We start from the raw sequence: 270,483 nt of genomic DNA, 5'->3' as shown, positions 1-270,483 counted from the left end.
AAAATTAAAATTTTTTTATTTAATTCTTTTTTGTTAAAATTTACTAAAATTTATCATTTTTATCTTTTTTTGTTGTTATTGTTTTTGGGTAAATAGATATAATCTTAAATTACTATTACTAATTCATCTAAAAACGAACTAATAGATATATTATCTATTATTATTAAATTAAACTATTTTAATTTTAATTTGATTTTTAACAAGAAATTCGTTTTTGTGTGGTAGACAATCACAAAATTATTTGTTTTTTGTTTTTTTGTTTATTATTTATCAATTTTTATTACAATTTATTTTTTTGGATATTTTGATTTTATTTTTTTTACTTTTTTGATTTATCTGATTTTTATTGTTTTTGGATATTTTGTTCAAAAGTTATGGGGGGGTTGTTCTGTTCGAAGGTCGTTTTTTGTATTTTTGTATTGTAATCCTAACAGTACATATATGAGTTAGTGGATTGCGATGTTGTGCTAGTTTGCGTGTGTATATATATTGTTTCTATTTTTGGGAAGTCTATTACACAATTTGGACTTACTAAGGTCTCAAACAGCTTCAAACAGCCCATTCCTACCCTAGTATGTCAAATTTCTGCAAAAGCTACATATATATGTAATTGGAAGTTTATATAAATTTACTGGAATTTCATTCCGTCAAGATCATCAACTCCATTTTTCTTATTGATATGTAGTTCCAACTTATTATTATCACACATTCGTGGATTGGGTTTGTATCTCCAGACCCTGCTTGTTTGTTCTATTTAGTTTTGGTGTCTGGTATATTCGGCATCTAGCGTCGTTCTGTTTCCGCCAATTACGTTTCTTGGCACGTCCAATACAAGACCATACACCTCTAAACCTAACTTCTGACACTCCCAACCTCTACTAACCTCACGAACCACCCCTTCCTGAAACTCTCAACCTTTTATAATGGCGAGCGCAACTGTCGGAAACCCATCGAATCACCCTCATCTTTTGGGGAACAAGAAGCAGAAGCAGGCTCCTTCTTCCTTTAGCGATGCCTCGGTATTCGATACGCTTGCTGAAGACAACGAATATGCGACTTTGAAGAAGCTGCAACGTCACTTAGAGTATGTTCTTTGGCAGCTGGCTATTAGCGTGTCCATCGTGGTTCTAATCTTCATTACAAGGTATATTCAACTTCAAGAAGAATACATCAAAGACGAGCAAAGGTAGGTCTCCCTTTTTATGGCGAGCAGATGATACGGGTTACTGAACGGTACAAAATTAGGAGTCTGAAACGAGAACTTGTAAGAGCTCAGGAGGAGATCAAACGCATCCAATCAGTGCCACTGGTGATAGGACAGTTTATGGAGGCGATAGATCAAAAGTTTGATAACTTCCCCCTCTCACACCTTCTCTTGCTACATACTGACATGCCAAAGCACTGGGATTGTGCAAAGTTCCACCGGATCTAATTATGTTGTTCGAATACTATCGACTCTCGACCGTGAGCTCCTGAAACCATCTTCTTCCGTCGCGTTACATCGTCATTCGAACGCCTTGGTCGACATCCTCCCCCCAGAAGCCGACTCATCGATAGCGATGCTTGGGCAGGATGAAAAGCCGGATGTTACATATGCAGATGTTGGCGGATTGGATATGCAGAAACAAGAGATCAGAGAAGCGGTCGAGCTCCCCCTTACACATTTTGATCTTTATAAACAGATTGGCATTGACCCCCCTCGTGGGGTTCTACTCTATGGACCCCCGGGGACGGGAAAAACAATGCTTGTGAGTACCGGCCCTCGTCACTCACTCTTTAGTTGTGGTTTAACCCGCTCCTTAGGTCAAAGCGGTTGCAAACAGCACAACAGCAAGCTTCATTCGCGTCGTCGGGTCTGAGTTCGTGCAGAAGTACCTCGGAGAAGGTCCACGCATGGTTCGTGATGTTTTTAGAATGGCAAGGGAAAACTCCCCGGCTATAATTTTCATCGATGAGATTGATGCTATTGCTACGAAAAGATTTGACGCACAAACTGGGGCGGATAGAGAAGTTCAACGTATTCTTCTAGAGCTTCTAAACCAGATGGATGGCTTTGACCAAACTGCTAACGTCAAAGTCATAATGGCTACGAATCGTGCCGATACGCTGGATCCTGCCCTATTGCGCCCTGGGCGTCTTGATAGGAAAATTGAATTTCCCAATCTGAAAGATCGACGTGAGCGACGTCTCATTTTTACAACCATTGCCGCAAAAATGTCATTATCCCCCGAATGTGACTTAGACTCACTGATAGTACGAAATGATCCACTTTCGGGTGCTGTAATCGCGGCTATCATGCAAGAGGCGGGGCTGTAAGTTGTGACTGAAATCGTGCTATATTATGGCAACTAACCTAACGCTTAGCCGGGCGGTTCGGAAAAACCGATACAATATCATACAAGCCGATCTCGATGATGCTTATTCGAGCCAAGTCAAAGGAGGAACTGAAGCAGACAAGTACTATCTTCTTAATAATGTTCAAATTGTCGATTCACGCCTGGCTAATGTTGCACTAGATTTGAATTTTACCGGTAAAATGCTGGGGCATGACTTCGTTGTGCTGCACTTCTCATAGTATGTGGTTTTCTGGATGCGACAGGTACTATGCATCAAGGGTTTTGGTGACCAGGAAATACTACATGGTTTTGCCTCCATGTCCTACAAGGATACGTTGTATGATTTAGAGCCTTGGGTGAGCTTTAAAAGTTCCCAGCCCTGTAACCAGATAATTGGGGTAGGTACGGTACCTAACCAAAGGTCACCGAAGCTACCTAGATGCCAATACATCCGTTCCTCTCTTAGGCCACCAAATGATGTAAGCTATGCTAGTAGAACAAAAAGCCATTTGTTTAGGAGGGTTTCTAGAACGCGGTGGCGTTTGTTGTACATGATAGCTTCTGTTTGGAGCGACTCCTAGACTGACCTTCTGCCCATAAGTGAGCGACCCTGATTGAACTTTCATCTTTTGGCGTTAAATTAGAAGGTTAGTTCATAAGAGAGCGCCTGGGTTTCCCTAAATTAACTGAGATTATACTGGGCTCGGGTACAATCGGGTTTAATGCTGAACACATGCCTTCTCGTGTGTGGGTCTTGCCAAGACTTTACCGAGCTGTACTTGGCATCTTGCCCATCAGCCCGATAACATCGTAGACAACGAGTAAGGTATTTCTCAATATCTTCCTTGGTCACAGTGTATACCAGCTTAAGCTATCGGCTTCCTTACCATACCAACTTATATTGATCCAGCATTCCCTCTTGAGCTGTAGTACCTACCATCACCATGCCTGTGAGTTTAACTGTTGAGGGTACTAGATTCACAGATCGGCATGGACGCGAGATCTTACTTAGAGGAATAAACCTTGCCGCCGACACAAAATTCCCCAAAACGCCGGAGATACCTTCGCATGTTTCCGATAAGTTCTTTGATGGTGATAATGTATCATTCGTTGGTCGACCATTTTCGCTTGAGGATGCTGACATACATTTTCGGCGCCTGAGGAATTGGGGTTATAACACCCTGAGATACTTGTACACGTGGGAAGCTTTGGAGGCAAGAGGACCGTATGTTCCCCGATGTACCATAAAACGCAGGCCCAGCTTTACTAATTTCTTCCGTAGCGGTGTCTATGATGAAGAGTACATCAATTTCACTGTCGAGGTTTTGCGAAAGGCTAAACAGTATGGATTCTACGTGTTTTTAGACCCGCACCAGGACGTAGTAAGTAGTTCCTAGAGGTCTCGACTGCGGTAAATAATTAAAACCTTATGGTTGTCTAGTGGTCGCGCTTTTCTGGGGGTTCTGGGGCGCCTATGTGGACATTATATGCTGCGGGGCTCAACCCAAGAGCATTCGATGTAACGGAAGCGGCGCTTGTTCACAATACATACAGAAACCCCGTCGAGTTTCCAAAGATGATATGGGCGACGAATTATACCCGGATGGTCTGCCAAGTTATGTTTACTCTGTTCTTTGCGGGTTGTGATTTCGCCCCCAAGGCTATTATAAATGGGCAGAACATACAGGACTATCTTCAATCCCACTATATCAATGCCAGCGTTCACCTTGCCCGAAGAATCAAAGAGGCGGGTGATCTAGAGGATATAACTGTTATTGGGTGGGAGTCTTTTAACGAACCGAATCACGGGCTCGTTGGGTACCAGGATTTAACCAAGATCCCAGTCGACCAACAACTCCAAAAGGGCACATCGCCAACAGCGTGGCAAGCGATCTTAACGGCTAGTGGCAGGGCTTGTGAAATTGAGACTTGGGAACTTGGGTCAATGGGCTCATACCGGACCGGGAAAATTCTCGTGGACCCGAAGGGAACCTCTGCGTGGCTTGGTGCGGACTACCCGGATACAGAGTATGGTTGGAAAAGAGACCCGGGGTGGAGACTAGGTGAATGCATTTGGGCCCAGCATGGCGTTTGGAGCCCAGAAACGGATGAGCTATTGCGCCCGGACTATTTTAGCAAAACACCTGCTGGGCATGTTATCGATGCTGGGGTCTTTTGCAACACGTATTTTATGGATCATTGGAAGCGCTGGGCTCATGGCGTTCGGAGTATGCATCAAAACTCACTACTACTACTCCAACCTCCGGTTTGGGTAGTACCCCCGGTACTGGACGAAGCCACGAAAGGGCTAGGTCGGATAGTCTACGCCCCTCATTACTACGATGGGCTCACCTTGATGTCCAAGAAATGGTAATTCTATGCCCTTTAAACTACCAAAAGATACTCGGGCGGTTGCTTACACCTTATAGGAATAGATTTTTCAATGTCGATGTCCTCGGTGTCTTACGTGGTCGTTATTTATCTCCAGCTTTTGCAGTTAAACTCGGCGAGACAGCTATTAGGAATTCGATGAAGGAACAACTCACTGCCATGAAACAAGAAGGTCTCGATAATATAGGATCGACGCCTTGTTTGTTTTCAGAGATTGGGATACCTTATGATATGGACGACAAATATGCGTACAAGACTGGTGATTATACTTCCCAGACCCGAGCTTCAGATGCCAACCATTTCGCACTGGAAGGTTCATTGGCCTCGTATACCTGGTGGAACTATTGTGCCCTCGTAAGTTTTTCTTCTTCTATCGTCATGGTGCGGTCATTCACTTACTGGCTGGGCTGGTTGATAGAACAATCATGAATGGGGCGATCAATGGAATGGAGAAGATTTGAGTATCTACGGCAGAGATGATACCGCGCCGGAAAGAGATGATCCTGGAAGGCCTCTTCTAGAACCTTACCATGATAGCCCGAGGGATGCGTCCAATACGATCGACTCAAATTCCATCAAAAGGACTCTATCAAATACACCGATGTCCATTGAACGTTCCTCTACCTCGATTGGTACATCTACAGGAACTAGGGCGGCAGATGCTTTCATCCGGCCAGCTCCTATCAAAATCTCCGGTGTCACTACCGCATACTCTTTCAATTTGGCACAATCGGTGTTCTCTCTAGCGGTCAACGCGATCGCAACAGCGGAGTTATCACCATCTGAGATCTTCATCCCATTGTATCATTTCCCTAGGGACAAACTTGATGTGGTAATTTCAGACGGGAAGTGGGCATATGACACCGAAACCCAGATTCTGAAATGGTGGCACTCGGGTGGCAGCCAAACTTTCAAAGCGACGGGTGTCAAGCGGTTTTTACAAACATTTGAGGACGATACTTATTTTGATGTTGTTAAAAACGTGGGGTGTAACATTATTTAGATTTGGCGGCATGTTTTTCGGCGAATGCCTTGGCTTGTTCCCTATAACGTTCGGTGTTATTGGAGTAGTTATTCTTATAGCGTATCGGTGGCATAGCTTCACTTTTTATTTCCTGGATAGGAAAGCCTTTAGCATTTTACCTGTCCCTATCTTCTTCTGTGTGATTCTAGGAAACGGGAAATGTTATTATTTATCGTGTAGCGTTTAGCTATTTTAGAGACTGGCCTTGCTATGCTCAGCTCTGTGATTTATATCTAATCGATTGAAGATCAAGTTAGATTTAAAGCCCGAGTATTTTACGGATTTTTTTATTTTAGGAAAATGCTGAGATGCATAACAAGCTAACCAACGTCGAGGCTATCTATATTCGGGGCCAGGATTTGTTAAATCGGGTGGGCTTCACTCTTAATTATCACCGGTTTCGCGAACAACGTGAGGAGGCCGACCGGCGGTAACTTGGGAGGGGGTTGGCACGAATGTAGGTCGCACGAATCTGTGATCGGAAGAAGAGGACAGCGTTAAATTTAGGGAGCATGGACCGAATTCAAGAGTTTCAAATCGAGCTGGTACCTGTTGGAATTGTAGACACTGCCGAACTTCCAATCTTTCACGTCCTGCATTAGCAGCTCTTCTCGGCGCTCGCCTGCCCAAACTCTTCGGACCATATCCCGATCCTCTTCCGCTTGTAGTACTGGCGTTAGATGAATGCGAGCCCATCGTTTCTCACGTAGCAATTCACTGTGGATAGCAGCATTTGAAAATTAATTTTCTAGTCCCGACAACATGGAGCAACGCCATAGGGTGTAGCTCCTATGCGATGGAAGTGCATACCGCTTCTCTTGATTGCCGTCGATGACTCTATAGAAACCCCAAGAGCATATCGCAAGCGTGGCAAAAATGTAAAAGGAGGGACGAAATCCACGCGGGGGAAGGTTTCGCTATTTGAGGCATGAATTAGCAATCCGTTTAGTTTAAGAAAGGGGCCTGACTGTACCCGATATTGAATGGGACCGTATCCTCCGGTAGGGGGTAAATCTTGTGACATAGCTGTTGATTGTGCAGGTTCGTGGGTTGGTGACGTTGTTATTTTGGGGCGTGGTCGTCGGAGGTTTGTTTACACAGTGTCCGGCACCCGAAATCTCGACCTCCCTTGTTGCTCGCTAGACTAATCGACTAACTACATTTCATTTCACTCCATCCACCCCAAGAATCGAACATCCTGAATACACAGTACATAGACACGAACGAGGAACCCTGCTGTTCTATATGTACCTCAACGATATTCTAATCTAGTTGCACTATTCCTGCCTCGCTACGAAGGGCGGAGGAGGTTCGCTGCTTGATAAAACCTTTGTGCGAACAGACTTGGCCTACGCAACCAGAAGAAGTTTCAGACCCGGACGCGTCGACCTCTATTCGGACACCTGTCGAGATGGATGCTTCTAATAATATGATGATGCCATCTTCGATGGATCCAATGCAATTTCAGCAGGGCCAGCAAAACCAGCAGGGCCAGCAGGGCCAGAACCAGCAAAACCAGCATATGCAGCATTCTCCCATCACCCAACAGTCGCCGCACGCGTCGCTGATGCACAATGGGAACTCTCGACACCCATCGCCAGGGTTCCAGGCTCCATCTTATCATGTGAATTCAGTGGTTCCTCTCAAGAGAGCGCGACCGCGCGAGGATTCTGTCAATTTATCACCACGTCAAACTCCAGGTGTTTTGCCGGGTTCTCGTTCTCAAACCCCACAGAGCGGCGTCGGACAAGTTCCCAGCAACCAGGTGTATCATCTTTACGGAGCTGGAAACCCAAATGTACCTCAGAGGCCTCTTAGTGCAACCCCTTCTTTTATTCCACAGCTCAGCCAAGGTGCTCCGAATAATGGTACGCCATCACCTATCATGCAGAGCCAAGTTTACAAAACACCGAATTCGAGTAGCGTTGCTGGCCCCGGTCAGCCTCCTCCGCCTAAGCGGATGGCTACTCAATCCCCGAGTCCATTCTCACCAGCTAACCAACAGCACATGTTCATTCAACAAGGATCCCCAACCTCTGAGCACAGCGTTACTCGTAGCGTTACTCCTCACGGGTTCCCTCAACAGCCACAACCGAATTCTGGCTTCACAATGCAAGGCCAGCGCGCTTTCTCGCCTCCGAATGGGATGAATCAGGCAATGAATATGCCCCAGAATTTCCAACCTAACCCGGGAGCCCAAGCGATGTACAATCAGATACAGAGACAACAGCAGCAAAAAATGATGCAACAGTCAACTCAAATACAGGGGCAGAATCCAATGATACAACACCATGGAAGAAATATCACCGTCTCGACATTACCTGGGTCCCATCCAAACCCGAATACCAAAATAACAGGACGCGGTGGCCCGAATCCTGATCAATTCGCGAGATCCCTGCAGGATTTTATGCAGAAACGAGGCACACCTATTACAAGTCTCGCCGTCCTCTTGGGAGACCGTCAAATCCACTTGTTTTCTCTGTATTTACTTGTCCAACGGTTTGGCGGCCATCGGAGCATAACAGCAACAAATCAATGGCATTCTGTCGCACAGAGCTTACAGCTGAACACAGAGTTGCATTCCGGTGTTGTCGAGCAATTAGCCCAAGTCTACCAGAACAATTTGGCACCGTTTGAGGATGCATACCGGAAAAGTACTCAGGCCCAACATAATCTGCCAATGCAAGCTTTGAATGCAAATCCAGTTCCACACTTAGGGATGGGAAAGCAGCCCCAAGGAACTTCTCAAAGCCCAGCTAAACAGCCTTCCCAGGAAACCAGTACAAGCAACTTTCAAACGCCCTCACCAGGTGCCTTTCAGAACCAAAATTCCCAGTTCCAAGGCGGCTTACCCGGGAATAAGAGTATCCCACCCGCTCCCACCCATTCAGCATACCCCCCCACAACCGTATCGGGTGCCACCCAGTTTAATCACCCCCAAATTGCGACCAAAAGCCAACAACTCCAACCAGCCCCTGCAGGACAACCCCAGCCACCCGATATCGCTCAGCCTGCTGGGGCTCCAACTCGGGAGAAACATAACCTTCACTTTAATCCAAAAGTACGCGGGCTGGATACGCATGGTGGCGTTGATGTTGCAGTCTTGAGCGGCATTGGGGCAGAGATCGTGCACCTACGCCCCACCGTCCCAACCTTCAACGAACTAGGGATAATCGATGTCCATGCTCTGACTATGAGTTTAAAGTCAGGGCTACAGGCAGAGATCAGGTTGGCATTGGATACTCTTGTAACAGTCTCCGTTGAGTCACAGTGGTCCTTGTCCCTGAAAAGCTGTGAAGACCTGGTAGAGACCCTTGTAGATGTGGCGGAATCAGAAGTCTCGTTATTGAGGGACAATGTTGTGGTGCTGGACATCGAGCCTTCTTTCCCGCCCTATGAAGAGGTTCTTCGGGGCTGTCGGCAAGAAGCAAACACTCTACTCGCTGTGCCAAAGGTTGGGAGCTGTTCGTACGAGCTGGATAGAGCCGCTGACAGGCTTATTGCTATAACAACGATCTTCCGCAACCTGTCATTCTTCGAATCCAACCATGACCCTTTAGCAGAAAGAGGTGTCATAAAGTTCGTCGCTAGCATCATTGATGTAATATGCCGAACGAAGCTGCTGCTCCGGTCAAACAATAATACGCTTGACTTCATGAAGGACATGATAATATTTCTCTCCAACCTTTCGCAGTCAATCATTCTACCTGGGAAGCAGGAGGCACTCGGGCTCTTGAGGTTTATTCTATCATTTGCACCACAACCGAGCCCATATTCCTCGGGAAGACCTCTGCCCATGTTTGCGTCTTATCACCCATCAATACATCGTTATTTGCCCCCGGCAGTTGATAGCTTAGCGAAGCTTCTAGTTCGGGATGATCCTAATCGGGGTTACTTCAAGGAGCTTTTTACTTCGGAGCCAGTCACGGAACGACCTTGGGATCTTTTAACACGTTCATTTGCTCTAGCTATATCCCCCATTCCCGTGGCCGACAACGTGCGTATGATGTTACCTCAGGCAGTCGAGGCCCGAAAGCCTTATCTAGAACAAGGCATGCTTGCAGCAGAGATACTCTCTGGAATTGCTGCCAAAGAAGATTCTCACCTTGCGCTGTCGTGGCTGTCGTCAGAAGACGGCTTTTCACATAGTCTTGTTCGCTTGGTATATTTTTTGTGCACCCAACAACAAGTTGCGAGGCCTATAAATGGTCGAGGGCCGTCGTATCAGGACGATGGACAACCTTTCGCTCGCATCATTCAGCGAGGAGCGACTGTACTTCGCAACCTTTCTTTGACTTCGGCAGATGGCTATAATTTCGATGGTCTATTAGGCTCGATTGAATCATTAAATCTACTAGATACGGAGGCGGATTGTCTTAAGAACATGTTTCTGGCCGGAATGGCATCTAAAAAGGAAATCTTGTTCGGGGCAATGATGAACCAAAACGTCGATGCTAGGGCTCTTGGTTATATGTGTGAATTCAGCGGTTTCGCGGGGAATGTGGATAGTGATGAGGTTTACTAGATGGTATTCCCCAGACAGATATTATTTTCCCTCCTTTCCCCTTTTTTTAGTTTTTGTTATCAAATTCAATATTAGAGCGACCAGACGAGTGAGAAGTGGCCTGTATATAAACCATACTTGGCATACGCTACTACTATTCTATACTGCGTGAGCATCCTCATACTTAGCAGGAGGAGGGGGGTCTACGTGGATAGTGCTGTTTAGATGGTTCAATATTCGAGAGGAAGTTTGAAGGAAGTACAATAATGTCTTACATGTCCGTAAAAACTCTAAATTCGCACTTCGATTTAGGCCTTAGAACCATGGTAGCTATCTTGTGGCCAGCCGGCGTTTAGGAACGAGACTAGGTAGCTATACAATATCAATCTGACTAAAAATTTATATTTTTGAAAATTTTGCCAAATATTGCTGACAGAACATGTCCAGAGAAAAGCAACAAATATGGGATCGTGACAATATGCTGAGTACCCAATCTTGCACTGCAGAACACCCATCTGGGTCAGATCTTATTCTCTATGTTTTCTTCCCCTTTGGAACCCTAAACAACCAGTAAAAGAGGATAGCAATAGCGGTGTTGAATATAACATAAACCCACACAATCCCGAAGTTCCTCCACCTTTCTGAAAAGTCCGAGTTGATACCCACTAAGAATGCGTTTGTCCCATCCATTTGACAATACCGGCAGCTTTCCAAACCTGAGGCGAGGGGATCTAAGATGTAGCCGCCAGCCTCGGATAAGTATGGTTCTAAATATTCGCCACAAGTCAATCCATCTGGTGCCTTAAACTCCTGGTATTCGTTCTCTGAACAATGGACCGGCGCATTTGCTAGCGTCGTGGCCATAAAGCTCGATGTGAAATATGTGAGAGGATTGACACGATACATAAAAATCCAGAACCCAGGAAGGGTTTTTGGCCCTGCGAGAATACCACAGAAGGCATACATCTTTTAGAGGTTAGCATCGCCAACATCTTCGAGCCAATGAGAAGGATTCCTACCATTATAGATAGTGCGTTTGAATTGGCGGATGCCACTTCAGGATTTTCGATTCCAGAAATCATCATAATCGCAAATGAACTGGCGAACATAAATATCACCCAAATTAAAAGAACCACGAGTGTCCCTCGTGCATGAACTGCATCAGTATACTCCGCGTTCCTGTAAAGCCCCATAGGGTAATACCAGACCAAAAAGCATAGAATTCCAGTTGCCTATCCCCCGTAAGTATTTGTCCCACTTGGAGATTTTTAGGATCACCTACAGAATTCCATGCAAATTCAACTATTAAATTTGAAAGGATGAACGCTTGCCAGCTGTAAGTTCTCGATTGTCGCTCTCGGGCTTCATAGAGTGTTCTTTGAGTGACGAAGACTGGTATTATTTGCATAATAACAGTAATAATAACAAAAATAAAGGCAAAGACACCAAACATTTGATTGTTTAGGCCCTGCATAGTATTTTCACTCATAAAGAATGAAAATCCTATGAGCATAGACTGTTGCATCCCCGAAGTGTGGGTTAAGTCAGCACGTGTATCCGAGAATTTATGCCACATTTGGACCCTACTTACACAACCGACAGCTAACAGCATTTTGGAATATATGTAAGATGGAGTTCTCCAATACTGCTCGAAGACTCTTTTCAAGACCAGAAAGAGCTGCGCTGTGAAAGGGGCAGCGAATTGTTGGACACCAGAAATAACTTCATCTGCAACCGCAGATGGGCTGCCGGCGGGGTCTCTAAGTCTTGCTAGCTCCAGTCTGACCTCACGATACTCCGGGCTCAGTTTCCACACTGATGGCCAATCAATCTCCGAATGCGTACCAGGAGCTGCACCAATAACCTCCAGCATATACTCGGCAGGGTTTGCATTTTTTGCGCAAAGGGCGCCACCATTGCGAGCGAAGTAGTCAAGGAGTGTATTTGAGTTCTTCCCTACCTCACCGAAATAAACTGTCTTACCACCTTTCGCTAGTAGTAATAGCCTGTCGAATCGTTGGAAGAGCATTGCAGAGGGCTGATGTATAGTGCATAAAATCGCTTGTCCGGATTCCGTCAGCCTTTCCAGCAGGTTACAGATCGACCACGAAGTTTGGCTATCTAGCCCAGACGTCGGCTCGTCCAAAAACAACAGTAATTTTGGCCGTGCGGCGAGTTCTACACCGATAGTCAAACGCTTTCTCTCCTCAACGTTCAGTCCAGATCCTGGTATTCCAACAACTGCATCGGCGTAGTCGCCCATGCCTAACAAATCGATAATGTAATCCACATAATCTAGTTTTTCCTGGTAGGAGTAACCCGGAGGTTGTCTCAATAAGGCGCTGAATTTTAGTGCCTCTCGGACTGTTGATGAATGAAGGTGTAGGTCTTGTTGCTGCACATAACCAGTTTTCCGCTGAAAAGATTCATCACGATCACGTCCATCTACGAACATATTCCCGGAAATGACGCCGGTTGTAGTTCTACTTGCAAGGACATCCAACAGAGTCGTTTTCCCCGCCCCAGATACACCCTACAAGCCCGAAAGTTAGTACAAGATGCTTGTAGACCCATCAATATATTTTTCTTACCATCAAGGCTGTCAGTGTTCCCGGCTTGATCCATCCGTCAACATGATCTAGAATGACTCGGGTTTCTCCTTTTATCTGGACTTCGTAGCAAACATCCTCCCAATGAAAAATTGAACTTTGCTTCCCGGGAGGTGGGGGGGTCCGGCTGCCGTCGTCATGTCCTAGGCGACGTGAGGGTATTGGTTTACCTGCCTCCTCATCCCCGCGTTCTGATTTTTTTCTTGCACTATGAACTTTACCTCTTTTGAATACCTTAACCTCACCTTTCGAACGCTCGGATGACACTAACTCTGTTGTAAGAAGATGGCAAGCCATGAGCCCCACGGCGAACACGACTAGAATTCCAAAATTACGCCATTTATGATTTTCCTGAAACCCAAAAGTTGTCTGAATGTAAGCCGTTCCGCTGACGACATTGAGCCCCGGCAAAGATCCTTTCGATGCACATGTCCTCTGTTCGGGATTCACGGCATCATATACTGGACCGGAAGGAATATATGCGGAGCACAGATAGTTTTGGCCGTGAAACTCATTTATCATGACGCTTTCAAACCCGTAACTAATTGGATTAACCCATCTGATCCAAGATGCCCAACCTTTCATATACTGGACTGGAATTGAGAATCCAGTGTATAGAACAAGGGCGATAATGATTATTGATGAAGGGGCCATCGCCTGATCGACAGTTTTCGTTACTGAGGCGAAGAAGCGGAAAAATGTGGATATTGCAAGCGTCATAGTAAAGGATATGAGGAAAAAGAAGAAAAACGGGCCTGGTTCACGGCGTAGGCCGGTTGTAAAATACAAAATAACGTTGGTTACCAGGCCGTTAGTGATTTTATAGGGTAAATCCATGATGAACGAAGACAAAGCTTCTGCGCTCGGGTGGTAAAGTGCATAACGGTTGTGTTTTTCGACAATTGCACGTTTGGCGTATAATGAAATGATCTCGATTAGAGAAGAGAATGCATCTAGTCTTTGTTAGTTGTTTGGTCATCCCAAATTAGAAAAGAAGAGGTGGTATAAGCTTACTTAAAAGGATCATCATGAATAGCACAACACCCCGAGGGTAAAGCGAAGTCGTCGTTTGGGGCAAGTTTATGAATATACTAGCAATGATCAAGGCTTCAAAGATATTTGTGACTAGCATTGCGATTGGGATAGATGGGTCGTTCTTCAGTTTCCGTAACTCTCTCCAATTACAAAGTTTGACCTGCGATATGTATGATAGGGTATACGGCGAATTTTCGCGTTGGTTGTTAGATTTTTCTGCCTTTCTTGACCCGGAAAATTTCTGGAGATGTTCACCGTCGAAAGGATATTCGTCGTGATAGTCATCTATCTCTTGGACTAGGCGTTGATAATCCATGCTCTCTCTCCAGCGTCTCACAAAGTCATCAGATGTCCGTGGGGCAGTTGCCTCAAAACCTGGCCGGATCAACCTTTCGGTAGAGCTGGTCATAGAGGTTAGGAAGTCAGGTGTCGTCTGCGATTCTGGGCAATCAAAACCAAGATTAACGAAGTACGCTCTTGCGTCTGTGGCTTTCCCAAAATAAATTTGCCTGCCTTCATAAAGAACTGTGACTTTATCAAAAAACTAATTTGAGTGGAAGGCGTTAGTATCCAGGTGTCGGTCTTAGGAGGTAGGGTTCTCTCACTTCGTAAGCCGCCTGTGGGGATTGGTAGATAGCCACGCAAGCTGTTGACCCGAATACGTCACTTTGGGTCCTCAGCGTTTTGCAAAATTCTACAGCATTGGCCGAATCCAAGCCTCTTGTGCTGTTGTCCCAGCATTGCAAAGGAGCGTAACTTAGACTCGCCTCGGCAATCGTGACTCTTTTCCTCTCACCCCCACTTACACCCCTGACGAAATCATTACCGACCCGAGTGTTGATAGTGTGGCTGATTCCAAACATCGCCATGATGACATCCCGCAGGTGTGTCGCATATACACTGCGATCAACGCCACCAGGAATTGTGCTTGGAGCACGAGCTAGAGCGGCAAAGTAGAGAGTATCGCCTACAGACAACTGAGGGTAATGTGCGTCAACCTCAGCCGTGTAGATAGCCTCGCCCTTAAATGCCGTTGTCATCTTCTGGGGAGTGATCCCTTGATAGTTTATCAGTGACCCTGGACTAATTTTGAGGCCATGTGTATCCCCGGCTATCGTCTTAAGCAATGTAGAGCACCCAGATCCTGGTGGGCCGAGGCTATGTTTTGGTCATCTTTGTTAGTTGTTGTTTCTTGTATATCCAAGGTTGTAGTACGTACACGCAAAGCATTTCACCTGGAAGCAAAAGGCCATTCATATCCTGAAGAATGTCGATTTTATTTTGGCCATAGCCGAGTAGGGACGGAAGCTTGAATATAGCGTTTCCGACGCTCGACTGGTAATCTGTTACTGATCCCGTCCCCCAAACATTTAGATTCTTAAATGCCAAACCGGCAACCCTAGGAGGAACGCCAGTGTCTGACTTGTACCTAACATTGTAGAACGCCCTGGCCCATTCTCTGGCCTTGAAATTGGGGCTCTTAGGGTCTAGGGGTCCATCTGGGGGTGCAGTGAACGGTGATTCATGGGAACCTTGGATAGATCTAATAGTAAATTTTCGGGCAAGCTCGAGAACTTGATCTTCCTCATGTTGGATTAGACCGTCATCACCAGTCACGGCAAGATTAGGGTCTTCATTGATATTGTCGAATTGTAATTTTTCGTTGTCTTTTGCAGTACCAGGAAGAGGAGGAGGAGGAGGAGGAGGGTGATGATCCATTGCTGACGGCTTTCAACTACTTGGGAATCGTTTTTTTCCAATGTATAGGTATTTTTATGAAAGTACCTAGATAGGCGGGCGTATTTAGCTAGGAGGTATATATTGTTAACTAACGCATGTATCAATGCTCGGGGCTGGTACGTATACCAAGCCATTTTATATGCTTTCTGCGGGTACATTTCGTTACCCGGAGTTCCGATGACCGAAATTCAGGAACGCGGCAGGCCCCCCCTATAACGGTTCCGCGGGTTTAGCACCCCGAGTTGCATGGCTTCCAAGGATCCTGGCGATAGACCAAGATCAAGAGAGTTCACACAAATCAAATGTTAACTATTAGTTTGCACTGTGATTGGTCGTTTCTCTCGTGGCTATGTTGTTGTGATTGTGTTGAGGTGTGGTGGGTTTTAAGTTTCGCCGCGGAGTCCACGGGCAACAGATTTGCATGGACGGCCGAGAACCATCTAATACTGTTAGGGACCCGGCGGCCGACTTCACCATCATGTGCACCCTGCTAACATGACATCCTGAGCAAGATGCGATGCTCGGACTGTCGCGTCTAGATCGACCGTAGGATACACAGCACGCTGGCGTCTGGCCCCGAGACTAGTGGCTGGTTAAATTTAATTTAATTTTATCTAATTTAAGTGCTAACTACTTAAGTACTTACCTATACTTACCTACTTACTTAATATGTATATTGGCTTAGGTAAGCACATTAGGTACTTGAGCAGCTACAAAGCTAAAGGCCATTCACAACCCGGGTTTGAACGCTGCAGGTCAGTGTTATGCAGCTCGACGTCATTCACCACGCACCTATCCATGACGACAAACATCAAACTCCTAGCTCCTCCTCCTAACCCCATCACCACCACCACCGTTCCTCACTCCTTACATAGTACCTTACATAGTAACCCCCCCCCCCCCACCCCCTCTCTCCTTCTCCTTCTCGTTTTCCTTGGTTTGTGTGATGGCTGCGTTGGATAGGTAGTTCTACCGGACCAAGGAACTGCAGCCATGCCATGGCTTAGGCTAGGTCAGTGTGAGATTTGTTGACATAACCAAGCAAGTGCATTTCCTCCATGAATTGGACTCTTGCCACTCACAGTTCTCCATCTTGATCAATGTAACTACATTCTATCCGTTATAGAAACGCTACATAACCTTCGGATACACTTTCTCATTCGGCACCTTCGTTGACGCAAGCACCGTCTCCTGGGAGCAAATCTGGAAAAGTCCTGCCACTATGTTAAGCAAGCTCAAACTTACAAACCTTCGGCGGCGGTCCCGCCAGAGTTTAAACATCGCTTCAGAAATACCTTTGGCACAACCCGTTGCTTGTGCGTCAGAATCTCATCAAGAGGGATCCGATAGTCTTGCAACCGGACTAACTATAACACCGAATGGTTCTTCGCCGTCCATTATATCGGCTAGCACCACTTGGAATGATTCCGCGCGGGCGTCGATATCGTCACAGCAGTTTGTCCCCCCAGTCCCCCCAGTCCCCCCAAAACCGAACTTGGAGGAACCACCTGGCGAAGATATAGGGTCTCCGGTGTTGAGACGTCAATCTACATACGTATGTATCTAAATACGGATCTTCTAGCTCTCTATCGAGGTATCGCTTCCTGATCCCCCTTTTTTTGGCTGTTGACTAGATCAATCCACACATCCCGATGACACAACCGGTCCAACCCATATCACCGAACGCACCCCGGATAATTTCTATCAGTGATGGCTCGTGGGCCTTCGCCTCCATTCTGTTGGTATTTGGTCAATGCGGCTCACCCGATCGGCCACAGGACGGAATAATTGTCGTTCATCATCATCACGGGAATTTCCCACCTACGTCTTGGCCTGTATCCGATGGGTTCTTTCGTGCCCTAGTATACCTCGAGCCTGGTCCCAACAAATTGCAGTTCGAGTATACGTCTGGAAGGGAGACGCTTCAATCCATATCGCATATAACTATCCACATGATGCCGCTGGCTGCTCCGCCGCTTCACTTGGTAATACTCCTTGGAAGTGATTCACCGGCTACGTTTGATTCCCCCCCGGACAAAATTAAAACCCAAGGCAACGGGTTGGATACTGCTATCAAAAAATTTCGTATGGCAGCATATCTGTGGCAGGCATATACCGCAGAAGAGATGGCAAGAAACAAATTCGGGCGGCGAACGTTCAGATTTGAGGAGACATGGGCTGCAGAATCAATTTCTCATCGTGATAGGATGTCTAGGATGGTGCCCAAGGTCCACGTCCTCCGGTCAGAAAGGACTGTTGCCGAAATTAGAGATCTTGATATCGCGCAGCAAAATTCGAAGGGGAAAAGGACAGGAGAGTTGTGGAATGTTGCTTACAAAACTGTAGAAAAGCACTTCTCGCCTAAATCAGTCTATGATAGGAAACATGTTGCTGTTCTAATACTCGATTCGAAATGGGACCCTGCATCACAGGTCATTACTGGCCATGCTGCACTTGGCGGCGGGTCTGGCTTCATCCAAATGGGGATATTTGGCAGCCATTCACTACACAGCTGGCCAAAATTCATCGAGGATGTTGTCCCATCAGTAAGTTACCCGCTCACTCGAATGGGGTAGAGGGGCATATAAACTAACTGTCTAAGTTAACTGACTGCACGAGGACGGATACTAGAATCATTGCAAATGACGCAGGTCAATCTGGCTCGTATTGGTAAGGGGGGTTTTTTTTTTGGCGCTTGTCATCGAAGGTCCCCGCCTAACAGAAAATAGGGAAGCATGTTGCATTGGTATTGGTGCCTTTCTTCACGAAGTTGGGCATGCTTTCGGATGTCCTCACCAACCATCTGGTATTATGGTTGGTTCAAAATTCCACCGATTTCAGAGGAAGGGGCCGTCACTCACATTCGTCATCTATAGGTCCGAGACTACGTCAGGTTTAATAGATCATTTGTTACGAGGGTATGATCATTCCTCCTGTTCTCCTAATGTATAAAGAAATCTAAGCCCTTAATATCAAAGGAATCATATTCTACAAGAACCAAGTCTCCTGGACTACGGTATGTATCAAATAAGATCCCCTATTTCATATACAAAGCTAATGGACAAACAAAGGCTTTGTTTGCCTAAAGATGAATGTCATTGGCACCGACTAGATATATTGAGATTCAGATTTCATCCATGTTTCAGATCGACCTCTGACCCCCCTTCCCTATTCGAAGGCGACAACCCTCAAGTATATGGAGTAGGGGTTGGCGCTGTCGTAGTTTCTTCGACTGGGGTCGCCTGGATTGAAATATATGTCAACGATATATTGCAAAACTACTAGTATGCTGGTTAAGCCTTGTGGGGAGCGTATATCTGCTGATAATTAATTAGCGAAGTGTTCCCGAAAGTCGAACGTAATTTCAACGTCACAGTATCTGATATTCTGTCTAAAATTCCCCCAACTGAAAAATCTAGGAAGATCAAGCTCAGCATATTCACCATCGGTCACGGAAAATTGGACATCGATGACTTCCTGGAAACCGCACAAAGTTTCATTAAGCTCCGCGGGGGGGAGAGGGCTTTCCAGAGCATGAGGTTAGGTCTGGGTGGAGGGTCTCCTAGTGAAGCGATTCTACCAATCGGAACGAACAGAGTTTTAAACGGAATTCGTGTTTATTCTGGATCAGCGTAAGCTTATTTATCCAACACCAGTGTACCTCTAATTAACACGGATTTTAGTCTGAACGGTATTGAGTTTATTTTCGACGATAGCTCCTCATCGATATTCGGAAACCGAGGGGGGTCGTGCTCTGAATACCTTTTAGATACGAGGAAGGGGGAGTCTCTCCTAGGGTTCTCTGTCAGAAGCGGGTTTTGGGTGGACGGTTGTGATATTCTTACTACCCTTGGCCGCCGTTCACCCTTTTTTGGTAACTATAATGGTGGCTCGCCGTATGTACAAAGCTGCCAACGGTATCTTTGCGTGGTCAGCAAGTGCTTACGAATCATAGATATACAATGATCCCTCCTAGGGGCTATAGAATTGCAGGAGTATCTGGTACCGTTGGGCAGGTAAGTCATTTCCCCCTCTCCTTCTATTTGGGTTTAATTTACTAATGATACTTGTTCTGACTGAATCAGTGGGTGGATTCGTTTGCTATTATATATAAATGAGTGGTGTAAGCTATTAGGACTCCGGAAGATTAGCTCATGCCCACGATTTGGACCAGGCCAAAGGAGGGTTTGTACTGGAGAGTCTCCTATTTACATCCTCATAGACTGTTCGAAAGCTATGTTTAGAAAAAGAGCTTCCCATCTAGATTTCAATGATCTGGCGCGCGGAAAGACATGTCTTGATTTTGAGAATTCGGAATAAATGTATTATGCCTGGTAGTCGGTAGTTCCATGTTCCCAGCTTAGAGAATTCAGCTTTACTTACGCCACAAGGGGTCTCCAATCTTTTCCCTTAGGTTTAAGTTTTGGCAGGGGGTTCTAGCATGGTGTGCCTGATGTCTTTGTGGGACTACCTTGCAAGGTATCGGCCATTGAATCTGTGGGTAGAATAAGCCCTAGGTAAACCACCTCACAAGCACTACGATAAAATAACCGAAAAAACTAGAGAGTTGCGCTTTTATTAGTGTCCAATATATAAACGGAAGCGCTAGCACATCCAGGTTAATTTCATAAATCGCCAATAAAATGCAGTTGGGGCGTATGGGAGGATGTAAATGGGGCCTCGGAGATTGCAACGGTACAAGGAAGGCAAAAGGAAGGGAGGAAAGGAGATTATTAAATCGCTGATAGCTTCCCAAAAATTAGGAACAGGGTAAAATTATATGACAAAATGGTACAGAATATGCTACGAGAAGGAAGAAAATGAAGGGGGCAGGGAAGAGGCATGGATGGATGAATACAGAGGAAGCTAGAAACAAAGTCGCATTTCCCATCCTTTATCAAATAGATCTTTCGATTCCTCATTCATTTCTGGAGCCCACTCCGTCTGTGGAGGAGAAAGCATAGCATTACTAATATCAAGAAATTGGACTTTCATATCTTGCCCTTCTTTCATTTCTCGGACTACATCGTCATCAACTATGCTGTGAAGGCCACGAGCATCGATCCGGATTACCCGTCTAATGTGAGTGGGGTCTAGCCCACACTTCATGGCGATTTGGTTGGTTAAACAGGTTTCCGATCGTTCGCGGAGATATACCGCCTTATAATAGTTTTGGTCTGCTCCGGATGATGCCATGGTATTGAGGACATAAACGCACATGACTGTTGCCCATTAGCCAATGATGCAGGATGAGATACAAGGGGAAATACTTACTAGGTTTCGTTTGGCGGTCAGCCGGTGGAACGTAACTTGGGTCGATGCCTATAGCTTCTATCCAACCGGCGAGTATACCCGCATCATTGCTTGTTTTTACTCTTGTTATTTCATTAGGTGCAAAACGTTGGCTAACGGAACGGAAATTTTCGGGGCTGGTCTGGTCCCCAGCCTGGAAATCGTGGTGACTTGGAAGCGATGCTGAACTTGGACTTGGAGAAACAAAAGACGAGGCGCTGGCACTACTCATCATGCTGGCTGCCGATGGCCGCCTCATCCAATTTTCGTCCAGGCTGTCATGAGATTCGCCTGGAAGATGGACGGGGTACAGGTCCGGGTCATCCTGCTCTTCGCCCCTTAAATATAAAACACTAACGGGGCGCGTGCTTGTGAACATATCTTGCAAGGCATTGATTTTCTGGTTAATATCGTCATCATTAACCTTGTTCCCGCCGGTGGAGCTCGCAGATGATATGGACCAGGTTCGCTTGTGCTTGGCCGCTTTGCCGGGTTTCCCGCTTTCTAGGTTCGATGATTTGTTACTTGCCATAGAATCCTTTCGCTTCTTACTACTACCAGACTCTTCTGAGGCATCCGCTTGCTGCTTAAGTTTATCCATTGTCTTTTTGACATGAAGTATGTCGTTTGCTAGCTTACGCTCCGCTCCATGGTCGCGAAAGAGCTTGACCTTGCAATAACAGACCTCCGCCTGTCCGTTCGAAGTCTGGGGAGGAGGATCGGAGGTCAATATTTCGGTTTTTGCGCATAGACGAACAGGTATACCTTTGACACCTTTGGAATGGCTAAAGTCGGTAGAGAGAAAGTTGAAACGAACGGAGACCACGGTTTCAAATGCACCCAGAGCAGGAGTCCACAAAACAGAGAACCCGTCAAAAGAAGCGGTGTCAATTTCCATGCGGCCGCGTTTCTTTTCGTCTTCTCCATTCATTGGCGTGTTGACATACTCTACAGCCTGTAACTTCCCGCCTCGTTGGTGTGCTTCGTTGGTACCTCTTCCTTCCTTCCAAAGCTGCCAGCAAGTAGCGGCTCTTTGCCTCTGACCTTCATCTTGGAAGGATATTCTGATGAATGTACGGTATCGGACACCACCGTTTACAGGGGGGGATGGGGAGGTATCAATTATGCTAATTGTATAGGCTTGGCCTTTGTTCAAGTAAGTGACGGGAATCTCATCGTGATGCCGGATCATTGCAGTTGGGGCATTCAATGTCACGTGAAACCGGAATCTAGACGAATTAGCTGTTATATCTCAACCTCAGAACGGCTTTAGATGTAGCTTACTGTTCGGCCCTAGGATGTGAAACGCCTTGCCTGCTTTCCAGCACTTGTGGGACATTGAATGCTTGTTTAAACTCATTTATTTCATCTTCACGACCTGATATCTCCATCGGACTGCCTTTCGGCGATGCCGGGGCATCGAAATTGTGAAGTGCATAGTCTTGATGGAGAGATGGGGCTAAAAATGGGTGGTAGTTATGGAATTGTTGTGGGTTAATTGCATGGGTAGGATATGCTTGCGTCGTGTTTAGGAGAGTCGCATTTGGAGCAGCGGTGATTGGGGGTCCGATACCTATGCCTATACTGGGTGTTTGGAGGTCCACATTGGGTTCTGAGAACGGAGGCGGCTGTGGGTTCCCTGGTGTTGGTGTGTAATAGCCTGGCGGTTGGTTCGCGAAAGCAGCGAAAGCAGCAGAAGTGGGATCGAGCAAGGACGGCGTGAATCGAAACGGCTCTGCCGCCGCACGAGGTGTAGGATCAAGATCTTCGTGCCCGAATCTGCATATATCAACAACGATTGGGGATGCAAGTTAGCACGTGTAGAGCGTTAAAGTCTTGTTCCTCTTCCTTTTCCTCCTTCCCCTCTTCGTTTTGGCATATGGAGCTCCAAGTCCATGGTCATGAATTATTATATCTGATTTGGACTAACCTAGCGGGGTTCATATCTAGTTCATGGATTCCATTGGCAGTAGACTGGAGCTGCTCGCCGGCCGTACTTGTGACATCTGGGAAAGAGAGGCGAAATTTTTCGAAAAGCTCATCTGGAGGCTTTTGCGAGGATTGTCTGTAGTAGTGGTACGAGTAGCAAGAGTTAGTATGTAGATAAGTAGATACTTTTTGTAATGAGAAATATCTGGCTTCGGGTGGCCAACCGGGGTTTAGAAGACGGTGTTCCTCCCTTCCCTCGGCCAAGCAGAGGACGGAAGCGATAACTTCAGGGGTAGTTCTTTCGTCCGAATGGGACGGAGGAAACGAATGGGAGGGATTGAGGAAGAGGGGGCGGGTGGACGAACGATCTGACGGAATACAAGAAAATCAAGGAACGGAAAAAGAAAAATGCTGGACCGAGCCAGGTTAGGAATCTTGAGAGGATGGCTGGAGACATACCTGTTTCGAAACATCACGGATTGAGAGTGTTATTAGGAGTTAGATCCAATCGATTGGGAGTGGCGGATGGAACGATGATTTCCTTGGAAGAAATGGGATCTTGAATGTGGGATATCTGGTGTCTCGCTCGGTTGTATGGGGTGGGATGGGATGTATGATATGGATGTAGCACCCCCGTCATCCACGACTACGACTTAAATTGTTTGGGGGCAGATAATTGTACCACAAGGAGACATACATGCACACACACACACGCACACGCTCACACATGCACACACACACACACACACACACACACACACGCACACACACACACACGCAGAGCACACGCACACGCACTCACGCACCCAGACACGATTAGGGGAGTGGGAGCAAATGGGTAGACACACCGGGGAGAGAGGGGAACCCCACACCCGGTAGACAGATACCTAGTAGGAAAAGCAGGAAGCAGGTAAGTAAGTAAGTACTTAAGTAAAGTACCTAAGTACTTATATCTGGTTGGGTACTTTGAGTATTTGGTCGGCAGCCGTGCCTTGGAAGGATGAGGAGGTTGGGGATCTCGGAAGGGGCACCAGGCAGACAGATGATCTGGGGGAGGGCTCGAGGGAAACGGTGAGGCTGCTGCACTGGGGGGGTGGGAAGGCTGGCTTCGAATCCTGGATGGATGAATGGGAGGTTGTTCGGGTTCGATTTCGATTTCGAGTTTCAAGCTCAGTTCCTTGATTGCCAGTGATCGTCGATCCCCCGCTAGTTGGCAAAGTGCAGTGCAGTGCAGTGCAGTGCAGTGCACAGGCTAAACAGGTTTCCTATGCTTGAATCTTGCTTGCGGATTAGCTCGAGGTCCATCATTCCGTGCGTGGAAGCTACCGAGGAAGAGGTATTTATTGGACACGCACCCACTCTTTGATTTGTCACACTTCTTTCTGCTTTTTATATCGTTTTCTTCTTCTTTTTTTTTTTTATGAGAATATGTCGATTCCCTGTCAATTGGAATTTATAGAAAATTAAGTTCTTATATTTGAATATATATTTTTTTCTATTTCATATATTTTTTTATTTTTGTATTTTTTTTTTTAATATGGGATCTGGCAAAAGCGGTGATGATGTTGGGTTGTTGTTGTTGTTGTTGTTCTTGTTGTTGTTGTGGAGGTCGTGGTGATGATGATAATAATGGCGATGGGGGGGATGATGATCTTTTTTTATATATAAGTAAATAAGACGTAAGTAAGTACTTAAGTACCTTTAGGTACACAAGTATATACGAGTGAATACTATATGTAAGTACCTCTTACTTATAGGTACTTAGGCACTTATAAAAGTATATCAAAAAGAGAGGGGAGAGAGGAGGGGAAGGAAGGAAGGAAAGGAAGGATGGGAAGGGGAGAGAAGGGAAGGGAAAGGGGCAAACGTGATGGTAGGTACCTGTAGGTACATACTTCTTTTACTGACTTGTTTTAACTTACTACATACCTCCTAAGTAGGTACCTACCTAGGCTTACTTACTTACCTACCACTGCACTGACCTGTCAACAAGTGCAAGTATTGATCGTTTTCTGTTCTGTTGGAGAGCCGACTTTCATTCAGGTCCTTCGATTGGGTTCGATTCAAGGTTTTAAATTCTTGTGGTGACGTCTTCTCGCATGGCTGTACCTTTTTTTGGGGGACTGGCCTTTCCCGACTTGATGTCTTTCAAGATTTCCCGTAGAAAAAGCAGGGAATGCGAACTGACGTCGTTTGTTGGGTTGTCTTCCCCCACTTTCTTCCACCTTGGCCGGGGATCGGATGGCAGGAGCCAATCGAGACAAACTGGTCGATCGGCAGAGTATATCCATACACAGCTCTCGCTTAGCCAGACCCTAGTAGTTACCTACTACTTCCTCTGTACATCTTACAATGTCTTATTCGTTTGATGACTCAGCACCACTATACATTCACATTCCCTTTTAGGAAATATATAGGATATTGCAACGCAACTCCAGACTTGCTTAAGCTTACCTACGTAGCTTAGGTACCTCCTTAGGGTTTTTAATCAATAATCAATATATCCACGCGTCTCTTCTTCTTCTTCTCATCCCCTGCTATGGCTCCCGCTCTTGTTGACGACGCACAAATGCATGATGCCCCCCCCCTGACCCCTCAACATGCTACTAGTACCCATATGACCACTGCGTCAAACCGTCATCTGGAAGATGAGCTTCAAACATCATCGCTTGCTCTCCAACACCCCACCGATATACTCCCCGACACCGGTCACGTCTTGTCGAACCGTATTGACCATCTAAAAATCCGTCCGCGATCAGGTTATGCAAAGCTTACTCCTGAACTCTTCCTCCAGCGGCGGGCCAATGCTATTCGTCCTAAAGTTTCAACGGATAGCTATACCCGAGCCCTACCGCTCTCTTCTCTACGCACCGGGCTTTGCTACGATGTTCGAATGAGATTCCACGCAACCCTTGATGAAGAAGATGTTCATCCTGAAGACCCCCGCCGTATACACGTGATATACCAGGCTCTCGCGTCGGCCGGTTTGACGAAACTACCGGAAGGTGGTTCCGAACTAGAAAATGAAGATGGTCTAATGGTACGGATAAGAGCAAGGGAGGTTACGGAAGACGAGGCCCTTCTTGTCCACACCTCCGATCATTGGCGGTTTCTCACAACCCTTCCTGGTGAGTCAGGGTCCCCAGTCGATATCCCTATGGGGTCTAAACAAATCTCGCTTCAGACCTCGATAAAGCCTCTCTGCTTAACCTAACCCTCACCGGCGACTCTGTGTTCTACAACAACCAGTCTTTTACATGTGCTAAATTGTCCTGTGGAGGCTCTATTGAAACCTGCAAAGCTGTATGGAGTGGTCAGGTCAAAAATGCTATTGCTGTTGTCCGGCCTCCAGGCCATCATGCTGAGCCACACAAATCCATGGGATTTTGCCTTTTTAATAATGTCGCCGTTGCAGCAAGGGTCATTCGGCAGGGAAACCCCGAGTGCGAGAAGATAATGATTCTGGATTGGTATGTGCATCTTAAATGACAAGTGAATTCTTCGCGCTCACGAAACCTAAACCCTAGGGACGTCCACCATGGTAAACATGCCCCCATGAAGGCTATAAGATACTGTGTACCGTGACTGAAACGGCTCCGATTTTAGGCAATGGTACGCAAACCGCATTTTATGAAGACGACTCTGTCTTGTACGTTTCGCTTCACCGGTTTGAAGGTGGGACGTTCTACCCCCCCTACCCTGATGGGGATCTCACATATTGCGGCGAAGGTGGTGGCCTTGGTTAGTATGTTCCCAACGATATATTCACAAAAATAAGCCGAGGTTTTATGATACTAATGAAAGAACACAATAGCAATGTCAATATCCCTTGGGCCACTGGTGGAATTCGCGATGCCGACTATATTTACGCATTTCAGCGTGTGGTAATGCCGATAGCTTATGAATACCAACCGGACCTCGTCATTAGTAAGCCATTTGACCTCTACCTTCTCCTATTTTTTTCATTCTAATGTCTCTCCAGTTTCCGCTGGGTTTGATGCTGCCGCTGGGGATAAAATCGGAGAATGTTTTGTGACGCCCGCGGGTTATGCGCATATGACACACATGCTCATGTCCCTAGCAAATGGAAGGGTTGCTGTGTGCCTCGAAGTAATCCGATTTCCAACTCGGCTGCCCATCTCTATTCCCTCGAAACTAACAACGATGTTACAGGGCGGCTACAATCTTAATTCAATATCAAATTCCGCACTTGCTGTTGCGAGAACTTTGATGGGAGAACCGCCTGAGCCACTACACGACGTCCACGCGAGCCCCAAGGTGGTGGAAGTTGTCAACCAAGTTATCATCCAGCAGTCCCAATACTGGAAATGCATGGAGTATAAATCCATAAATAGTATGTATCCTTTCATCTCCTTTTTTTTTGGTGTATTTTGGAAGCTCCCAAACTGTGTGGCCGGTATGGCTGATAAGGCTAGACCGCCTCTCTGCGAATAAAATCAAGGCGAGAAGGCTTCACGGTAAGGACCTTTCGCTGTCGGGTAGAAAGGTTTAACGTGAGAGGCTTCGGCTAGGCTTACCCAAAAAATTCCACCATCTGTAGACATAATCCGCCAATATCAAGCCCGAGCGTTGTTTGATACCCACGGAATCGCGCCTCTACTTGTAGTACGCCCAAGCCAGCTAGCTTCTCCCACGTTCGAGGACCAGGTTCTCGCGACGTAAGTTCACTTGAGTTCCAGTGATTCGTTTACTCCATTAATTAAGTAAACTCAGCCCAAATTACGACAAAGCGGATACCTTGATTATAATTGTTCATGATTCGTAAGTAAACGGGCCCGCCTCACTCTTATTTGCGCAGTTTTGCTGAACGATTCAACAGTGCCGATCTTCTCGGGGTACCAGAACCCGGGAATGACACCATTCAGACGCATAATTCCTTTGTGGTAAGCCGCCTCGTAATTTAACCCCCATCAAATGGTAGTATTTGTAACACTTTCAGTAGATGGACTCGGCAAAAGTCTTTATCGAATGGGCGGTTAATGAAACTTTCGGGGTGATTGACGTCAATGTTCCCAAATATGTGACCCCGGATGATGAAGTAAATCCCAATAACATGTTGGCTAGCTCACGAAGAATATATTTTAACACTTTCATCTTATAGGAAGACAGCCAAAGAGTTGGAAACAGTGGTGTAAACGACGATACAAATACATTAATTCTTCAGCTCTGGGACAATTATATCGAGTACGTATCCGGTATTACGTTCAGCTCAAATAAACCGAGACTAATTGCACCGTAGTCTTTCCGACGCAGATAAGATTGTGTTTATAGGCATCGGAGAGGGCTATAGGAATGTCTTAAATTTGATCAGTCTAAGAGGTATGTTCTCGTCCCTTAACCCTCATCCTACTATTATACCCCTTAATTAACGTGGAATCCCGGTAATCAGACTGCGTGAACCGTGTGGTCGCATGCGTAAGCTTTATATCTAGGATGCCGCTCTGTGCTGTTAATGCTACTCGTGACGAGAATATTGGCTATTGGTACCATAAGGTAAGAATACCTGCTGCCTGCACCCGTATTCGATAGTCGATAGGTTGATTAATTGGTGGCAGCACTCGAGGGTCTATGCTCCCATGACTCATGATGCCTTCCAGGCTAGGAAGCTCAAACTGAAATATGGAGTCATCGAGGGCATTCCGGAAGATGACCTCGATAGTCTTGTCCAAGCAGCATATCCCCGTGCTTTAGCTTTCATCACAAGTAAACTTTCACGGTGATCGCCAAACGCCAGGAATATTGGGAGGGGTAAGGAAAAAGGGTCTCAGAAAATAAGGGATAATCTGATAGCTTTGTCTACATGCTATAACTAAACTTGCACGCTGGCTCTGCGTACAGCTTTTAGCTTGCCAATTTTTATTACAGATGCGCGGTATGGTCTTCCAATAACCGCCCTTAAAACAATATTCTTAGCCAGAGGCTTGGGCCCAGTCATGAATTATATGATACACGGAAGGGGTTCGATTTTTACTCCTGCCTAGCCAAACCCAAAACGATAAAAACAAATTGCACGGTTGCGAGGGAAAGCCGCGAACAAAAAGGGACTATACGATGGCTACTTGGCAATTTCACAGAACCCTGGTTTTCTTTTCTTTCTCTTTAGATATATCCACAATTTTGGTAGCCCACCATAAAAGGTAGAGCACCGATGGCCCCACAGTTGGTTACGAGGCTGCGATGGCCCTATGCAGCAAACCCGTTTTTCAAAAAAAAAAAAAAAAAAAAAAGTAAAGTGATGGAGGGGGAGAGAGAAGGGGGGTTGGGGTTTTGGGACGATGATTGTAACGAAGAATGGTTATGACAAGCCAACAAATACATGTACAGCTACCCGCTATGCCAGAAAAGCCAGAACTTTTGGGGAGAGGGTCATATTTAGAGGATATATATGCAAAGAAGAGTAATGTAATTAATAAGCCCCAATCCGGAAGTTGGAGACAAATAAGTACTGTGAAGAATGCCAGATGTTGTGGTTAGACGCAATATGTGGTAGGACACACGGCACTTTCCATGGGAGGAGAAGGGGAGAAGAGAAAAAGAAAGATTAGGGATGTCAACCCTTCTTCACTGCAATTCGTAGAACAACAGATATGCTACCTTGTCATCCCTTGAAGAATTGTTGGTTGCGGTCATGGCCTTGCCACTGACTTTTGTCGCAAAGTTAACTTCCTTCCAGCCATTCTCTTCGCTGACAACTCTCTTGCGAGATTCTAAATTGTAAAGGCCATCATGCACAACTACATCATTTCCGGTGATTCTCTTGACGACTGTATCATCTATACGGATCCAACCATCCTGTCTTTTCACGTCAACCGTGTAGTGTCCGTTCGTGGCACTCTTTCCGTGGTGGTAAACGACGCTGGTAAGCTTGTATCGAGCTGGTTGGGCAGATGTCCTACGGGTGGGGCTAAGAGCTTCGCTAGGTATTTCGAGATCGAGAGGATAGCCTATGCTCTTCCAAATTTTCTGCGTTCCGCCTGTATTGTTATATTGGAAACGCTTAAGGTGGAGAATTAGTACTGGTGGAAGGCTATCGATGAATGCCTGCTTGGTCGCGGATGCACTTGCCCCGCGAGCAGATTTGAAGTCACCACCTTGAAGCTGTTCCGGAATACTAATTTGACGAAGAGCGTCAACGATGCTGTGAATGTTGCTATTCTGTATGTCAAGCTGTAGGGATTGATACGGCTCCCGCATCACGCTGCTTCGTTGGCCAGAGATTCTCAATTCGTTTCTCATTTGCCCTCCGAAAATCTTTGTGACGGGGGATATTCCACTAATATGCCCAATGTTGCGCGTAATAGTTGTTTTTTGCTTGTGGCCGACTTCTAACCAGCCCGAGTCATCTTCTTGGGATGGGGTGGCTGTATGATTAGGATGAGCAGCACTTCCTTGCTTCGATCCCTCTCCAGATTTTATTGCTGCGACACACTCCTCGTGCAGAACATCAAGAAAGAAATTGAGAAACTCTTCCGCGTCTTGTTGATGGCCACGCTGAAAAATCATTAGAAAAAAAATACATTTAGAAGGTGGAAAAAACGACTTACCCTCATGGAACTAAACCGCTTTAGGCCCTTGACCGCTTCGTAAACATATTCAGGGACAAACGGGTCTCCGGATAACGTCATATCCGAGATGGGACTGTCACTTGACAAAAGGGAGCCTGGAGTAACTCGTCGGAACTCGCGCATAAACATGATCCTATATATTGGCATAATTAGCTGCCTGATGTGGGGAGACCGTAAGATGGAGGACAAACAGACGTACATAGCATCAATCAGAGGTGTTTCATTTTTGAAATTGTGCGCGACCTTTCTGCTGACTGCATCGAGAAACAAGAAGAAAGGCCCACAGAACAATAATGCTTGTAATATCTAATAAAATTAAGCGGCAGAATAAGTATTAGTTCTAAACTCCATAGAAAGTTTTGGGATACGATGATTGATTTACCGAGTTCATAAAACACATATTACCAGTGTTTATTAACCCACGGGGTTCCATCAAAGGTACCTTCCATCCTGAACCGGAGCCCCTTAGCTGAGTTATATCGAATGTTTGTAAAACCTCGGCGAGTGTACGCGCCTGAGTGTCCCCAAGATTCCCAGATGCAATAGATAAACCGTTTGTGCTGGGAAAAACAGAGGGGTTGGGAGTAGTAGATATTTTGGCAGCTTTAGAACGGACAAGATCTGCCCAGGATTTAGGCGGGGGTGGTGGCGGGGGTTGATCTTCCGTTGCCGTTTGTGCACCGTTTTCCTTAACATCTTCGAGCGCTTCAGTCTCTCTGGCAAACCCTTGGGCTCTTTCCAAGTCACTGGGTACGGGTGTAGCATCGGCGCTTTTCCGTGGCTTGTGGATAGCTGGGATGAAGGGAACGACCGGAATTGTTGGAACTGGGGATGCTGAGGTATTCGCCAATTTCAAAGCTCTATCCGTGGAAAGTGAGGTAGCAATATCTGATCCAATGACCGTGTTCTGTTCATCGGATTCCAACTCTGCAAAAAAATTGTCTTTTGTTTCAGTCGTAAGAGAGATCATATTCCCTAACGGAGAATCCGACGTACTAGGCCTAGTGGCCAAGAGGCCATTGGGATCCGGAGGAGTGGTTTTTTGAGGAACAGTATCCTTGGTTTTGAGAGTTTTAGGCTTCCTAAAAGGGAACGGTTTGTTGGGAGCTGAAAACCAAGGGAGCCGCTACAAGACCAAACAAGATACATTAAGATTTCACGCTATATAATGGATTGGGGGGGGGGGGGGGCTGGAATTACCAAAGGGTTAAGTTCATGACCTTCCTGTAGCGGTACGACGATTGGGACCATAGGAGAATATAGTATTGGTGAAGGAGACGTGGGCGTTCCATATTTCGTCTCGCACGACTCTTCTATCGGCTTAGTAGACTGAGCGGGGCTCGAGGCTGGGTTCGAAACGACAGGTTCTCGGGGGAGGGAGGCAGGAGATGGGATATCAGCAGGGGGTTGGTGGATTTCCTGCGGGGGATAATACGGCGGGACGTTTGGTTGTAGATGTGAAGGGCGGTAAAAGGTATTCGGCATATGATGAGGAATGATAGGATATTGGGGGATATAGGAAGCCGGAGTTGATACTATCAAAGGGCGGTTAGGTTGGTGGAAATGGGGCGGGCGGTAGTCCTGTGCCTGGGAGGGGTGAGGCGGCGGGTGTTGAGAGTACGGGAGAACATGCTGAGGATGTGGCGGATAAGAGGGCTGGTGTTGGTGTTGTTGGTGTTGGTGAGCATGTTGATTTTGATGTTGATGAGCATGATGGTGATGGTGATGATGTGGTGGTGGTGGTGGTGGTGGTGGTGGTGGCGGTGGTGGGGGTCCCATCATTTGTTGTGGGATATAGGGCCCATGGGGGGGCATTTGGGAGTACTGGTGATGATTCATATTCGGGAGGGGAGGGATGAATCTATTATGGAGATTATTAACATTATATTTGGCCCGATCGTACCGATTGAAAGTATATGTATACGTTAGGGTGTAGGTTTAATTTGCTTACCTCACGGAAAAGAGGTATGGATGTTGATGTTCTTTTCGCTTCCCAGTTATCTATTCCGGAGGAGAGAACTCAATAACGGACTGCATCACCGCTGCATAACCGTTCCAGGGGAGGATATTGGACTATAGCGTGGAGATCAGCGGGATAGCATTGCTTGCAGCGATGCTGCGAATACTAATTGGTGAGAGATATGGTGGTGATGATGATGATTGTAGTGATGGGGAGATTGGTAGAAGCAATAATGCCGATTATCGAGAGCGTGAAGTAGAGAAGCTTGATAGATGTATCCCTTATATAAAGGGAAGGAGCAAGGCCCAAGCTGTCAGGATGGACCGATAATTGATGATACTCTCGGGCTAGAGGAGAAATGCACAAATAATCGGAACGATTATGATAGATGAGTATGTGCAGAGTACGCGACAATTGGGATGAAGCGATGTTTGACGGCACGTGGGGTAGATACGTATGCGAATAACCTATTAAGTACTTGGATAAAATCGTAGGTAGGTAGCCGATAGTCGATCGGATGATGATGAAACTATGGAGAGGGTGGCTTTTTAGTGGATACTAAATTATTATTTTATTATGAATATGATGGTGATGGTGGTGACGGCAGTGGTGGTCGGTGGTGGTTGGTGGTGGCGGTGGTGGTGGTGATGATGATGGTGATGATGGATGGATGGATGGACGAGGATGGATGAGGATGGATGTTGTTGATATCGGCCAGAGCTAGAGCTTGGTTAGTGTGTGTCTGCCTATTTTACCAAAATAGGTAATTTAAGATTAATTGTTATGACAAAAAGAGGAATAAGTGAGTTACCTAGGCTACTTAGAGTAGTTTTCGTTTTAGAGCAGCGCCAAGCCCCAGCATCCAAGCTTATATAGTACGTATACGGAGGAGTTAGTCTACCTAGTTTGCATTCAAGTACCTAGGTAAGTACCTAGGTACCTGTTACGTAGACATTCTGACATGATAAAAGCACCCCGAATACATGAATATACTCTTCGAGTGGTAGTAGTATCTATAAATATATTAGGTACCTATGTTAAGTATGTAATTAATACCTAGTAGTTGCTTACCTATAAGAAGTAGGAAGTACTTGCCTAACAGCAGCAGGTAGGGGTGCTGCCTGTCCATCTGGTAAATACAGCTTCTCCGACAAAAAAAAAAAAAAAAAAAAAAATACCAGCAACACACACAAAAAAATCTCTGAGTTTGGTGGCCACGCCAAAATTCGAATTCAATTATTTCAACTTCAGCTCTCCCTCCCAGATTCTAGCTTCCATCCTTCCCTCCTCGACGAACAAACTACCCAACTCAACTTCTTCGTTTCTTCCTTCCTTACTTACTTCCTTACTTCCTTACTTACAGTAATCCAATACTCAAGTACTTGCTCAAGTGCCCTCATTCTCTGCTCCCTAGAATATCTCTTCGAGAAGGAAAAGTCAGTCCTTCTCTTCTAATTGGATTGTTCCCCCTCTTCCTCCTCCACATCTCCACATTTCTCTATCCCCCGGCCTTCAACTCATCGCTTTCATTGAGTTTCTTTCACAACCTCCCCAATATCTCTACAACTCACCCTAATCATTATCTCGAACCGTCCTTGCACTCAACTAGCTTCTTAGCTTTGTTGTTAACCCCCTCGTCCCTTTTTTTTTGATGACTTCTTTAAAGCGCTGCGATTTTCCGACTAGCTGCTAACAATAAAAATTTGTTGTCCTCTTAGACCTGGAATCTACATAATTCACTCTTCTCTATCATCTCGGCCCCTCTTCCCAAAGAATCAAAATGGAAGGCGGAGGAAACTCTTACGGTGGTAGTGGAAGTTTCGGAGGCGGCAACCGCTCCTGTTACAATTGTTCGTTCCATACCATACCACACTATCTATATGCACCCAGAACCGCTAACTCGGACATCTCTTTCCTTTAGGTGGTGGATCTGGTCACCAGGTACATGAGCTTTGCTATGATCAAGCAATATCACTTGAATACCTCTTCTGATGCTGTTTTTCAATCTATCTAGGCCAAGGACTGCCCAAAGAGAGGCAACCCAGTTTGGTAAGCCACCCAATTGCTTAGAAGGCACGCTTGTCTTGATCCTGTTCTCCCTCCCCTTCACTGTGACTGTACCATGAAAGTTGTCGAGGCTTGACGTAGCTGATGGTGAATTAGCTACAATTGTGGACGTATGTGGCGTAACGTGCTCCCTTGTGTTTGTGCGTCATCTAATGGATAACGTGCGGATTGGTATGTAAGATGTATCAAAGGCTAACTCTCACCCTGATTTTTTCCTTATGCTTTCTCTCGCAATACAGAAGATGGCCACCTCAGTAAGTTGACACCGCGAATGGAGCAGTGCGCTCTCATGATATACTCATACTTCTGTTTGTTAACACACTTCCAGGTCGAGAATGTCAATCACCTCCGAAGGAGAAATCCTGTTACCGATGCGGACAAACAGGTCACATAAGCCGTGAATGTACCAATGAGTCCTCGGGTAGCTCCTATTCCGGTGGTAACAGTGGCGGCGCTGCTGGTTCCGGCGCCGAATGCTACAAATGTGGAAAGGTTGGCCATATTGCCCGCAACTGTCAATCTGGAGACAATGGAGGGTTCGGCGGAGGAAACAGATACGCTTCTGGTCGCGGACAAACATGTTACTCTTGCGGCGGTAAGTTTTTATAATTACGCTGTTTTATCCTGGCTTTGTCACCTCAACTAATCACTTTGGCCTTATAGGATTTGGTAAGCTTCTGCCCACAAATTATAAAGCTTAGACCTATCGTAAAATCTAACATTCTTATCCTTGATTTTAAGGCCACATGTCTCGTGACTGTACACAAGGCCAGAAGTGCTACAACTGTATGTTTGATTGAAGCTTACATCCCTCTCCTTCCCCCACCCTTTTTTTCCCCTTTAAAGTACATAAGTTTTCGCGCATCTTGATGTGTCTTCAGACCACTAATTGTTTTTAGGTGGCCAAATCGGTCATCTTTCCCGTGACTGCACTAGCGAGCAGGATCGTGTTTGTTACAAGTAAGTTCTCCCTTTCCTTTCCTTTCCTTTCCTTTCCTTTCCTTTCCTTTCCATTCCATTCCTTTCCTTTCCTTTCCTTTCCTTTCCTTTCCTTTCCTTCCCTTCCCTTTTAATCCCTGACCTAAATTAACCATCAACAGGTGCAAAAAACCCGGTCATATTATGAGCAATTGCCCCGAGGCCGATACCAGCGCTTAGGTTGAAGACGCTGGAACATCTTAAAAACGTTCCTGATTTCTCAAAAGGTTATAATCTGTTGGGTGGACACCATATTTCCTTGTCCATGTCCTAGATAATCCTTCTCATTCTCCTCGTTCTTTTTTTTCTCTTTCTCTTTTTTTTTTTTTTTTTTTTTTTGGTTTGATCGGATGTCTGCCATTAGTGATGGATGAGCCCGAGAACAACAGAAAAAAGCGGGAAACCCTTTGAGGTTCTTGACAAAGTTGAGAACTTATTCGTTTTCGTATTTCCTAGTTTTGCGGGAGTGTGGCACGCGTACGCCCCTCCAACAACCCTACCCATGAACCCTTCCATGGCTCGTACGGCCATTGTAAAATTGCTTGGAAGCAATATCTCATGATCGTTCATCCGACTCTATTAATCTCTCATGTGTTCCCCTCCCTTCTAACAAAATAAAACTGTATTATAACTCGCGAAGTTCGAATCTCGATGTGGCATAGGCGGTCAGATATCTGTTTCTCGCATTACTTCTAAGGTGACTCTCCATAAGGCTATTGTGATCGCCATGTTGCCAAAATCTTGCTCCCGAATTGGGCAACTTGTTGCGCCTCTGATTGTACACGATGCAGATTATAGGTTATTCGCGTGCCTGATGTTGCTCAACCGAACTTGAGCGAGGCGGTGGTAGCTCTGGTGTGTTGAACTAGGGTCTGGCGTGTGGTATTTCCCGTCAGGTCACATTGGGTTGTTTCTTGGATGATGACCTGGCCTCATGATCGAGGACGCTAACTTACCTTGGATTGATTGATTGTGCCCTTGTGGAGTACCATGTAACAAGTACTCATATACTTCATAACATATAACACCAGGAAGCACAGGAAGCAGTGGTACACAGGAGGGAGGTACACGTACTTAGGTACTTTCATTACGTATGGCCACGGAACATCTGGGAGATGGGGCATGGACGAGCAATTTAGGACCGGCCCAAGTCGGCCGACTTCGGCAATGCCATGTCCTGATTATCATGTATTTGAATCTGTATGCAATTGGTTCCAAGGCTTTTTGAAGTTGGGGAAATGAGATTGTTGCCCAAAGTAATGTACTTACACCGTAGTTACTTATGTAACATTCGACTTGATTCAAAAATGAAATTAGTGCAAGCCTATATATCGCCTGTCGCCCAAACCTGGTTGGAGAATACCTACCGACTGACATGCCTATTTGTACACTTAATATTCCAATCTCGATATCGGTATAGGTAAGTAAGCAAGTACTTATTTCTATGTGCTCCCGCTGCACCATGCGACCGGGATTGCGATCCAGAGCACAGTGACATCCCGCATCTGTGTACATGTATTCGAGGATCAATCAGCTGCATTGGCTTCCCGTTGATGCTCCCGCTCCCTGTTCTGTCTCATCCGAGCGCAGGTAATATAATTGGCAGGGGAGGGAGGTATCGATAAGAACTCCAATCAACACCACGATCACATGGGCATTGGACGGGCTAACTGTTGGAGAGGAGACCCATGTGATCGGGTGGTGGTGGTGGTGGTGGTGGTTTTGACCGCTAAGCTAGATAAGCTAACGTTAACGGGAAGACAAGGTCGAAATCGGTGGGGCGGACTGCACCTGCACATGTACGTAATTGTCCCAGAAACCACGAGGCCAGGCGGTCAATTGCCAATCATGATATCCTTTTGGTCAAAGCTGTCAAAGAGCCTCCAAAAATAGAGGATCTGAGAAACTACTTAAGTAAGTAGGTAGGTATATACATGACAGATACAATGACAATTAATGTTTGCCGGAGGTATCTGGCAGTAATCTCATTGTTTCGGAGGTTTCTAACTTACGTTACGTTACGTTACCCACACGGGAAGGGGCGGAATTCAAGATGCGTACACATAAAAAAGATTTGGGAACTCAAGTATGTAAGTACCTAGCATGTGCATACATACATACATACATCCATACATACATACATCATACATACAGGCGGAGAATCGGCACTTGCAGGGTGTGGGAGAACTTTTCATCCGATGTTTTTACTGGATTCCTGATCAGATCAGAGGACGCTAGGTATGTATGTATGTATGGATGTATTTCAGTAGGTATCGGCGGGCCGATTCAAAACCGACATCCCTGCAAAAGCAATTGCATTGCCATCGGCCATCAATCGAATCAATTCAACTTATGTAGCTTGCTTCGAGCGATGTTATGTTGAGTATCAAGCGCAAGCATGTACGCACGTACGTACTGTAATGGTTGAGTAAATGGTTATCTCTGATACACCGCGCTAGACTGCCCGTTCCGTCAGCTGTGATCCGTCTCGACCCGGCGAAGCAGCTCAGCCGTATAACAGCAGTCGAAGCGAAGTTCTCATTCCGTATCGTATCCCCATCCCAGCATCCCAGAGGCCTTCCTAAGGATCAGGCTCCAAGGAATTATGCGTCTGGTGACACACACCTCGTCTGGGCCGCCCCACCATCAGCGTAAATATTTTTGCTTTTTGGCGCGCAGCTTCCCTGCTTCTGGGGACGGGCAGTGGTCAGGTTGACCACTCTTTTCGAGGCCGTCCAGCCAATCAACGGTCTGGGACATGACCAAAGATAGTGTTTGTCTGCGAATGCATAATATCACCTTTCGCAGCCGGCGGCGCAAACACCATACCATTTCCTTTTATCTGCCTCCGTCTCCAGCAATCTTAGATTTTGGAATCTCCATCTTCTTCCAATTACAGGACAGGAAATTTACTTGGGTTCATCGGTTCCCTGCGACGGGAGAAGCCTGATTGACCTCCGGTTCAGAAAGAGCGACTGCACGGCTTGCAATCATATTGTGTTGAACAACCCTCGAGTGGCGATTGCGACAACCTACATAACGATATCATCTTGGTTGTATCATCATCATCATCATCGTCTTCTTATTCTTATTCATCTTTTAAAATTTTATTACTTCCCTTCATCCATTCGAAGATTCCTCGGATTGAGAACAATTACGAACCGGATTGAATTGGCTGTGGCACGGTCTCGATATCTCTCGAAAACATTCTCAAGCTGAGCCGGTATAGCTTAGAATTTGAGGATTCAAATATCTGGTAAGTTAGGGTTATAGAAGTGGCTATTCCTCGTGCGTCTTGCCTCGTCCTCATCCTCCTTCTTTGTTCGAGCTCAAGTTGAAGTTCAAGGATTCGGATTGGGTCTGGTTGAGTGCAACAAAGGACGAAGCCTTTGATCCGGCGGATCCTTTGGATCATCCCTAATTGCCCAAAATTCTGTCCGCTCTTCATTTTTATTTTTTATTTTTTATTTTTATATCTTTTTATTTTTTATATTTTATTTATTTTCCTTCCATTCACTTCCCTCCCTTCTATTCAACCTGTGACGGTTGTGGTTTTGCGCCTCATCCGGCTCAGACGTCACCCAGACATTGCTTGCCTCGCATGTGACCTTTTGTTCAAGTCAATTCGATCCCATTCTTGCAGAACTAACTTTTTGGCTTCCCCCCAGACGAAGTGGAAAAAAAAAAGAAGGAGAAGAGGAAGAAAGGAAGAGATCCTTTAGGATTGAATTGGCCAATTGAAATATCTCCCGTCGAAAAAAGCCTATTGGGGGCTAAAGTTGTTTGTCGACATCGTCATCTTGAAACAAGGCTCACGTAGGCCGTGACTCTTAAGCCTAGCCTTCCGCTTGCTCTTTTGTCCAATATCATCCATTCCACTGCCCGCACAATCGAAGGTGCCAGACAAAGAAATAAAGATAATTAGGCACGCCCGGCATTCCTAAGCCTCTCCCACCTTAGATTATAATTTTATCCCTCCCCCTCTCCCCCTCTCTCTCTTTTTTCCCTTTCTTTCTCTCTTCCTCTCCCTCTATCTCCTCTCAGCTTCTCACGTGACCAATTGGAAGCTCCCGGAAACGCTGACAAATCCCCTGTTCTTTGCCACACAACGCAACACAACACAACACAACTCCAACAACCTCAACTCCAACAACACATTTTTCAAACGGGTAAGTGCTACCATTTCGTATCCTGTCTGGCCTGGCCCAGTTTACGTTAGTCGTTATGGTCATCCATTCCTGGTGACTCCACCGCTGCCTCTCCTCCTCCTCCTCCTCTTCTTCTTCTTCTTCAGCCATTTCTTGGAAAGGAAGCACAAGGATAAGAAGAAAAAGACGAGGTGGTTATGCTTACTTGATGTTTCTTCCCATTTTTCGTTCGGCTTATCCATCATCTGCCTATTTCCTAACCCCGTCCGTAGCTCTAGGATCTTCCATTACAGCCACACACTGTATGACGAAAACTTCCACCTTTCTTATATCTATACATAAATTACTTCCATTGCTTTTCCTACTCCCAATTTTTGTTACTACGCTGCTCTGAAATTTATTGTACTTTTACCAATCCGTCATCCTTCTGAGAATTTATTGTGATTCAACACTGGCCTGTGCTGACTCGATCCCCCGTTCGTTCTTAGTATCAAGAAGTCACCAAGTAGAGCCTCAAATCAGTACATTGACTGACCCCGTCCTATTTTACCCTGTTTCGAACTTATAGTCGTTGGTGGGACCCATACCTCGACGGGTCGTGGTGTTCCTAGATATGGAACTTGATCCTCCGGTACAACTCGTCCAGGAAAATATAAACCCAGCCAACCAAATGCCGCGGACTCCAGAATCATCCCCATTCAAGCGCCCCGCAATGAGCTTTTCTCCCCGACCTGAAATCTCAGGATTTCACGAAATAAGTCACAGCGATAAGAAGTCGCTCTCTCAAAGCGGAATACTTTCACCGCCACTTTCTCCATACATCAACCGTCAGATATCCGAGGTTCCATCCGATCTTGGACCTTCGATACTTAATAGGGATCCTGTTCTCTACGATGCGCCTTCAAATGATGAGAATCAACGGCCGTTGTTCGATCTCTCTGAAACCGATCGAGAATCACCAGCATCACTAGTCAAAACAACACCTACCAGGATTGTAGGGGTTTCCGCGGCTAAGGCGGATAGCAAGGTCGTTTCTATCCCGACATTCAAATCAACGGCATGGCAAGATTGTTTTCGGGGACCTGGTGAATATTTTCAACGCGAGAGGCAGTTTTTAAAACAACAGATTGATGCCGCGAGGGCTGCAAAGGTTGTGAGGGCCGCAAAGACTGTTAAGCTAGTTGCACACAGCATGTCTCCCAAAGCAACCATCTCTGGGCCTAAGCGGTCGCATCAAAGATCCCGGAGCTCGGGCTCGGACATTGCGGCTTTCCCGAACGACAAGGTTCGAATCCATAGAAATACCGATAACAAAGTGATCAAGCCTAAATTCAGCCGACAATCGAAGCCAGTTACGACGACTAGGAAAGATGTTCATTTTTTGACGGTCGAGGATGTTACACCCCTGGTCGATCTTCTACCAGATAATCCGCGTTGCCTTCACGTCGATTGGTCTGGAGCTCCTCTCGATATCTCAAATGATCCAGACCGTCATCTTCTTCATAAAGCAGAACAACACCTTGCTTCGACTTTGAAACTTTCTTGCGGCCAGTATCTGACGCAGAAGCGTCTTATATTTCTTGAACGAGTTACACGACTAAGAGCTGGAAACCAAGTATTTTCACGAACCCATGCACAACAAGTATGTCACATTGATGTCAACAAGGCCTCGCGTCTATTTGCGGCTTTCGAGAAGGTTGGCTGGCTCTCACCCCAGGCTTTAAAGCAGTATCTTTAGACCGACTAGACGAGACGCGATCGCGATCGAGAGCTTCGTCTTTTCTTTTCTTTTCTCTTCGGTTTCCTTTTAACTTGTTCTTTGGTTATCACACAGTTATTTTTACCTTATTCTTTGGTGTTTTTCTCCCCTTACTTTTATCATTTTTATTTGGTTTGTCGTTCCGGAGACTGCCTGATGTTTTGCTTTATGAGCTAGAATGATGCGATAACATACCCTGATGACTTCTTTTTGGTCGCTTAAGTTTCCTGGAGTTTTCAAGGGCAGTTTGGAGTTTTTTTTCCCTTTGTTGATTTCCCTGCTGATTTCCACCATTCGCCCATTTCCTTTCCTGTATTCTTGGTATTAGGTTTGTCTGTCACTTCGCATGTCGCCAACCCCTCCTCCTCGGCGTTTGTTTATATTGTTATCGCGGAAGCATTTGGGACCGGATTTGGATTACCTTTTCACCTCTATTCTTATTATCGTTTCGCCTTCCTTCCTTCCTTTTTCTTCTTCTTATTTTGGGATTTTGGTTTCAAGAATTTGGCGTTACATACATACGATCCGGTCAAGATGTTTCCCCCCTCTAGGTGTCTATGGTATTTCGATTCATACACCAACCTCACCGATGTTTTTATCGTTTTTATCGTTTTTATCGTTTTTATCATTGCCGGGGTTACCGCATGTCTTTTAAATATGGTATTTGGCTGGCTATTGTCTATTTCTCCGCCATGTTTTCTTTGACCCGGGGCTAGCGTTTTTGACAAGTTTTCGACATGACTGGTGTTCTGTATGCCCTCGGGTTTTGGATGGGTTGTCTGGCGTTTTATCCTTCCACCCCCTTCACACCACTCCGCCCTGTTCTGGATTGTTAGAATGATGCTGCGTGTATGGTATTCTTTTAGGCAGTACCTATAATTAATCATGGCCCGCTTTAGGTACTTATCGATGTTGAAGACCTCATTAACACTTGAAGTAAAGATCCGTGCCCTGCAACCTGCCTCGTGATAGACCCCGGCTGGGTTCGATCCACTGGCCGACAACACCAACACGTAGTCTAAGTACCTAAGCACCTACCCAGTGGGCGTATAAAACCAAATGAATACCTGTACTACGACATAGCGGTATGTACTGAAGAGCCAACGTGGAGCCAACGTGGAGCCAACTATTTGTACGTACGGCGCAAGGTAAAACGTATCGTAATCACGAACAACTTTTGATTATATATACGTGATATAATACATAGTATGTATGCCCGTGTTTGTCAGGCTATACTATACCCGAGTAGGTACGACGTATCGGTGATAGAGGGGTAGTTTGTTTGGCTCCCTGCTCGCTACCACAATCCAAGACTGTCGTTTGCTAGCTGTTTGGCTGGTGTTTCTCCTCCATTTCGATCTCTTAGTCCACCTTCCATCTTCCTGTACGTACAGCGTAGCCAACCCTCGAGGAACCAATATTATACTATCTACTTTACATCGCCGGAGCCACTTCATACCCTAGTCATCGCCCAGAGCAGATAAGTTCCGCCGTGATGGCTTAGCTGGCTTAGCTTCGAGGACCCAAGTGTACCTAGACCCTCGACAGCTTCAGGAATCAAAAAACCCGTTAGATGAGTAGAAATTCATATCCTGCCAATTTCCCGGGTTGGCAGCGGGGTATATCAAGGAGGTCAGAATCCTTTTCACAGCATTATGAGGTGCGAATCGGACTAGCTCCAAGTTAAAAACTTCCCGGTGCATCTTTTTTCCCCTTTGTGAGAAGATCAATTCTAGGACTGACGGATAGCGTATTTGTTAAAGGACTTGCAGGACGTAGAAGAGAGCCAAGTAACCTGCTCTGATGATACGCGGGTCACAACTCCAGAGTCCAAAGGCTCGCGGCGATATCGATATATCGAAGAGCAGAATGGCGGCCTGCTCGTGGTCCCTGTCGGAAATAGGAATGAGTCGGTGCCGGCCGATTGGCCTCCTTTGGACATTCATACCCCATTTCTGACTAGGGACCAGGCCCGGAGATATATTTCTAATGGTGCTCCGGTATTTGAGGGAACCTGTAGGGAGGTACCATATCTCAAGAATCAGTTTCACTTTTATGTGGTCCCGGCAAATGGATGGGATGATGAGGGCACAGATTGCTACCCTTTCCAAGAGGACTTTTTCAACGACATGAGCGACGCCAATCGCCCGCAGGAGTCATTGGACCGGCCATATATGCGGGATATATTCGGGCTCTACCCGGGGACCATCACCCTTGCGGGATACGCCGCAACCTATGGATGCCCGCTCGACGGTGGGCCACCATTGGAGGGTGGCCAAGTCAAGGTCCGCAAACTCAACATGAACTATGTCGTGTCGAGGCTCCGTAAGCTGAAACATGAAGGTATTGAGGACCGTGTAAGATCACACATAACCAAGCATGTTCTTTTTTATTTGTCGCATACGACCCAGGACTGACATTTCGCTCCTCCAGGACCCAACCCTTCTATACCACGAATTATATGCAAACCTCTTGTATGACGGGATCACACATGCAGACGACCCTCATAGGTTCGAAATGGGTAGACAAGTCTTTGACCTTGTCGATGTACTCGCTCGTCCAGAATGGGTAGATTTCAGCAAGCTCGAAAACCAGATTGTTCCAGAATTCTTTTACCGGGATGACAGTGCTGGAAATAACAAATTTTTCCACCAACTTCTGTTGTCTCTTGAGCTTTTCTTGCGGATAACATCACGCAGCCCCTTAAACAATTCACTCGGAAAACACCACAGCTGGCCTGTCAAAGTACGCTACGATCTAGTGTTAGCCCAGCGTTGGCTTGAAAATGTCGAAATTGAGAGTCCGGCTTCATCCCATCCAGCGGCACAGTCGACTGTGACATTCCACTTTCAGAACAAGAATAGCCAAGTTGATATACTCAGAAATTTTGGGTGGACTCTAAAGTACGACGATTCTTTTTTCCCACCTATGCCTAGAAGCCCACTAATTTTTCTTCTTCTCTCTTTTCTTTTTGGTTTTTTTCCATCAAGATGGCCGAACATGCCTGAAGTAGAATTCATTCTGTCGGAAGTGGATACAAAAGAAAAGGCGGTTGAAGATCGTAGTGTAAGTTGCATGTCGTGGTTTACTGGATTAATGCTGCCCGGAAGAACTATGCCTTGGGTTATGATGAAAACTTTAATTGATTGCGACCCTGACGCCCCTCCGTCGATAAAAACGCTCTCGCACCTGGCACCTAATGCAGGATTGCAATGGAGAGGCTCTACGTATTGGTCTTGGGAATGTATTGTTGGGAAAGTTTTAGGCGCGGCAAAAGGAGTTAGACAGATATGTGGATGGCTCGGTCCTCTTCCAACAAGTCCAGAACTTCACCGCTCTGAAGGTATGTGAAACGCGTAGCACCTACATCTCGTATACCCAACCCTGCAGGTTTGGTTTACTGATGCTCCTCCAACAGTTGTCTTGATCAAACAAGCACCACCGCTTGGCCATTTAACACCGAGCGACATTCACAACATGACAGCCAATAGTGAGGCATTCCCGGAACATGAATCGAGTATCCATGTCGATGATTTCGACATGCTGGAGCCTGACCTTGAGGATCCTACGGATAATATTCGAATTGAAAGACTAAACTTTCAACCCGTTACATCCGATTCCCAAACAGTTATGAGGATACTCCCTCCTGGTTCTCAAGGAAACCATCGCCCACCATCTAGTATCAGCGGTAGGAGCACAAGCGGACGCAGTGCTAGCAGTCGGAGTATCAGCGGCCGTTCGAATTTCAGCATGTACCCCGGTGATCCGACTCTTTATGACGCCTCAATAACGTTCGCAATCGCTTCCAAATCCTGGCGAGTGTATCTCCGCCATGACACCCCGTTTATTGCTGCGTATCCCTGCAAAAATGGGCCTCATGTCTTATACAATGCGTATGACTTTCGAGTAGTACGCCCGGACAAACTCACGGAGATTAAAAATTGGGGAAGCAACATTACCGATGATGCGGCATCTGAAACAGGTAGCGAGATGTACTACAACAACGAAGTCGAAGAGGTGTTAATAATCGAGGCATTCGGTGTGTGTGACAATGAGGTCTTCGCCCGTGCGTGGTGCTCTTACTGGGGCCTAGCTGCTATAATAGCAGATGTGGATAAAACATGTGTCGCGTGTACGGTTCGGGAGGCGTACGCTGCTTCTATTAAGGTGGTTATTCTTAACTGCGCACGATCAAATGTCCATAATGAAGTTGAGGATGTGGATAGAACGATCCTGGAGGTATAGTGTCCTGAAAACCTCTTGCATTATTTGAGGGAATATTGGTTTGGTTGGGTTATTGAATTTTATCTATGTACATTGAGAAGGGGGATTCAGGTGGACGGCGATAATGCATGCATATGGGGACGGTGGCGGTTTTCTTCTAAAACACCGAAGTTATATGGAGCCGGACAGTATGAGTCGGTTGATGGTAACAATATAGCATATCCGGGATCAACCGGCAAGAATGTATCCTGGGTCCATCCTATCATATTAATCGTTTTCCGAGAGAATTTTTTTCAAAATTCTTTTTTAATTGGTTTTTTGGGTTTTGTGAGTTTTTTTAGCCAGCTTCCACAATACTGTCATTTACTCATTTATTTTATTCTATTTGACTTCTTTATTTTTATTTAATATAGAATCCAGCTGATAGCCGCTCCAGGCTCTGACTAAGCCCATGATCAATTGCCACCAAGCTCTTCTTTCTTCCTTAGTATTCGTGAATGTCTATCGAGTTCCTCAACTAGGTCCTTGATTGACAGTTTTGAGGCCTCTAATTCCATGACCTTGCCGTCCTCTAAGGTTCCGTCAGAGGTAGCTACATATGTAAACATATACCGGGGTTAAGAGACGTACTGAATGTTACTGCAATCTTGGGGAGATCCTCCGAGGTTCGAGGCAAGAGTTTGGTTTGAATTTTCATCGTGGTCCTGGCATCAGGCGGCAGCATTGAGAGGAAGATCCTGGTGCTTTTTGAATGCTTTGAGAATGGGTTGAAGCTAGCCACTACATTGGAGAGGAACTTGGTGATCATGTTGCATATAATCTTGCAGCAATCGGACTCCGTATTGCCGAGATGTTTGGTAAGGTTCAGAAATCGAATCCTGCAGTGCGATGTCCAGTCGCTCGTACACTGCGATGTAGTTCGAGTTGACGTTGGTGTTGAGAGAAATTTTGATAGTTGGAAATTCCCGATTGGGTAACGTTGAACTCCGCGCGGCATACAACAAACTTTAAATTACTACGATGCAATGCAATGCAATCGTCAAAATTGATCAATAGCTTCTAGGAAACCAATTAATACATATAGTCGACGGTCTCTAACATGGGGGGCTCGAGATATCTAGTTGAACGTCATGAACATAGCGAATATTCAACCATTTACCCTAGCCCAGCCCTAGAATTCTTGACAATCGCCTGAACAGGATCTAAAATCCCAGTTCTGTTGCTGCCAAGCCCTGTTCCCGTAGTCCACCCCATTTTCGCGAGCATGTCGTAGCCTTTGTTCCCCTGGCTCAGCTCTGCTGCCCCTGTTCCTACGATAGTTCCATCTCTATTGTGGATGGTTCGATCACCGCCACTTCCACCTGTGGGTTGGCGGCTAGCTTTGCCACGATTATTTCCAAACCCCGCCCGTCGGGCCCGACCATTTGGTTTGCTGAGAAGAATGTCGATTGCTTTTTCGTCCCCTTCAAAAAGCCTGCTTTGCTTGGTTTTGTAGAGAACAGGAAAACGATTATTACCTTTCCCTTGTGATTTACTTTGCATGAAGAAACTATGGGCTAGAATATGAATCTCTAGTCGATCTTGTTTATGCATTGGTGGTAGTGAGAGCCTGGCGAATCGACTGGGTTAGCGGAGACATACCGAGCGTATAATTTAGGATAGAACAAACCTTTCTGCGACTCCGCTCATCAAGAACTGTTTAATAGATGTGCGGACCTGACTCATTGTTACCCCGCCAGGATATCCTTTGATATCCATGGACCCAGACTTCGTGGGTGTACTGCAAGTATCCAACGTGCCTGTTTGTCGTCGCATATGCCTCTCTTGCTTACGAATCTTTTTCTTTTCTCGATCCGCGAGGATATACTGTTCGAGTTCAATCTGAATTTGAGCTTCATCGCTATCCATTTCCGTGTTTGTAATCTTATTCGAGGATCGTCCAATGTTGGCCTTTCGGGACTTACGGTTGAAAGGGTTAGCTAAGCTGACCCTTTCACGATCCATGATATCAAACTCATCGTAGGCATCGGCTAGTTTGGATGCACGTGGGAATTTTCCTTGTTTATTCGACTTCCCAAACATCATGTTGACAAGTTCTTCAATATCGAATTCCTCTTCTTCTTCGTCATCCCCTTCATCGAATTGAAATGCCTTGTCAGAGTCTGAGTCGGCATCTCCTTGGACGTCAGGTGCCCGGGCATCAGAATCTTCGTGTCCCGAGCTGAAACAATCACTATCTCCCAACCCGGCTTCAAAGTGGTCTATTAGATGTTGAATATCGTGTGTCATATCCGTACCTTCAAGCCAAAGGGCCTCTTGAAGCATCGAACCTGCTGGTTTGAAGTGGTATTCTGGTCCAAACCTCCCCTTTCGCTTTCCGATGATGGCAGCAGTGTTGATATCTACGTACATCCCGAGCTCGTTGCCCTCTGGATCAAACTTTCGATGGGCGATTTCATTTCCTATATCGATGTCGTCTAGATAGTTTCCTAAAGGCCGCAAAGAAAATATGTCATCGATATCCTCCCCGTTCTCTTCGATATTTCGGATGTAATCGGTGAGTATACCGTCGTCATCGTCGTCATAGTTACCATCACTCTTGGATTGACGAGAATTTTTTGGAATTTCCTTAGAGATTTTCGGATTCCTTGGTGTTGAAGCTGATTTTGGGAGTGGGGCGGATGGGATGGTGGTCTGAGCTTTGCACTTTTGTGGTATCGGTTGGGCTCCTGTGGAGCGCCGCTGATTCCGAGGAACGAAGACAACTTCCTCTTCGCTAGAGGATAACTCATTTTGAGCTTTGAGGTAGCTACCGACGTAATTATTGGGAAGTGGGTGGATGTTAAGGTTATTGACTGGTTCGAGATGAGATTTTCTAGTAGCAGTAGCAGTAGCAGTAGCAGTAGCAGTAGCAGTAGCAGTAGCAGTAGCAGTGGTGGCGGTGGCGGTGGCGGGAGATTCGGGCCCTGTCGGCGTAGTTTCTGATGAGGGAAGGGGTTTTTGTTTGGGGATAGTCGCAGGAGGGGTGTTGGGTTCGCTGCTTTGGTCGTTTTGTTGCTGAGAGCGTACGAATGTGATTCCCAATTGTCTAAGCTTCCTATCATCATTTCTCCTGTAATATCGTTCCTCGGTGTTTCGGGCTTCTTGTTGTAATGTAAAACTGGAATGACCTCCTATATTTCCCACGAAAAGGTATTTACGTCAATTGTTGGTTGCTGAACCTAAAGTTTGTTCTAGAAGCGTAGAAAAAGAAGGAGAGATAGATTATCGCGGGTTTATATCTGTAAACAGGGATGCATGTAGACTGAATAGCCAATTTACCTAAAGAGCTAGGATCATCACAGGGATTTAGGGCAAAATCATCACCAAGAAGTAGACGTCTTTGGAGCTTCCCACGTTTTCCATTGGTTGGTGTGGCTGGGTTTGGATGAGAGAGGCGATTTGCGAAACGGGTGTTTGGGCCGTGGCCCTTGTGAGGGGATGGCCGCGAATGTTTCCGGCGGGGCATGGTGATGGTGGAGATGGAGGATGAGGAGGAGGATGAGGATGAGGAGGAGGAGGGGGAGGATGAGGAGGAGGAGGAGGAGGAGGAGGAGGAGGAGGAGGAGAGGTGGTGATGGTGGTGATGAGAATCGATGAGTATGGATTACATAAGCAACAGGTAAGATGCAAGCTGTGCCTGTACCTACACTTACCTAGTACCTGTACGCTAAGTCAGCCCACTTCGTCATCCAGCACCTGCACTTTCCCCAAGCCTTTACACATCATCGCCGCTGCTTCACCTCCACTCCACCTACACCTACGGAAATACCTGATAGCAAACCGGATCTTGATTCGGATTCAACATATAGTAGTTATTTAGTGCGTGGTTGTGTATGGCCTCAACTGGATCTAGTTGAGGCTGCTTAGCTTAGGCTCCGGTACCTAAGTTTAGATCTGGGCTATCTGTAGCTATCGCAACCTTCGCTCTTTCTCCCCACCTCCACATAATCACATATACTTCAAGCTTCATCCCATTCCTGGTTACAAGGCTACCATCAAGAGCCTTTGGAGAGAACAACTGTTTCGCATGATGAACATCAGAATCGACAAGTTCCAGCGCGTCATACAATACTTCTGGGACCCGCCTGTCAAGAATGACGAGCCCAAGAGCTCTATCTGGTGTTTGGGTGTCGAATACTCCTTTAAGCCGAGCGAACTCGACGTCAAATCTTCCGACGAATATGATACCGTAAATGCATCCTCCACAGACTCTGTCCCAGTGCTCCTGACCACACCATCCTCAACATCTGCCGACGCCATCACACAACATGAATCCGACTCGGACTCCTCGGAAGCTGCTGTTGAAGTCCAAAAAGATACATCGACACAAATGGATGATGATGGATGGCCTCATGCATTTTTAGATGATTTTGATGCCAAGTTTTGGATGACTTATCGAAGCGCCTTCCCCCCAATTCCGTTATCCACAACCAGCCGGAATATGACACTTGCGACTCGGATCCGAAGCCTAGCCGATCAAGAAGGCTTTACTTCAGATACAGGGTGGGGCTGTATGATAAGGTCGGGCCAATGTGTTCTCGCGAATGCCATATCCCTTCTTAAACTCGGACGAGGTAAGTCTCTATCTATTTGGCCCCTTACCCCGGGTTTTCAAGTGCTAACACGGCGAAAAGATTGGCGTCGTGGAAAATCTCCCCAAGAGGAACAGCATATCCTGTCTTTGTTCGCCGATGATCCACGAGCACCATTCTCCCTACATAACTTTGTCAAATATGGAGAAGCATCTTGTGGGGTTTATCCCGGGGAATGGTTCGGGCCATCCGCAACGGCACGATGTATACAGTACGCTTCTCTCCCCGTATTTTTAAACTGCCTCCCCATTCCCCCTCCCTATTGAGGTTGATGGTGGCGCTAACACCCTAAAGGGCATTGGCTGCACAACACGATGAAGGTTTACAAGTCTACATAACTGGTGACGGAGGAGATGTCTACGAGGATGCCTTCCGGAAAATTGCAATATCAGACGATGGAGTATTCCACCCCACCCTTGTTCTCGTGGGTATAAGGTTAGGGATCGAAAGAGTGACACCCGTGTATTGGGAGGCCCTTAAGTCATCCCTCATGATGCCACAGTCAGTCGGGATCGCTGGGTAAGTCGATGGTCCTACTGAAGTCGGGGACGGCTGGTTGACTTTTATATTGACACCAGAGGACGGCCGTCAGCATCACACTATTTTATTGGGGTCCAAGGGCAATCGCTCTTCTACCTAGATCCTCACAATACTCGGCCACTACTCCCCTATCGAAAGGACTCAGACTATACTGCTGAAGAGATCGAGTTTTGCCATACTAGAAAACTTCGGAGGCTTCATTTGAGAGAAATGGACCCTAGTATGCTCCTGGCCTTCCTAATCAGGGATGATCGGGATTGGCAGGCCTGGAAACAGGGTGTTAAGGAAGTGCGGCCACCCTTTGTGCTTCTCCTCGATTTACCTACATCACTAACTTACAATATAGGTGCATGGAAAACGCGTCGTTCACGTATCGGACACAACGCCAGGCTTAGGAAACCCCCCAGGAATGAGAGAAGACGCTATCGATGATGTGGAAACTTTTGATGACGATTCTGATGCTGAGGACGAGGAACTAAGAACCTCGTAGATAGATCTATGCATTTGATTATAATATGCATGCATTGATTTGGCTTTTGTATACCACCACTCACATTTTGGGGTTTTGTTTGATTCGGGGTTCATCGGTCTTAAATCCACGGATTGTTCGGTATAAATTTGTATTTTGGAGGGTAACATGGGCGTTTGGGGAAGCTTTAAGTCGTCTTGCTGTTCACCACATGGCACGATAATGTGAATCAGGATTCAAAGTATGGGTTAAATAAAATTAGTCTGGGAGAGGGTGTGATCAGATAAGGTACAAGATTTTGCGAGTATGTGCCATTTGTTGAATAGGTAAACAATATTTGCTCAAAATAAATGCCCAGGAAGTCAAATCAAATTTAGGAAATAGTAGATTAATTAACCAAGTATGTTGTAGGCCTGGCCTTGTACTACAAGTGTCGAAGCGGTGTTGCTTGGTGTCAGAACTGGTTCCGTCAAGTCTTCGATGTAGAAAGACGTTTCAGTGAAGGAGATTTTGAACTGCCCGCGAACCGGAAGCGTTAGCGGAATGTTAAATGGGAAAAATAGAAGGGGGAAAATAGAAGAAAAAACCACGAAAAATCAAATTTAGAGTGCTTCCAACTAACCTTGAATATAAAGTTCAGTGTCAAGGCAATGATCATAGCGATGCAGACAACAATGGGACCGATCAGACTGATACTAGTGTCAAAGCCTTTCTCACTCCTATCGGTGATGAACCTACTCCGCCTGATATACATCCAATACCCCCACGCTCCAGCAAATACCGAGATTCCTGTGAAGAAGAAGCCGATGCCCTGGGCAACGATATTCTTCCGACCGGCGGCATTGTAAAGTGCGAGCGAAAGGGTGGCCAGCAGCACACATATATGTTGCCATTTGATAAAAGTCCTTTGATTGGCAAGCCAAACTTTGGCTTCAACCTGGAGCGGCCCGGAATCTTTGATATATGAGCTTGGCTTCGTTACGCCGGGGGGCAGTTTAACTGAAGATCGGCGGCGGCGCTGCTTTGTGCTTCCCCATCCTAAGCCCCCAACACGAGAAGACGATGGGGAATTGCTTTGTTCTTCGTGGTCTTCAGTAATAGTTGCCTGTTTTGGAGCCTGGACGACCTCCAAAACTGGCTTTTTGGGGACCCCCGCCGACAATCGCCGGGGTTTGGAAGATTCTACAGGGCGCATTGATTCATGAGCAATAGATGCCCGGAAAGGGCTTCCGCGAAGAGGCGAAAGGCCCATTGCAAAACTTCCGACAGTGAATTCCTCGGATTTGAGCCGGTCCTGCTCTTGCTGCCATGCATCCTTGGGATCCTTTCTGATATCCTTGTCGAGGTCCCCCAGCCAGAATGGAAAACTATTAACATTGTCTTCAAACAATACTGAAACACCATGAACGAACTTGGAAAACCGTGGTGCATCGTACACCAGATGCGAGGTCATCAAATCGGAAACCCACTCCTTCGAACGGTCGTTCAAAGAGTTGTTAATTTTGATTTCGAGAAGCGCAAAAGGAAACTTCGAAATCTCATCCTTGGGGAGTGAACTGAAAGGATATTCCAACTTTCGGTCATCAATATCGTGTCGATGCCAGTCGTCAGCGAGTCGAGTGGGTCTCCGAGAGTTGAGAGCATCCTCTTTGATGAAGACAAGATCAGTATCTAGTGATATCCTGATCTCGTCATCTCCGGGGATTTGAAAGGCAGTCCTTGTGTAGACTGCACGCAGGATGGGTTGTAGAGAGTTTTCCTTGACGAAGGCGTGCATATTCCTCGCCGTCTTTTCATATTTGCGTGCCTCCTCTTCTGGCTTCCGCTCTTTTGTCTTACGTATTTTTTTTTCAAGTATTTCCTCATCTTCACCAGAGATGAAACGCTGGATTTCTTTTTCTTTGAGTGAGACCCTTTCTTCAGTTCCAGTCTCCTCTGCTTCTTCGATTGAAGGGACAATCTTCCTCTCTAATGTGATTTCCGGTCTATCTGCAAGCTGGCCGTACCATCGTAAGCGGAGTGATGCAGCACTTTCATACCTATCAAGCTTATGTGTATATAGATCGAATTGGGAATTATCGAAGTAGAGCGATGTCAATGTAGGGTCTTTTCTGTCGGCTTTCGCAACCTTTGAACTTTGGGGGTTATAGATGAGAACTGGCAGCCGGCGTAGGACATAGGTTTTAACTTCAAGTAAATTATCGGGGTGCACCCAGACTGTTCGGATTGTCAGATATTTCACAACGGCTGTTCCGGAGCGTTTTCTCATCACTTACATTTATGGGATTCATAGGTTTTTGAGGACGATTTCGAAGGAAGAGATTTGGATGGTTGTTGAGTTTGGTCATACTGTCCGACGAATGCATAGAGTGCCGAGATCCTATCCAGGCGGACGTCAGGATAGTTATCCACCATGTATGGCAAGAACGGGGGTATAAGATGATGATAGAATTACCTGTATAGCAGCGGCGAATAATCCTCAGAACTGAAAGGTAAAGATGAAAGACGGACTTGAACGAGAGGCCGGATCTTATACTGCTTTAACCTGTCATGCTTCTTGGCAGCCTTCAGACAAGCCGTGAAATTCAATCTCGCGAATTTGTAAAGATCCGCAATTTCCTTGGAGATAGTATCCAGCTCTTGGGTGACAGTGACTAGAAGCTGCTTGGTATTTTCATCGACAGTGTCCTTGGCCGCGGCTTTGCCTTCAGAATTCTGAGCCAAGGGTTCGAGTTTGGCTTCACAGTTGTTCACCCGGTCCTTCAATTCAGCACCAAGCTTCGCATGGAAAGTGTTCACTTTTTCGATCTGCACATTTACCAACTCCTCCACAAAGTTGGATTCATCCTGTTCGGTCCATTGGGTTGGCTCGGGGTCTTTTTCTCGCAGAAGCTTTTTTAGTTTTCCATAATCGATATAATTATCTTTCCACTCCTCCTTCAGGGACTTTTTGAGTGTTTCGCCGAATTTCATAGTGGCGGTATTTGAAGGTTACTATTGTCCTTTTATTTTTATTTTTTGCCCCGCCCTCGATGTATCTTTTTCCTATTTATTTCTCTTGTTCGTCGCGGGAGATGATAGAAATATAGAAGGGTTCGTGGTGGCTGGGGGATGTAGTGACGAAATAACCGACTCGGAGGTGTGGGAACTACTGCCGTGGGGGGTGTTTACAGTGCTACCAGCCCTCCACGTGTGAATTCGCAGACGTATGTGGCCGCCCTATGATTGGTGTAGCATCTGTCGATAAAAACGGTACGATGAAGTAATGGTTTCGAGTATATATTGGTAAGATTGGTAAGAGAAAAGGTAGAACAAGATTGGGGGAAGGGAGGGAGAATATGTATTGTGATCAGAGACAGGCAAAAAAAAAAAAGTCTGGAAACCGGGTTGGTTAGGCAGCGGTGAAGGAAAAAAAAAAAGGTTTCCGCTGAAGGGAATGGCTATTTACAGAACGAAGGCCAATGAAATGGAGATGGAATGGCATGTGCAAGGGTTACAACGGCAGAAATGCAGGTGGTGGCTGCCGATATTCCCCCGCGCCGCTCGTGCATGCACCAGCTTAAGTTGCTTTTCTCGTCACTGATCGGTTTCACTTCGTCAGGACCGACCTGTAGGAAATTGTGCACAGGGAATGTTGCGGCTCACTGTCCAAAAAGGTATCATATGAACAGGACAGATGGGCTTGTATTTATTTACATGAGCGCTTGCAGTTTTATTTTATAGTCATTATTTTGATTGATTGATTGATTGATTGATCGATTTGATTTGATTTCTATTTTTTTTTTTTAAGATTTTTTAAAATATTTTTAAAAGAAGAAATATCAATCCGAATATTGGGGTGCTTCGGACGGTTTTCGAGTTAGCAAACTTAACCAGGTCCAAGAGCTCAATGCAATGATTCCAAGACATGTGGAACTTACGGGTCAGCAGAGGACAAGGAAGATTTCTTTCCCACTTAGAGCCTATCGGTTGATCCCCCGGGAGGGTGATAATTAGATCATTTTCAAATTCCACGAAGAGAGATTATATCAAAGACTCCGAGTGTGTGTGTACAATACACACACACACACACACACACATATATATATATATATATATTAGGTATATACGGATACCAAGAGGGGGGTAAGGGAACATACCACCAGGGGCCGTAGGCGGCAAATAGGGATCTGGATGCTTCCACTTCTCCAACTCTGCCTCTGCTTCTGCAATGAGAACCTACAAGGTGGTGGAATGGTGTTAGTCACGATAAACCCCCTGAATACGGGCTATAATATGAAATAAACCCGCTGGATTCAAGTATAACCTTTAACTGTTTGGGAGCCCGAACATCCTTATTGGCCTCGAAGAGTTGACGGATAGCGAGGGCCTGTGGGCGCCAGATATCCCGTCTGACAGTCCAATCCAGGCTCGTTTTCAAGGCTCTCCTGTAGAGACTCGGGACTATTCTAATTGGCGTAGAACTAGCCATGTCTGGGGAGCGGCGAGCGGTGGGAGATATATATCGGAGGAGGAACTATCGAATACGAATGAGAGGTCGAAAGGGTAATAACGTTGCATTTGCGAAGGAAGGGTACCTACCAGTTAGGTACCTAGTAACTTAGCTAGCTACCTCTTATGCAATACACCCTCTAGTAAGTATTATGATTGATGACCGAACGAGCGGTGGGAATGCTGGTCGTTGGCGTCGTCGTCGTGGTTGTCGTGGTTGTCGTTGTTGTCGTCGTCGTTGTTGTCGAATCGCGGGACCCGACAGACATCAATTTGAGACGGACCGACTGGCTGCCAAGCCCAATTGAAAGCCCAACACCGACACCACACGATACATACTTAAGCTTAGTCAGTAATTATTATATTATCAATACTTAGTCTCGTATTGATGTATAATTATTATATTACTTCTTGGTATGTAATTATTTAAGTACTTAGGTAAGTAGAAGTACTAAGTAGTAAATAAGGCACTTCCGTTCGGCCATCGTCCTTTACCCGACCCGGTTCGGCTACGTTACGCTACGGTACATGACTTCAAGGAAAACCTTGGAAGAAAATGAAAAAAAAATGAAAAAAAATGAAAAAAAAAATGAAAAAAAATTAAAAGAAAGTAAAATATACAAAATATACTTACTGAAGTAAGTAAGTACTTGGTATATAAGTATATAGACTTATTATACAAGGTCTTGTATCGGTAGAATTATAATATATTGATTGGTTGGATATGCCTGATAAACTCAAATTTTAAGTGACCTCACCTCACTTACCAAGTAACTACCTACTTAGTAACCTCTGCCCTGACTCGACTCTCCTTCAGACATCATCACCACCACTGCCACCACCACCATCATTATCATCATCATCATCATCACCACCACCATGCCATCCTTCTCCGCCCTTCGCTCAACCGCCCTGCGGCTAAATCACCCATCTTCATTTTCACACCTACAAACCTCATCCTGTCGCCTCTTCCATGTCAAGGCTCCAATCACCGGCCTCATTGCCAGACAGACCCCTCGCAGGTAGGAAGCTCTTCCTCTTCCCGTCAGCGATAATCACATACCCTGGGCTACTCCGCTAACAATCCAAGCAGCTCCCATGCCGCCGCTTCATACCCTCTCCTATCCCTCCACCAATGGCGTTCTTACGGTACTCACCCACGTTTTCCGGCACACCTGAATCAGATATATCTAATCACCGAACTCCATTAGCCGACTCCGTCACTATCAAGGTTCCACCCATGGCAGAATCTATATCAGAGGGAACCCTAAAACAATGGTTAAAAGGTTCGCGATTTCTCAATTCTCATGTTGCCTGAGGCCGACGGCATTCTAACTGAGGCTGGTTCACGGGATAGAGGTTGGCGAACAGGTCGAACAGGATGAAGAGATTGCCACCATCGAAACTGATAAGGTATCGTCTGTACCACCACCACCATCATCACATGCTCGCACTCCCCTAACATATAGCTAGATTGACGTCGCCGTCAACGCCCCACAAGCCGGTATTCTAAAGGAACTTCTGGTTGAAGCCGACACTACTGTTACAGTTGGTCAAGATCTCGCAACGTTGGAGCCTGGAGAAGGCGCACCAAAACCAGCCAAAGAAGAGACGAAGAAGGAAGAGTCAGCCCCTTCCCCACCACCAAAAAAAACCGAGGAATCGAAGCCCGCCGAGAAAGCTCCTCAGCCTAAGAAGGTCGCAGAAAAGCCGAAGGCCGAGACTTCCCCCCCACCAACTACTCATTCGGCCCCTGCCGCCGATGGAATCGGGAACAGAGGAGAACAGAGGGTCGGTATCTCATCCCGTTGTACTTCTGTTCCCAAGCCACATAAGAACTAACTCCCCATATTCCATCGAATAGGTAAAAATGAATCGCATGAGACTCAGAACGGGCGAGAGGTTGAAGCAGTCCCAAAATACAGCAGCATCCCTGACTACATTCAACGAAGTAGACATGTCCGCCGTAATGGAAATGCGCTCATTGTATAAGAACGTAGTATTGGAGAAAACTGGTGTAAAGCTAGGGTTCGTCAGTTTCTTCACCAAGGCATGCATTCTTGCCATGAAGGATGTACCCGTTGTCAATGCTAGCATCGAGGGTCCGAACGGAGGCGACACCATCGTCTACCGTGACTATGTCGATGTCAGCATAGCTGTCGCAACAGAGAAGGGCCTTGTTACTCCTGTAATCCGGAACGCAGAAACTCTCGATCTCGTAGGCATCGACAAGGCCATCTCAGAGCTCGGTGAGAAGGTAATGATCCCAACCTTCAAATTTCGTTAACATTGTAACTCGAGCTTACCCTGAAAAATGATAGGCCCGACATGGAAAGATTACTCTTGAGGACCTTGCCGGGGGTACATTTACCATTTCCAACGGCGGAGTTTTTGGGAGTTTGATGGGAACTCCTATTATTAACTTGCCACAGAGCGCTGTTCTAGGTAGGCCATTTATGCTTTAGTTGTACAAAAAACCCTACTAATAATACGGCAGGCCTTCATGCAACCAAGCAACGTCCAGTTGTCGTCAACGGCAAGATTGAAATTCGACCGGTATGTGTTTTTCTCTTTATAAAAAGCATAACGGTATCTAACAGTCAATAGATGATGTATCTTGCGCTTACATACGACCATCGCCTACTGGACGGACGTGAAGCAGTTACCTTCCTTGTTAAAGTCAAAGAGTACATCGAAGACCCAAGAAGAATGTTGCTGCCGTAGATGTGACCCCAATAGCTCATCAAGGAAGTAGTCAACCCCACTGTGAACAAGTCCCATCTATTCCCTCGCCATTAAAAAGGCAAGAAAAAGAAAAGAAAAAGAAGAAGAAAAACACTTAACCTCCATCCCACTTCTTGTATTCGTACACCATAAGGATCGGCATCGACATACTGACACGAATGTCGGCCGCTACGGATGGATACTGTCAGCGGATGTATTATAATATCAATATATCTTCCTTAAATGGCCGTTGTTCACAATGACACTCAAAACGTTATCGATTGCATATTCTATAATTTATATCGAAACTATTAAGATATTTACACTTCAATCAATGCAACAAATCGTGTACAAGATCCGGGAGTTGAAATCTCGACTGCCGCCCATATTAATTCAAGGTTGGGACAGACCAGTCAACCCAATTAGCCTGGTTGAAATTAAAGTTGCCATCAGTTCGAAAGACGTTTGTCGTGACTGATTGATCGAGTAAGAACCTGTTAATGAAAGAATTGAGTTCAGACCCTTGTTGAGCCGCAGGAAAACCGCAGTGGTCACCGTGTCCGACTTGCGAGTAACCCATATTGCTAGATACGCCCAAGGCTTGGTAGACGAGAGACCCTGCTTTCATGCAACCGTACGTGCTTAATGCGCCGAGCCATTCCTAGTAGCTTTTGTTAGCGGGTACCCAACAAAGAGCGTCTGCCAATCCCGTTAAGAGTCACGGTCATATTTACCATTGAAGTATTCTCGATAACATAGAGCCCACGGGGTGCAACCAAGGCAGCCAAACTGTGGTGGTCAAATGGAAGGCGGTTAACTTGATTAACATTGGCGTTGAACGCAGTAGAGAACCAAACGTTCTCTGTTATAATCTGGGAAGCAGTTTGGACATTTTGACCCTGGCTCTTCTGGTAGTCCGAAAGCCTCCAGCAAGCGGAACCACCGGATCCCGATTCCTGGGGAAGAGTCAAGGCAATACGGTCATCAAGAGCACCGGCGACGAAAGCCCCCTTGCCATTTCTGGAGCATCCAGTAACGCCGATTTTTGCAGGGTTGATATTGGTAGCTGGGGTAATTTCGATTGCATCGATGATTCGGCTGACACCCCATGCCCAAGCTGTAAGGGCACCAGCTGAGTGGCCGCTCCCATAAAGGTTGTAGAATTTCCCTTGGCCCCTACCATAGATGGCCCATTAACATCCCGACGTAAACTATGGGTGGCTTTTTGCTCATAAACTTACCTTGATCCAGTATTAGTCTGGGCTGCGATATCAGCGATGCTAAAACTGATTTTAGCAACACCAGCAGGAATTGGGATTGAGCCACCGTCGTATCCTTTTCGGTAAAAGAAGAGGGTGTTAGGTGCGAAACCACGATTGATAAAGGCTAATGTATGTTTTACTAACCGATGATAGCAGGGTATGGTGCCCTTCCACCAGAAGGTGCAGTAACAGTGACGGAGAATGAGATTGATTTCCCCTGGTCAGACACGTTGATGGTAAGAGTATTTCCACTCCACGAAGCCGTAAGAGATTGTGGTTTTCCGGGTTTTGTTCCTAACTCATATTGCTGCATTGCCGCTGAAATCTCAGCTTGACGGCATTTAAACTGTTCTTTTGTGGTGACTTTCTGGCCATTGGCAAAGGTGAATGGATCTGGAAGTTTGGAGTTCGACACCAAAGAAATACTGCCTACTGAACACGTAGGACTCGTCCCCCCGGGTGTAGTAGTAGAAGGCGTGGTTGTAACTACTGTCGTTCTCACTGCGGTCGTAGATGTTGTGGTTGCACGAGTGGTCGTTGTCGAACTAGTGGTAGTAACTCTATCGAGGATAAAATTACTTAGTTATTCCCAGAACCTATGTAATATCCAACACCAGGACTTACTGGGAGCTAGGTTGACATTGGCTGTAGTATGCGTTCAAGACGACGCAAGTGCTGCCTGAAGCGCAACTGGTAGAGCCCCCCCAGCCAATACCGCCACCTGTAGTTAATTTGTAAAAAATTGATTAGAAGCGGGTCATAGAGTCATGAAGTTAGATTGACGAATTTTTGGCTTACACTGTCCCCATAGAGGTGATTGCGCAAGGGCAGAGTTCGCGCCGAGCAAGAGGAGCAAAGTTGCTAACTTTCCAGCCATGGTTTAAGTTAAATTTATAAGCCTAATTGACCGGATCTGGGTGGGCTTCTATTCGGATTTCTGTAGAGGAGTTGCATGCGCAGTTGACCGATTTCCGGATTTCAAATGCAGAATGACTGGAATGGCGATCCCTTTTATATAGTTGCGGGTCATAGTATCTAAAGCCACCAGTACAAGATATTTGATGGACTTTTTGTTCAATTCGCCGCTGCTGTTAGAATGCTTTGGCGCCGGGTTTGATAAGGCCCCGTTCTCGGATTACTGGACTCTACGCTGGCCTAGAGTCTAGAAAACCTATAAAGAAAGAGCGCCGTATATCATCCAATTTCCTATTCGGGAATCGAATCGTTGTTGGGAATATCTCGTTTCGTGGCCCGGTTCGCCGTCGATTTTGATAACAAAAAATGACAGAAGCCATGGCGGCACCATGTTTAGCGACCTCCGCGCCTGTATGCCACGAGGAGCTGACTCGACTCCGAATTTGATATGCATTGTAGATTTGCGGGACGATGGGCCGAAAGCACAGATGTTGTGGAATCAATGATGTTCTTCCAAACGAGATCTAGAGTATCTTCTTTCATAACTTGAGCTATAGCTAGGCCAGCACTAGCACTTGAGTGCATATGCCAAGCAACGCAGAATGGGGGCAACCCTGTGTTGGATATTGCACGTTTGTGCCAAGTCTGATTGGTGGTTCCGACGGTTACACATATGACAAAACGTGACAGCATGAATTTAGAATGCCTCCACTTTGGTACACAATGTTTTCGATCTAAAGTTTAGATCCTTGAACATCGAGACCTTTATGTGCTTGTTGCAATTGGCCATGCTGGTACCGGAGCACGCAGGCTAAATTTCGAATTTAGCCTACAGCGTGCCATCCCTAAAAAAAATGTGCCGACATAGGACATGGATTCGAGCACGTTTTTTTATAAATTTTAATCGGCAGAGGGGGGCGATCTTTCGGGGATGGCAATTGGGACTTCCGGATGTTTCCCTTTGTGACGCTGTTTAGTTTGAAGCCCCCAGGATCAGCCAGGTAGAATTCGGGGAAGACACGGCTTTAACTTGTGCTGTGTCACATCGTCAAAGGCTAAAGTGCAACGGGGATACATTTAGGCATTGGATATCACAGCCTTAGTCTCGCGCTCGGTCTTGTAGTACTTTAGTTCGAATATGTGACTATGGCTTCGGATTCAACTTTGAGGCTAGACTTGCCAAGAACGTATCTGCGGGCGAAGGGACGCGGACGGATTCCTTTCATTCCACCAATTATATACTCCTATAAGGTTCAGGGGAGGCTATTTAGACACTGAACTCAATATTATTCTTCCTTCGAATTGCACGAAATTGAACAGAATTAAAGGGACCAGGAGGAAGCGAAAGAGTTGATGCCTAGATATCAATGTGTTGAATATGTTGCATTGTCCTCGACTGTATACCTTATACGTACTCGAGTAAGTACTATATACTTACTCACATGAACTATAGTTCAGTCTAGTTCAGTCTAGTCTAGTCTAGTCTGGCTAGATTTGGTGCTGAGACGCCTCGGAGACCCGACTGACTGTCGATGCTTAGGTAGGTACATACATATGTATGTATGTATGTATGTATGTATGTATGTATGTATGTATGTATGTGTGAGGTATGTATGTATTGTATGAATCATTAATCAATAAATCTGGTGACGAGAACTTACCCTTGCTCCGGACGGACTGTGCATTGAGACTTAATTAGTACTTGTCAACTCAAAACTCCAAACTAACAAGTCGGGCTGGCCGGGTTAATATTAATTAAGAGGCTCAGCTATATGTTCCAATGCACGGTATCTAGATATATCCTGGCCTAGGTCAGTTTGAGCACTTATACATATAGCTACCAAGGTATGCAGCTCATATCATGATATATACCCGACCCGATTTCTAGGTAGAATAAAAATGGTCCATCAAAGCGCCCTCGGCTATGGGTGGGCGGCAGTTTCGAAGTTGTATACTAAGTACTTCTTAAGATGCATAAGTACTTAAGTATGTACAGTACTATGCATATGGACCCTGGTCATAAAATGGCTTGGCTGTTGGCAAAACAGGACGATAGCAAAACAACCAACGTTCGTCGATAACATCCAACACCAATATCCCCCGCCAGCTGTTGGCTCCTTTGTTTCTATGCGGTCCCAACCAAGGTGGATAATTCTGTCACTTTTGGCATTATTATGGATCGTGCTAGTGATTCGTAGCCTTCGGCCCACGATCGTTCGCGATGCTGGCTACATCTTCCGGCCCATTTGGGATACACCCCCTGAGCCATTTGAAAAAATCGTTCATTACAGATTCGACCCGAACGACATCCCCACTTCCTGTTCTATACACGGGTGGAAGCAATATAGATCGAAATCAGATGACAAGCGGCGCAAAAGAAAAGTCATCGATGTTTTGATGTTCAGCGTCGAACTCGATCTTGCAATCATTCGTCTGCAGGAGCTTTGGGATGTTGTAGACACATTTATTGTTATTGAAGGGAACCGAACATTTACTGGTAGGTAAAGTTCTCTCAATTTTTTTGGGTTATTTTTTTTTATACACTACTAATAAACACGCGCCCACAGGCGACTTCAAACCCCTGACATTTGCAGCCAACCGTCATCGATTCGATTTCGCGAAGGAGAAGATCCTGTACGAAGAGACTACGACCCTTCTTGAAAACCCCCATGACCCGTTTGATAATGAGAAGAGGTCCCGTGACCACGCCACCGAAATAATAAAGGCCCTGAAGCTGGAGGAATCTGATTTAGTCATAGTATCTGATGTCGATGAGATTCCTAATCGCGATACTATCGAATTACTAAAGGCATGCCAGGGATATCCACAATACCTACATCTCGAAATGAAGTCATACATGTACTCTTTCGAGTTCCCAGCACCCAGGCCACAATGGCGCGCTATGGCTGGCCAGATCGGAACCAATGGAGAAATCGAGTATGATCATCGACGCATGGGCGATATTTTGCTGGCAAATACTGGAGTGCACTGCAGCTGGTGTTTACGTAGCATCCAGGACTTTCAATTCAAAATGCAGGCCTATTCCCACGCCGACAGAGCGAGCAAATCTGTTCTCGACCGCAATAATATACAGAAGGCAATCTGTGATGGTTCAAATGTAGAGCAAATTCTTCCCGAGGTTTTCACATTTAGCGACTTAGCAAAGGAGCTAGGCAAATTGGAAAGATCCTATGATATGACCACGATACCCAAGGCCGCCGTTGACGGCCGCCAGCAATGGCCATATCTATTTCCCGGAGGTTGCATAAGACAAGATTCGCCGGCAAAACCCCTCACAATCTGAACGGCACCATCTAGACTAAAGCCATCAATGATCGCTCAGTGAAGCCTCTAAATTAACTACAGGCTCTCTTATACCTGCCCAAGGAATCCACATGCTGAGTAACCTCAGACCACTTTTAATCTTCTTGGTAAATTCGCCTAAGTACTACCTAGGTAGGCAGTCTTCAAAAGTATTGTTTTTCTTCCCCCCATTTTTTCTTTATTTCTTTTCCCATTTTATAAAGGCTGTCCTAAGGCTGGTTGATAGATCAGTAGAATAATTTCATTGTAGCACAAAACTTTTTACAACGGCATCTACCCTCCCCGGGTGCCGGCTCGCATAATTAATTAGTTAGTTCGAACTCAATAAAGTAATAATTACATCGAAGGGAAGTAGACTTGAAATCTAGGCGACGAGGCTACATATAGCATTGATCTAGTATGCCCAAGGTGTGTTGTGACTGTTGGGTTTTGTCAACCCACGTTTTGTTTGTTCTTATGTCACCTGCCGATGCTGTGTAGTTTTGTTCGGTAATTGGTTTTTTCTAATGGTCACATTCCCAGCACGGACAGCGGGTTCCTTCTCTTTCTTACCATGTCGGCTATCGAACCATCTATCGTGGACTCTGTACAAGTACAAGAGCTCGAGAGCACAAGAAATGATAGGAAGCGAAAGCGGTCCAGTTCTCTAACCGCGGCGTCATCAGTAAACCCGGCTGAAGCATCAAGGCAGACTGCGGGATCGCCCACTACAACAGACGGATCCGATGATATAGCCACCCCTTTATCTAAGAATCAACAAAAGAAACTCTTAAAAAAGCAGAAATGGGAAGAATCTCGGGAATCTCGACGGGCCCTTCGTCGCGAAAAGATGGCAGCGAAAAGAATCCGCCAACGTGAAGAGCGTGATGCCGCGAACGCCAACCTCCAAACCTCCAAACCTACTGGCGGACCGAAGTCTGGAAACAAACGCAAGAATAACCGAAAACTTGAACGTAAATCCAAACGGCTTCCCATAAAATGCATCGTGGATTGCTCCTTCGATGAATATATGATGGATAAGGAAGTTGCATCACTCGGGGCGCAAGTTTCGAGATGTTACAGCGACAACAGAATCGCGAAATTTTCCATGGATTTGTGGGTCACGTGTGTCGACAAAAGACTTCGCTCTCACCTCTATCTCATGCACGGGGAGAAATGGAAATCCTGGCGCAAGATTCATGTCACAGATGCAGACTATGAACTTACAAGGGATGATATTCAAGCGGGAAATGTAATTTACCTTTCTTCAGATTCCGACGAGATGCTCGAGACACTGGAAGAAGGGAAAACTTACATTGTCGGCGGGATAGTAGATAAAAACAGGTACAAGGGGCTCTGTTTCAATAAAGCTGTTGGCCAAGGGCTTCGTACTGCAAAACTTCCGATCGGGGAATATATCAAGATGACAGGGCGAATTACATTAACCACAAACCAAGTTGTGGAGATTATGTTGAGATGGCTGGAATTGAAGGATTGGAAAGCAGCCTTTGAAGCTGTGATTCCGATGAGGAAGAAGAAGGAGAAGAAGGGCCTAATTGGAAGTCAACGTGAATACGAGGAAGGTGGGCAAGGGGAAGCCGGCGCATCTCTTAGCGCCAATTTGCCTATTGAAAAAGGGGAAGGAGAGGAGGAGGAGGAGGAGGAAGAAGTCGATGACGATGACGATGACGATCTTGATTTAAATCCACTAGCAGGCTTGGACGATGATAGCCAGACTGAAGATGATGGAGAAGATAAAGATGAAGTGGGTTCCATTGAAAATTGATCTAAGTATACATGCAGTATCTGGACACATGTCCCAGATCAAAACCTTTCCGAACTTAGAAATCCATCTCTTCTGCTTTTACCTTGACGGATTTTTCTGTATGAAGGGGTTTTTCGGTGGGGGAAGGCCTTTCCGCATTCAACAACTTTTGTACGAACTTTGAAAAGAGATCGTGGTAAGGTTTCAAGCTAGTTTTGTCGATATCAGATACCCTGGATGTAGAAACGCCGTCGTCCTCTTCCTTCACCGGGTTCTTCCATTGGTCGATTTCTTTCAAGAGCCGCGTTACCGTAGGAACAGCATCTGGGTCGAACTCATCAAGTTTAGATATATCGATCGGGACACATACTTTCCCTGTGCCAGGATGCACTACAAAGGGTGATTTGAGCAAGTGGTTGAGGTGTTTAGATACTTCCGCATCGAGGCGTGGGTATGTGTATTCAAGGATGATATCCTGTTTATGCTCAAGCAATACCTTTGGGATGATTGTCTAGGTGAAATGGAGTTAAAATAGTCTTTAGATGCTATCTTACTAAGAAACGTAACTTACCTTGGAGACACCAGAGCCGGCTAGCGCATCGATGTCCTTCCATTTGTCACTGCTTGGTCGTTCAATTGTGGAGTCCCATTTCTCACGAAGTGCTTCCTTGAGCTGGCGGTCTGGCAGAAGTTGGAGAAGCCTTTCCGCCTGTTTCTCGGTTCGGAAGGGATCTTGGTTTTCAAGAATATTCTGCTTAAAATCATCTTTAAGAATGTCATGACTTCGTCTATCGGTCGTGCATTATAATCAGTAAACCAGGCAGTTTCACGATAAGAAGTATTGTGCTGAGACATTGGTACCTAATATGGGGGTGGAGCGGCCTCTCCAAATTAACCTTCTTCCCGCTTTGACTACTGCCCTTGACGACCTCAAAGTAGGCGGCTATGGCTCTTCTTTTCCCATCGCCTAATTTTCGGGCCTTTTTGTCACAAACCCATGCGTGCGCACCCCTCCTTCCTGAGTATACCCACATAATATGCTGAAATCCAAAATCATCGCGCAAAGCAACATCGACTACCTTAATTGCCATTGTCACAAACTGCCAGCATTTGATGCAGATCTTAGTTTTAGAGCAACAGGTTCTGATCTCGTCGTAGTCTGTCAAATCGATATCGAAAACCAGCTCCTTCTCAATTGGCTTGAACGAACCCTTTGCTTGTTTCCTGTCCCTTGGTTTTGTAGAATAGACAGGGCCTATTTCAAAACGTGAGGGATTCAAATTAAGAACATCGCGACGTAGTGTCTCGAAGGTTGGATAGCACTGATATCTCAGATAGGCATCGTTGTGCAATGTGAATGCGAATTCTCGGTGGGCGAAGTCGGTTGAAGGAAGCTCTGAATGATTGAGCCAACGGAAGAGCTGCCGCCAAGGAAACAACCTTGAGTAGAACTGGAGCATATCCTCAGGGTCGGAAGGGTTCGCTGAGGGGATGTCGGAGCTTTGAGAAGAAGGAGGTTAGCTCCTAGGGAAACCTACGAGGTCCGCTTCCTACACATACATCGCCGTGATATTAACCTTTCCACTGCTATTCTTATGTGCGTTAGAGGCGTCAACCATCGGTTCGTCATCGAGGTCATCATCGAACATGTGTTCCAGGTCATCCTTGACGGTCTTCTCTTTGGCACCGACAGAATCAACCTGCATGGATTCAACGTCTTGCATAGCGTCGTCGCTATCATAGTCCGGGGTAGTCTTGTGGGGGGCCATTTTGCCAGGTGTTGGATATCGAACTTTGCGACGTCGGAAGTCAAGTATCGTTTAAGGCTTGAGGCGTGGGCTCAGTCTCTAGCTGGGCTGCGAGGTCCAGAGTCGGTGCACAACGCGTGAGTCTAAACTCTGTAACCTGACAACCGCGATTTCAATCACACTTCCGTTTTGGGAAGCCACAAACAAAACACGTCGCATCAACAAAACAGGACTAGGAACTTAACACAAGATCATTTCTACCGTCATTATCATCGCCATCGCCATCGCCATCGCCATCACCGCCACCATCACCGCCCTCCCAATTAAGGCAATAGTCTAGTTTCATATTAGAATGGCGGACCTTCCCGTTACTACAGCTAAATCCGACTCGGATCGCCTCCGCCATTTGAAGCGCAAGATAAAGGCGTGGGAGAAGGATTTCGCAATCCAAAATGACGGCAGATCCCCAGCTAGACAAGATATTAGTGCGAACCCAAAGATGGGTATGGAAATTCTAGCTGGAATTTGATCACCAATGGCTCATAAACTAACATGGACATAGCCGCTCGATATTCTGAATATCAAAAACTCAAGAAATGGTTAGACCTTGATAGTTCGCAAACCGCAGGGCCACAATCCCTTTCGCAGCCTGTCAATAAACCAGTAGACATCACCCCTCGGAAACCCTCAGCGCAGCCTTCCCAAACTCCCCTCGAAACCTCCTCCAATCCATTCTTTTTTACACCCACAAGCCGTCTGAAACTACAGGACCACACTTGTTCACCTAGCGCCAGTGTTGCCCGTCAGTTGAAATGGATGAAAAAAGGATATGTTTCTCCTACACCTCAGAAGAACGGCAGAATTCTTGGACTTTTCGACAAGCTACCAGGCGTAACACCGACGCCCCCAAAACAACCTAAAGAAGCCGAAGATGGTACCATCTTAGCGAAGCTGACGGATTCTTCGGAAAATTCGAAGATCTTCCATAACCGGGGCTTTGAGGATTCCGATGGCGAAGATGCTTATATTCCTCTGGATCCGACGACACCTTCGCGCAAGCGCCGATATGAATTCCAAACCCCACTTTCCAAAAAGAGTAAAGGAAACAAGCCTGGCGAAGCGGACCTATTCTCCACGCCTACGATTTTTCGCCAGCATAGCATGAACTTCGAGTTAAAAGAGAGTGGGAGCCCACTAACTCCGGAAGTGAAGCTGTTTCTTCCGAACCGAATGATCGGGAAAGTTAAGCCATTAAGTATCCTAGCTAGAGAGTTGAGAGAAATGCAAGAGGAAGAAGATCCTGGTATGGAGGTGTTGAGAGAACTTGAAAGGGATGGACTCAATTCTACTGAGATTACAGATCCTGATAAATTGCGACCTACAACAATTGCCCCATGCCTAGAATTGGAGGTACAGGTCGAGGAACCGGAAGCCGAGAACACATCCAAGCAGGTAGCTTACAAGAAGAAAGGCCTCAAGAGACAAACGAAACGTGTCAGGAGTAAGTTGCTAGTATATTTATCTTTGCCGGTCATACTTATTAATCTGATTAATAGTTCGCCCTGTACGTGCGACGAAAACCAAACCAAATGTTGAAGAGTCAAGCTGTGACTCCGAGCCCGAAGGACATCTCGACCAACAGCCGGAAACTCTCGCCCAAATCGCAGAGGGTGAGAATTCTGAGGATGGGATTTGCGATGGAGAACTGCAGAGGGTTGAGATATCCGAGGATGAGCTTGCAGCAATCGTCCTCAAGGTTGCCTCAGTGAAACCACGAAGAAAGAGCCAGGCATCTGTTTTAGAAAAGCCCGCTACCTCCAAAAATAAAACGACTATTAAGGCAGACAAACATGCCAACTACACCAGAATGAAAATGCACCACAGAGGGAAAGGCTTCAGAGGCCGAGGAAGGCCGAGGAGGTAATTATGTCGAACCACCCGAAATTTGCCCTTCGAATAGGAACGCCTTTTGCCGAAAGATACTACCCTTTTATCGCGGGCGCATATTGTGGGGTCGAGGCATCACTTGTTTTATTAGCGATTTAGCGAGGCGTTGCAGGTGTACGAAATCATGATAGATTATACAATGGTTTATGGAAAACCCGGCAACCTTTTGTCGATATTATATGATTATTTTTATCTAAAGGGTATTGGTTTGAGGTGTCTTTATGACCAATGTCATCCATTGAAAAGTAGTTCGAGATGCCCTCTCACGGTAGTCATGATGCCGGTATCGATACCCCGTTATTATTCACATTTTTGACTTTAGTTCTTCGTAGTAAGCCTTCAATTCTTCCATATTCGTTTTTTGGGCAGGCCACCCGACGCTCAGCCCTTCGGTCTCATTTGGTTTTGGGATCTTTGTCAGAATAGTCAGTGCAGGAACGTCAAAATAATTCGAGGTGTATTGGAGCTTCACCATGTGCACATGTACATGATCAACTTCTTGGTCTATCATGGGCAAGGAATTAGTACCAACTCCAATCATTTAGTGAGGAAGCTGTTTGTGGACTAACGAGCGATCCTTCCGTTGTTCTGAAGGATATTGAAGTCCTTGACGCCGACTGCCAATGCTAGCTTCTTCGCGACCGGCAACATCTCTGCCAATTCATCATCTGGCACATCAACTAGCTTCTCCCCATGTGTTTTGGGGATAACCAGCTATCAATCGAATAAAGATAATGTTAGCAGTATATCCATTGGCATCCGTCGTCAAGAGGGGGGCACCGCAGCGAGGTGACACCTACGGCATGTCCTTTACTTAAGGGTTGGATGTCGAGAAAGGCATAGACCTTGGGGGAGTCGTAGAGCTTGAACGAAGGAATTTCCCCTAGATAAAATTGCGAGATTCCAACGCTAGGTTAGCTCTTCCTTGTACCACAGCAAATCTTCACTCTCGTATAATCTCTTCGACTTCTATAGTATAGTATAGTATAGTATAGTATAGGTACCCCTAGCTTAGTTTATTCCCTCCCGTAGCTCAGCTCACTCACCCTTGATGATCCTGCAGAAGATACACGCGGCCATTGTTTCCGATTTAAGTAGCAAAATGAATTGAGATTTTATGGTTTTAGACGAAGTTCGAAGAGGGAGGTGGTCGAGGACTCCGAAATATTACTTGCAATAAGTAAGTAAGTACTTACTTAAGTACTTAAGGAGGTACTTATCTTAGATAATCGATAATCGATAAACGTTATCAACTGAGGGGTACGGTACGTTGCACTGCAATGCAATGCAATTGTGCTCGGCTCGGCTACTTACTCAGGTGCTCAGTAACTAAGCTAAGCGCGTAGGCAAATAAGCGGACAAACGGGACTCGGATCCATGACGTCAGTGCCGTCGGCCAACCACCGACGTCGACGCGACACCCGACTTTGGTGTAACACTGCACCGGCCGTGCCATTATAATTGAGTATATACATAAGTATATAAGTAAAGTACTTCGTACTTCCTATATACCTCATACCTCATACCTCTTGGTACGTTCGTACGCTCGATTTCCCTTTCGATCAATAATATACCATTTTGAGTAGCTAGTATAGTAAGTGCATGCCGCAAACGAGATATCCCATGTATTGTATGATCTTGGTGCCTACATGATAGAATCATTCGAAATTCGAAATAAGCTTTTCGAAGTATACTATGTCCTAAAACGGCAAGACTTCAACCCAACCCCGGCTTAGCTCCTTTCCTCTACTCTGTCGATGAAAATCCGAGCAACTTTGAGGGGAGCTGAGATTAAACAAAATTACAATAGCACATATCTGCATGACCGTCCGTATATTTCTTATTTTCGTTTTTAGAAAAAAAAGAGGGGAGGCCGCTTTAGAAACTCGAGCTCTTCCAGGCCTTCCAGGTAGTTCGACTGCCGTATACCTCTCCTTTCTTCAATAATACCATGTGCTTCCATTCCGGGACGTTGGCAGCATTGGTGTACCTCGCTGGTTCAACACAAAACCCCGCTCGCTTGCCGTATGCGGGGGTGCCGTCATCCCTCGCTTCGGTTTCAATATATTTCCCGGTGTAACTATTAGATATTCCGTAAGTTAACGAGTGTGCTTCCCTTCACAAATCAGACGTGTAGAGGGAGGTCAGAGATTAGAAAACGGCACTAGATATTTCTTACAATTGGAAGGCTGGCTCGGTACTTGATACGACCAAGTTAACGCCGGTAGATGGGTGATATAACTTAATACAAGTTTTTTCCACGGAGCCTAATTACCTCAGCCGCCGGTTTGCATATTAGTCCTTGTGATAAGCTTCACCGATGGCGACGTTTTCGTTCGAAGCCAAGAAGGAGATCTAGAGTAAACGGAGGCTTACCCCGCGTATCGATTGGGACACTCGCCACATCAGTAGTCAATGCGAAGCCATGGTCGATATCTGGATCCTCAGCCCCAAGTTCGAATGGTACCCCGGACTCTATGCCCGGAAACTTTTTAAACCTCCCAGTGGGAATGTCGACTTCGTCGGTTTCAATATTAGTGTTGTCCGGAATTGTCACCTATTTCACTCGACTCGGATCCATGAAGGAAATACGAAGCCGGAGCATCAGCAAACTAGAGGTTACAAGGGGTGGAAACAAGGCATCAGTAAGCCATAATGATTTGTAGGATATGTACAGTACCTGGGTGCCCTCGATTGTACTCTTGTCGCCAATATTGAAGTAACTATCCCACCCGTTTATGTCAGCACTCACTCAGCAAGCTAGTACCCGATTGGCCCTCTCATTCCCTTGTCCATTTTTGTTGGAGGGCCAAAATATATGTACGTTGTCAGAATCGAATCTCCTTTTGTTAGATGGCACCCACCTATGGTTTGTCAACGAAAGAACAGCCCAGTCTTTAGGACTATCCGCCGCGATCTCTGCTTCGTATTCAATTTCCAAGATAGAAACATCTGCCCCGTCTTTTGCTTCATTTCTAACGGTGTACCGAACCGTCACATCCAATGTCCCTGGAAACTTTTCATCGAGATGTGGGCTTTTGTAAGAATAGACCAGAGACTCGGACCCATCTAAAGAAGCCTCCTTGACAGGCCCAGTCCAGTATTTTTTGTCCCACCTAAACAAGGGGGGGGAAGGATAATATCGCCCGTTAGTAAGCTCTATCTAAAACTGGAGGTGCTGCTGACAGTGCATGAAAATATGTAAAGTAAAATATGCGTTGTGGGTCCATAAATGCAACAAAGCCAATTATGTGCATGCAGCGCAGATGCCATGCGCATATATGCCGGCTGCTAGCTGTAGCCTCTGCATGCAAACAGCGCGAGCTCGAGGAGGTTCGAGATCCGAAACGTCGAGACCGCGAGGGGAGATTGTTCGGATTCGATGCAAAAGCCGACGGCTTGGCCGCACACGGGAGGGTGTCCTCGAGATCGTACATGACTAATACAATACAATACAATACAATACAAAACAATACAATACACATTTGCAACTTAACTTAACTTAACTTAACTTAACTTGACTTGACTTAACTTGACTTAACTTACCCAGTAATTCCACCGTGGAGGGTGTTCGTGCCGTTATTGACAGGGAGAGGATGCACATCGCCTTCATGAGGAATATCCTTGATTTGCCCGTTCGCCAGGCGATTCTAAACCGTGGGGACATGCACACAGTCAGTGTCAGAATTTTCTCAGGTTCATTAATAATATACCGAGCCAGGCCACAATTGGGCATGCATGTAAGCTTAGTTAAGCAGGATTCTGGTCGTTTTTGAGCCTGTCGGACGAGAGGAGTCCCTATCACCGAAAATCCATGCTGGATTCCTCATGGTGAAGGAAATCAGGTGCCTTACCGCAACTCTGGTATAGTGCCATCCACCTTTATGTCAGCGGAACATCTTTAAAATGTATGCAGACAGCTAGAAGTTTCGATTGACAAGCAATGCAGGTGGGAATTTTTATCGAACGCGAGAGCGAGCGAGCGAGCGAGCGTACCTGCCAATGGTTGCCCCGAAGTATGCGGGATTGCTTTTGGCATACTCCGCGGGGTCCTGGAATCCGAGGACAATGTTCTTCCCGCCGACCAGCCACTCCTGCACAATGGCGCCTTGCGAGATGAATTTGAAGGGGCCGCTTGAAACGGTTTCGCTAGCACTCATCTTCGAAGCTGTTTCTGTCGACTGGACCGTAATACAATATGATATAATATATATTATATGTATATACTTAGTAGGTATATTTAAGCTACGAATAAATGCCGTGGTGTACGGTCCTTTGTTCCTGAGGTATGAAGTTTCTGTATTTTATACCCCACAGGAACCTCGACAGACGGGTAATTGAGGGGGTGTATTAACGTATTAACCCGGCCGGGTAAATGAATCGATTCTGCTATTGCAATTGCAATTGACAGTCTGCCGCCGCTACAATGCCAATCGCAACACAAAAGCTGAACACTACGCTGAGGCCTCCATGGCCCGGCCTGGCATGGCAGGCAATGCAAGATCAAGAATCAAGCTTAAGACTGTGTATGCTGGCCATAATTTAGTATGTTTATGGGGCCATGCCATGGGGCATACGTATACATATGCGTGGAGGCGATTGCAATACTGCGCAGGAGCGGGCTGTGCTGCGCTACTTGGCCATGGCCATTGCATGCCATTGCATGGATCCGGAAGCCTTTCATATTAATATGCGATGGTGGTACGAAATACGAAGATATCATGTACTCGCAATTGCATTGCAATCGTAACGTAACTATAAGGCCCGAAAGCACCAGCGGCCAACGTTACTACAGTTTCGAACGTTTCCAGGCTCGGAGACGAACAAACCTTTAGCTTTCTCTGCGGAGCATTCCCCGTATACCGTATGTAATAACTTCAGGGAATTAGGACCCCACTTGAGCACTTGGATTTCAAGTGCCGGCGTAAGATTACACCCAGTTGGTATCCCACGCGCAGTGCTTAGCTCAGCATAGTATCCGAAATTTAGACCGTTGGAGACCTTTATTCCCTAGCTTTATTCCATTCGAATTCCGTAAATTGCCAACATGTTGTTTTCATTACATTAAGAAATACTATAGAGGAAGATATGCCGTTAAATACATTTGAAGATCCTTACCATTCCTTGAGAAGGCTGAGGGCGAGGTGACAAAAGAGAACCAAAATCACAATTCAACTTTGATAAATATAAATGTACATGTACAATTAATGACCATAATCGTCGCCCTATACATCCGCACAACGTCAAAACCCCTGAGAACGCCGCTGTAGCCTAGCTTTTTCTTTACCAAAATAAGATAAAAAATGAAAATAAAAAATAAAAAATAAAAATAAAAAAAACAAGACGCCTGCAATGTAGAGAAATACGATAAAAGATCAACACTCCATGACCTGCAGAGCCTTCCAGTAGCCGAAAAAACAACATATCTAATGGGCGCCGGTACAATAAATAAGTGGAGATGTCCTCATTGGAAGAGGTGGGACGCTGTTTTCGATCCGGGGAATGGTTCAAAGCCAGTCGGTGTCCATCATCAAAGGATCGCTCATAGTGAAAGCCGTATCGAATGACATTGCCGCTTGCGAATATTGGAAATCCGGCATGAGTAGGGACGGTGAGATTGATAGTGGGAGCGTGCCAGTCTGATCGAAGTATGGCATTTTCGAAGGCTGGGAGAGGTATCGGCCGTCAAAGGTGAAATCCGGGGTCGCTGGAGAGCCGGTTCCAATGGTAGAAAGATCTAGAGACGTTCGTGCGGAAGGGACACTCGAACATTCCGAGGCTTGTCGTTCGCACCGAGGGCTCATGTGATGCTCTTCCTCGAAGTGTTCCAAAGCATCATCGACATATTTTGCTGGTTTAAACGATGATGGTAGTCCCTTAAACGAGTCCAGTCTTCCCAAAACTTCATTCAGAACTATCTTTCCATCCCGAGGATATAGGTTTGTTGTGTCGATATTGTGCTGATGGCAATATAGGACTTTGTGTAAAGCTTCAGCAAGGACTTGATTTCTGCTCTCCAGAAGTTCGACGTATCTAAAAGATGCATGTTAGAACATGGCGAGGTTTATCGGGAATGAAGCCAGAAGGAGGGCTACATTGCATACGCACCCTTTAGGATAAGTCTTGTCTTTTGATCTTTTACGTTCGCTGAAGACACAGATTTGATCGTCCGCAATACACCTTTGACAGGGAAGGGCTCCGTCACACTAAGTATATGTTCATTGCGTTAGTTGATTTTATATACTTATATATATATATTTTTAAACTCGAGAAACTCGAAAGCCATTAACACGAGAAGGCCTACCTTGGACTTCTTTAACCGACATCTGTCACAGGCCTTGCCAACTCTCTTTCTGGATGAGGATAACTCAGGAGAATGTTGTCTTGTACTCGACATTGTGGCGTTTGTAAATACAATCAGAACAATGATAGGTATTATAGGAATGATGTGTGTATATTATATTTAACGATTTTGAGGGCGCCTTCGTTGATGTTGTTAAGATCAAATGTTCTGGTTTGTCTGGATTTAATCAATTGGGTGGTTTGATGGTTGGCGTTGGAGGTGTTTCAACCCAAGAGAGTCGATAAGAAGCCGAATATGATTTGAGACGAAGTCGGACAAATAGAAAGAAAAATAAAAATAAAAATAATATTCGGTATCACAAAGGGGGAGAGCAGGAGGAGCAGGAGGAGGAGGCAAAGTATATATATAGAATTGGATAAAAAAAATATTGGGGGAAGACTGTACTAGAGAGGCATAGACTTTTCGGACGCCGGGTGGATGAGAGAAGCCGGCTACCAAGTTCCTTTTAAAAGCTGGAATCAATCGTACTTACAATCGTTATTTCGTTATATTACATTACATTAAACATTACATGACGCTCCACTACACTACACTACACTACAATCCAACTCCTTCGTGCCCAAGGCTTACCCTTCCTTGCACTCTGCTGGTCGGTAGGAACCTACCTGGTTAACGCTAGAACTCTGTGTGTGGGGTGGAAAAGCTGTACAGATGCAGCCAGGGCTGGATTGTCTCAATTGCAATCCAACATCTGCACACGAATAGCAACCCACGCTACCGCTGTAACGGTACAGTAACCTCGACCCCGTTCGCCTTTAGTTTGCTCGCTCCGACATCATCGACAACATCATCATTATTATTCATGGCGTCCCCATGTTCCGGCTTCCCGAGTCGTGACTTACACCCCCCCTGCAATTGTCCGGCGAGCTTCGAAGACCCGGGGAACTAACGTCGTCCCAAACGAGTCCTAGACTCTTGTGACCCCATTATCTCATTTCTTGGGAGTTTCGGTCGATATATTGGCTTACGCCCTTGACTTTCTCGGATTCCACGTAAGTGTACGCAGTATGCCCATGATATGTCTTCCTTTTTCCTTTTTCCCTTCCATCCATTCTTTTTTTTATGAGTTTTTAATTTGATATAGGAACCTTAATCAAAGTATTAAAATCCCACCATATGTCCCTACTTATCAGATTTTCAAGGTTAAAGAATCTCCAAAATAGTGGCATGTGTATTGTATTTCAAAGACACACACCCGACGCCATGACCAACGACGGTGACAATCGGTGTGTCGGCCGGAGATTTTAATTTGCTACTTTTGGGCGGGTTTGACGACAGGCCGTGGAAAGTACCTGCCTGGTGACGGATTCAGGCTGTGGAGCTTACTCTCCGTTTATTCCCAGCCCAGACGCCGTAAACTCCGACCCATCCCAACGTCGGGGTGCTCACGAAACCCGCTTCCCGTTGGCGTGGGAAGTAGGAAAAAAAGAAATGTCGGAATGCTGATGTAAGTATCGAGACAACGGGCTCGTGCGAGCCATAACCTGCATGGGAGAAGAAGGTTTGAAAATTCGAAAGAAAAAAACAAAAACGGAAAATGATATCAAGAGGTTATTGCAATTGCGACAAGATCTTTTTTTTTTTTTTTTTTTTTTTTTCCTCTTTGCGGGCCCGGTAGAGGAGCTCTACAGCTACCACCGCTTGTTCTCCAATTGTGCACACAATTATCCCGATATAATCGCTCTTCATTTTCAGATTGTCAGCAAACGGCAGCCGTAGCTGACATCAATCGCATCCGACGAAGCAGCACCCAGCTCCATTTCTCAATCTCGGTCCAGCCGATAGTAAAATTAACAGCCCGTGACCAGAACATGTCACGTCTACAGAACCCTCGGACACGATAATTAGGAGCGAGCAGTGTACTCCATGGTATTTAACTCAGCCATGTTATGTTAACATATGTTTCGTGCCCATAACGTTAGAACCTGTTCCACGATCGTACAAGCCGACGCCGCGAGGCTTAAAAGCTTGGGATATACTGACAATATCAACTAAATATTTAAGTCGGTGCTTACCTCTAAAAGCCTAACAACTGGTGTGCATTTGCTCGACTTCTTGGGGGCAATCTTAAACTCAGCCATCCCGTCGTAATGGTAGATATATGCCGGCGGGGACGGTAAATCTTTCTTTCCAGAGGTTATCAATTCCTGAAACGGTTCGTATTCTCATCCGCTCCTGCGCCATAAGAACACGAACGATTCAGCATCTTATTTTTCTGGCACCTCCGTGCCCTTCGCTTACGTATATCCGATTCTTTCTTTCTTTCTTTCCCTCGTTCTTTACATATTTCGAGGTTCGCCTTGAATTTCTGGAACCCTTCCCCATATTGTAACCGCTACAGGCCCTTGTCCAGATGCAAAACGTCCAGATCTGGCCGTGTAGAGACCTCTTCTGAGGCAGGTTTCAGTGAGTCAAAGCCAAGCGTGCCGAGTGCCGCCATGGGGGGGTTCGAGGGTTTTAGCTGTGCACCCAATTGCAAGGCCCTTTTATTTCGCTCACCAGAATGTGAACGAGAACCAGACGGGATTAAGTTTCCTCCAGAAGCGAGGCCGAGAGCCCAGGCTGCCCATTAATCATCAGACGCACCTCGCCCTATAGGCATTCGTCAGCAGCGTGGTCTGAGGAAGGAAAGGCTTCGGTGTGTTTGCATGTCCGGTCTGGAAGCAGGCTCGGATCTTTACTTACCGAGTCGTCTACACGGAACATTTTCATTTCCGAGCGCCGACATTGCATTGCCTCCTCCCTTCCCCTTCCCTTCCCTTCATTCCACTTTGGTTCACTTTTTTTCTCTCAAAGCTCTGACGAAGCGCCTTCGCAAAAAAAAATAATAAAAAATAACAGTAATAATAGATAGTGACGCCGTTGGATGCTTCCGAGCTCTTTTCGTGAATGGTACGGTATAAGTGTGGGTGAGCATAGGCTTTTTTGCGAGGGGTGCGTCGACGGGCCATTGCCGACCAGGGTCATCATTTTTATCACAACTGTCACGATTTCGAATTTGAATGAAAAACAATAGAATAGAACATGCCATCGCGTCGCCCGCCAGGGGATATATGATAGCCGGGGGGTTGTAGATGTACCTAAAGTACTTACCTGTCCGTACTTACTCAAGTAGGTAAGTAAGTAAGTATCTATCTACACGATCTATTGCAGCATGTTACATGCGCTGTGTATGTATGATGAATAATCATTTTAGCGTCCACATCCTGACATCGACTCGGATTGAATGAGTCTAACTAACAAGCGCGCAGGGAAATACCTTATCTGTCTCTATCCTCATGCTTCATATCATATTGCATCGCGATATCCAGTCCTGTTCGGCTCTCCCCGTTGCTGGAAAAATTGGCGCCGCAGTCAAGCTTTCCTGTGGATATCTTCGTACGGTTTATGTCGTCATAGCACAGGGTCCCGCGCCAGCCGTTTATATCTTCCCCATCGAGCATACGAGACACTACTATGTATACTATACCGCTCGTACGACGATACCCTTCACAGAAATCAAAAATCAAAAGGCTTCCGGAAACGAGCAGATGCATACGGGCCCAAGCTAACTAAGCTAGTATAGTACTTACAATGAGCTCTTATGAAGATGTATGATGGATGAGATATTAATATTTGGGATTGAGCTCCTTAGCAAAATTTAAAATATTCCCGTTCGCTCATGATATCATAGATCGCCGTATCGATGAGGCCTTTGAGACTCCGACGCGTCTTACCCGACTTTGGCTGGGAGGCCCCGGTTGTATTTTAACTTTAGACCCGTTTAACGTTTAATCAAGCTAAGTCAGTAAGTACTTAGGTAAGGACTTAAGTAAGTAAGGAGAGACTCGTATGGAATCCTTCTAGAAAGACCCTGTCGATGCACTCGTATGCTCGGTGAGGTCATCGTATGGCTCCTTGCATTTGGATCTGTTAGGCCACATGCCGGCCGGATGGAGTTTCTTTGAGGCTGCTTGAGATTGGTATCCGTCCGTCTCGGGTGTCACGGAACATCCAATTGACAGTTGCAGTTTTCTATCACAATTATAATTAATCAATCAATCAATCAAACCTTATCGATTATCTTCGTAAGTTTATTCTTGATTCTATTCTATCGATCCTATTTGTCTCGTGGTATGCCGCTGCGTCCCGCACGAGTACACCGGGCGCATCTGTTCGGATCCTCAGGGCCCCGGGGCTGGTTTGAGACAACTTAAGTCAACTTCCTCTATACTATCGTATATTATATTTATATTATTTGACATCCTGTCCGGTCCCATTGACATTCATTGATGATACCCGGCCATGGCCAATGCAATGCGATATCGGGATGCCAGACATCGATTTGAATGCGCCTCGCCTAAAACTCTTAAGGCGCAAAATCACACAATCCCCCGTCAATTAAATTATAGAATTAACCCTTGTCATGGATTTCAATGCTATCTACTTACTTCTCCTACTACCAGTGTATATACTACACATCTTAATTAGCTTAAGCTTCTATCGTTTGATAGACAATTGCAACGGTATTACGTGTCCGACCTCAGTTTATTTTTCGTCGAGCTCTCCTTCTTTCCCTCTCCCTCTCCCTCTCCCTCTCCCTCTCCCTCTCCATCTTTCCTTCCTTTTCCCTTTCTCTCCCCCTTCCACCTCACCTCCCCCTCTCCCACCCCCCAGACTCGAACTTACCGAAGCCTTTCGTTAGAACGCACGATACCGTCCTTACTATCATCAAGATGGAGGTGGCTCAGGAGGAAGGTTTGATGCGAACGGTCAAGGACCTGTTTGCTGGTGCTATGGGTGGTGTTGCTCAAGTCTTACTAGGTTGTTCTGCATAAGCACTATTCATTCATCGGGGTGCTAGTTTGTATAACTAATCATAAAATCCACATCATTCGTGCAGGACAACCTTTCGGTACGAGTTACACACCCCCCAATTTGATATAACACCTCGGTGTTTTACCATGACATATAGAATTGTAAACCGGTTGGGGATCGATAAACGAACATGCAGGGCTCATGCGAAGAACTCTTGTAGACATAATTAAAGTTCGTTTGCAGACAACTTCGCAGTACTCCGGTGCCGTCGATGCTGCTGCCACCATTTGGAAGAAAGAGGGCCCGTTGGCTTTTTACAAGGGGACCCTAACCCCTTTGATTGGTGTCGGTGCATGCGTAAGTGATTCCATTCCGACCTTTGAGAGCTCTAAGATATCGACATACACGCCATCTGCGCTACCGACTGCCTCAGACATCGAGCTCACGAAACCGCCAACCTCTATAGGTTAGCATTCAATTTGGTGCCTTCTATCAAGCACAACGGATTCTGGAACGGTACAACAAAGATAACAATACAGGCCGGAAAGAGCTTACCCTCGGCCAGTATTTCCTAGCTGGGGCATCTGCAGGAATTGCAAACAGCGTCATATCGGGTCCCATTGAGCACATCAGGTTCGTCAGAGCTCTCTTTTAACTCAATGAGACCTCTGTTTCCCATGTGCTGTCACATCTTCCGATTTCTCAAAAAAGGGAAGGACGTCATACGCATACGCTTTGTTCGATAAGTAAAAGACTAATCCTGTGATATGCGGTGAAAAGAATCCGTCTCCAAACCCAACCTCACGGAGCAGACCGACTGTACAATGGCCCCCTCGACTGTATACGAAAAATTGCTGCCCAAGACGGTGTTATGAAGGGCATTTACAGGGGTGAAGCTGTCACTATACTCCGTGAAGCCCAGGCTTACGGCCTATGGTTCCTAACCTTCGAATATTTAATGAACCTTGAGACAAGGGACAAGAAACGTGAAGAAATATCACCTCTCAAAATTGCCCTTTATGGTGGTATTGCAGGTGAGGCTCTTTGGCTGGGTAGCTATCCTTTGGATGTCATAAAATCCAAGATGCAATCAGATAAATTTGGTGCCGAACAAAAGTACTCCAGCATGCGAGATTGTTTCGGACAAACTTGGCGTGCGGAGGGCATGAGGGGCTTTTGGAAGGGAATCGGGCCCACTTTAGTACGTGCGATGCCCGTGTCTGCAGGTAAGTTGGCTCTCTTTTCGACATTCCCTACAACGGTGTCAATCCAAACTGGGGTAAAGCATGGATTACTAATCCGACGCCTGTGAATATAGGAACATTTGCAGTGTAAGAAAACCCTTAAAACCCAGCGGTGGCCCGATCTGTTCTACATATCGCAAATATTGGATGGCTGGATTGCTGACTTATCACTGTGCCGTAGTGCGGAACTCACTATGCGACTAATCAATTGATGAACCCCGTACGATATAACTTTCTCGCTTTGTCGGGTTCGCCAGGTTCGCGGCGTCGACGTACCCTCTGTAATATGCCAGGGAGCTCCTCACAAGACCATCTATTGCACCCTTTTTTTGGATGTCGTCTATGAATCTACCTTGGCAGTGTCGACATTTCATGTAACTACCACACTTGAGTTAAATATATCATATGTACATATACATGGCTTACTATTTACTGTTCCAGACCCGGAATAGATCATCTGTTTGAGATTAACGACTCCCGCTCAAGCTCGCGCTGCCTAGATTCAGAAGCTGCTTGTTCAGCATCCTTGTAGACTTGGTTCGTTGTTGTAGCTTCTTCCAGGGTCCTCTCCGTCTCTTCTAAACGCTTCTGCCGTCTCTTGAGTTCTTCTGCGCGGTTTGTTTCTTCTTCATACCGGGCTAACCTGCCTTCCTGGCCCGCTCTTCCCAGAACCCCAACAATCAATTGGACACATCGGAGACTAATCAGAAGGAGGGAAGGAGGGTAAGCGTCAGATGGCCATAAATAATCAAACTATATGAGTTCTGTGTGTTTTTAGACTTACCTGTCATCGTTGGCGGGAATTGGGTATGTGACGCAGGTGGGATCGACGTCGGTGTCGATGATACCGATTGTCGGAATTCTATACTGAGCGCACTCCTGCAGCATGGTTTTATTTTCTAGTGGATTCAAGCAGACCACTAGGTCGGGTCTAATTGCACCATAACCGAAGGGAACCTGTGCTGTATCTTCAACTTGGATCCTGTGTATATCCCCATTCTCACCAGCGAGTTTTTGTTTCAGCTCGAGCTTCTCCTGTTCGGTCAATCGAATCTCCTGGTCTAAATAGTTAAGTATCCGTACTTTTTGTTCGCTGAGAAGTTGGTCTTTATTCGTAATTGTGCCGGGAACCCATCGTTCGGTGACATGGTAGCCCTTTGCCCTCTTTGCAGCCTCAACGACGGCCCTTTCCTGTCCATCCCTAGTACCCACGAAGATTATGATTCCTCCGTTTTTTGATACACCGTGCACGACTTTCGCGGCACGCCGTAGGTGAGCAGCAATCACATCCAGCGAAATCAAATGTATGCCTTGGCGGATACCGAAGATAAAACGTTGATTACCAGGGTTCCATAGGGCAGTGGCATGTCCGAGATGTGCACCGGAGGCTAGGAGAAGTTCGAGAGTAATATCCCGAGGGGACGGCGGATTTGTGATTAGCTCGTGCGGCTTGTAATGGTCTTCAAGAACCCCTCCAATTAGATCCGAAGCGTGTTCTAAATAGAGTATATGCCATATTAGTTACCAAATGTCCGATATCCGAATATAGAGTTGAAAATTGCTGGATCAGAGATCACCGAGTGGTCATCCTGAATCCTCTCTATCACGGGATATCCATACTTGATGCCTTTAGGCGCTGGTATTCCTCAAGCTTCGTCAGTGGCCGTCCAGACGCCTGCGGCCGAGTCTGGGGGATTATAGATGACCGTGATGGCTCCGAGGCAGCGAGTTTGACTTGTTCGTCGAAATCGACAATGAGGGGTCCTTTCGGTGCAGCTGGATTGCTGCTACCTGGTGAGGTCTCCGTGGAGATTGATCGGTGCTGCCGTAGGCATGGTGAGTATAGTGATATTAGCTCTGTGATGCAAGACGTTAGTGAGGTTTCGAGAGTCGCTGAACGGATACGCAATAGGAACTTGCTTGAAGGTTGCAACGAGCGAGCTACGACTCGCCGTGGTATCATGATTTCTTTACCTTCGCCAGATTTTAGCCACCCATTGAGTCGTTGTTTCTGAGGTTCGGTTCGCTTGGAGAAAAAACCAAATTTAAATTCGATGAAGCCAAATTCGGCATGCCGACCTCATCCCAACACATTTCGGGTAGCCTGGTCGGCCCGATCATAATTTAAGAACTACTTGAGTGCCTGGGTTCTACGGAGTAGATCTCGTTTGTACCGCGTCCGATTCAAGAATGAGTTAGGTATGTATGTACATAATTCCCGAAAAATTTACACACCAGATATTATCCTTCGGGAACCTTTTGCGAGTTAAGCCTCAAGCCCTATACCAGGAGTGCTCCCCAAGCAAAAAAAAGAAATCAGAAGGAAAGCTATATGAGCGATAAGAATATGTCCGCAGACGGATAGCTGGGGCCTTTGCAACTAACGGAGCACGCACACTAAAACAACTATGCTCATTTGAGAAAGAAAAGGGAAAAGAAGAAGGAGAAGGAGAAGGAGAAGGAGAGAAAAGGGAAAAAAACTACAACCGAAAATAAAGACCAAAAAAAACCAAAAAAACCGAAAAAACGCCCGACCCCAGATGTGAATCCAGCCCAAGGTCCCTGATAAATTAGAATTGGAATAATATCCAGCCAAATGTTCAACAAAAATATTACCTCCCGGATGCCCCGGGAGATAAAACAGCACCTTGATTTTGGCCATCCCCCGGGGTAGGATGCTCGGACGATGATGTATTCTCCTCAGCTGTACTTGTTTGCTCGGCCCCGGAATTGTTGCGGGATACTGGCCCTTCTGGAGCAGGTGATGGCCCGTCGGGATTGCTGGTGTCCATTGGTTGTGGCTCCCCGAGATTAGAATTCGATCCTTGAGTATTCCTTGGGGAAACTCGTCCAACCTGTACATCGGTTTGTGTTAGTGTGGTTTAGTATAGCTTGAAGATTCTCTAGTGGAACGTACAAGTTTAGCATATCGAAGGCCGCAACTGTTACAAAGATCGCGTTTCCCCGACGGCCCCCTCCTCCATTCCGGTGTAGTTTTTGTATGACAATTGGCGCAATCCTTTTCCAGGGCGTCTGCCCCCTTCTTCCTCTTCCGCCGCTTTTTCATTTGCAAGAGGGCAGCACATTCTTCGCTAAGTCGCTTGTTCGTCCTTTGCATTTGCCGTAATTCGAACTGCCAGCTGCTGCTTCTCGTTGTCTTTAATTCATCAAACAAATTCTCGTCCTCGTCTTTGGAATTCGAGTCTTTTGGGGCACTTGAGTCCTCGGTACTAGCCGAGGGATTCTCAGGGAGACTGGGGAGTGAGGTTCGATCTAGTGGAGACGGTGCTGATGTGCCTGACCAAGAGGGAGTCGGGTTTTGGGGTGTGAGGCTTCCTGCGTCGCTGAGAGCCCCCCGTGTGCTGCTGGTGGAATGCCTAGAGTGCTTCACTAATTTTGTCTGTGCGATTAGGAAAGTTGGTTTCCTGTGCCCTTCTTCGACGTCTGGGAAAAAAGTCGTAACGGCCTGTAAGAACTGCCCCCTCCGATTCTGCAGCTCGTGCTTAACCGTAATTTTCTTACCGGTTCGAGTGGAGTCTAGAGCTTTGCTTACTTCAAGCCGCGAGTCCGGGCGCATCAAGTGCTGTAGGCTAGTACCGATAAGTTCTTCAGGACTTCTGTCAAGGAGCGGTTTTGCGTGGCTTGGGACGAAGAGAAACATCCCACTGGTAGACAATTTTGTCCACATCTCATTCTCGCCGATCCCGCCGTTTGCTTGGACCTCTTTCCAGGGTAGCTTATAAACTGGTCTCTCCCTACCCACCAAGATGATACACTTACGGCCCTTTCCCTGTTCAATGTGTAGCGAACCATGGCTTTCAAACCAAACATAGCCGCTGTATTTCCGACGAATTCTGAATACGATATTTACCATAGATCCAGTCGAAGTGTCTTTCAAGTCCCTTGTGACTGGTACGATATCGCTGGGATGACAAACAGATGACAGTGCGGTTCCAACCAATTCCGATGGATCGTACTCTAGCACTGACTGTATGGAGGGAGAGCAGTACATGAAAAGGCCCTTGAGAGAGAGTACATGTACCACGTCATCCGTATTTTCCAATAAGATCTTATCCCATAGTCTCCTCGCCATATCCGAGTCAACGCCCCCAAGAGATTGTAAGACCCGCGAAACATCCTCTTTACTGATAGTTGTTCCGGGAGCCTGTGCCCTTGACTCTGGAGGTGGCTGCAAACAGTAACTTGGGGGCTCTCTATGTTGGTAGTTGATTTGAATTGTGCCGTCTACGAAATCAGGAATTAGTAATCAATATGGCCATTGGCACATCCGGCTGGTTTGGTACTGACCCCTGTTTTTATTCATTATGGATCCAGGGTGGTCAACCAAGTCAACCTGGAAACCTAACACACCACATCAGCTCCATAGATAGGAATGGTTGTAGATATCTCTGTCCGGGGTGGGTGTAGGTACCATACCAACGATATAAACAATGTCATCAGTATCCCAGGAGATCGGAATAGTTGTCAATAGATTCATAAAGGGCTGGCCTCCTTTCCGATAGTTGATAAGGGAAACTTGGGCTTCGTCCAGATCTTCACATTGCTGTTTGAGATATCTGACCGATTCTTCATCGACGTACTTCCGCTTTGCACCTTTCTCGACATCCCCGGTAGGAGACTGTAGAAACCGGCAGTTTCTTCCGAGAATTTCATGCTTAGTATATCCGGTAAGTCGCTCAAAAGTTGCGCTACAGTAGACAATCGGCATGTCGTATTTTCTAGCGTCGCATACTACAAAAGCGCAAGACATATCGACAGCTCCAATATTAATCTTCGGGTTTGGTCTTGTCGCGACTCGCATCTTATGTTCACCAGTGACGTCTTAGCCTTGCTCCTGTATCACCATAAAGTAGCGCTAAATGGCGAAGGATCGCATTGCTTACAAGAACTCCGACCATGTCGAATCCACTTGAAGAATAGATGTTTTCCATCTTTATGTTCATAGTGTTGAATGGGGCGGTTTGGCGGGTATTCTGAGTGGTGTGGGGTACTAGAAATGACGCCGTCAGAACTAGTTCCTTGCATCTGTGTTCACGGGGGGATTCCACGGGGCACTAACAAGTCGGTACTGCCGGTTCTATACTATCCGGTATAACTGCTTCGGGCTGTGGGGGTAAGGGCACGACTACGCTTGTATCCATTGAATCCACCATGGAGTTATGTCGACTGGTTATCTGTGGAGGCAGGGATGGGTCGAAATTTTGCATTTGGGGAGGCATGATTAATCCTTCGTTATAAGCAGCCATGTCTAACAGACCCCCAGTAGCATCTGCCTGAGGTGAAATAAACATTGGAGAGTCGAATGTATTTCCAAGCGGGAGACCCGCAGTATTTAAAGGTTGAAGACCAAGGTCGAGTCCTTGCTGGGAGTCAAGCCCGGCATAGTCGACAAAGCTAAGAGAAAACCCTGCCATACTCTGCCTTCTGAGTTCTTGCATGCTTTCCTCCATCATAGCGTCTTCGACATCGCTGGGTTGAAGCAGACCAGCTGTCGGATCCAAGCTGTCATCCAAAACGGGACCTATTGTTCCTGCAAGGCCATCCATACTAGTTCCTACTATGCTCGGATGACGAAGAGCCTGCTGCATACCATCCGAGCCTTGCATTACACCTCCTTGGAGATTCTGCGGGAGGAACCCATAAATATCGTCTAAATCATGATGGTCCATGGTGATTGACTATCCCTACGCAAGGGAAAAGAGAATGTAAAAACACCTGGAAGCTGCGATTCGAAATATAATGAGAAATAGCGACAGTCCGGTTAAAACCTTGATGGCATCCTCTCTGTGGACTCTCGGGTTTTCGGTGGGGAGTGAGCTAGTCGCGGTTCGAAATTTTATGATGCGATCTGGAAAAGAGACTAGGAGTGGTAACCGCCGGGATATTAAAGGTTGAATAAAATATCAAGATGTGATAGTGGCCACCGTAATGTTTTGTAGATGGTTCGAGTCGTGGGGCTTATTATCCAGAGCTAGGAATGGTTCGCCTACAGGTTTGCGTGAAGATGAACGAACTGGGTAGTTTTTCCTCCAGGTTTTTTTTTTCTTTTTCTTTTTCTTTTCTTCCCTGAAAGGTTCGAGGAGGATAGTGAACGATTAACAGTTTCTCGGTACGAATATTACATCGACTGGTTCTGGATGTTTGTCAGATGAATCTATTTTCGATATGGTAGCAGCAGAAGTACAAAAGCTCGAGTTCCAAGGGAGGTAGGAGTATAGGACTGGATTTGGGCTGATAATAGAGGGAGAGCGAGAGAAAAAGGCCGAGGAAAGAGCACGGCATACAAGCACGGAGGAAGCTTTATCGTGACGAAGTGTTTGATAAGTTGCGGAAAGTAGATCGATGGCAACGACTGAGACCGATAGGGAGTCGTAGGAATTCCGGTGCTTGCGGGATGGGGGGGTCCTAGCAAATTCGATATGAACACCCATGCAACTAACCTTCTTCCCCGCGACACTGGCCGTACGAGACTAAGTGATAGCAGCTGGTAGCAGCATCTCAGGTAGCGATGTTGGGGATGTTGATGATGCTGGTGATGATGCTGGTGGTGGTGGTGGCTGGTGTTGTTCGGGCACAGGGGGTAGTGTCAAGAGGGAAGAAATAGGTACGTACTTACTCAAGTAAGTAGGAAGTAAGAGGTACCTAAGTTGAGGAAGAGGAATAGAAGCTGGCGATGTGGTCAAGGTCGAGCAGCGGCGCATGGGGCCAGGAAAGGCCCGGAGTGAAATAGAATAAAGTATAGGTTAGGTTAGGTTAATTAGGTTAGTACTTGCATACTTGCCTCGGTACTCACACGGTCTGGTCCACGAATATAAACAGGACTTACATTTATACTATACCTCGTACCCACAGTCTACCTGGTTTATTTTTATCTTCATTTTATTTATTTATTTTATTTTTATTTTTATTTATATTTATATTTTCATTTTCGGTTTTATTTATTTTCAAACTCATTGGTATCTAATATTAATATTTGCATGAGATATCTAGGCGAGGCGAGGGCAGGGCGGGACGGGACAGGAATTCGAAAGGCAAGACAAGTACGTATACAAGGCCATGGCCACACCACTAGCACTTACACTACTTCCTATCAGAATTTACTATGTACTTCCTATCTTGATGCTCTGTGTACTTTGAGTACTTAAGTATTTATTCTTTTTCTTGAATTCTTATTTACATATTAAGTACTTAAGTAGATACATACTTCATACGAGTAAGTATTACAGGTTGCAAAAACAGGTTTTCTAAATACAATACATGTACACCCCAGACCAATATATACGGTAAGGGTCAGCCACCACAGTGGTACTAGCCGAATTCCACTCCACTCCACTCCGCTGCACCGCACGCCGCTGCACTGCACTGCACGGCACAGCGGCACGGCTCCTGCCCTGCCCTGTTCTGTTTTGTTAGAACTGTATTAATATTCACCCTCGAAGGAGAAGAAGAAGAAGAAGAAGAAGAAGAAGAAGAAGAAGAAGAAGAAGAAGAAGAAGAAGAAGAAGAAGAAGAAGAAGAAGAAGAAGAAGAAGAAGAGCTTAGATGCATAGATTTCCCGGCCCGGCCCGACCTGACCTGGCTTGGCTTGGGACGGCTGGGGCGTTGGCGTTCCGGCCCCACCGATTCGATGCGAACAAAGATTGATAAAAGACTACATACAATGTAAGTGAGTAAGCCCTGGTAATATATCATAAGAAGTATATATTAATAGTTCTTGAGGTACTCAAGTAACGTACGTTTTGTTTCAACATGCATGTCAGGGACATCAGGGTCTAGATGCACATCCATACCATCCCACCGAAGTAAGCGAGCAGCCATTTGTATCTTCCTTACCAATATTAATAAGTACTTCCTTAGGTAAGTAAGTAGGTACCCGAGTAAGTAAGTACTTAGGTACTTAAATAAATTTTAACGGTAGGTGGGTATTTATTTATTATAGTATTTAGATGATAAAGTAATTCGTTAGACCAGCACCCACCGTGGTACCGGCCTAGGTATATATATTACCTAACTAGTAAGTAGGCATCTAGCTTTTCGTCTCGTCGACAGGCTCTTTCTGCTTGCGTTTCTTTGGTCGCTGAGAGCCTGTATTCTCCCTTTCTTTGAGCCTACCCTTGACATCTTTATCCTTCTCTCTCTCCTTCTCCCTTTCCTCATCCGCCCTCTTCGCTGCAGCATGCCTCTCGCTTGCAATCTAACACACTTATTAGCATCCTCAGAAGCACCAACCAAAGCAGCTATAGCTTAGTAGTTTCGAAACAATCCGGAAATTGGATTAGATTCACTAAGGGGGCAGCTAGTTTAGTATTTACCTGGATCGCACTTTTCTTAGCCTCCGAACCCTCGGGCTGGGCTTCGTTAGATATCGAAGCAACCGTTATATTATTCCAATCGTATCGCCTGGTTTTGTACATATCCATTTTCCAATTCCTCCACACCGCTCTCCCATGGAAGGAATCCCGTAGCCGTCTTTCAGAGGCTAGTAGTTCCTCTGCAATTCTTTGTCGTTGTAATTTAAGGCCGCCCAATGTGGCCTTAAATAACGTGTCGACCACATGAGAGCCGACGGGATGCACAGATAGATCCGGAATTGACCCGGAGAGAAGGCCAGCTAACTTGCGTTTGTATGCAATATCTGTAGGATCGATCTCAATACTCTTCTGTATAGCATGGGATGCCGTCTGGTGCTTGCAAAGCTTTATGAGATCATCCTCGGGGCACGACAAAATACTAAATTCAGGGTCAGCCATAATACGATATTTTATGCATTAGTTCTTTTCTTACCTCTCTTTCATTCGTTTTGAACATTCCCCTGGGACTGAAAGTACCGCTTGGACCAGCAACGATGCATGTAGCTGACCCGGATTCTTCTTTCGGATATCTTTCGAATCGTTCTCTTCCAGATCTTCCGGCCTTATTTCTAATACTCCCAGTAAGAGGTTCCGTTCCCCCCCAGAACCCGAACGCCACGTTTCAAAAAGGCAATCACAAAAGCCATCTGCAACGAGCCCGCGTTTACTGCAGTTTTCAACCACGGACCGAATCACAGCGATCCGATGATTCTCGAGCAGTGACGGCAATGCCCTCTCAAGCTCTTCTTCGGCAGTCTTGAATTCCGGTGTTTCCAACTTATCTAGGATCTTAATCACCACATAACTTGCAGTCTCGCCCGCCGCTAGGTTTCCAAGTCCACCCTTGAAATACATGTTGTAGAGTTGGTTGAATGTCTTTTTGGGGACACACATCATAACTCTTTCTAATAGGTGGGAACCAATGGTGTCAGAGAGCAGCATTTTAACAAAAGACCTAGTAGCATCCGTGTCTCTCTCCTCGTCCTCGGGCTGCTGTAGTAGAAGTTTCCCTACTAATGACTCTTCGATCTTAATTTTGTATTTTCGGGACCGACCCAAATCCAATTCAATCAACAACTGCAGAGTTGGACTTCCGAGAGGATCTGTCGCAAGGTTTCGTATACTCTCGCGGTTGATATCCCCAGTGATTGTATTGATAATTTTACTCAGGGCCTCTCTAAAAGACTCTGGCACCGGTCGTGCCTGGCCTTCGTAGCCGTCCTCCTTTTTTACCGACGCCAAGATATTCTCCTTTTTTTTGCTATGAATTATCGATTTATGAGATTGGGAGTCTAGCGGTGCTCCGGAAAGAACGAGGAATAGGGTTCTAAGGACATGTGCGCCGAACGGATTCATGAGCAGGCCATCAATTAGCGGTTCGAGCTCGGTGACAGTGTAGAGAAAGAGACTTTCTGTGGAGACGAATTCTTTGTCATCCCCAACTATCTTCTCATGAGCGGGGCCCGCGTATTCCGCCGCTGAAATCGAAGCGGCCACTGTAAAGAGAGCCTCACAACAGTGGGACGCAAATCGATGTTCCATGAGATGGCCGAAGCTATGTAATGTTAGTTACTATCGTAAAGGAACATCGGATAACCGGACATCACATACTGTCCATGGAATTTCTGAAATATGACTTTCACCCGATCCGGGGTTGCTAGAAAGAGTAGCTTCTCCAGCAATCGTGAACATCCCTGACTGCAAGCCATCTTGAGCTCCTTGTTCTCTGTTTCTTTCATCACATTCTGAAGAAACATGTCCCTTTCTAAAACACCCAAGCTATTAGCTATCTGGAACGGCAGCCGTATACACCAGAAGATACCAACATACCCTCTTCACTTTTAAACAAATCCGACTCTAACGTCTCATCGGCTTTTCTAAAATACTCTTGTTCCTGCTCGTCCAATAGGCCGAAAAAAGTTGTACCGGGCGCAATTGACGATTCAAATGGCAACTGATTGGTGACTGTGGAACCAGATTCTCCGGAGACAAATGCTTGTGTAGAAAGAGCAAGACCATGTGCTGGCCTGCTGGCACTGCTTATCGCGGTTTCCTCACAATTAGTGTCATGGTCGAGCTTTTGCCGTTTAGCCTCACGACGGCCACGTTTTTTTAGTTCTTTTGGCATAGCAGAGGTCTAGCAGTCGTAAGTAGAACGTAGGTTGGGGCCTAGGGGTGTTGGATTCTGGTTCCTGTGGACGGAGTATTGGAGACAGTTGAAGCGACTGGGTATAAAATTTTGGTGAATGAATTTCGCGAATGGTTTTTCCCTCAAGGTCCTTGCGCTCGCTTTGCTTTTTCTTGGCGGCGTTTACCAGAGCGGGCTGCGAGTTGCGCTAGACTATACCATGCAACTCAGATCTATGGCGTTGCATATAGTTAGAGCCTCACCAGACTAATATATGGCGGCTTCCAGGCTACATATATATATATACCTAAGTACCTACCTACTTAGGTAGTTACTTTTAAGTACCAGGTATTTAGTATGTATACTTGAGTAAGTTATTTATGTACAAGCAGCATTCAGAGGATTGTGATAGCGGGCCAGGGGATTTCAATACTGCGGTATACGTAAATCGTAAGCCTTATACCAAATTAGATTCTACAATGGCATTAAATTTACATGGTCGCGTTCGGCGGAGGCTAAAAAGGAAGGAAAACCAAATTAACAGAGCAGAGCTGCAAAGAACGAAAGAACGAAAGAAAGAACGAAAGAACGAAAGAACGAAAGAAAGAACGAAAGAACGAAAGAAGGTCATTATCATTCCACGCACGAGATCCGTCGGCTGTACTATAACTAGGCTAAGAAAACACGTAAAATATATGGTAAGGGAGAGACATATCATGTATCCAAAAGAAAAAAGATCGGTTCAATTCAAGATATCATTGTAAATCACGACTTCTGCCAGAGGCCCTTGGTTGTAGCCGCTTGTGCAGAACTTCCATGCCATAGTCCTGCGACGGGCTGGTTTACCGGTTTCTCCTTTTTTTGGTTTTCTGGTGCGGAGCTCAAAGCCCCATCCATCATACCACCTTCACGGAGCTTGTTGATGGCCCTGATAGTGTCTATGGCGGCATGAAGAGTCCTCCTTGCATTGAAATTCTTACGAACGGTGGGCAACAAGTCCGCCTCCTTCTCTAACTGTTCTTCAATTATGAAGGGGTGCTCGAGGGCAGCATGGGCCGTGGGCCGTGCCTTGGGATCGATTGTCAGGCAACGTTTTATGAAATCCTTAGCTAGATTGGCCTGTTAATATACTATGGTAGTAGCGTACTGCCGAGGAGTGTTATACCATTGTCTGAGATATCTTGCCAGTATTGTGCAGGTTCGAATTTGTAATCAGCCTTGAGGATGGCTTGCATTTCCTCTAAGTTTGAATCCCTATCAAACGGTGTGTAACCGCAGAGAAGGAAGTAGGTGATGACACCGATGGCCCAGATATCGCTAATTTGAGAGCCAATGAGGATCTGTCTGTTGTAAATATAGATTCCTTAGGCGCGATTGAACTTACACTGGTTTCCCATGTCCTGTTTTCTTGAATATTTCGGGTGCCTGGTGCCGGTGTTAGCTTTGAATGGAATCAGCGAGGGTCAGGCGCAACAGCAAACCAACCATATAACCAGGTGTCCCGCATGTTGTTGTCAAAACATGGAATCTTTCTTCATCCATGATTCTCGATAATCCAAAGTCCGCGATCAACAGGTCGGCATTATCCTCCGGTGTCCGGAACAGCAAATTCTCGGGTTTCAAGTCACGATGGACGATTCCATGGTCGTGCAGGTACGCAACAGCAGAAAGGGTAGCTCGAATCAGGTCAGCAGCATCTGACTCGAAATAAGAACCTTTCCTACAGATCCTATCAAAGAGCTCACCACCGAGAGCCAGGTCTGTTACCAAATATACTATTTCTCGCGGTTAGGATGGAATAAGATGCCTTTGATAAGGTGGGGCTAGGGCAGCGTACAGTTGTTCATTGTTTCGAAGTAATCAACAAGAGTTAAGATGTTTTGGTGCCCCATGGACACCTTTTTCAGAACTGCAATCTCATTGCGAACCTAAAGATAATCAGGGTTGTAAGCTATTGATGAAGCTTCGCTGCAATAAATTTAGAGACTGGAATGAAGGGCTCGAACCATGTGCTCTCTCCCGGCCATCAGCTTCTTGTTGATGATCTTTGCCGCATAGTATCTCCCGGTGTCGATATGGACACATTCCCTAACAACAGAATATGACCCGGAACCCAGTGTTTTCCCGGTCTTATAGCGACATGCCTGAACCGCGGGCTGTTGCTGCGGCGGTTTCGGGGACTGGGATGCAGATGTGGTTGGCGGGTCCATGGCGATGAAGGTTGTGGCGATCGCGCGCGGGGTGGATCTGGTCGCAGAATGCAATGTTCCTCGAAGATATAATCTTTTGTTATATTGCCGGGTAACCCTTTGAATTACTCAGGTAAGCATTTATCTTATGTGTTAAGAGTAGATCCGAGGGTCCGCAGTGCAGTCTGCGATTCTGTTAGCTAAGTTCAATAATTTATGGATAAGGTAGCAGCGCTACTTACTTAAGTAAGTAGGTTTATAAGTACCCAGGCCAGGGAAGTATAAGCCGTCGGTCGTTGGTTGGCTGATTTCGGGTTTCGGTCAGACAGCGAGTCGTGACTGAGGTGTTGGCTGAGTTTGGTGCGACAAACAGCTCCCGAAGCGAGTACCTAGTACTTACTTAGGTACTTAGTAAGCACTTACCTAGGTACTGAGCAGGTGTACCTACTTGGTAGATAGAACTTATCTCAGGTATGGGGGAGAGAAGGCAGCAGCTGCTTAAGTACTAATTCTTGTACCCCGAAGATTAAGACGGCATGGCATGATCATGAATGAATTGAAGGGAGTGAGATGAATGGAGCGGGGACGATACATCCAGATGGATCCATAGCCATGCAGCCCTGCCGTCCCAAAATCAGCTCTTTGCCCTCAGCTTTGCTTGGTACGAAAAGGAATGTTCAGCCATGTGGACCCGTTCAAACCCATTTCATTGGCCATGACCGACCCTCGTCCAGCTGGAGATGATGCAGTGGCCGTTTAGCGATGAATACCCCCAATTCATCAGTAGAGATATGGTGTACATACTTACTTACACAAGCTAGTACTTGCACTACTTACAACATAAATACATAAATACATCAATACATCAATACATCAATACTTACTTACATATCCTTGATTCAACGGTATACATTGGATCCGTTGTGTTTGGTTGAAACTGAACTTGAAAGCGATCAAAATCAAGCATCGCATTTGCTAGGTCCTTAAGTACTAAGTACCTAACCTAGACTTTATAAATTTAATTTACAAATCTACTGCGGACTTGTCGTAAACCACCCGGCCCAAATTCTCCCAGGTACCTTACTCCATACTCCACGCAAATGCGGTCAAAATGTAAAAGAGAAAGATGTATTCTCAAACAGAGCTAAAACCGGGGGGGAAAGAAAAAGAGCGATTGATTCATTGCGCATAATATCCTCATCGTTGTGTAAAAGAAATTTACCCCCCGCGAATGTGAATTGTTTGTCTCACTTCGGAGCGGGATTTCGGGCAGAGAAAGAGAGCTGAATGGGAAATCCGGGGCGCAAAAAAAAGGAAACAGGGTGAAGAACGGAAGAACGAGTAGGCATTCCAGATCCTAACACGCTGGAGTGTTCCACTATTTAGGGTATCCACCGGGGACATGGAAGTCAGATATTGTGAAGTTCGAATTTGTGCGTTGGGTAGGAATTATTTGAGGTTCACCGTCAAGAGTCTGGAGGTCACCATATGACTTTGTGGGCCGTTGCGGTGTCCCCGTTTCTGAAGGTACGAATACAGTATCTGTGAGTTTGGCGGGGTTTGTGACATTCGTAGAAGAAGCCCCCCTTGGTACGGCTTCCTGTCCGCTTGAACCCGATGTAGGCTGTGATGTCCGGTAAAGCTCGTATGCGCCCGCACCTGCTACACCCAATGCGGCCCCGGCCTCGTAAATCGCGAGGTTAGGCTGGGTGTTATCCGAAGCAGAACCTTGGCGGGCTGCGGTGTCTATATGTTGGCGTGCGGATAAATCAGGCTGACCTGTTATAGGATCAAGTCCGTAAGTCGCCGTCGGCCTTCTCGAAGGGGTCTCTCGAGCCCATGCGGTCATGCTATCTCTGCGCTCCACGGTGCCGCCCGACTCCGTTTGCTGCGACATCTTGCGTTCGACATCCGGGGAAACGTGTGCTAAAACGGGCTGGAAATTTTCGTCACCACGTATGGTTGAAGTTGGTGGATGCTTTGTGACGATGTTGTTTAGCCAGTGCCCAGGGCTAGGTAAGATTATGTAAGGGAAGGGTTTAGCTACCTGTGCATCATACGAGAATGCAGATGGGTTACGTTGAATTCCTGGCCGCCCAGCCGCGAAGGTATTGAACCGGTGCTCGTCAAACTCACCTCCTAGGCCGGCAGGATAGCTCTCCTGCGGCTGGACGATGCCGGGTGCGGAATTTAGTGACTGGTTGGAGGCGCCACTGGTCGCGGATCTGAGTGAACGCCGTCGTTGAATGTCAATATCGGAAGGGAATCTTCCACCCTCGGGTCGAGGTTCATGAATAGAGGGCTCCGAACCAACTAGTGCACTGCGGTCCGCAGAATATGGGATTTCATCAGCCTCGTCATTCTCCAGTCCATTCTCGGAGCTCAAAGAGCCGTTTTCTTTCGTTGCCGTGTCCGGAGGGGTATGATGCTTTTGGTAAGACGCGACAAAAGCGTTTCGCTCGGGCCCGGAGAGCTCAATCAGTTTTTTGATGTTTTCGTAGAAACCTATCATATCCTCATGCGTCTCCGCACGGAAAACCCAACTATGGCCGCTAATGGTCGTGTCAGCGAGATGATCGCTCCTTGTTCAGCGGAGGATTCGATATAACTTACCGATGCAAAGCGCCGGTTTGTCGGCCTTTCACAACAAATTTGTGAGAATTCGCACCTGGCTGTGTATGGCTACCCATAGTACAATCAGGAAGGTAAAGTGACATCACCGGAGTCATATCATGATTTCTATCTGGTGTTTTGAATTCGTGAAGATGTGAAGGTGATAAAACATACCACCCCGGTGTATAGGATTTAAGATACTTTGACTTTCGCTCGAGAAGTCCGGCCCTGACTTCAACTGCCGCTGGGTGGTTCCAGCCAGGGTACTCTACACTATCAAAAACTCTAACCGGGATTCGGGGGTCGACAAAATCGGGATCCCGTTCAACAAAGCACGACCACTCGTGATCTGGTGGCAGGTTGATAGTGCGAGTTTGCAGTCTTTCAGCTGTGTCTGTAAGATCCGCACCTTCCATTCTGATGATCTTCATGTAAGAGTCAAAGGCTTTCTGAATCTCCGAGACCACAATACTTTCCAGCTCGCGGCCACTACTCTCGAGGTTCAGGTATGCCTATCTTCAAGCATCAGTCTCCTGTGATTAAGAACGGTCAGATCTTTTTCGACTTACCCGATGGAGATAATTCTCCTCAGCCAACTGTCGTCGAAGTTGCTTGTCAACCGAAAGTTTCACGATATACGGATCGTTCTTGCCAGAGGCTAGGGAAGGGTTGGAATCAACAGCGAGCAGGGCATCCGCTAGCTGTGTAACCGCCCTGCGTGTTCCCTCTCTCTCCTTGTCTAGTGTATTTTTGAAGTCGCCAGACAGACCTTTGATTTCCTTTATTTTCCCTGTGAGGTCATTCCGCAGACCGCTCAGCGAAGTAATAATCTGGACTTGAATTTGCTTTGCTTGCTCGCTAGCTAGCATTGCGGACTTATGGTGTTCTTTCAGGACGACATTCGTTTCAAGAATACCTCCGGATCGAAGAAACATTTCTGGCTCAATGGCACTGTTCAAGGTATGAAAAAGCCTACTGGTGGTTTTGGCTTGGGTTTCATAAGCAACCTGGACATCCTTAAAATATGCTATGTAATCTTTCAAGATCCGGCGCCATCCTGAAAACCTGCTGGCTAAAACCTCCGTCGGGTTCCCGTGAGAAGGGACGGGTGAGTGAAAGGCAGAGTTTGGGTTTTCGCTATCCATCTCTCCAACAGTTGACCTGCGCGACCGAGATCCCGATCGCTTCAGAGAGCTACTTCTTCTGAACGAGTTCCTCTTCTTCAACGTCGAAGGTTGCCGGGAAGGTGGTTCTGCGGTACCACCTCTTGTACTGCCATCCATAGATTTTGCATCGCCTTCGATTGATCTATGGCTATGGGCACCGCTTGTACCGGTGGTATCTGCCGTTCGTGGTCGGTGAGAGGCGTAACTAGATGTCCGCGCGACATCTTGAACGGGAGTTTGGGACCTCGAATGAGGACGATTGCTGCCACCGTACGCTGACATGATTGAGGGATGGATAGTATTTCTTCCTAGCCTGGAGATCCAAAAGAACTATGGGCGCTGGATTTTATGGGGGAAGCCGACGGGAGTGGTCTTGTTAGACCCGAGTTTGGTTCGGGAGATGAGATGTGAGAAGGAAAGTTGTGTTGGGGGGTGATATTGGCAAGGGTAGAGCGAGAAGAGGCTAAGCTAAGAGAATCCGGAAATGGAAAGGGAAAAGGCGAGGAAACGGGGGGGGGGGGGGAAGAAGAAGAAGGAGAAGGAGAAGGAGAAGGAGAAGGAGAAGAACCAGAAGAAGAAGAGGGGATATAGAGGGAAGAAAGAGAGAGGAAAGTACCCGGGAAGGGTGATAGGATGAATGGAGATGCAGACTTATGACGAAAGAGCAAGAAGACCGGATGTTCAAGATCTATCCTTAATTACATCCCCACCGATGTACATGGACATAGACATGTGCATGTGCATGTAAGTACTAAGTACTGACGTTTTGCTGATTTCCTCTTTTTGGATAAGAATGATTCGTCTGAAGTACTTCTGACCTATCATGCTTTGTAGGTACTTAGGTACATCACTGAAGAACTAAGCAGGTTACGGTAAGTCAGTCAATCTACGGGCTGCTGGGTTACGTCATCCCCGCACCCTTCCCTGTGAGGCACAGCCACAAATATCTAAGCCCGTTAATGTGGCGCCAACGCCGAAATATGTTGTCATGTTGCACAGAAGACCCCGCCTTGACCTTGACACCATCCCGTTTCAGCATCCACCCGACTGCTACCTTAGTACAACGTACAACTACCCTACATGTAGTAAGTACATCTATGTAAGTATGTACCAACGTCATCTCCACCATCTGCCAATCGATATCTTCAAAATCCACATTCTAAACATCGAATAGGAACTGCCATCTCCCTTTCTGCATGCATGCAAGGGATAATGGCTCAAGCCTTAATACGGTAAATCATTGGTGCTCCTGCTAGCACTTAGGCCATTCTGTACGTCACGCTCCTGCCACCACCGCCGCCTGCAGTCACCTGCTACACCACGCTATAACCACGAGCGGAGATTTCCCTCTCTCCCCTTCCCTTCCCTTCCTCCCTCTCCCTCTTGACATTCTAACTCGAATCATTTGTCCAGTTCTACGAAATCAACATTGGAAATATAACAATTTACAGAAAAAGAAGTGGGATATAAAAGAATAAGAAGGAGAAGTAGGGAATAAAAAGGAAAAAGGAAAGAACAAAAACACCGTATATACCTGAGTACCTGGATATATATATATATAACAATCTCTACAATGTCGGCTTCTCAACCATCATCATCTCCCGAATTCGGGGCCCAAAAGATGTCTAGATCTGCATCTTCTAGCCAAGCTTCTCTCCGCGCGACCCCTCGATCTCCCTCCCGCCAGCCGTCCCTCTCCCATGCCTCCCTCGTAGATTTACTTACAATCGCTCCTCGTCCGGATATTAACGTCCCGCAACGAGACTGGCGCGCCATCCCGTGCAAAGAGCTTGTAGCCGACCAGGAGTTGCATTTCGTTGAGGAGAATAAGCCGATTGAAGAGGCATGTCAGGTACGACATACCGGAGTTTCCTCCCTTGTACCCTCTTTGGCTCTCTCCTAGGTCTTTACGAAACTTACCCGGTATTTAATTGGAAAGATGTTAGTTGATTTCGGCATATCCTCGCTACCAATCAAATCTGAAAATGGAGCGGTCATCGGAACCTTTGATTACAGTGACCTCACTGCTTTCCTCCTGATGGTTCTCGGTGTCTGGAAAGGAGACCCCTCAGATACGGACGGACATACCTTCCAAGATCTTGCTACTAAAAGCCGCTCCGGAGGTGATATCCCCGTTAAGTTGGTTAAGGATCTGGGGAAAAAAGACCCTTTCATCACCGTCTCCGAAACCGAAGGCCTCTCCAAGGTTGTTGAGACCCTAGGTAGTGGTGTTCACCGAGTTGCAGTAGTAAAGGACGGAACCGATAGTGTCATTGGAATGATCAGCCAGTTGAAGATCCTCGAGTTCTTTTGGTCTAATGCCAAAGCCTTCTCCCAGATAGACCAGATATTGCCTCTGTCTCTCAGAGAATTAAACTTTGGTTCTGCGCAAGTCATATCCATAAAGTATGTACAATGCATTTCTATTTACCTTCTTCTCTCAATGATTTTTAAACGCTTCATTTTCCCTTTCCCTCTCTCCTTTTCTTTTTTCTTTTTTCTTTTTTCTTTTTTCTCTTTAAGATCTGGGCCTAACAACGCCCCTTCCTGGTAGTGGTGACCAACGGGTCCTTGAGGCTTTGGAGATGATGAATTCTGAAGGGATCTCCTCCCTGGCTGTCGTGGATTCCAACTATAACGTGGTTGGAAATATTTCTACAACAGATGTCAAGGTTTGTTCTACTTTGAATTCAGAAAAGTCAGCACCTAACAAGGTACTCCATAGCACCTTACGAGAACAAGCTCTTTACCTCTCCTCAAATCCTCCTGCCTCCATTTCCTCTCTGTAATTTTGACAGATAGAGGTTTAAACGACGGCAAGGATTCGTACCCAGTATTCTATGTAAGCCCTCACTCGACCCTAGCACACACCGTAGCAAAAATCATCGCCACAAGGGCCCACAGGTGAGCCAATCCATTACCCCCCTCAATGATGACGCCTTAGGGTAACTTAGCTCACTCCATGGGATAGAATGTGGCTCGTTGACGCTCCGAGCGAAGGCAACAGCACACCCTCAACCCCAACGATACCAGTTTCAACCCCAGCAATACCCCCACCCTCACTTGCCGCAGCGTCCCCTCTCGCAGCTAGCTTTCCGGCTGCGGCAAGTTTGAGTGTTGCATCTGTACCCGGTGCCCGGTTGAGTGGTCGCCTCATCGGCGTTGTATCCTTGACCGATGTTTTGAATTTGATTGGCAGATCCTCTGGCCTCACTAATTTGGATCCGGGGGAAGCTCGCCGTCAAAGAAGGAGAAGTAGTTCTAGCAGTGTTCGGGCTTCTATCGACCTCGGGAGGTCATCTTTCGATTCGCGTCGTTCATAGGTTAGGCAAGGAGAACTAGTCTCCTTGCGTATTCTCGGCCAATGTTTCTCCATAAGCGTTCTCTGTATTTTTTTTTTTTTTTTTTTTTTTTTTGGGAGAACCAGGGTTACATTTTCTACTGGTGCTTACTCTTGTGATGACCATAATACGCCTTCCCCCCTTGGTTTTCCCTTTCTATTTAGCAAATTTGCCCCGGGCTCGAGAGATTGATTTTGGACTTAGCTTTCAGGAGATCATGCTTTTCTTGGCCGGGCTGAGCTGAGCGTACGTATATACTTAAGTAGTAAGTAAGTATGTATGTATGTCTACTCAGCCTAGACACAAATAACAATGCAATGGGGGTGAAGGCAATTATATTTGTATGAGCATCTGGTATTCTTATAATCAAGGATGGTACTTGCATGTATAGCATTTTATACTTTCGCGTTCGGTTCCAGACAGCATAATGCCGCTTGGGGCTAAATAAGTACCTAGGTAATTATGTATGTGCATGTATGTGCTCGAGTACAAACTGCTTTCGAGCTTACATCCAAGTGAGTACATGCACATATACATACTTCTTAAGTACATGTATAATAGCAGTCTGGCCGCGAGCACATGCTGAATCGGAGGAAACATGCGAGAGTTATTGGTTAAAAATGGATTCCGCAGGAGTCAGCCAAGCCTGAGAACCAAGCAAGTTCTCAACAACAAGGGCAAACATCTAGCAGACCTTGTCCGTGGCATCTTGAACCATCTTGTCTCAAAGCTGCAGTTATCAAACATTCGTGCTAAAGCGGTGACTACCATTACGTCGTCCTGAGAATAGCCAGAGAGGAGACAGAGAGACAGAAAGGAAAAAAAAAGGGGGCCTCTTTTCTGTGTCGGGTCGCGGCAGCTAAGGAAAGTCAAGTAGAGTTCAGGTCGAAGGCCCGAGGACGCCACATATTTCTCTTCAGCTGTTGCATACTAAGTAAGTACTTACATACTTACTTAATCCCTCCAGCAGCTCCATTCCATCCACCCCATCATTCTCCAATCCCCATCCCCTTTCTTCCACCATCACCACCGTCACCATCATCAGAACCTCTCCTATCCCGAATCCTCATCTAGTGAGTCTTCAGATTCGATTATTTCCCACCGTCCTGCCTGGTGTTTTTTCCTGTAACGTGTGGACCCACCGTTTGAACTATCTCCCCACTAGAATGGGATATTTTACTCACAGCTCCATCAACCAATTTAGCAAAAATAACACCCCCAAATAGCTACCATGAGCGGCGAAAAGTACGACGACTACAATTTCCCACACACCCATCCGGAGGGTGATGTACCGGAGGGACATCCTGGTAATGTCACCGAGATCCAGGGTGCTCAGGTTCACCAGCTGAGAGCAAAGCTCGAGGCTCAGGGATACACCACAAGGCTCGACACAAATACCCTAGTATGCACACACTCACAAATAACCGATTTATTCCATTACATACAACATTTTGTAATGTTTATGCTAACAATTCCTTTCATGGTTTTAGTTGCGATACCTACGAGCTAGAAAATTCGATGTGAACCTGGCGGAGGCGATGTACATAAAAGCCGAGACCTGGAGAAAAGATAACGACATCTGGGCGAAGGGAACGACTCTTGACGAGATCGTTGCCACCTGGGACTATCCAGAGAAGCCAAAAATATTTGAACACTATCCACAATACTACCACAAGACCGACAAAGTACTTAGCCTATCTAGCCTCCTAATATAACATGCGCTCATTGCTAACCATACACTATAGGATGGACGGCCAGTTTATATTGAACAGCTCGGAAAGATCAATTTGACCGCAATGTGTGTATTCTCCTATTATCAAGTTCATTTGAGAATAATGCTAACACTGCCTTTTCCAACATTAGGGGAAAGATCACCTCCCAAGAACGCATGTTGACCAATCTCGCCGTTGAGTATGAAAGGGTTGCGGATCCCCGTTTACCCGCCTGCTCTAGAAAGGTCGGCAGGCTGTTGGAAACCTGCTGCAGTATGCCCTTCCCCCTATGCCGACTTTTAAATCTCTCTCTTCCCTAGCAGTAGCTAACCATGGTAACCCGAATAGCGATTATGGACTTGAAGGGTGTTGGTGTAACAACTATTCCATCCGCGTACGGTTATCTGAAGAAGGCATCCGCAATTTCTCAGGACTGCTATCCTGAAAGGTACTTAAACCACATTCACCGACCAGAAATAATAGATCTACGCTAATCTCAGATGATAGATTGGGAAAGCTCTATATTATAAACGCTCCATGGGGCTTCTCCACCGTTTGGAGCATCATCAGCGGCTGGCTTGATCCTGTCACCGTGAAAAAAATTAAGGTACTCGGTTCGGGTTACGCGCCTACCCTCCTTGAGCAAATACCAGCTGAAAATCTACCTGTTGAATTCGGTGGAAGTTGCAAATGCGAAGGTGGTTGTCCATTGAGTGACGCTGGGCCGTGGAATGATTCTGAATACCTGGGGCCATTTTTCAAGTCGGGTGCTAATGCCTCAGGTATCAAGCCTGCAGCTGTAGCACCCGCTCCAGAGGCTACCGCTTAGAGAAAGGTCGATCTCTACAAAATCGGCGACGGAGGAATGAGTTTCTCCATGACAGAGTTATCGATTGTGGACTGAGATGGAGTTGGATAGCTATAATGTGACTTTGGCGGTTGATCGTTCTTTTTTCTTAAACTTTCTGGTCGCTGAAAATCCCATTTACCTTGTCTTAGCTTTGGTTGTACAGTTCAAACACATACATTTACCGTGGTAGACAGACACCTAGATCATATCCCTGATATTGCAGGATTGATGGCGAGTGGCATATCAGAGTAGCTCTGCAAGCTATTATTTCTATATGCTTTCATATATACTACTAATGAATGGCCCTAGAGGTCGATTCTCAATCATCATTGTCACCGTAATCATAATCATCATACTGGTATCTGCCTGCTCTGTTCACGCAAGCCATTGCATGCCTGCGGGTGATCCATGGGATGAGGCTCGCCGCAACCATACCCAGGATAGGATAGCCCTAGCTAAGTGCTTACTTAGTTGCTCTGAAGCTTGAGGAAACATGGGTGACGCCAAGCAAAACAAAAGCAACACTGGCAACCTTACAAAACCTAAACCCATTCCATCCAACATCCCCATCTCTCGCATCCAAGAGTCCCCGAACCTAAGCACTTTCTCAAACCGCCGCCCTTTCACCCAAGTAACCAAACGGTTCCCCGTCTGTCTCGCAAATGGCGGACGCGGACCACCCCAAAGTCCGTCTTGACACCATTGCCGAGTACAAGACGGTGCTAAACCGTGTGGAACAACTCTCGCGCGACAAGCTCGCACAGCATTTCCCGCCTTCTGCGAATTCTAGTATTAAAGATGAGACTTATCGGAAGCGTGTTGAGGAGCTGGTTGCTGAGGTGTGTGTTTAAACATAGATCTTGATCTGGATAAATAGAAATCGTGTATGGAAACTGACTTGAAATATATATTTTTTTTTACCCGGCTAGTAGTACGTTCGAAGATTACTCGACCTTGCGAACCAGAATATTTCGATAAATGGGAACGATATCGGAGATGTTGATTCCGTACTGAAAGCGGAGGAGGAGGACCGTATGTCTCCTCACTTTTACTCACAAAAAGCGAAGACGACAGACCCTAACGCTACCAAACAAATAGAGTACGAACCATACGATGACAAACTCCGAGTCCGTGTCAACGACCTGATTGCAAAAGTTGGCACCGCTACAGGTGAAGTCGCAAAGCTGCGACGAGAGGTCCCGAAGAGAGCCGCGGCTGCTTATGAAAAAAAACTCAAAGCAGATATTGACAGGGAGGTTGCATTGGCTGAAGCAGCATTGAAGGAGAACGAGAATACCATGGATATAGATGACGAAGGCGGTACAGATGTGGTCGATTGGGGTATCAAACCTTTGGCGAGGCAGAAGGAGGTAGAGAAGGCCTGGGAGAATGCAGTTGGACTATTACCGAGTCTGAAGAAGGTAAGGGGGGGGGATATCCATCTGAGCGTTTGGTTCTATCCGTCGACTAATTTTGTTAATTTACAGATGGACGGTCCTTTGACAAGAGCCCAGGGACAAGTAGCAAAAGCCCAGCAAGTTTTGGAGCACATCCAGCAAACAAAGTAATAGCGCAGTCCCCTAGACGTTATGGATTTTCACGCCGTTATTGGTAGGATATTGGTACACTTTGATTATCACTTTATGCAGCGAAGGAGTTCGTTTGGATTTTGGCGTCTTGGTATACGGGTGTATTGATAATCCTTTTCCTAGCAGTGGGACTTTTCTTTACTTTTTTTTTTTTTTTTCGTATCGGGTGTAGGGTCGGGTAACGACTGCGAAAAGGGAGAAATAACGAGAAAAGGGAAGAAAGGGAGGGTCCCATCGGTAGAGTTTGGTCAGAGATATCATCATAAAAGAACACGATAATGAAAGACTTCTAAAACAATCCAAAGTGTCGCTAAATCGCTGCAAATTATCATATCGATAGTAGGAGAAAAACAAGAAAGGCCATAAACATCCTGCATGCTCCTCCAGGTTCCTCGCGCAAACCCCCAAATCGTTGTCTTTCAATTTAGAAAACCCGATGCCGAAGATATAAATAAATAAATAAAAAAGACGCCTTGTATATATCCGAAGAAGGAGGAGGAGGGGTAGGTGAAAGACAAAAGACAAAAGGGCATTAAAAATAAAAATAAAAATAAAAATAAAAATAAAAATAAAATAAAAAATAAAAAAAAGAACTCTGCTTGTTAATACCATTTCCGCTGATTCAATACCGCTAACCCCGCCATTTCCAAATTGTGATGCGCCGTTGACCCCGTTCCACCAGTCCGTTGAGCAATGAATTGTTTATCTTCGTCGCTTCTCACGTTCATTATCGATATCCATGAACCCATCGTCTTCATCATCCAGGATGATCTCATGAACTATATCGACACGGTCGCTAAGGGGGGGTACCGTGATATCGGAATGGTGAGGCAAGAACATTTCTTGGTTCCAATCGAAACCTTGACCGGCCTTGACACAAGTAACAAGCCGGGCTGTTCCGTCGCGGGTTCCGAGGTCAAAAACCGTATGTTCTTGTTTCGACAAAGAGGAGCCTAGAGAACATCCAATTAGTTTCTCGCTCACTTGGGTAGAATTTTTTTTGGGACAATAAAATAGTGTAGGGAATCTGGACTTACTCAGAAGTGACTGGCGCCGTCTGTGGCCGAAAATGGCAGAGGACGGCGAGTTGGACGAAGTGGATGGGGAGGACATTTCATCAGAAGAACCAGGAGAAGGGGAAGAGGAAGAAGAAGAAGTCTTCTTAGAAGACTTTTTAGGAATTGGAATGGCAGATGACATTTCGCTATGAGGATGGTGGTATTAAATAGTTGACCCTATTATTGGAGTGAGTGGAGTGGAGTGGAGGATGGTGTGTATATAAAGAAGTATAAATCTGGATCTGAAACGATATTGACCAGTGGAGCGGAAGGGACAAATGGTGTGGTGTAGTGGCAAGGTGTGTGAAGAATGAAATGGATTGACGTCAGGGTTCACACGAGAAGACGTAGCAGAGGAACGAGAGTGGAAGCGGCCAGCGAAGAAGCGAGATTGTCACGAAGTCACAGAGAAGGAGATAAACTGATATGTATTATGACTAGATTGGTGTATTAGAGGGGGGGGGGAGAGGTGGATATATATATAAATCTAGGATGGTGATGATGGTGGTAATGATGATGGGTATGAATAAGAAGAAGAAGAAGAAGAAGGAGAAGGAGAAGGAGAAGAAGAAGGAGAAGAAGAATATGGTGGTGGTGATGGTAATGATGGTGATGACAAGAGGGGAACAGCAGGAGGAGGAGGAGGAGGAGGAGGAGGAGGAGGAGGAGGGGACGCCTTTAAGGGCGAAGTCGGAAGCTTTTAGTTGGCAGTGGCTGCACGAGGATCTGGGTTGAGTGTCTGTGTCATCCATCCATCCATCCCAACGCATTTATTGTCCAAGTCAGCCTCGCATCACACCAGCCTCACCATTCGCCATCATATCATCTAGACTACCTACTTTAAGTACCTCTTAGCTACACAATCTACACAAAAGTTGCAGGATAGGTGAGTACAAAACTTATAGCTACATACTTATGTACTTATTACGAGTACTTACTTAAATACTATGTACATGTACTGATTTTATAGTACCTCCTAGTACCACTAGCGCATTGACTCAACCATGATATCAATCGTGATATCAATCAATTAATCGACCAAATGAATCATCCATCCATCATCGGATCCATCAATTCAAAGCAAGCATCACCGCTGGTTATCGTTTTATAGACACACCCGAAGAATAGACCACTTAAGCTTACTCATCTGCCGAGACAAGAGTACCCATAACTTCGATATTTGGTCGTTGCGTCGTCGGGCCTCCTCCTGACACCCTGCTCTGGCATCCATATGCGACTAATGCCACCTTACCGCATTCTTTTCTCCTTGATTCTAAAAGCTAATCTAACCGTTAAATCTCATAAGCGATACGCGATGGACCCAAAAAAGCCCATTCGCACCAGGTAATATTGTCGCATTGATCAACGATATTTGCTCATCGAAGCTCGTGAAACTAACCCAAATTCCATCCCGACATCCCGAAGTCGCTCACCATGCGGGATAATCACCCGCCACGTGGTTTGGATTTGTGAAAACAGCGTGAAGGATGTGGGAGCAACAACTACCAACGCTTCCAACACTTTGTTGCACTTACCAGTGTACTTTTGTTCCGCACTTTCATAAGAAGTTGCTGGACATACGGCTCGATCACTCAATTTGTTGTGCTTCATGAATCAATATTCATCACCATATATACTTATTCACTCCGGACCCGTTGGCCCCAGGGTATGGGAAGCAGTGTCACATACCACACGCAGGCTTTATCGTTATCCGTGATAACCGCCAAAATGCTACAGGCCTTCAGTCGACCCCAAATATTAAAACATCCAGCCTTGAATGTTTCCCTGTTCCGGGGTAGGGGTAGGGCCACCGCCGGAAGGTCGGAGTCGTGCATGTGCATATCTACTGCCCCCATGACTATTCACTTTATCCTGTCGTTATTCTCCAGCTTCCAGAAGTGGAAGCAGGGCATCAGGGTCCACCCTACCATCGATAGAAGCTGTCAAGTTGCCCATCCGCCCAAGTTTTCCATGTCGGAAGATCCACTGAAGCGCCAAGCCTGCTAAAATCCGGCAGCAAAGACCGCTTCTCCGGACTGGCCAGCATCCTGCAACACACTAGACGGCCGGCAGGAGGGCTCGAATACAGGGGAGCATCCCCTTATCCCTGCTGGTTTCGGCATCGTTAATAACCCCATTCGTCTCGGTTTGCCATCCAGGCAGGCCGGCATGCAACCACAGTGTCATGTTCGAAGCAGTCAGCTCAGCTCGGACGGCGTGAAATTTCCACAATGTTGTATATAGTCAGTGCCGCCGCCGCTTCTCTAAGGGGTACAGGTTTAGATATCCTCACGCCTAACCCCATCACTCTCTCTTATGTGTTACCGATGCTCTGTGTAGCCGTAATCTGCCCGGAAACCTGAAAGTGCTTCTGCGGGTTGGCATTATTTTTTTCGCAGCGAACCCGACCCAACAATCAGGCAGGCGCCTAGATTTCGATGCAAACGGCGAAAATGAAGGGCAAAATGGCGAAGCCATTGTCATTGTTCTCGAGCCCCCCTCCTCCTAAAGAGGGGAGATATCATTCGCAACAGTACATGGAAAAGAGGAAAAATTTCGTCTTCAAGCTGATTGCTGGCGCTCTAGCTCTAGCGTTGACTTATTTTCTATATATCTCCACAACAGACCCGAAAACGGCTTCTCGTCACACCGAGCGCGCGAAGGCTTTCCTAGGAAAACCAGGCCCCAATGCGATAGCAACGGCAGATACAATTGTCCCGGCTGTAACGGTCAAATCTGAATCGGTCGCCCCGAAACCGGCCGGCGAGGTTGAGGCCGGCCCGGTTGAAGCTACCAATGCTGATGTCGAAGAGGAGCACATACTTGTCCAGAAGCCGAAACAAACGACAACCTACGAAAAACCGAAGGTTGATCTCGCGGATGAAAACAAACCTGCAGGGAAAGCTAAATACGGGAACAAGCCGAAGGATGAAGACGTGCATTCCCGGAAATCCAAACAATCTCTTTCAAAACCCCAAAATGCAGATTTCAAAAGAGCGCTCGATCGTATCTTTGAGCTGCTTCCCGATGAGATGCATGTTCGAGAACTTCTACGCCCAATCGACGGTACCGGAAAGGAGAAGCTTCGGGAAACTGGCCTTCGCGCAAGAGCATTTAAGACCTTTTTCGAAGCATGGGAGAAACTCCATGTAGTTATCGGAGAAGACGAAGCTTATGTCAGGGATGATATCGTCCAAGAACTTCGCAGGGATAAGTCGATTGAAAATATTGCGCAAACTATCCACCAGTATGAGGCCTATCGTGGATTTTTACAGCGATTCGCCACTCTTCTCTTCCCATACTTCTCGCCATATTTCGCTGACCATATGAGTCTACATGCTCAAATGTATAAAGGCGGACGTGGTATCGTTCTCTCTGCGGGTGACGGCCAAGCTCCATTCTTGCTCACCTCCATTCCATCCTTCAGGAAGCTCGGGTGCAAGTTACCAATCGAAATCATGTATCTTGGTGATAGCGACCTTAGTGAGGACTACCGGGCTGAACTCGAACAGTTCGAGGGTGTCGTTACCCGAGATATCTCCGCCATGGTCAGCGATGATGGCTGGAGACTTGCTGGATGGGCCGCGAAGCCATTTGCCATGTTGCTTTCTAGTTTTCGAGAAGTCATATTCATTGACGCAGATTCCTTGTTTTTCAAGAACCCAGAAATCCTCTTCGAAGATGAAGAATATAAAAAGTACGGCGCACTGTTTTTCAAAGATAGAATCATTATGCCCGAGAACAAGAAGAGGTGGTTGCAACAAATCATTCCAAAGCCGATTTCGAGGAACGTCCGCCAGACCCGCCTCTGGACCGGTGAGAGTGGACATCAACAAGAATCTGGTGTCGTTGTTGTCGACAAATGGAGGCACTTTGTTTCTATGATGATGGTCACTAGAATGAACGGCCCAGACCGTGACGGTAACGAGTCGAAGGGTATTGTCGGTGTCTACGACTTGGTTTATGGTATGTTAACATCAAATCCAAAGTCTACGCTCCTGTACTGGATGCTAACCTAAAAATAGGTGACAAGGAAACTTTCTGGATAGGATGGGAGCTTGTTGGTGACACCGAATACGCGTTCCACTCAGGTGACGCAGGTATCATGGGAGAACTCAAAGAACAGCCTCCTAAACCGACTGAAAGCACCCCCCCTCCAGCAGAAGGGGAAACCCCACCACCTGAAAAGTTCACGATCTGTGCACCACAGCTCCTCCATCTTGACCGGGATGGAAAGCCTTTGTGGTTCAATGGTTGGATCCTGAACAACAAGTTCGAGGAGAAGAAGAAGCAACGAAAAGCAAACAACTTTCAGTTCTATCTCCGAGAAAATCCAAAGCCGGATTTAGATACTATCGGAGGACAAGACCAATGGCAACTCCAGGAGAACAATATTTGCTGCTTGACAACGAATCAAAATTCCCAGTTCAGCTCAGAGGAGACTGGCACTCTGACTATGATTCTAGATTTGGCATATAAAGCCGGCGCATACGGTAAAGGTAAATAGATTTGGCTGGTTCGTAAAAATAAAGCAATGTTTTGAGGATGTGTGATGATATTTCACAAGGAAGCGACGGAATAAAAAAAAATACATCAGAACGTATAACAGCCTTGTCGACCCGTCATTTTTTTTGTATATATTACGAGACTTTACCACTGGGGTTTTACCTGTTTTTGTTTTTAAGGAGTTCTGGGAGCATCGGGTTTATATCGCGTTTGGAGAGGACAGCGAAACTCTCCCAGAACCAATCTTTTTTTTTTTTTACTACATATTCAGGTATATATGAAAACATGCATATATAAGTATGCATATTCTTGATGATCGATCCTGCCATCCCCTTTAGAACTCTAGCGTAGACCCCGATCTGGAGAGTAAAATCTCATAATATGTGTGTGTTATGTTGATCATTTTCGTGTTGCTTCAATCTCGCATCTACTTGATCATGATATGGTTTCGAGGGCTAGTATGCGGAAGGCCTTGGAGTATTTATTTACTAATCTCCAATTAAACATTCGTTCATAATCTTATTAGGCATCTATGTCAATAGATACGTGCAGTTAGAGGCCCCCACCAAAAGGATGGGGTACACAGTACACGTCTCACCCCAAAGCTATAACTATACAATGCACGTAATGAAGTAATTCAAAAACAAGATCAAAAAGTATCAAATACCAACGGCAATAACACCGATGCAACCGAAGTCTTCCCACTGATGAATACAGGGTATTCGACTTTCTAGCTGTCCTTCTCATGAAAACAGGTTTTTAGAGCGAAGAAGACGTAAAAGGAAGAAGGAGATGGAGGAGGAGGAGGAAATGATTCAGAGAATGAAAACGAACTAGGCAAAACAAAGACCGTGATCCCAGAAAATTACAAGAACCAGAAGCCGCACAGCACAACGGAGAAAGAAAGAAAAAGAAAGAAAGAAAGAAAGAAACGAGGGCTCGAGCTAAGAAGTGGAATGGCTGATAGTTACTCAAGTGCTTGAGAATGGATAAGGAACAAAGGCAGATGAAGTACCGCAAAAGGTATTAAAGGTGCATATGGTAATAGCGACAGGGAAACGGAAAAAAAGAAGTAGAAGAAAGAGAGGGGGAAAGAAAGAAGGAAAGGAGAGCGGGCTAGGATCATAGGTAAATGCATAGCAAGAGCAATAATGCTGTAAATAAAAGTACAGCAAAAAAACAAAACTGGGGCGCTGGTAACCAGGAGAAAGGTCGTGAGTGTAACCCGAGGTGTGAGTGACAGCAATCATCCGCTAGAATGTTCAAAGCATCAGGGGACAAAAAAGGCACGCAATCAGACAGTGTGATGATCATCCTCCAGGAAAGAGCGGTGCCAACCAATGGAGATGTCATAGATGGTCGTCAGCATTTGCGTTAGGTAGTAAAAACAAATGAGCTAAGTGAAACAAAAGAATCCAAGTTTAGACATTTGGAAAATTCAGGCCGAGAGAAAGGAAGTAGGGGGAAAGGAAAGGAAAAAGATAAAAGAAAAAAAAAGCTGAATGGGTATCATGAGGGTTTTCCCATTGAGACGGGAACATCCAAGGGCAATGGGCCCGTGGAAGGACAAGGACAAAGGAAATCGTGATCATCATCAACTACCATTTTTTCCGCGCAAACCTCTTGTTGAGAAGTGCGAGGACTTTGGGGACGTTGAATTGAACGTATTCCAAATCCAAATCCTCTTGATTGTTCTGCTGCATCTCAAGTAAATCGTCTAACTTGAGGTCTAGTTCTAACAGGCCGCGATTTCTTCCTTTGTAATGGAGAGAAATAACGAAAGTTCCAGGCATCGGTGAAGTGATGTTGAAATAAATATTCGCCCGTCTAAAAAACCAGAAATTAGTTTTTTTTTTTTTTTTTTTAGATATGTGACTATCAGCGATCTTTGAATGTTTCTTACCTATTTTCGGGGACATTACTCTTCTGGATCACGCCTTCCTTTTCTAACTGCTGGTGTGTAAATTTATAGGGCCCCAGAACTTGCTGCTTCTGTTGTTTTCGGACCTTGCCTTCACTCTGACTTCGAACGTTGTGCAGGTAAGACTTGTAGGTTTCTAGCTGTCCAACAAGGTAGGCATTATGATCTCGTATGGTTTTATAGACCTCTTCGAGTTTTCCAGTTTCTTGAATGACCTTATCTTTCAAGGAACCTAAATGTACCAACTCCTGTTCAACTTCGTCCCTGAGCAACGAGTAGTCTTCCTGTTTGCTGAGAACGCCCATCTCTTCAAGTTGGTTAAGAAGTTCCATAGCACGAATGCCCTTTCTAACCATTGCTGCATCTCTCGAAGAGGTAGCCGCTAGGTCGGCAATCTTATCTAATTTTAATGGTCGCCTAACCGCAAGTGCATTCGATGGGATCGTCCTCATGAGCTGAACAAAGATAGACTTTGCTTCCATAAAAAAAACATCCTCGTCGGTGATATCAAGGGCGGCTGTGAGGTCATCGATTGGTTGTTCCCATCTGCTGAAGAGGGGTAAGATGATGGCTCGATTCTCTTTCCTCGGAACTTGATGCGGTGCTGGTCCAAGCTCAGTGAGCAAGATCTTAAGGTGAGGGTGAAGGACATCCTGGCACTAGGTAATTCACAGCAATGATTAGCCTTACGTAATCTAGGAGGTGATACTGCATGTCACGTACCAAAGCAGCAGAATGTTTCTCCAATAACGAATGAGTCGCATAGATTTCGTTCAAGGATATTGTAAGTTCTAAATCCTTCTTCGACAATGCAACATACTGATCCATCTCCAGAGATTCATAGAAATCTCCAACCTCACACAGATCATTTAAGAACTTGTTTATTCTCATCTTGTTGTGTTGAATAAACGGTGACAGGCTAGCCATGTAAGGTTCTTTTGAATACGATGGCTTGTTTGCAAGATTTTGGAGCATTTTTGCGATCTAGAACGAGACTTTGGTCAGTTATCAACTCTATAAAAAAAAAAAATAATAATATCGATAATAAAAAGGGCCTTCAGATCCGGATATCCTTACAAGAGTTAGAGTACGCCTTGGATTGTCTGCAGGAGTTCCGTCGACTAGCATGTAGGAGCGCGGAGTGACAATCGCTGGGTTGATGAATCTCAAGAAAAAGAAACCGCCGATCAAAGTACATATAACCGGATCCTTAGCCTCCGGGTATTTCCTTCGAGTAAGCGATCGGATCTGTTTACAGATCCACCTGATGCCATACGGGGTCTCGTTGAGGTTGTTGATGATAGTGGTCAAGAACGAATTTGCAATTTCCATCAACATTGTTAACCTGGGCTCAATGATTTGCTGAACTTGTTCATTTTGGGCAGCCTCCTCAGCAGTTACACTTTTAGGAAGATGGGCAGGTAGAGAACCCGTGTCCTCCTCGATTTGTTTGATCATTTGCTCGTAGACCTTCAGAGGGTTTATTTCCAGGTTGAGGTCCTTGTGTTCGATTAAAGAATTGATCCGATCGGCAAGAACTGTCTTGAGATAGCTTTGGCCCGGTCCTCTCCGGGTATACGTTGTCATCATACGGGATACCGGGGTGTTGGCTCTTAACAGCGAGCTATATTCAGGGGTATTCTCAAACTGAGCTGAAAGGACAGACTATAGATAAAAAATAATGATAATAATAAATTTGTTAGAAGAAACGGAAACTAGGGCGCGGTATTTTGACGTACTTGAAACATTGTAAGAAGCAAATGCTCCTCTCGACTCTCGTATTGGTTACCGTAGATGGTGAACATAACGGTTTGGAGCAAGGAGTCAATTTCAGCCATGGATACGAGACGGCAGAGAGCGGCAATGTGTCGTGGTTCGGATTGAAGGAGGAACATAAGATTTCCGTAATGCTGTGTCTTCTGGTCGTTTGGGAATTGTCCTTCTTGGAGTTCTCCGCCTTCTTCGAGATGGTTGGCAACTTCGTTTTGCTATCACCGAATAGAAGAAGAAGAAGAAGCAGAAAATAAACTGTTAGAGATCATAGATGATGGTCAAAAATTCAAGATGGGTCTTTTTTTTACCTCCTCCAATGCCATGCGATTTTGGATCAACAAAGCGATTCTAGAATCCAAATATCGAACATCCTTCTCCAGCACAAAGTTCTTTTTCGATTGCGAGGATATTTTGGCTTTCAGGTCCCTTAACACTTTCTGGGCTATAGACTCCAATGATTAGCGTTTGGGAGCAAACAAGGAAAGATATAAAGTTGCATTGTCCCAACCTTTTGCAAGCTCATCCTCGATTTCAATATCCTTCTCAGCAGCAGACATCGACATGTAGAGAGTTGTGATGGAATAACGCTTCGACTGACGGATGGATTTCGGGGGCCCATCCGTGGAGGACATTGTGTTTTGGCGGGTGACTGGTGCAAAGGAAGAAGACGAGGACGTCGACGTCCTCGAAGGTATAAGCATTGTCGCCATGGCTGTCGGTGAATAATATGTATATCCCTCTCCGGAAATTTGGATGGTAAGTGCACAATCGTCGTGCAATTGAAGATTAAAACAAGCCGAAACAATAATTAAGAATAACGTGAACCAGAATCTATTCTGTGTCAATTCGCGTCCAACCCAAACTTCCGACAAGCCCTTGCTTGACGACGCCTTTCTAGAACTGACCCTGCTGCCAAAAAGGATAAGCTTTCAAAAGGGAAAAGGAAGCTTCCTTCCTTCCTTCCTCCCTCCTTCCTTCCTTGTTTCCTTCGTTCCTGCGGGGATGTGGTGGTGGTGGTGGTGGTAGTAGTAGTAGTAGTTGAATAGGTAACTCCGTATCAGGAGCCCGATAAGGTCCAAGACACAAGTCGAGGTTGTCCCTGAGAGAATTGCAGGTTGTCGCTTGGCTTTGAGGATTACAATGTTTAATACAACTCGGGTGTGTTGATAAGGATACTTTGGATTCAGATGCCCTTTTTTATATGCTCCGGGGGAGGGGAGAAGGGGGGGGAAAAAAAAAAGGGAAAAGGGAAAAAGATATAGAAAGCGACGTTTAAACGCCCTTTATGATGGTCGGATGGGAGGGGAGAATGGGAGGGAAGTGTTTTTCTTCTTTTTTGTGTATTTTATTTTAATATGTCCTTTGCCGCTTCTTCTGCTTCTTCTGCTTCTCTTCTTCTTCTTCCTCTTCCTTTTCTGTCACTGCTTCTTGATCCACACGGTATTGCCGTCACCAGAAGGGGAAACTTGGTTCCCGTTTGTGTGGATGTGCGTGCGTGTGTGTGTGTGTGTGTTTGTTTGCTGCAGGCTACAAGATCTAACCAGAGAGAAATGACCCGTTAGTGGACGAGAAGGCCGAAGGACGAACCAACCAAGTGAAACAGGGAGAAGCCAACGAATGAAATGAGAAGAAGAAGAAGAAGAAGAAGAAGAAGAAGAAGAATGGTATAGTATGAGGAGGAGGAGGAGGAGCAGAACAACGACAACAACGAGGACAAGGACGAGGACGAGGATGAGGATGAGGACGGACGGGGATGAGGACGGGGATGGGGATGGGGGATGGGGACCAGGACGATGGGATCTATGGAGGATGAGGATGAGGATGAGGATGAGGATGGGCGTGTGGGAGGATGGATGGCAGGAACGAAGCGAGATTGCTGGCTGGACCTGCTGTTTTCTCAGTGTGGGGCGGATGGTGCAGAGATTCTACCCGCAAGCAATGTCCCCTGCTGCTAGTGATAACCACTTCGGTCCTGATAGAGCGATAGAAGGCGGAGAGGCCAGAACCTGATCTCAGGGAACGTTCGAACGCTAGGCCGATGCCAGTATTGAGATGCAGCGATATGATCCTTCGCCGGTCGGTTACTTATGCTTTTGATCGAAAATCGAAAATCGAAAAACAAAAATCGAAAAACAAAAATCGAAAATCGAAAAACAAAAACAAAAACACGGATGGTGATGATGATGGTGATGATAGTGATGATGGTGATGATGTATAATAATACAGTTAGCTATAGACGGTGAAGGTTGTATAAGAAAGAGATAAGTCAAGTAATTTAAATTTGTGGTGAGGCGGTAAGTAAGTAAGTATGTATATGCATATAAAAGAAAAGATTATAGGTCTACCTGGTATACTTCACAGCACACACGCCGTAGATGTACTACGTAGTGTAAATTATAAAATAAGATAGGATACTAATATTAATATTGATATTAATATTAATATGAATTAAGATATGAATTGCAATTACAATCGCAATTACAATTACAATTACAATTACAATTAAACCACGAGAACAGTTGTCGTGTGAAGTGTGAATGAATCTACTTGCTTAGTCAGAGTAAGTAAAGTAAATAATATAAACATCTAAAGTACAGTATTTCCGAACGTGTAGATCTCTCAAGATCCAGATCGGGTTTATCGACCAGAGCTAGCTTGAGAGCTTGACTTGGGGGGGAGAGAGAGGCAGACAGACAGAGAGAGAGAGAGAGAAACAGGGAGAGAGAGACAGACAGAGACAGACAGAGACAGACAGAGAGAGACAGACAGAGAGAGACAGACAGAGAGAGAGGGGCTAAATAAACATCAGACCACTCTTGAAATGATATGTCACTGCATTGCGCAACAATAGCGTTATAATATAATATAAAACTATTTTCATGAGCTATGTAAGTATGTACTACATAGAGCTGGTTCGCAAACTCTAATTCCAGCTCTGAGGTACTCAGCCAAGTCGATTCTTCGCGATGACTATCAACCATGCAAGTACACAAGTACATAAGTACATAAGTACATAAGTACACAAGTACATAAGTACATAAGTACATAAGTACACAAGTAGTATATGTGCATCCAATTATGCTTCTGGCCTCGTATATATACCTACCTACTTAAGTACTTAAGTAGATACTACTTTCTTCCCGAATTCCGAACATCGATGCATCAACTTTCACATATCCGGTTATATCCTGTCTGTCACCACCCCCTTCCATTCTCCAACCACTTTCCTCTCTTCATCCGAGGAAAATCTGTGACATCGTCCCTCATGGCTAGCTAACCGTCTGCAATTGGCGAAATTATCCTTGTGAGCGAAACAATCGTTAGCGCGCCATGAGGAGAGAAAGAAAAAAAAAGGAAAAAGGAAAAAGGAAAAAGGAAAAAGGAAAAAGCAGGAACGACGGGCAGACAGGAACAGGAGAAAAATCCAGCCATCCGGTTCGGGTGGGTACCTCCACCGACAGAAGGAAAAGGTACCTCTACAGATATTGTAATGAGGTTGATCCTTTCCCGTGAAGTACTGGCTACTTTCGAACCACCTGCGTTATCGATGTCTTTGTACTATGTATGTATGTACCGTACCTAAGTACTACTTACATGCGTAGAAGACCAACATCCCCGAACCTACCTTGTTCCTAGCGGCATTTGAGATGAGCACCCCTCTCTCGACGAATGAACGAGCTCAAAAAGAACAAGCATCCTGGGAGCTGAAGAAAAAAAATCACCACCTCGGAAGGGTCACGGGGGTAGCAAAAAGGCAGAGCTATCCCTGTCCGAAGAATATGTTATTATGTTAGCAAAGAATCGATGGTGTGGAGCTATCATGTGACCTTCACCTCAAAATACGTATACAATGCAATTAACGTATTTTTTAAATTTTCTTCCCAGCCCGAGACTGTACTATATATATATATATATATACTTATATATGTAATAACAAAACAGAATTGAAACAGCGATTGTACGTACTTACATATTCATGTTTGTTGGTTCAGCTTAGCTTAGAGTATAATATAAGCTACTTACTAACTTAAGTAGTAGCTAGATGATATGCGTGACGAAATCCAACGATTCTAGAAAAGCAACCCATCACAATTAACCAACCAATTCGGATCCGAACCTGTCGAATTCGATACCCAATATATTATAATTATACTCTCCGAACCTCAAGCCAATTAGATGATAAATTTATAAAAAAATTACCATCTAAAAACATGCGCGAGCAAGGCAACAGTGCTTATATTTTTAGCTTAGGAGCTTGAGTGCTTATTGCATCTTTCTAGATATGTCAAAGTCTCCCAGGTATCCAGGTGATAAAGCATACATATCCCGCGGAACAATACTCCTCAGCTCATCGTGCTTTACTACGTCAAACCCTCCTACTTGAGCCCAAACCCCGCCTCTAAAGTCTCGAAATTCCGATAAAAGACGGCCAATTGACCAGATAGGTGGCACCAACAAACGCCACCGTGAGCGAATAGACACTCATTTGTTCTAATTCCCGGGAGGAAAGAGGGACAAGAGATCTAGGTTTTCTTTTGTAGATCGGCTTGGGGGTTACAGCTGACCTTATTTTTATTTTTTTGCTAGCTATAGCTCTTGGTCGGTAAATAGTTCCAGGCTCTCGAACTATCTTGATCATCCGTAGAAAGCTTAATTAAGGTCTCAGATCTCCATCATACTGTTATAATAGTACCCAATATAATAAGCAAAATCCGTAGGAGCGAGCTCGAGCTCTCGGACTTTAGGCAATTAGGACCTATTATAATTAGCGGCTACCGTATATTGCGTAATTGTAAGCATAGGTCGTGGCTTTTTGAGATTGTAATTTTGTCCCGCCGTTCACAATCCGTCTGGGAAGGAGTCGACCTGGCCATCCTGCCGATGTGTTTTCACAATATGCATATATAGTAATTGTAAGCGTACGGGCATATATGAATATAAAATGTGCAAATCGTCGTGAATCCATGAGTCCTAGTAAGTACTTGAGTATGCTAGTAGTTAATTATATGACCAGACTTGGGTTGCACAAGTTAACAGCTAGGAACTTAAGGTCCCCTTCGCCTGGATTCGGGGCTGTCCTTCCATAGTCTCAGCTGTCTGACGGGATTTGATTGTATATGTACTCAGCTGGATTCGATTTATCCACCTGGCCTGCCACCGTCTGGCTACCTTTAACCTTCGTTGTTTGCTTTTATATTTGTGTAACTAGTACTTACTTAAGTACCTACTTAGGTGGTAGTACTTAAGTAAGTACTTAGATATATTCTTCTTGATGAGAACCAGCGGATACCACAAAATGGCTTAAGAATTGACAGAAGTAACCTTATTTTAATAATATTAGTATTAGCTAATTATATGATACCTTTATGCTTACTTGCCTAATATCTGTCAAATAAAGCGGTTGGTGCGCAAAGAAACCGTTGCTTTACTCTCCCTAATTACTTATAGGAGTGAGCGGCTGAACCTGTTCAAATATCTAAGTACTTAACACCCAGACTGGATATACCACCACGCACCATGGGCCCGAGATTTTTTACTGCATACCTAGCATGGCTACTGAAGATTTGTCTCACTAAGGATAAGCGGATTACCAAAAGTCGGATGTATATATATATCACCCCATACCTGCAGATTTCGTGCTTTATCGTCGGGTTCGCTCACAGCGCTGGGACAGGTTAATATCTGACACGAATGCTTTCTACCCTTGACGGAGACCAGGCCATCGTGAGACCCTTTTGCTTCCGGATTCTGTCCCGAATATGAATTAATTTGGGTCGTATGGGAAATTTAAACTTTGGGGAGGCTATATATATATATTTTGGTTCAATACTTTATATATTACAACTAAACTGCATTGACGGAATCCCGTATTACCGGGGACCTGCCAGGCCTGGCAAAACATGAGGTGAGATATATATATATATCAGCTGCCTAAGTAGGTAAAGCACAAAGGATGGCTATCTAAATTTATTGCTATCTGGTGATAGCCATGACGACGACAACGATGATGATGATGATGGTTATGATTTCATTACTTTATTTCGTTATTAGATTGATACCCAATGATCCTACTGAACAAAATAGGTATATATACTGATATATAAGGGTCCTCCTCGTTCATGGCAAATTATAAGGAACCAAGAACAATATACAAAAAAATACTTTTGGGGCCAGAATTAGAAGAGGAGGAGAAAAAAAAAAAGGTGAGTGCAAGAATGGATAACACCCAAAAATGAAAGAGAGCCAACCCCCCACGCCATGAGAAAACATCCCGCTATGTTAGTCTATGTGAAAAGTGAAATGCCTGCAAGCACGTACGTATCTACCAATATCCCATAACAAAGTAAAAGTAGCCAAAAGCTTCAAAAATCGGGTATCAAAATAAGAAGGTATTTTACCCGCGTACCCAACTCGTTAATCCAACTTGGCCGAGTGTTCGTCTCCCTTATGGGAAATTGATCCAATCTGCTACGAATCCAGCGTCGATGTAAGGGGCGCGGCACTTATCCATCAAGGTACAGCGAATTGCATCGATCATCTTATTCCAATTTGAGTTGCGATTCCCAACGAACCTATTGTTAAATATCGTGGGTTAGCGGCACAAACCAGGGTATGTCGTACTAGGCAGGACAGCCGGTGTTACACTTACGTATCACACTCAACCGCCATCCATAATTGCATCATATGCGTAAGTAGTGAGTCGGTTTTGTTATGTGCGAGTGCAAGATTGGCCTGGGGCCCTCCATCTACACGTGGGATATTGGAGTAGTACCTATTTTTCGATGCGAGGTCGTATTAGTTAGGTCATCTGAGCTATGCAAACGAGCTTCCCGAATAGGGGGGGCTACTAAGATCAAATACTTACCAGGTCCAATCTACGTTCCCAAAACTTCGAACAGGGTTGACGAATGGCGTTCTTTTTGCCTCAGCGATTGCACCAGGGTCTTCGGTGCTCATGAATGCTCGTTTTATGTAACTTAGTGGATTCCGAAGAATGAAACGCTCCGCCGCGACAATATAATCCCGTGTCGAAATTAGACGTCCTTCTCCTGCCTTGTCGCCATGTCGGATGTGTATCGAGACTGTCGAAGGCGGCAACGGAAACGGAACTTCACGCGCCTCGGGCTAGCGTGGATATTAGCTATTGGGTTCCCACTCCTCTTTCCCGCTTCGTCCGAAGAACGACATGTAGATTTATGGTAGCTTACCTCCTCAACATTTCCACGGTTGGTTTCGACACCCTGATGAAGTGTCTTGTTCAATCTCAACTCTGTCATCCTTTCTAATGCTGCGCGGTTTGGTCGGAGAATATAGCCGTAAAGTTGCGCTCGCCACCAGTATCTCAAAACTGATCCGCCAGGGGAAACGCCTGACCCGCCGAAATACGAACTGTAGGCCAATTCGGCGAATGGGACGGTGTCCCTGATCTTCCCATCCTTAACTTCTGAAGGGTCGATTTGATGGACTGAGTTTTCTTTTGTCGCATAAGACGCACAAGATGACAATCGTTCGATGACACACTCCAAAGAAGCCTTCGCTCCGACGTGCTTGCCGCAAGTTTCTTCGACTAATGTGTTCCCAGGAGAGTCTTCTGGATCAAAGATAAGGATTCTGTCGGTCTGGATTGCCGCGGACATTTCGATAAATACGCGACGAATAATAGCGCCGAGTCCATGACGAGGCCATTTATTCTTAAGAACGTAGAACTTCTTTCCTGTGCAATCTTCTGGGTGCTGATGGTCGTAGATGTACTGTTGGGCCCATTTTGTCCTGTCGGATAGATAGTATCGTCCAACACGTTAGTGTGGCTGAGGCGATAAATTGTTGAGGAAGGACAAGAAGAAAAAAAGAGAGAGAGAGAAACATACAACGGAGAAAGGCCATCATCATCCAGTGAGTTGATGTGATCTTGCCATGAACCAGTCCTATTGATTCCGTAAAAGCTCTCGATTTTTCGTACTTTTTCAGGCCAATTTAGAGCAGCGGCTCGGAAACCAGGTAACAAAGCCAACTGATCGTCGGTTAGCAGGCTCATCAAGTCCTTCGCATATGTCCTCGGTGAAGCAGGAGTTCTGAACCACGGGTTCGGGTTTTTATAGCCTAGCGGGAAGTCGGCTTCGATTTGCTCAATATCGAGCTGGCTGGGGTCGATTGTAGTTGTGGTTGTGGTCGATTCGGGAGGAGATGTTTTGGTTTGAACTTTAGTTTTCGTGATTGAGGTTGTGGTTATGGCGGTTGTAAACGTCGTCGTCGCTGTGACAGTGACCGTGGCTGTGACAGTACGAATGGAAGGAATTTCTGTATCATCGAAGTCGAAGTCGAAATCGAAATCGAAATCGAGATAGGGAATTTAGCTAACGGTAATAGTGATAGTGATAGTGATAGGCGCTCGTGGAGGGGAATGTGAATGGCCACATGCATGTATGCATGGCGATGGCGATGGCATGTCAGGATCAACGTACCGTTGGAGAGATGGATGGGAAGGACACCAGAGACTCGGTAGGATGATAGAGTGAAGAACAACAGAGATAGGAAGACGACCGCGCCAAAGACGATCTTGATATGAGGGAACTTGAGTCCCATCGTGAATTGAATTGACCTGCAACTTACTACTTACTACTTACTTACTTGGAGACTTTATATATACGAGCAGACGATGCTCATATCATAGTCCAGTATAGTATAGTATAGTATAGTATAGTATAGTAGAGTAGAGTAGAGTATTTTGTAGTAAAGGAGAGCAGAGTATCAATTTAATTAATTGATGTGGAGGATAATATAACCTAAGAAGTATGTGAGTACCTATGCATATGTAGATGAAGTCGACCCCATATCCATCTACCCACCCATGAGTAGGAAGGAACAGAGATAGGAATAAGAATGAAATGAGAATCAGAATCAGAATAAGAGAGAGAGAGCATGGCGTGGACAGAAGACAGGCAAAGGATGCAGGATGCCAAGACCGGGACCCGACCCGCTTCATGTACTTACTTCGATATTATTATTATTATCCTGGACATGTAATGGAAGTATTTCCATATATAATTTGAAGCATGGAGTACAAAACAACATGTACTAAACTTGTACTGTACTTGTATTGTACTTGTACCGTACTTACCTAAGTACTTAAGTAATTATATATATACCAGGCGGGGCTGAACGGAAAGGGTTATATCGCGACAAGGCAAAATTTAAAAGCCTCCAACACTTTCAGGAGAAGATACATAATAAGTACATACATACAATTCACAAACAACCTCCATGCTGGAGAACAAACTACAAGAGAATAGTATACCTGTGTACATAGTAAGGACTATGTAATGGACATATGCACCGTTCAGCTGCAGAGAAAAACCAGTTAGATTGGTCTTGTCGGTGTGAGGCTGCGGCACAGGCCCTGCTTGGAGACCCTGCTCAGGGGTGGGTCCTCGATATTATGCAATGACAGGGCCATGCACCTGGGATAGTACAGAATGTAACCATTCTTATGTATCTCGATCCTCGTCGTAGTGATAATCATATATCATATCAGCACATCGTCGTCATCATCGCTCGCTCTTGTCGTCGAATCTACTTGTTATAGATTCCCTTTGTTCCGTGTTCCTCCTTTTCCGGTTCTCGCATATCTACCTACTTAAGTACTTATATATTACACATGCGCGTATCCAGTATATATCCTTCTAATCGCGTCGTTGACCAAGACTTTCGACGAAGCTTTTTTTTGTCCAATCATGCCGAGTGCTTGCATGGTATAAGCTTATTTTGTTCTGTTGCAGGCATTGGACACGAAACCCCTTGTACTAAGTCCTTAGCTAGTGAGTGCAAGGACCAACTAGCGTGAACACTGGTATGTGCTTACCCCCCCTTTTGGCAACCGTGGGATTTTCGTGGTAGATTTTTTTTCTTGGGTTAAATTGCCTGAGGCAAATGCGACCGCCACCGCAATCTGTGTAACTTAATGCAGCTGTCACTACCAACATATCAAACTACATATTTACATACCCATATATGCGCGCGCTCAGTTGCAGGAAGATGGAAAAAAAAAAAAAAAAGAAAAAGAAGAAGAAGATATTTCTGTTCCCCTTCTCGTTAATTGTCATTTCACTAAGCAAGTACCTAAGTAAGTAAGTACTAGGTTGGTGAGTAATTATGCCCTCATTGTTGAGCTTTTGCCTTCCCTTTCTCGCCTTCGACCTCTCATCCCCTTTGGACCCCCATCGTATTTCTTGCTCCCATCGAACGCTTTGCTTTCGCTTTCTTTCTTCGCATTCATTATCGATGGTGCCGATGTGTAATCAAATGCCTGGAACTCTCCTTCTTCATTTTCTTCATCATCCCCACCGTTCTCCTGAAGATCCCCATCTCCTGGTGCCGTTTCGCGTTTCGCTTCTGCCTTCTTGCGCCTCTTTTCTGCTTTCCTAGCGGCTCGCTTGTCTAACTTCGAAAGTTGAACTGTCTCAAGCCCATCTTCCTTGTCCACATCATTCCCGGGTATAGCCTCCCCTGCGCTAGCGCCAACCTGGGAGCTTGGTGAATCTGGATCGCCATCCGATCCATCATCATCATCATTGTGCTGCACATATTCGGTGACATCTTCAAGCTTCCGCTTCCGCCCTCCGCCAAGCTTTTTGATAACAACTATATCCGCCGCCTCTGACTTGATCTCTCTATCTTTGATGTAATCTGCACGAGGGATCGGCGTCTGAGTTTCATGTCCGCCAGGGCCGTCGAGAACGGTGGCCGTGAGATTTGGCAAGGGTAGTGCGAGCGAAATGTCGTTCACACCAACGACCAGGTCCTTAACTTCCCAACGACTACCGCCGAATGTGCCTCCCCAAAACTGAGATTCTTCTGTTTTTGCTCCCGCGTCTCCCGCGCCAAGCATTGGCATTATATTTAATCCCTCTTCGCCATCCTTCCTTGTATCTTTAGCCTGCGGAGTCCAATATTTTCCAGCGGTAACCAAAAGATGTTGTACCGAACTGAACGGCACAGGGTTTGCCTTGGCTTCCTTGATCGTAGAAACGAGGTCTGATAATTTGGACCTTAGCAATGGGTTGCTACTGACTGATAAGGCCGCGGCTGCATCAACAGGCATTTGCCTCGCAAAACTGAGCAAGTGATTTTTTGACATCACGAAATGTGGATTGTCGTCTTCTTCCCGTGCAACCCTATCACGCCATGCATGCACGGCCCTGAACACAGAAAATTGTTCATCAGTGAAATTGACTGCATTGTGTTTCAGGATCGATAGCCAGCCACGAGACCCGCCGCCGTTGACCGGGTCGTAGGGCTCTGTATCGTAGGTTTTAAGGCATGTTTCTTTCGAATTATTTTGCACCGTTTCGATTTTATCCTCCTCCGCGGCGTTGCTCTTCCCTATCAGTTCGTTCCTCATATTGTCATAGATGAACAATAAGAAATGCGTGTCGGACCTTGCGTAATCAAGCATTTCCTGAGGTATGGGTCTTGATGTTTTTCTTTTAGTTTCGACTAGGTTTTTTTACTTAGAAAGAGATTTTGTTGAACTCTTACCTCACTCTCCAATCCGCCAATTGATACGACTTATCAGCGTCGAAATTAATATATTTTTTGAGAAGGAACGCGAGACTGTGGCCGGTGAATCCCAAACTTCTTGCGGCATCATATGTATCGAAAAGGCCCACCACATAGATATTCAGATCGCGTTGAAGCCAGATAATATCCATAAAGGCACCATGAAAGACCTATGTGATGTTAAAATTTGGAAAGATTTACGACTGCCAACAGCAAAGCCCACATACCTTCACAATACCAGGATTGGCGAAAACCTCGTTCAGAACCTCGAGCTCATCTCTTAGCTTTAGGGTATCGATGATCCAATCCTGTTCGCGTGTGCTAACTTGCATCAAACACACCAAGCCGATATATGACCTAAAATCATGGTGCTCCAAATCCACGGCTATCTCCTCCGCTTTTACTAACTCTTGCATCATCTCGTGTAACCGTTGGGGAGAATCTACGAATATAGCCGAAGTTGACTCAAAGGGCTTGTATTGAATGGGCTCCGCCACTTTGTGCACACGGTTTGGGAATTTATACTGAGATATCTCCTCTAGATATGGATGCGGGTACTTCTCCCTACCATCAAGGATGGTTGGGACCAAACTGTCTTGGAGCGGTTTGATCGCATGCGGCTTCTTCTCCAACCGTGGTTTATGAGGGCCCGAATCCAGCGGCGACAAGGGTTTTTTGAATTGAAGCTGAGGTTTCACCATGTGCAAACTTTTGTTGAATGCCTTTCTCCCTTCTGCTGTCCGCTTCTCCGTCCGAGCCGACTTGTAGTTGCTCTGCGCCGTTGTCGTCTGCATGATCCCTCTCTTCACAGTTCCAGTATATTCGTCCATACACATATCCTATATGCGAAACAATTGTAAGCTTCTGTAATAGCAAACAAAATATGGAAGGGTAGCAATTTCATACCGCTTTCTCTAACAAAAAGTCAACGACTTCAGAGATAACAGACCATCGTGTCTCTACACTATCTGAATCCTCGAAATTTTCAAACTTCACATCAGATCCATCGGTAGCGTTTCGAACCAAGCTATTGATCAAGCCTAAAACTTTGCTGTTTGTATTGTCGAGAACTGTGGAAAATTCTGCATCTAGGGATTTGTTGAAGGCGATATCTCCTGACGAAAGAGTCTTCACTGTCTTGACGAGCTTAACCAAGCCGAGGGAAGCATCCTTTTGGAATGTAGCAAATTCCGTGGGCTCCATGCTCGACAGCGAAGAAAGATATCGCTAACGAGTATGTCTGCTTTGTTTGCGTCGGTGGTCTCGTGTGCGTCGGGTAGATCAGCAAGTATTTGGGAATATTTCTTTGTCAACTCAAGGATCGCCGCGACGGGACAAAGTGATAGTATTATTCGAATGGATTGTAGGATGTGCGCTTGTATCGTCTAGGAGCATATTTGATTGATCCGAGGTCGAAATGATTGTGTTCTGTCGTCGACAAATGGCAAGTCGCGAATGTTTCTGATTCGATGGCTTGGAGAGGAAAAATTTCGGGACCGATTGAGTTGAGTTGCTCCTTGGCTTGGCCTGGGTGCTTACATGCCTGCAAGGCACAGTTCTCTCCTTCGTTTACCATACCACCATACCCACTACTTTCAGCACCTTGTTCCAATCAAATTCAACATCAAGTTTTCTGCACCTTTTCATAAAAATAATTTTAAATTTAAGTTTTAAATTTTTTTTTGGATTTGTCTATCTTTTTTGGTTAGGTGAGATGTCAGCGAGTCTGCTACCCGAGTGTTTACCGGCAAAAGAGAAGTACGATGCTTGTTTTATAAGATGGTATACCGAGAGTAGGTTGGTTCTCTCTCCAGAGCTTTTCTTTCACGATACTAACCTCCAGTTCTATACAGAGTTTCTTCGTGGTGAACGATCCGAAGACGAGACGTGCAAGAAACTGTTCCTAGAGTACTCACATTGCTTAAAGGTTAGACGGTATATTCATTTACCGCTATCGCTACTCGCGAGCTATTGTCGGCCACGAACTGACCAGATGATGTACAATACAGAAAGCTCTTGATAGCAAAGGAATCAGCAAAATGCTTGATGAGGCTAGAAAGAACACAGAGGATGGCGATTTGAGTCGGCGAGAATCATGATGATATGTACAGGGTGATATCCACTAAGAAACGAAAAGGAAGAATAAGAAAACAACATCTCCACTCTGCCTGGACCTCGCTCGGGAAATCGACGGAAGGTAAAGATAGCTGCGCCTGGAGATCCGGCATGCGACGAGCCAAATGAACGAACAGGACACCGTACTTATTGTACGAGGTACGCTAAGCGCGGAACGGGAATCGAATCAAAAACCAAAGAGACCTAGTAATGATTGTTTGATATATACCTAATCAGAGAATCATCGGGTATGACCATGGCTATGGCTATGGCTATAGAGTGGTTTAGTGGGGAATCCCGTACGCCCTGGTTGGTGCAGAGGTTTATTGCTACGAGCTGTAGGTGTCAATATAACTAAGAGGTCGCTCAGAGGATGGCGGTTCTAAACTACACCCGATCCTCCGTTGAATCCTAGACGTACTAAGTACTCCCTTACCTGCCTAATACCTTTTTTATTTATTATCATTACTGTTATTATCATATATTTATATATACAAGTATATATAAGTACTTACATATATATTATTTTCACGATAAGAGTACGAACTTCAGGATTTATATTATTTTAATTTATATATTTGACAATGAGAGAGCGTGGGGCTATCGGAGTTCGTATTGGTTGGTGAGCTCGAGCATTCATGTTTCAATGGTCCTGTGACGTAGAGGCAGATCTGTTTTCTTGGTCCGCATCCACCGCCCTGCAACCCAAATGCTAAGTAAATACCTAGGTACCTAAGTACTGACTTACCTACCACTTACTTACTTACTTTACTTACTTACTTACTTACCTGGATCTCCACTATTGGCCTTCTCTTCTTCACCACCCTCATCTTCCGCGACAAGGACGACCCATCAAGTTCAGAGAGTCTCCTCTCCTTATCCGCCGTAAGCACACGACATTATTATTATTGTTTTTCACCAACTGCGGCCTTTTAACCATCAATCTCTGATCCTTGTTCTGTGTATCAGAAAAAAAAACAAAAAGTATAGAATAGAAAACTCTCCAGCTCAATCACCATTCATGTCGCGACAGCGTCCCACGTCATCCTCATCCCCCGCTGTTGCCAGTAACGGAGGTTCGTATATGCCCATCCATCTTTGTAACTGTATGTCTAAGTGCTGGCGATATGTTGCTAATATTTTGAGTTGGGCTTGTTAGGAGTCGACACCAAGATGAAGGAAATAACAAACGATGACCGCCACTTTTCCATGCTCCGGTACTACCCCAGACTTCCCTGGTATCTCTCGCCCTATCGCGGTGCTGCCCGTGGCGGCTTGCTGTCGTAACTGGGTCACTGAGGATGTATTTCGCTGACGGTTATTATTTCCCGGAGCTCGTAGACAGCTTCACGCTGCAGACTTCATTACTGAACTAAATGGTATGTTGGAACTTCTCAAGGGCAATCGCATGGCTGCAAAAAACATAACATTGGCTGACTCGGCGTTCCTATAGGCTTCTGTGGCATCATGTCGGTGTTCACCTCACTGCGGTACTGTCTCGGCGAACCTTCCGACCTAACAAACATCTGGATCGCTCTCACCTTTATGCCATTCGGTCTCTTCTTCGACTTCATGGACGGAAGAATCGCTCGGTGGCAGAAGAAATCATCTATGCTTGGCCAAGAGCTCGACTCTCTCGCTGATTTGGTACGCTACAGTGCTCTTCGATTATGTTGAATGATCAACCCTAACGGTTATGCCCAAATTCAGATCTCTTTCGGCGTTGCGCCTGCTTCTTTAGCCTTTGCCATCGGATTTCGCAGTTTCCTCGACACTGTCCTATTATCCTTCTTTGTGCTTTGTGGACTCTCTCGCCTGGCTCGTTTCAATGTTTCCGTCCAGTATCTCCCAAAAGATGCATCCGGAAAGTCAAAATACTTCGAGGGAACGCCCACGCCAACATCCCTCGGCTTGATGGCCATCGCGGCATGGTGGGTTAAGAATGAATGGATCTTAGAGAATTTGCCATTGGGAGTCATCCTTAAAGGTACAAATCTGGAATTTCATCCTGCAGTCCTTTTGTTTGTGGCTCACGGCTGTGCTATGGTGAGCAAGAGCCTGAAGGTTCCTAAACCTTAGACGATGTTACGAATTCAAAATCTTTGATTTCCTATAATCCTTTCCCCGACTCCTTCTCCCCCCTTTTTCTTGGGCGAATTGCCAGCCTGTTGTTTATTCTATGTTGGCCTGGTTTTCTTTTTCGTTTTTTTCTATATTACCCCCCCCCCCCCCCTCTGTGCACGAGTCCAGCGTCCAGGCTTGTATTTTTGGGGCCTAACCTCGTGCACTACTGCGAATGGAATAGTTCTATACAGTCTCATGATTAAACAATACAATAGGATCATTCGCTTGAAATTACAACGGTCTTCAATGTGTTTATGTATACCATATGCTCTGAACTCACCCCCTAAACTTGCAGGTTGTCTATACGTAGCTAGATGCCTTAGTGTCGACTTTGTTTCAACGTTTTTCCTAGCCTGCACGTGCCAATCTGTAGAGCCGTTTGACCATGCGAGAAGGGTTTTTTAATATCTTGGTTCGTTTCTAAAAATGCAAACTGGTTCCCATTATTAATCGCGGTTATTAATCCGAATTCAAGTTTAAGGTTGCTTAACCTTTCTCGCCTGATCGATTTCACCCCTCCGAACGAACCCATCTCAACATCTCCTCCAAGAACCCCACAGCCCCTCAGTCAACTAACCCTCCCCTCTCACCGAATACCAAGCCCCTACGAAAACCATGGCCGAAAAATCTCACTGCCTATACTGCTTTGACGTCCTCGCTTCATCGTACTCTAAGAAAAGGCCTCTCACACTCTCTGAAGTGGAAACAGCCTACCATGACCTCGAAACACATAACTCATCACTCCCAAATGGTAACAGCAATAGCAGTAGCACAAATGGAGTGGTAACTAACGGTGTCTCCATCAACGGACACGTCTCATCTACAAATGGAGTATCACATCCGGAACGGCCGTTATTCGTTACGTGGAATGTGGTAAGGTCTAGAGGGAAACAGCTGCGGGGTTGTATTGGGACTTTTGAGCCGCAGAAGTTGGATGAGGGGCTGGCTTCGTATGCTCTGACCTCGTACGTTTTTGACCTTCCTAATGAATATATATACATATGTATTACGACTGAGGGAATTAAATCAAATTACTGAAACGTTCTATGGCAGAGCATTTGACGATACCAGGTTTAACCCGATAGACGCGAAGGAACTATCGTCATTGGAATGCGGGTAATTATCTTCTAAACTACCATCACATTACTATTACCAAGGAAGGCGTAGCATATCCCTAACTGTCATCATTGCAGCGTCTCGATCCTAACCGATTTCGAACCAGCCTCAAGCCCATTCGACTGGACCTTAGGCACTCATGGCCTTCGAATATCATTTACGTACCACGGCCGTCGTCATGGCGCTACCTATCTCCCCGATGTCCCGGTAGAACAAGGTTGGACACAAGAAGAGACTTTGGTCTCGCTGATGAGGAAAGCTGGGTGGGGTGGAAAGTCTTCGGAATGGCAAAAGGTGAATTTGCAAGTGACGAGGTACAAGGGGACTAAGTCGAGTGCATCGTATGAGGAATACAAAGAGTTTAAGGAATTCATAGAAGAGCTGAGGGGGAGTGAAAAGGAATGAAATCGGAGGTCTATATGCGGCTTTCTTGGAGAGGAGTTGATCGTCCCCGGCTCTCTCTAGCTTACTGGGTTTCGAGGGACGGGATCTGGGGACCAGGGAATTAGGAAATCGGTGAGAAGGTGTGAATCTAGGCGTTCTTTTTGTGGAGTTTTTTTGTGAGTAAAGTTTGTATTGGAGAATATGCGTTATGGCCGGCAGGGAATCTGGGAAGGCTAGGAGGAGTCAAGGTAACAATTTCGATCTTGGTTATAGCAGGTAATTTTATCAAGCAAGGCTCGATTGGGTGTGTCTACGGAACATCTTACATAGGTAGGTAGTATTATTTATTTTTTAATCTCGATACGACATATATTATTCTAATATATCTGAATATCCGTCGATATCCTTCGTTGCTTCTTATCCTTTGTTCCTTGGTTTGCGTATACGATATTGCTATTTTGAAGCTTTTTTTAAAAAAAGATCTAAGCTGCCGGCACATGTGACTGGATATCGATAGCGCCGACGCCTTGCAATAGGCTAGATATTCTTGGGCGAGTACCCGAACGGGTACTCACACACCCAAAATAATAACGGCAATACTGGGATTGATATCTCAAGTTTCCATCCTTCTTAGTTTCGTCATGTGTCTATCTGTCCTGTAGCTGTCTGTTTTAGAGGAACCTAATACACGCGCTGCATAGGTTTTGGAGTTTCTGGGCCTGTGAAGAATACCCTGCATGTCAAATATTTTAAATTTCTGGTATGAAAAAAGATAAATGTAGTAGCGCAATGCAATGCAATCAACACCGCCTTCTCCTAATGTACCGGACAAAAGATCGATATATCGCCAATTGGAAAAAAAAAAAAAAGAAAAAAGGAAAAAAGGAAAAAAAGGTACGGAAGAGAAACGAAGAAAAATAAGACCTCTACTCCTTTTTAAAACAACGACGGTGGTATCAAAGAGATATCAAAAAAGAGGCGAATAAAATCAGTAGGAAAGAAGAGAGAAGCGCGGCAAGGAAATAGAAGGTGGGTAAATGATGGTGTAGGCTTGGATGTTGTTTCAGAAAGGTGAATATACAATAAAAGAGGTAGGTAGATTAGCAAATGACTCGCTCTGGAAAGCGGAATGGTATAGTATAATGACGATAAGGCCGTTAGTTTTTCAGGTTGGAACAAAGGAACTTCGAGTGATCGGGGTAAGGCTGGCAGTTGGCGGTTAATAAAGAGTAACAAAAAACAAGATAAATAAAATAAGGAAATCGACTGGTTAGTGCGCATGATAAGGTATTCGGCAGAGACTATGATGTAAAATAGTAAAACAGTGGCCTTTTATTAGGTCACATTGAATACTGGTGACTTCAAAGTGATAGAGATGATCCGGTTGATAGACTGTTAATATGCGGAAGGGATATTGTTCACATAATCGTGCAGCAAGAGAGCTTGCTGAAGAATCCTTTCTTCTTCTTGCCGTTTGCATCGCTGGCTTGGCCTTTCTCGTTATCTTCGATAGTGGTGGGGTAATTTTGTAAACCACTGGTTGGAACATTGGCTTGTCGGGTAGGGGGTGCTGCCTGGCCCCTCCTTGCGGCGACCACTCTGCGCACAATGACTAGGTATCATATTTCAGTTTAATCCAAAGCTTTTGGGTGGGTTGAAGAGGGCTTACGAGCAAATGTTTCTTCGATATTAACCATATTCCTTGCGGATGTCTCCATAAACCTAACAATAAAGTTAGCAAGCCTGTCTTGGTATAATACGTTCTGCTTCCAACATACCCGCATCCATGATCCCTCGCCCAGTTTAGCCCTTCAACACTAGCAACTTGTCTATCATGCGCCAAGTCGACCTTATTCCCCGCTACAAATTTGATCTGTGGTGGTTTAGCCGGCGACCGCTCCTCAGACTCCATTTCTATCAGGTCGTTGAAATAATCAAGGGCGACGAGGGAATCATGGCTGGTGATATCGTATACTAGAAGAAATGCGTCTGCATCTCGCGTATTTGCCGCTGACCACAGGCCACGATATCTGTAAGTGTTGAACAGTCAGTGGTTGCATGTTAATCTATGGTTCGGACAAGTTCGCACTCTTCTTGGCCCGCTGTATCTGTGAGGTGTAGGTGATATGTCACGCCATCGATAACTCTAGTGACGGAGTAGCTGTCCTCTGCATGGTCATGGTATAAACATAAGCATCTGCTCCTCAAATTGTTCATCGAGTTCCATCGGAATACCTATTGTTGGGTCATAGCTACAAATTGAAATACCACAACCAATTAGATACTAATTTCGTAGGTAATACCCAAAGAATAGGGGACCTACTCATGTGTCCATTTACTTCGCACCAGTCGTAACGATATCGATGATTTACCTGCGACAACGAAACCAGGTTAGCAAACCTCTCCAAAACCGCATATGCAAGGCCCTCTTCTTTTCAAGGATTATCAACAATGTTAGATGAACGTGAGACATTGGTGCAGACAGGAGCAAGCGTGCTGTTCGGGTGCGTGTGGCAGATCGAATCTGTACCTGTTCCACCATCTCCACAAACGGTGATAGCTATCCTATTTTCGTCCTCCATGTGCGGCCGCGCACCCAAGATTGGATGAATTTCAGAGAACTCCGGAGCTTGGTTTTCTAGTGCTGGTTGTTGTCGCGCGAACGAGGTATTCTTCTTCCTTTTTTTTTGGGTTGTTTGCAATCTCTATACTATCGCCGTTTTTGGTGACGGTCTTTGTCGGCTTGGGCTTTTTGGGGTGGTGGTGGAGTAACAGAAGGCGGAGCGATTGTTGTACCAAACAAAGGTTGGGGCCAGCGGGACGGGTCGAGATGTTGACTCTCGGGAAGGGCTTGTGGACGTCTGAAGTATGTACGATGATGAAATTGGGCCGGCGCAGGAAGGAGAAATTGGAATTCTACAAGTTCATCTACAAGAACAGGAACAATTGGAAGGATAAGACGGACAGGAGAGTTCGAAGCATAAAAAGAAGAAGAGAGTCCCTGAACCGAAAGGAAAATTATCATGCGACGAAAATGTTGCCTCCTGCTGATTCGCTACAAAAAACGGTGTCCTGTACCCTGATTCGTTTTGTGCACTAATCAAAGATAAGATTTCCAGGTTCCTCTCGTCTTTTTGTGGTGGCGCTTTGCGGCGAACAGAGGGCAAAGGAATTTGTATGGTCAATTTCCTTCCCGGCTGCATGGTTGAAGGATGAAACCTGGCAGGAAGCCTCTTCCCTGTAAAGGCCTGCCCAAAGTCGTTAAGGGGCTTCCTTCGAAGATATGTTTATTGCCAAAGTATTCCTGCGTCGACAAGGGGTTGGAAAATTGGGATCAACTGAAAGCGTGAGGCCCGTTCCAGGAGACGGAAGCCGCTGAGCTGGGAGACGGGACTCGGTATGTTCCTCAAGACATGCACATGCACTTGTACCGACACTTCGGCTGGCGTGTGCGGAGGCTCATAGTTAAGCGACAGAGGTATAAACACGGTTTGATGCATTAGTGCATGTGTGTATGTATATCGACCCAACTCTACTTGCTGCAGTTGGATTTGATGCCCCTGGTGAAAAACTCGAGGCGAATCGCGTGGAAAGACATCGATTACACATGACGCAACGGATAATAGGCTCTCTCAACTTGAACTCTTAGCATGTCGCAATATACCCATGTTAGAACTGCCAAAGGGCGCTTCAGATATATGACCCCTTGATGATATCAAGGAAAGCCAGTCGAGAGGAGTTTGCCGATAACAGCGGGTTATAATGATCAAGAACGTGCCAGACCCTGGTACAGCTCTTCTCTTTGGGATTTCAACATTTCAAGTTCCTCCTTGGCTTCCTCGATCTTGCGTTGAGCAGCCTTAGGGTCAGGCGGTAGGAGAGTGTATGCCTTTACTTGACCATTCAGGCTTCGCACATGATCCTGGAGCTCGAGGATCTCATTTTCCAGCTCAACCAAATTCTCAATAGTATATCTGGGTGGGTTTCTCCGATATGCATTCTACATATATACGAGGCGACCATTAGTTGTTCGTAAAAATTTTATATGCATAAATTGGAGGGCCCACACCTGCAAGGAAGTAGCCCGGTCTTTATATTCAGCGGACTTCTGCTGTAGGATCTTTATGGTCCGTGTCCACTCAGCAAGCTTGGCTGGGAGATCTTTGGGAGTCTCATATGCCTCGCTGCAATTCATATTAGCCGGCATATTAAGAAACTGAACGCTCACAGAAATGAAGATTTACCTGTGGAATTTGCGAAGAGACTCCTCTGCTTCCTGAATATCGGCAACGAGGGTCTTAAGAGTCTGCTCCTCAGGAAGGATCGAGTGCTCAATTTGGCATTCTTCTTTTGTCAGATACAACAGCGCCTCCCGGTTTCTTAAATCACTATGTTAATGACAAGTGGGAGGCCAACTATGAGGCAACGATACTGACTCACTGTGATACGTTGCCCAAATCAGCACCAAGCTTGACACTGGCACTAGCCACAGAGTCCAAGGCCTTGCCGGCATCTCGATTCAGGCCTTCTCTAATACGGATGATTTTATCGTCCGGACGCTTTGGTCTGTAGCTACTTAGGATATTCTGCTTGAATTCGAGCTGCGAAGCTCTCTCCTCGTCGGCAGCTTCGTTTGCAGCAGCTAAGGCAGTCAGAGCCCTCAGGGTGTCCATGTTCCTTTCGAACGGAGGGACCGGCCGTGGGTGATATTTTGCCTGGAGCCATTGATCGATATAGCTCCATTCCTTTGCTACAGTCAATACATTAGTAAAATTTGAATACTGAACTCGCGATGTCGCTGGCTAGATGGTTGTTGGTTTGAATATTTACTTACCTTGATGCTGCTGCTGGCGGGCAAGAGATGGCGAAAAGACAGCAGAGGTAGCCCAATCGTCGTTTAGATGCAAATCCATCGGTATCTCATGGATGCGAGGCGCATGCACATGTTATATTACAAATCCTTAAGTACAATGGATGGAACATATGAGGTTGGTGATAACTCCCTCAATGCACCTAAAATGACGTTGAGCTAGGGATAAGATAAGGTTGTTCGGGAACTGTTCCATTAGTTCGGTTAGTTAAACCAGCACAGTCAGGAACCAAGCGGCGGAGCTAATTGCAACTTGGCCACAACCGACCCTTCGATATGTATAAACTGGCCACTTCCCCAAGCTGACTACGGAACCCCGAACATCGACCATCGACATTGACCATCGACATCGACATCCCTGAAACGTCCATACTTACTTACGCTTCCTAACACCGGCCATCTACGAAAATGCGCCTGGCACAGTCGAAGCACACTTACCTGGCCGCGGCTTTCGTCTGCGTGCTTTCACTCTCAATCCCTGCAGCCGCCAGTGATGTCCCCAAAGACGTCCCCGTCAAGTCGCTCGTTGATTCCGCCAATGTTCTACTAGCAAAGGGCCAATCAAATGACGCCCTGCAATTCTTCGATGCCGCTATTGAACGGGAACCCTCCAACTACCTTACCATCTTCAAACGGGGCACCGCCTACCTCTCACTCGGTCGCACAGCTCAAGCCGCTGATGACTTCAATCGAGTTTTGGAGATGAAGCCAGACTTCGAAGCCGCCCTCCTACAGCGCGCGAAAATGAAGTTAAGATCCGGGGACTGGGTTGGTGCTAGGAGTGATTTTAAGTCCTGTCCTAGCGACCGGCGACAGGAATTGGGCGATGTTGATAAAGCAGAATCATTTGTCTACTCCGCCCAGCTTGCTTACCAGAAGCAAGACTACCATGCTTGCACAGAAGCAGCTACCGAGGCCATTTCGTTCTCGCCTGGGATATTATCTTTAAGAGAAACCCGATATAAATGTAGACTTGCAAAGGGCGAAGTCCGGGAAGGTGAGTCTACACAATAGTCCTCTGCGAGTTTGTCAGTTAATACCAATACCTATGCTAACATAACCCCTAGCCATCGGCGATCTGGGCCATATCTCCACTCTATCTACCGCACTTACCGAGCCTCACCTTCATATCACAAATCTCTTTTACTATTCTCTCAACGACTTCGACCGAGCTATGACTCAGATCCGCAAATGCCTACACTTCGACCCAGATTCAAAGCCATGCAAGAAACCCTTCCGTCGGCTAAAAGCCTATAACAAGTCTTTGAATAAAGCGATGGAAATGCGTGGAAGACGCCAATTCATCGGTGCAGCTAAGATAATCATCGGAACTACTGACGAACCCGGTATCCTTACCGAAATCAGGGACGATATCAAAACTCTCAGGGAGGAAGGCCTCATGAACGACAACAGCCCGAACGATCTCATCCTCCAACTTGTCGAACTTGTTTGTGAAATTTACAGTGAAGGAAATAACGACAAGAGAGCACGGCCTTTCTGCGAGGAAACTTTACAGCTCAATCCTAACTCCATTCCAGCCATAATCAATAAAGCTAAGCGACTAATGGACGAGGAATTATTCGAGGAGGCTATCAGGGAGTTGAGCCATGCCAAAGAACAGGACGGCCAAAACGAAAAAGTCCATGAATACCTCCAAAAGGCGCATGTCCTTCTCAAGAAATCTAAGGCTAAGGACTATTATAAGATTCTTGGCGTAGACCGAGATGCAACATCGAGAGAAATCAAGACACAGTACAACAAGATGGTTCGACAGTACCATCCTGACAAATTGAAACTGAGTGGATTGACAAAGGATCAGGCGGAGAGGAAGATGGAAGCAATCAATGAAGCCTATGAAGTCCTCAGAGATGATGAACTACGAGCCAGGTTTGACAAGTACGTATTCCAACATGAATTACAACGTAGCTCAGGTATATAAACTGACATTTATACAGTGGTGACGATCCGAATGACCAAACACAGCGAAACCCCTTCCACCAAGGTGGCCCATTCGGTGGCGGATTCCCCGGTGGCGGCGGACAACCATTCTTCTTTCCTGGTGGTGGCTTCCCTGGCGGCGGCGGCGGCGGCGGCGGCTTCAAGTTCCAGTTCCAGCACTAGGAACCCACCCAACCACCCATTTGCATTCTCTTTTGTGCATCATTTATAGCCTTCCTCAGAGTCCATAGAATAAAGAAAATCGACTCTTTAGGTTTTCCGAGGCGGGGTTTGTTGGCGTCGATCCTTTCTATGCATTCATGTACGCGGTTGCCCCTTGTATAGGGCTGGTTTTGCTTCATTGGCAGTTTAAGGGCGGATGTCGAGGACGGTGCTTTGATTCCTATGTATATAGAAGCGCCTCGCTCCCTTTTTTTTTTTTTGGGACCTTCACTTTGTTATTACTATTTACATTTGAGGAGTTTGTGTAATATATAGAAATCAATGGTATCTTGTTGTATTTGTAACGTTGCAGTTCGTAGTTCGTAGTTGCGGCATTCCTCAATGTCTTTCCTGAATCCCGTATCGAGTTAATGTTTTTATAATGTAGTTTGAGGTACCACGATTAACGGGCATGAATCCAGGGCACCGAGTTTACACCTTGATGAAAGTCAATGCGATGGTTTAACTTATAATTGATGTGCTACCATGAACTAGAGAGGGTCCGAGGAAGGGAAGCTTGCATAGTTAATCAAGCTAATATAAAACCGGAACTTTCTATCTCAACAGGGCTTATATATTTCTAGGCCCTGAGGGCATGAGTTTGATCTAACTCCCTTGACTGCTTGAGTTCAGTCAATCGCTTGATCACATCATCGACGGGTAAAAGTGCGCCTCTATTCTGACTTTCCTGGTTATCTCTATCTCTGGCGTTGACCGATCTGTTCTTACACTCGTCCGCGCCAACAACTATACAAGAAGAAGAAGAAGAAGAAACCATTAGCTAGGAAACCTCCTAATAGGGCGGAATCGCTGATTTACGTACCAAAGGTAAAGTTGTACTGATGCATCTGGGCCTGTAAGATCTTCTTCTTCATGGTGTTGCCGCTGATATCAATATCAACATAGAATCCAGCATCATGGAAGATCTTTTGTAGTTCAATCACATAGTCGTTGTTCTGAGGAGTGACAGGCAATATCAAGATTTGCCTGGGGCTCAACCAGAATGGCCACTTGCCGGCAAAGTGCTCCGTGAGAATAGCGGTAAATCTCTCAAAGCTGCCGTAAATGGCACGGTGGACCATGACAGGAGTGTCATAAACACCGATATCCTCGCCATTCTCATCCTTTGTTGACGGCGCACCAGTGTTATATCGGAGTTTGAATCTTTGTGGAAGCTGGAAGTCAAGCTGAATGGTGGCACATTGGAATTCACGGCGAAGGGCGTCAGAGATGGTGATGTCGATCTTTGGGCCGTAAAAGGCACCATCACCTGGGTTTAACTCCCATGCGCCGCCACCTTGAGTTGCGAACAGATCCAGAGCCTCCTTTAATTGGTCTTCAGCCTTATTCCAGGTCTCAATTTCTCCCAAATATTTATCTGGCCTGGTGGAAAGGTTCAGCTTAAAGGTGAAGCCAAGTTTACCATAGATATGTTTAAGAAAGTCGAACAGCCCCATAATTTCGTCCTTGACCTGGTCCTTGGTACAAAAGATATGAGTATCATCTTGCTGGAATCGCCTAACTCTGGTCAAGCCGGTCAATGCGCCAGAGGCCTCATTTCGGTGCAGAACCCCGAAATCTGCCATCCTCCATGGCAGTTCACGGTAACTTCGCTCGCGGTGGCCAAAGACGACACAGTGACCTGGGCAGTTCATAGGCTTTAGTCCGAATTGCTCCTTGTCCACATCTAGGGTGAACATATCGTCCTTATAATTTTCCCAATGACCAGAGGTCTTCCAGAGGCTCGAGTTGTACATGTTGGGGGTGATAACCTCATCGTAACCACGTTTCCAGTATTCTTCTCGGAGGAATGCCATAAGGGTATTGTATATTCTGGTTCCGTGGGGAAGAAAGAATGCCGATCCAGGGCTGATAGGGTCAAAGAAGAAGAGTTCCTGCTCTTTTCCGATCTTGCGATGGTCTCGCTTTGCGGCTTCCTCGAGGTACTTCTTGTGTTCGTCCATCAACTTTTTGTCCGGAAAGCTGACACCATAGATACGCTGCAGAGTCTCGTTGGCGGAGTCGCCGAGAAAGTAGCAGGAGGAGTGCTAGTATGTTCTATTAGTACCATCGTATTGTGGAGTTTGCAAGGATTTTTTTCGCTCTTACCTTCATCACAGAGAAAGCCTTTATTCTGCCAGTATTTGGGATGTGAGGTCCGACGCAAAGGTCGATCAGTGGACCACATCGGTATACTGTGGAGCTGGTGCCATCTGGAATCTTGCTGGAGATAAGAACCTGCTTGAACTTGTTGTGCTTGAACATCTCAAGGAGGTTTTCCTTGGAGACGACTAGACGTTCGAAGGGCTGCCTCTCCTTGACGATCTTGCCTGCAATAGTCTCGAGAGGTTTTACGTCTTCCGACTTAACAGCCCTATAGGTTGATCTCGTTAGGGGGGGCGGTCGACCCTAGTGAATTTATTGAAATTGAATAAAGGTGGTAAATACTTACTGGCCATCTTCAGCCATACCCATTTCGTAGAAGAAACCATCGTCAGTTGGAGGTCCCAAGCAGAGATGGCAACCGAAGTGTCGCTCTGCAGCTTCACCGAGAACGTGTGCACTGGAATGCCAGAACACCTTCTTGGCTATTAAATCCAAAAGTATCAATAAGAGGTTCGGTTTAGGGGCCTGGGGGGGGGGATATTATGGGATATGTTACCCTCCATATTGTCGAAATCGAGCAATTCGACAGAGCAATCCTTCTCCAGAGGCCGTGGAAGATCCCACAGGACACCGTCGACCTTCGAGATGACAGTTTTATCGGCGACACCTTTGCCCGACTCGATGGCAATCTTCAAAGGCGATGTGACCCAAGATTCACCGACCATGGTACGACCTTCCGGTAGGATGGTGATGGTGATGGGCTCTCGTGGCTTGGAAGCGCATTCTGCATCGTACTCGGCCTTGAGTTTCTCGAATAATTGTATACGATGGTCGATATAGACCGGAGGGGGATCCAACTATTACGACAGAATTAGCACATGTTGAAAAAAAAAACGATCTCCCTTTCGAGTGTGATGACCGGTGGAAAGGCCATTCGTAGGAGAAGGAGAAGGAGAAGGAGAAGGAGGAGAAGAATAAAAATAATAATAAAATAAAAATAAAAGAATAGGAAGAATAGGAAGAATAGGAAGAAGGAGAAGAAGGAAGAGGAAGAGGAAGAGGGTAGGAAGAAGAGAATTGCATGTACATACCTCCAATGGGGCAGCGGGGGCAGCGGGGGCAGCTGGCTTCTTCTGCTTCTCCTTCTTCTCACCCTTTGGCTTCGCAGCAGCAGGAGCAGAAGGCCCGGCAGAAGAGTCACCAATGGTAACGTCCTTGACCTTATCAACGACCTCCTTGACGGCGTCCATCGTCGATTGTAAGTGTGATTATTTGTATCTACGTCGTGGTGGTGTGGTAGTAATTGGAATGGTATTTTGTGGGCGCGGAGACCCCAGCCCGGTTATTTTATATAAAAGTTATTTGATTGTGAGTCGACAGCACAGCTAGTCCACAGCGAAGTGCAGCACAGTCGAAGGTGTGTTTATTTGGTGGGGCTGCAGCAACTGCAACTGCAACTCTCTTTTAATTTCCCCCCCGCACTGTATTATACACCTACTTACCTAGCTAAGTATACGTACAAATACTTAAGAATGCAAAATGCAAGGAAAACCTGATTCGGTCGAACCAAAGAAGCTAGAAGGCAATAGTATAGTACAGAACATACGGGAGAGTCAAAAGGGACGAAATATTTCGGGTGTCGGGAACCGCGGATGCATGGGGAAGAAGATCGGTTTAGTTCTTTCCCTTTACCTTCTTCCACTTAATTATCTCTACTCCCAACGTACTTCCACCGTATAATACAACTTACGTTACATGGCTGCGCAGCGACGAGAATTTCGAATGGGGCCGGTTGGTTTCTCGATAAACTTAAACTAGTACTATATCGTTTCTTAAATTTAAAATTTAAAGGGTCTGCCTACTCTCCCAGGACAGCAAGCTTAAGGTGCTAACCGTGCCGGTGCTGGACGTCATTGCATTGCATTGCATTAATTGATTGTCTGATTGATATCTCAACATCATCCCGCATCGACCCCTTCTCATCCACCACATCCACATCCACCTTCCCATTCACATCCCTTCCTTTTTACCATGTCTACCGACGGTTCAAGTATAAATACCGCCCATAGGACCCAGAGTTCCCCGGCTATTGAGAACGCCATCGATAGGTCCGCTCCAACTTTCACCGCTGCTATCGAAAAAGATGAAACCACCTACTTTGACACCAACCCTCCGCCCCCGGAACTCGAGGAGTTCTCCCGAATAGCCGAAGAATTCGTTAACCTGCACTGTTCCCACCAGCGACGGGTTGTGCTCGTGACATCCGGTGGTACCACCGTGCCCTTGGAAAATCAAACCGTCAGGTTCATCGACAACTTTTCCGCTGGTACCAGAGGCGCTACCAGTGCCGAATACTTTTTGGAGGCTGGATATGCTGTTATATTTTTGCACCGGCAGTTTAGCCTGCTTCCTTACAGTCGCCATTACAGCCACTCTACAAATTGTTTCCTGGACTTTTTGGCAGAAGCTCCCACGGATGGAAGCAGCAGGAATACCATCGTGGCGAGGGATGAATACGCCGCCGAGATGATATCGGTTCTGAGGAAGTACAAGCATGCTAAGAGGGAAAGGCTGCTTCTTTTGCTTCCGTTTACAACCATAACCTCCTATCTGTTCCTCTTGAGAGAGCTGGCCATGAAAATGAGACCGCTGGGTGGTAAATCTTTGTTCTACCTGGCTGCCGCTGTTAGCGATTTCTTCGTTCCTAGGGAAAGAATGGCGGAACACAAGATTCAAAGCGGCGAGTTTGCCGAAAAGGACGGCGAGATGGAATTTGTCAACCCAGCTGGCCCGGGGTCTGGAAAGAAATTGATTATTGACTTGGATCCTGTACCGAAGTTCCTGAAAAGGCTTGTGGAGTCGTGGGCTCCGGACAGCATGATCGTGTCCTTCAAGGTATGCCGTTCTATGAGCTTCGCCGTCTAATAATGATGGTCGGCAACTGAGCTTCCGGGCTAACCTTTGAACAGCTAGAAACAGATCCTAAGCTTTTGATCAAAAAATGCAATATGGCGTTGAAGCGTTACTCCCATCACCTAGTGATAGGTAACCTGCTTCAAAGTCGAAAGCACGAAGTAGTATTCGTCGACAAGGAATCCACACACTGGCTCCGGTTACCGCAGGGCACCGAAGAAAATACAAATAGTGTTGGAAAGTTCGCAGGCAGACGTGATCCGGAAATAGAAGCCCTGATCGTTCCTGAGGTGGTTCGTCGACATGGGGCCTTGATATGGCATGTGGTGGCGGCTACTCGGTCCTCCATTGGAGGCTTGCCCGACTAATTTAGGTAAAAGAGGTTATATAGGTCATTAAATTACATTCCTTTGAGCAATAGCGATGGTGAACTGTGGAGAGCATGGACTTGAGTCTATTCCCATTTTCGCTGTATGCCTATGGCCATATGGGTGGTATATATACACTTATATACCTAGTAGTTTAATATTTTCGGTTGCGTCAGTGCAGTATCATATGTATAAATATCGAAAGCTCGCCGATGGAGGTTAATTTGTTCAGCATGTAATCATAATAGATTATCAAAAAAAAAAAGGATAGAAACATTTGGATATACTTAAGTTACTTATAATTATAAGTACCTAAATACTTAAGTAGACACTTACTAGGTACCTAGATACTAAGTATATATATAATATCTACATGCATCAATATCAATGCAATCAAATGTTGAGATTATATTAACGGTTCGCTTTGTGTTGGGCAACCACCCAGCTGGAAATCAGCGGCAGGTTTAGCCGCGCTAATCGCTTCCGATTGCTTGGCGACCAATTTTTATTCCACGAAATTTTTTTAGATTTCGACAAAAAAAAACACCAAAGCGAAACTGTACTCTTCATCACGAACGAAAATCCCATTCGCTGACTTCAAACACGCCAACAGCACAGAGCGCCCGCCAATCAAGTTTAGATCGCAATTATTGATACTTCAAGTTATTAATTTTCTTTACGAATCCGACAAACCAACCATGAGTTTTAGAGGTGGCAGAGGCGGTCCTCCAAGAGGTGGTCGGGGTGGGTTTGGAGGTGGATTTGGAGGTGGATTTGGAGGTGGATTTGGAGGGGGTAGAGGGGGCGGTGGAGGATTCAGAGGTATCGTTAGCCCGATATCTGACCAAATATGATGGAATGGGATCTAATTTCAGTATCAATTGATAGGTGGAAGGGGTGGCGCCCCTCAGTCATTTGGTCCTCCAGACCAGGTCTTCGGTACGTACCAAACAGTCCCTGCCTATCCCCCAAAGATGGCAGTCACTGATTTAAGATATTTTGTCTAGAGATCGGAACTTTTGTCCATGCTTCCGAGGGCGAGATGGTGTGCGAGTCTACAAATGTGAAGATTCCATTCTTCAATGCGCCGATTTACTTGGAGAACAAGGTACTTGCACTTTCCTAGACCTCCCCAGGCTCACAGGGCTAGGGTTTGCGCACATGTGCGGTTTCCATGAATCTAATTCAAGTCGTTCGATGTAGTCAGCTGTTGGCAAGGTCGATGAGGTTCTCGGGCCAATCAACCAAGTTTATTTTACTATAAAACCGCAGGAGGGAGTCGTGGCCACATCGTTCAAGAAGGGCGATAAGTTCTATATTGGCGGTGACAAGTTACTACCGTTAGACAAGTAAGCACGGAGGCTCAAGGTCAATTCTGGGTCAGTTCGAAGACACTTGCTGACAACCAATCGAATTTAGGTTCCTGCCCAAACCAAAGCCACCACCAGGTACTGCAAAGCCAAAGGGTATCTCGAAGAGGGGCGGCGCTGGTGGACGGGGTGGACGGGGTGCACCGAGAGGTGGTGCACGTGGTAGGGGAGCTCCAAGAGGTGGACGAGGTGGAGCCCCTGGAGGCCGTGGTGGATTCGGATTCGGAGCTCCAAGAGGCGGTGCTGGTGGTCGAGGACGCGGTATCCCAAGAGGCAGAGGAAGTGCGCCGGCAAGAGGAGGCTTCAGGGGACGGTTCTAAAGTCTTTAACCGTATTATTCCGCACCTGTTTTTCTTCCGCTAGATCAACCTGAGGTACAGCTCACGGTCACCGTACCCCCTAGTGCCAATCTTGGAGAAAGACGAGTCCTGCGCATGTTCTGGAGATCTTGGGGTTTTAATGCATGGCGTTCGGGGTCATATTTCCAGTACTTTCTTTCGTCGTTCCATGGTTTTATGCAAATTCATTGTACAATAAAGAACTATATTGGTAGAATGTAAACTTAAACTACGAATAGTCTATGCACGTGCACTTTATTATCGCGCATGGTTCCGTATATTATAGTGTACGTCCATCTGAATCCACGATGGTTTCCTGTGGCAGGTCTCGAGTCTCGCACCGATTTGATCTTCAATAGGTATTTTGCAGAGCCTGAGCGGTTACCATTGGACACAGGCCCAACGTCATTTTAATTGGTGTGCGCCAGCTACCACACCAATTTTCTGCGGCTTATCCTGAGAGCTCCCAAATCATAACACCTTTCCAGATACCTAACCTCGAAACATCCAAACACCAGCGTCATCTTCTTCTCGTGAATAACTTCCACCTCAATTGTGATCGACTGTATATATTTCCCGTGTATTAAACTTAATATCAATCATCACCCGACATACATCGCCATCCTATCAGTTCGAGTTCGAATTACGACCCCTTGAAACCCCTGCAGCATACGACAGTCCTCCATACCCCGCGACCCACCTCTAGGCACGCTAAAATATACTTATTACAAAGCCTACTCGAAGTCTATAAGGGTTTCTCATATCTCGACAACGGCTACACGCTCAACCTTTTTTCAAAATTCCAAACCCTTACTCTCCGGATGCGTTCTTTTTGATGCACCCTTCTTTGACACTGACATTTATTGTCTTTGTCGCTGGGTATATTACCGCGCGGTTTTCACTCGTATCCCGGGCATTTGAATTCCTGGTTCTTGCGTGGAAGAGTGGGGTTTTTGTACGTCCTTTGGGGATCCTTTGTATTGGTGATAGTTGATTGAATTACTTACTTTTTTGTTTGTAGGGACGGGTGCTCCAGGGTGTAGTTCTGCTGACCTTGTTGTTCATTCTAATACTTGTTCCACTGGAAAGAATCGCTGCGAGGGAAACTAGGCTTGTATGGGTTTGATAATGGTTTATTGGACATTTGGAAATAAACACTCGACTAATCAGGGGTATTTAGCACTCACGGGCTAGTAGCGGTGGGATATCCGCGAGGGAGCAATTGAGGAGAAGGGGGAGCTTCTAGTGACATCGTCAGGCATGGATCCCTCGCCGACTTTGATGCGGATATTCTGGCCATGTGGCCTCCCACGGAAGGAGAACTCAGGATTGTTGATAGGCTGGCGAAATTCGGAGTATGATATATTCGTGGTTGCTCTGCTGAACGCTAAGGATGTGAGGACTGTTTCCATTACCCTGATGAATATACCTGTTGATTTGTGGGCTGTTAGAGCAAAGCAATCGATCATGCTCTCCGGAACGGTGCTATCTTCACAAAGCCTGTTGGGTCCCTTACAAAGCTCTTCCAAATGAGCAAACGAACCAGACTCCACGTTCTAGGCACACTGAACGGCCAGCAACCAAAGAAGTTTGAAGCACGTCACATCCACGCCACACTCACCGAAAGTTGTCCATACCCTGCGATATATTGTCCCAAGGAAACGAATGTTACAGTGCAGGTCATTTTGTTTGATATGCCGTCACCATGGCGGATGCAGTATATGTCTCTGAAACCCATCTCACTAGCGTTAGATGAAGAAACGTCTACGGTTAAGGTGGAAGAGGAGAAGGAAGCTCAATATGTGAAACCTTTACATGGTCAACTTTCAGATAAAATTAGACTGCATTCGGTACGAAAACACCGGCTAACGGTGAAAGAGGAGTCACTAGATGCGATAATTGGGCAGGTAAGAGTTAACCAATATCTCGGGCTTCAAGCCAATGAAATTCTAATTCTGTTATAGATCAACTGTTCGTGGGAGATGTCCACCCTACTCAACGATAACGTAAGGTACCGGATTGGGCGGTCGAGAAGTATGAGCGTTAGCGAAAGGGTTGTTGAATCCGCTACAAATCTTGGAGAGCGAGCCGTTAACAGGCTTTGGAGCTTGGTACTCTTAGCGTATCCGCTACTGATACGGTGTTTCGTTGCCTTGTTGACAGTCCAAAGGGCTGCGAATGAAGTCGTCCTTCGAATTGTGGAGTGGAGGCCGAAACCAGATCTTGCCGCCCTGAAGGATGTTTCCGCGACGGGTTAGTATGCCCATTGCCTACCAGAGCGCTTAGTTAATCGCTGACGAGTATAGCGCAGCAGTTGGATATCAGGCTCCAGCAATTATGCTACTGGCCGACTCAGTATAGGAAACTGAGGAAACGGAAAGGAGATCTAGAGAGCGCCAACTCTGTTCACCCTGATTATATACGATTTTACAACAGCTTGTGGCTGGTTGCAAATGATGTGATTATTGGGATTGCACTAGGAACTTTCCTCATTGAAAACTCCACTGGTGTGGCTGATTGGCTGGATGCCTTACTAAGAACGTATACGATTGATGGATTGCACGAGACAATATCCTGGTTGCGAGGGAAACCAGCTGGTTTGAAACTGAATAAAGAACTTGCTTTCTTCCTCGGTGATCTCTTTCTATGGGTTGTGGACTACTGGGCAGGATCGATGGCGAGCGTGCGGCCTCATCTAGCTAGGTTGATCTGGGTTATCGGGTTCTCGAGTTTCGCGGGCGCCACGATGCCAATCTCGATATTTTCGGATCTACTTTCGGTCTTGACCTTACACATTTACTCGTTTTACATTGCCTCAGCGCGGATATATCACTGGCAGCTCACAACGATCATCTCACTGTTTCACCTATTTCGTGGGAAGAAACGCAATGTGCTACGGAACCGTATCGATTCGTGCGACTACGATATCGACCAGTTACTCGTCGGCACCATCCTATTTACGCTCTTGTTTTTCCTGTTGCCTACCGTGTTAGTGTACTACCTCACGTTTGCGGTGGCGAGAATGATCATAATCGGTATCAAAGCCGGGTTGGAAACGCTTCTGGCATGCCTGAACCATTTCCCACTCTTCGCACTGATGTTGAGGACAAAGGATTCGAAGAGGTTGCCTGGCGGGGTACAGTTTGAGATGCTAGATGTCGATAAATTGCCTGACGGGGGGAGACAAAAAGAATGCGAGCATATATCTTACGTTCTGTTGAAAGTATGTATACATTCGCGTGATTGCTCCTTTGGCTGGGGTGATAATCCAACGCTTTCTCTTGCGACAATACTGATACGGGTTTCGTAATAGTCAGTGCCTCTGTCCTTTAGGGCAATGTTTCGGCAGTATTTCCAGTTGGGAGGACGCCTACGGAAACATTATATTTCTCCACGGGTGCTACTGTGCCTTGTTACGGGTCGATTTGTGAGTCCAACTTTTTCCCGATAGTGTTTTGTGTCATTGTTTGAATTGGGTATCAGAATGTCACGGCAAGCTGCGTAGAGCCTCTATTGCGCAACCTTTTTCCGAGTTTGAAACGAAAGATCATAATGCAGCATTGTTAGAATGACTTGGCATGGATATGCGCTGATAGAAGCTTGGTGTTGATGTAGGTTCCGCCTATTCATCGGAGAGATCTGTACTCGCTACAATATAGCATGTTGCCTGCAGAAAGAGGGAGTATTATGGACGTTTGGGACAATCTAATAGGACCACAGCCACAAAGTGCTCGTCAGCGATAGGCGAGCCTTTCGTTTTTGTGGTTTGAAGAAATCCTGCTTATGTTTCTTCCTTTCATCCTTTGGGTACTTTTGACGACTTGGATGCCTTATGGACATACATGCATGGCCACATTGGGGAGGGATAGGGTTTCAGATAAGATGGTATGTACATAGCTAGATAGACAAGTGTTCGCCGGCTCATGTGAGAAATTGAAGATCAAAATGTACTGGAACCCTTTTCCTTTTTATTCGGCGGGCTGGGTATATCTATATATGATTTTCGAATATCTGGAAGGGGAAACAAATTGAACCCCCTGTTATGATTACTGTGCTATAAAAGTGGTGTTTTTCAATATCGTTCGAATCCGAATTAAGTAAAATCTCTCCTCTGATACTACTCTAATATAATCCGTATTGAACACCGTCATACCGTATTGGAACAAAAAAAACTGTATTGATACGGTATCAATAACCCCCCTCAGGCTTGCGTGAGAAAGAGGCATCTTGTGTTTTTGGACTGCTAGAGTTTTAGTTTGGTGAGGAAGAGGATCGTTTAATTGACGAATATTAATGGTTACATGGTTGGTTCCAGAATGGGAGAATCGAAGAGTGGTCATGGACGTTTCATGGTAGTTGGATCGATAGGCGTTTAAAAATGCAAAGACCTATCTTGAACAGAAAAACTCGCTCGCTATTCTATACCTGCCCTACGTATAATAGATAAGAGGGAGAGCAACGTGTTTCCGAGAAGTTGGTTTGGAAATGCAAATGTGAAAAAGCTAATGCTACGTATGCGATTACCGGTTCAGCTGATTGTTCTGGCAGCCACGGACGCCTTGCTATATATCTGAAACTAGTATCTCGGGAGCCAAAGTGGATCTGGCCCGTTGGTGGAAGGAATCAATAACATGTTGTAGCTATTAAACCAATTATTTGCTTGGGGCCCTACGCAGATATCTGCCATTCAAACACTCATCGCAATTGAATTGAACATGGGAGCTTGAGGTCGAAATCCCAATCCCAATCCCAATCTCAAATTCCAATTTAATAGGACTGGGCAAAGTTCTGTGTCACCCAGAAATTACCTCCATTGAATAATATTTGAGAAGAGTTTGGTAAGGAAAGCTGTTGAGGATGTTTCTTGTGCTCCCCCACAGCGAAAGAAGGTAAGAAAGAATAAAACATGCAGCCAAGACGGAGCCGCGGCATGGGCAAGGATTTGGGGAAAAAGGGGGGTTCATATCTCAAACACGCGAAATTAAAAGAAATCCTGTTCGAGAGTTCTTTTTCATTGCTTCTTTCTTGACACTCGATTTCCATTTTGTTCCTTCGTTTTTCGTTCCTGTTTTTTTTGTCCTGTGAGAGATTTTTTCCCTCTCGTTAAAGGCAGTAAAAAGGGCCTGGAAAATACCCGAGTCTTTCGGTGTCATCTCGGCGGTCTCTTTTTTTTTCTCTCCCCTGCCATACTGTATATATGCACTTACTTAGTAATTTGTACACTGTTTCGTCATTTTTTTACTTTGAATGGGGATCGTAGACATCGACGGGTAGCCCTTAGATCCGATACATGGTGGCTGACGTCGGTGCATCTATCGTGCATTACTTGTCAAGGCGTTAGAGCCCTCGCTTCTTTCGATACTCTCTAACACAGGTTTATCGGCCCTTATGTCCTTCTGTTAGGTTTTTGTTTAGCTAGAACCCAAACCAGGGTCTTAAAAGTTAGTGAATAACGGCCTTTTATGGAAGGGAACAGAAACAAAAAAAAAAAAAAAGAACAAGCCACCGTCAGCTTCCCGCCGTTTCTGTCCCGTGCATTCGCAATCAGGACTTCAAAGTTTTGTGGCCCATGTTCTTTGGGTCGGTGGTTAGTTAGTCAGGATCAGGCACCATGAGAACGAATGTGAAAATGCAAGCACTCATTTCGGTTCGTTCGGAGGGCAACGGGGCTTTTGAATATGATACTATATATATGTACTTACATGCGCACATATTTCGGCCAGGAAAGTTCTTTTCTTTCGCCTTGAAGGAAGAAAAAAAATACCACTAGAATCCGGGTTCTTTTTAGTTTTGAGGCTATGTTATATTAATTAGCCAAGGACTTATAGTAGGTTAGTTTACCAACAATACCAGTTTGGATGTTATTGTTATTGTTATTATCGTGATGCAGAAGTGCTGTGAGTTAGAACCGCAAGGAAGTAAGTACATATACATTTGCTGTATATATAACGTTGATCCATGAATAGAAACGGGAATGGACTTGGCCGGGGCTGGATTGGGTCTTTTGTTGGCAAAAGGGTTTAGGATAAGTCAGGGCAGAACAGTATCGTGATCAGGTCACTCCGTCGTATCGACAACTTTGGACCTATGTAAAAGTCGGCGGCTGCGAGGGCCGACAGTATCGAACTGCAGTGCCACTGTTACGACCACTACCACCACCGCTGGTTGCTTACCAGCCGATTGGGAGGAGGTAATGCAGGTAACGTAAGTTTAAGAGCGAACTAGCCGTAAGAGCAATATGGTACAGTAGTACCAGTATGCGGCAACGAGTGTTATGTGAATAATTTGTATCAAATGGTTGACCTTGCATATCTCCTGGCACAAGAAAAAAATTCAAAAGCAGTCAGCAGAAGAGCCATTATATTATCTCCGTAAGCACAATCCACGCCGACCGACCGACCGACCGACCGACCTATCCAACCTGTATGAGTGCTCTTATCGTAACGACCATAGTAAAGGATATGATAGAGTTAGAGCGAGCTTACTTAGATACTTCAGTTTAAACCAAAGCCAAAATACAGCAAGAACGATATCTGGTCCGTGTGTATGACCGATGAGCGACCGCCTGCATCAATTAAGAGCGACGTTGATGCTTCCTGTTTGAGCCAAATCAGTCAGGAAACCGGACCATTTCCTGCGAGCAAGCGTGGTTTGTGTGCCAGCCAATTTCAATTTCCCGGCACATTTTCTTTTTTCCCTGCCCTCCTTCGTGGCCGACTCAGCAAGGAAGCGGTGGTGCAAGGTGGTGGGTGCATGGTGGTGCATTTGGTGGTGAGCTAGGACGGTGGTGGTTAGCAGTTCTCCTTTCCTCTTTCCTTCCAAGCCTTCTCGTCCAGGCCAAAACTCCCACTCCTCCTCCACACCTGTCCCATCATCCCATTCCATCCTCTCTCGATTCTTCAACCACCATAACCCTCACCACCAGTCACTCGCTCGAGTTCTTCAACCACAGGGTACAGCTGGCCTACTTCTCTGTTCTTTCCTTACAGACTCTCATTCGCCATCTACGGTCAACCACTTTCCTTTGCGCTTGATTTCCCTGGTGTTTTCCTTTTCCTGTTCCTTCTTTCTTTCTCTCTTTTTTTTTCTTTCCTATAATTTTCCCCCCTCGTCGTCAGCATATTTTCAGGCCACTCTCTCCTTTTGTCTCTAAACGGAGTTGTTTTTCCTTGTGTGAAATATTCTTAGAAGTAAAAAAGAGAAGAGATCAAGGGTTTGAACCGACAACCCTCTTCGACAACTATAATTCATACACATCATTGGGAGGGCATTCTGCAAAAGAAGGGTTTCTTTTATAACTGTTTTTAATCACGACAAAAGGGACGAACCAAGGTATCTTTGCTTGTAGAGGTTGAAGGCGATAATTTCAGAAGGCGTTCGAAACTTAGAGGCGCTCTTGGGAAAAGCTATCCGGACGACAAAGATATTTGTTCTCATTTGATCGAGTTCTCGACTTGCAACTTCCGACCATCGGTTCCTCCTATAAAATAGGAATAAAAAACTATCCGACAACTCCGACTCGAATTCGTCGACATTTTTGAGCGGAGGAAATTGAAATTCTCCTCACGTGGGATTTTCTTTGGGTTGAAGAACGAAGGGCCTTTTGATTGAAAGGTATGCGTTGTCCGCTAGTCCAACTTTCGCTTTGTCGTGTTACTATTGCTATGCCTGCCGTTTGGTTGGCTATGGTCGAGAGGAAGAAAGGGAAGGCAGGGGAGGAGAGGAGAGGAGAAGAAAGGAGAGGGGGATGGGATGGGATGGGAAGCGGAGAGGAGAGGAGAGGAGAGGAGGAGAGAAGCTAGAAGAGAGCAAGAACAGGCAGGAGGAGGACGTCATGAGAAAGACGAGGCATTAAAGACGGCCTTGTTACTATCAACATCCACGTTTTACGGCTTCAGCTCTCTCTCTCTCTCTCCTTCTCTCTCCCTCTTTCTCCACCTCTCCACCTCTCCCTCTCCTACCTCTCTCCTACCTCCACTTCCACTTTTTCTTTCCTCCTCGCTCGCCGGCCTGCTGATGTAGTGACCCTCTACGTCAAACTAAAATATCGTGATACTAACATGTTCATGTGGAAAATTCTATAGATCCCTTCTTCCCTACTCACCCTGTAGCATTCTAGTCGCCAATCACACCCCCTGGCTTGACTTCCATCCCTCGACAACATAAACTGTCGAGAATATCCCTTTCCTTGTCTCTCTCCCGACAATCTCTATCACATACATAACGACAATGCCTTCACTACTAAGGACAACTTTGGCGGCTTTTGTGCTCCTCGGCGCTGTCGTCCCTGTCTTCGCCAGTGATCCATCAACAGCTTGTTACGATAACCCCGGTGATACTAAGAATTATGGTATCAAAACATACCAAACAGCCAACCTCTGCCTTGCACAATGTCGGGACGAAAACAAAGCTGTCTACGGTGTCACTAGAGGCTCCACTTGCTACTGTGGTGACGTCTTCCCCGAGGACGGAAAAGTGGATATGAGCGAGTGTAACGTACGCTGTCAAGGATTTCCCGATGAAATTTGCGGTGGCGTTTCGGTTTGGTCATTTGGCATCACTGGAGTTGTACCCCCGAGTAAACCAAAGACTACGAAAACATCCTCTACATCCTCTTCTGAGAGCACAACTAGCGAAGCTCCTTCAATCCAAACCGTCATCAAGACACGTAAGTTTTTACAACCAGATTTATCGCAATAATGCTCACCTACTAACCCGTGATGGTCGACAGCCATTGTTACTCAGACTGCTCCCGCTGATGGCGACAAGCAACAAAATAGTGGCGGAGGAGGCTCAAGCAAGGCCGGTATTGCGGCGGGTGTTGTCGTCGGCGTAATCGCTGTCATTGCAATGGGTGTTGGTGGTTTCCTCATTGTTCGACGAAACAGACGACGACAGGCCGAAGAGGAATACAGAGCCGCCGTTGCAGCAAAGGAGTTCACTGCCTCTATCAGAAAACCACAGGCGGACACCAGACTAGACCCTGTCATGCTCCAGCGAAGAATGAGCGACGGCAGCATTGCGGACAACCAGGACTACTCGAGACGGATATTGAAGGTACCTTCGTCCAACCCTAATCAGAAGCGATATGATTAAACAGAATATACTAATACCCTATCCATCAGGTCACAAATCCCGACGCATGATGAACCCATGACGACACTAAAACCAATTTGTGATTAACGTCCCATGGTTTGCCTATGCGCTGCAAATCAAGCCTTCTATCCACTCCAACCGGATTTCCTTGTCCACACCAACGGAAGGAATAGATACGGTCGAATATCTGGGTACTCTTTTGATGACACATCGGGGCATTCTTTGTCTCCCGGCCTTTTTTTTTTTTTTTTTTTCCCTCTTGATACAGCTCGTTTGTTTTTTGTGCATGGCGTATACCCTTTTTTTTCCAATCCTTTACTTTGTTTACTGTTGGTTTTTATTTTCTTTCCTTTCATTCTATTATCTATTATAACCTTTTTCATTCCCTTTGCAAAAATGGATTTGTTCATAAAGCCTCCCTCTTAAAACTACTACTTCCTTTAGTGTTCCTAACTACACATTAGCGATCTGTTTGTTCTCCCCACCTGGACCCCGACGCATACACCCACTTCTTACCCTCGAAAGACTCCATCGCTATTGTATAATTTCTCCTGTAAATTACCTTGGACTTTCAAAGGCGATTCTTAACATAAAACCAATACTTAATCTGGCTTCCACACTCGTAACAATCTAGCCGTACATATGATAGTGCCACACACTTCCCTAGTGGGCATACTGATTGGTCCAATACATGTGTCTTTATCAAGGAGTATAGGATGTTATAGCCCTTATCACAAAATTTACGGCCCGGTTTCATCGCTATCAGTACACTGCCTCCTGACCTAGTTTGGGTCTACAGCCGATTTCGCCTTCTTGCGTCGCATTCGGTAATCTCTTTGGGAGTTATAACAGTGGTTCCTTGGTAGATCTGAATGGTGGGCTTAGTTTAGACTATAATAATTCGACCTTAATCCTAATATTGAACTCAACTCCGTATTGATTCCTATACCTTGGTCGAAATATACTTTGACGCATTATTCTAACCAATACTAGTTATAACCCCCTTAGACGAACTATAACCCTCTATTAAAAAGTTAAACCTCCTTTTTAGCATTCTCTCCTTAGGACTTGATCTAGTTTTAGCTGTGGCTTTTAATCACATTACCCAGGCTATTTGTTCTTTCGCAATGCATCGAACTAGATTCGGTACTTAGATGCAGGCGCCACTAATCACCAAAGCGTCGCGTCCCTGCATATCCTCCGACCTGCAGGATACAGACGAGCGTCTCGCATTGCCTACGAGAGAAAAAGAAAAAGAAAGACAAGTCAAGCTTAGTGGGTCTTGGTGTCGGAGTGATTTCTTTTTTTTTTTTTTGTTGTTGGCGTGGACATTTTCAATTGGTATCTCCGAAAGACTAGGCTATCCTCGGTCCCTTTCACCTCTTGCCCTTGCAGACTGCGCCCTTAGAATATCCCTAGGTCGGCAGTCCGAAGGACTTTTGGCAAGAGGCTGTATACGTATTGCTGCCCGAGCTCGGGTCCTTTTACAGCACTAATTCTGTGAATACGATTCACTTGATGTAATATATACGAAGATACCCAACAGATTAGGAAACTGGCACAAAGTTTCGTACGACATTCCAAGAAATATATCTTTCCCCTTCGAGATGAAGAAACGATCTTCAATTCCTAGGCTTCCCCCCGGGACTCACTAGACAGGTAAAATTCGATTCCATGTCATCATTTAGTCTGGTTGTGAGTACCATGGTTGATACCATTGCATCAGAAAATACGATTTTTAAAAGCGTCCTGGATAGAAGTCAATATACTATGCAATAGAACGCCACCAGGGTTTAACCGACGTACATTTTTCTTCTTCTGCATCTTCTACCCCGATTCTTCCGCTATTCTATCATTTATTTATTTATTATATTATCGCTGTTACTATTTCTGAAACTGTTATCAGCATTCTGCATGAATGTTTTCGTTCGTATTCGGCCTCCGACAGGCGCAAGCGCTTAACATGATTACCTCCGCTTTTGCGATCGTAGTGCTTCAAATACTTGCGACCACAACCATAGTTTCAGGCGCTTCGGTTATGCATACTTCGATACTCGAGTATGGTGATATCAAGTACCTTGTTTCTAAAAACGTTGTCGGTACAATTAATATTGATAGTACCTCTATAACCCGTCGTTCGAACTCGAGTTCTAGTCTTAATATACAAACACATGAGAACCCAGAAATAGCTAGTCTCGTTCCCAGTCGTCACAAAGGGCAGCACTCTGTTTGGGAGATGGCCATTCCTATAACGATAATAGCCCTGGATTTGAATACAGTAAGCAATAATAATATATCTTCAGAATGGCTGAAAGCTACAATTACATCAATGCTATCTGCAGATGATGTATTTGGGCCTTTCTTCCTGGAAACTGTATTGTTCGGAGTATTTGGAAAAATACAACAATCACCAACGATTTTTGAGGATGGTGTGAAAGTACTAGGAAGTCTTGGTGTGAAAGATCATTCCATTCTAAGAGTTGATGATTCGATTCCGAGTGGGCCGTATTTCCTCCAGTCCGGGAGTATCTACCAGGCAATGAGACTGTATCCCGATCCGTATGGTGCGTTCATGTATGGTGTCATGCAATCTGAAGATGGGTAAGATATAAATTTCAACGTTCAACGAGCGCCTCTATCCAGATATTACATATATCCCCGCAAAGTCTGGGCAGTTATGAGATACCGATCTATTGTAATTGAATAATTTGTTTTGTAAACATTTACTGATGCCGCCGGGATTAATACAGCTTCGCTCGCCCACATACCGAACTTATTCCTGTCCCCTCTCGACTCTATACCAACTCTTCCCTCCCCCTATCCTCTAAAAGAATAGCAGTGAAGGATATTATAGATCTCCGGAATCTCCCCACTAGTGCTTCGTCGAAAGCCTATGCGCAATATCACGGTTCCTCTAAATCCACCGCAGAAGCAATACAACATTTAATCTCTCTCGGGGCCGTTATCATTGGGAAAACCAAGACCACGCAGTTCGCAAACGGCGAAACAGCAAGAGATTGGATCGATTTTCAGTGTCCGTTTAATCCCCGCGCTGATGGATATCTGGATCCTGCAGGAAGTAGTACTGGTAGCGCGGTTGCGGTTGCCGGGTATGATTGGGTTGACTTTGCAGTAGGGACTGATTGTAAGGCTTCCTCCCTCCCTCCCTCCCTTTTTCTCTCGAGGAGGGGGTGGTAAGAAACGTATATATCTTTGTATACAAGTAAGAAAATAGCTAATATTCGTAGCCTGTGGGAGTATCATTTGGCCTGCGGCTTTGCAAGGTGTGTTTGGATTGAGACCGACGTTGGGGGTATCAGAGTTGGAGGGGGTCATGCCATATTCGAGGTATGTGGTTAAGAACCATACTTCTCATGTGATTAGGGTTAGAAGGAAGTTCTCTCGATGGTGAAAAAATCTGATAATCCGGGGGGGGGGGGGGATATATTAGCGTAATGGATACCATGGGGTTCTTCGCCCGAGATATTCAGAACTTTCAACTTTTACAGGAAGTCTGGTATGATAAGAAGGGTCAGCGCAGACAGGTAAATAACTGGCATTTGGATGAAAATTTTTGGCATCAAGTGTGAGTATTAATCAATTTTTGGTTATAGAAACCATCCAGGATAATAGTTCCTAGCGGCGTCCTCGACTCCCTCCCTTCTGACAAACAGTCAGTCATGGCGAAATTTATAGAAGATGCGAAAATATCAACTGGGATACCTTTAGCTGAGATCGACATCAATGAATTATGGAAGTCCTCCGGTCTAGCCCCTAGGGATATATCGTACACGGAATATCTACACTCTGTAAGCCTTACCGAATTCGAAACTCCCCTCCTAATATATACATATCGTTTCTAACCATTTGTAATAACAATCAGACAGTTGCCCACATTCAAATACACGAGTCCTACATCAACGAAAATACCTTCTATAATAAATACAAGCAGAAGTTCGGGAGATATCCGTATATCAACCCAATGGTAATGCATAAATGGTACGGTCAAAAAATGCAAGCCCGGAAGCCGACGGCTAGGGCTAAGTGATAATCTTCCGACATATGCATCCAAATGCTAAAAGATTTTGAGCATCTACCGTACAGGGAAATTCAACGACAAAATATTTCAATGGGGGACTATCAAGAGGCCCTACAGAGGATGGCTGTTTTCAAGGGGTTCCTTAGATCTCATGTTTTTAATGGTGGGGCAGTGATGATGCTCCCGGCTGGCAGCGGGGAGGCAACATATAGAGATGAGCTGATGTAAGTGGCAACCACGGCTTAACTTAGTCTTATGTTGCAGACGTAGTCTACAAATGAAGGCTAATATAGATGATAAATCACCATAGCGCCCCGGAAAGCATCGATGTATATCTCCAGAGCTTTGGTTTTGATAATACATTCTATAGTATTTTGGGAGGGTTGCCGAGTGTGGTGGTCCCAGGTGAGAACTATGCTGATTCTATTTATATCCCAACCAATCCCATCACAAACGCCCATGGAAGTTCGAAATAGTCGCTGGAACCAAAAAAGATATTTTCTAACTTCAAAACAAGTCGGCCAACGCCCAATAACATCGAAGGTCACAAAGGAAACAGTCTGGGAACCGATCTCTATGATGATCGTTGGACAAGCAGGTAATGATTTTCGTATATAGTTGCTAAGATCTTCGGAACTCGTAGCGCTAACCTCTTCATATAACCCTAGGCACCGAGGCCCAAATAATCGATTTTGTTCGAAAAGTGCTAACGAAATCCGGAAGACCGATGGGAGTTCTGGTTGGGGAGAAGGCGTTTTAAATGGTTCACATCTTTTTTCTTTCTTTTTTCTCTCTGCTTATAAATTTCGATTGATAGATAGGTAAACTAGTCTACCTAAACACTTAAAATTATACGACCAAAGATTTGTACGATAGGAGAGCTTGAGATAAAGGCTTCAATTCATTCACTTTGTCGCGTTACTTGCTTGTATGTGTTGATGGGGGTGTTATAATATTTGACATGAAAGGTAATAGGGGACAAGATAAAAAGGGTCAGTGGGATGGGGTAGGGGGTAGTAACTCGCGAGACATCATGATCGTATGCGTGCGTATACATCTCAAGGAAATAGGACCAAAAGTAAAATGAACAGTAAGGAAATGTAAGGAAATAAAAAGAAACAGAAAAGGAAATAGGAAAATATTTGTGGAAAGCAAATAGGGCGGGGGTGGGGTTGGGTCATTAGTGTAGGATGTGAGAAGTATTTCAGTTGCCCAAAGTTGGCCCAAATACTGTAGGAAATCTGAATAAATAAGTGGTGATAGATGAGAGGAAATAGAAACAAAAACAAACCGTGTGCTTGCTCCAGGTCCCGAGGTTTGATAAAAAGTCAAAGAGCTTAAGAAATGCCCAAAGGAAATACCCACACAATATGCAAAGGACTCCGGAAATGTAGAAAAGAAACCCAAATAATTAAGTACCTGACGCTTAATCCTCGACCTTTTAACTGCGCCACACCACTCTTTTTACTTGTCAATAACACCAAGCCATTATGACCCAAAAGGAAATTATTGGAAAGGATTAAGCATTAAAACTTATTGTGTTGATTTTGTTGGATTTTAGGTATATTTTGAGTCTCTAGAGCTGGAGTGTCAATATTCGCCCTGGAGGTTTTGCCAGAGCTGCATATCCAATACATCGCTTTCCTGTAGTAATTCTGGCTTAATGAAATCAAACTCTTCGCCGGAAAGTCCAAGGTCGAAGTTACCGTTGAGGGTATTTAAGTTTGAGAGTGAGATATCGTTATGAATTTCTTTGCCGTTGCCGAGAAACGGAAAGGTATCGGTTGATGCTGTCGCTGCGGCAGATGAAGTTTCAAGATCTGGCAAGCCAAGTATTTCTCGGAGATCGACTTCGTCAGCTGCAATTGCTGGGGCAGAAAGTCCTTCCCATTCTGGGGTATTGAAAGCGCTTGCGTATTTCCTGTGGAGAACTTGGAGGTCTGGTGACCCCTCAGGTGTAAAACTGGTGCCTTCGTCGAATGAGTTTAGTAGCGGATCACAGAACCTGAGAGCACCATCTTGTTTTGGAGCCGTTGTTGTTGTCGGAGAAACTTCGCCCAACATGTCTTCCGGCGTCGATGGAGCCGAGTATAGTGGAGACGCGGCTGGAAGTCCAAAATCCACGGGTCCAAATTCTGTAAAAGAATTAATGGAAACGCTATCGAGCCTTCCTCGCTTGTGGTCATCTTCATTCTCGGGGTCGGATGAGGCTTCACGTTTCCGTTTTCCTGTGGCTGGAGGTTGGTTTGGTGCTATCTCCGGAACTGTTTCTAGTAGTCTTAATACTGGAGATGTTGGTGTTTCCCATGTGTCGATGTCGTCGCACGCCGATGGCGATGATGCACCGATATCCGACCCTGATGATATCGATGCGCCTGACTCTGAAGACATCCCGCCTTCTGAGGGACGTTTCTTATTTCTTCTTCTCTTCTTTGGGGTTTCAGGTTCCCCTTCAGCACGAATTTTCTTTGGCCGCCCTCTCTTAACCACCTTTTTAACGATTCCCTCGAAAGCACCGATGCACATGCCACGTTGTCTGTGCCTGGTCAGTGCGTCATGTCGGGCGAAGCTGTTGCCGCACTTGCAGGGATAGGGCTTGATGCCAGTGTGGATCTTTGCATGTCGCTTCAAGTCATGTTGCCTGACAAAGCACTTTTTGCAGACCTCGCATCTGAACTGTCGGTCTCCTAGATGGGTTTGAACATGCGATTTGATATTTTCTTTACGGCCAAAGCGCTTTTGGCATTCAGGGTACAGGCAGACCCATTTATTATCGGCAGGCTCCGGTCCCGAGATGTAAGCCGAGATCTCATCGTTAGAAATTCCAGATGCTCGGACAAAGCCACCCGGGACCCGAGTTTCATCATCTTGATCGTCGAGGTATTCCTTCAACTGAGCGGGGTCGGCTGATTCGCCGGTTTGTCTAGATGCTACTGATTGCAAAGCCTGGTGCAATTTCTCGGACGAAAGAACACCATCAATAGAGTGCATCTGGGGGCTCGATGGGCACTCGGGGCTATGTCCAGCGCTTGAGCCTGATGGTGAGAAGTAACTTTCATCATCTTCAAGTTCGTCGTCAAAACTCCCTTCCTCTGGAACAGCAATGTGTGAAATCGATGTGGTTGCACGACTTGGCATTGGTGCCATATCAAATGCATTTGCTGTAACCAATGGTGCTGAGTTTGGCGGCGAGGGCAAGCTCGAAGTAGAACCCATGTTTACAAAGTACGAATCCATATTTCTCACAACGGGGGTAGTATCCACCGAATGCCTTCTCATATGACTTTTGATCTTCTCCACTAGATCGGGTGGAGGAGGTATAGATCTAATGTTAGTGGAGAGAGGCGGGAACGGCCTCTTTGCTGGTTTCACTGTAGAACCCGGAGAAAGGACGAATTGATTGCTAAGAGCTTGCTGGGGGACCTGTTGGGAGAAGGTAGGTGTCTGTTGGGGCAGGATCCCGACGAATGGGCTTCCTGGAGTGATAGGCATGAAGTCTAAGAGGGATTGTTAGTGATATAATTATCAATTGATGTATCAATGAAATAGACGTACTCATCCCGCTCAATGATCTAGGGGTTACGGTCTGATTCAATTGATGGCTGGAAAGATCTTGGGTATTCGTGATGCCACCAGTTACGTCCTGCAAGAATCCTTGTAAGTTTACCTCAGACATTGACCGTTGTCTAGCACCTAGGTTTTGTGTTACATTTCCCTCCGGTATTCTATTCTCTTGCAAGAAGTTTCCAAACTTTCTACCCATCATGGCAGAACTTGCAGCAGCGGTCGTGTACGATAAGCCATTGGGGCTCATCAAGAGAGTTGGGTCGTCTAGAAAGTTTACAGGTTGGGAACGATGTTTTCTATGCCTGGAAATTAGGCCGGGTGCCACTGTCGGGTATGGCTGGAATTCTTGTGTATATTGGCGCTTCCTAGGACGAGATTCAATATTCGATACCCGTCGTCGGTGGGTAAGTGCTGATGGCGGAATGCTGGCGTTGGCCGGAACGGTTTGGAATGTTGCGGTGGCCATTGTGTTTTGAGTGTTCTGAGGTTCTTGGTTCTGGGCGGGTAGCATCGTTTGTTTCAGACGAACTAGTTTAAATAATAGTATTTAAATACTGTCTTGACATGTAGATTATGGATCTGTGTATAATAGATGAGGCTTAGTTAGTAAGTAGTTATTTTAGCTATGCTATGCTATGCTATGCTGTGTTATGTTATGTTAAGTTCATGATCCTTGAGAATATGTGAAGTTGCCTTACCAATGTCAGAACAGTATTCGGAATGATAATAGGATAGAATAGCAAAGAGGCAAAAAAGAAGTATCGGTTGGCCAGTGAAGGCAGCCGGAATTCCTTGCCAATCAAATTTAAAATGTTGAGTATCGTTCCGTATGTTCTCGGGCGAATTCGACGTTCAATGAAGAAGTCGAGATCGAGGGCAATGGAAGGATGGATGGATATACTTGTGTTGGCGAATGTCGAGATGTTGTTGCTATTTCGTGTAGGATTTCCTCAACAACCGGCCGGGCAACCAGGAAACTCGCAGCGACGAGAATATGGCCAAGTAGCAATGAAGCACTCGGCAATAGACCGTACAACAGCGGATTCTTCTTCGAATTTTATTTTTGTTTTCTTGGATTTTATTTTTCAGATCGATGTCGTTATTTTATATCTGGGGGTTTTTTATTTTATTTTATTTTTTTTGGCGCAAAAGAAGAATGTATCGCGGGTTTTTCTGTTTTTTGTCCTTATTTTTTTTTAAAAAAAATGTAAGTTAATTTTATTCTTTTTCTCCCCTGTTGGGAAGTAAAATGGCTAAGGCCTGTTGGTCGTAGTCGTGGTCGTGGTCGTAGAGATCGTGTTGTCTGTGCGGCGATGGCGATTCGTTAGCGACTTTAGGATGCGATATCGCGATATTGTGATGCGATATGGAATCGAAAGCGCGGAGAGAGGCCGGTCGTGGGGAATTGCAATTGGCAAGTTTGATATTGTGAGAGTGAGAGACAATCAATGCGATGCAAGGTAATGCAAGGCTCTGTTGAGGATTCTCTCTTTTCGGGTATCTTGTTTCTTCTAGCGCGCGAGGTGGTAATGTAAAGTAATGTAAGGTAATTATCCTTGCGAGGGAAGCCGGGACTCGAAAGTAGTCAACGAAATTGAATTGATAACTCGGGAGGGAGGGGGGGGACTGTGCGCAGTAGCGGAAGGCCTTGTTTACTTGATCGAGACTCTTTCTTTTCTTTCTTTCTCTCTTGTTTATGGTTGTACACAGTCGAGATAAGTCAAAGTCAAAGTCAAGGCGAGAGTGTAATACGTCCGGGGGGGCACTTCTTTGTTTTTTGTTTCCCTTTCCTTGTTTTTTTTAATGGGCAGTTCCACAGGAACGACTGATACAATACACTGTATGTACTTAGTATGATATACCAAGAGATAGAAGAGGTGGTTTGATTGATATCTGAAAAGAGGGAAACGTCAAGGCGTCAAAGAGCGCTGGGGGTCATCTACTCGTAACGTAAACGTAAATGGTGCGTGAACGTAAATGGAAAGAGTGATTGAGGAAGATGAAGAGGAAAAAGAGGAGTATTCCCTACCGGGAGAGGGGTGAGGGAAAGGGAAAGGGAATAGTGGGAAGAAGGAGAAAAAGGGAAGGGAAAGAGAAGGGAAAAGGAAGAAAAGAAGAGGAAGAAGAGGAAGGGATTGGGATGGGGGACGGATGCATCAAGATAATAATAAAGCGAGGAAGCATGGAAGTTTAGTTTAGTTTCCCTTCAGTCAGTCGGTTCAACAGCACCAAATTATCAACATTACCCATTGCATTATTATGTACATTACATTATAATTACATTACATTACTCTGTACATTACAATTGCCATGACTATTACCATTGTGACTTCTTACTACTTACTTTTCTTGCCTTGTATTGATGTCTGTGTATGTATGTACAGTATGTTCACTTCAAACATTGCCGCACTTTCTGAGGCCTCTCGGTTTGGATAATCCAATCGAAACCCAATCCAATCGTTGTCCCCGGTCACAGCTGCCGCTATTCGGTCTTCTTTTTCTTTTTCTTTCGCTTTTTCTGTTTTCTTCTTTGTTTTTCTTCTTTTCTTGTCTTTTCTTTTCTTTTCTTTCTTTCTTTTCTTTCCCGAGGATATGTATGAAACTGCTAAGGAACTAAGAGTATGATACGATATGATATGTTACAAGGCCATTAAACCCGAGCTTTGTTGTTGTTGTTGTCGTCGTCGTCGTCGCCCGGGACACGGAACCCCCAATCTCAATGTCGATGGCGAATGGCGAATGCGATCGGTTCCATCCCAATCTCCATCTTGCGACTGCGACAACACGATCGCCTAAGTAGTCGGTAAGTAGACATCGAAACTAAGATAGGTACTAAGTAAAAATATGTATATAAATACATCATAATACATGATGTAGGCACTGCATACTTGGTAACTATGCATGACATTGCAATGTACATGTACATACATAGTACTTACATACACTAGCTACTGGGTGTGGTTGTCTGTATCTGGGCCAGAAGTATCGGAAAGAGTGTCAGCGGGCGCCAGCGGAAATATGCACAGCGGTTACCCCGGGCAGTAACCACCACATAACATTGGAATTCATCTCGCTTTCGCTCCTCACAACGCAGCGTCATCTGGCGAAATGAAACGAAATGAGCCCAGTCCGCCGCACAATGGAGCCTGCATGTCCACTGGTGGGGCAACTGGCCCTGTCTCATGCCGTGCATACAAACAGACAGGGAGCGGGCGTTGTCATGGCACGCGCTTCCCCAATTCGGTCTCTTGGATACGCTAGTCCCAAACCGTAATAGGGCTTCCAATAAACCCTCATCTAATCTAATCTAATCTACCTCCATCTAAAAGATCTTATCTCCGCCTGCCCACACACAAATCTGGTTTTTCTGGCCAACACACAACTTTCTCGCCAAGCTTAGAGACCTCTCCAAAGAAAAGAAAGCTCCCCGGTTCAGCAACCTCCATCAACTTTTTTCTCCCTTTCCTCTCATCATCAACCAAAACATCGAAGGTAAGCTACCCCTCCACCTCGCATATACTACGTCCCACCGCCTTTCGATTCCCCTCCTCATATTCCATTTTGTATAATTACCTTCCATCAATCATGTTCTTAACTGATCCTGTCCCTCCGTAGACGCAATCTGATTGCTGAGACCGCTTTTGGTTATCTGCTCTTTTTCTCACAACCTTTTTCCCCCACAAAATCCAGATACTCCGCTCGGTGAAAGCGAAGTCCTATTCAAGATGCAAATCTTCGTCAAGACCCTCACGGGCAAGACCATCACCCTTGAGGTCGAATCCTCTGATACCATCGACAATGTCAAGGCCAAGATCCAAGACAAGGAAGGAATTCCCCCAGATCAACAACGTCTTATCTTTGCTGGTAAGCAGCTCGAGGATGGTCGCACTTTGAGCGACTATAACATCCAGAAGGAGTCTACCCTCCACTTGGTCCTCCGTCTCCGAGGTGGTGCCAAGAAGAGAAAGAAGAAGGTTTACACCACCCCAAAGAAGATCAAGCACAAGAGGAAGAAGACCAAGTTGGCTGTCCTCAAGTACTACAAGGTCGACAGCGACGGAAAGATCGAGCGTTTGAGGAGAGAGTGCCCTAACGAGACTGTAAGTTCACATATCAAATGTTCCTCGTAGTTCAAAAAATGGTAGTTACTAACTCGATTAAAAGTGCGGTGCCGGTGTCTTCATGGCTGCCATGACCAACCGTCAATACTGCGGTCGTTGCCACCTTACCTACGTCTTCGACTCTTAAACGTTGCAAGTCGCGGCCTCCCTTTGGTTCCCTTCCATTCCGACCAAACATTCCTTCTTATTTTTCCCTCCATACAAATATAATGCTTTGACGACTCATCAAAAAAGTTTGTTCGACACTCCGATCCCAGACACCTCTCCTCCGACTTTTTCTACGAATCTTTCGCTAGGCTAGTAGAGCCATTAGGCGCCGGCATGGGAAAGGGGTGTTTGTGACGGAAACACATCGCATGAGGAGGATATTAGGACCTCGGGAGGATACAATTGTTACATATTTTCTCCATTCCTGTATCATACTTTTCCCTGAGGGGCATCAAATGGGAGCTGCCTTGTGATAATATATATTTTTTCTCCACGAATTCTTGTTGTAGCATCGTAATTTCTAGGATCGGTGGAATGCGGACATGTGAATACCGATGACACGCTATATGCGCATGCACATTTCAATACTTTCTCTTTCCTATGGCAGCAGGTACCCGGATAAATTTCCCTTCTTGAACCTGTAATTGACATTCTTCGAAGCTAAGCTGCGAAGTAATATTAAAAACGCGACATATTGAAAATATGTGTATTTGCCAAATCATCACGCTTGGATTTTGCCCGAAAAACTCCCCAGAAAGAAACTCCAGTATTTTACAGACCTCTCTACTATACACGGCCGAAAAATCGCTATTTTACAAGGCGAACTGAGCAACTTGGCTTGCATTCGGAAGCTCGACTTGGTCTTCCCGGCTCCATTTGATGATCCTTCCCAGGAATAGTCTGACAGCCTTCTCGAGACTTTCGTCCAACCCACCTTCTGCGGAGCTTCCTTTGCTAAGAATGTCGCCCAAAATGCCCACGAACCCATTGTAAACCGTCTTCTTATCTTCGGCTTTTGACCTCGCCTCCCCGAACCTTTTGAACGCGATTTTCAATGCCGCAGGGAATGCCGCATCCGCAACCTGAATTCCTGCCAATGTCTCCCTCACATGGCAGAGCAAGGCACCAGCATCCGTTGGGTAGGTTGTCATGAGGTGTACATCCACACACGCTAGTAACTTTTTCTGACACGCTAGGTCTCCGAATTTTTCGAATAGCTTAAAGAATGTAATAGGAAGTGACGGGTCATTCGGTATTGCTTCGATCGCTTCTTCGAACACAATAATCGGAATGACACCTTCTAGAACATCCTTGTTTGCTTGTTCCGCGAGCTTCTGTTTCAGTTTCTCGTCCTCTTGAGGAGGCTCCGTTTCCCCATTGAGCTCTGATTCCGTAATTGTCGACAATGCGGTATCATCGCCTTCCAGTGTTACGCTGGAATCTTCCTCGATGTCATCAAAATTTAACCCATTGGGATCAGGCGCGTCTCCAGTTTCCAGTCCTAGTATCGTAGCAGTCTTCGCTGCCACTTTACCGATGAACATACACTCAAACTTCGCATACTCCACCCATAATTCTTTTGAGGACCGCCTCGCGAATCGCAATCCCCTCTGCATGTAACTTCGAGCCTCCGCCATATTATCATTGTCATCAACCGCAACCATCGCTGCATAAATCCACAGATCCGGCTTTGTGGGATGTAGTCTCAACATACTATCCAGTACTTTTCGCAATAGCCCATAAGACTTTTGCGACCTGCAGAATTCGGCGTATGTTTTCCAGAGCTGGACGTCACCATGGAATTTACGAGTAGCCCGTTGGAAGATAAAGAATATACGGCGGGAACCGAGATGATTTGAAGCTCCCCTCATACGGATACTTAAGCGCTTCGTGCGCTTTTGACGAAGGGCGTCGAGATTCATCTCGTAGGTTGCGTAGGCAAGGAAGTCGGCGGGTTTGCAGCGAGCGGCGGCGATGCGATGTTCATGATACGAACGTTTTCGGGAGATCGATTGGATTTCTTCCTACACATCGAGGTATGATTAATAATCCAAAATTACTGAGAATCGAGAATGGAAGAAGAAGCGTACAGACTTTGGTAAATATTTTCTTGCGCTCGAGTTCCTGAAGCTCAGGAAGACCCTGCTCTAGGTAGAATCGAGCCTTATCGGACATGTTTAGTTATGTAGGAAGAAGTCGTCGCAGATTAGAAAGATTGTTCTTGACACAAAGTGCATTTAGCAAAGATACTGCGTAAAGGATTGTATTTCAAAGGTAACTTCGGCTGGTCATGTCCATGTCGGCTGCGAAGACTGGCAATGGTGATAGTGCATCAAGCAAAGCCAGGAAGTTTTTGAAATTTTGGATGTGCCATAGAAACTAGTCCTAAAGAGGCAAGGTCTTGGCATTTGACCGTGGGTCAACACAGCAACACATTTTTGGTGACAAACATGCTTCTTTCGGCCGGATACGAGAACACGAGAGCCAGGGGAACCTCACCTGGAAAGTCCGAACTACTATGGCGCCAGTCTGTTACCTTTCTCACAAGGTAAGATCGTATCTTCGGTATCAGAACACACCAGTTGTTTAGTGCCGAGACGGCTCCGGTATTCTCGGTATAACCATCGGCGTGTATTGGAGAATTTAGAAACAACTATATCGGTTTGAGACAGCTCCGATCCAATCAAATCTGCATTATAAATTATACAATCCAGGTTGTTGTTATACCAAGCCGTTCAAGAAGGATATAAACCGGCTTGTTCGTGCTTCCGGTCAGTGCAATATCCCGAGCCAAGCTGCTGACATAAGACTGTCTTGTCTGCAGGCCACTGACAATTTTGTTAGGCCAGTTCCGCTTTGTTCCTCGCTTGGTTTTCTCACTCCACACTTATCGCGGTTTTCTTTTAAAGTGTAATTGTGTTATGACACCGTCTTCGTCCTAAAGCTATTTTGCTCTTGTTTGTGGTGTTTTTGTTGCTTTCTCTTCGTTCCTGCAGGATTTTTGTTTTCTTCACGTTCACACACAACCACTGTCTTGGTTATTGGCCCTAATTGCCCGGCATGAAGGATAAGGAGGGGAGTACACTTGTCTCCGTAAGTTGATGAAGTCTTGTTTGCTTGGTATTCTGCGCCAGCGTTGCTGATGTCTCTCTTTGCGCGTGTGACAGCTTAACGGGAAATGGATATCACATACGCACACTGTGCTCGCTTACTGTACGAAATACGATTCCTCTCAAACATGACGCCCTGCAGGGTGTCCAACGTCACATTTATTATCCGGACGCGATTAGGCTAACGTGGCGTCGGTTCTGGGGTAGTGGGGTTTATCGGTGCTCTGATTGTGGGATTGTATGAAGACCCTTCAAATCGCCTCTCGGGCTTACTCGGGCCCAAAACTACCGTCATCGTTATTCAGGGTTTGGTGTCGCTGATTGGATCCCACTTCTGGTAGAAACCTGCATTTCTACAAAATCGTTAAAAACGAACATTATGTGAGTTCCCACGTGCGATTGTCGTGGAACGAGTCAGACAGATGGCTTAATATTCTATCCCTAGGGCTATCCGCAAGAGTGGTTCCCATCGGTATCGGCAACCATTGGCGATCGGTATCCCGAGCGATCGGTATTTCAGATTTGCATCGCCTTAACTTCGGGTTTGTTGTACTCCTAGTAGTTTAGGCGGTGGCGAAAATGCTAATGTGCTCCGAATAGGTCCTCGATTTCTTCTAGTTGTGCTATGGTATTATCTTACCGCAAGGCCCGGTGCCTCCCTGCCAAAATTTGTTGCATTCACGGGCGTCGCACGAACCCTCCTATGTGGAGGATGGGTTTATATCACTTCTACCGATGACCACGATTGGCATGATATCTTCATGATTTCCTACCTTGTCTTGACACTGCCATGGACTCTTGGATGCCTCGCTACCTCGCCGGTCAATGCTAAAGCCATCAAGTACCGAAAGATACTTGCTACTCTGTTCTTTGGTACCCTCGTGCCTTTAATCTACTTTTTCATTCAACATAAGGTCCATAAGGTGGCTGGTGGTATGTTATTCCAACCTCTAAGTCTGGAAATGAACATAAGTTCTAACGCTGGTGCTCTAGCTTACACAATCTACGCTTTCTTCGAGTGGTCTTTAATCTTATATGACGTTGGATTTGATGCTGTTACTGCGCTTGACTTTGAAGGCTTTGAACTGCATCTCGTTGATACTAAAGGTTTCCACAAAGGGTATGTGATGTAGATACCTCTGTCCTATCCAGACACCCTATCTTTCGCAAATATCATGACATTATCAAAGAAAATACATTTTACCAACAAAGAATATGCTCTAAAAAGTGAGACGTTGGTGAGATACAGAACCACCCAGCTGGCTGATGTTTATGCCGATGATGCAAAGTAAGCAAGACACCTCTATTATACTATCTTGAAGTTTAGTGGGGTTGACGATTTTGGGTAGGAAAACAAAGCAGCCGCTTGCCCAAGAATTTACCGGCGCCTTTTCGTGGGCAGCTTTGATTGATACCGCCAGCGATGTGTACCTTGGAGTATGTTCACATTTTCTTGTACCGATCTTGCAAGGTTCATCCATGCTAATGTCGAGCAGTTCGCATTCTGGTCCATTCTAACTGCCCTCGGCGTTGTCGTTTGGTGTATGTTGCCCTTAATAAACTACTCTCGAGTGTCTCAGGCTAAGAACTCTGGATAGACTTCCCGCTATGGCACATGGGTATCTCCGGATATGAGATCGCTATTCTTGCAACTATATCCCCATACCTTCTCGTGAATAGATCGGTGCGAAAGTTCGTATTTCTGAACATTCACATTGTCTACTCCGCTTCCCTTTTAACCCTAGTTGCCTTCTTTTTCGTTACGCCGGAAATTCGTCTTTTCCTGACAACCACGGGCTTGTTCTTCGCCTGTCTGGCTTGGGCTGCGAATTTTAGCCTCGAAAGCACAACTAGCAGGATCGATATCAAGACATCGGCCTTTTCCCTGGGCCTTATTATGTCGAGCGTCGCAAAGTTTTCTAATCATACTAATAATCCGATCTGGCCTCTAATGAACTCTGTCAATGGTGGGTGGAATAAGATCGGTCTAGTCCTTGCAGTGCTCGCTATCGCTAGGACTCATTTCAGGCGGCCAATTGCGCCAGCTGTGGATACAACGATGTATTCTGGGAAAGATGGTTCCCAATATCTGGCCTCTATTGGGTTTGGCGGGCTCTTGTTCGGTCTACACTCTCTCCTATCCGACTCTAGTACCATGATCACCTGGGTTTGGGACGGATATCCAGTCAAGGGGCCATTGGCTGTCCCTCATGGCGCATATACCATCATCGCGATGGGAGCTGGCTTTCTAATTGGCATTCTCCGACAGGAGTTTGCAACTAGCCCCGCTTTCTATGTAATAGGTTGCATTGGGGCAGCCTTTTTACAGTCATTCAATGGATGGTGGGGCTACTACGGTGCTCTCGCCCTTGCTGTCTACTTGATGGCTATCACACCTTCATTTATTCAAATGTGTGCTAGGTATCCCCCGGGCGCCACTTTTGGTACTGGTTTTATGGTTTACAACCTCCTCGTCCTCGCTCACGTTTGGGTTGTTGCCTACGCTTTCGTCCCAGGCGGCTTCCTTCTCAGGGAAAGAACATGGCTTGTCATGACTATCATGATGGCACTCATCGGCGTCGGCCTATCAGTAATCATAGGTACAAAAGCAGGAGGACCAACTTCTAAATCTCAAAACAACTACAGCAGCATCCGAAAGCCATCTCGCTCATATTTTGTCTACTCCCTCGCCTTCCTCGAGCTCCTCGCTGTCTCAATCGCGTACCTCCGTTTCCCACACCTGGACTATAAACCGTACCATGAGAAAGAGAAATTGGTAACAGCAGGTATCTGGACTGTTCACTTTGCATTGGATAATGATATGTGGTCATCCGAACGCCGAATGCGGGACTTGATCAAAGAAATGGAACTTGATGTTGTGGGTCTTCTTGAAAGCGATTTGCAACGTATCATCATGGGGAACCGCGATATGACACAGTTCCTAGCAGAAGATCTGGGCATGTACGCCGACTTTGGCCCAGGCCCGAATAAACATACCTGGGGTGCCGCGCTTCTATCCAAATTCCCAATCGTGAACTCGACACATCACCTTTTGCCATCACCGGTTGGAGAGTTGGCCCCTGCTATCTTGGCGACGTTGGACATGTACGGTACCATGGTCGATGTGCTCGTTTTCCACAGCGGGCAGGAAGAAGATGTCGAAGATCGAAGATTGCAGAGTGAAGGGATCAGCAAGCTTATGGGTGGCAGCCCTCGGCCGTTGATCCTTCTCAGCTACTTGGTAACCAAACCGAAGGAGGGAAACTATAATACTTACGTAAGCAAGGAGAGTAGGATGAGAGATATCGATTCTACAGACTGGGATAGATGGTGTGAATACATCTTGTATAGAGATTTGCACCGTGTAGGATACGCGAGGGTTAGCAGATCGTCGATCACAGATACTGAACTTCAGGTTGGGAAGTTTGTTATCGATGGGAAGCAATCGTCCGAGATAAGGGTTGACGAGGAAGATGTCCCTGAGGGATGGAGGTTTCCAGCACAGTTTAATGGGGATGGAGTCCGGGGCCATCATTATCACGTTTTTGATGAACCGAGGTGAGTTTATCTTCCTACCTTTTGGGGTATATTGCTAGTTGTAGGGATACTAATAAAGGTTGTCGGAATAGGTACTTTCGTTAGAGGAGATAAAGGAGATGAATAAAGTGGTGATGCTTAAAGGGGGTAATGGTTCGGATTCTTTCAATTATCTCTTAGCTAAGTCTTAATATATTTTATTGGAATTAACCAAGCGGAAATGTGTGGGTCTCAGATATTATAACTGTATTTATAATGAACATGAAATCACAAGCAATGGCAATTCGTAGTGTGGTTTGTTACTCGTGCGGAAGGACCATGGTAGTCCTGTCTCCCTAGCATTCTAAGCCGGCTTTCCCGGTAAAAAAAAAGGTATTGTGAGCACTGTAACCAATTGCACACTTGATTTTAGTTATTTTAATCCTCTAAGCCCGTTGACATCCTACCTCAATCAGGTAGGTTATTATCACGGTGGTAGAAGCTCAGCTAGGTTACGGCCGTACCCTTCTAAGAGGTACGATGCTGCGCTTTCCGGGGCAAAGATGGTGAGTGGAGCGGCATATGCAATTGGCACCTCGCGTCGATGCATAAACTAGGTTCGGTTCGGTTCGGCAGAAGGTTGAATTGAAACCCAGAGGTTAATTATGGCGTGTGTAACATTAAGTAGCTCTGCCACCTGTTTCCGTTTATAGACGCTTCAAACTTCCAACAAAACGATAATGTGTTGAAATAAACCTATATGCATGTATGCGATGAGTCTATCCACAGTTTAGCTCCGAGACTGGAGTCTATCATTGATTTGATTAAGTAAGTAGTCTTCTAGGAGGCGCTTTACGATTGCCATCTAGCGGGTTTTTTTTTCTCGAAGGCATCGATGAAATATAGTCGCATGGCTCCATAAGTACTTATCTATGCCAGAAATTAGCACCAACTCAGCTTGGGTCGATTGTTCCGTGTAAGGCGTCTAAATAGCAACTCCCTTAGAGAGTTTGTGATGTATTCCGTAAGTCAGGGAGATGTTTCTATAGATCTAGCGCTGTCTCATCTGTTCTAGTATCCGAGCTGAGTCGATAGTGCTTTCGTTGACGGAAAGGCCTAAATCCCTCGTACTACTGAAAAATCATTGTAATTATGCGCACGTTTACAATCTAAAACTGAAGGTATATTTATTCCTGGCCCCGTATACTATAAGAGGCGCTATCCGTCACAACCGATTCCGATTCAATCACTAATGAATTGTTGACTTGGGATTTAGCCCCCCATTTATAGATCTACAGCTCCCTGTACTTTCCCGATATTAATAGAATTAAGTTGCGCTAAGCTGTCGTCGAGCTTATGTTCCGGCTTCGGATGTAAAGTGTGCTCCGGATCATACATGTTGTATTTTGTCAGACGTTTGTGTTACTCTACATCTAATTAAGCTAAGTACTAAGTACTTTATATACGAGTGCGATGTATAGCTACGAGTTATAGTACTAGAACAACCAGACCAGATATCGTTTAACGAGCTTGATACCTATGTCCGGCCTCGAAATTGGCCAGCTGGGTGGTTTGGTATTAAGATAGACTTACATATAGTACTTAGAATCAGGCATGACCCCCTTCTCAATTTTGGGAAAAATATGTTAATTATTTGAAGGTATAGAAACTAAACGGTCAGCAGTTACTCTCACGTATACTACATGTATACAGACAGCTCAGGACCCAAACCTTCATCTATGGTTTGATAACTCTAGCCTATACACTCCCTAGGAATACCTACTAGTCTACCAATAATAATACTATACTACCCCCTCAAAACCCACAGGGACCCGGCAGAGTATTAACCCCAAAATCAAAATCCCTAATAAAACTAAAATCCTGCCTCCCGAGCGGACAAACCCCACTGGTCCCCCCAGGCTGCTTCTCCATCACGATCAAAAAGGAACACGATCCAAGATCACTACTGTAAGCCGACGCCGCACAATTCTTCCTCTGAAAACAAGCTGTACAGCATTCCAACGAATTCGTCACAAAGTTCGGGTACTCCAGGAAGAATACACCGGCACTACCGATGTCGGATGGTGGGGTGTAGAAGTCTCTAGTACACTCTTCGGGCACCAGAGTTGTGTGTATTTGGTTTATAGTCGTTGTCGTTGCAGCGGCCCCGGGGGCGACTGTTAAGGTACCCGAGGTTATTTCGGTGAATTTTCGAGTGGTAGATGTGGTGGTTGTGATTGTGGTGCAGGGTTTTGTAATGGTTTTGGTGATGGTGCGGGGAGGGGCGATTTCTAGACAGGCGGCGGATATGGTTTTTGAGGAACAGAGGGAGAGGTTGCGACAGGTGCATATTGGTGGTGGTGGTGCACGAGGCGCTATTTCGGTTTCTTCGACTGCCCTTCGACCGATCACTCGAGTTGGGCCACTACATGCGTAGATAAAGTTAGTTTGAATCCTCAATTATCTACGTACACAAGGACATGGAACATACGTAACGATAACTACCGTCGAAGAATACTCAGTGGCTATAATGTCCGGGAGAGTAGTTGTTACCAAAGCCTCACTACATATACATCCAAAATATTAACTCACGAACCTCTATATATAATAAATTAATATATGCTTATCTGCACGAGGTTAAACCTACCTAAATATATCCAAACTCGTAGTCACAAAAGTCCGAACTACAGTCACACAATTCGTCTTCGCCTTTGTTGTCACCGTAACAGTATGCGCCGAAGCGCCATGTGCACGCAGATACGATGAACAATATGATTTAGACCGAACGTCCCGTTGGATGAGTGACTTGGCGCATTTTTTGTCGCATTTTGGAGAAGCTCGGGCTTCTATAATGCTTCCAATTGTTGTTGTTAATTGCAATGCCAGGAGAAGAAGGGCGGAGATATCAAAGAAACGCATGGCTGGCTAGAATCTTCAAAGGTCCTACAGAATTATAGCATGAAAAGAATAGGAATTAAATTAAATCAAAAGGGTCGAGAGCTAGGTCTTGACCTTTTTAAGAGTCCCATGCATGGTATGCAGCATGCACAATGGGATTGGGATTAAGCCATAAAAATGCAACGCTACCCCGAAATTGAGATGCGGTTCAGCCGCTCGGTCATTTTGCCACAGATCTTTCAGATCAGATTGGAGACCAAGCGAGCTGTTCAGATGGCTTGTCAAAGCTTATTTGCGGCAAGTCCCGCTTCCAGATTAGACCGACTCGCGAACGATGTGCGGATCTTGTGGATCTTATGACGGGACAGGTTTCACACCGAGAATGAAAAAACTATAATGGAGAGGATCTTAATATTATCATAATGCCATTATGCCCTTCGCTATCGTAAAAGAAGAGAAGGAAAAGAAAAAGGTAGAAAGGCTATGAAGAAAGTAATAAGGAAAAATTGGCCATGAAAAACTTTTATGCTGCTTAGTCTATGTAAATATGGGCAGCGAATTAATTATGAATCATTAGTTGTAGTCATAATGAAAAAAAGAGGGGGGAAAGGAAAGGGGAAAGGAAATCTATTTTGTTCCCCCCTTTTCCTTTTCCTTCCTCTGTAAACTGATATTCCAATTGTACATGCGGCTGGTGTTGACCTCGAGAGTCTACGGGTCTCACTGTTAGCCTCGAATAGTCCACCGCCTATGGGGTTGAATGCACAAAAACAAATGAGATGGACTTACTGTTATTTGCTGCCTTAGGAAATCAATGTCCTCTTCGCAATTGCGAAGGGACTCTTGGGCAGCAGACAACTTTTGTTTCAGCATGGCAATAGCTTCTTCGTTAGGATATGCCAACATTACGTTGGCCTGCAATATTGTCACCAGTTAGTATATGAATGCCTTTTAGACTGATGAAGTTTGAGGAGGAAGGGATGATACGTACACCTAGCCAGAGGTAAACTTCAGAAGGGGGGGTTACGGAGGCTTTCGCATAAAGAGTGTCGGAGAGTTCAAACATAGTAGAGATTGGCTCTTCGTCGCCTTTTTTATTCTTGGTTTCTAAGAATTGCACCATTTGTAGAGTCTTTTTAATATCGGGGATTTTATCTTTCAGGCCGGCCGCACGACGGGCATTGGATTCCATCATGTATGTATATTTTCTGAACAATGACCAAAAAAAAAGCATCATCTAGTTAGTATATCATTGATAGAAAAACTCGGAGAAGGGAAGGGGGTTAGGGAGAGGAGATTTCTCATACGCAATCATCTCGCTGAATTTTCTTATGGCGGGCTCGATTTCTTGCTTGCTAGTCACGAAATCTTCGACATTTTCGATGAAGGGAGCCTCGGGGATTCCCCTAGGGTTTGTTTTCGTCTCCGCCCTACGTTATAATAAGCAGGTATTTTTTTCAAGTTTCCATCAAGGTATATACATACATCTTTGGGATCCTTCTTGTCTTTGGATCCTTTCTTGGATGGTTTGCTCTTCTTATTGCCGCTACTGCTACTGCTAGAACCTGGATTCCCTCGGCTGGAGCTGGAAGCTTGTTGTTGTTGAGCCTTTATTTGAGCGAGTGCGGTGGTTGCAGCGGTTGCAGCGGTTGCGGGTCCAGATGAAGGACGGGGTCGAAGACTCCGTCTATTTCTATTGAGTGGAACTTCAGGCTCGACAAAAACTACACTTCGTCGTCTCCTTGGTTTTTCTGTCGCGGCAGGCGGTAGTTTTTCACCTTGGAATTCGTCGAAAAGAGAGCTATAATTTAGCTGAGGGTTTTGATTGTCCTTATTATTATTATCGTCTTTATTGGATTTTGCTTTTGCTTGATCAGAATGGACCAGGGAATCAAGATATTCGGAAAGGCTGTGTTCAACTGGAGGTGGTGAAGGTCTACGCTCCGGGGTGGTATTATCTGTGAGGTAGATAGGATCGGACTGGAAGTATCCGTGGACGCGGCTCTTTTTATCGAAATCTACACTAGCTCTTTCTTTAAGAACAGCGCCAGCGACGGCACCTGGGATACGGGAGATGGTATGGCGCCAATTTCTTTCGGCTTCGGTTGGAGCTGGGAGAGGGAAATCAAATCTCCTGGGGCCACCGGATTCCTTGAGGATGCTCGGCGGGGTACCGAATTTAGCAGCACGTTCGGAAGGCTTTGGAAGATAGTCAACGACCCTAGGGGAAGGGCGAACGGCTTTAGCAGCGTCGAAAGACCTGTATTCTGGGTCTTCGTGGTCGTTAGCGGTATGAGGAGGAGCGGATCTGGAAGTTCTTTTTGAACTTTGTCGCCGGTGAATGATGTCCCAGAACTTTCGATTGACGGTTTGACGAGGACGAGGAGGGGCGATTAAACTGTGAGAGTAGATGTCGGAGGGTGGAAGTTGAGAAGCAGATTTGGATCTGGTTGTAGCGGTTGTAGTGGGAGGAGGAGGAGGGGCAGTGGTAGGGATGTTGGTGTTTGAAATGGTGTTGGTGGCGGTGGTGGGGTCGATGTTTGGGTCGTCTTCTTCGTCGTCGTCAGAGTCTTCTTTCTGAGTGTGTTGTTGTTGTTGTTGTTGTTGTTGTGTGTTGTGTTCTTCGGGCTGAGGAGGAGGAGGAGATCTCAAACGAGGTCTGGGCCGACCTTCTCCGAGTTCAGCTTCAGAGCCACCCTGTTATTATCATCGATATTAATTATTAGTATTATTAATATTATTATTTGACAATGTTAGTATATTCTTCATATTCTTTTCTCGATCAACTGAATCGATTGAATTTGAAAGTTAATTGGAAGTTGAAATTAATGTTGCATGTTGGCCATGGAAGGTATAGGCCAAGCTAAGAACTCGCTTAAAGACTTCAAGACAACAAATTTCCATCAGATGGAATCTCTCTTTCCCTTCTTCACCATCCTCGCATATATATATATACTTTAAGTATGTATATATATATATACACACAACTTGGAAGAAAAGGGAAGAGGAAGGGAGGAAGAAAGGAAGAAAGGGAAGGGAAGGGGAAGAAGAATGGGAAGAAAGAGAGCACGGTGAAATGGACTTACACCTGGGCCAGATCTTGATCGCAGGGACCACCATCTTGTTCGACGGCCTCGACGTTCGGAGGCATCACTTTTATCACCCTCATCGCCACTGTTATCAGACTTCTTCTTCCTCTTGTTGACCATCGTTGCAGGGGGTTTGATGGGATCTGAATATGAATCCGAATCCGAATATGAATCCGAACCTGAATCCGAATCTAAATCCAACTCTGAGTTTGGGTTTGAATTGATTGGGAACCTTGATGACGGTTTTGATGACGGTTTTGATGATAATGATGATGATAACGACAATGATGAAGAAGAAGAAGGAGGAGGAGGAGGAGGAGAGGAGAAGAGGGAGGATGAAGAAGAGGGAGAAGAGGAGGAGGAGAACGGGACACAGAACATGTGCAGACCCATTTTCGGTCAATTAATTTTGGGGAGATCTCGTATATCCGTTATAATATAATGTCGACTACGCTGTCTGTATATCAGATTGGAGGTTGAAGGAAAAGAGAATGGGATGGATAGGAGTAGGTATACTATCTACGGGTACTCTACAAGTACTACTGACATATTATATATACTAAGTAGTACGTAGTGTACAAGTAGTATATTTAGTATATTTAGTATATTTAGTATATAGAGAGCTGCCTTTGGATTGAAGATGCAATTCACCAGCTGACTCTCGGCGCAGTGCCCAGCATACCTCACAGTCCCTTCTTTGGTAAATAAGTAACCTTACAGCCTCAAACAAGAATCACGATAATTATAATTATTCTTATTCTCTTCTTCTTTTGGCTCCTTCTCGTGTGACATTGCATTGCACAACATTCCTTTCTCCACAGTCACTCCCATATCAGGTGTGTGGCAGGTGGAGACATCCCTGCAGCCCAAACGGGTTCTCGCAGATATTTCCTCTAACCGAAAAATCGATCAAACAAATTCGTCCCGGAAAATTCAATTTCATGCAATCCACCATATATTATTCTGGAAGCAAAACCAATTCAGATGACCTCCACCGCGACAACCCTCGTCGCTGGCAAGGTGGCGGCGGCGGCGGCGACGGCAGCGGCTGTACGCGGGAGGCCCGCCGTTCGGGGGGTATTCACCCTTCTCCCTCTGCAGTCCAAGAAGAAGGCCTTCTACTCTACCTCTTCTGCTCCCTCCCAGCCGGACCCTCGTTATGACAGCCCTATAAATGCTCCTCTATCTACCCTTCCCGCCCATCTCGACCTCCCACCGCCTCGTAAACCCGGTGAAAGTCTCTTCGGTTACTACTTCAAAATAGGAAAGGGTTATCTCTCCTTCTACAAGACCGGTCTCAAAAATGCTGCCTGGGTCAATCCCCGTCTTGCGGGTCCCGTCATGTCCCGCTGGAGGGACGATAGAGGTTATGCAGGCATCGTCCAGAATAAATGGATAACTCGAAGTGATCTCCAGCTCCTCAAGTTAGTCTCTTTTCTCTCTATATCTATTATTGTTACAGTATAGGGATTGTATAATATATATACTTAGTGTATATATATACATACTCAAGTATATATATATATATATAAGAGAGCAAAATCAATTGACAAGACTACCAGGCGAAACCAGCACGACTTCCGCCGTATCCCCCTCTTCGCCGTCCTCTTCACCGTCTGCGGCGAATTCACTCCCTTCGTCGTCGCCCTGTTCTCCAACATAGTCCCCATAACCTGCAGAATCCCCTCCCAGATCGAATCCGACCGTAAAAAGAGAGAACACCGCATAAAGGCTTCCTTCGAAGCCTTCCTACCCTCCACGAGCGTCAACAGACCCGTCGAAGGTTTGGATAAACTAACATGGAAGGAAAAAGTCCATTGTTCGACCGTGGTGGGCAGGCATTCGGGTTTATGGCCTTCCAGGATCTTACCGCTCCCGTTCGGATTTGTCCTGCATAAGAGGTTGAGCCGCTATGAGGTCTACATCTCTACGGATGATCTGTTGATCGCAAAGGGTGGAGGTGTGATGAAGCTAAGTCCTCCGGAGTTGGGGATTGCTTGTGTGGATCGTGGCATGTAAGTCTTACTTATAATCACTATCACCCTTTTTAGGCTTCCCTACGACTCGAGACATGCTGACGTATCACTTTTCCAATCCATCTTAGAAGAGTGCTGGGTAAATCAGAACAACAGCTCAGGGCCGAGCTGCAACGGTGGCTCACCGATAGCAAGAAAGGTGTCACAATATGGGAACGGTGGCTTGCCCTCCCAACTTCATAAAAACAAAAAAAAGAATAAGAAATAAACAAAAATGAAGAATATATAAATTCGAAAAACCCTTTCATCCCTTCATAGGAGAGCGCCCAACGTGGCTGCATTGCATTGCATGGACGCACAAAGCACACATACACACTCACTCACACGTTCACATAGCACTCACACATAAATGCCATGAATGCATTAGTTATACCTAAGTACCTACTTACCCGGTACCTAGCTACCCCTTCCCCGTATAGAATAGACCGCACACTTTGTATCATATAGAACACATGTCTCGGACCGCATTATATTGTACAATAGGGCATCCCCCATCCATCTCTCTTTCTTTCTTTGTACATCTAGATCTAGTTTCTCGGCGTCAAACCAAGCATATCACAATCCTTCCCCTTCTCTTCTCCATTAAAAACTCCAATCTACATATCTATATTATCTGGGGTTTATAAATTTAAGTCTTCGTTGAGATGGCACACATTCATATAATTTGATTTCAACAGATATCTCTTCCAATCCTTTTTGCATTGGAAAGAGAATCTCAATTCCATTTCTCCTGTTATTACTTATTAATTACTACCGGGCCTTTAGCTCGGAAGGACGATGATGGTCTGTGAGCGAGAGACATGAAGAAGAAGGGAAAAAAATGTCGGTCGAACAAAAAAAATTAAAAAGTAAAAAAAAAAGAAGTCGCTCTCGAACGATTCCATTTCCTCTTTCCTCTCTTTCTCTCGTCCTATCCCATCGCCTATCCTCCTCCTCCAACCGCCTCTTTGTATGTATAATATTATTATCTTCTCCCATTCCCTTTAGACCCCTAGTTAAAAAGAAGAAAAAAAAGATTTTCCCTTTTAAACCCACCCCCCGATAAACACCATCTAATAATTATTAGCGATCCACCAAGAATCCTCCAAAGGGTTTAGAGAGAAGTGATGAAAGGCAAAGGGGAAAGAGAAGAAGATTAAAAACAAACAAAAAAAAGAAACACCAAGCCATTAAAGAATTTCAAGAGCTCAAAACGCTCTTCTAATCCATCCAACAAAAAATCGTCAAAAAGAGTTGGATTTGAAAGAAAACACCGTTTCCCATGCATGAAAAGTGAAAGGGCTGAAAAAGTGACAAAAAAGTGTGGGAAACAGGATTAAAGCATTAAAAGGTTTGGGTCTTGTTTCCTTTTGAAAAAAAAAAAAGGGTTCGACTCGCTGCAAAAGGGAGACAACACAAGAAACTCCAATGATGATGGGCCAGAGGGAGCAAAAAAGGAAATTCGTAAACAGGTAGACGTTAAAAATGGTGATAGTGGTGTGTGTTCATGACCCTGACAAGCGGATACTCCGGAACAGAAACGGGTGTGTATGGTACAGAATAAGGTCGTAACGAGTTTGGTTGGTGGGCGCAAGATAAACGTATGCCGCCCAGTAGCTCTAAGGAACCAATCTGGAACGGGAGAAGGAGGTCGTCATTAAAAAAAGGGGGGGTGTATCCCAACTCGTTAAGTCGCGAGTAATAGGATGGGGTGTAGCAAATCAACAAATGCCGGTTTTTCTTTTGTACAAACGAGAGTGATGAATTTGGGTATCATATAAAAAAAAACCTTCGCAAAACAGAAATGCGCGAAGAGTCTAGAAGGGAAAAAGAAGTTTGTATGTATTAGTGCAACCATACAAGGTGCTTCTGCAGACACCTTGATAACGTGCGAGAGTTTGTGTAGCCGATGCGATTACCGAAGTTCAAAGTCGGATTCACGATCGGCGAGAGTTTCACCTTCCCAGAGGGACTGGCTTTCGCTAGCAGGTGACAAGCTTCCAGAGTTCGACATTCCACCGACGGTCCACTCGTCGCTATCGGAGTGGTACTTCTGGCCGCTTGTGTCGAGGCTGCTGAGAAGGTACGAGTATTCGGACTCGCTCTCGCCAATTTCGACATAGTCGTAATCCCAACGCCATCTCTTGTCCATCTGGACACGGGGTAGGAACTTGGCTTTTGCAATGTAGAAGAAAACGGCGGATAGGACGCTTCCGGCGATGAGGTCGACTGCGTAGTGGTGAGAAAGATAGAGAGTAGCCCACCAGATCCAAACGATCCAGGCAATAAAGACTGGCTTTCCGCGGGGGAAGATGTGTCCAAGGAACAACGCATTCATTGTGGCGACAGCGGCGTGTAATGAAGGGAAGGCTCCAAAAACCATAGGGGAGGCAGTGAAGGTAGAGGTGTAAAGATCGACACCGAATAGCTTATCAACTCTTTCCAAACCGGCTGGCGAGCCCTGAATGCCGTAGTTAGCAGGAGCAAGACCATACTTGTTCTCGTACCCTAAACGACCAAATTAGCATCGATGAGATTGATTTTGTGTATTTAGGGGTGGTGGTGGACAAACATGGTGGAGCATTTGGGAACACAAGCTGGGTCGCGACACCCAAAGCATTCATGTATCCGAATGTTCGCGAGTAAACCGGCAAACTTCCGGGGCCTCCAAAAATGAACATGACGGCGGCGGTAATGAATGGGGTGGTAAAGTGCAAAATTCCGTACGGAATCCATGCGAGAATATCAAGAAAAGCGTTCTGATGCTTGGACAGAATATTGCTCAAATTTGCTCCGTATACGATGTTTTCTAGGGCAGGGAGCACGCGAACCCAAATATGGGGTCTCCATTCGGCTGGGATAAACCTAGGCGGAAAGTTCGGTGTTAGCAACACATCGCTGGCTTGGGAGAAGTCATGTAATTTTTTGTGTTTATTTTAGAGTTCAGCAGACGGGTCAAGGTCAAGATTTTGTTGATCCAGAGACAAGTCGGTGAAGAGCACGGTCCGTCCAAAATGGTAAGACAGTTTGGCGTCATCAATTAAGCGGGAAAAGAAAGGAAAAAGAAAAGGTAAAAGTATACATACTTGCAGGAGTAGAACAAGATAAGATAGGTCAAGACCGGAAGAAGCGGCAAGAAGAACTGTCTCGTGAGAGGGATTGTGAGAGAGGATAGAAGGAGCGTAGCTATCAAAGTTTTCAGGAGAGGACCGGGAACTTCGATGACAGAGAAGCAGAAGAGTCCGACGACGATTATGATGAGATACTGAGCATCGTAGAATGACCATTGATGCGACCGAAGAGCCTTCAATGTGTCTGCAGGGTCAATGGAAGTCTGGAGTCGAGCCAAAGATGAAGCTGGTGAGGATCCGCTCCTGAGTGTCGACCTTATTTTTCTCCTGAACCTGTGTGGGATAACAGCACCCATGGGAACCGAAGGCCAGTGTATGGCGATTTTTGGAGAGAATAATGTCGGAGAGGAGGCAGCATCTTTGAAAGATGCAAAGTACTTGGTAGTACTGGTGGTGCTACTACTGCTGCTAGTCATATTGTCTGTCTATTTGTCGTAACGATATAGTTGTGTGAAGTAGTTCGTGAGAGAAAAATAGATGGTGGTGGTGGTTGTGGGTGTGGGTGAGTGGATCTGTCGGAAGTTGCGATGAAAAGGAAAAAAGAGACGGACGGCTCGTCTGTGATGTAATGCAAGCAAGCAACGGCTCGTCGTCGACCACAGACCGATTCTTTCGATCTTCCTCTTCTCTCTCTGTCTAGTAAGTCTTGTCCAAGCTATCGGTCGCGAGAAGGGAAAGACGAAGAAGGGCGGGTGTGGAGGTGGAGGTGGTTGAAGGAGAAGGGCGGATGGGAGTGGAAGTGTGAATGTGAATGAATGGGTGAGTAAAAAGCGAAAGGGAAGGGGCAAGCCAGAAATTTATTTCGGTTGGTTGGACGCCCGGGGTCTGGCTGCGTCGGGCTGGGTCAGCCAAACACCACGTCGTCCCGGGGGGATCCAGGCGAGCGCTGCTACTTTCACCCTCCCGCGCTAGCCCTATGTATCTCCCAGGCGAACTACGTACTACTCCGTACTAGTAATTTTGGATCTCCTTGAGATCCGGATCCGACTGCTGGTCGATTCGACAATTTTAAAATTTTCAATTTTCGATTTCTTGAAGATCCCGGCTGCCGGAAGCGTCTGAACGAGCGATGCGCGGGAATGTCTATGAAAAAATATGTGTCGGAAGAGAGATATTGTTTGTTATATCGTTGTAGGTAAGTCGATAAATAGTATCTACATGGATATCGTCGACTAAAAATATAACCGCAGGCAGGAGGATCAATGCATTTTAAATATCTGCTCACGTAGCAGGTACTTCTGCTTCTGCATCTGCCGGCCAAGCTTCTTAACAGTGTATACCTACTAAGTATATAACATGCAATGACGACGAACGAATGAACCACAGACAATGTACGACGTACGAGGATGGCTCGGTTGGAAACCCAGACTCAAACCGTTTCAAGAAATCCAAATCCCGACCAGTTGGGTAGATGTACATCCCATCCATATGTAGTGTATGTATGGACCTGTGTACATCTATTCATACACGGTATACTGCAATACATACATACTTCATACATGGAGACGGGAGGAGTCCGCTAGTACATTACCAGTAAGCTACTAACCAGCCGTCGACGTCGACGGTTGCATGCACTCCAGACAAAACTCTCTTTCAATTACGGAGCATCAAAATGAGGGGAAACATCTCGAATCGTCCTATCCAAGCCGAACGACATCGACGGGCACCTATCTCTTGCGTCGATGGGAAACTTGAAGCGTCACCTTCGATGGAGGAGGCTTTGCACGTCAAAGTAAAAAATAAACCCGAGATCCGAAGCCTTACTAACACCGCTGAGCCCCGCCTTACTTCCACGAAATGGTCAGAGTATCGGCTCCCGTTGGCTACTTTTGACGCTGCGGTGCGGGAGAGTCGTAATGCCTGCCAGGTCCGACGCTTGGTACGGCCTGCTTTGATTGATTCTCTTTTTTCTTGCTTCTTTGTAGCCCTGCTTCCCAAGCCGTTTAAGTGTTTGAGATCAATTTCCAGGGCGGTTCCAACTGCTTTACCCTGTCAGATTGCTGTCGCGGAGGAGAAAGAAAGGCTCACTGTAACGGGATACCTTTCGCAACGTCAGGCAGACTTTGGGAACGAATTCATATGAAAAGGAAATACGAATATCTGATATCTGATACAAGAAGAATAACAGTAGGGGTACGGAGTACATATGGAAGTAGACATTACGCAGAGATGACCCGGAGCCTCGCGGCAATGATCGATGCCAAGATATCACCACTGCAGCTAACGCCCAGCCCTCTCTCCACTCCTTGACCAAGCTCATGCACACGTACTCAACAGGATAAGCGGTACAGGCTGAGAAACATTTCTTCGACTGGTTGCTATTCTGTATTCATCGATACAATGGTTTGAGGAATATGGTCTTTGCGTGGAGTAGAATCGTTCGGATATCCTTTATTCGAGTGCAATGGGCCATTGAACATCGTCCGTTTTGTTATCATCTTCTGTTCGCACGACACTGTCCATCTAACGTGGGTTAGGGCATGCTTCATCCCGCAGTCAGCCAACCAGATCCCGTCGGCCAGCCTTACCTCGCGGGTCCCGACAAGCTCCCACCTACGTACTACGCAACCAACCGCTAGGTGTGATTGGCCGATCATCTGCAAGCTAATGACAATTCTCCATCATAAGCACACAAAATGTCCTAACTTCGACACAAGTTTGCCATTAGCTCCTGGATTGCATCTACATATGATAGCCACGTCTTCCAGGCGTAGGGATGATAGGATCCCAGCCTCGCTACTTTGGAAACTACCGAAATGTGCGTCGACGAATCACAGCCCTCTTACCAGCTGACTGACAATATATGTAGGTGTCCCCCCGGAGCTTAACGGCATATTTTCACATCCCGGGGCACTGACCAGCTTTGATGACAAAATGCTCACCCTACGTACGAGTATTTTTGGAAGGGCCCAAATAACTACCGTTCACCTCCGTTTATTTGGAGTCAAGATAGCTTATGATAGTCGAGCTCTTCTAAAAAGCCTGACTTCATAAGCGTCTTGAACAACGGCCATGCAAAGCGCCGTCTATCTAATTACACAAAAGGACATTTTGTTCCCTCAGAAATAAGAACCCAGCGGCTCCAAAACAGCTGTTTCTGACTTAAAAAAATTGCATCGGATCTTGAAAGCTCCGAGACCTGCTTTTGCATCAAGAACACCCCTGCGAGCTAAGTTTTTTGAAATTTGAAGGGAGGGCCTCGGCTGGTTTTTGGTTTGCTTGGCCCGACATAATTGCTAAGCAGCCGGCGCCAATGAAGCCTCGAAAATGCGCAATCGAGGGAACTGCCCTCTTTGCTCACGTAATGGGGCTTTGGGCTAAAGAATGCGACTCCACGAAGAACCCTTGGGCACTTCTGGTTCTTGGAATGCTTTACCACCTGTCAGCCCAGGTGGTTTTACTTGATTTGAATGAACTTCAGACCACATCCTGAACACAGGGTTCTCGTGGGAACATGGTGAGGAATTCTATCCCGATTTGGGAAAGAATATTATTGTCCATACGCCGCCAATATCTTGACACTTGCGATTAGAGGTATTATTCGATCCAGGGCGAAAGGCCGCGCAACCTTGGGTTCCCCAATCTCCAAGGAAAGAAAAAAATCCTGCAGCCTTTCACGGGCTACTCCGCGGGAACCGTGGGGACCTTTTACTCTGTACACCTGGGTCGGACCACTCTCGCTTTTGAATTTGAACCAGAATATCGTCATAGTTGCATGCCAACCGAGCAAAACCGGCAGGCTAACAAGCGCCTGGATTAGAGGCTAACAAGAGCCTTGGTTCAAAGTGCATATATGTTTGTGAAGGAGCAATAGTCCGTAAGCTTCCCTGACACGTGCTGGGACGCCTTTGGATCCTCAGACTTTAAAGCATCAAGCATCAGTATAGATGGGCGACATCTACCAAGGCTACATACATACATGCCGAAGATGACTTCGCATTGTTCTAGGTAGTCCCTTGCTGGTCAGCAGAGAGGTTTTTTGGGGTCCGTGATGTCTCCAATTAACGGCCGCTTCAAGACTAGGATCGGACTCGTAGATACTAAGCCCTGCATAAAACTTGGTCAAGTGTCTCCGTACGAAGTATCACAGCGGCCGATAGAACTGTCCGACTGATGACTTTCAAGCTTATTCAAGAGAATTCGAAACATCGGATGAAATTTCAAAAATGCGAGGGTAAAAAACCTCAAAGGTAGAAGTAGTCGGAACCACAAAGTTTTTTTTTCCCTCCTTTTTTTTTGTTCCGCTCCTTCTGACTTTGGACGCACGTACCAAGAAATCAGAAAAGTCCCTTGGTATCTTGGATCAATCAAGCGAGCTGACAGCGGGCCAACAGAAAAGTTAGCCATCCGGATGCAAACGGCTCCGAAGCATCCGTAACTCTTCCAACTTTGATAACTTTTTTATTCCCCCGAGCTCCGTGTCCGAGTGTGCATTGTCTGGCCCTTCCAATTGTTTGTTATAACGTTACCAACTTCTGACCACGACCCAGGCGGCTTTTAGCGAATAAACCCCCTACCCCATGAACGCCATTCATATGGCCTGATCACCCTTCAAATTATGTACCAGGGTTTCCAAATCAAAGGAGATTTTGACGAGAAGAACTTTCAACTAGCCGTATACATACAATCTATGGCATCTTCGTGAATTCAAAGGCCCACAAACTCCTGGTAAAACATGTCCGTCAGCCCAATTATCATGCATTCCTATCGACTTATTATCCTCCTTGTCTTTAACCCCCAAAGGTAATCTTAAAATGCCCCCAATCAGTCGGATACCATTTTATCCGTTCGTCAAGCACAAACCCACGTCCCGGAAGACGGGCTTGCTTTTTAAGAGAAATTAAAAAACGGAAAAAGGGAATCCCCACTCTCTGCCGAGGGTTCATCGGCGGTAACATTTTTCAAACAACCTGTTCTCACGACGGCTAAGCTTCCTTTTCCCTCTTATTAGCAGCGTCTTATGCAGACTAAGCTTTGGGGAGACATTAAAATGACCCTGCACCATGATTACAAATTTTCAAGAGATTTGTCTTCCGTACTTCGTACCGTGCTGACTTCAACACGACTTTTATACTCATCCCCTGGTGTTGAACGTACGTGTGAGACCAAGGCTCGCTCACACGAGTAACTTCCCTTTGTCCTTTCCCCAAATGTCGTGTGAGCACCTCATCGAGATATTAGGTGGTTTATCCATCAATTGGTTCCTGTACGGGAAACGGCAAACCCGGGTCGTGAGGGGCAAGACAATGCTGTGATATCAAAAAAAAAACCTTCGTGATGGTGGTGTCTTGTGATACCCGCCCGAGAACTGCCACTGCACGTGTGTTGAAGAATTCGACGAAAAATGCTCCTCTCCTTCGAATGGGAGCTCGACCTCAAGTTTGGAATATGCGCCATCCCTGTAGGTGCAGAATGCACGGCCAAATCTGCAGCTAGTAAATCCAGAGGTCACACCAGGACATTTTAGCTAGCGAGCTCGTGCAGACGTCGAATCGACAGCTGCATCGCTCGAGTGGAAACTGGGTTTTCCGTCTCTCTTTGTTTGATTGATATGATGTGAGATTTGATATGAGATTGATAAGATTTTTTTTTGTTTTATCGACAAGGGTTTCAATTCATGAGGAATTTTTATTTCAAGAAAGTACAAGCGACGACCGTTTGGCAGGCCGGTATATGGTAATCGATAAAGGGTCCGTTTTCTGCTCGTGATCAAGGGCGGGGTTTGCCGTCGACAAGGTTGATTAGCTACAAGCAAGCTATTGCTTAAGTACATAGGTAGATACTTCTTGCTAAGTTCTGTTTTTGGATATATCAAAGTACGGCAGATTTTGAGCACGAGACGCACCCCGCAAACCATTGTTAGGAATAGCTGCAGCTGTAAAATACAAAGACGCACATGGATATCATAAAACAACAGAATAACGAAAATCAAAAATAGGGTTTATTTTCGGGATTCGAGGGGGGGAAACGCAGTATGTAGATCGAAACCGGAGAATGTAAACTCTTTTGGTTATTCAGGTGATCATATATCATACTATATAAAAAATAACAATCCGAGGCCATTCCGTTGCTCCATCTATTGTATGCTATGTAAAACTGACCAAAACAACATTTAAAGAAGAAACTTTTGTATAGGAAGGTAGCATGTGATGGAAAGAAGCTGTTTGTGGACAGCGGGGAGATAAGATAGTATAGGATGAGAAGCTGACCCCGATGGGGGTGGGGGGCGACGGGAAGCTAACGCCCAGGAGGCCAGTGACCGGTTAGTTGGTTCATAATATTTTGGACCTGTTGATTAGGTTGTGGCTGTTGTTGTTGTACAGTTCCACTGTTTCGTGGAGGGTGTGGGTTCAGGCCACCAAGTAGACCGACAAGAGCAGGATTCTGATAATCGATACCGGTAGCTAGGCTACCGTATGTCTGCTGATGCTGCGGAAGCCCGGCGGCTGCCCCGAGCAACGCCGAGAGATCCGCGGGTTTCTGCAGTTGCTGGGCTGCTTGCATGTAAGGGACAGTGACCTGCTGCTGCTGTTGCTGCTGCTGGAGATGTGTGAGGAGTGTTTGGAGTGTCGCGGGGTCGAGGTTCTGCAAAATGCCTGTTAAGCCGGCTTGCGCTAGCTGTACGGGCTGCGGGTTGGGGTTATTAATTGGGTAGATTGACTGATTGCCAGAAACATAGGCAGAATGAGGTTGACCGTGGTATGCGGGAGGTTGCTGAGCATAACTACTCTGAGAATGCCCGTTGTATTGGGGTTGGGGTTGTGGCTGGGGTTGAGGTTGAGGTTGGGGTTGTGGCTGGTTTCCAATTGCCCGACGAACAAGCTCCGCTGCAGAATCGGCTGGTATCATGTCGTATTCTGTAGGATGATAGGTTAGTCGCGATATCTATATCTATTCGGAATTAATTTAACCGAAAGCTTACCATCATATTGGCCAGCAGCACCGTTGTTGCCTTTAAAGATCTGGATGGAGACTTTACTGGCTTGTTGGGTCGCTCGCGTCAAGAACACAAACGCCTTGCACCCTTGGACCACCTGCTCCTTAATGTGACTCTCTAAGTTGATACGGGGCATCATATGGAACACATCCGTCCGCAGTCTTCGGTCTCGAAACGTGCCGTCTACATATTTTATATAGGCAGGGTCCAATTCATCGAAAACGACTATCAAGGTGTCAATGGTTTGAGGGGGTTGGGAAGGTTGAGGGCGAGGGCGGTCAAATGAGCTCCTGTGGGGTGGGGACTGGCTTCTATACCGACCCCTGGGAGACCTGGAACGGTCTCGGTTGTAGTCCCGACCATAGTAATCGTCTCGCTCGCGAACGTATTGAGGTCGCGGAGAGGACATTCGGCGTTCACCGACTGGACGATACTCATCACGACCACGAGTCCCATTATCTCGAGAATTACGAGATTCACGATCTCTGTCCCCGTATCCCTGGCCACGGTAGCTAGAACCCCTATTCCTTGGGGACATCGGCTCTTCAGGCGACCTTGACCTACGGTTGGTGCTAACCCTTGCATTGACTTGGTCGCCGCTCCTTGAACTGCGCTGTGGTTTTGAGATCTCGAGGTCTAATAGACTATTAGTCCCAGGGCGGGGCATCTAGAAGGATTCAAAGTTTGTGACTTACGCATCTGACGACCTCTTAGTGGAGTGCCCTGTTCCTGACGCAAGGCCTTCGTGCAAGAGGTGACATCAAAGAATTGTACGAAACCATACGCTTGCTTGATTGATATCTGCGCCAACTTCCCGTGCTGAGCGAAGATGTGATATACATCGCGCTTATTTACGCGATCAGCTGACAAGTTCCCTAAATACGATATTAGATTCAATGTTATCCAGACGAAATTGATGGTGATATTTACCGATGAATAGACGAGAACCCACTGGAAAACGACCCCACTCCCCCTTAGCCACGTAGTCGCGCTCTACCGCAAGGAAGTTCTCGTACGCCCTCTCTTCTTCAGGGGAAAACGTGATCTCTCCTTCATCTATCTCACTGAAAGGGATATTTGTAGGATTCTCAGGTAGAGGATGCCTTAGGTTAGTTGGGTGACTAATAGAGATCACCCCTTGGGCGAGTGGGTTTGGCAAAGGATGGGAGGATTTTAAGGACTGAAAAGTCTGCGACTGGATGGAAGATGTGGGGGAGAACATTGGCGGAGATGCACTGCCTACGCTCGGTTGGCCGTTGGGCATTACGTTAGCAGGCATGTCGATTTGCTGCATGGTATCGGCGTTCTCTACAACAGGTTTTGTTTGGCCAGCCATACTAGCGAGCAAGGCCTGGAGGTTGAGGGATTGAGTGGCTGACATCGGTTCAGGCAAGGCATCGCTGTTTCTCATCTCGATGGAGGAAGAGGGCTCTACGGCGAGTTGAGGCGGCATCGTAGTCATTCCGGTCATAGTCGTGTCAACATTATCCAAAGCTAGACTTATCCCTTCAGGGAGAAAACTCTGGACGCTTGTCGACACGGCTTGCTGGGGGGTTAACTCTGGCCGGTACACAGGTTGACCAGCTGAGCCCACTCCATTGATAGCGGAGACGGCTGCCGTTGCAGCATCAAGCAAAGTAATGTCACCGGTTGTCTCATTACTGCCTTCCTCAATCACCCCAGACCCAACCAGCGATGGGTCGCTTAGAGCGGACCCTATATCAGAAGGAATTTGCTCTTCGTTTGGGATTGTTCGGCTAAGAGCTGGGTCAAGCAGAAGAGGGATCTTAGAAGGTTCGGGGACGTGGAGTGGTACCGGCGATACTGGTGAGAGTTCTTTAGGAACAGATGTAGTGACTGGCTGCTCATCCTCGGATTGGGCATCGGTTTCCATGACAAGATTGATGTCGACAATTGGTGTATATGAGGCTTCATTGGAAGTGCCCGTTGCCGATTCTTCAGGCACGCTAGTCTCATATATTTCAACGGATTCATCTTGATTGGGATCGGTTACTGACTCTTGGGAAACAGATGAAGCCGAGGAGGAAATGGGCTCCGTAGAACCTGGCCGTGGTGGTGTGACAGACATCAGGGCTTTCAACAATAATAGAAGTATAATCTGGTGTGTTTAGGGATGGATGGCGATGGAAAGGTGGGAGGCCAATCTTGGGACCAAGCGAAAGGCTAGGATTCAGGAACTAAGGAATCTAGTCTGCAGATTATTTTACCTTCACAGCCAGAGCAGCAAAATCTCGGGCTGGTGTTTGTCTAGAGCTCTGAACAGTGTGTGGTCTTGCCTCTCAGTGCTTGTGTCATCAGAGCTTGGGTTGGTTATTATTGCGATTTTAGCTACAATTTAAGGATCGAAGCGGTGGCAGGAGGGAGAATGGAGCAGACAGCGAACAAAGGCTATAATCGTGAAAACAGAGGTCGTCTTGTAGAGCAGAGCCGTAGGGTGGTCGATGGTCGATGGTCGATGGTCGATGGTCAATGAAGGTTGAAGGTTGAAGTAGGTGATGTGGCTGAACGGTGTGAGGTTGGGATGTTGGTGAATTGATTGATTGGATGCTTGGTTAGTTGATTGGTTGATGTTGATGTTGTTGACGTTGTGGCCGGCAGCGTGATTGAGCAGGTTAGGAAGCACTAGCCACCTGGTGGGAAGATGGAACTCCCTCCAGCCAGCCCCACAGCACGAGCACAGCTCCAAGGGCAGAGCTGCACAAATGGTGTGAAAGAGGAACGATGCTGTTTGAGGTCGTCGATGGGAGGGAGAGATACAATGATATGCGATGAGATGGAAGGATGGTCGATGATGCGATGGTGGTTGTTGGTTGATGGTTGGATGCAGCGGTGGAGGCGGAGATGATATGATGTCGTTGCAAAGAAAGAAAATGAATGGAATCGGCTAGCTCCAGACGCATCCCAGCCCAGCCCGGCTAACGCTCCAGTCCCAGTTCCAGCTCCAATCCCAGGACCATACTTACTTGCTTGCACAGACTGTCAGTACTTCCATCCTGCAAGTTTTGACGACCATCATCTGATTAGACAAAATATCGATATCTTCTTCCGCTAGAGCACGAGTCACACACAGGGACGGCGACAGGCGCAAGTACAAACACATGATCTCTGTGGAACTCCAGAGAAATGTATAATCATCGCCGTCTGCCTGATCGAGCTCAAGACTAGACTTTAATTAAATCACATCGCTTGATTATTTCTGCGTCGCTTGTCTATTTTATACTGGACTATACTACCGGAAATAAAAAAAAAGATGATAGGGCGGTTAGCGTTTCGATTTCAACCATTCCGTCCCCAAAGGCGCATACACGTGCTCCAGGAACCATCCACCTATCTTCGACTGATCTCGGCAAGAGCGTATTCTAGATCGCCCACCCTCTGCTCGTCCTCTAAGAATGAAAAAGACGACGGGTATCCACATGCACATGATGGCCGTCAACATGGTGACCGTCAATATGATGAAAATGATCTCAACTGGGCTAGGAACTGGATCGCCGAGGGCGATGTGAAAAAGAAACTTGCAAAATTCCCTCCCAGCATCGGCGTGATAACTTTCTCAAGATCCTCAGGACCGGGAGGTCAGAACGTCAACAAGGTTAATTCAAAGGCCACACTCAGGGTGCCCCTTGAAAAGTTAGAACCCCATATACCTCGAATATTTTTCGGGGCACTGAAAAGAAAGGTCAGCATGAATCGCCTAGGGCTCTTATATGGCGAACCACACCATAAGAATCAATGTCGCTAAGTGGTATATATCGATAGGGGTCAAAATATTTAACTGATGGGGGGGATATGGTCATCTCATCCGACTCCTGCCGCAGCCAGTCGACGAACACTAAGGACTGCTGGGAGAAACTTTACCGGGCCGTAATTAGATCCGCTCAAGTACCCGGTAAAACAAGTCTAGAAAAGAAGGAACGTGTCAAGAAACTGTAAGCAATCCTACGTTTCTAGATATAAATAATTTTAGTAGAGTTCCTATTTCGACCAAGGCTGACCAGCTGGATAGCATAGAGAAGTCTGAGGCAGTGACGCGGGACTGGAAGTACAAACTGGCTAAGAAGAAAGCAAATCGTAGAGGAGGACCCGTGGGCGAATGGTAGAGGAGGTATGTGGGATTCATATGCATAATTCACTCTACGACCCCGCTGGAATGTACATACATAAAAAACTCTTATAGAATAGAGGAGGTATCATTTAATAAATCAATACGTACATATAGAATACAAGGAAGAATAAAAATTGCTGAGAGAATACTATGAAAATGATATTCAAGCCGCTTGACGCGAGGGGCAAGCTACTCAGGCCCGACAAGATGCTTCAGTTAGTATAGGGGTTTCGGTACATATACTGGGGCTGGAACCTTATATCTTCTCAAAATTGTCGAGTTTGTTGAAACCGTGTCATTGGAGAAAACCGGGGGACTGCTGATGGTGGGGACCGCAGGAGTATCTTCAGCAGAGGTCGTAGGATTGACTTCTTCAATGGAAGTAGTTGTGGCAGGGGCCGCAGCTGTAGTAGTAGCTACTGAAGTCGGCCTGGTGAACGATGGCCTGGTCTTCCTGGTCCTGGTCTTCCTGGTCCTAGTATTCTTCGACTTGGTTGTTCTTGTTTGGAAGGTAACAGGTCTAGCAGGAGTCGGTCGCCCTGGCTTTACAGTAGGTCTCGCGGTAGGGCGAAGGCGGGTGGTAGTCGCGGTGGTGGTTGGTCTATTTCCACCATTGTTGCCTCCATTGTTCCCGCCGTTGTTCCCGCCGTTATTGCCTCCATTGTTCCCGCCGTTGTTCCCTCCATTGTTCCCGCCGTTGTTCCCACCGTTATTGCCTCCATTGTTACCACCATTGTTACCTCCATTGTTCCCCCCATTGTTCCCGCCGTTATTACCTCCGTTGTTTCCACCATTGTTTCCACCATTGTTTCCACCATTGTTTCCACCATTGTTTCCACCATTGTTTCCACCATTGTTGCCACCATTGTTGCCTCCGTTGTTGCCTCCGTTGTTACCACCGGCATTAGGATCATTGTCACTCGGTGTAGGATCAATATTACCACCATTACCATCCTTAGGCTTAACCGTAAACCTCTGGCAATCGTCCTGTGCACCCCTTTGTGCCACAGGCATGATAACAGGTTGGTGGTTGCTTGCAGAAGACATGGAGCAAACACGATACTTGCCGGCGGGAAGACCACCGGCAACTACAGCAGATAGGATGTTGTCTCCGTCCTGTGGTACGTTGATACCCTTGAAGAAGGCAAAGATTTCAGCTGGTGGTGGTTGGCCGGATGCATCGTCGATGAGCTGGACGGTGACGTGAGTATGACCGATGATGATCTGTAGGTCAGGGTCCAATGTTTGGGGAGCAGCGTAGTATGTTGCTTGTGCGTCTGTAGGCAGTAGGTCATATATTAGTTTGGTGGTTCCTGTTGCCAGAGTGGATGCATGTTTAGAAGAAATACCACATACTTGTGAAGAATCCGGCTTTCAGGTTATTTGTCCTCAGGCTGATGGTAAAGTCATCTCCTTCCTCGAGATCTGAATCTGGGTTCGGGAAAAGCAACAGTGTAGAAACCATCTTGTTCGCCGCTGGGATCTCGCCCATAACGATCCCGTTACATGATCCGGTTCTGATTTGGAGACCGTCGGTCAAGGTTTTTCCTGTACAGAAGTTTATGAAATTGGAATCGTCACTGTATTGAAAATCTTACTTATATCAGTATATGTTTACTTATAGTATCCACAAGGCCAATATGGATGTGAACTTAATGGATTGATATGATTCACTTACGTAGCAGACTCTACTTGACCCGGCGTGATATCACCAACTTGTCCGGTTTTCGAGCTAGCATTCTGAACGTTCGCAGCTAGAAGGACTTTGTCTCCATTCTAAGATTCGTGTTAGAGCAGGGGGCTTATAAAATATACAATGGGTTATAATATGTCATCATACCTGTGCAGCTACTCCCCTCAATGCGAGCGCCGAAGCGATAAGAAACGAGGTAAAACCCTTCATGGTGACAATAATCCCAATATCAAATCAAATATAAGACTGAAGAATGTAATCCCCTCTATCAAAGAAGGTAACTTTTTGAAAGAATGAGAAAGAGAGAAAAGAAAAACAAATAGAGGAGATATCAAATCTGCAGAAAAGAACGACCAGCGGCGTGCAAGGGCAATCAATGCGCCTTGATAGGTAAAAGATATAAAAACGCAAAGAAAAGAATGACAAGAAGACAAGCTTCAGTTGTTCAAGACTGGAACAATGGATTAGGAAAGGGATCAGAATATTAGGAGGACAACATCGTTATATATTCCCTTATTCTCCTGCACTTAGTACTTTTGGACTAATCCGGGTCCCACACCACTGGCTCCCAATATCGAGCCCGACGACTTGAAACCGAGCGGTTCGTGAGGAGATCATCAGCATAACTCCAACCACGGGTGTGGCCCATGGAAAGGCTAGGTCTGAAGCATCCCCTTTAAAAAATTTAGTTCCTGGTCTCGGACGGAAGACTTTCGAACGGCAGGTTTAAGAGCGAACGAGACCGACGTAAGTGCGGCCTTCCAGAAAGGTGTTTCTGTTTGTTTCGAGGTCATCAATCCATGACAAGAAAAGCCTGTTTGTGTGGGCATGCTCAAGCTTCATAGTACACTTAGCTATGAGGGCATAACAATAGTGGGGCCTTATTACAAGGCATCATCATCGTACTCAAAATAGTCACTTTTTTCGGACGCTATCGGCAGTTCTTTCTCCTGTATGAAGAAATCTTGAGGAGACCTTCACTGTCCATCAAATTAAACTGGGTTAATAACAATACCACGATCGATTATAACTCGTGGCTCCGAGGGTGTCATCAGAAGTGGAGCGTTTTGTGGCACTCTCAAGGATGCAGCCCATGCTTGTTTGCTCGCTAAGGCTCTAGAGGAACGCGAACTGTTGCGGATTTGTTTTCATACCTTGAGCTAGAAGCATTCTACGTCTGGGGTAAATTGAACATCTTAGTCCGGAAGGTCAGGAAAAGGGTGGATAAGGCGCTCGTTTATCTGTGTGTCCCTGGCCTGAGATAGCTGTTGAGGGATGAAGGGGCTCATTCGGGTTGTGGAGCATGTTGTGGAGCATGTTGTGTTTCGCTTCGTTTGGAGTTTTGTCTTGGCATTCTGCAACGCTAATTTGTGTTGGATAATGTTCCCCACCACGAATTCTCGTGCGAATTATGAGATGGTGGATAAGGACCCTTGATCATAGATCCCAGAGTTCGGTATCCGGAACGTTTTGTGTATTTCTAAAACCGTATTGGATCATTTACTCGACTGGACAAGCTAGATCGAGCGCCTTCTTCGTGAAGACTTGCTCTGCAAAAATCGGTATTTCAAATGGGTATTTTAATAATCATCGAGCTCGGTTCGAGTGCCGGATCAACAGGAGGCTATTGTTGCATACCCCTCTACCGAAGCTAAGCTTGACGTGCTGTTAGGTATATGTAAATGATAAATTACCTTCTAAACAAACTATCTTCGAAAGATCCACTATCGCGGAAATGCGGCACCTACACAGTCCCACTTTGCCTTCATATTGAGTTCTTGGATGATATCATGATGGTGTCAAATGAAAGAATGCAACATTAAAACTACTAGGTATATTATCTAATGATACGCTGGTGAATGTATGATATATACAACGATACGGCCACCCGTCATTTTTAAAGCGGCCGCTTCATGAATTCGAATTCAAACATTGGGAACCTCCCCAAAAAATGCTGTTAAGTCGAAAAAAACCCAATAAGAACGCCAACATGCATGCATTAGAAAGAATTAGAGAAGTCTGGCTTCAAGTATAGCGTATATCGCTGTATGGATACTCCTTTTCTACGCCAATGTATTAACTATTACTCTGCCGTTGTTGAGATTCCGACGCATGTACACGCGGTCCCTGCGGCGAATATCTCTCCAGTCTGTTTTGAGCACTGTTGTCGAAGACTAAAAGCTCTGTAAACCCGGTAAATAATGCATTAGTTCCCAGTCCTAATAAAAAAAGGCTTTATTACGGAAATTACACAAAACTTACTCTCCAATAGCATATATATTCTCATCCATGCCAAACACATATTTTGTAAGTCTGTTGGTTGCACAGGATCCGCCTTGGGTGAAGGAAACTTCGAATGCCCACCCACTGTTGGGCTCGTTAGGATCTGAAGTTGTTGGTGGAGTCCCGCGAACATTGCTGAAAGTGCTTCCTTGAACATCAACACTAGAGAGCGTGTAGCCGTCTTTAACGCTACCATCGATACGAACGATATAAGTTGACGTAGCAAAGCAGTCGATGACGCCGCTGCCGCCCAGATTTTCGGGATCATTGCACGATCCTCGGCTCTCGGAATATCTCAGACTGAGTGTTCTTTGACCAGTCGTAAGTGCGTATGGGGTGTAGGTGCCGCCGTTATCACCACCGCCTCCTCTTGTGCCATTGCCACGATCGGTACCAAGATTGTCATTTTTGTCATCACCGTCATCCTTGCTCGAGAGGACACCTCCTACAGCACCACCGATACCAGCTAATATTAAAACGATCACAACTATCAAGACAATCCAAAAAGTCTTCTTCTTCATTCCTAATATTTTTTTCTCACCATCGCCGGCTGGTGGACTATATGCAACAGGCGGTGGGAGAGTTGCACCCGCTCCCCCAACTTTGTCGTACGAAGGAGCCGCAGTATGTTGATCCGGGATAAGAGTATTCGCATTACTGTAAGGTGTCGGTGGTGGTGGCTGACTAACCCCATATGTTGGTTGGTAGTATGATTTTTCCGCCTCAGTGGCATTCGGTGCCTGCCCGTATTGTGCATTTTGCATCAAGGGTTGGTTTTGTCCGAGTGGGGGTGGAGATATAGCATATCTATCGTAAGAGCCCCCTGGCTGAACTGGTGATATCGTCTGCGCGGACTGAGGGTACGCAGATGGTGGACCAAGTCCCTGCGGTGGCATTACCTCCGGATACGACTCATATTGGTCTGGTACTGCGCCAGATCGAAAACTCATGGGGGGATTTGATGGGTCCACGATCTGAGGTGCTGAAGAAGGATCATGCTCCATTGCATTTGATGGCTCTCTAGGCCTTGCAGATGTAGGCTAAAAAAAATTGATCTTGTCATCAATAATCTGGGGGGCGGATGGTTAACTGGTAGCACAAAGGAGGTACTCACAGCCGTAGCGTTCCCCGCATTGTTCATTGCTTCGTGGTTTACTTCCATCTTTAGAAATTATAGTGTATTGTTTCGAAACAAATGCCGAAAACAAGAAGAGAGAGAAATAAATCACTGTTGCCCCTTTCGTTAGTTTATGAATATATCGATAGGGTTTTGATAGGTTCCACGAACATTGAGAACCACAAATTGGCCAAGGAAACTTACAACAACAATCTATCAAAGTTTGAAGGAAGTATCGATCGAGCCTTGAGCGCTGACCCTGTGAATAGATTACAAGATAAAGGGAAAAGTCTAAGGCCTGTTCGCGGAAGGGGAGTGAAAAGGGTGAAGTTGGAGAATCCTCGAAGGGAAACCCGACCCTTTTTGTCTCTTCCCATAGAACAAGAGGCTGAACCTGCGCTAGATCGAAAGAACACCTGCAGCAGCGTTTCATTGTTGTTTTTCACGGATAATGGGGTTACTTTTGGTCGAATGCAGGGCTTAGACGCCTGCTAGCACCCATGCTAACAAAAGTTTCCTCTGTTTGGAGCAGAAAGGCCAGACGGGCATGCATTGGCAGCCAAGAGCTGGAGAGGCGGTTCAGTGGAGCCGTGGAGTCGCAATTTCCTAATGCAGATAGAACTGGAAAAGTTGACCTGTTCGGGAAAAGCTTCCAGTCTCCTGGCAAAGGATTCCAAATCCAACACTCATTTCCCTACCTTGCAAGCTGATCCCTCAGTTTCGACACAGGGATTTCGGCCAGCGTTAAGATGGCTGCGATCTGGTTCTGATTGGTTCAACTTTGCCAGAACTTTAGATCCGAATTGCCACAATTGAGGTATCTAACATGCGTTGTCACCGAAATCTCAAGGCTGCATGTTGATTGGCCTTCGGCGGACTGCAGCGGCGGGTAATTCACGGAGGTATTAATAATTGAAGCCAAGTTTGCATTCGCTTAGCAAATGTGCTGAATATATTGTACGGAGGGAAGAAGTGGGTTTTTTCGCCCATGGATTTTGTGTAACGAAGGATGGGCGAATGCTAACTAAAAGCCAACGTTCGCGGCCCGAGAGCAGGTGCATATTACCCCTAAATCAAGACCTATGCTTCATGGGATATAATAGAATAGAGCTTCTTTGTGTCAGAAGAAAGGGAAGGTGCGGCGGCGGCGAATAGCTGAACCACCACTAATGGTCAGTTATAACGGGGTTATAAACATAAAAGAAAAGGCCTACTAAAAAATAAAGGAAAGTCTAGTGTAAGCTCCCAAAAAACGTACCTGTTAAGAAACTGCTTTAAAGAAGGACATGCCTAGGTTGTTTGATAGTGGTTAGCTTAACATCTTGTTGAAAAAAATACTATGTATACACAGAGCAAATGAAGCCTACCTATCAGGAAGAAACGTGAAAGTGGCACGAGCGAAACCGTCCTTTGGTTTTAGGAAGTGCAAAGCCTGCACGGCCCGTGAGACTGAGAGGAATTCGAGTTCGGCAATCTCGGTCTGATTTCCGGCCATCGAGCAGATTGTATTAGTATACACAAATTTTCATCACAAACGAGGAATTGTCTAAGACTTACATCTTGATCATCTCGATAGATACGGCCATCATATATATGGTTTCCCAAACAATGGCGATAATTATCAAGGCTCCAAGTCAGATTGGCTTCTCTGATAGTAATCGGGTTTCGGCCATGGATACATAGGTAGCGGGTGGCCTAAGCATAGGGTTAATGCTAATCGCAACGGGGAAAACCTAGTTTGGAAAAACTTACCCCCTTCTCAATATAGCCACGAAGAGAGGGTTTAACAGGAACGTACACCCCCCAAGGAAGAACTCTAGAACGCCATTCAACCCTTCCAAGCTCTTCATCCTCATACGGGAACGTAATGAAGCCGGATTTCCACTGGGATAGAAAATCCTGCGCTCCCGCAGGAGTGAGAAAGCTGAATAGCGCGGCATATGCCTTAGTGAGCTTTATTTCGATCACCCCTGTGTTTTTTGTAGGTTCAATGAGGTCGAGGACTTGCTTGACCTTGAACCCGTAAGGAAGCCCCGCGATGATAACAGAACGTGAAGGTGTGGCACCTAGACTTGTTAGCTTTGTTTCACTCAACTTAACATTTAGAAAGGTAGTTCTTACCATCACTCTCGAGGGGGCTAGCAGCTACTGAGGCCCTGGAAGATTGCGCGGTTTCTTCAACAGCGACTTTTGCTTCGGTAGTTGCATGGGCAAATACATTTTGAATAGCTTGAGGGAGTTTGTCATACTCGCCTTCAAACTCCCGACCATTCAAATCCACAGCATCCCTAGAAGTTGGAGGAAATGGATTCTGGGCCGTAACCTGCATAGCTCCAGCTCCAGTTGGTTTATCCGGTCCCCTATTTTTGACCTCGCGAATGACGACTCTCAAAGCTGGACCCTGACCTTGGTGCGTGTCGCCTTCGACGTTGAGACTAACAGTGGAACCCTTCTCAAGGAACCCTCCGTTCTCAGGAGCCATGAAGTCATGTTTTTTGTCCAAAACAAGGACCTTATCGAGCTCAATCGAAAGTTTGGCAACAGCCTTTATCGTAGGAACATCCTGGAAGGCGCCGTCCTTACTATCGACGGTACCCCGAACTACACATTCGATATCCTCTAAGTGAAGGATTATCTTGGATTCTGTTTCTTCACCGTGATGCCAAGTCTCGTGGGTTCTAGGGGCGGGGTCCGCCTGTAATTCTTCAGCCGACTCTTCGATGGTTGTAGCACTAGTGATGTTAGGACGATGTCCAAATCTACTAAAGCAACGATGGGAATAGCAGCTCTTACGTTAAGCTAGAGAGATAAGGCTCGGAGGACCCAGCATCAAAAGTGTCGGGGCTATTAGCGGGAAGGTCGGCGGAACGCGAAAGTCCCAGGCTATCGTTAAGTTCAGTTTTAGGGGCTAGAAAGCGTAGAGCTGCAGGACGTGGGATTGCAGGGCGAGGGATTGACGGTCGTGGAATTGACGGTCGTGGAATTACAGGGAGTGGGATTTCAGGACGCGAGATTACTGGACGTGGATCGGATGAAGTTGGGCCAGGTGGTTCAGGGCCAGGTGGTGCAGCCCAGCGCGAAGCACCTAACCCGCTGGGAGGAGGCATTGACTCACTCCTAGGAGGCATCTTTACGGCTTTAATAAGGGATTTAAAAGGAGGGTTTGCGATATCTTTCGATTAAAATGAGAGAAGTTTGGCTTTTCTGATTCGTGAAAGTTAACGTGATGATGAAGGTAGAGGGTCGAAGATGCTGAAGATGGGGTTGAAGGAAAAGTAAAACACGGCATGGCTAGGTAGAAGTTCATGATAACGTCTACATCGATCTCCGCCACCAGCTGCGGCCCACCACGGCAAGCCAGTAAGACCTTTACCAAATCACTCTTAAACCGATACAGATACCACTTGACCTTCAAGCTAGCCTCTCTGAGCCCCGGTCAATCAACTATAGTCATATTCTAGCTCTGGCAATAGACCCTCTCATTGAGGTAGATGAGCTAAATTGTAAAATGCATCTGTTTCCACACAGCGTAAAGCCCTTTCCGATCAATCAATATTTGGCCATCAGGTTTCTGGCGCAGCTATAGACACCCGTTTCGCTCAGTGTTGGATCTGAGTGGTAGCAAGCTTTCTCGGCTTCCTGGCTATATAATTGGCACCCAAGGGTCAACAAGGAGGGATGTTCTGTTCCCGGACGGAACGTATGAGGCCAATTAACTTACGCAGAATGAGCACAGGCCTCCAATGTTTTTATCTGTTTTTTGCATTTATGCACCCGCTTTTTATGCGAATATCTAGGGAAACAAATGTCCCAGGCATGAACTTCCGATCCGCAGAGTTCATTGATAATCTATACATGCAATACACGTTAGTCAGCATCAAATAACCCCCAGATCAGACGACAAATAATTTACTTACTGGGAGATACCCCGCCCCGTCGTGTGCATAGATTTGAACAGGTTTGCGGCCTTCTTGAACTGAGTCCCATTTCCTTATAGCTGTCGTAACACCGGTTACACCCCACCAGGCTATGATCATTCCAAAAAAGATGACCCAGACGATTGGCCGACGTAGTGCACGGAAGATATGGGCACCGGCTTGGCCCGCGGTAGGGCGATCCGCGAATGGGGTGAAGTTATCAGCCCTTGTCCGCATTGTGGTCTCTAGGTTATAGTGAGCGTCACTTGGAACTTTCGATGGAAGTCGAGAAGTAGGATGTATATGCCATGCATGCGTGTCGTGGAACGTGGTCGTGTGGTCCGTACGGATCTGGCCAGTGTAACGCGAGACTGGCCAGTGTTGGATTTTTGGGAACAACACCGTTAAGGCTGATACTTACGGGACTGGGCGGGCCCTATAGCCATACTTCAATCTTGAAAAACAAGCTTATTGTCAAGGACTACCAATGGATGTCATCTTACAATAATATCGATTAAGAATATCTAAGCTCAACTTCCAGGGAAAATTATAAAAAGTGGTGCATCAAAGGTTTTTCTTTAACATTTGCTATTGTTACTGTACATTAGGGTTAAAGAGGTACCACATAATACCTTCGTTAACTTTACATATTATATATTACAATATATATTTACATGATTTACAAGATCTTGCTCTCTGGTGGGCCCAAGTAGCTAGGAACCACACTGCCCTGGTCAATGACGAGCTTCTCAAGCACTACACCTGGCTCAAGGGCCCAGAATTTAAGAGTGTGTTTGCCCGGTGCTACAGTATGGGTAGTCTTGTAAGTCCAAATGTTGTTTGCAACAGCAATAAGCCATTCTGGTGGAAGATTTCCGGGAGAGCTCTCGTCAGGGACGTATTTAACCACTTTAGGGGTTTCATCGTCGATGGCGATAGCGTATTTAAGAGGTCGTCCCGGGTAGTTATTCAATCCCGTGCCGAAGTAGGCGGTGATATTGGTGCCCTTGGCTGGCGAGCTAAAGGTAAAAATATCATACTCCAAAGCAGGGCCACTTGGAGCGCTTTGTGTGCTAGCTGTATTGTCCTTGAGTTGGACACCAGATTTCGTTCGGCCGAAGCCGGGAATTACTTCATATGCAGAGCTCTTTCTTGTAGCGTGTTCGGCTTCTATGGAAATATATCCAGAAGACTCTGCAAACCCCTTGAATCCGGAAGACACGGCGGTTTTGCTAATTGGCAAGTGGATAGATGGCATGTTGAAGTCTCCATATGGTGCGGAAGACTCAATATCGATGAAGGCGATATTGTATCCAGCTGGTGCATTGGCCCAGTCAACAGAAAGCTCGACTCTGATGTCAGTGTTGCTGGTTTGAGAGGGAAGAATAGTTCCAGTGGACTGGGAAACCTTGATCCATGGGTTATGTGGCTTGATGGTAAAGTTAAAGGGCTCGTTTCCTTTATTGAAGATTTCAATCCATCGGGACCCGACAGCATTGTAAGTATCCAAGACCGGGAGAACGATGGTATTGTTGTTGAAGGTTCCAGCATTGTTATTATCGTCTCCGGGGATGGAACCGTTGCTGCCTTCTCCAGCTACACCGAGAGCGCCTGCGAGAGAGTTCTGCGGGAACTGAACGAAAGAAAGCCCACCAATGGTGTTTCGCATTGGTTGTTGCCTAAATTCGGATCGCGTTGTGAGTTAGCAAATCGTCTACGTTTATTTAAGCCAATGGTCGGGAAGTGATGAAGACCTACCAGTAATTGTACCCAAAATGAGTTTGATCCAAGAAGTGAATCCATTTCCCGTCAAGAAGCTCGTCCCATTCCTTCTGCAAATCAAAGTCTTCTTGGAATCTCTTTTGAACGTAGGAGGTCAGGTAGTTGGCAGAGTTTCTTCTTTGAGCGGCGTATCTTTGATTTCTAGCAATATTGATGTAAATGTCATAGACGATATATCCCGCCTTAGCCTTGTGCGAGACAAGTTGGAAAAAGGCAGGCTTGTACTCGGCGGGGATCTTGCTATACAAGGCTTCGGCCCTGTCAGAGAGATCTTTCCACTCGGCAAGGACGGTCTCAGCCTCTCTGTAGTTGATAACACTGTAGATGCCGGACTCTAATAGCTCATATTTTCTCCTAGCAGTCAAGAAGGAGTATCTCTCCAAAAGCCCGGCGATTTCTTTAGCGTATTGGGACCCGAAGGTCTTGGCTGCGAATTGCTCGAGGTATCCGTTGATACCGATTGATGTAACGGATGAAACATTATAAGCCAAGGCGAACCAGAAATCAATTGGGGTTTCCTATTACCGAGGATAATCGTTTTAGTATATTTATCATGGTGGTAGTGCGTAAATTTCTCATAGGAAGTACTTACGAGGGTCTTCAGGTCTCCAACGTTGACAATCCAGATTCTGTCTGCGCCACGGTCGTAGGACAGCTTCATTTGTTGGTAGGTTTGTGCGAGAGATACAGTGTCAATCCACTTGTAGTCACGTGGATCGCCGACGTAGTCAAAGTGGTAGTAAACACCAGCACCACCCTTTCTGCTAGGTTCATCGCCAATTGGTAGGCGGCGAACATTGCCCCAGTTATCATCAGCCCACAGGAAGGTGATGTCCTCAGGGACAGACAGTCCCTGCTCGGGGTATCCCTGGACTTCCTTATACAAACACCACATCTGGGGGACTTTATCGACTGGAACATCGAAGACTTCATCAATAATTTGTCTCTGTTTAGAGATGACTCTCTCAAGAAGAGCAATATGGTTAGGGTTGTCTAGAGCGGTGTCACCATTTCCACGCATTGCCATTGTAATAAGGTTTTCCCAAGGCTTTGCGCGGCGAATAGTTTTATACCAGAAATCAACAATGTTCTTGTCATTGACAGAAAAGTCCCACGTGCCGTTTCCGAGTGTATTCCACTCCTGCAATTATTGTCAGAATCTTAACATGATAATAGGGTGGGTCATCTTCTTTATTTAGTCTTACCTTGGTAGAGCTAGTCATGGGCTCAGTATGAGATGCTCCCATAACAATACCGTAATAGTCAGCGGTATACTGGTTTTCAGGATCGTCGACAGCAAACATGGAGTTCCAAGTGGTTGGCCAGAAATAGTTGGCTCTGAGTCTCAGCAAGAGCTCAAATACTTTGGAGTGGAATTCCTTGTTGAATCCAGGTCCATATTTTCCTCGTGGGAACTTGGCATTAACCCAACCGGTCAAAGCGGGCTGCTCGTCGTTCAAGAATAAACCACGATACTTAACAGATGGCGACTTTTGAACGCGGTCAACATCCAATGCATAGATGTTGGTGCGCTTAACAGTAGGAACATCTGCCCACCAGTACCATGGAGACACGCCGATCTGTTCGGAGATATCATAAGCGCCAAAGATTGTGCCACGCTTGTCAGATCCCGCAATAATCAGAGCCTTATGAATTCCCGGAGCAGTTGCGGGGCGAAGGAGAAGTTGAGTAGTATATGATTCCCATGTTCCGTTTATCTTGGAAACGTCTAGGTCTCCTTTAGCGATAAGCCCATCGATAAAGGCTGATTTGCCGATTGTTCCAATGATAATGGCAAATTGGGTCTTTGGAAGACCCTTTGTTGTATTTTGGACATGGTAATCGAGATCGGTTCCAGTCACTTTTCCAAAATCTGCAGCAAGATCCTTTCCTGCTCTAATGACACCCGGCCAATCTATAAAAAAAAAAATAGTCGAGTTAGCAACAGATCTAGATCCCTACATATAAATTGGTCCGTCGACGGGTTGTAGCAGAACTAGAGCTCGAGCGTGACACACAGGGGGCTGTGGTAAGGAATGTTTGGAATACGAACCTCGTCCGTCAAGCACAATGATAGCATTGTCGTCGGGTCCAGCTAGCTGGATACTTCCTCGAGAGGATGTAAATCCTATAACTGGAGTCTGTCCAAGTGCATTGACGAGACTACTGCTAACTAAAGCAATGGTCGCCACACGCACAATATCGAAAAAGCGCCGCATGATTCGATGATCAATAGGTGATTCGAAGAACCACGGTTTTCGTCGCGATGTCGCTGAGGACTAAAGGAAGCCCATGCAGAGGGGTCGAGAGATCCCCCTATCTTTTATACTTCCACAGGAAGCTCTTTGATGGGCTAGAAAAACTATCCATTGGTTATTCTTGTATCTATCCTTGGACCAGAGCCCTTTTGACAAGACCCTAAACCTTGTCAAAAGAGTTTTTTTTTTTTCGCTATATACTGGTTTTTCCCTGTGAGGAGAAAGTTGCGATCTCCCTCTGGGACAATATAGAATCCGGTTGAATGATTGTATGCTCATTACCCCAGATCACGGAAATCCTGGAGCTAATTTCATAAATGGTGAGCAATCGGTGGAGAGCATTGCCTGATCTAGAGAGAAACGTGCTGAAGCTCTTACCATGGTGGACCATGTCAGCGAGTGCATTTATCCAGGTTCCGATGATGGATGTTGCTGCGGATCGAAGGTACCGCTGCTCAACAGCCGTAACCCGTATATTTATGGGATCTGCGAGTTTATGGTTCTCGAAGCTGGCATGTACGATTGGCTTGTACTACTTATAGCGACCAGGGTGTTCGGGGCTAAAATGGAGTACCGGCAGAATTGAAATTCCAGCCGAAAAACGCCATGCGGAGAAACTATGGGCTAGAAAAACACCAATTAAGAAGTTGCACATTATACGACTCGAAATCTAAAGCCAAAATGTTCCTGCATGTCTCGTCATTATCGGAAGGCGCCGCCTCGTTGTGAGGAGCGAGTTTAGGCACCTGTCAGTCAAGACGTCCAAGAAACTATATATCCATACTAGTGCTAGATTTTCAGGCAAAAAGACTTTTCCAAGATACTTGACTATAAACGCCACTGCAAGTATCGATCCAGATAATATGTAACCGAACCTGCCTCAGCGGCCCCGCGTAGGATTTTGTCATCGTTTTCTGATCGGTAAGTGTTCATATTTAGCCGGATATATAACCTAACTTCTAGAAACTCTGGCTTAGAGCTAAGCCAGTGAAGTCATAAGGAACGGAAGCTGGTGCATAGTGGGAAGTTAGTAGAAGGAAAAGATGATGAATGAAAAGTCGACGAGTTTGCAGATCGCTGGGAAAGCGAGATTTTAAAAGTTATTCTCCTGTGAATGTTGCTAACTTGTTTCACCGGCAATTTTTACTCATAGCTGTATAGGCGAATATAATAAATCGTACCTAACGGGTGAGATATATAAATGCAAATGCACTATATATCGAGCGCAAAGGCAAAATAAGAAGGGATTCCCTTGATGATGCATAAAAAGGTAACGAAGGATCCCTCGACCTTCTCGTCGGCTAAAAGTGCGGGCATCGTGCTGCTTCCATAGCGGACATGGATTTCTGTCGGGTACATCGGATATACGATGTGGGCACCCATATTGCTGATCAATCTGCCAAGATGAAAGTTTTCTGAGAGTCTCTGCGAAACTCTGAATCATTATTCCGTCGGGAGATATGAAGTTGAAATCGATGACTAGGGATACCAAGTGCAGGCGGCTAGATCAGAACTATTAACCATTGAATCTGAGGAGGTAAACCTGCCCCCCATTATTTAATATTCCGTAGTATAGCAAGGGTGCACTTCAGGTTAAGCTACAGGATTGTAATATATGTAACATAACGTCAAATTTCATGCTTCGCATGTTGCAATTTGATATCAACAATATTATAAATGATAAGTGAGCTGAACCTAATCTAGAGTTGTCAGGCAAAGGGTAGGAGTAAGCCTGCAACATGTCAGAAGCCCGCGGGAGTAAAGGCGCAACATTAAACGTTGATAAAGGAAAAACAGGACCAGCAAAATCTGGGAGAAAAGAAAGAGAAGAAAAGCAGATAGGAGAGTGAAATCGGTATAGGGGTATAGTGTTATCCACAAATATGTACAAGAAGAGGAAGATAGAAACGGGATAGAAACGGGATAGAAACGAGATAGAAACGAGATAGAAACGAGATAGAAACGAAATAGAAAAATGACGGGAAGATTACCGTTGCGCCTTCACAAAGACTAGATTTAAACCATTGGTGACAAAAATTTCAACTCCCTGAGAAGCACAACGCTATCCCGACCTCCCCATCTGTGGTTAAAACCAAGGTGTATATATAAATATGAAATATCAAACCCAATAAGAAACGCAGTCAGTCCTTCCCCCAATCCCCAAAGTCCCAAGGAAAAAGAAAAAAGAAAAACAGGAACTGACCCTTACCCGAAACAGGAAGACAAAACAAGATAATAAAAAAAGGGCCCAGAACCATGGGTATTCAAAGAAATAGATCTGACGATATTGGGTATTTTTGAGGGGATCCCCCCTTGTGATATTTGAAGCATCAAGAAAAGAAACAAAAAAGTGTGGAGAAAGTAAACCATTCAAACACCTGGTATGCAAACCTTTATATCGCAAAAACGTAAAAGAAGTCGCTAAAACAAAATATGAAATATTAATATACTTGGAACCTTTTTTTATTTGCGGAACACTCCGGAGAGCCATCCGCCTCTTTCTTTGTGGGTGTAGGTTTCGTCATCAGAGAAAGATGTCCTACGCTTAGGGATTTTCTTTTTGGAAATAGGCTTGAGTTCTGGTTCATCTGCGTAGTTGCCGACGCCGAATCCAGCCCCAGTTCCAACCCGTCCTTTTGTTTCGACGCCTTTCGCCGTGACTTTGATTTGCATATTCTTATGGAAATTTCGCATGTCGCGACGATGCTTATTGTACTCATGCGGCGGCATGGAGTAGCCTCCAACCATAAGATCCTTCCAATAGGTTTTGTCGGGTGGGGGTTCAACTGGCGTTTGTGCACCACGGAAGCTGATACTAGGTCGGGGGATTTTGAGGGCCAAGGTTGATGGCCTTGCCCGCGGCTGTTCTTGGGCGGATGCACGGGACTCGCGTTCGAATCGCGGCTCGGGTGGCGGCGTAGGTGGGGATCTCGGTGACTTTGGTGCTGGGGGCAACTGTGCAGAAACAGATCTCGGCAGCGTCATACTCTTTCTCGTTGACTTGGTAGATGATGGTATTTTCGAAGCAGTGGGGATCTTAGACACTGATGATTGCTTTGAGTGTGAGTGCTTCCTGGGACTTGGTGTTTCCTTCGGAGTCTCCACTCTATCTTCCCTCTCCCTCTCCCTCCTCTTTTCTCGTTTAGAATGGTGTCTTTTATGTTTTCCGGAGCTAGATTTACGTCGCTTATGCTTCGTCGGGATTGGAACTGGCGGTGGCACGTCCGATTCCGAATCAGATATGAGGGCAAATTCGTCCTCAGATCTGTCCAGTGTGTCATCCTCGAAATCTGATTTTGCGCTTGAGGAATCCTTCAGAGGGAAAGTAAAAGGAGTCATATCGGCGGCCGAACGTTCATCCGGGCCCTCCTGTGGAACCGGAGACGGGGTAGCCAACCGAATACGCATTTGAAGTTCCAGTTCCCTATTTCGCGCCCGGAGCTGCTCTATTTCCTCCATAAACTCGCGTCTTTCGCCGGCTTGAATTTGGAGCAATTCTCGGGTTCGATCCAGTTCATCTGCAAGATTTTCGACTTTGTAGTGATTGATCTCAGCATCATCTTTCATATTGCGGTTGTCGCGAATAAGCTCATCCAGATGGCTTTCCAGCCTGACAACTTCAGCCCGGAGCAGCGTATCCTTCTCCCTTAAATCTCGAGTTAAAACGTCTATTTCCGATTTCAACTTCAGATTATCGGTCAATCGGAGCTGCTCTTGTTCCCTGAGCGTGGCAATCTCAGCCTCTAGGGCAGCGGTAAAGTGGGTGACCGGAGGCTCTGCGATTTCTAGCAACACGGGATGTTCAACTGAGGCAGGAGCCTCGATGACTGCCATCGCCTCTTCTAGCTCTTCAGAAACTGTTTCCTCGGGTTCTTCGACAACGTCCGCTAATTCTTCTTTAGGAATTTCAGGGAAGGGAGACTCCGAAATCTCAGGAACACCAGATACCGGAGCGGGCTCGTAGGAATCTGTTTGGACACCGATTTCTTTGACCTCCTTGATCTCTTTGACCGCTGGGACCTCTACGATTTCCACAACAGGGGGCGGCAGGGTTTGCGATTCCAACTTGGCTTGTAGTTCCGCCCTAGCTTGTGATTCCGCTTTGGCTTGTGATTCAGCTTCAGCTAGTAATTCTGTCTTGGCTTGTAGTTCTGCTTTTGCTTGTCCTTTTGCTGCCTCTGCAGCGGCAAGAGCAACCTCGAGTGTCGATATAGAATCTTCATGGCGAGCATTGGCAACACTTAGGTCAGTGTTCAACTTCTGAATCTCCAAAACGCAGACATCCCGTTCTTCTCGTGCAGCATTGACTTCTTGTTGCAAAATCTCGATTTCCCCCTGCAAATCCGTGCTCAGAGTCACGATATCGTTTTGCAGTTTGGAAACTTTGGCGTCGTGCTGGCGTTCGATCTCGTGGAATACAGCAGTAGCCGTTACAGGAGGTGGCGGTATATCATCTAAACTCGATAGTCGACTGCCAGGGCGAGCAGACATTCGGGATCGAATAGATGCTGCAATTGATGGAGCACGGTGCGAGGCAGCAGACGGGGCCCGAGACCGCCCTCGGTAGGGGCGACCAGATGTGTCTAACCTCAAGGCAAAATCCTTTAGGTTCTGCTTTGAGGATGAGGCGACTGAAGCGGTATCGTCGTCAGCTACTATCCGGGGAACTTCTGGCGGTTGTTCTGTTTCTGATTCGTTATCTGCTCTCTCAGTAGAGTCGGAGTCTCCAGAACCGTCGGAGTCGGCATCCGATTCGTACTCTCCATTCCATTCCAATCCAAGCTCCTGGCCTAAGGATTGTTTGTTTACGGGCGCATGCGAAGATGTGCTGCTTCTTCGGCTGCTCGATCCGTAGCTGCGCGCGCTTTCTGCTATAGAGCTCATGCTCGTCCGGGAGCGTAAATTCTTGATGCTAAAATTGCTGTCCAGAGCATCTTTAGCATGGATGAATTTCTCTAATTGACCTTCTAGCCAATCTCGCTCTTGCTGGACAGCATCGAGCTCGTTTTCCGTTTCCCGCAGTTTTGCACTCAGATCCAGCCACGAAGTCGGTCTTTTCTTGTCCGTATTACCTCCAGAACTTCCAACTCTGTTACTCGACACAACGTGCAAATGGAGCGCCGATGCCACCTGTTCCTCCAGCTCTGCGACCTTGTCCATGAGCTTTCTCCGTTCATCCTGCTCTCGTATAACATCCCTCTGGACGCCTTCGTAATCTTTCTCTAAAACCTCTCTCTCCGTTCGTAATCTCGTAATCTCGGCACCACTTATTCGTAACTGTCGTCGCAAGGAATTGATATCCTTCTCCTGGGTTTGCACATGCACCGCATTGTCGTCGAGCTGTGCTTCAAGATTCTGGATACGATCGTTTAAACGGTTGTTTGTGCCACGGAGCGTTCCGAGATTCGACTGCGTCGTATCCAGCTGGGCCTGCAGCGAATCTATTTCCGCGTGCAAGTCATCTGTGTTTGAGGAAGTCGACAACCTTCGTGAGCGGTGCTGGACAACCGGCATCGCTTCCAACCGGAGTTCGCTCGACTTCACGCGTTGACGGTCAATCGACACGCCCCCGCGGCTCCCGAGTTTCGTAATCTTGACGACGGTGAAGTCGGGGACTAGGAAAGCCCCCTAGCAATACTAGACAGAAATTTTGTAAGGATACCGTCCTCGGAACTATTTTCATAGAATAAAAATAGATAGTCCTCTGGACTTTTTCTTCTTTCTCTCTCTCTTTATTTTTTTTTTNTTTTTTTTTTCGTTTCTTCTTTCTTTTAAGTTCGTAAATCGCGGTTTCTGAAGGAAAGACAGTACCAGTACTCAAAACAAATAAAAAATAATAAAAAAGAGCGTCCCGTCGTCAATAACAAAAAACCTATCTCAAAAGAATGTTGGTGTTGAAAGTCGTGTTTAATGTTTAAAGGGGGCGTATTCCGAGAAGCCCCGCAGAAAACAGGTTTAAATTTGTCGATGGCAACCGGTGACGACGGTTGCCGAATCTGCACGGTCGTACGTAGTTGGGGCAAAGCGTAGTCGGTCCTCAACAACGACTACCCAACCGTTACTCTGGTGGTGGTGATGGTGATGATGGAAACTGGTGAAGGAAAAGACTGAACGAAGGGGTGGACAAACAACAAAAGGAATGAGTCGTTAGTCATTTGGCTATTTCCCTGACACTGCCAATTTTTCTGATTGGGGAAGGAGTTTATTATTTTTACCTTTCCTGGTTGAGGTGTCCATAAAAGGGTGGATGCGAGATGAAGCGATGCGTGTTTTCCCACTCTTCGGTTTCCCAGCTGCGCTGCGCTGCACACTTGATCCGAAAGAGGTTTGGAAAATGTATTAGGCTTGGAGTTATTGCGAATGATAGGTCTGTTAGTGTCGAGCTTGGCTGCAATATCTTCAAAATAGGGTTAGAAGGTTCCTTGTGATCGAGTTGGCTTCAAGGGATGCTGGCGTGGGTTATTCATTTCCTGTGGGAGGATGAGATATTTGCGACAAATGCACAAGGTTGATACTGCGAAATGCTCATGTCGATGCCGACAGAAGAAAAATTTTTTCGCCGGCGCTGGATTTCGATTTCGATACGCAGGCCACGGCCGCGGGCAGCTCTTCGCTAATGCCCTAATAGCTAACTCCAATCTTGATGATGGTCGCCTGACGTACTCTTCCGTCGTACCGTGCTTGTGTCTGTACATGCACCATCCGCCTGTGGTACCTTCGATCGAAGTTCCAAGCCATGAGGGGCCCATAGCCATCTTCCCGTCGCAGCTAATTATCGCTGTGGCCTGTCGACGATCATAATGTGTAGGCACATCTCTCTTATCGATCCCGCAGCATTGAAAATTTTCTTCCGCAGATAGTATAGCGTTGTTCACTCCCCTGCTTCCAAGCCTGCTGCTGATTGATTCACGAGATCAATAACGCAGGTTTCCTGGAGGTCGCCCGATTTCATTGGAAAACTTTCCCAAATGACATTCTTGACTTATGCAAGAACATGCAAGAACAGCTAGGTTTGCAGCGATTTGGATGCTAAGAGCTCGACCGACTAAATCACCCCTCCTTCTGCTTCTCGACATATATACTGAACCGCTTCATCTGATCTTCCCCCCTCAGTTCGAGGTACGGAGTAGGAGTATGAGAGCTGTGTTTGCTACTCTCAACGTTTTTCTTGTTGCCATGGTCGCTGTTGCCATTTCCTGCGCCGGTGCGCGGAAATTGAACCGTTCGGATTTCGTGCGAAGTGCAATCAATTTCGAATATTTCCCGGGCCGAATTGGGATGAAGGGGATATTCGGAATGAGATATTTTCGTTGTCGGGAGATGTCGCAGCAAACTTTCCCTTAATTTTCTTTCCTGTTCCCTTCACCCATCTCAGGAGCAAAGGGGCCAATCATTTGCGACTTCCAGATCTCGTTTCCTGCAGTATCTCCCAATTTATGCTGCCAAACTTGGTGGAAAGGTGCGATGATGACCCTGCCGTATGCAGTTAGCCACCAAATAACGCTGACTATTCGTTGAACGAAATGTTTGACGGCTTTCTGGAAACCAATCGCAAGAAAACCCTGAGGCCTGACAAGGACCGCTCGGGCCAGACTGCAGTATACTGCTGCAGCGCCGTCCTGTGTAGTGGTTCCACACACAGAGTCGGTCCTACATACCTTCATTCACCTTTCCGTACTGGGTATCTCCGATTGATTCGGCCGGCTTGCTTGTCCCGCTATTCGGCAAGCCGAAAATTCCAGAAGCTGATTTGGAAAAAAAAAAAAAAAGGAAAAAATAACCAGCACCTTCGAATATTCCCTAGCCTCAGCTCAAGCCACTACCACCGTTAGTTGGCCTGACTTGTGTACTTGCTTCCATAGTATGATTGTGCTGTGCAGAATGTAAAAATATCTTTCTTCTTGCTGGTTAAAACATCACGCCAGATAAACGCGACCGACTGCCTATTCGTGACAGTGAATCTGTTTATCCTACCATCCACGCCCGATGACGTCTGCCATGGTTAGCAAATTTTGAAAGGTGATGTTCATTTTCTACAAAAGATTGTTTCGCTCAAAGCCGATATTTGAAGTTTAAGCGGTTGTATGTCGTAGTACCCAGAACTAAAGAAGTCAGACAATGTTGCAACCTCTGGTCGATCTTGGATCCGGACACTTCAATAATCTACATTTGCGAAGCTTGAAGGGATAATGGATAGTATAGTACTATAGTGATCATATACTTTGGTTTAAGTTCCGATCAGATCTCGTTTTCTCTATCTCTTTCTCTCCTTCTTTTTCGTTTTTTTTTTTTTCTTTCTTTTCCCTTTCTTTCTTTCTTTCCCTCTTTCTTTCCCTCTTTCTTCCTTTCTTTTTTCCCTTCCCTCTCCCTATGTGATTCTGTGTGTATGTACGATCTAGACTTCAAGATTGCAATAAGAACAGTATTATTACATGGGGGATATTCCCAAAAGGTTTACAATCCGCGAGCTTGGCACCGACTAAGACAAGATAGCACGGCGGAGCTGCATGTTAGATGTGGTATGGTATGGTATCCTTCCATCTCCGGATAGAACGCAAGCAAATCAATCTCTCGTGTCGGTGAATAGTTGGTGAATCCGGACCCGTGAATAGCGCGGAGAAACTATACTACATAGTAGAGAAATGTCAGAGCACACCCCATGCACCGATGAACAGGGTTCGACAAGATGGCCTTAAAAAGGTTACAGTGCAGAAGCCCTGAATTAAGGCATCCGCCAGTTTTTTTTTTTTTTTCCTTCTCCTCGCCAGAAACAGAACATAACCGGGCTTCCAAGAGTGTGGAGGGGCTCGCCTTGATTCCGACTAGCTGCTGCGACATGGCTTTATTGCTAAGTCGAGCAGAGAAAAACATTCCTATGTTGGCGAACATTTCGACCAATTTTGATATTCCAGACTCGACTCTCATGATAATATTGGGCTGACGATACCGCCGCATGCAAGTTCGCAAAGCAAAGCATGCAAAGCATGCAAAGCAAATGCGGCAAAATTGACAACAGTTGTAGACATTGTCTCCGGCTCAGCCCTGGCGTGCAGTTAGGTTGCATTTGATATTAATTTAAGTGATTGTGGAAAATAAAAGGAATAGTCTACATACTATGTACAGGTCACCGATACTAACTGCCTAGCAAGTAAGTACATTACATTACATGTACATGTACATATTTACCTAGTGATTACGGAAATCCCTTATCAAGATGTTTGTCAGATTCGGTATATATGCCCAATACTTCGAGTTCTCAGCCAGGTTAATTACCGTTAATCCACGTTGGTGGTATCGTACATGGGGAAATGACCTGGTGGCGAGCTCTGGACCGACTAACGTCGTCAAAACGGCTCAATGCCTAACATGAAAGACACAAACAAAGGCGGATTATTCTCACAATGAACAAACAGAATTCAAGCTGTTGTACTATGTATGTATGTAATGCATGCTGTGCATGTGGAGACGTTATGTGAATATCACCGGAAATATACCAAGCTCTGCCGCTCGTACGCCAGATATCACCTCACCGAAAAGCTTTCTTTCGGGCAGTTAGGTCCATTTCTGATGTCACTTCTCATGATCTCGGGTTACATTCGTTAAGCATTTCGCCGGTTGAGTTCATAGGTTGGAGGCAATGAAAGGAAAACTAGACGACACTATCCCCTAAATGGCGATTACGGGCCATGTCCGGCCAGCCCGCCATTTTTTTTTTGTAAAGGTTGTCTTCGCTTGTGACGCAAAGAGGAATACTGAACAACGAGAACTCTACTATTTTTATCTTACCCTAGTCCTTGTTCGCTCGACAAACCTTGCCTCGAAGTAACCTCACGGATGAATATTCACAGAATCCCGTGAGCATCGCGATCGAAAGTGGTGATGGTAGACTAATGCGGCGTGGGAGCCATAGGGCTCCGAACTGTCTGCTCTCAAGTATATATAGTCATTGAATCTGCTTTGGAATTGACTTTTTTTTTATCATCATCAGCATCATCATCATCATCAGCATCAATACATTCGCTACCTTCAAAACACTCAATATAATCTTTATATTTTATAACCTTCGTTTTTAACGAACACTTTCAAACAATAATCAAAATGTTGTTCCGATTCTTCTACACTCTCCTCCTCTTGGTTGCCTGTGCTTCTGCCAGCGTCTTGAAATACGATCCCAACTACTCCTACTCCAGGAATCTTCCTCTTACCAGCTTTGCTTGCTCCGACGGTTCCAATGGCTTGATCACAAAGTTCAAGGGCACCGTTAACAACCTCAGCCAGCTCAGGAGCAAGCTCAAGCCAGGTGTCCAAGTTGCTGCCCACAAGTTTGTTACTTCCTGGAACTCTCCATCCTGCGGTGCATGCTTCCGCGCTCGCAACCCAAAGACCAACCTTTCGTTCAATTTCATTGCCATCGATGTCGCCAGAGACGGTGTTGAGACTGTTATCGCATCTCCAGAGGCCTTCGCCAGCGTCTCTCCGAGCGGTACCACCAACGAGGGTGTCCTCCCTGTTTATATCACCTACTTCAAGGATGCCCCAAGCAACTGCTGGGCCTAAATACAACGAGATTCGATATGAGAACCATTCTACGGTGATCTAACAATCTCAAAGATCCTTCAAAGATCCTCAAAAATCACAACCTAAATGGTTCAGTTCATCACGATTCAAAAAAAGAAAACTTCGAACGACGAATACGAGACGGATTTCCTTATGAGCATATTACTATAACATACACACACACACACACACACGCTCCTTAATGATTAATTTTAATTGATATTGATTAGTTTCAGGATATTGGTAATGGTTGGAAGTTAAGTTGCATGGAATTCAATTTTTGTAGCATAGCAAAGCATAAACTAGCATATTACGGCGTCAAATAATAATAAAACCCAGTCTTTCCTTAATGAACCTCAAAGTTTCCCCGCTCTATTCTCAAATAACAGTATACATAGACGTGCTCTGAGAAATCATTATATTCCTGCTGACCAGAACTTTTACCAGGCTGTACTCCGCAGGAGAAGAATCCATCAGCTTTCAAGCGGATACATGTTGTCGAGACGAACGGGATACTCCACCTTCCGGAAGCAACCGATAAGCTGCAGCCAAGACTTGTACGTCTCGTTTAACCCACATCTGCCGGGATCTTGTCGTCATATCGGTAAATGCAGCCGGACAAAAAAAAATATCTTCATGATTCAGATATTTAGATCTAGAAACGCTATGCTGAGATAAAATACCAGTGCATCCCAGCCTAGTTATTTCCGAACTGCCGAGGAATCCTGGAGAATGAAGATATTGGAATATAGCAACATGCAACATACTGCACATTAATACCACTGCATCAGGCTAGTCGAAAGGATGAAGACGTCAACCACGAAATAGGCCGTCGTTTAGATAAAAATCAATATCAGTGTGGGCTTTAGGTTTTTTTCCTAACAGTAGATGCACACGCATCTAGACGGTTCCCGTCGGCTCCCGCAACTTCTTTCGGTCATATGTTACGTCGATATTCAAATATTCAGCTACCAATTCAGGACTTGAAGGCCGACGAGTGGGTTAACGGATGAGTTTGGGTATTTCTCATTTCGGAGTTTAGTTGTCCTTGCTTCGTCCTACGACGGCGAGTGTTCCTGATTTAGAACATTCCTGTGTATCGATTCATGGCATATGTGGTATTTTTCGTCACATGAACGTTCAAACCTTAGATCTATAATCTTTACTGAATGGGAGCCAAATCTTTATTACACATTGAGCAAATCCAGGTAACAACTGGGGGTTCAAACGTTGTAAACTAGATCGATTCTTAGGGACTTGTTTGCAGCAAATTTTGTCAATAATGGGCTCCTAGAGTCCGTCCTAAAATTTTGTCGTGCTTGCAAGTATCTTTCAAAGTCGATACTCGAGTATACTCGTCTTTAATCAAATTCCATGACTACAACGGCATTTCGGGCTTTCCGGTACCGGCTACCCAATATTGCAATATGGAACTAATCGCAGAAATAGCTACTACCCACAAACTAAGTCATTAGCTTGTTGATATATGTGGCACGAAATCATCGGTCTATAGATCTAGACCTCATTAGCTGCCACCTTCAAAAGTTGCGCCGACCATGTATATATAATTAGCCAGTTTCAACACATATATAACGTTGGACTCTGCCTCGTAACAAGAGCACCTGGGTTCGAGGTTAACGTACGTTGGGCTACAACAGGATGCTCTAGAGTCTGAAACAAAGCTGCAGCCTTACTGCCCCGCAAAAGATACCCCTACAATTTTCGAAACCACTTCCCTATAAAGCAAGTGCCTGTCGGCTTTTAGGCGAGTCAACGCCGGTGGGCATTCCAATTTCGAGGAGACGAGCTGCGCCCTATTTAGGATTGGAATAGATATTAGGCGACTCGGCAGAAGCTTGTGTTACGCCTTCATTAATTAAAATCGCATGTTTCTATGTAACTAAGTAAGTACCCAGGTAGCTGCCCGCGTCTGCGATACGAGACTAGGTAGCTGCTGGCTAGTCATGTACAAGTCGCGAAGCTTCAACGGCATGCATCAGGTGTATACGTGTAATATATTCGAAGATAAGGAACCATAGGTTTTCTTACTTTGTCATGAATCGCACCATACATTATCGATCTTCATTGGTCAATACGTACCTACCATGTAGTAACGTAAGATACGTAACTGGTATATACTAAGGAGTATTTAAACATAGCGAACCACTTCGGCCGTCAGTGCAGCGCTCGCCAGTGTTGCAATTCAATCCTAAGGGCAATTGCAAATTAATGACCTTGTGTATTCGTGTAACAGCGACCCCTTAGTATGCTGGAGCCTAAACAGGGTATCCTGGCACCTGAATAGACCATTAACTAGGGCATCGGCCAGTCGATCTGACCGAGCTCACCAGATCGGAGTGTGTTCGGATTTCCTACAAAGTCCCAAGTTAGATCCAAACATTTCTAACTCGAAATTAACTCGAAGTCCGACACACGCGCTGTTGTACAACAGAAGATCCGATTTATACGCCTTAGAAGTATCCATATATGCATAAAAGTAGATATACCTAGTGAAATCACACCTGGTGACAAATTGCTACCGCGTACCACAGCCTCGGATCTGCCTAGAGTACCATAGGTTGCAATTTCCATAGAAGTCCTAGGCCCCTCGAAGCCTTAAAAGCCGCTACAAGAACCCCCATGTATCGACGGCGGATGGTATATAGGTAAAAAAGAAATATACTCCGTCACGTAGATGGGCAGAGGATATGAAATGCAGGAATATTACGGAACATTCGCGTCAGCCCTTCATGCAGTATTCTACCCACCGCAATGCCTAGCCGGAGATCCGATATCTCGGCTTTCGGAACATATGCAAATGCAAAAAGCTTATCACTGATACCCGCAGGGAAGATGCCTACGGGCGATGTACGTTTTGTGGGGGACTACACAGTATAGTTTGATTCCGACGCCCAAGTCAGTAGATCGGAAACTGGGGTATGTTACCTGGAAACCGGGCTCAAAACGGCTCAAAGGAAAGAGTTGGTTATATGCCGCCATGAGTTCCCGGGGTTACTCGAGAATAATCAATAGATCCACATCAAAGATTCTAGCGATGGTGTTTATTTCAGAGCTGCTAGCTAGGCAACAGCTTGGACTCTGAAGCTGGTGTTTCGTCAACCTGAACTTTAGCTAAACCCACTCAAAATGGGTAAGATAACCATCGAGTTGGTTAGTGCCATAACGTGAAGTCCTTATTAAGAATTAGTCACGACTTTTAATCGATATCTCGGTATCTATCAAGTGAGAGCTTTCTGAGGGAAATTTGGAACGAATACTTAGGCAACATTGAACATGACACCACGAATTAAAACTTGCCGTGGCTAGCCTTGCAGTTTACTGATTCTAGACCCAAGAAGTAGAGGAAGAATAGAACTTGTACTTGAGGAGGCGCCTGGGTACCAAATTTGCCCAAGAAAGGGACGGGCATTATTTGTCAAGGTACTGTGGCCACGTTACGCAAAGAGCTGGGTAGCCCCGCACCAACTACTCGGTATCTCAAGAATATGGATCCAAGCCAACGATCGTTAATGAGACTAATCGAATGTAAGTTGGTCTCAATCAAGCCCGCTGCAGCTAGCCAGTACCTCCATACAAAAACTATAACACAAGTTCTGTGTTGGTTGCCACCTGAGAGCCTTGCGCAGCTAGACAGGGAACATTCTACTTGGCGTGAGCCAAGTAAGTTAGTCGGGGAACAAGCAATTGGCCCAGATATCGGTAGCATGATAAGTTTGAAAATCTCCAAGGGATGGTAAGCCGCTGATGTAAATGGAAAGGAAAGAAAGAGAAGAAGGAGGGGGGGAAAAACAAAAAATAAAAAAAGAGGAAAATAAAAACGTGGTGGTGTATGTATCATGCAGATCACCTGCGGCCTCGGGAAGTCCGAAAAGAAAAAAGAGGCCGTCTCCTATAACACTCGATGATCTCAGTATCTTATCGACATGAGACCCAAACGTTCAATAATCATGAATTAGTGTGGTTGAAATCTTGCCCAATCCAAACAGGACCCTAAAGGTGGCTGGCCAGAAAATCCTGTTATGGGATGGCTACTTTTCGATGCATGCAAGAAGAAAAACCTGCTCTGATTATGGCACTACCTGGGCTGCAGCGCATTTGAATTCGTCGGAGAGCGGAGGGAAGCCGTGTGTTTTGCGTAGCTTTGCGTGTGTGGGGCTTTCGCTTATCTTCGAGGTCTGAACATGAATATGAGAAAGACTTTCGAGGTTACTGGCATCAACGAGTCGTCCCATCTTGGTAGTGTGGTCCGAGAGGGTGCATTTGAACTAGACATCTCGGGCCAATGGGAATTCGGGTATTGATTGCATCGCCGTTTACATAAAAACGCTATAGGTCAAATAATCTGGGGAAAGAGGCGTCGGCTGCCTAAATTCAACCTGGTCGCGTGTTTAAGAACTAGCTCCTGTAGCGATGCGGAAATCTACTGGAGAGATGATGTAGATGTCTGCCATAGGGGAACGATCGGTTACGAGATGAGGCCGCGAGTACTTGCCCATATCAGTTACAGCGAGTTCTATATCGGGTCAGCTGAAAGAGCCACTAACTTGAAGCTGGCCATCGGTGCAATCATATTGATGTCGTGATACATTTAAATTTATGCAGTTCACTTCACATTAAAAGGTTTCTTTTAATGAGTACCGGTATCCTAGCGCGGGTGCATGTAGCTGCCGGGTTGCGAATACGAGCCGTATCATCTTACCCCCCACGTCCACAGAATTCCAACGAGGGTTCAACGGGGCCGCCCGGGACGAAGATGTGCATGTGAGCCTCGCATATTGTAAACCACATGCGATGGAACCAAGCTGTCAGAAATGATAGTGGGATAATTAAATTAATATAGACAATATAATATAACTCAGCCGGCAGTTACATACAATGGCGAATATTGAAAATGGTGCCGGCACATACGATAGGCTAGAAGGTAGAACAGCACAACGCCCTAGAACCACTATCACCTGCCGTATTAAGAGGAGGATGGATGATATATCTAGATTTCCAGGCCTGTCGTGTTTCGGAAACGAATGAACATCTCGTTATCGCGAAGTGTGATAAGCCATGAATTCAGGACGGCTCTGCACAATATTCCATATAGAATGGCATCGCAGGCAAATATAATAGGACTACAGGGCACGCGTTTGTGGCCTGCCTCATGCTTGCAATCTCGAGTTCTAGGATTTACAATCGCCGGCTTGAAGCTCGGGATGTATTCCCACTCAATCTTTATCAGATATCGCAAACGTACGTTGACATCAATATTCGGATAACATTGCTACATCCCGAAAGATACCCGGCCTTACAACTTCGCAGTCCAACAACAAAGGTGTTAAAAGGGCATGGGAAACAGGGCCCCGTGTGTCTGCAGTAGTATTAGCGCCAACTGTTGATTCGCTTTCAGAGAACAAGCTTTACAGCCGTGTCCAAGCTCATGGTCAAGAGAATATAAGCAATGCAAAGAAATGTCCAGTCTTCTTGGGCAACTCCAGGCAGCAGCAGACTAGACCCAGGTTCCTTAGATATGGGTGGGTCTCTAACAGTCCAAGAGTCCTTGGCGCCAGAAAGCAACAAACCGAAGGTCTAGTCTTCTCTATCGTGATGATAACGGCTAGATATTCAGGAAGTAAGCAAAGATATCATAAAAAATGGTATGATCCCCCACCAAAGGTATCCTCACAGTACGAGGACACCGATAAGAGTGAAGTTAATTTTAATTCTCCACTGGTAGTAAGGAGGCAAAAGATATGTGTGGTTCGCGTGTATTTCAAGCTTAATATTTTTGCAACATCGATGGGGCAAACCCACCGCTTTGCGTGTGTGGGTGAATGGCTTGACGGCATCTGAGGCCAAGCTGCAAATACACCGATGAAATCTAGGCAACAAGCTTGGGTGGCGTAAGTTGGGTGTCTTTCTTGGGTTGCTTTGCACCCCGTAGATATCCGATGCGTTAGAAATCCATGGGATTTGGATCTTTTGACAGGCGGGTGCTAGCATATCTAGAAGCGTGGGAGCTAGGAATCATCAGAGATGCCATTCTAGGTATCGTGATTCGTTTCAGAAGACCTAGATCATGGTAATTTAGGATCACCCCAGAACCAGGAACGAGGTGCTTTGATGGCAATTCCTCTGTGTTGGAGTTTATTTGCCTACCATTCTGAATATTTCGAACCGAGGTTTTCAAACCATGGTTCCACAACGCCGCAGATGAAGTATTCGATTCCTAGTCTGTATAGAAATTGATTTCCAAGCTGCTGACTGACGTCTGTGTAGACGATTACTTTTCGAAATAAGACAAATTGGAAGCCAAGCCATGCAGAATTGAACGAATAGAACCAAGCAATTTTTCGATACCAAGCGGAGTTTTGTTCATGCCAATGCGGAGGCCAGCATATTGGCTTTGCTTGTGTCGATGAAGCCTCGTCTAATCCCTGCAACTGACGGCGGTGGGCCGGAGCATGGGTTTGTGACGCATGTCTCTTTCTTTTTCCTTGACGCTGCTGCCTATCTGGGATCCTCATGTGGGAATTTCGAAGGACAACATTGAACCTTCACCTTCATGTCAAATCCAACTTTTCCAGCCCATCCCGACGGACGTGCTGTAACCAAACATTCTTGCCCGAGAACTGGAAACCACATTATTTGCCGTAATTTGAAATGACAGATAGTTCAATGAATACGGGGCGTTGATTTTGTACCATCTTGACCCCTGGGGATTTTGTTGAAAACGGCTCCTCTGAAGGTATAGGGTCTTCAAATGTTCTGTGTCGATGTCTGTGGAATACTTCCATTCTTCATCCAAGACATTGTTAAATTTAAGACCGAGGGCTCGATCAGCAAGTCGGCATATGAAATAGCAGACTTTGCCCGTTACCTTGATCTGATATAGCCACCCGACGACGCGCCTGTCCTGATTCTCGCCTTTTCCGTTCAAGTTCAGGTTGGTAACACCTCCGGGGTGCAGCTCGTCCGCGTCCTAGCACACAATATGAGACCTTCGGGCGTTAGCTTGACTTTTCGGCAAACCAGTAGTATTATCTGTTTCGCTATTTCCTACTTTTGCGACATGCATAAGACCCTTCGCAGATATGTTGCTTTTTTCTTCTGCCCGATAGAATCCTTTGCTTCTTTTCGGTGTTGGGCAGCATGGGTGGTGGTATCGTGCAGCAATCGAGGAGAACTGCCTCAGCGGTTGTCGTAGTATGTAAGAAGTATCTTAGGATGGTTGCTTGTACCTTTGTACCACCCGTTGCAGTTGATTGAAATCGGATCGCCACCTCTTCTGGAGACCCAGGTAGTTTCCTGTTACCTCTACACATCTCGAGTTTATTTTATAAGAAGCCTCTTCTCGCCCTTCTAATCCCATCAATCCCCCCCATCAATCTTCTCATCCTACTCTTATTGTTCTTCCTCTACGCTTTTACCTACAAAAGCGAAACGCAACATCAATTTTCCACAAAGAGGCCGTGTCAGTCAAATCGTCCTCTTCACTGAGCAGACCGTCTTGGGCTTTCGACCAATATGTCAGACGACGTTGAGAAAAACGTTGAGAAAAACGATCATCGCGCCAGCGAGGTTGGCGTCAAGCCAGAACGATCAGAAGTTGCTAAGAATGAAGCAGCCAATATATACCAAAATGCCGAGGACTTCGAGAAGTACGGCTACGTCGCTCGTGGGTAAGTACTTAGTCATCGCCTTATTCCCATTTTTTTAAATGTTTTTTATTGTGGACTGCAACTGACTAGAAAAAAATTTGTAGCCTGAAGTCTCGTCACATCCAGTTCATCGCCCTCGGTGGTACCATCGGAACGGGTCTCTTCTTGGGTGTTGGCAGAGCTCTTGCTGGCTCCGGTCCTCTTTCTGTCCTCCTCGGTTATTCATTCACTGGTGTCGCGATCTTTGCTATGATGCAGTGCCTCGGCGAAATGGCTACCTGGTTGCCTCTTCCTGGTGCTATCCCCCAACTGGCTGATCGTTACGTCGACGAAGCTCTTGGCTTCGCTGTCGGATGGAACCAATGGTATAATTCAGCTATCACACTCTGCGTCGAAATCTCTGCTGCTGCCCTCGTTATTGGATACTGGGACCACAATGCCGATCATGCATCCATTTATATCGCGGTTATTATTGTTCTTATTATCGGTCTCAACATTTGGGCAGTTTCGGTATACGGTGAAGCTGAGTTTTGGTTCGCCAGTATCAAAATCATCACGATCGTCGGTTTAATCATCCTTGCTTTCATCCTCGATGTTGGCGGTGGCCCAGACAGGCATAGGTACGGCTTCCAGTACTGGAGAAATCCAGGTGCTATGAAGGAGTACATTGGTACTGGCGATACTGGTCGTTTCCTTGGTCTTTTCAACACCTTGGTCAATGCAGCTTTCTCATACGGCGGTGTCGAGATGGTCGCCGTCGCTGCTGGTGAAGCCGAAAACCCTCGAAAGAACATCCCCAAGGCTGTTCGTCGTGTCTTCTGGCGTATCCTCTTCTTCTATGTTCTCGGAACATTGGCCATCGGCGTCCTCGTTCCATACAATGACACCAAACTCCTTCAAGCTCAAGCTGACGGTGCCCCCGGTGCTGCTCAGTCCCCATGGGTTATCGCCATTGACCGCGCCGGAATCAAGGGTCTCCCCCACATTATTAATGCGGTAATCTTGACATCCGCCTCGTCGTCTGGTAATGCCTTCCTCTATACCGGTTCCCGATACCTCTTTGCCATGGCTCAGATTGGACAAGCCCCACGATTCCTCCTCAAATGTAGCAAGCGTGGTGTCCCAATCTGGTGTGTCGCAATTACCGCCTCGGTTTCCCTCCTTACTTTCATGACTGTCTCCAGCGGATCCGGCAATGTCTTCAATTGGTTCTCTAATATCGTTACCATCGCCAACTTGTTCACCTGGGCTACAATCTGCGTGGCTTCAATCCGGTTCACCGCCGCCCTCAAGGCCCAAGGCGTTGATAGATCTACCCTTCCATTCCGTGCATGGGGACAGCCATATACCGCATGGTGTGGCCTCGTTTTCTTTTCGATCATCATCCTTTTCAACGGCTTCGCTGTCTTCACCAAGGGCAACTGGAAAGTCGAGGACTTCATTATTGCATATATCGGCATTCCAATCTTCTTTGTCCTCTATGTATTCTGGAAAGTCCTGAAGCGCACAAAGATCCATACGCCTGCTGAAGTCGACTTGTACACCGGGAAGGCAGCTATTGACGCAGAATACTGGCCAGAACAGATCCCCAAGAATATGCTTCAAAGGTTCTGGTACTGGTTGGTCTAGTTTCCGCCTTTTCATCCGTTGTTGTTTTTCTTCTTCTTTCTTTCACAAGGAGGGTTGAATCGTCATGGTCCCTGGAACTGGCAAGCCCTTCTCTCATTAGCTTTTATGATTTTTCTTACTACCTATTTATGATGTATCAAACTTTTATCACGGCGTTTGTTTTCTTTGGGAAAGATAGTACTCACTCTGAATCGGAATATATACACTCCCATTATTTCATTAATGGCACCTCTCCATCAGTACCTATCCATGAGGATTGTACAAGAACCCTGTATAACCTTAAGCTTGTTAAGCTAAATTTATAAATTAAGGCCTTACTAGAGAGAAGGCCTGAATTGAATCGAAGGGGTTTGATGATTGAACCGAACTAAAGATCCACACTGGTACCAGACAGTCGTAGAATAAATTGCAATGTTGCACAGCAGAAGCTTTGGAAGAAGAGAATAGGTGGTAGAGAACTAAATCTAGTACTCCCATTCTATTTTATGAGCTTCATGCTACTTAAAACGTCTTCCTGCGCAGGGTGGTTAAACGTAACCATGCTAACCAGCGCCAGGCAATCCGCGTTGAGTGAAGGATCCATATTCCAGGTGTCCCGTTCGGTTGGCTTGGCGTCACCATGTGCTTCGGTTCTGACCATGATTCGGCTACACAAGTTTCCATGCGATATATTCGTAAAGACATTGTTGACTCCTGTGAAAGGATGGGAGGAGGCTTGCTAGAGAAGCATATATAAGTATATATCCTCTAAACTCCTAAGAGCTCGTAGATATATAGATTCGAAGCTGTTTGTCGAATATAAGAAACAAGATTTACTGACACAATGCCGAGTATTCAAATTTAGGGCCTCGAATGGTTTATATAACCAATCTCGGATTGGGACGGCCCTGCCGGACCAGCAGTGGGTCTTATGGCAACAGTCATACTAGCTTCAAACAAGCTTTCCGGGGTCTCAATGCCTGGAGAACACTCAGAATACCCAGAATTGTAAACCAAACATACGTACATAAGTCTCTACTAGCTATAACGTTAGCAGAGCTCTCCACGAGGCAAACGCCACGCCAATCAAAAATTCCGTGATATTATGTAACGCGTGTGAATAGCTTCGTTGCAAATATTGGGGGTTCCAGGAGGCGATAAAGCAGTACCTCCCGTTTAGTGTACCGTCCAATAGAAAGATTTATATACAGCATGCATCTAAGGAAGCCACACGTATCTGCGTTGGTAGCCTTGGAGGCCTTTTGGGAGGCCTTGAGGCGAGAGGGACTTCGAAGACGCAGATGGTTTACCGAGTGGACCCAATACCAGGGTACTAGCGACCAGAAGCCGGTCATCGGCTCGTCAAAGCACGCCCTACGATGTCGAGTGGTCTTTTGTTTATTTTGACCACTCTCTTGCCAAGATTTAATTCCAACTCTCAAAATGTTATAACTTGTACGGATATGGAGACTAATGTAACCCGGTGATAGGCATCAGTTTATGCACATGCATCTGCAGAATTATATCGGGCACGTGGTGATCCTATTCAGCGGTGTCTTGCGTACCCAGTCTTGCTAACTATGGCTCGCCATCAGCTCCCATCGGTAGCCACTGAGGATAAATGTCGTTTCGGATTGGAGTATCTTTGCTATCTTACATTTCTCACTATACCCCGAGACTTTTCCAGTGGAGATAATATTATTGGTAACCAGAGCTGATAATTAAAACCGAACGGGACCGGATGTCGGCCCCAAAACGCTCCGGGCAAAATGAATAAAAACGAAATACCCACCCGACCGGCGTATAGCAAACCCAAAAGATGAAGGAATGAAGAAAGGAAGAAGTAACGCCGAAAAATGATGCACTTGTTTCGGAAGAACGTGAACTTCAACTACACCCACAGCGCTTGGTATCTTCAATTCTCGAGGGCTCGAAAGCTCCATGCTTTTCCATAGTTCCCGCTCTTACAATCCCTTCCCTGATTTGCGTTCCCCCTTGTTCCTCACTTCTAAACTTCACAACATCCCATATCTCCTCGGCACTCATATGCCCTGCCGTATCTGGCATCCTGTGGCCCCATTCTAGTTTTCCGTTTCTTATAAACCATTCCCCACCAACTTGGCTCATATCACCTGCTTCCCATAGCGCCCCACCATGCATTGCACTTTTCATTACATGTTTGAAGGCCTTCAATCCCATTTCTACTACGGTAGTCTTTACATAGGCCGGCTTTTTTGCTGGCCCTTGTAGAGTTCTGCCCATCCCAAGGGCTTTGAATATCGCCCTCGAATGGTCGGTGTATATGGGAAAGGGTGTTCTGAGTTCTTCAGCATATGGCTTGATCATGCTATAACCACCACATCCTATTATTATAAGTCGCGTTCTTTGTAATTTAAGGGTTTCGGGTGTTATGAGGGGTGACAGTGATTCGATGTAGTTCTTGCAAAGGCCGCAGAAAAAATGACGAACTGTCAGAAGTTAAAATGATTATTAACAGGTTTCCAAGGACGGCAAGTTTAAAAGTCGGGAACGTACCGAATATTACAAGGACAGTATCGATCTCATGGTCCGTTTGAATGAGGGACCCGAACGAGTGTATTTCGCCATTCCTGTCCACCATGGGTAATGATAGCGCTTTATCCCATTCGGATTGTGAGGGTAGCTGGGATGGAGAAGGTGGTAGTCCGCTCGACGGACTCTGGACCATAGGCTTGGCTAGAACCACTTTCGATTTTGGGTTTGATGTTGCCGCAACGGCCATTTTGCTTATGTAACGAAGTTATTTGAATTGAAGGATTTTTTTGTTTCGTGAGATATGGGAAACGCGGCCGTAGACTTGCAAGGGTGTCTTCTGAAAATATATAGTGTCGATGGTATATGGGTGGATCCCTGGTAGTTGTGTTGATATATCGTTACCAAGATCTGATCAATCTCTCGAGACGGGAAACAAAAATCTGGAAATATGTCAAGGAAGAAAAAAAAAACTTTAAAGGAAAAGACCTTCTTGAAATGCTGTGGGGAACTGTCGAAGACCGCGTTAAATCTATCACGTTGGAGTATTTTTGGGAGGTTTCAAGTATTCTGTGTGATACTGAAACCGACCTCCTGGAAACGTTTATATAAACGAAACAGAACGACAACGGGAGGCGTTACAGAGTGTGTTATATACCAGTTTTTCGCCAAAAGCTGCTGGGAAAGCGGATTGAACCGTCGAAGGCTCCTTCGCTGAGCTTATAGCTTTTCCCGTGCCTCGAAAATGGCATTTCCCCTCAGACCACCTTGTCTATCTCCCTCCTTGCATACGGGGAGGACGAGTGGCCAGCAAATATGCAATTGGACTCTAGCTCTACCACCTCGAATTTTCCCGCATCCTTGGTCCATTCCGCAGGTAAATGCACCGAGAGTTTGGATTCCAAGCAATTTTATTGGATAATTTCAATGTTGTACCTATCATTCGGCAATCTAAAAGCGCTAAGAAGGCAGAATCCGTACGCAATCGAAGCAAAAGTCGGACCTCGAAGGCCTTGGGAGGACCATGTGAGACATAGTTATCCCATTTTGGGGAGGATTGTTGTCAAACCTTGGTCTCTTTTGGGAAAGACCCCTGTTGACTTTGTTCCCATCATGGAAGTGATTGTCCATTTTGCTTGCTAAAGCGGAAATAATCCCTGTTGATTTGACTACATCGGGGCGATCGCCGAGCCCAATGTGTACCCTGTAGCACAGGAGGCTGTAGAGCTAGCTGAGGCACATGCACAAGTACTTAATGTACTTGCGTGGTCATTTACCTTTGTAGCTGTTGAGTGACATATAACCTCGAAGGTGGGACTTGGGTGAAGAACTCGGCCGAGCGCTGACTAGCTTACCTGCAGCTTTTCGAAGAGATCAATCGCATGGCAGGATAAATGCATGCTAGCTGCAGCGCTGTTGGAGCTCTGGAGTTGGGTATTAATATTATAATGATTGGTAACCGGTTGAACTTTATGTAATCTGTTGGGTTAAAGGCCTGTGCGATGCCTTTGTCATGAAGGGCCTCGGAAACTTGCGAAGTCAATTATCAATAATCTATTTGAGACTCTCGGATGGCCAAATCCTCCCATGTTCTAAATATTTTCGTCTTGAGGTACAAGCCGTTCGACCAGGAATCAATCATGACAATGCAATAACAGTGCACATTTTAGCATCTTATTGGATAGTAACGATTCTGTCATACCCGGTCACAGCCTTGGATGGAAGCCTCGAACTAGCTCTAGGAACGGAGGAAGAATCGATCCTGAGCTCGGGGTTTTCTAGAGCTGTGTACCTTGCTGGTGATCCTTACCCGAGTACAACGCCGGCTCATCAACTAAGATTAACATATATACTTAAGTACTTATACGTACCTACTTAAGTAGGCATATAAGTAATTTTATACTAGCAGATCCTAAGAAGATTTCGGACTCAACTAGACGTGCATGGATAGAGGACTGGCATCTCAGTACCCCACCACGTTTTTGACGCTATGAATACTGCTCCTACAAAGGAAACCTAAGGCAGCACCTCTTTCGAACATACATATGTAATTTACGCTTAAGTTCAGTGTAAAGTGACTTGCTAGAATGTAGGGTTGCTAACATTGCATGAACAATATTGATGCAGCTTCGGGATGGCCGTTTAAGTTGAAGATACAACTGTGTTGTACAATATGTACCATGCTCTGCCCATGATTTAAAATTCGCGATAACTCTTCCTCAAATTTATCCTCTTCTTTCCCAAACGGTTTGGTTTTGAATGCTTAAGTACTAGTGGCAGTAGTATTTCGCTACAAATAATAGCTCGGCTTTGCACTCGAAAACAGTCTGAGTTTTACATGGAAACTCAAAGAGTCACGGGAGTTGGAGTTTCATCTGTGGCGCAACATGGAACAGCGTTTGCGCCACATGTTGCAACACGACGCCGCGGAACTTTGGATTTTGCGCCAAAACTGACGAAGTCCTGTATTTACTCAACTTTAGCTCTGTAGCTCTACATACGAAGCTGGATAAGTGAAATGCCGCCTCCAATATCCACAATAAGGGCCCGTGGGTTATTCGTGATACCTCGGTATCGGAACCAATGGGTATGCCCGTCCTGTCTGACTCAATCCCGAAGACTCCATGCCGAAGCAGCCAAAACACCCAACCAGTCAACCCCCCCACCTCTAGTTGGAAGATCTCAGTCTGTGAAGTCTACAGTTAAGGGCAAAGAAAAAGATAGCGATAACTCAAAATGGGAGGTTACAGTTGGATTGGAGATCCACGCACAGCTCAATGCTTCTCGAAAACTCTTTTCTTGTATGTTCGGACTCATCTACCGGATTAATGTATCATGTACTGATTAACGATAGATGCTGCTACGTCTTTCAATGCACCTCCTAATAGTCGGGTAGCACCATTTGATGCTTCAATACCTGGTATACAGCCTGTCTGTTCTACCCTTACCCATCCTCCCTTATCGTAAATCGGCTGACGAAATTCCGAGGGAACTATAGAAACTCAACATTCCCACAATCGTACCCGCGATCCGCGCTGCTGTCGCCCTGGACTGTCGGATCAACCGCCGTAGCGCTTTTGACCGTAAACATTACTTTTACAAAGACCAGCCTAATGGCTATCAAATAACACAATTTTATCACCCTTTTGCGTCAGATGGGAAGATAGTATTAAACGAACTGGATGGTTTAGATCCATCCGAAGTCGTGGAAATTGGAATAAAGCAAGTACAGATGGAGCAAGATACTGCAAAATCGATATTTCAACCTTCGACGGAGGATACACCGGCAAGAACCCTCGTAGATCTCAACAGAACCGGCTCAGCTTTGGTTGAGATTATTACCACACCAAGCCTTAAATCCTCGAAGCATGCGGCAGCATGTCTAAAGAAAATCCAAAGCATCCTGAGGGCTTCTACAGCAGCTATCGATGGTATGGAAAAGGGAGGAGTACGATGTGACGTCAATGTTTCCATTCAAGGAAGGGGATTGCCAGGGCTGGGAAGAAGGGTTGAGATCAAAAATTTGAATAGTGTCAAGGCAGTACAAGAAAGCATCGAAGCGGAAATAAAACGACAGATAGCAGTACGTGAAAGGGGCGGTGAAATCGAAGGTGAAACTCGGGGTTGGGATGCTGTTAAAGGAGAGTCGAGAAAACTGCGTAGTAAAGAGGGAGAAGTGGATTATAGATATAAACCAGACGCAGAGTTGCCACCCCTAATAATTGACGAAGTAAGTACACATATCAAGTATGGAATTTTATTAAGCCATGCTAACATTTATAGTCCCTCGTAAACCACATCAAATCGACTCTACCCCCATTACCTGACCAGATTATTTTGGGGTTAATGAACGAGCCATTCGCCCTAACGCTCAAAGATGCCCGCACCATGGTCGACCTAGACGATGGAGCAAGAGTGAATTACTATAGATCGATCTACGAGGATTTATCGGCTCGTCAAGACTTTAAACCAGGTTCGAAACATTTAGGTAAATTGGTAGGAAATTGGACACTCCATGAACTAGGAGGTAGACTGGCTTCCAGTTTTATTGCATGGTTGGACAATCCGGTTACTACGGCTCAAATGGCGGACCTCCTTTTCAACCTCCAAAATGGAACTCTCACCGCAGGGAATGCCAAACGGGTTCTGGACCATCTTGTCACCTTTAATGATTCAAATATTCGTGTTGTAGATCTAATCGAGGAGTACGATCTTGGATCACGGTCTACTGAAGGGGAGGATGATGAAGGGCTCATCCAGATTGCGAACCATATTATTTCCGAATATCCCGAGAAAGCAGAGCAGGTGCGATCCGGGAAGAAGCCAAACCTCAAGAACTTCTTCATTGGAAACCTGATGAAGGCGACTGGAGGCAAAGTCGATGTTCAGGCTTGCAAGCAGGTTATTGAGAAGATCTTTTCCGCATAACATATACTAAACATGCGAACCACACTGTACTGAAAAACGAATATAAGATCAAGACTGTAAATACAACGACATAAGCAAATAATCATAGGCATCTCTGACCTCGTAATTGGACATGAAAGCTGAAATCCCCAAAAACCTATGTCGGCTGACAAGCAAAACCTTCCATCCTGGCTATAGTTCCCTCTCTTTATTCCGTAATCATGTATTCAACTCGACAGATAGACTTTATTTACTCTCCTTGTTTATAATTTATCGCCCTCCCACAATGACCTATCTCCTTGCAAAAGGGCTGCATTGGTGAGAGTTGAGCCCTGAGGCGGCGGTCTTGGATTTGGAACCACAGGCCTGAACCTCCCGTTATATCTAGATCTTTCATCGTAGAAGTAGCGTGAGTGGTCTATCCCATCTCCTTTGTGGTCCTCATTTTTAATATCATGCCCTTGGTTTTCGTCCTCGTCCTCGCTGCCACCGTTGGCCCCCATCATCTCATAAAGTTTTTGCCGATACTGAATCTGCCCTTCTCTATATCCATTCATCCATCCAATAGCCCACATACGATCCCTATCCCCCCCAGAAGACTCACTCAAACGAGAGTCCACAGGACTACGACGCTCGCGGGCTCCACGAAAGAGGTATGAAACCGAGAAGAAACACCATGGCAAAGCAAAAAAGGAAAGATCCCAGGCGAACAGTACAGCGATCATGAACATTGCTGAGCTAAAGAGAGCGATCAAGAACCATATAAAGAAGGCCCAGGGTATACCTGCACTCGGCTTACGTTCTTGGTAGGTGTATAGCCCGGCATCGATAACCTTTCCTGAATTTAATACCATCTTTTTTATATGGCTTCGTGACTAAAATAGTGAAGCTGGCACCTACAGCGTTAAATAGTTGACAATAAATGTTCAGAGGAATAAAGGGCAGACCTACAATGTACCAGCAAATCAGCGGTTCGACAATGTGAGATTCCCAGATTTTGAAGTTACCTTCGAACTCTCTGTGAAATAAATCAGCAAGGAGCGGGCTCAAGCTTCTAACTACAACAAAGTTGAAACTCGTAAATGGGAGAATAAGTGCAATAATAAATATCACTTTGGGGATGAGGTTAACCAACTGCAAGCAGAAATATAGAACCCGGTTTAACAGCCCCCACAGCTCTGGGAGCAACAATAAGCCAAGCTTATAAGTTTCAATCCAGTCGTCGTAGTACTGGAGCGACTCAAAGAAATTATGCCCCCCTGGAAGCAATTCAGGTCCATAAAAGAAGAAAAACCAGGATAACGCCGCGTTGCCGTGGATTCTTGAGAGTATCTCTGACTTTATGGCCGCGGCAAGCTCTGTAGATCCGAGTAGGAAGCTATATATTTGTGAAAATGGTTGTGGAAGTATAACGCTGTCAAATCGCTTGAAGCCGTTGAACGAGAAGGAGTATATGAGCCAGATCCAGAAGTAGATGTTCTTAAACGGGGATGTAATAAGTACTAGAGTGTTCCGAAAGCTGCTAGGCGACGGAAGACAGATTTCGATGTTGCTACTATTAATATTGAGAGGCAGTTTGAATCTGACACAATTTTCTATCCATTTCGGCATAGGGAAAGTGAACGAAGGGGTAGAAATGGTGATGGGTTGGTTTAGGGATATTCCTCCAGATGGTAGCGACTTATGTAGGCGAACCGCGCTCTGCATGATAATTTCCTTGGTGTTCAGAATTTTTTTTCATGGAGAGCTTTGAAACGTTGGTTTGAATACTAACAATGAAATTTCTACGCAGTGCTTTCGATGAATGTTCTAAGTCAGTGTGGTCGTTATCAAAGACTTCTCTTTTGTGTTTTCTTTGTTGGATTCTGCTATTCTCACAGACGTTACCGGATTCTTCCTAAACCGCAAATCCGAAGCAATTTTCACAAGCTTAGTAGACTATAAGTTCTCAATTAATTAATTGGACGTAGAGTTTCTTTCCAGACTAATATACTAGGCGCATAACCTGAAGCTATCGCCCCAATTTTTATGAGGCATGTGCAGTGCCCGCATACCCCAAGCGAACTTGGTTGAAGCTCGAAAGCTACGGTTGTCAAAAACTGCAAGTGCGTACCCATTACTAGCGCTGTTACACAACATCTCATTCTGAGCAGCCTCATTATGTACACTTCGCTAGTTGGCCAACCGCATCATGCAAAATTAGTTCTTGAATCCTATTATGTCGCCTTTGCGGACCATTCTCCCGCTTGGGTTTAACTTCGGCCAAAGGAATCATGAAAAGTGATATCCATTTTCTGATACCAAGCTCAATTCAACTCCACTCCCACGCCAAGCTCGATGGCTTATATGTATGATCTCGCTACAGAACAAGGGGGTGCAGTCCCATGACGTAGTTTTGATGATGTGCAGACAGGCTGTGTGAGGCCGTTACCCGATTTATCGACACAACTTGATTTCTGGTGTAAGTAGTTTTCGGACTCACACCAGTAAGATATAGAAGAAAATGGGTTTGATCTTTGTCATTTTAGTGCGGAATTTACGATTATTTGGAGTAACTAGCCTCAATTCCTAGCCAGGTTGAAAGAGTTTCGCCCAACGTTAACCTATGTGTCAATTCGGGTAGGCACCGGATGTGTGTAGCGTCATTATGTGAGTGTGAAGACGGGATATTTGGCACGTACCTCGCAGATCCTACGATTGAGCTGGTCCTTTTAGTAGTCCCTCTCCCGCTTCCTCTGTGTCGTGTTTTATAACGTCTTCCTTCCGGATTTTATCGCCACTGGAGTTTTGTTTCTCAATTTCTCCCCCAAAGTTACTCTCATCAAGCTTGCGACTTTCTCTGGCGCTGGTGATATTGAATCTTCGCGGCCCGCATATACGTGCTTTCCTTCTTCCAAAGCGCAGATTATATAACCTATCAAGTGATATCTTATATTTTCTGTCTCCAATCCATCCGCTGAAGAATCAATTTCAAACAGCGCCAGCCAGCCAGCTCTGGGTCCCAACCTCGCAAGTATCCATTGAAGTTCCTAGAATCTCGCCACAATGGAAGTCGCTCCAGGTTCCAAAGCCACCCTTTCTGATCCAGCATCCCCGGGTCCCGGGTACATTTTCTTTCGCCTCGTCAATATCGTAACTCTCATCGCCTGCTTTGCCGTCCTGGCACAGGCCATGTCCATGTTCTCCAACTCAAATTCAAGCACACCGCAATCTGTCGTTTTTATGTTCGCGGTGGGGATAATAGGTACTGTGTGGTCGATACTGATATTGATAACATTCCTACGGGCGAATAATGTATCGATCACCATCGCTTTCTTCGATTTTGTGGGGATGATATTGTGTATTGTGGGTGTGGCATTATTGACGAAGCCGGCGATTGATGAGTGCGCGGCGGCGAAGGCGGGGGACCAGAATGAAATTTCTAGGACTGATAACGTAGGTTCGGTCTGTGGGTTGTTAAGGGCGGGGTGGGGGTTAGGTATGATTTTGTTCCTGCCATCATCTTTTTAGGTATTGACGGGGCTAATTTGATTCAATTGATATAAAAGCGCTTGCGAATATCGTCTTATTCTTCCTCTGTTGTGTCGGCGGCGTCCAGATAGCTATGATGGTAGCGGATGAATACCGACGAGTTGGGTAAGCTATTGATTGGTTCTGAAATATAACCGATAAGGCCCATTATATCTATGTTCTAACATTTTAATTCCAGAGGACCCGTCGCCCGCCGTACCGTCATCGAAGAAGGATATCCGGTCCAGCCCGCTGTCAGAAACGTTTCACAAACGACCACAGCAGCGGTGCCAGTTCAGCCCGGTGCCGTATTTGTCGAAAAGGACAGGTCATCAAAGCGACACAGGACAAGCCGGAGCGGCGATCGCCATCGCCATTCCCATTCGTCATCTAAGAGGAGAAGATCGTCCCATGCATCTATCGGAACTAGAGATGATTATTACTACCCTGATAGAAGAGATTCGAGGAGGGACTCAAGAAGGGACTACTAGATACATCTTTTGAAGTTTCCCACAAGAACGATAGCCCCCCCCCATATTTAAGCCTTTGAGGGGTACATTTGAAGGGAAGATTGATACCGGCCTGGAAGAGACGTGGCTATAGATTAAATATCTAAAGAGAGTCATGATCAAGAGATGGAATATGCTATAGGAAGGACTCTAGCATATCTCAGTTGAAAGCATAAAACGGGTTGATTATGACTTATATTGCTAGAGGAAATTTCTCGAACGACCTATGTATTACGGATTTAACGTGCAATAAACGTGTGTTTCCGATAATATCTCTTCCCCTTTCCTCTTTGCGCATTGTTTCCTGTAATTGGTACTATTTGAAAACCAAGTTCTTTCTGCAAACCTTTTCGGGACGGAAAATATTTCATGCTATTACCATTGCTTTTTATCTTCATTTTTAGGTTTCTTGATGGAATAATGTTTGTATGATATATATCACGAATGGGAATTGATGCTTACGTTTATCCAGCCTCACCATTATATACTCGTGGGCTACATTTGAGGTGGATTAGTTGGCGGGCTTGAGGCTATATATAGATACCCTAGTGCCGTATTGCATATTGTAGATGCGGTCCACTAATCATGAGCCATGGTTTTATACTTTGTTCTATGTTAACCAGGTCGTCACCATGTTTAAATTGAGAATTAACTACTCCCAATCTACTGTTACGAGTACAACCTTCAACACTCCTGCAGCGTCAGAAATGCCCTCACTTACACTCACGACACGGTAGAGTATGCCTCACTAACTGTGCGACCTAAAACCCCCCCTTCGAAGACCTAGATGACGGGTACGTGTTAGTGGCTAAACCGTTGTTGATTAATTATCATGAGCCGATAATATACAGTGTGCGCATGTGCACCGTACGGCGACACGCGTCAAAGCACGGTAAAATTATATCACACCCAAATAAGGTAATTGACCCATTTTGTAATTTGGCTAGAAGGGCGTGATCCGATTTGCTACGGAGGACCTCCAGATCTGGCGATGCGGGGGGGGAGTTTTGTGTTGATGTTGGAAAATGTGTATATATACACCGACTCAGGAATACCACCGTTCCTTTAGCATCTACCATGTCAAGGTTACAAAAATAGGAGACGGTAGACATTGTTCTTAGGTGAGATACGAGCCTCACCTACGGGAAATTACCATTTTCATTTAGGTTTGAGGATTTAAATGCGGACTAGGTATTTATATTAAAAAAGTCTGGGGAAAAGCATGTATTCCTTCATGATATCATTTAAATCATTCATCAACCGTAGGGATCGGTATCGTATGCATACATGAAATGATTGGGAGGGTGTAGTTGACCCCAATCTGAGTAATAAGAATAACTGGTAAGTCTCGTAAAGCAGAGAACGCCGTTTTCCTAACATGATATCGAAAATCAAATATGCAAAAAATGAAGACGGAACCAGGGGGGTAAATGGTTGGGAAGGGGCATATATGTACATTCGGGGTGGTCATAAGGGTAACTTCATAATTGTGGGGAAATTGCGGAGCATAAGGAAAGGATGGGTATCGCGGAAGAAGCAGCAAATATTTCTAGGTAAGTGATTAAGTTGAAATTTTCGGACGTGTGAGTGGGTTATTTTGAGGGGATCTGCTGACTTTTTTGATATCGTGGAGTTCTAGCCCTCGACATCGACAATGTCAGCGACTTCCTTCTTGTCTGCTGATAGAACATCAAAAGAAAGATAGATCATATAGATAAACATTATACTATAATTGATAGTTAGCATTCCATTATAACGACCAAATATAATATCTTCGGAAATGAAGTACTCACAGTGAAAAAAGTTGGAATACGAAGGCAGCCTTCCAAGCCCCACAAAGTTGGTGCCACAAAAACGTGGACAGCTGGCTCTGCGCTGCATAGATGAGCACAGATGCTGTGACTGTTCCTGAGCCCTCGTAGCCAGTGTACCCTGGGCCGCTCGTGGTCACTACAGTCTGCGGTGGCGCCCAAAGAATACCGGTGTCGTGACAGTAATCATTCGCATTATTATTCTGATCGGAGAATAGTGCCAAGGAGCTACCGATTAGTGCGACAAGCCAGAGAACGAACCCTACGAGCGAAAATGCGAGCATAAAAAATGGGGTGACCATGCGCAGTTGGAATAGCATTACTACGGCGGCGATGAGGAAGAGAGTGATGACTGCGACTGCTAGGGACATTTGGAAGTACCTACGATATTTGGGTTAGCCCTCTGCTCTCTTTTGCTTTTTTTAAGAAAATAAAATACGAGGCGATTTCGACACAATACCCATGAGGGTATCTCGTGGTCAAAACACCAATTTGGGGAGTAATGGCGCAAAGAACATTTTTTGGGGAGAAGGTTGTACTGGTACTTACCATGGTTGTGGTCTGTCTAGGGCATTCTGGACAGCAGTAAACTGGGCATAGATCGAGAGTACGATAATGGAAAATATTCCCAGAAAAATAAGCCAGTACGTAAAGATATCCCTAGGCCAACGGTAGGACCTGTACTCGACTTCGACTTCGTCTGCCATGATAACTTTAAGCTCAAACTAAGCTATATGCAGGGCCGGGGTAAATGATGATGGTGGTGTGAAGACTGGTCGCCTGACGTGTTGTGTCAGTAGACGAGGGAATCCGATTCGGCTGGTTCGTTTTGGCTGGGAAGAGGGTGTGCTCTATTCGCACTTAGTGAGGAATGCTATTTGCCGATAGGTGTTTTTTGGCTGGAAAACCCCGGGCTCAACGGTTAGGTGCAGCAAAGACGCTCTGATTTGCAGTGTAAGGCAGCTGTGAGATCCCGAGCACTGGATGCGCTTATCCGCGTATTTTTGTCCGAGTTTATTCTAGAGTTTTTTTTTTTTGAAACTGTACAATATTCACTGGCGGGAGTAACGCCAGAAAAAGAAGCGGAAGGGGCGAGTATGGATAGGTAAGACAAGGCCACAGGCTCACAAGCCAGTGAGGAAGAGAGAAGGAGAAGGGAGGGCACAGAAAAGTGTGCCGAAGGGAGTAGATATGTATGACCGCGGATTTCGCACGCAGCTACAACCAACAGGGTCTACCGTCTTCGATCAAAGTGAAAAGACGGGAAGTTAGACAGCTCAGCTGAACAGAAAGAGAGAGAAAATTAACATCGGTGCAACCATCCGAGACGCGGGACAGGAATTTATCTAAGTTTTTATATGACCACCGTTAACAGCGATAATGGGAGGTTGGAATAAGTCAGAGCCGTATTGGCGGTTCCTGCAGCCTCCGGCCTGGGTAATCTTCCCGTAGAATCGAAGCTAGCAAGCTGAGCTGCAAACCATGGCCAGCAAGCTGCCAGCACGTCGACATGCGACAGGCTGCAGCGCGGGAAAAATGAAAAATGAGGATAAATGGAGCATAGCGTGGGGCTGGCAGCAAATGGCGTGTTGCGGTGTTGGACTGTGGTTGGCTGGTTACACGCACCTTTCCAGAAGAGGAAATATAAGTGCCCCACGCCACGCAACACAAAAACCATAAAAAATGGGGAGGCGGCGAAACCTCTCACCAGGGGAAGCGAGGGTATTCCAGCCTCAGGAATTCGGTGACGTGAAACGGAGAGAATAGCGGTGGTGACGAAATCTTTTCGTAGAAAAGGGTATAGGCTGATCTATAATTCGAAATATCCGGGCAAACTAATGATGCAGGGACCAATAATGCTTTGCATGACATTCGGAATTCGGGCGGCTTTTTGTGATGTTTCTGGGAGTGAGACTTAATGCAGCGAAGGGACAGAAGAAGCTAGGCGCCTTTTGGTGATGCTTCACAAGACTCGATGCCGACCTTAGACTCATCTCAAGCAGTGATATAGGGGTAAAATCTTCTTTCGGAAAACTTCTGGGAAATCCTTTTGCCTATAGCGGGGCCTTTACGAACGCGTGTGTACGTGTAGTAACTACTTACTTATGTGATAATCATCGCGGTCGCAAGCAATAAATATTTCAATTAATAACTTTGTAAGATCGAATGGGTAAAGCATCGCAATGTCAACCAAAAAGAAAATCAGATAAATTATCGAAAAGAAAGGCGCCAAATATCGCTATCGTACAGGATATCACAGCAGAAGCGAACGAAGCAGAGAAGCAAAAAAAGCGATTTCGTGGAGATAAAAAAAGGAAATTCTGGTATCTTGGTTCAGAAAACATTAACTCCGAGACCTTTCCCATATACATTAAATATACCCAGAAAGCGAAAGAATGGTTCCGAACGGAAATCCATGAATAAAAGTGATGCAAAACCAAGATAAGCAAGGCAGAAAGCGCATAACATAAAGTAAATGGTATCAAATCGAGAAATAGCAGATATGGCGCCGAATTTAAAACTTCAATCAACACAAGGAACTAAAACAAAGAAAGTGAGTAACATCGAAACATTAGGTCAAAGACTTTTTCCGTAAAAATATCTTTTGTCTTTCCCCCAATCTTTTTTTTGAGAAACAATCTTTTCCCCCAGAAAGAGAAAACAAGGACAATTTGTACATGACCATATTAAATGGAAAAAAAAAAAAAAAGATATGTATGGATCCTTCTTAAGAAATATAAAGGTATCACCAAGAAAATGAAGAATCTGCATCTGCAGATTGTGTAGAAGAAGATTAACCAACAGCGGTCGAAGTGGAAGGGTGTTGAGGGTAGAAAGACGAAGTCCCGCTATCGTCAAAAAGTGTCATAGCGTGGAGTTGTGAGTTATGTCGTAGGTATAGGAAACGTAACATTATGCTTTCGTTCCAACGGGCGTATTATTCATTGTCGTGGCATCAGATTTCCCGTCCACGGGCTTTGAGGCCTTGCCCTTGATGGCATCGCCCAACAAGTCCTTAGCGCAGAAGGCGAAACCTGCGGTGCAGGCGGTCATAACCATAAACATTCCGAACCAAGTAGAAACACAGAGGAAGAGTAGAAGAGGCATGAGGAAGAAGATACCCGCAAGAATGCCCAGTTGGACTGGAGTTTCTTGCTTCATAATCCAGGTAATGAGAGTGTCGAGGACGCCGAGGACACCCTCAACAGGCAGGCTAGGCTTTTGAGTCGAGGTGAACGATGGGGAACGAGAAGAACGAGCGGATGGAATATGAACTCGCATAGGGGTAGAAGTTGGTTCATCATTGATGAGATTGGAGAAGTCATTCGCCTTGAAGACGAAGTCCATTTCCTCAGGCACAACTGGCTGATGAAGAGTCATCCATTCACGGTACTCTCTCACGCTCTCATTAGTTGCTCCAGGGAGTTCATTAAGGATCTTTGCATAAGCAGCCAAAGCGTTATTATATTGTTGAAGTTTGACGAAGATGGCTCCCATCAGCTCCAGGCGGCGAGCAGATCTCTCATCAAGAGGACCAGGGGCTCTGTGACCTGTCTGGTTGAGGCCTCGGCGGGTTCGTAGACCAGCACCTCCACCGCTGCCCTGCTCTGCATTATCAAGGCCTTCAAGAATCGATTCGAGTTCGCAAATCTCATCCTGAAGGTGGAGCAAGATGCGATGGTTGAGGTTGTCAAAACGGCGATACATGGCGGAGTTAGGAGTAACAGCCAAGTGATTGGACAAGTGAGGGTATCCAAGGGCGACTGGGATGGTAGTCAAAGCAGCGTTCTTAGACAAAAATGATCCAGCCACAGAAGAGTGTCGAGTAGGAGGACGGGACTGAGCGCGGCATGGCTTGATCGCTGGAGGGCTGTCTTCTGGTGTGGGAAGACCATGTTTTTGCTTGCTGGGGAGACTGGTGTTGATAGATGGCGGCTGACGAGGATGACTTTGTTCCATGCTGGCTTCAGATTTGATATCTGCCTCAGAAAGCGGTTGCATGCGACTGCTAGCAGCGCTAGTAAGTTTCGCGGACGAGGTATCAGAAAAGTTGGAACTAAACATGGTTTGTTTGTTGGGAGTGATAGTGTTGCGTCTTCGAGTCTTTGCGGGTTTGGCCCAACTTTGGTCATCATTGCCATCTTTTCCAAGTTCGAATTCTTCGCGGGAAGGCCCGTCCGGGATCCTGTCGGTGGGTGGTCGGGAACCGCCTTTGACACTATCCGTGTCGGCCCACTCTGCGGTCCATTGGCCATGGATGCTGTTCCTCTTGTTGGGTGTTCCGAATTCACCAGAGTTTGGTCGACGTTTAGCGTATTGTGGGCTAGCAGACGGAATGCTGTGTGGTTCTTCGTACTCCGGTTCCTCTTGGTGATATTGGCCCTGGTCGTAGTATCCTTCGTAACCTCCATAGTAGTCATCATACCCAGGTTGATTATAAGCCATACTGAGATTGCTAGGAGCATGTTGTCTAGCCCCCATGTGGTTCCATCGCCCACCAAGAACAGTTGTGGCCATCTCGGAGACGTTGGAGTTAAGCATGGAACTAAAGTTGGGAGAGTAGCTGCTAACTTGACTACCACCGAAGCTCTTCCCATAACCACCGTTGAGGCTAGAAGTAGGTGGTGGTGGGCGCTGGCCTCGCATGTTGTACTGGGGTCCAGGACCATACATTGGGTTTCTTTGTTGTGGTGGCGCTTGTTGTCTGTAAGGCTGGTGCGGGTGCGGGTGCGGGTGCGGTGGTGGATATGCTTCTTGAAAGTTTCTTTGTGGTGGAGGTGGTGGTGGATGCGGAGGGTACCCACCATACATATCGTGTGCGGCTTGTGGAGGTGGAGGTGGTGGTGGGGCAGGAGCACGTTGGTTGGGTGGCATGCGTGGGCGACCGCGATATGATGGTGGTGCTTGTGGTGAAACGTATGAAGAGTAAGCAGGATAATCATCCTCGTGGTATTCCTCGATCTCGGTTGCTTCGACGGTTGCCTGCGCTTCCGCTGCGGCTGCTGCAGCCGCCCGACGAGCATGCACAGACTCCTTGAAATGAGATTTTTGCGGGGTATGGACCATAGCATTGTCGGGAGCTTCGTTAGGAAGGCTCTTGTAAGGGTCGACCATGGGAGGCATTGGCGGAGCCGGTTGGAGAGTTGGATCTACTGGTACAGCTTCCGTTGACATGTAGGGATCGTAGTGCATCGGATAGGCGCCGTATGCACCGTAAGCCTGTGGGGAAGAAAAGTAAGGATCTTGAGGATGCGCAGGCGTGGCCCGTGGGGGAAGTGCAGATGTCGGAGTGGCTTTCTTGGGGCTGGCTGGTTTTACTGGAGTCTTCGGCCGAGGTTCTGGAGCTGGGGTCTGTCTAGGAGGAGCTGGAGTCTGTCGTGGAGGAGCTGGAGCCTGTCGGGGAGGGACTGGAGACGGTTCAGGAATTGGCGCCGATACATCAGAAGCAGCCTGGTGTTCTTCTTCCTGAGCGGCTTCATCTTCTTCGCCTTCGTCAAGGAACTCGAAAACACTAGCATCAAGTCCTAAACCAGCTGGGGCACCTTGAGCGACACCAGCGATAGCAGTTTGTCGACTTGCACTGCTTGAGAAGGAATTCCTCTTGCGGTTAAGTGGCGGATATTGGTAAGCACCGTAAGCATCCTGGCCGTATGCATCTTGATCATATTCGGGACCAGTCACTGTAGCATTAGAGTAAGTCCGGCTATGGGCAGGTGGTCGAGTATTAACGTTATTCTTTGTCGGTGGGACTGCGGACTTTGGAGTTGGAACAGAGTTTTGTGGAGCGAAGCCTTGCTTTGGTTCGCCAGACTTCATACCTTCGGAGCTCGAGGCTTCAGAAGTGGCGGCAGAGCCTCTTGACGGTGGGGCCGGGGCTTCTGGCATCGGAGATTGGGCCTCGTCGCTTACAGAAGCGAAGTATCCATTATTCTGAGTTTGGAGACCGGATAACTTTCTAAAATTTGCTAGTCTGGAAGAGTCTTGTTCAAGAGAGGAACCTGACGAGCCAGACGACACTGAGGGGGAAGATGAACCGGATGAAGCAGAGACTACGGATGAGGGGGCCAGTGGAACTGGCTGGCCCGCCTTCTGCGGCTTTTTTAATGCAGGCATGGCTAGGTGGTGTGAGCTTCTATTCTTGCTTTCGCTTTCGCTTTCGCCTTCGTCGTCCTCGGATATGGAGACGGGCGTGGGAGGTTTATGAAGACCAGATATCAAAGTCTCAGAGGGATATGAAGCACTAGAGGGGTACGCAGAATAAGATCGCGGGCGCGGGCGATTCAAATTAAGATTAGGGCTGCCTGTGGTCGACGGCCCCGACGACGAAGAGATGTTCTTGGAATGCACCTGTGCAGCTGCAGCGGAAAACTTTGCAGCAAGGTTAGTAACTTGAGAGCTAGCAGATGCTGACGTAGAGATGCTGCTGCTGATAGGCCCAATCTTGGAGTCGATTGGGGGCGTGGTGGATGATGGGCTGGCAGCCGGAGTGGGCAGCGAATGATTGTTCGAGTTCTTGCTGGAGTCCAGCTTGGAGGACGACGACGAAGGAAGGCTCGTCAGGATGTGAGTTGGCTTTTCACTGGCTGCTAATAACAAACCACAACGATAATAGTAAGAAATAAGAATTAGTTCCGGTGGGACACCTTATAACGGGACTCGCTCCAGACTAGCAAGACCCTAAAGCACTAACATGGGCTTGGGCATGGGCAGAGGCATGAAAAAGGAGGCTAAGGGAAAAGGAAGCTAAGGGAAAAAAGGCAAAGGGCAGCACAGGAATAAGTTTAAAACTGCCAGAGGAACTGGGAAAATGCGGGGCGCACAACCTGGGAAAGTGCAAGTTCGGGATGGCAGTCTAAACCCCACGAGCACCGAAGAATGAAGGCGAATCTTCTGGCGTCGATACTCGATATGTTTATGAAAATGATACGAAAGGACAGAAGTGTGTTTATTCGACACAGTTTCCCTTGACGCCGGAAAAACTCCCTTCATTCACATCAAGTGCCTTTTGGTACCCTCCGTGACTGAACGAAGAACGATTGGAACCGGGACACCCTTCGCGTCGTCGGTTGCAGCTGGGCAAATGCGGATGGGCGAAAATATTTTTCTCACAAAAGGGAAAGGGAAAGCCCAGCCTGCTCCAGAAGTGGGCTGGCGAATGGGAAAACCTTTGGGAAAACTTCTGGGAAAACTTTTGTCCAATGAAAGCTTGAGCAAGCGCTTGAACAAGACAAGGGCAGGCCTCGAAACCAGAACGACTGACCACGAAAATCTCTTGCCCTTTTTTTTGTTTTCTTTCTTTCCTATTTCTTCGTCCTCTTTCTCGTTTTTTCTGTGGGAAAAAAAGGCGAGAAGGGCAAAAAAAGACTAGTAAAAAGGTTAACGGGTATGGGCGAGGGTTCCCAAACACCCATTAAACTAAATAATAGTCATGCAGTATGCATCTGCAGCTAGAAAAGCTCGACAGCAAAAGTGGATCGTGGAAGAATGCAACATGACAAACAACCTTGCCCGTTAAGACCACTTGCATGGTCCGTCACAAGCTGATAGGGAAGAAAAAAACCACAGACTCAAAATCCAAAAACAGAAGCCAGTAAGGTAAACATGCGATAGCCACACCATTGGACGATGTTGACGTCTGCAAACAAACCAGAAGCAGAGACGTGGTTATATGTAAATATGACAATAACTTCAAAAGAACTGCGTCTGCTTGCTTACCGAATCCCTGTCTCGTAGCCTCAGACATTGACATAGTCCTAATCCTTCCCTGCGGTTGTTGGCGCTTCTCAGAAGTATTCACCGTCAACGGCGGGACTCCCAGGCTCCATCTCTTGTTCTTTTCCTTGCCAGCTCCCGTACGACTGTTACCAATATTATTGTTCTTCTCGTCGCTTTTGTTCCTCTTATGCGCTGGCTTGTTGACCCATGTATCCAATCCACCTTTGTTAGGTTTGTGGTTTCCAACTGTAATTCTTTCGTGAAGGCTATCCAGTTCGTCCTCAGAGTCGATAACTGTTTCTGCCGTAGGATATGGCGGGCGTTGAATATCTAATGTTGGACCCATTTTTGAAATATATATGCCGTTTGAAGAAAGCCGGGACGATTGTAAAACGAAAGAGCTGCTGATCCACGAGCTATATCATTTGATAGATTCCGTTCAGATTTTGAAAATAGTAGTATTATTCCGGGATACTGTTGGTTGAATGAGAGAAAACAGTCATAGACCACCCAGATGATATCAGATAATAATGTCGAAATAATATGTATCTTCTCGGCTTTTCCCGTGCTCTCTTTTGATCCGTACAGATCTACTCTTTCCGGCCGGTACAACCGCTGGTACTACTTTGATGTCGACGGCGATAAGGTTATGAAGCACAAGGGCTGAACGATGGAAAGTGGGAGACAAAAAAATAATAATAACCTTCTGGAGGTTAGAGGGTTAAAAAAAGATCTAGAAGTATAAGAGGGAGCAAGAAAAGCAAGGGAGGGGGGTACGAAAAGATATTAACCTTGTGCTTCCAACCAAAGGGGTACAAACACCTTTCAAGGTATGTATGGAGTTTGTTTTTCAAATAAGGTAAATTTCACGTCTATGAACGGCCGATTATTCAGTTCGTGGAGCGCAGATGAAAATAAGAAATTTGTATTTTGGAAGGTGCGTGTGTGTGTGTTCACCGGTCGTGGGGCTTGGGCGCAAAAAAGCACGGAGCGGTGTGGTTGAAGAACGGATCGCAGATTAAAGATCCTTGACTCGAGACCAAAAGACCTTCAAGGTCAGCCCACCACTACTCATAATTCCTTTCTTTCTCTTGTGCTTTTTGACTTCCAAGAAAGATTTGTTTTTTTGGGCCACACTTCGTCTGATATTCTGAAAATAGACGATTTTTTTCTTCCGCTCCTTCTTCGGGTAGGTGCCTGTTTGTGTCGAGGACTCCACAATTATTCCACGAGAACGGCCTTTGGACTACCTACTTACTTAACATTCTCGGTTCGTTTGCCAATAAAGTATCACGACCTATGGGAATATACTTTTCGTTGACAAACACTGACATGTGGTTGAGGAAGGCGACAATTGGACTTAGTGTATTAAGATATCTAAGATCTTAAGGGTTAATATCGATAAAGAAGGACCTCTACATAGTAGACTACAAACACAATTAGCCTAGGAACCCCGTGATTCTCGACGGCCGAGGTTTTGAATGAAACCTTCGAACGTGAGGAAACATCTTTTAATTTACATATTTCTTATTATATTTCTCATTACCCACGAGGCTTTTCTCACTTCAGCTTCACATATTACCGGCCGCGATTGCATCTTACACCCCTTAACCATACACGGTTCAAGGACGGAAGATTACGAACGGCCGACATACATACACGGTACATACTACATGGAATCCCATAATTATAAGATTCCTGTATCATAATCCCCTGGGTCGAGGCCCTCTGTGCCGTGTTGTAAGATAAACGGAAGGGTGTGATAGGAGGCCACAATTAATTGCCCCTCCCCCTCCACTACGGTGCCTGATAACTGGGGTTTTCTGACCACTCGCGTAAAAAGTGGCTTGCCCAAAGGCCCCTCCATATTAATATCTATCGCAAATAAGGCGGCCTGGTAATATATCCAGGTCGAAAACGAACCTGAAGAAGCCTCCGATTCTCCTGAATATCCATGTTGATGTCGCAGTAGCAAAGTGGAGTGCGCTTCATGAGTCGCTCTGTCGTGATATAATCACAAGCTGTCAAAACATGACAGTTACAACTCCCCAGTTCCGGGGAAACAAACACCATTTGCATTCGCAAGTAGAATGCGCAACATTCAACAAGCTCACATACATACATCTGCGCATACATAACATAATCTCGGAGGGTCCTTCCCTTCGATCATGCTCGATCACTATGCAACTACGCGCGGCTGCCTTAGTACCCTTCCCGTACCAGTACCGGTACATGCGCAATGGCAAGCATTCAATTGATAGTGCCTTCTTACGATGCCTGGAAATCGCAAAAGTCTTTGATACTTCGCCGCTGAAGCCTCCGTCATGGGACGCCGATTCCAAGTGCATTTGCTTGCGGCCTTTAGGTGTCATGGGGTGGCTGATCCACAAGCCGTGTGAGTGGGGCCCCCAAAGAACTTCTGAAGGCAAGTTCGTTCTTGCCCGTCGATGGTCAACCGTTGGAAGTTCTCACGTCGTCTGACTTTTATGTGATTCGTCAACAAAGCAGAAGCTGCATGAAGACATGGATCTGCCGAAACACAAATGACCAGTGCCCATTGGCCACAGCAGGGATTGCAGCAGTCCCAGGCCAATTTCCGATCCTGGAACGTGCTGAACGAACGAAATAAGAAAAAGCAACAGCTTAACGACTTTTTTCGCCCGCCTGTCGCAGGACTCAAAAAATAGAACTCCGCTCAAGGCTACCCCTACGACCAGTTGGGAACATGATATCATTCAGCCGCCGTTCCGTTCTGATTATGCCTGCCGTCTCTGGCGAACGGTTTTACAATCGCAAGACGAAATGAGATCCGTAACCGACCCGTGCGCTCGTTCCCAAGTTTATGCGAACGGGGAACATCTGTGACAATGGTGAGGAAAGAATCATTCGAAACCTATCTGAAAAGAGAAGTTCTACCGGAAACACACTTGAAAATCGGGTTCAATGATCGTGGTTCACGTTTGAGAACATCCAGGCTCAAAGAATGCCTGGAAAACCAAACTGTTGGATTCTGGCGCAGCCAGACTCTACCCGGCCGACACAAAAACACCCTTCCTGATCCTCAAAGGGCTCCTTTTGCACGACGAAAGGAAAACCCCGGCCCGTATTTTAATCTAATCGATAAGGAAAGTGTCTAACTCGCACTACCAACAAGGCCGACGATTGGTGAAAAACAAAAAAGGTGGCACGGATCTTTTAGCTGAGCGGTTAACATTAGCCTAGATCCACATTCCAGTGGATCTTTAAAGTCCTCTTCAATCGGCGCCTTCCAACAGAAGGTTAGGATTTGAGTACTCTTTCTTCTTTTCCTTTGTGGCGCTGTAATCACACTTCCCTTTCTGGTCAGCAAATCTGGAGTAACGGCTCGAACATCCGATCCGACATTCTCGTTAGGATCTGGCATAGATAACCTTCTTCATGGAGGGGCGGATAGTGGGTGGTGTGGGGTGAGCAAACCGTCTATCAGAATTTCATCAGCCTGCAGCTGCCCGAATGGGCAAGCTTTGACCTCTCTTCAAGTAGTGAGACCTTCGAGCCTCGTAAGCCTTGGGTGGTCTTCGAAAATAGAAAGGAAGAAAAAAAAAATGTCGCTACCCATTTCTCGGGTATTCGATTCCACATGGGCCCAAGTCGTTCATGCATAAACCCTCTCAAGAACAAAAAAAGGTCCTAACTACATGTATTATTCGAACTCGGGTAAAATCTCAACAGGAAGTTAAGACTACAATAATTCTTGGAAGAGCTCACATGCGGAAGTTGGGAATTCATGCCTCATGTACCTCATAAGGCCGCCTATCACCAACCTCTTCGTTATCGCGATAGAACGGCAAGCTCTTTGATAGGTAGGTATGCAATATTTCTAGTGCATCCGCATATTCCAAGCCTGATAAATATCAAATCGATATAAAATTCTCTCAATTGATTAAAAGGCTATCCAAATCGATAAATTCGCTCTAGAGTAAAGTCAATTTAAAAGGCAACATTGGTAATTCCCGGGGACTTCTCCGTCGCACATTGGTACACAATATGAATTACGAACACTGTCTTGGAAGACCAATGTTACCATCTCACCCTAAAAATTTGTGATCGGGAATTTAAGACAAACCATTCTATATCATATCAATCTATATCGACTATCGAAAAGAAACCCACACCTGGTTCTGTTTTCAGCTTTTATCCTCCACATGCCAAGCTGCATACCAAAGAAAACACCTCTTAGCGCCACCAAATTGGAAACTGTAAGCCTGTTACGAACTCTCAGCCCACCGTCTAGGATGAAGCGAAATTAAACATCGTCGGTAGACGATATTTAACCGAGACGAACCACGGTGGTTCCTTCGATAACCCCACGAATATACACCACACAACCTTACCCAACAAAAAAAAAACAATGTAGTCGATCCCACAACAGGAAATTCGATACCGTAAAACCAACCCTAGAGACACACACCGATTCCGGACTCTGGCTCAAAATCCCACATGGCAGTAGGCCTGGAATCTCGCTCACCATTTTCGTCACGAAGGACCTAGCCCACACATCTAGAAAATTAGAAGCAAGGGAACCCTTAGTTATCATGATCCCGGGATTCATAGATGGTCCTTGTCGATAACCGGCCCCATCCATGCCCGTCCTGCCTCTTCCTAAAAACCACATCGCATATAATTAACATCTACCGTTAGTACAACACCTCGGCGAATGGCGGGATACTGTCAGATGATAAATACAAGTAAGGGGCCTATCGATCGATGGCGTAAGTTGTAATTTGGTTGACATTCGATGCATTCGATGAGGTCTCATTTTCGAAAGAAGTATTTTAGCGTGATAGATATTGCACCGGAAGGATCGGATCGGTCTATACCCGGTGCATTACATTACATTATAATCTGCGCTAGAAGTTCTACAAAAAAACCCTTTGCCTCGGCCTTCTATTCGAAACTTGTTTGCTGTTGGTAAGTTTATGCGAGAGGTTTACAAGGGTTTAACGTCATTAGTACCTTTTTCAGGCTTTATTCTAGGCTGAGAGCATTTGTTATACATACATAACAGGCAACAAACAAAAAGAACTGTTAGGTCGTGGGGTATAACAAACACACTTTTTAACTTGTGATATAGTCAGCAGGCAGTTTTCTTTCTCTTACGGGTATGTATTTTATGTTGTAGGCATGAAAATGCGGCACAGAGAGGCTTTTCAAGGGTTGTACATGTACAATGATAAGTAAGGCTTATTAATTGAGACAAAATATTCCTGTTGAATACACAAGTTAAAATCTTCAGAGCTCAGCCCGCCGGCCGTTGAGAGATTTGATCCTACGTTAAGGCTGAAGTATTTGATATATAGCAATATATGTTTGAATACGGCTTATGCAAGCGACTGCGATGGGGCGGCAAGGGCAAGTCGATGATGTTTTTGTGACAAATCCGGGAGGGTAGCTTGTGTATCTATGATTCACCTTCATTGATGGACTACATTCATACTATGCAGTGTGTTCTATCGTCTCGATGAGCTCAGTGACATAGATCTGCTTGTGATGAGTTGGAATTACAAAGAAATTGTACCGGTGCGATCTTGGGGCATCTAGACACAGTGGAATAGCTCTGATAACCGATGCATGAAAACGGATGGAGGCAAGACGTGGAGGTCTGTGCCACAAACTAGCCAGGTTGGTAAATGGCATTGTCCTTGTTCCGGAGCTCGAGTAGATGTTCGATCACAAATCTCAAAAGAGTTATGACAATATGTTATACTAGTAAATTAATACCGCTAAATGCTTAGATACCCAGATGTTGGTCCAACAGATAAACAAGGCTTCGGTTTGGATCTAAATTGGATATAGATACCTCTTGTTCCTGATGCTAGGGTCTCATGGTTATCAATCCGGATATCCAACACCCGGCGTCATGATGAGTTTAATCTCTCAGAGTAAGGTTCTGTATACTCAAACCGGCAACATACTTTGAGGTTTTAGATTAAGGCTGCTCTATTAGCTCGTCTGGATGGTACTAGACTTCCGTGCGTCAAAAGTTAGCATTCAAGCATCACTTCTCAAGATCTCGTCGCATATGCGCATTGGTTAATATTATAACCCGAACAGTTTACAAAGTTGGAAAGTGTTAGTCCGTTTAGCTTTAGTTGTAGGCTAAAAAATCTAGCTCATGAGTATTCCTTCAAGGCTTCATGAAATGTAACGTAAAAACCAGATTCTATAGTATGTACTAAGAGCCGTGTGGAGTATTATCAGATAGCTAGCATGCGCATGTATGTTAGAAAGTAAGGAGAAGGTTGGCCATAATCTTGTCTCGTACCCAGACCTGGAATCGAAGGCCGTAATCGATGATCATGAGCATGTTCCCTCGAAACCTTGTGTCACCTCAAAATGTGTTGTTGGCCAATTCTAGCCACCAGCCGAATTTGGAAATACAACGACATGGAAGCCTCAACACGGTTTTTAGCATGTGCCTACCACATGTATGGATCCATGGGGCAGCTTCACGAGGTGATTGGTGGGGCGGTACTACAACATAATAAAATCACGGTTCTATTTGCTATAGCGATTAATTCTAATTTGGTAGTGAAGCAGTGTTCGACGGATGTTATTTTACTTCATCTTTAATTCCCTAGCGAACAAGTATGAGAGGATCTATCTAGCTGCAGTTTAGTTATTTACAGAACCGAGTACCTAAGTACCTCCATACCGTATAAGTTAGCTTATCGTTTAGAAAGAGGGCTACAGTAAGTATGTGAATATAAGTTAACCTCATGGCTAGAATATAGGTGTTGTTGAAAAGATATTAATAGCATTGACTGTTATATAATTATCTCTATAGATCTAAGGTTACGTATACCCTCCTTTGGCACTGCAGCTGGTGACAAGACATCTGTAGAGTGTTTCCTTGTATATATATTGCCACCTGGAGCCTTGTAAGTTGCTGGTTTCTTATCTCTTTTGTGAGAGTGGAGTGCTATGTAGCGTCAAGGCTTAGGGAGTGAAAAGAAATATGGAAACGTGGTGGTTTTTCTTTTTAGATACTCGGGACTCAAGAACTCATTTTAGAGCCCCGGTTGAGGTTACCGCATGATCGGTCCTGCGAATGATCTAAATTTCGTTGAGGTACATGAATCAAGAGCGATCCTATCAAAAGCCTGAGGATCTGAAGTTACTGCTGTTCTCGCTTCAATCGCAAAGTCCAGAATAAATATCATTCGACGATTCCAAAGTCTCGCTAAATACAAACAATTCCACAATATATTACACGCCCCGCGTCTATTTCTCAATCATAAGAACATACTCCCTACTACTATGCCCAAAGCCAATAATGTCCTTCTCCTTCAACTCAAAGTACCTCTTCTCAGGCACAGTCTCCCCATTAACTGTCGTCCCATTCGCACTTCCCAAATCGATAACATAAGGTTTAACGCCGCCTTCCCTCTCTCCATACTCGTTAACCTTAGTTACAAACCTAAACTGAATGACGGCATGTTGTTTCGAAGCACTAGGGTGATCGATGGGGACGTCCGCCACCAATCTATCACGTCCGAATAGCCATGCAGTACGGGTTGATAAAGTTATTGTTTCTAGAATTTCCGAGGATTTGAAAACATAGAGACGGTAGGTTATTGACGAAGGGGGAAGGCGGGATTCGGGGGGTTCGACGTATTTTAGGACTACGCCGTTGAAAGTATTTGTTTCGGAGACTAAGTGGGTTGTGCGGTTGAAGTTTGGGGCTTCTTTGGGGGGTGCTTCTTCTTCTGGTTCTTGGGAGGGGTTTTTGGATTGCTGTTTTCGTTTGCCGTCGCCGCCGTCGCCGCCGTCGTCGTCGCGATGTCGGTCTTTTCGATCTCGAGTTCTATCGCGGCTTCGGTTTCTTTCCTTATCCCTACCCCCGCGGTCTCTGTCTCTTTCTCTATCCCGGTCCCGGTCCCTTCTTGAACTACCACCATCATCCCGTCTCCGCCTCTCCCTATCCTTATCACCGTCCTTCTCCCTACCCTGACCAACTACCCTCCTCCTCTCCTTATCCTCCCGGTCACGATAATTCCTATCCCTATCCTTATCCTCATCCTCCCATCTACTGCCTTTCCTCCTCCCATCCCTATCCCTATCTCGCCTATCGTCCCGTGTGTTACTGCCACCTTCCCTCCCGCTGTTATCGCGTGGAGACCGCGAGCGCGCTCGTGTAGGCGATGTGGAGTCCCAGCGACCCATCTGTGATGTGTTTATTGTAAATGCGATGGTATTATTCGAAATTCCGTGTCGCGTGTGGTATTGCTGTGTAGGTATATGAAGCGTAGAGGCGTACGGTAGGAATGTGTTGGAATATTTAATGGCGGTGGTAGTGCTGGTCGTAGCTGGTAGTAGTTATCCCGATGGAAGGGGGGGGTGATATCGTGATTAGAATGGTTGTAATGACGTGAAATATCGAAATCCACAGGTTCGCAAGGGTCTTCAATCCTCGTGTAAATTGTCTTGGCACTGCTCCCGTTTCGGGTTCTAGCCATTTGTTGGATTTTAAGGTACGAAAAACACATTTGTATTCTTTTAGAACTCTGGAGATATCGATAAATACCTAGAAATAATAAAATAAAAATGAATATAAGAAAGCCCGACATGCTTGATGATATAAAGCCCTTCACTCCTTTCCCTTCCGTTTTTGTCAAATTTTGGCTATAAAGAATGTCATCTTCATGCTCCCACAGTGAGTTAACTCCCCTTCGAAACGCTAAAATGAAATAAAACACAGGTGGACAACTAACGTCAAGAACCCAAGAGAGTGTGAGAGAGAGACCAATTCATCGCAGAAACACCATGATAGAGAAGTACTTAATAGAACACGGAAAGAAGTGATAGTCAACAGTAGTGTTGCCCAGAATTACATGTATCCAAAACGAAAATCAAAATCGAGTCCCAAATATTTAGACAACAGGTAGTGGAGGCTACCTTCAACAAACCCACGCTGACTGCAAGCTTCTATTTCTAGGGTTGCTTCCAGGACTAGGGTTGATAAGACAGTTCATAGATTGACAAGTATGTCTTGCAGTGGCGTCCTTCTCCCTCTCCGCTACTATCCTTTTCGTTGTCACGGCCGTCACTATTTCTTACGAAGCAGTAAATGATTGCCATATTCCTCTTTCTTCTTCAACCATCTCGACAGCGGTTTCAACTACTCCGCCGCTGAGCTCAGAAAAGACTCTAAGCCTATCGGTACCCAATTCTGTGTACCCTAACTCGATCAATGACTGAACACATTTCTCAACAGGATCCTCATTGAAAGGGACGGCCCTGGTGTTGTCATCTGTTGCGACGGTCCAACCTGTCGCAAACTGATTGTTAGCCGCATTGATTCGTTGCTGCTCTTCGAGCTCTTCGCTGCTGCGTCGGACGGTCTCCTCGACTTCGTCAATCAGGCGCATGCGTTCACGCTCGCGGGCTAAAGCATCGTCAATAGCAGTTTGGCTGGTTTGTTCCACCAGCTGTGGGGGACGTGGTGGGGGTGCTGGGTTTTCCTCTGGGAAACCGCCGGGCATGGTTGTAAAGCTAGTTAGCCTGCTATTTCTTCCGGAAGGTTTGAGAACAGTTTGGGCGCGACGTGGCAACAATGGCTCGGCGAATCTGACGGTCGATGTTGAAGACTGTCGGCTGCGAGTGCTCGCGTTGCTCATGGATGTGGCACGGTGAAGGTTCCCTGGGAGTGGAGGGAAATCATAATTGGTACGTGGGGTGAAGCTTGTGTCAACTTGGGAAAGGAAGGGGTTGCGAGAGTTGTGACGCGGTTGAACTGGTGTGACATCGGATGTATCCACCAACGGGGCAGCTGGGGCGGACGGGAAGGGCCAAGCACCGGGAAGACTGGTAGTTGGGGCAGCTGATGAAGATGGGCCGGCAAACGGGTTAGGAGATTTATCATTAGCCTTGATTGGGGGCAATGCAGCTGACAAAGTCGAGAGATCGTCAAACGGGCTAGTGGTGGGGGGTTGTGGCTTTGGTTGTGATTGTGGGGTCGGGGTAGAGGAAGTCGATGGCAAGGACCACTCCCTCTGAAGCTCAGACAGAGATGGGAATCTCTTCATTGCCTCGGACCTTTCTCTATCCGCTGGATCAGCAGCACGCCGCTGCTGCCAGGGTGACAACCATGGCTGGTTCTTCCCAAATGAATCTGTCGTTGTGCGAGACCTCCTCAGCCCTGGATAGTGGAACTGGGGTACGGTCTCTTGAGGTTCTGGGATTGGGGACCTTCCGGCCGATGAGACACTCGATGCAAGGTCAACAAGAACTACTCGTTCGTGGGCGGAGGCTGGAACTTCTGGAGCTTCATTGGAATCCTGGAACTCATCTTCGCTTTCACTCTCTCCAACAGCAGATGTTGTGCCCAGGGGAATGTAGCTACTATGCCTTCTATCAAGATCATCTGGAGTAGATCTTAAACCGGTGCCGAAACCCGGAACTACAGTCGAGATAGGTGGAAGCGAGTTCCCAACCTCCGGAGCCGGAGATGGTGGTCCGGTGGGCAAGGATGGCAATGGTGGGAAAAACTGAGGCGGGGGTGGCGGGAACTCATGAGGGAAACCGTAGAAGGGTTTTGGCGGCGCAACCGGTTTGAAGTCCTTGGGAACAGCAAAGGCGCCGCTATAATTTGTCGGTCGAGTGTTTACCCATGGGTTCTCGAACGGAGAAGCAGTCGCCTTTGGAGGGGACCTTCGGCGTGGCCTCCTCCATGGTTTATCACCAACAGAGCCGTCACTGGTGTGCCCGTTTTCCTGAGAACGACGACGACGGTACATGGACCTGTCGACACTTTTACCATTGATTCGGGAGCGGAACACGCCCTTTCGGGTCTTGTAATCGCGCTCGGAGTCGGATGAAGAACCATCTGAGCTTTGAATCTCTACAAAGCAAGGTCCAGCCTGGATATCAAGTCCCGCCATTGCTTCCTGTAACCCGGAAATCGGAGCAGCACGTTCTCCCCCCCTTGCCGAATTTTGCTCGTTGTTTCTGCCAAATCCAGACCATGCCCCGCTTGAGCAGGTCGTAGGTAGTTGCCAGCTGGGGCTATGGCTGGGAGGATGTGCGTGGGGATGGTGGAAGTGTAGATCAATGGGGTGGTATGGAATTGGGAGAGGTGGAGGAGGTGGAGGGCTGTAATGATGATGGGGTGGAGGGGGTGGAGAAGGGAAACAGCCACCGTGGTGGAACATTGGGGGGATACCGTGGTGAGGTGGAGGAGGCATGTGCTTACCAGGAATTGGAGGCGGTGGAAATGGTCCGGGAGGTCCTGGAGGGGGAGGTAGATGGAATCCCGGGACATTAGGCGGCGGTGGAGAGGACATATAGCCGTGAGGGGGAAGTGGCGGAGGCATGTCGCCTCCGGAGTGAGGCGGTGGAGGAGGAAGAGCTGGCATCTGGAATCCAGGAGGGTTCGAGAGGAAAGGGAGGGAGTGTGGGGATACAGGGAACGATCCAGGAACGGATTGCTCCGAAATAGACTCTGGTTGGGTTGTTACTTTGGCATCCGCTGGGCCCCTGCTTCCAGTGTCCTCGACGACCTCAGGCGCATCCTCCGGGCGAGAAGTGGACTGTGTAGGACGAGGAGGAGGAGGGGGCGGCGGGGTAGGAGCTTGGGGACGACTCAAGTTACGAACAAGCCCACCAGCGAAGCCAGACACGATACCTGCACTGTCGCTAAATACTTTTCCGACTTCCCGCGTGGCTCCAATGGCTCCCTTGCCGATTGCTGATCCTCTCCTACCGACTTCTTGTGTCACGATACCTGCACCGTCACTAAATACTTTCCCGACTTCTCGCGTGGCTCCAATGGCTCCCTTGCCGATTGCTGATCCTCTCCTGCCGACTTCCTGTGTCACGATCTGCGTGGCCTTTTTGATTTCTTCGGCTGCGCGCCTAGCCTCCGCGCCGGCGTCAGATCCAACGTCCCTGAGTTCTTCTCTGATACGGCCGGCATTTTGAACAGCAACGTGGCCTACTGTTTCAGCAAAGGTTCTGAGAACAGCAGCTGGATGCTGCGGATTGGCCTGGGGATTGCTTGCCGACGTAACTGCTTCAGCGGCAAGAATGTGAAGCTGATCGGTAAAGTTCTTGAGCAATTGCTGAACGGCAATATTAAAGGCATCTAAAGTTTCCGCAGGCGATGGCCGTCCATCAGCGGTGGGAGTTTGTGGGAATGCTCTAGCCGCTTGGGTGGTGGCTTCCTGGGCGACCCTCTGGATTCCTTGGATGACAGATGTGAAGACGTCGGAGATGAGTTCGACTACAGGAGTTTTGGGGAAATCTTCTACGGGTGGTTGGGAGGAGGAGGTGGTTGTGGTGGTGGATGCCTCTGCTGGAGTGGGAGTGGTAGTGTTCAAATCAAGAGATGGGATAGGTCTCGGGCTGATCGGCTTGGGTGACAGAGAGCGTGGGGAACCACCTGCTTGACTAACGACCTCGTCGTAGATGCGATTGACCTCGGCCTCGAAGGAAGCGATGAATGGAGCTTCGGCGAATTCTAAGGGAATACGGGGTGGAGGCTCTGGGACGCTAATGTTAAGAACGGGTTTTGAGGATTCTGCGACGGTCTCCTTTGGTGGAACTATCGGAGTAGTGGTCTTTGGAGGGGCCGAGTAAAGGTCTTCTTCGGATTCTTCGGAAATAGATGTGGAACGGAGAACAGGATACTCTACAACAGTAACGGCTGGAGCTGGAGCAGCAAGAAGAGGAGGAGGAGGAGACTGCTGTCGTTCAGGTTGCTTTGGAGGTTCTGGAAGAGATCTTTGATGAATGTCCTGCCAATATCGGAGCCCGGGTAGGCCACCCTCGACGTTGAAGATGATTGGCGGTGGCGGCGGTGGAAATGACATGACCTCAAGCCATCTTGATCGTAATTCAGTTCCGGAACCGACCTATTTGACAAGACATATGTTAGTACACGTTTTAACGCCATTTCTTTCTTTCTTTCTGTTTTCCCCCTTGTCTTTTTCCTTTTTTATGAGGTTGAATAATTGGATTGTGATAGGACATACCCGGATGACATCTTCATCATCTTCGTCAATGTAGCACAACACGGTCTCCGGATGCAGCTGAATTAGCTCATCGTATTCTGAACTAGAAATGGTGACGGAACCAGCCTCATGGGAAGGATTCGACGAAGGAAGGCCTCTGATCTGGAAGGTACTGGTGGTTGGACTCCTGGGACGAGGTGGCGACCGGGGCCGGGATGGCGATGAGGGTCTAGATGACATGGTTGTGGTGGTTGCAGTGATTTCGAGACTGATGGGACTCGCTCGCCCCAGAACGAGGCAAGTCGGTTAGATAATGAAAGAAGATAAAAAAAAAACGATGCGAGGATTTGACAGAACCGGAAAAGAAAGAAAAATAAGAAGGAAAAAAACGAGGCGGATGAGAGGTTCAAGTCAGCAGAACGAAGATTGCGGTAGAAGGAGGTATAGGTATGGGGAGTAGATGTTGATGAATGTATGTATGATGGGGGATCGATGGAGTGTGGAGAATGGGAGAAGGAGGATTGAGTTAAGACGCGGGGCACGACAGCTTATATATTAAATAACCATCACAGACTAGCCAGCTACGTGTAAAACATGTCAACCAGATCTGACTGTCGAACAAGAAGAGGAAAAAAAACATACAAAAGCGCATACACTGCAGAATTAACCGTGTAAAATATGTATGTGCAGGATGTAAGTGGATGTATGCGAGGTGGCGTGCAGATGAACGTTAACTTACGCAAAGCTATAATTATCAAGAGCCTCTAGTCAACGTATCAGCACAGTCTGACTGCGAATAGTTAAAAGAATGAATGTGAAGAGTAAAGCAAAGAAAAGAAGAAGAAGAGAGGGATATAAATTTGAGGAAGCTGGAGATATAAATCAGGCAATCCAGGTTATTACGAATCCCACCGTCGTCAGCCTCTTATAAAAGTTTCAGATCTGATGTTCTGGCCGGAATGGTTACGGCCGCGCGTACGTTTCTTATAACGACACTCGCAGGTACTTACGACCGCCACCCATATATTACATGCTAAGGAAGTACTGCCTACTGCGCCATGCCCAGTTAAATATTTACATGTTGAATCTTTTGATTATATCAAGCAGCTATGAAGTATCCATTGTGATCTTAATTACATATAGTCTAGTTGCATATCGAGGGTAGTAGCATAGTATATTAATTAAATGCGACAGACCACACTAACTAATCCGACTATCGATCTAAGAAGCAACAGAAGTACCTGGCTAGCTAAGTAGGTAGCTAACTATATAAATCTAGCTATACGATATATACTGTACTAACTAACGACGTTAAACTGGTTTGAACGAATTACAGCGGATAGAACCGTGCAGAGCATGGCATGAGCCATATCATAGCGCATAACATGGCATGGCACAGTTCAACTATATCATATCATACATTAGTTAGCAATATGCGCAATTGAAAGGCTGGATACGCACATTGTAAGCGGGTTTTGGTTCTTACCTCTGACTTAGTCTGAAAGGGGACCGACAGAGGGCGCCAGGTGGCCCTACTCTAATATACTATACGATACAATACGATACGATAACATGCATGCTCCTACTCTAGCTACTAACTAAGTACTTAAGTATATATAAACCATGCATATCTCATATGAGGAACTTTCGCTTATTTTAGGTATAATAAAATAATATTCTTTCATTCTTCCATCATTTTAATTCTTGTCTGTCTATCGATATAAATCCTCCTTAGGTAATCAGCCTGTCTGGGGAGTGTTGCTAGGATCGATTTGGCGCTGTCTGAGTGGTGCAGTGGGTCTCTGGTGGTCTCTGGGGGTTTTGAGGTTTTGAGGTCTGAGGTCCAGGTGTGCACGGCAACCAGCCACAAAACAAACGGGGCAGAGACCAGACAGAGACGGAGCTATACACCCACTTATTACTCCCTGACCTGATTTGACCTGAATTTGACCTGGCCTGACGACAGGACTGACCTGTGACCGACCTCCTCGCCAACAACATCAACACCGTCTATAATAATATTATCATCATCATCGCATCACCACTTGCTCACTTGATTACTCGGCCTCGACTCGATACACGCTTATATCAACAATCATCCTTGATGACGACCTGACCCAAGGAAATGGCGAGCACAATTAGCGACGACGACGGGGACCTGTCGCCCATATCCCCCGTCCTGTCTCCCGTCTACCCGTCCTCTCCTCCTCTCCGTAAATCCCATCCGTCGCAACCTCAACCTCAACCCCAATCTCAATCTCAGTCTCGCCTTCAACAGACCCAATCATCCCAACGTCCCTCCTCTTCATCTTCATACCCTTCGAAGGTCTCCAAGCCAACAATCACAATCGAAGGCTCCGACGGCGACGACCAATTGAGCGCCCTCTCCTCCAATGACGACCTCAACGACGACGATCCTTTCTCCGATGATGAAATTCCTGGAAACCACTCCAACCTCTCCCTCCCCATCGACCAGCAGAAGGAACTTGCCCAGGTCGAAAGCTCCTTCAGGGGTAGCACTCCTGATCCATTTCTCCAGCCTAACAACGGCGACGGGGATGACGCCGATTTGTCCATAGTGGGCGGTATCCGCCCCACTGATCCAAAGCCCAAACCGAGGCTTAATACCACGACTACGACAACGAACCGACCTCCCTCAGCTAGTTCCACTTCCAGTCAGAGACAGAAGAGCCAACAGCAGAGCCAACAGCAGAGCCAACAGCAGAGCCAACAGCAGAGCCAACAGCAGAGTCAACGGCGGCAGCGCAGCAGTAGTAAGGTCTCAGATATGCCTCCACCAGCTGCTGCCCCTGCCCCTGCCCCTGCCCCTGCTCGACCTTCATCATCATCATATAAATCCAAAGATGATGACTATAGTAAACCCTCCTCGAAACCGAAGCAAAGTAGATCATCCATCGCATCTTCCACAAAATCAACAAAAAAGGCCCTCTCGGTAGCTTCTTCGGACACACCTGAACTTCCCAGAAACAACAACGATGATTCCTTCTCAAACAGATCCGTCCCTGCGTCCGACACTCTCGAGTCCTTCTCCAGCCCTAGTACGATGGCAAAAGCCAGAGCGATTAGCAGCCAGTACACTCCCAAACCGGCGAGGAAATCCGGCTTAAGGAACGAAATCTCATCCGAAAATCGAGAACCCGCCAGAAGGCCCCGCCTTAGGACCCAGCGGAGCCGTAGTAGTATCAGCTCCATCGGTAGCGAACGACTCTCGGACGTGGAAGATCACGACATCAAACCACCAAAGCGAGGGGATCGTGAACGGGAACGGGAAAGAGAGCGTGAGAGGGAGAGAGACAGAGAGCCTGACTTCGACTTCGGATTTGACGAAACTCGCAGCAGTAGGTCCACACGTCTCTCTAGCGAACGCTCCATGCGCCGCAATCCTTCGACCACTAGCGTCGCCAGCTCTGTCAACATGAATGCCGCCGTGGAAAAGGTCCTTGAAGACTTGGATGAAGAAGGCCGTTCCGACTCTGGTGAAGACGACTCTGCTCACGATTCCGCCCCGGAAACCCCTCGTGCCCGTCCAAACTCCGAACCGATACCCCCAGAAACTCAGCTGAAAGCTCAAATCCGCAACATCAAAGTCCCCGATACCATCGCACGCGATTTCCGTAAACGTGAAGCCTCGAACGATTCGTTTTCGCCTTCTAAAAAGCCCGGTGGTGGCCGTGGCATGACCCTCAAAGAGCAGAGTGGCACAATCGACAAGTTGCAAAAGGAGAACTGGGATCTAAGAATAAAAGTATTTCATCTCAATAATCGCCTTGATAAAACTTCGGAGGAAAGTGTCAAGACTCTGCAGAATGAAAATGGGATACTAGCTGTCGAGAATACACAATTAAAGAGCCACGTAAAGACTTTGAAAAAGCGTATCAAACAGCTAGAGAAGTCGGGGGATGCGAGCAGCACTCGTAACGGTAGTGACGATGCAGACGAGAAGGCTGATATCACGAATTTGGAAACTGAGGTTATATACTGGAAAGAGCAGACGGAGAGGGTTGAAGTAGAAGTAGAGGAGCTACGGAACAAGATGAAGGACAAGGAAAGCCAGTGTGAGCGACTGAGCACCATCGTTCGCGGAATGGCCGGTGGAGGAGAGGAAGTAGTATGTATAATTTTCTTTCAGTATAATGGTCTTGGGCTGATTTAGCTAGGATACACTCCGAGATTTCCTTGAAAGTGAAAGCGCTCGCCGAAAACAGGCCGAGGAAGACAATTCCAATCTACGACGTGAGATATGGGACCTCAAGGCTGCAGCTCAAACCGGTGCTAGTGACCCGGCTCCACGATCACGCGGTGCCACGTCCATAACTTCGGAAAACACACTGGTCTCGCAGCTACGTATGGAGAATGAGGATTTACGGCGAGAAGTCAGTGCTCAATTATCGATGCTTACGTCTCGCAACAGAGAGAAGGAACGACTCTACCAAGAGATCGAGGAGCTCAAACTCGGCCTACCGCGAGAGAACACTCAAATTGTTCAAGTCGAAAATTACGACCGTGCGATGAGCCGTGTCAGTAGCAACCCGCAGCAGAACCAGATGGGGGATGCCGAACGTGAAGACTACGAGAATGCCAATGGTGCACTACGCGATAAGATCTCTGAGCACAAGCTTAAGATTCAGGATTTAGAGGTCGAGTTGGAAACCAAGCTCCGCGAGTTCGACAAGGTTATTATCCAGCGGCAGGAGTTTGGTGACCTCGCTGCGGAGTATGAAGACGAGTTGGAGGTTCTCAATGCCGACTTGCAGGTTGTCCTAGCCGAACGGAACGAACAGGCCCGCCTCCGCGAAGAACTCGAACAGGACTTTGATAATCTCAAAGAAGAAGCCGAAGAAGAGATTCAGCGCTTAGAAGAGGAGATTGATATCCGCGCCAACGAAATGGAGAAGCTTGAGGAAGACCTCCGTAACAAGGACGAAAACTTTGGAGCGCTCCAGGAGGAGATGCGGAATTTGAGTACTGTCGTTGTGCGGATGGAGGATGCGCAGGCTGCCGGACAAACTAGGATTGTAGAGCTTGAATCGGAGTTAACAAAGAGCCAGAGGATTATCAATGATAATGAGGTAGAGATGACTTCGCTGGAGAAACAAATTCATGATTTGACAACGAAAAACGAGAGGTTAAGTGTGCAACAAGAGAGTGCTCAAGGCGAAATTGCGTTCCTAAGGGAAGAACAGGACAGCGATAAAATTAAGATTGGGCAGCTGGAGAGTGCCATGAAGTCGCTAGAGGAGACTTTGAAGGATGAGAAAGAGCGTTCGAGAAGCCTGAGTGATCGACTTTTAGAGGAAAGAAAGCTGATGGACGAAACGAGGAACTTGAATAAAGCTGAGATGGAGAAGTTGGTCAGCGATAAGAATCAAGAGATCCTTAACATGAAGGAAGCCGCCAGGCAGCTTAAGAAGAGCCTGGCTCGTCGCGAAGCTGAAGTTAGGGATTGGAAAGAGAAGCTTAGTCAACTAGAAGACTCTATTCGAGAAGCAGTTGGTGATCTCGCTGCTAACAAAGTTGACGTCCTTAAGGCCGTTGTTGCTCTACACCAAGAACTTGAGAAGCGGATGGAAGAAATTGGGCGGATTAAAGCCGATCTTGCAGACAAAGACCGAACTCTCAAGGATCGCGAAGCTCTCATGGAGAATACGGTACGTCCTATTCACATCACAAGTTTTAGGGCCGTAGATATTTACGCGACGTCATTCTATAGGCCCTTGAAGTCCGTAGACTCATGGATCTCCTTGAGAAAGAACGGCAAGGTCGTAAATCCGATAAGGCTGTCGCCGACGACCTCCAAGCCAACCATGAGAAGTCCCGACGGCTCGTCGACCAGCACCGGACGCAGCTTGCAGACCTGGAGAAATCTCGCACCAAGGACTCGCGTGCCCTGTCGCAGCTTGAATTGCAGTACAAGGAACAGCTCGCCGAAAGGAACTCACTTCTTGTCCAGTTATGGATACGCCTTTCCGCTATCTGTGGAGCCGAGTGGGCTGACAGAAATAAGTTGGTGGGCAAGGGAGGTGCTGTTTTATCTGCTGATGCTAGTGTCAACACTCATATTTCCGGATTCTCAAAGTCGATTCTTGCGGCTGCGAAGAATTTGGAGACCGTATTAACGGGATTCAAAACTAGAATACGCAATATTGAACGGGATCTATGGAAGGAATATGCGTAAGTTTTCCTGCACGCTAGCTTTGGGCTAATGATTCGTCAATTTTGCGTCTTCGGCTGTGGTTTTGGGACATGATTCCCTTTCGGGCTATTGATGATGGGCCTTGACAAGGGTGAACGCTGACCAACATGAAACGTGCAGTGTTGTAGAAAATACGCTAGAAACTCGGACTCGCAGACTAGAACGGCTGGAAGCTATGGTTCGAGATGGAGTCGGCGAACAATCATCAATGCGGAATGAAATCACCAAGCTGAAAACTGAAAACCGGCTGCTGAAGGTATGCAATTCTGCCTGATTCAAGGGTTCTGGTTGGATGAACCTTTATTTTGCGAATATTTTTAGCGGCTGAAGATAGCGTTTTTTTATATGCTAACTACTCTACGTAATATTTTTTTTTTCCATAGGCGGAACTTAACGTGGTCCGATTACAGCCATCCAAGCTACCGGTACGAAGTGGTATTAGCACTGTTGCCTCGCGGGATAGTTTATCTGCGGCGGACAACTCTGTGGTACACCGGGGCTCGCCGGATCCACCCGGGGACACTAGTCTTGCCCTGAGCAATACAATAGCTTCGCTCGACGACGTTACAGACGAGAACGAGAGACGGTGGATACTACGACTCCGAGAGTTAGAGAAGCGACTTAAAGCCGAACGGGAGGCTCGACTACTCGACCGAACAGGGGCAAAAGCACGACTTGAAGAAGCAAGGAGTGAAAGAGAAGCCCTGAAGAAAGAGTTGGAACGAGAACGAACGATTTCTCGACTCGACAGACATGATGATGATCCAGACGATAGGACTACTAAGCGAATGTCGATGATTCCGAAACCGAAGGCTAGTGGAAGTGGGACAAAGAGTTCATCGAGGGATATGGGCGATGATTTAGGCGGGAATGGGCTATTAGCACCGCCGGATGACGAAGATGTACGTTCGTTGATCGTGCGCGTTGAACGTGAGCGTCGAGGGGAGCATAGAGCTAAGAGCCGCGATCGACATAAAAGCCGCGAAAGGCGAAGCAACAGGGATACGCCCGACGAGCTGTCGCCGTCGTCCTCGGGGCAGCATCGAGATCGAAGTCGAAACCGTGATGTGGGCGCGTCTAGGTCCGATTCTAGAGTTAGAGATCGCGGAGATAGAGAACGTTTAAAAGAGAGGAGCGTGAGTGAGCGGACGAGTTCAAATAGGAGTTCCATGAAGCGGCCTGGTGACACTACTTCGCAAAATAAGATGGTTACTATTATTTCGAGTATTGATGAGCTGAATGCTCGGATGGAGAGGGGGAAGAGTCCGGCGACGTCGAAAAAGGAGAACGCACTGTCGCCGCGGAAGTTTCTGGGAGGGTTTTTCGGGGGGAAGAAGGATGAGTAGCTGTTTTTCTCTTTCTCTTCTGATAATACAATCCCCTGTTTAAAGTGCTATTAGACTTTCTTCTGTGGCCTGGCCTTTTCCCCGACTTCCTTAATTTTAGGGATTCTTTTGAATTAATCCCCTCGATGGGTGGCGCGGGCACCTTTTTTTTTCTGTTCTTCTCTTATTGAAAGGCCTGGACAACTTTCTAAGTTTTTTCCCTTCCCTTCTATTCTCTTCTCTACTCTTCTTTTGTGCCCTCGTCGAAAGGGCATGATGATTATTTGCCTTCATGAATGAATATTGAAGACAGTTCTTCTCTCTTAGGTTTCCACTTTGCGGTTCTGGTTTTTTATATATATTTGATGCCAAATGCAAAAGATATCCACCTTCTGTTTGCTTTTATCATATTTTGTACACTTTTTTAATACTCCTTTGTTTTCTCCCTCTTTCTTTTCTTGTAATATCATCGATGGGGTAATATACCTTTTGCTAAATTTGGGGTGTATATATATATTCTGTGTATACATTCAGGAGATTCTACATTCTA

The 270,483-nt window shown here is 46.0% G+C and overlaps 83 protein-coding genes across 83 annotated transcripts; 38 read left to right on the top strand and 45 right to left on the bottom strand.

The window, feature by feature from the left end:
* Positions 1-923: 923 nt before the first annotated feature.
* AOL_s00083g516 (uncharacterized protein) lies at positions 924-2,575 on the top strand (the record flags this gene model as incomplete). The annotated part of the gene is made up of 6 exons (XM_011125695.1): positions 924-1,084; positions 1,145-1,186; positions 1,246-1,344; positions 1,400-1,748; positions 1,804-2,312; positions 2,365-2,575. 6 exons carry the CDS (start codon positions 924-926, stop codon positions 2,573-2,575), a joined length of 1,371 nt encoding a protein of 456 aa, XP_011123997.1.
* A 705-nt stretch (positions 2,576-3,280) lies between these two features.
* On the top strand, positions 3,281-5,730 carry AOL_s00083g515 (uncharacterized protein; the record flags this gene model as incomplete). The annotated part of the gene is made up of 5 exons (XM_011125694.1): positions 3,281-3,561; positions 3,619-3,718; positions 3,778-4,706; positions 4,766-5,081; positions 5,146-5,730. The coding sequence occupies 5 exons, from the start codon at positions 3,281-3,283 to the stop codon at positions 5,728-5,730; spliced, it is 2,211 nt and encodes a 736-aa protein (XP_011123996.1).
* Positions 5,731-6,135: 405 nt separating this feature from the next.
* Positions 6,136-6,775, bottom strand: AOL_s00083g514 (uncharacterized protein; the record flags this gene model as incomplete). Its single annotated transcript, XM_011125693.1, has 4 exons — positions 6,136-6,223; positions 6,301-6,468; positions 6,562-6,668; positions 6,725-6,775. The coding sequence occupies 4 exons, from the start codon at positions 6,773-6,775 to the stop codon at positions 6,136-6,138; spliced, it is 414 nt and encodes a 137-aa protein (XP_011123995.1).
* Positions 6,776-7,162: 387 nt separating this feature from the next.
* On the top strand, positions 7,163-10,276 carry AOL_s00083g513 (uncharacterized protein; the record flags this gene model as incomplete). Its single annotated transcript, XM_011125692.1, has 1 exon — positions 7,163-10,276. One exon carries the CDS (start codon positions 7,163-7,165, stop codon positions 10,274-10,276), a length of 3,114 nt encoding a protein of 1,037 aa, XP_011123994.1.
* Positions 10,277-10,789: 513 nt separating this feature from the next.
* On the bottom strand, positions 10,790-15,618 carry AOL_s00083g512 (uncharacterized protein; the record flags this gene model as incomplete). Its single annotated transcript, XM_011125691.1, has 8 exons — positions 10,790-11,221; positions 11,275-11,487; positions 11,538-11,771; positions 11,847-12,788; positions 12,847-13,817; positions 13,879-14,443; positions 14,505-15,057; positions 15,119-15,618. 8 exons carry the CDS (start codon positions 15,616-15,618, stop codon positions 10,790-10,792), a joined length of 4,410 nt encoding a protein of 1,469 aa, XP_011123993.1.
* Positions 15,619-16,861: 1,243 nt separating this feature from the next.
* AOL_s00083g511 (uncharacterized protein) lies at positions 16,862-19,757 on the top strand (the record flags this gene model as incomplete). The annotated part of the gene is made up of 11 exons (XM_011125690.1): positions 16,862-17,194; positions 17,274-18,185; positions 18,242-18,309; positions 18,369-18,453; positions 18,516-18,557; positions 18,618-18,655; positions 18,711-18,923; positions 18,975-19,271; positions 19,323-19,535; positions 19,616-19,655; positions 19,725-19,757. The coding sequence occupies 11 exons, from the start codon at positions 16,862-16,864 to the stop codon at positions 19,755-19,757; spliced, it is 2,274 nt and encodes a 757-aa protein (XP_011123992.1).
* Positions 19,758-20,505: 748 nt separating this feature from the next.
* AOL_s00083g510 (uncharacterized protein) lies at positions 20,506-23,333 on the bottom strand (the record flags this gene model as incomplete). Its single annotated transcript, XM_011125689.1, has 5 exons — positions 20,506-20,861; positions 20,914-22,160; positions 22,216-22,710; positions 22,862-22,996; positions 23,320-23,333. 5 exons carry the CDS (start codon positions 23,331-23,333, stop codon positions 20,506-20,508), a joined length of 2,247 nt encoding a protein of 748 aa, XP_011123991.1.
* Positions 23,334-25,399: 2,066 nt separating this feature from the next.
* AOL_s00083g509 (uncharacterized protein) lies at positions 25,400-28,601 on the top strand (the record flags this gene model as incomplete). The annotated part of the gene is made up of 15 exons (XM_011125688.1): positions 25,400-25,988; positions 26,045-26,330; positions 26,388-26,401; positions 26,467-26,605; positions 26,675-26,787; positions 26,843-27,214; positions 27,297-27,338; positions 27,422-27,539; positions 27,595-27,642; positions 27,701-27,764; positions 27,824-27,919; positions 27,983-28,065; positions 28,121-28,200; positions 28,271-28,374; positions 28,437-28,601. 15 exons carry the CDS (start codon positions 25,400-25,402, stop codon positions 28,599-28,601), a joined length of 2,313 nt encoding a protein of 770 aa, XP_011123990.1.
* An 841-nt stretch (positions 28,602-29,442) lies between these two features.
* AOL_s00083g508 (uncharacterized protein) lies at positions 29,443-32,261 on the bottom strand (the record flags this gene model as incomplete). Its single annotated transcript, XM_011125687.1, has 5 exons — positions 29,443-30,372; positions 30,426-30,579; positions 30,646-30,752; positions 30,829-31,572; positions 31,647-32,261. The coding sequence occupies 5 exons, from the start codon at positions 32,259-32,261 to the stop codon at positions 29,443-29,445; spliced, it is 2,550 nt and encodes an 849-aa protein (XP_011123989.1).
* Positions 32,262-34,186: 1,925 nt separating this feature from the next.
* Positions 34,187-35,631, top strand: AOL_s00083g507 (uncharacterized protein; the record flags this gene model as incomplete). Its single annotated transcript, XM_011125686.1, has 10 exons — positions 34,187-34,256; positions 34,328-34,347; positions 34,421-34,455; positions 34,570-34,583; positions 34,713-34,727; positions 34,802-35,068; positions 35,137-35,142; positions 35,215-35,259; positions 35,373-35,433; positions 35,574-35,631. 10 exons carry the CDS (start codon positions 34,187-34,189, stop codon positions 35,629-35,631), a joined length of 591 nt encoding a protein of 196 aa, XP_011123988.1.
* Positions 35,632-37,827: 2,196 nt separating this feature from the next.
* AOL_s00083g506 (uncharacterized protein) lies at positions 37,828-38,106 on the top strand (the record flags this gene model as incomplete). The annotated part of the gene is made up of 2 exons (XM_011125685.1): positions 37,828-37,859; positions 37,911-38,106. 2 exons carry the CDS (start codon positions 37,828-37,830, stop codon positions 38,104-38,106), a joined length of 228 nt encoding a protein of 75 aa, XP_011123987.1.
* A 2,106-nt stretch (positions 38,107-40,212) lies between these two features.
* AOL_s00083g505 (uncharacterized protein) lies at positions 40,213-41,337 on the top strand (the record flags this gene model as incomplete). Its single annotated transcript, XM_011125684.1, has 1 exon — positions 40,213-41,337. One exon carries the CDS (start codon positions 40,213-40,215, stop codon positions 41,335-41,337), a length of 1,125 nt encoding a protein of 374 aa, XP_011123986.1.
* Positions 41,338-43,487: 2,150 nt separating this feature from the next.
* On the top strand, positions 43,488-45,603 carry AOL_s00083g504 (uncharacterized protein; the record flags this gene model as incomplete). The annotated part of the gene is made up of 4 exons (XM_011125683.1): positions 43,488-43,715; positions 43,792-44,261; positions 44,349-44,701; positions 44,777-45,603. 4 exons carry the CDS (start codon positions 43,488-43,490, stop codon positions 45,601-45,603), a joined length of 1,878 nt encoding a protein of 625 aa, XP_011123985.1.
* A 434-nt stretch (positions 45,604-46,037) lies between these two features.
* AOL_s00083g503 (uncharacterized protein) lies at positions 46,038-46,390 on the bottom strand (the record flags this gene model as incomplete). Its single annotated transcript, XM_011125682.1, has 2 exons — positions 46,038-46,153; positions 46,213-46,390. The coding sequence occupies 2 exons, from the start codon at positions 46,388-46,390 to the stop codon at positions 46,038-46,040; spliced, it is 294 nt and encodes a 97-aa protein (XP_011123984.1).
* A 347-nt stretch (positions 46,391-46,737) lies between these two features.
* On the bottom strand, positions 46,738-49,090 carry AOL_s00083g502 (uncharacterized protein; the record flags this gene model as incomplete). The annotated part of the gene is made up of 3 exons (XM_011125681.1): positions 46,738-47,191; positions 47,252-48,755; positions 48,904-49,090. 3 exons carry the CDS (start codon positions 49,088-49,090, stop codon positions 46,738-46,740), a joined length of 2,145 nt encoding a protein of 714 aa, XP_011123983.1.
* Positions 49,091-49,651: 561 nt separating this feature from the next.
* On the top strand, positions 49,652-51,246 carry AOL_s00083g501 (uncharacterized protein; the record flags this gene model as incomplete). The annotated part of the gene is made up of 5 exons (XM_011125680.1): positions 49,652-50,198; positions 50,259-50,427; positions 50,511-50,735; positions 50,795-51,044; positions 51,103-51,246. The coding sequence occupies 5 exons, from the start codon at positions 49,652-49,654 to the stop codon at positions 51,244-51,246; spliced, it is 1,335 nt and encodes a 444-aa protein (XP_011123982.1).
* Positions 51,247-51,617: 371 nt separating this feature from the next.
* Positions 51,618-54,198, bottom strand: AOL_s00083g500 (uncharacterized protein; the record flags this gene model as incomplete). Its single annotated transcript, XM_011125679.1, has 4 exons — positions 51,618-51,740; positions 51,848-53,442; positions 53,502-53,605; positions 53,681-54,198. 4 exons carry the CDS (start codon positions 54,196-54,198, stop codon positions 51,618-51,620), a joined length of 2,340 nt encoding a protein of 779 aa, XP_011123981.1.
* An 848-nt stretch (positions 54,199-55,046) lies between these two features.
* AOL_s00083g499 (uncharacterized protein) lies at positions 55,047-55,696 on the bottom strand (the record flags this gene model as incomplete). The annotated part of the gene is made up of 4 exons (XM_011125678.1): positions 55,047-55,066; positions 55,146-55,187; positions 55,365-55,443; positions 55,532-55,696. 4 exons carry the CDS (start codon positions 55,694-55,696, stop codon positions 55,047-55,049), a joined length of 306 nt encoding a protein of 101 aa, XP_011123980.1.
* An 899-nt stretch (positions 55,697-56,595) lies between these two features.
* AOL_s00083g498 (uncharacterized protein) lies at positions 56,596-58,440 on the top strand (the record flags this gene model as incomplete). Its single annotated transcript, XM_011125677.1, has 9 exons — positions 56,596-56,738; positions 56,810-56,865; positions 56,928-57,002; positions 57,074-57,129; positions 57,190-57,507; positions 57,581-57,973; positions 58,038-58,161; positions 58,214-58,272; positions 58,324-58,440. The coding sequence occupies 9 exons, from the start codon at positions 56,596-56,598 to the stop codon at positions 58,438-58,440; spliced, it is 1,341 nt and encodes a 446-aa protein (XP_011123979.1).
* Positions 58,441-58,828: 388 nt separating this feature from the next.
* On the bottom strand, positions 58,829-60,579 carry AOL_s00083g497 (uncharacterized protein; the record flags this gene model as incomplete). The annotated part of the gene is made up of 6 exons (XM_011125676.1): positions 58,829-59,101; positions 59,175-59,616; positions 59,682-59,775; positions 59,847-60,262; positions 60,327-60,423; positions 60,501-60,579. 6 exons carry the CDS (start codon positions 60,577-60,579, stop codon positions 58,829-58,831), a joined length of 1,401 nt encoding a protein of 466 aa, XP_011123978.1.
* Positions 60,580-63,014: 2,435 nt separating this feature from the next.
* On the top strand, positions 63,015-63,921 carry AOL_s00083g496 (uncharacterized protein; the record flags this gene model as incomplete). The annotated part of the gene is made up of 2 exons (XM_011125675.1): positions 63,015-63,114; positions 63,185-63,921. 2 exons carry the CDS (start codon positions 63,015-63,017, stop codon positions 63,919-63,921), a joined length of 837 nt encoding a protein of 278 aa, XP_011123977.1.
* A 573-nt stretch (positions 63,922-64,494) lies between these two features.
* Positions 64,495-65,706, top strand: AOL_s00083g495 (uncharacterized protein; the record flags this gene model as incomplete). The annotated part of the gene is made up of 1 exon (XM_011125674.1): positions 64,495-65,706. The coding sequence occupies one exon, from the start codon at positions 64,495-64,497 to the stop codon at positions 65,704-65,706; it is 1,212 nt and encodes a 403-aa protein (XP_011123976.1).
* Positions 65,707-65,761: 55 nt separating this feature from the next.
* Positions 65,762-67,454, bottom strand: AOL_s00083g494 (uncharacterized protein; the record flags this gene model as incomplete). The annotated part of the gene is made up of 4 exons (XM_011125673.1): positions 65,762-66,196; positions 66,257-66,473; positions 66,547-67,185; positions 67,246-67,454. The coding sequence occupies 4 exons, from the start codon at positions 67,452-67,454 to the stop codon at positions 65,762-65,764; spliced, it is 1,500 nt and encodes a 499-aa protein (XP_011123975.1).
* A 331-nt stretch (positions 67,455-67,785) lies between these two features.
* AOL_s00083g493 (uncharacterized protein) lies at positions 67,786-69,357 on the top strand (the record flags this gene model as incomplete). The annotated part of the gene is made up of 3 exons (XM_011125672.1): positions 67,786-67,936; positions 67,996-68,934; positions 68,990-69,357. 3 exons carry the CDS (start codon positions 67,786-67,788, stop codon positions 69,355-69,357), a joined length of 1,458 nt encoding a protein of 485 aa, XP_011123974.1.
* A 327-nt stretch (positions 69,358-69,684) lies between these two features.
* On the bottom strand, positions 69,685-70,460 carry AOL_s00083g492 (uncharacterized protein; the record flags this gene model as incomplete). The annotated part of the gene is made up of 4 exons (XM_011125671.1): positions 69,685-69,884; positions 69,950-70,094; positions 70,181-70,263; positions 70,427-70,460. 4 exons carry the CDS (start codon positions 70,458-70,460, stop codon positions 69,685-69,687), a joined length of 462 nt encoding a protein of 153 aa, XP_011123973.1.
* Positions 70,461-71,258: 798 nt separating this feature from the next.
* Positions 71,259-73,540, bottom strand: AOL_s00083g491 (uncharacterized protein; the record flags this gene model as incomplete). Its single annotated transcript, XM_011125670.1, has 8 exons — positions 71,259-71,460; positions 71,560-71,647; positions 71,757-71,937; positions 72,061-72,103; positions 72,245-72,496; positions 72,927-73,030; positions 73,235-73,241; positions 73,377-73,540. The coding sequence occupies 8 exons, from the start codon at positions 73,538-73,540 to the stop codon at positions 71,259-71,261; spliced, it is 1,041 nt and encodes a 346-aa protein (XP_011123972.1).
* Positions 73,541-74,887: 1,347 nt separating this feature from the next.
* AOL_s00083g490 (uncharacterized protein) lies at positions 74,888-75,777 on the bottom strand (the record flags this gene model as incomplete). Its single annotated transcript, XM_011125669.1, has 3 exons — positions 74,888-75,413; positions 75,489-75,586; positions 75,685-75,777. The coding sequence occupies 3 exons, from the start codon at positions 75,775-75,777 to the stop codon at positions 74,888-74,890; spliced, it is 717 nt and encodes a 238-aa protein (XP_011123971.1).
* A 4,682-nt stretch (positions 75,778-80,459) lies between these two features.
* On the top strand, positions 80,460-81,997 carry AOL_s00083g489 (uncharacterized protein; the record flags this gene model as incomplete). The annotated part of the gene is made up of 6 exons (XM_011125668.1): positions 80,460-80,547; positions 80,774-80,898; positions 81,008-81,174; positions 81,322-81,767; positions 81,860-81,872; positions 81,967-81,997. 6 exons carry the CDS (start codon positions 80,460-80,462, stop codon positions 81,995-81,997), a joined length of 870 nt encoding a protein of 289 aa, XP_011123970.1.
* A 241-nt stretch (positions 81,998-82,238) lies between these two features.
* Positions 82,239-83,748, bottom strand: AOL_s00083g488 (uncharacterized protein; the record flags this gene model as incomplete). Its single annotated transcript, XM_011125667.1, has 3 exons — positions 82,239-82,485; positions 82,570-83,281; positions 83,406-83,748. 3 exons carry the CDS (start codon positions 83,746-83,748, stop codon positions 82,239-82,241), a joined length of 1,302 nt encoding a protein of 433 aa, XP_011123969.1.
* Positions 83,749-84,397: 649 nt separating this feature from the next.
* On the bottom strand, positions 84,398-87,475 carry AOL_s00083g487 (uncharacterized protein; the record flags this gene model as incomplete). Its single annotated transcript, XM_011125666.1, has 6 exons — positions 84,398-84,640; positions 84,703-86,030; positions 86,094-86,147; positions 86,223-86,607; positions 86,690-86,796; positions 86,866-87,475. The coding sequence occupies 6 exons, from the start codon at positions 87,473-87,475 to the stop codon at positions 84,398-84,400; spliced, it is 2,727 nt and encodes a 908-aa protein (XP_011123968.1).
* Positions 87,476-89,832: 2,357 nt separating this feature from the next.
* AOL_s00083g486 (uncharacterized protein) lies at positions 89,833-92,285 on the bottom strand (the record flags this gene model as incomplete). The annotated part of the gene is made up of 5 exons (XM_011125665.1): positions 89,833-90,000; positions 90,119-90,536; positions 90,591-91,712; positions 91,769-91,922; positions 91,988-92,285. The coding sequence occupies 5 exons, from the start codon at positions 92,283-92,285 to the stop codon at positions 89,833-89,835; spliced, it is 2,160 nt and encodes a 719-aa protein (XP_011123967.1).
* A 765-nt stretch (positions 92,286-93,050) lies between these two features.
* Positions 93,051-94,495, bottom strand: AOL_s00083g485 (uncharacterized protein; the record flags this gene model as incomplete). Its single annotated transcript, XM_011125664.1, has 6 exons — positions 93,051-93,394; positions 93,451-93,602; positions 93,670-93,710; positions 93,771-94,060; positions 94,123-94,213; positions 94,292-94,495. The coding sequence occupies 6 exons, from the start codon at positions 94,493-94,495 to the stop codon at positions 93,051-93,053; spliced, it is 1,122 nt and encodes a 373-aa protein (XP_011123966.1).
* Positions 94,496-95,852: 1,357 nt separating this feature from the next.
* On the bottom strand, positions 95,853-98,535 carry AOL_s00083g484 (uncharacterized protein; the record flags this gene model as incomplete). The annotated part of the gene is made up of 4 exons (XM_011125663.1): positions 95,853-96,452; positions 96,522-97,026; positions 97,088-97,599; positions 97,657-98,535. The coding sequence occupies 4 exons, from the start codon at positions 98,533-98,535 to the stop codon at positions 95,853-95,855; spliced, it is 2,496 nt and encodes an 831-aa protein (XP_011123965.1).
* Positions 98,536-99,826: 1,291 nt separating this feature from the next.
* Positions 99,827-101,576, top strand: AOL_s00083g483 (uncharacterized protein; the record flags this gene model as incomplete). The annotated part of the gene is made up of 5 exons (XM_011125662.1): positions 99,827-100,105; positions 100,193-100,659; positions 100,808-100,925; positions 100,979-101,095; positions 101,208-101,576. 5 exons carry the CDS (start codon positions 99,827-99,829, stop codon positions 101,574-101,576), a joined length of 1,350 nt encoding a protein of 449 aa, XP_011123964.1.
* Positions 101,577-102,825: 1,249 nt separating this feature from the next.
* Positions 102,826-104,135, top strand: AOL_s00083g482 (uncharacterized protein; the record flags this gene model as incomplete). Its single annotated transcript, XM_011125661.1, has 6 exons — positions 102,826-102,996; positions 103,085-103,279; positions 103,340-103,392; positions 103,458-103,579; positions 103,655-103,754; positions 103,814-104,135. The coding sequence occupies 6 exons, from the start codon at positions 102,826-102,828 to the stop codon at positions 104,133-104,135; spliced, it is 963 nt and encodes a 320-aa protein (XP_011123963.1).
* A 683-nt stretch (positions 104,136-104,818) lies between these two features.
* AOL_s00083g481 (uncharacterized protein) lies at positions 104,819-105,724 on the top strand (the record flags this gene model as incomplete). Its single annotated transcript, XM_011125660.1, has 4 exons — positions 104,819-104,995; positions 105,089-105,188; positions 105,255-105,577; positions 105,644-105,724. The coding sequence occupies 4 exons, from the start codon at positions 104,819-104,821 to the stop codon at positions 105,722-105,724; spliced, it is 681 nt and encodes a 226-aa protein (XP_011123962.1).
* A 723-nt stretch (positions 105,725-106,447) lies between these two features.
* On the bottom strand, positions 106,448-106,945 carry AOL_s00083g480 (uncharacterized protein; the record flags this gene model as incomplete). The annotated part of the gene is made up of 2 exons (XM_011125659.1): positions 106,448-106,698; positions 106,783-106,945. 2 exons carry the CDS (start codon positions 106,943-106,945, stop codon positions 106,448-106,450), a joined length of 414 nt encoding a protein of 137 aa, XP_011123961.1.
* A 2,323-nt stretch (positions 106,946-109,268) lies between these two features.
* Positions 109,269-111,310, top strand: AOL_s00083g479 (uncharacterized protein; the record flags this gene model as incomplete). The annotated part of the gene is made up of 2 exons (XM_011125658.1): positions 109,269-110,769; positions 110,829-111,310. 2 exons carry the CDS (start codon positions 109,269-109,271, stop codon positions 111,308-111,310), a joined length of 1,983 nt encoding a protein of 660 aa, XP_011123960.1.
* Positions 111,311-112,907: 1,597 nt separating this feature from the next.
* AOL_s00083g478 (uncharacterized protein) lies at positions 112,908-115,713 on the bottom strand (the record flags this gene model as incomplete). Its single annotated transcript, XM_011125657.1, has 7 exons — positions 112,908-113,136; positions 113,213-113,889; positions 113,954-114,214; positions 114,308-114,895; positions 114,970-115,218; positions 115,312-115,445; positions 115,512-115,713. The coding sequence occupies 7 exons, from the start codon at positions 115,711-115,713 to the stop codon at positions 112,908-112,910; spliced, it is 2,340 nt and encodes a 779-aa protein (XP_011123959.1).
* A 961-nt stretch (positions 115,714-116,674) lies between these two features.
* Positions 116,675-117,013, top strand: AOL_s00083g477 (uncharacterized protein; the record flags this gene model as incomplete). Its single annotated transcript, XM_011125656.1, has 1 exon — positions 116,675-117,013. The coding sequence occupies one exon, from the start codon at positions 116,675-116,677 to the stop codon at positions 117,011-117,013; it is 339 nt and encodes a 112-aa protein (XP_011123958.1).
* Positions 117,014-121,448: 4,435 nt separating this feature from the next.
* On the bottom strand, positions 121,449-123,586 carry AOL_s00083g476 (uncharacterized protein; the record flags this gene model as incomplete). Its single annotated transcript, XM_011125655.1, has 6 exons — positions 121,449-121,575; positions 121,653-121,775; positions 121,869-122,128; positions 122,212-122,773; positions 122,872-123,301; positions 123,466-123,586. 6 exons carry the CDS (start codon positions 123,584-123,586, stop codon positions 121,449-121,451), a joined length of 1,623 nt encoding a protein of 540 aa, XP_011123957.1.
* A 1,564-nt stretch (positions 123,587-125,150) lies between these two features.
* On the bottom strand, positions 125,151-127,762 carry AOL_s00083g475 (uncharacterized protein; the record flags this gene model as incomplete). The annotated part of the gene is made up of 4 exons (XM_011125654.1): positions 125,151-126,471; positions 126,539-126,729; positions 126,787-127,398; positions 127,466-127,762. The coding sequence occupies 4 exons, from the start codon at positions 127,760-127,762 to the stop codon at positions 125,151-125,153; spliced, it is 2,421 nt and encodes an 806-aa protein (XP_011123956.1).
* Positions 127,763-129,695: 1,933 nt separating this feature from the next.
* Positions 129,696-130,753, top strand: AOL_s00083g474 (uncharacterized protein; the record flags this gene model as incomplete). Its single annotated transcript, XM_011125653.1, has 5 exons — positions 129,696-129,750; positions 129,834-129,957; positions 130,016-130,053; positions 130,128-130,321; positions 130,385-130,753. 5 exons carry the CDS (start codon positions 129,696-129,698, stop codon positions 130,751-130,753), a joined length of 780 nt encoding a protein of 259 aa, XP_011123955.1.
* A 660-nt stretch (positions 130,754-131,413) lies between these two features.
* Positions 131,414-132,319, top strand: AOL_s00083g473 (uncharacterized protein; the record flags this gene model as incomplete). Its single annotated transcript, XM_011125652.1, has 3 exons — positions 131,414-131,763; positions 131,852-131,914; positions 131,992-132,319. The coding sequence occupies 3 exons, from the start codon at positions 131,414-131,416 to the stop codon at positions 132,317-132,319; spliced, it is 741 nt and encodes a 246-aa protein (XP_011123954.1).
* Positions 132,320-133,716: 1,397 nt separating this feature from the next.
* Positions 133,717-134,515, bottom strand: AOL_s00083g472 (uncharacterized protein; the record flags this gene model as incomplete). The annotated part of the gene is made up of 4 exons (XM_011125651.1): positions 133,717-133,910; positions 133,968-134,020; positions 134,077-134,328; positions 134,388-134,515. The coding sequence occupies 4 exons, from the start codon at positions 134,513-134,515 to the stop codon at positions 133,717-133,719; spliced, it is 627 nt and encodes a 208-aa protein (XP_011123953.1).
* Positions 134,516-136,064: 1,549 nt separating this feature from the next.
* On the bottom strand, positions 136,065-137,211 carry AOL_s00083g471 (uncharacterized protein; the record flags this gene model as incomplete). The annotated part of the gene is made up of 5 exons (XM_011125650.1): positions 136,065-136,298; positions 136,368-136,482; positions 136,543-136,686; positions 136,739-137,048; positions 137,133-137,211. 5 exons carry the CDS (start codon positions 137,209-137,211, stop codon positions 136,065-136,067), a joined length of 882 nt encoding a protein of 293 aa, XP_011123952.1.
* A 365-nt stretch (positions 137,212-137,576) lies between these two features.
* On the top strand, positions 137,577-139,289 carry AOL_s00083g470 (uncharacterized protein; the record flags this gene model as incomplete). The annotated part of the gene is made up of 3 exons (XM_011125649.1): positions 137,577-138,165; positions 138,236-139,064; positions 139,124-139,289. 3 exons carry the CDS (start codon positions 137,577-137,579, stop codon positions 139,287-139,289), a joined length of 1,584 nt encoding a protein of 527 aa, XP_011123951.1.
* A 619-nt stretch (positions 139,290-139,908) lies between these two features.
* On the bottom strand, positions 139,909-142,684 carry AOL_s00083g469 (uncharacterized protein; the record flags this gene model as incomplete). Its single annotated transcript, XM_011125648.1, has 6 exons — positions 139,909-140,075; positions 140,152-141,376; positions 141,438-141,702; positions 141,781-141,916; positions 141,991-142,291; positions 142,526-142,684. The coding sequence occupies 6 exons, from the start codon at positions 142,682-142,684 to the stop codon at positions 139,909-139,911; spliced, it is 2,253 nt and encodes a 750-aa protein (XP_011123950.1).
* Positions 142,685-143,465: 781 nt separating this feature from the next.
* AOL_s00083g468 (uncharacterized protein) lies at positions 143,466-144,715 on the top strand (the record flags this gene model as incomplete). Its single annotated transcript, XM_011125647.1, has 2 exons — positions 143,466-144,329; positions 144,404-144,715. 2 exons carry the CDS (start codon positions 143,466-143,468, stop codon positions 144,713-144,715), a joined length of 1,176 nt encoding a protein of 391 aa, XP_011123949.1.
* A 698-nt stretch (positions 144,716-145,413) lies between these two features.
* Positions 145,414-146,405, top strand: AOL_s00083g467 (uncharacterized protein; the record flags this gene model as incomplete). The annotated part of the gene is made up of 5 exons (XM_011125646.1): positions 145,414-145,537; positions 145,604-145,654; positions 145,723-145,823; positions 145,919-146,064; positions 146,135-146,405. 5 exons carry the CDS (start codon positions 145,414-145,416, stop codon positions 146,403-146,405), a joined length of 693 nt encoding a protein of 230 aa, XP_011123948.1.
* A 1,278-nt stretch (positions 146,406-147,683) lies between these two features.
* Positions 147,684-149,756, top strand: AOL_s00083g466 (uncharacterized protein; the record flags this gene model as incomplete). Its single annotated transcript, XM_011125645.1, has 6 exons — positions 147,684-147,818; positions 147,875-148,330; positions 148,388-148,676; positions 148,730-149,546; positions 149,615-149,646; positions 149,737-149,756. 6 exons carry the CDS (start codon positions 147,684-147,686, stop codon positions 149,754-149,756), a joined length of 1,749 nt encoding a protein of 582 aa, XP_011123947.1.
* Positions 149,757-154,652: 4,896 nt separating this feature from the next.
* On the top strand, positions 154,653-155,569 carry AOL_s00083g465 (uncharacterized protein; the record flags this gene model as incomplete). The annotated part of the gene is made up of 3 exons (XM_011125644.1): positions 154,653-155,091; positions 155,155-155,480; positions 155,549-155,569. The coding sequence occupies 3 exons, from the start codon at positions 154,653-154,655 to the stop codon at positions 155,567-155,569; spliced, it is 786 nt and encodes a 261-aa protein (XP_011123946.1).
* Positions 155,570-157,482: 1,913 nt separating this feature from the next.
* AOL_s00083g464 (uncharacterized protein) lies at positions 157,483-160,318 on the top strand (the record flags this gene model as incomplete). The annotated part of the gene is made up of 10 exons (XM_011125643.1): positions 157,483-158,120; positions 158,270-158,664; positions 158,768-158,867; positions 158,971-159,064; positions 159,134-159,328; positions 159,403-159,518; positions 159,624-159,782; positions 159,869-159,963; positions 160,076-160,156; positions 160,227-160,318. The coding sequence occupies 10 exons, from the start codon at positions 157,483-157,485 to the stop codon at positions 160,316-160,318; spliced, it is 1,965 nt and encodes a 654-aa protein (XP_011123945.1).
* Positions 160,319-161,148: 830 nt separating this feature from the next.
* On the bottom strand, positions 161,149-163,636 carry AOL_s00083g463 (uncharacterized protein; the record flags this gene model as incomplete). Its single annotated transcript, XM_011125642.1, has 2 exons — positions 161,149-163,055; positions 163,114-163,636. 2 exons carry the CDS (start codon positions 163,634-163,636, stop codon positions 161,149-161,151), a joined length of 2,430 nt encoding a protein of 809 aa, XP_011123944.1.
* A 3,214-nt stretch (positions 163,637-166,850) lies between these two features.
* AOL_s00083g462 (uncharacterized protein) lies at positions 166,851-167,373 on the top strand (the record flags this gene model as incomplete). Its single annotated transcript, XM_011125641.1, has 2 exons — positions 166,851-167,225; positions 167,290-167,373. The coding sequence occupies 2 exons, from the start codon at positions 166,851-166,853 to the stop codon at positions 167,371-167,373; spliced, it is 459 nt and encodes a 152-aa protein (XP_011123943.1).
* Positions 167,374-168,046: 673 nt separating this feature from the next.
* Positions 168,047-169,409, bottom strand: AOL_s00083g461 (uncharacterized protein; the record flags this gene model as incomplete). The annotated part of the gene is made up of 2 exons (XM_011125640.1): positions 168,047-169,258; positions 169,329-169,409. 2 exons carry the CDS (start codon positions 169,407-169,409, stop codon positions 168,047-168,049), a joined length of 1,293 nt encoding a protein of 430 aa, XP_011123942.1.
* An 885-nt stretch (positions 169,410-170,294) lies between these two features.
* AOL_s00083g460 (uncharacterized protein) lies at positions 170,295-173,906 on the top strand (the record flags this gene model as incomplete). Its single annotated transcript, XM_011125639.1, has 11 exons — positions 170,295-170,327; positions 170,402-170,447; positions 170,552-170,582; positions 170,686-170,725; positions 170,790-170,886; positions 170,945-171,277; positions 171,338-171,464; positions 171,594-171,632; positions 171,694-171,781; positions 171,841-171,886; positions 171,943-173,906. The coding sequence occupies 11 exons, from the start codon at positions 170,295-170,297 to the stop codon at positions 173,904-173,906; spliced, it is 2,844 nt and encodes a 947-aa protein (XP_011123941.1).
* A 1,769-nt stretch (positions 173,907-175,675) lies between these two features.
* AOL_s00083g459 (uncharacterized protein) lies at positions 175,676-176,779 on the bottom strand (the record flags this gene model as incomplete). Its single annotated transcript, XM_011125638.1, has 3 exons — positions 175,676-176,285; positions 176,352-176,423; positions 176,508-176,779. 3 exons carry the CDS (start codon positions 176,777-176,779, stop codon positions 175,676-175,678), a joined length of 954 nt encoding a protein of 317 aa, XP_011123940.1.
* A 606-nt stretch (positions 176,780-177,385) lies between these two features.
* AOL_s00083g458 (uncharacterized protein) lies at positions 177,386-177,950 on the bottom strand (the record flags this gene model as incomplete). The annotated part of the gene is made up of 3 exons (XM_011125637.1): positions 177,386-177,469; positions 177,548-177,673; positions 177,750-177,950. 3 exons carry the CDS (start codon positions 177,948-177,950, stop codon positions 177,386-177,388), a joined length of 411 nt encoding a protein of 136 aa, XP_011123939.1.
* A 214-nt stretch (positions 177,951-178,164) lies between these two features.
* AOL_s00083g457 (uncharacterized protein) lies at positions 178,165-179,967 on the bottom strand (the record flags this gene model as incomplete). The annotated part of the gene is made up of 3 exons (XM_011125636.1): positions 178,165-178,188; positions 178,244-179,455; positions 179,845-179,967. The coding sequence occupies 3 exons, from the start codon at positions 179,965-179,967 to the stop codon at positions 178,165-178,167; spliced, it is 1,359 nt and encodes a 452-aa protein (XP_011123938.1).
* Positions 179,968-180,831: 864 nt separating this feature from the next.
* Positions 180,832-182,066, top strand: AOL_s00083g456 (uncharacterized protein; the record flags this gene model as incomplete). The annotated part of the gene is made up of 3 exons (XM_011125635.1): positions 180,832-181,271; positions 181,410-181,862; positions 181,952-182,066. The coding sequence occupies 3 exons, from the start codon at positions 180,832-180,834 to the stop codon at positions 182,064-182,066; spliced, it is 1,008 nt and encodes a 335-aa protein (XP_011123937.1).
* A 1,641-nt stretch (positions 182,067-183,707) lies between these two features.
* Positions 183,708-184,196, bottom strand: AOL_s00083g455 (uncharacterized protein; the record flags this gene model as incomplete). Its single annotated transcript, XM_011125634.1, has 1 exon — positions 183,708-184,196. The coding sequence occupies one exon, from the start codon at positions 184,194-184,196 to the stop codon at positions 183,708-183,710; it is 489 nt and encodes a 162-aa protein (XP_011123936.1).
* Positions 184,197-184,336: 140 nt separating this feature from the next.
* On the bottom strand, positions 184,337-185,409 carry AOL_s00083g454 (uncharacterized protein; the record flags this gene model as incomplete). Its single annotated transcript, XM_011125633.1, has 2 exons — positions 184,337-184,727; positions 184,949-185,409. 2 exons carry the CDS (start codon positions 185,407-185,409, stop codon positions 184,337-184,339), a joined length of 852 nt encoding a protein of 283 aa, XP_011123935.1.
* Positions 185,410-191,230: 5,821 nt separating this feature from the next.
* AOL_s00083g453 (uncharacterized protein) lies at positions 191,231-194,019 on the bottom strand (the record flags this gene model as incomplete). The annotated part of the gene is made up of 4 exons (XM_011125632.1): positions 191,231-191,850; positions 191,916-192,566; positions 192,626-192,805; positions 192,861-194,019. 4 exons carry the CDS (start codon positions 194,017-194,019, stop codon positions 191,231-191,233), a joined length of 2,610 nt encoding a protein of 869 aa, XP_011123934.1.
* A 1,182-nt stretch (positions 194,020-195,201) lies between these two features.
* On the top strand, positions 195,202-195,693 carry AOL_s00083g452 (uncharacterized protein; the record flags this gene model as incomplete). Its single annotated transcript, XM_011125631.1, has 1 exon — positions 195,202-195,693. One exon carries the CDS (start codon positions 195,202-195,204, stop codon positions 195,691-195,693), a length of 492 nt encoding a protein of 163 aa, XP_011123933.1.
* A 47-nt stretch (positions 195,694-195,740) lies between these two features.
* AOL_s00083g451 (uncharacterized protein) lies at positions 195,741-196,051 on the top strand (the record flags this gene model as incomplete). The annotated part of the gene is made up of 2 exons (XM_011125630.1): positions 195,741-195,880; positions 195,958-196,051. 2 exons carry the CDS (start codon positions 195,741-195,743, stop codon positions 196,049-196,051), a joined length of 234 nt encoding a protein of 77 aa, XP_011123932.1.
* A 221-nt stretch (positions 196,052-196,272) lies between these two features.
* Positions 196,273-197,959, bottom strand: AOL_s00083g450 (uncharacterized protein; the record flags this gene model as incomplete). Its single annotated transcript, XM_011125629.1, has 4 exons — positions 196,273-197,333; positions 197,413-197,636; positions 197,735-197,832; positions 197,897-197,959. The coding sequence occupies 4 exons, from the start codon at positions 197,957-197,959 to the stop codon at positions 196,273-196,275; spliced, it is 1,446 nt and encodes a 481-aa protein (XP_011123931.1).
* A 1,873-nt stretch (positions 197,960-199,832) lies between these two features.
* On the bottom strand, positions 199,833-201,194 carry AOL_s00083g449 (uncharacterized protein; the record flags this gene model as incomplete). Its single annotated transcript, XM_011125628.1, has 3 exons — positions 199,833-199,932; positions 200,012-201,072; positions 201,147-201,194. The coding sequence occupies 3 exons, from the start codon at positions 201,192-201,194 to the stop codon at positions 199,833-199,835; spliced, it is 1,209 nt and encodes a 402-aa protein (XP_011123930.1).
* A 1,229-nt stretch (positions 201,195-202,423) lies between these two features.
* Positions 202,424-204,277, bottom strand: AOL_s00083g448 (uncharacterized protein; the record flags this gene model as incomplete). Its single annotated transcript, XM_011125627.1, has 6 exons — positions 202,424-202,439; positions 202,517-202,629; positions 202,707-202,844; positions 202,902-203,215; positions 203,271-203,881; positions 203,943-204,277. The coding sequence occupies 6 exons, from the start codon at positions 204,275-204,277 to the stop codon at positions 202,424-202,426; spliced, it is 1,527 nt and encodes a 508-aa protein (XP_011123929.1).
* A 421-nt stretch (positions 204,278-204,698) lies between these two features.
* AOL_s00083g447 (uncharacterized protein) lies at positions 204,699-205,303 on the bottom strand (the record flags this gene model as incomplete). The annotated part of the gene is made up of 3 exons (XM_011125626.1): positions 204,699-204,792; positions 204,871-204,998; positions 205,067-205,303. 3 exons carry the CDS (start codon positions 205,301-205,303, stop codon positions 204,699-204,701), a joined length of 459 nt encoding a protein of 152 aa, XP_011123928.1.
* Positions 205,304-205,745: 442 nt separating this feature from the next.
* On the bottom strand, positions 205,746-209,067 carry AOL_s00083g446 (uncharacterized protein; the record flags this gene model as incomplete). The annotated part of the gene is made up of 5 exons (XM_011125625.1): positions 205,746-206,745; positions 206,825-207,366; positions 207,441-207,989; positions 208,054-208,763; positions 208,902-209,067. The coding sequence occupies 5 exons, from the start codon at positions 209,065-209,067 to the stop codon at positions 205,746-205,748; spliced, it is 2,967 nt and encodes a 988-aa protein (XP_011123927.1).
* A 2,502-nt stretch (positions 209,068-211,569) lies between these two features.
* On the bottom strand, positions 211,570-214,620 carry AOL_s00083g445 (uncharacterized protein; the record flags this gene model as incomplete). Its single annotated transcript, XM_011125624.1, has 1 exon — positions 211,570-214,620. One exon carries the CDS (start codon positions 214,618-214,620, stop codon positions 211,570-211,572), a length of 3,051 nt encoding a protein of 1,016 aa, XP_011123926.1.
* A 4,584-nt stretch (positions 214,621-219,204) lies between these two features.
* Positions 219,205-219,663, top strand: AOL_s00083g444 (uncharacterized protein; the record flags this gene model as incomplete). Its single annotated transcript, XM_011125623.1, has 1 exon — positions 219,205-219,663. One exon carries the CDS (start codon positions 219,205-219,207, stop codon positions 219,661-219,663), a length of 459 nt encoding a protein of 152 aa, XP_011123925.1.
* Positions 219,664-227,196: 7,533 nt separating this feature from the next.
* On the top strand, positions 227,197-228,959 carry AOL_s00083g443 (uncharacterized protein; the record flags this gene model as incomplete). The annotated part of the gene is made up of 2 exons (XM_011125622.1): positions 227,197-227,351; positions 227,435-228,959. 2 exons carry the CDS (start codon positions 227,197-227,199, stop codon positions 228,957-228,959), a joined length of 1,680 nt encoding a protein of 559 aa, XP_011123924.1.
* A 1,866-nt stretch (positions 228,960-230,825) lies between these two features.
* On the bottom strand, positions 230,826-231,699 carry AOL_s00083g442 (uncharacterized protein; the record flags this gene model as incomplete). The annotated part of the gene is made up of 2 exons (XM_011125621.1): positions 230,826-231,301; positions 231,474-231,699. 2 exons carry the CDS (start codon positions 231,697-231,699, stop codon positions 230,826-230,828), a joined length of 702 nt encoding a protein of 233 aa, XP_011123923.1.
* Positions 231,700-233,967: 2,268 nt separating this feature from the next.
* On the top strand, positions 233,968-235,877 carry AOL_s00083g441 (uncharacterized protein; the record flags this gene model as incomplete). The annotated part of the gene is made up of 4 exons (XM_011125620.1): positions 233,968-234,250; positions 234,304-234,380; positions 234,448-235,179; positions 235,233-235,877. The coding sequence occupies 4 exons, from the start codon at positions 233,968-233,970 to the stop codon at positions 235,875-235,877; spliced, it is 1,737 nt and encodes a 578-aa protein (XP_011123922.1).
* A 242-nt stretch (positions 235,878-236,119) lies between these two features.
* Positions 236,120-237,563, bottom strand: AOL_s00083g440 (uncharacterized protein; the record flags this gene model as incomplete). Its single annotated transcript, XM_011125619.1, has 2 exons — positions 236,120-236,689; positions 236,757-237,563. 2 exons carry the CDS (start codon positions 237,561-237,563, stop codon positions 236,120-236,122), a joined length of 1,377 nt encoding a protein of 458 aa, XP_011123921.1.
* Positions 237,564-238,901: 1,338 nt separating this feature from the next.
* Positions 238,902-239,857, top strand: AOL_s00083g439 (uncharacterized protein; the record flags this gene model as incomplete). The annotated part of the gene is made up of 3 exons (XM_011125618.1): positions 238,902-239,334; positions 239,405-239,492; positions 239,566-239,857. 3 exons carry the CDS (start codon positions 238,902-238,904, stop codon positions 239,855-239,857), a joined length of 813 nt encoding a protein of 270 aa, XP_011123920.1.
* Positions 239,858-241,510: 1,653 nt separating this feature from the next.
* AOL_s00083g438 (uncharacterized protein) lies at positions 241,511-242,393 on the bottom strand (the record flags this gene model as incomplete). The annotated part of the gene is made up of 3 exons (XM_011125617.1): positions 241,511-241,601; positions 241,669-242,067; positions 242,236-242,393. 3 exons carry the CDS (start codon positions 242,391-242,393, stop codon positions 241,511-241,513), a joined length of 648 nt encoding a protein of 215 aa, XP_011123919.1.
* A 2,206-nt stretch (positions 242,394-244,599) lies between these two features.
* Positions 244,600-249,748, bottom strand: AOL_s00083g437 (uncharacterized protein; the record flags this gene model as incomplete). Its single annotated transcript, XM_011125616.1, has 2 exons — positions 244,600-248,273; positions 249,403-249,748. 2 exons carry the CDS (start codon positions 249,746-249,748, stop codon positions 244,600-244,602), a joined length of 4,020 nt encoding a protein of 1,339 aa, XP_011123918.1.
* A 6,917-nt stretch (positions 249,749-256,665) lies between these two features.
* On the bottom strand, positions 256,666-257,607 carry AOL_s00083g436 (uncharacterized protein; the record flags this gene model as incomplete). The annotated part of the gene is made up of 1 exon (XM_011125615.1): positions 256,666-257,607. One exon carries the CDS (start codon positions 257,605-257,607, stop codon positions 256,666-256,668), a length of 942 nt encoding a protein of 313 aa, XP_011123917.1.
* An 890-nt stretch (positions 257,608-258,497) lies between these two features.
* On the bottom strand, positions 258,498-262,634 carry AOL_s00083g435 (uncharacterized protein; the record flags this gene model as incomplete). Its single annotated transcript, XM_011125614.1, has 2 exons — positions 258,498-262,295; positions 262,416-262,634. The coding sequence occupies 2 exons, from the start codon at positions 262,632-262,634 to the stop codon at positions 258,498-258,500; spliced, it is 4,017 nt and encodes a 1,338-aa protein (XP_011123916.1).
* Positions 262,635-264,519: 1,885 nt separating this feature from the next.
* AOL_s00083g434 (uncharacterized protein) lies at positions 264,520-269,954 on the top strand (the record flags this gene model as incomplete). Its single annotated transcript, XM_011125613.1, has 5 exons — positions 264,520-266,523; positions 266,573-268,063; positions 268,126-268,586; positions 268,729-268,864; positions 268,992-269,954. 5 exons carry the CDS (start codon positions 264,520-264,522, stop codon positions 269,952-269,954), a joined length of 5,055 nt encoding a protein of 1,684 aa, XP_011123915.1.
* Between the last annotated feature and the right edge of the window lie 529 nt (positions 269,955-270,483).

The sequence above is a fragment of the Orbilia oligospora genome, assembly GCF_000225545.1.
Source record: "Orbilia oligospora ATCC 24927 unplaced genomic scaffold scaffold00083, whole genome shotgun sequence".
Lineage (NCBI taxonomy): Eukaryota > Fungi > Ascomycota > Orbiliomycetes > Orbiliales > Orbiliaceae > Orbilia > Orbilia oligospora.
This window is presented reverse-complemented; position numbering and strand designations above follow the sequence as displayed.